The 286,765-nt window shown below is 47.5% G+C and overlaps 6 protein-coding genes and 1 long non-coding RNA gene across 14 annotated transcripts; 5 read left to right on the plus strand and 2 right to left on the minus strand.

Annotated features, from left to right (window-relative positions):
• Positions 1–9,952: 9,952 nt before the first annotated feature.
• Positions 9,953–15,827, minus strand: DUSP18 (dual specificity phosphatase 18). Its single transcript, XM_060118534.1, has 3 exons — positions 15,721–15,827; positions 15,172–15,439; positions 9,953–13,297 (listed from the first exon to the last, which is right to left on the minus strand). Exon 3 carries the CDS (start codon positions 13,225–13,227, stop codon positions 12,661–12,663), a length of 567 nt encoding a protein of 188 aa, XP_059974517.1. The 5' UTR covers positions 13,228–13,297; positions 15,172–15,439; positions 15,721–15,827; the 3' UTR covers positions 9,953–12,660.
• On the plus strand, positions 15,303–21,146 carry C15H5orf52 (chromosome 15 C5orf52 homolog). The gene is made up of 4 exons (XM_060118333.1): positions 15,303–15,401; positions 15,706–15,986; positions 18,089–18,202; positions 20,969–21,146. The coding sequence occupies exons 1-4, from the start codon at positions 15,303–15,305 to the stop codon at positions 21,144–21,146; spliced, it is 672 nt and encodes a 223-aa protein (XP_059974316.1).
• On the plus strand, positions 15,962–189,895 carry OSBP2 (oxysterol binding protein 2). Of its 5 annotated transcripts, none has more exons than XM_060118532.1 (15): positions 15,962–16,286; positions 22,444–22,572; positions 61,389–61,597; positions 156,121–156,377; positions 169,980–170,172; positions 170,728–170,845; positions 174,118–174,166; positions 174,413–174,559; positions 175,409–175,654; positions 177,993–178,113; positions 178,362–178,465; positions 178,538–178,633; positions 178,719–178,903; positions 187,907–188,133; positions 188,364–189,895. In XM_060118532.1, exons 2-15 carry the CDS (start codon positions 22,490–22,492, stop codon positions 188,540–188,542), a joined length of 2,214 nt encoding a protein of 737 aa, XP_059974515.1. In that variant the 5' UTR covers positions 15,962–16,286; positions 22,444–22,489; the 3' UTR covers positions 188,543–189,895. The 5 variants fall into 5 exon arrangements, with proteins under 5 accessions (XP_059974515.1, XP_059974516.1, XP_059974512.1 ...); XM_060118533.1 differs by lacking the exon at positions 15,962–16,286 and adding an exon at positions 18,145–18,197; XM_060118529.1 differs by lacking the exons at positions 15,962–16,286; positions 22,444–22,572 and adding an exon at positions 29,404–30,060.
• Positions 189,896–204,244: 14,349 nt separating this feature from the next.
• On the minus strand, positions 204,245–245,026 carry MORC2 (MORC family CW-type zinc finger 2). 3 transcript variants are annotated; one of them, XM_060119219.1, is made up of 27 exons: positions 243,744–245,026; positions 234,872–234,925; positions 232,641–232,675; positions 226,620–226,688; positions 226,016–226,106; positions 222,752–222,860; positions 219,276–219,435; positions 219,060–219,171; positions 218,476–218,601; positions 217,854–217,933; positions 217,160–217,242; positions 216,528–216,613; positions 215,224–215,364; positions 214,975–215,129; positions 214,752–214,880; positions 214,144–214,249; positions 213,717–213,849; positions 212,284–212,358; positions 211,818–212,198; positions 211,136–211,267; positions 210,655–210,709; positions 210,111–210,252; positions 209,779–210,006; positions 209,594–209,687; positions 205,780–205,968; positions 205,594–205,686; positions 204,245–204,505 (listed from the first exon to the last, which is right to left on the minus strand). In XM_060119219.1, the coding sequence occupies exons 1-27, from the start codon at positions 243,809–243,811 to the stop codon at positions 204,437–204,439; spliced, it is 3,195 nt and encodes a 1,064-aa protein (XP_059975202.1). In that variant the 5' UTR covers positions 243,812–245,026; the 3' UTR covers positions 204,245–204,436. The 3 variants fall into 3 exon arrangements, with proteins under 3 accessions (XP_059975202.1, XP_059975204.1, XP_059975203.1); XM_060119221.1 differs by lacking the exon at positions 205,594–205,686 and having other exon boundaries at positions 205,789–205,968; XM_060119220.1 differs by lacking the exon at positions 205,594–205,686.
• LOC132502677 (small ribosomal subunit protein eS27-like) lies at positions 242,496–242,744 on the plus strand. Its single transcript, XM_060118719.1, has one exon. It carries the CDS (start codon positions 242,496–242,498, stop codon positions 242,742–242,744), a length of 249 nt encoding a protein of 82 aa, XP_059974702.1.
• Positions 245,027–245,309: 283 nt separating the features above from the next.
• TUG1 (taurine up-regulated 1) lies at positions 245,310–247,480 on the plus strand (the record flags this gene model as incomplete). Its single annotated transcript, XM_060118334.1, has 1 exon — positions 245,310–247,480. A coding segment is annotated over one exon (459 nt), but the record flags the coding sequence as incomplete, so codon positions are not given.
• Positions 247,481–247,557: 77 nt separating this feature from the next.
• On the plus strand, positions 247,558–254,991 carry LOC132502587 (uncharacterized). 2 transcript variants are annotated; one of them, XR_009534506.1, is made up of 3 exons: positions 247,558–247,690; positions 248,847–249,574; positions 251,225–254,991. It is a non-coding gene; the product is annotated as an uncharacterized LOC132502587 (long non-coding RNA). The 2 variants fall into 2 exon arrangements; XR_009534505.1 differs by having other exon boundaries at positions 248,847–254,991.
• The last annotated feature ends 31,774 nt before the right edge of the window (positions 254,992–286,765 follow it).

Raw genomic sequence — 286,765 nt, forward strand, 5'->3', positions numbered from 1 at the left:
TCCCTCAGGGTCAGAGTTAAAGCCCTCCCTACCACCCCTGCCAGCAGTGGGCACAGTGAGCACTGGCCTGGCAGTCAGAAAGCCTGGGTTTTTGTCCTGGCCCCCTTTCTCGCCTGTCTGACCTGTCTGGTCTCTGCCGGCTTCACAGGGATACTCACAGGGAAGGGCTTATCAGGTGATTCCCATTGACGGCCCTCTGGACTCTGCTTCTAACTTGTTCTGTTTCCTTGCGCGAGACACTTCACCTCCCCAGCCTCCCTCCTTGTACCCAGTCCCTGCTGGGAAGCCATCTCTGGATAACAGATGTCACCTTCCTTTGGGGGCGGGGGGGGTCTCTTCCCTACCCTCACCCCTGCCCCGCCCCATGCCAGGCTGGGTTGAAAGCCACAAAGCTCACCCCAGCTCCCTGCACCTCTCCAGGCAGGGCCCTGAGCACATCCCACTCTCAGAACTGCCTGCTCACCGCTGTCTCCCCAGCACCAGCACAGAGCCTGGCGTGGATGGAGTAGGCGGGAGAGAATACCAGTCAAGAGCAGGGGTTGGACCCGGGTTCAAAGCCCAGCCCTGCTGTGTCTGAGCTGTGTGACTACGGGCCGGAGTCTTCCCCTCCTGTAGCTCTGTGTGTTAAGTGGGGGCAGCGGCAGAGCCTCACCTGTCTGGCTCTGGGAGGCAGCAGGGGCCAACGTACACACCCAGTGCTTAGCGACAGTGCCTTACACTTGTGGATGAAAAATTAACCAGTCGATCTAAGAAAGAAACGGAAATTTTATTAGAGCCAATTTGAGGAGCATAACCCAGGATGAGCATCTCAGAAAGCTCTGAGAACTGTTCCGCCCATTAGCAGACCGGGCACAGTTATGTACGTTTTTTTTAGGACAGAGGGCTGTACATCAAACGACATATTATTGACAGTTTACTTAATCCAGATCTAAGCATCATCGTGGTGGGTCATGTGACCCCTTACAAGATCAGGAAGGGGTGTTATCTTTTAAGGAGTTGCCTGGATGCTGGAAGAAAGTTGCTCTTTATGGCTGAGCGGGAATTCCTGCCGATGGGGGAGGTTTGGTCGATGCAAAAATGCAGATACACAATGCACAGTGTGGGGAGAGAGGAAGCCAAAAGGCAGAGAAGAATTTTATATGTTTAGGTTTATCCTGTCTTGCCATTAGATATGAATTTTATTTCACAAACCTAACAGGTCCTCGAGCCATGTTAGCAGACTGGCTCACTACAAACACCTCCCAGTTCCTCTCCCAAGACTTCTCTTGCTGCCCCCACCCCCAGGCTTCCCCTGCACATCGAGGGCCCCAGGGCATGCTCTTGCCCCAGCTCCCACCCCCTCACCCTGCCTTGGAGGAAGCTGGGTCTGTGCTGGGCATCCTGCCATTGTGGATTCAGAACAAAGCTTCTGCCTTGTCTCAGCCCCAGCTGCCAGGGGGCCCCTCCCACCCTCCCCAGGGGGGCCTTGAATTGTCATTCCAGGGGGCCAGGGTAAACAAGGACTCTTGCTCCCAAATCAGCTCAGGGATGCCAGGGACTCCATCATCACACTGTTCCTGCTCAGTTGTAAATACTTCTGAGAAATAACACAAAATACAGTGGAGAGACATGGAAGGTTTTGAGCAGGCAAGGACTGTGATGGAACAACAAATGTTTTTTGATAATGGCCCTTCAGTTTGGTCTGGATCCTACGTGGAGGAGAAATTGAAGGGGCTTGGGACAGCAGGCAGGGAGACAAGGGAAGAACTATTGTGGTCCATTGAGCAGATGATGACAGTGGGGCCCGTGTCTTGGGCGTGGTGCAGAGTAGCATCACTTGTACTGATTTGGGGTAACAAGTTATCCCCAAACATTATGGCTTAGAGCAATAAATATAAATTTATCTCAGTTTCGGCGGATCGGGCATTTGGGAGTGGTTGAGTGGAATAGTTCTGACTCGGTCTCTCATGAAGTGGCAGTCAAATGTCAGCCAGGGCTGCAGTCATATAGAGGCTTAACTGTGGCTGGCAGGTCCACTTCTAAGATGAGTCATTCACATGGCTGTCGGCAGGAGACCTCAGTTCCTTGCCATGTGGGCCCTTCCACAGGGCTCCTTGAGTGTACTCATGGCATGGTAGTTGGTTTCCACCAGAGTGAGTGATTCAGGAGAGCAAGAAGCCACAATGTCCTTTTTGATCCAATTTCAAAAGTCACACTCATTTCTCTAATATCTTCATTTATTAATTCAAATTATTGTCATTTCTCTGATGTCTTATTGGTTACAAGTCAACCCTATTCAGTATGGGCCCTCCCACCTTGACTACATAAGGGCATGCACCAGGAGGAGGGGATCATTGAGGTCAGTTGAGATCATTGAGGTCACCTCTGAGGCTGGCTACCACATCAGCTTGTTGAGTGAGTGAGTGAGGACACAGCCTGGGGCCATGCGGAATGAGTCTGGGAGCTTCCTGCTCCAGGCGGTCTCGTCAGCTACACTTCTGAATCCTTCCTGGCACAGTACTATACAATCCTGGCCCACAGCAGGCACTTGGCAAATGCTTGTCTCTGTGACGGCTGGAGGCTTCTTCCTCTGGTCCCCACTGCACACAAGGAGAAGGCCTGGGCTCCTGGGTCTGGTAGGTAGAGCTCTGGTTCTCTGATGTTTCCAAGCCCACTCCCCGTGACCTCTCCAGCTATATGAGGCCAGCCCTGCCCCCTGTGCCTGATGGAGCCTTCCAGTGCCTAGGCCTCCTTCTGCCCCCTCCTGACTGCCACAACCCTCACGTGCCCCCTCTCTCCTTCTCCAAACACTGCCAGCATCCCAGTGGGTAGATTCTGGCTCAGCAGTACCTGCTGCCTGGGCTGGGCACTTCTCTTTATATGTTTAAACTTTCTTTGGTGGAAGAACCCTTGTCCATGCTTCTTATGCTGGAGCCCGATATCAAATAAGCCAAAGCAGAATTGCCCTAGATGAACCAGGAACCCCGCACACCTCTGCCAAGTTTCCCAGGTGAAAACCACAGATCTTGTTCAACCCTTATACACATAGAAAACTGAAGCCCAAAGAGATGGCCTTAGTCCACTGGGCTGCTATAACAAAATGCCATAGACTGGGTGGCTTATAAACCATAGAAATTTATTGCTCACAGTTCTGGAGGCTGGAAGTCTGAGATCAGGGTGCCAGCATGGTCGGGTGAGGGCCCTCTTCTGGGTCACAGGCTTCATTTATAAGGGCACTAATCCCATTCTTGAGGGCTCCACTCTCATGACCTCATCACCTAATTACCTCCCAAAGGCCCCACCTCCCAATACTATCACCTTGGGCATTAGGTCTCAACATATGAATTTTAGGGAGACACCAATGTTCGGACCATAGCAGCGATCTTGCACAAAGAGGGAGCAGCAGGGCGAGGTCTTCATCTCCTAATTCTTGGGATTCTGCCATTCCTTGCTCCCCACTCTGTTATGAAGAACAGAGCCAGAGTGTGAGGTTATAGGGGTGTGCGGGGTCCGGCCCAGGTTCACAGGGGGTGTCTGCCGGATATTCCCCAGCTCAGTCAGCAAAACATTTTTTTCTTCAGGGGAAAGGCATTATAGATATTTTGCCAAGGGAAGTCTAGAAAGATCTGTGGTAAGAGGCTTTTATCTGTGTTTAAAGCTTTCTGCTTTTGAGTGTCTCTTGGCACCTGTGAGAGGGGGAGTAGGATGGTGTATTAGTCCAGGTCCTCTGAGAAGCAAGCGCCAAGATGGGATTAAAAGTGCAAGGATTTTATGAGGGAAACATTTGTGAGAGAAAATGGGAAGGGGCTGGGAAGGCTAGGAGAGCCCATCACACTGTGATGCAAGTAGAGGAGAGAGGGACGGAAGTTTGGCGGGAAACGTTCTTGACCACACAGCTGACAGCAAGGAAGCCAATCAGAAGAGTCCATGTCTCCCAGGACCGGGCCTGCCTTAGTATCCCTGCTATACTGGGGAATTGGCTAGAAGGAGCCTGAGGGAAGTCTAGTCTCAGCATAAACATGGCGATGGATTTCAGAGTGTCACGGTGGGGCCCTTGTTCAGTATTGCATCCTGTAATCAGAGGCCTGTGGGACACATTCTTATGGCCACCCCAGATGGTATGGTGACTCCCATTTTACAGGCAGAATTCCAGAAAAATTCCAGGGTCTGCCTGAAGTCACAAAGCAGAATGAGAATCCTCACCTCTCGACTCTCATCCCGAGCTTCTTCCTGTGTGACATAAGTCCACAGTCCAGAGGTGGTTGATGGATTCTTAGTGCACCTGGACTTAGCATCCCAGTAGGTAAGCAGGGCTGTGTGCTTCAGGGTCAAGAGCTACCTGTCCCTAGATTTGTAATGAGATCACCACCTCAACAGAGGTTGTTCAGGAAAATCCTCAGGGCCACCGTTTATCTGGCAGGGTATTATGAACTTCACAGAAACGTCTCACACCAAATTTAATTGACTTTGATTCATCATAAAGAAAGAAAGTGATTCTGTATTTTTGGAGTAGGAAAGTTAAAAGTTCATGAAATCAGAGGCTTGGAATCTTTGCTCCAAGCCAGGCTGTTGGGCTGTGAGGGACATTTCATTCTCCCCTCTTACAGGATTGCAATAAAACTCCAACATGACAGGAATTCCAATGGTCAGGACTCTATGCATCCACTGCAGGGGGCACAGGTTTGATCGCTGGTCGGGGAACTAAGATCCAGCCTCTCTACTCTGAATCCAGAGGAACAGAGTAGACTGTTTGCAAAAAAGGAGCTCTCAACCTCAACTTCTTCCACTTCGGATGTGAAATGCTGGTCCTGCCGTATCCAAATCTGAATATTGAAAGAATAATTTAAAAAGGAGGATCCAAAATTGTATTTTCTCAACTATGAACAAAAAAAAATGCATAGAAAGAAGGAAATATACAATACCTAAGTGTTGACTTGGTTACTGCTTGAGGATAGTATTGTAGATGGACCGTATTTATTTTCCTTTTCCCACAAATGAGTATGTAGTTTTAAAAATACATTTCTTAGGGTGCCAGTTCTGACTAAGATAGAGTAAACATAGTCTGTCCTTCACACTGAATGCAAATAAAAACCCTGGGCAGAATGCAGGAAGCAGCTCTCTGAGGACTCTTAAAAAGAAATGGTAGCATGTGGACTGGGAAAGGGAACCAGAACTTGGAGTATAAACAATCTGGTGGTGAGTCTCCTGTTTTGCTTTTTGCTCCTGTATCTGCTGGCCTGGTCTCAGAGGCAGCGTGAATCCTGGAACTGTGCAGTGGACATGGAAAGAAAGAATTCCAAGAGCAGCCCTGTCTTTCTGGTCTAAGGAGTAGGAAGGAAGCCCTCTTCAGGACAGAAAGAGTGAGGGAAATCTCTTTTTTTGTTGTTCTTTTCTCATATAGTCCTGTCCCTGGGCAAGCCTCATATTGAAGTTGAAACTGGGCAGCAGAAGTAGCAGTAGCAGTGGAAGCCAGGAAAGCACCTAAAACTCGGAGGGGAATCCTTTTGTCTGACCAAAAGAACTGTGGCTTGAAAGGTGTGTGTGTTGGGGAGGAATCCCCTTGCTTTTTTCTCTCTGTTCATCCTGTCACCTGGTCCCAGAGCAGAACCGGTCACAGAATGTATGCAGGAGAGCAGGGAGACTAAAAGCCCTGATTTCTTGCTGGAGGACCAGGGAAAGGGTGGTCTTGAAAACTGGGGAGTGTGGGAGAAACTGTGGAGAGGAGGAAGCTTGAGAAATGGATCCCATAGGCTCACATGTATGGATCTGACCCTAAACAGTATTCCAATGACTTTGAGAATGAAACTACTATGCAGACCACCCAGATTTCAGACTGGGACCTGGGTGGCACAAGCTTAGGGCAGATTTGACTTACCTTGCAAAAGTTTTGAAAACTGATAATTGAACTATGGCCCTGTTAAAAAAAAACAAAATTCAACTGTGTAAATTTTAAAAATCTTATTGGCTTTATTCAGTGATTCATGAATTGAGAAGTAGCCAATCTAGCAAACAGAAAGAGCTCTGAGGAGCTGTACAAAATGAAAGACTTTTAAGGCAAAAGGGAGCAGAAACGAGGAAGTTATTCTAGGCAGAAAATAGCATTGGTTATTGCAAGGTTACTTTCCTTTAGGGGATGGCAGGGGTCTATCAGGCAGATTACCTAACTAGTGCTGATCAGGTGATTCCTGTTTGACTGGTTTAATATTCCATTTCTGGGATAGCTGAAACTGTAGTTAAGTCTCAGTTTGGTGATGTGGGGCTTAGCATAAGTGACTCCATTTGGGGCCTGTTGTCTTGTTTTTAACAGACCACAAGAGGCAGACCAGAACTGATCCTAAATGGATCAAATGCCTCCTAAAACAAAGACTCAACATTTTCCATAGGATTTAACCAAGACCTAGAGTCTCACAATATAATATTCAAAATGCCCAGGATACAATCCAAAATTACTCTGCATACAAAGAACCAAGAAAGTCTAAACACTGAGATGACCCAAATGTTGGACTTATCAGAAAAAGACCTTAGAAATGAAAAGATAGAAAGTCTCAACAGAGAAATAGAAGATATAGAAAATAACCAAATTAAAAATTTTAAACTAAGAAAATACATTAATCAAAATTTGAAAATATATTGGATGGCCTTAGTAGCAGAATGGCAGAGGAAATTCAGCGAACTTGAAGTCAGATCCGTAGAAATTATCTGTAGCAAGCAGAACGTCCACCTCTGCCAAATGCCCTGTTCCCTGGAACATGTGAACGTTACTTTACATGATAAAAGAGAGTTTGCAGATGTAACTGAGGTTATGGACTTTAAAATCCGGACTATCTAGATTATTGGGTGGGCCTAGTCTAATCACATGAATCCTAAAAAGCAGAGATTTTTCTTTGGCTGGATTCGGAGGTGCAGCAGAAGGAAAAGTCAGAGGTATTCAAAGTTTGAGAGGGACTCAACCCACTTTTTTTGGAGGGGCCACATGGAAAGCATTAAAAGGAATGTGGGCAGCTTCTAGGAGAACAGAGCAGCCCCCAGCTGATAGTTAGTAAGGAAGTGAGGTCTTTTTCAACTACAAGGAACTGAATTCAGTCAACAGTCTCAATAAGCTTGGAAGCAGAATCTTCCCCAGAGCCTCCAGTAAAAAACACACATGATTCCAGCCTTAGGAAACGCCTTGATTTTGGCCTTGTGAGACCCTAAGCAAGACTCAGTCAAGCCCAGCCAGACTTCTGACCTATAGAAATTGTGAAGTAATAAATAGGTGCTGTTTTAAGCCACTAAGTTTGTGGTAATTTGTCATAGCAGCAAGAGAAAACTAATACATTTCCCAATATGAATAGCAGTGAGAAGTAGTAAGATATTAATTTAAGTGGATTATGAAAAGTTATATGTAGGGACTTCCCTGGTGGCGCAGTGGTTAAGAATCTGCCTGCCAATGCAGGGGACACGGGTTCAAGCCCTAGTCCGGGAAGATCCCACATACCACGGAGCAGCTAAGCCCGTGCGCCACAGGTACTGAGCCTGCATTCAAGAGCCCGCGAGCCGCAACTACTGAAGCCCGCAAGCTGCAACTACTGAAGCCCGCGCACCTAGAGCCCGTGCTCCGCAACGAGAAGCCACGGCAATGAAAAGCCCACGCACCGCAACTAGAAAAGCCCGCGCACAGCAACAGAGACCCAACACAGCCAAAAATAAAAAATAAAATAAAATAAACTTAAAAACAAAACAAAACAAACAAAAAAAAGTTATATGTATATTATAATCTCAAGTGCAACCTCTAAAACAAAACTATACAAAATTAAAGTGGAATACTTAAAAATATTAATAATTCAAAAGAAGGCAGGAAAAGGGAAATAAAGGAATGAAAAACAGAAAGGACAAATAGAAAACAATAAAATAGTAGACTTAAATCCAAATATCAATATTTTGGGCATAAACACACCAATTAAGAGACAAATTGGATGTATTAAAAGAGACCCAACTACATGCTGTCTACAGGAAACACACTTTAGGTTAAAAATAAATGGATATAAAAAGATGTATCACGCAAACACTACTTAAAACAAAGCTGGAGTGGTTATATTAATGTCAGACAAAATAGACTTCAAAAAATTAAGAAGGATAAAGAGACAGTGCATACTGATAAAAGGGTCAATTCACCATGAAGACATAACAATCCTAGGTATGTATGCACCTAAAAACAAAGCTTCAAAATACATGAAACAAAAATTAATAGAATTGAAAGGAGATGTACACAAATCCACAATTTTTGTTGGATACTTCAACATTCCTCTCTTAGTAATCAATAGAACAAGTAAAAAGAAAACCAGGAAGAGTGTAAAAGAATTGAAACCACCATCAATCAACTGGTCCTAATTGACATTTATTGAACACTCTATCCAAAATAACCTTTTTTTCCCCCAAGTGCATATGAAACATTCACCAAGACAGACCATATCCTACATCATTAAGTAAACATTAACAAATTTAGAAGAAATGAAATCATACAACATATGTTCTCTGACCTTGATGGAATTAAACTAGAAACCAATAACAGAGAGATGGTTGTAAAATTTCCAAATACTTAGAAGTTAAACTACACATTTCTAAATAATACATGGATTAAGGAGGACATTACAAGGGAAATTAGAAAATGTTTTGAAATGGACAAAAATGAAAATGCAGTATATAACTTTGTGGGATGCAGGTCTCAAATCAATAATCTAAGTTTCCACCTTAGGAAATTAGAAAAAAGAGCAAAATAAACTCAAAGCAAGCAGAACTATGGAAATAATAAAGAGCAGAAATCAATGAAATAGAAAAGGGAAGAACAATAGAGAAAATTAAAGAGCAATAGAGAAAATTAAAAATAAAATTAAAGAAAATTAATTAAAATTAAATTAAAGACACATTCTATTTCAATGAAATAGAAAAGGGAAGAACAATAGAGAAAATTAAAGACATAAGGTAGGTAATTCTTTAAAAAGATTTTTTAAATTGATAAACCTCTAGCCAGACTAACAAAGAAATAGAGAAGACAAATAATCAGTGTGGAGAATGGAAATGTGATGTCACTATAGACCCTGAAGTTAATAAGGATATTAAGGGAATACTATAAACAATTCCACATGCATAAATTTGACAATTAGATGAAATGGACCTATTCCTCGAAAATCACAAACTACCAAAACTCACCAAAGATGAAATAGATAATTTGATTAATCCTTTAACTATTAATGGAATTGAATTCTTTGTTAAATCCTTCTGAAAAAGAAATCTCCAGGCCCAAATAGTTTCACTACTGAAGTCTACCAAACATTCAAAGAAGAAATAACACCAATTCACATATCTCTTCTAGAAAATAGAAGAGAGAATACTTTCCAACTCTTCCTTAACCTAATAAAGGGCAACTACAAAAAGGCCTATAGCTAACATCATAGTTAATGGTAAAAGACTGAACACCTTCTAAGATTAGGTGTAAGGTAAGACTTACTATAAAAGCTACAGTAATCAAGATAGTGTGGTGTCGGTAAAGAGAAAGACACGTATCAATCAGAATGAAGAGTATGCAAAGGTGCAAAGGCAGCTCAATGCACAAAGGACAGAGTTCAACAAATGGAGTTGAAACCATTAGACATCAACATGAAAAAATATGACCTCAAACTAAACTTCACACCTTATACAAAAGGATCATGGAAATAAGTGAAAATTTTAAACTCTCAAACATTTGAGAAAATCTTTGTGATATTAGGTTAGGCAAAGTGTTCTCAGACGTGACACCAAAACAACGATCCATAAAAGGAAAAACCGGTAAGTAGCACTTCATCAAAATTTAAAACTTTTGCTCTGAAAAATACACTTTTAAGAGAAATGAAAAGACAAGCTAGACTGGGGAAAAATATTTACAAATCCATATCTGATAAAGGACTTGTATCCAGAATATACAAAGAATTCTCAATATTCAATAGTGAGAAAGCAACTCAATTTAAAAACAGGTAAAAAAGTTGAATAGACACTTCACCAAAGAGGGAATGTGGAAGGCAATTAAACACAAAAAAAGATGCTTAGGGCTTCCCTGGTGGCACAGTGGTTGAGAGTCCGCCTGCTGATGCAGGGCACACGGGTTCGTGCCCCGGTCCGGGAAGATCCCACATGCTGCGGAGCAGCTGGGCCTGTGAGCCATGGCCGCTGAGCCTGCGTGTCCGGAGCCTGTGCTCCGCAATGGGAGAGGCCACAACAGTGAGAGGCCCGCGTACCGCAAAAAAAAAAAAAGATGCTTAACATCATTAGGGAAATGCAAATTAAAACTGCAATAAGCTAATACCACACACCTATCAGAATGGCTGAAATAAAAAATATTGGCAGTTCCAAATACTGGTGAGAAATTGGATCTCTCGTAGTGGAGGGCAAAATGGTATTGCCACTCTGGAAATCCGGTAGTTTCTAAAAGTTAAACATAACCTTTACCATACGACTGAGCAATCCCACTCATAAACTTATGTTCACATAAAAACCTATACACAAATATTTGTAGCAGTTTTATTCAAAATCACCCAAAACTGGAAACAACCCAAATATCCTTCAACGGGTGAAGGTAAAACAAACTGTAGCGCATCCAACAATGGAATACCACTTAGCCATAAAAAGCAACATGTGTGAATCTCAAAGACAGACAGAAAGTAGCCAGTCTCTAGATGTGACATCCTCTATGATTCTGTGTATGTGACACTGTGGAAAAGGCAAATCTATAGAGAATGGAGAACAGATAGGTGTTTGCCAGAGGTTGGTGTGGGGCAAAGGTGTGACTGCCAAGGGGCAGCGTAAGGGAATTCTTTGGTTGATGGAACTGCCCTGTGTCCTGATTGTGGAGGTAGTTAAACGAATGTGTTAAAACACAGAGAACTTTACACAGGAGAAAGTTAATTTTATGGTATGTTAATTAAAAATTTTTAAAAACTGAAACAAAAGATATTCAAATAAATTTCTCTTTATAAAAATGTTTTCAAAGAAATTTTCCACCTGGGTTTCTTCCTGATGGGTTTCTTCTGCTTTGGGGGGGCTCTGCCATACCAGCCCTGGTGTTTGTGGTTCTGTTTATTCATCTGTAAAATGAGATCAGTCTTGAGTAGCGATTTTCCTTCTCCCCTAACCCTAAAATTACACCCCTGGGCAGGCCCTTTGTGAAAATGAGGGTGGGGCAGGTTTGGAGAAAAGGAGCATTTGGCCTCCACTGGGCTCTGACCCACAGAGCAGCTGTGCTCTTGACTGGCCCATGTACTGTTTGTCTGAAAATCTCTAGATTAGAATAGCTGCTCTTGACCCAGATCCACACACACCTGGGGGGTTTGAGCAATCCTAGATCTCAGGGCCTACTGGTATGGCCCACTCATTTATCCCTTTGGCACATACCCCACTGGACCCCAGCAGTCCGCCAGACCAGGGCACTGGCTCTAACGATCAGCAATCTAAACAAGGCCCTTTGGGGGAAGCTGGAAGTGTGGTCCTTGTTCTAGGAGTCCCAGATTGCACATGGATTAAACATTGTGCTTAATCCAATGGGAAGTCTGAAAAGGCTTCGAGGTCTAGGCCTCCTTAAAGGCAGGGTCTGAAGGACCAAAACCATTTTTCTCCCACACAGGATGACTTTTTGGAAGAGCACTTTCTAAGCGATAAAGGGCTGTGCGCAGATCGGGGAGCTGCTGTTGTGAAGACGACTTGCTGACCTGGGTCAGCAGGGCCAGAGTATCATTCGTGATGAGACCTGCCAGTTACACCAAGCACCAAGCACCCACCATGTGCCAGGCACTGTGCTAAGGAAGCACTGAATCTTCATGACAGCCCTGTGAGGAAAGGGCTGTCATCGCCTGGACGAGGAAACTGAGGCTCCAAGAGGCCCCACATCACACAGGCAGGAGGTGACAAGGCTGGGCTCCGGTCCACAGCTCCAGCCTTCTGAGCCGAGGCCTGTGAGAGAAACCTCTGAACCTGACGTCAGGCCTGCTCTCCACACGTGCCCCGAGATGGAGACTAATACCACCTTTCATCAAAGGCTGGTAGGGGATCTTGCCAGGTACAACAGCGCTCAAAAAGAAATGTTTTTTAAGAAATTTTATACAATGGAATGCTTCCTTTGAAAATTATCTTATGCCTAAGTCCAGTCTAGAAGACCAGAGTTGAAGGTGGAAGCAGGCTTGGCTTGGAGCCCCTAGGGCTCCTGGAGTACCGCTTGAAGGCTACTTATCCAGTAGGTTGGCACTTACTGTGAGAAGCATGGGAGGCGCCATGATGCTTAATGCCGGCTTCGTGTTCAAAAGAATGAGGCGGGATTGTGGCAGACTCATTCCTGGGTTGGTCGGTCGTGGGGAGGGCTGCAGAATACCAAACTTGCCATATGCGTTGGGTGCTGGTCCATTTGGTTCACTCTCCCCTCTGGTCAGCAGCCATGAGCTGTCACTTGCAGGGTAGGAAACTTATCTTCACCATCTTACATTTAATAAGCTGAATCTTTAAAGTTATGAATTATAAGATTAAGAGCTGCAGTACCCTTCCTTTTTTCTTGCCCTTAAAAAAGGCATCATCTGGTTTTTCTGTATAAGTGAAAGTAGAATGTTTTAAGTACAGATCTTGGTGTAGGATCAATGGCAGATCTGTACCTCTGACCCCTGGGGCAGGGGCTGGTGGAATGGCTCACAGTGGAATCATCAGACGGACCTCCTTCTCATAGATGTCAGGGATCACTCCCATGGGGGAGCTGACCATGTGCACCGTGTTCTTGCCAAACAGCTGGAACTCATAGTGGATGAGCTGCTCCCAAAAGCCACTGTTGGGCCGGATGATGGGCCGGCATGACTTGGTCCATGTGTGGGCATCCAGCAGGGACATGGCGTGGTACTTCATGAGATAGGCAAGGCAGAGGGCGGCTGAGCGGCTCACGCCAGCAGCACAGTGCAACAGGGTGCGGCCCTGCTTCACCTCCACGCTGTGGATGTGGTCTGCAATGGGGTCGAAGAAGTCACAGAGACGCGACATGGGTGTGTCAGCCACAGGCACCTGCACGTAGTGGATGTCCTCGTATAAGGTGTTCACTACCTCCACTGAGACGTTGATGACCGTGGTGATGTGGTTGCTGGAGAGCATGAGCTTGTTGTTGGCTGCTACCCCGTTGCTGATATACAGGCTGCTGGTGATCTGTGAGAGGCCGCTGACCGAGGGCTGCCGGAACTGAACCGGGAAGGCACACGGAGATGCTGTCATCGGGCCGGTGGGTCAGCGGCCAGTGAGACATAGATGCTGCATCTTCCTGCTAGGCTGTGTCCGTAGAAAACTGCAAAGAGGGAGAAGGGACAAATGAGGAGCCAAAGTTCTGTCCCCCCACTTAACATAATTCAGTGGCTGCCCACTGTCACGATGAGATGGAGCCCCTAAGCTTGGCTGTCAAGGCCATTTGTAGCCCAGCTCCTGCCCATCTCTTCAGCCTCCTGTTAACCTTTCCCGCGTCCTGAAGGGCCTTGGCTGGGCTGAGCCACTTACAGTTCCGTATGGACAGTGGTCCTCTCTGGCCCAGGGCCTTTCCTGCTCTCATCCTAGAACCCCCTTTCCTTACAAGCCTGTCAGGTCCTAATCTGTTCCATTCAGCAGAGGACTGTTGAGCATTGGGATCTTAGCCAAGGGTCACTTCCTCAGGGAAACCTTCCAGAACTACACCCCTCCCCCATATTTGATCAAGTCCCAGCTCCAGGCAGGCCCTATGTGCCCTGCTTCCTAACATTTCCTGAAGAAGTGCTTTTGCCGTGATCTGTCTGTGAGTTCTCTTGGGATATCACTGTATCTATCTTCACTCCTACTATATCACCAGTGCCCAGTTGCATGTCCCCACAAGTAGGTGCTTAAAAATATTTGCTGAGTGAAGAAATGACTCCAACAACCACAACTCTGCCTCCTGAGAGGTTTCCTGGAAAAGATGAGGTCTCCGGCCATGTTTCTCTAGAACTTTGGGGAGGAGCTGGGTGGAGGTGAAGGTGGTTCTTAGGCTGCTGGAGAGGAAGGCCAAAGGCTGCATCGACAAATCTTACCTGCCAGTACCCCAGAGTCCAATGCAATAGGCTCACCCCAGGTAGGGCAGATGGGGTTGGTTTGTTCTAAAAGTCTTGTGAGGGTAGGGGAAAAGCCCCACTCCCAACTTCACCCAGTTAGAAGCCTAAATGCTAAGGAATGTTCTGGATCCTCATCATCTGAAAACCCAGAGAGAAGTGGACTGAGGGCCCCCAAAACTAGTACCCAGTGGGCAACAGGAATAGGGGAGACTGCTGTTCATCACAGGGACAAAAAATGTGCAGAGGAGATACTGCTCTGCAAGGTGAGGGTAGTAATGAGAGGAAAGTCGTTTTCATGCTAGTCAAGAAATATTTATCAGGCACTGTAGTAGGTGCTGGGAATACTGAAATGTACAAGTCAGCCATGCCCGCCCCCCCCCCCCCAGAGCTCAAAGTCTAGTGGGAGAGACAGACATTAAATAGGCAATTATGGGCACAACAGAGTTGGAAAATAGGGATAACAGTGCCTACCTTATAAGAATCTTCTGAGGATTAAATGAGGTAACCTGGGTAAAGTGTTTAACAACAGGGCCTGGCACATTTATCTACAAATTATAACTACTGTTGCTGTTGTTAGAGAAGTTAAAATGCAGGGCATTCTGGGAATGAAGAATAAAGGTACTTATTTCAGGCTGGGGCTACGGAGTTGCGAAGATCACCTGAAGAAATGACACAAAGATCTGAAGAACGTTTAGCGTGAGGGGGAGGGAGAGGGAGAAAGAGCGACTCAGCAGCATCTCAGTTTCACCATTTGATAGCGTACAAAGCCTTTGGTTCGATCTCCAAAACAGCATAACGAGCCGGTGTCTGGAGTTAATATCTCCATTTTACACACGGGGAAGGTGAGGCAGAGTGGGGAAAAGGACCTGTCTAGGATCACAAAGCAAGGTTCAAAAGCCGGTTTTTCTGGTCTCATTATGTGTGGGAAAAGTGGGCAAACACCGCGGAGTTTTCGTTAATACTGGGTTATAAACGTGGAACAAAGTTCAAGGGTTGACGGGAGAAAGGGGCCGTTTCTAGGGGTGAGTCAGGTAGGTTTCCTGGGGAGTTGGCGTTGGAATGGGCTTCTAATCGCCCGCTCAGTGTCAAGACCTCAGTGTCTTACCTCTCTCTCGCGGGCGGGTGGGCAGGTTAGTTCAGGAAACAACCTTGGGCGAGGGTCTCCAGGTGAGAGAAGACCGGTCACGACCCAGGAGACACAATCCCCGCCGGCCCGGTGCTCCGGTTTCCATAGCAATGGTCCCTCGTCGCGGGGAGGAATGGGCCGTGCTGGGTCTCCGGAGAAACCCAGGCCTCGTCTCCCCGTCCCGGAGCTGCCCCGCCCGGATTCACCCGGTTACCCGCCCTGCGATCACGCGGGGACCACAGCAGTCCTAGTCAAGAAGTAGGGTCTGCTCTGCGCGCTGCAACCAGCAGCTTGTCCCCCAGCCAGTTTCCATGGCAACGCGCCGTGCCGCACCACGGCAGCCGCCGAGGGACAATCCTGCCGCGTCCGCAGCCTTCGGGGTTTTGCGCAGAAGGCCCGCCCCCCCATCCCCCACCCCGGTCCCGCCTTCCTCTCACGTCTCCCGGGCAACGCTCGGTGTTCAGCGCCTCGCGTCTGCGCAGAGGCTCGCTCCGCGTCTGCGCTCTCTCACAGAGCTCGGGTACCGACCTGTCTCCCGTTCCCGAGTCGCTCTCTAAGGTGGAAGGAGAGAGTCCTGCAGTTAGCCAGCAGCCCAGGCCCTCCGTCACATGGAACCTAGGCTCTCCCATTGCCTGTGCGGTGGCCCCCCAGGTGACCACCAGTTCTGGCACCAGCCCGGCCTCGGCCTTCTTCCGGCGCAGTAGGCTCTGCAGCCGCCCCGACATTCACGTACGGACCAAGCCGCAGATCTGCTTCCTGCAGTCGCGGACCGCTCAGTCGCCTGTGCTCTTCAGGTGCGGCCCGGGGGCCCAGAGCGTTCGTCAGAGCCCGGGCCCCCCGGGGGAGCCGAACTCCCTCAGACCCCTGCTCCCTAAGCCGGCCGCGGGGACCTTGGCCCTGGCTCTCCAGAGCCTCGGGCCCCTCAGAGCCCGGCCCTTTCTTAGACCCCAGGAGAGTCTGAATTTCCCAGCCCAGCGCCTCGCCCGCCGTGGAGCCTGAACGCCCTCAGTCCAGACTCCAAGGGAGTCTGGAATTCCCGCCTCCAACCTACATATCCTCCGAATCGCCGCGGGCCCGGCCCTCTAGTCTCCCAGGTTTGACGTCGTGTATCCCGAGGGTCCCTAGCGCCCTCTGGGCCTAGCCTTGAACTTCCTTAGAGCCTGATGAGGCGCAGGTCCCCTCAGGCCTGACACTCCCCTCCTCAGCCTCTATTTTCCTCAGTGGCCCAGGGAAAGCCCCCAGTTCCCTCAGCCGGGCCCCAATCCCCACAGACCCCAGTTTCCCCTCCCCTCCTCCATTTCACAGCCCCCTCACAGCATCCTCCAGGCTCCCACAGAGACCTTGCTTTGGAAAGCAATTTGGTTCAAAATGATCATTATTTATTACTTGAAAGGGAATATTTCCATAAAACTGCCTTTTTCCCCCCTTCCCAGGAAGTAATGGTAAATTTGGTGCACCAGTGAGTGGGTGAAGACTGTTTCATGTGTCTTTAAGTATTTTAGGTCTTTTGTTTGTTTGTTTTTCTAACGGAATTTGGGAGACTTTTGCTTTGTGAGCATCTTGATCTATAAACTAGCCTCTTCCAACACCTCATGTCTTTGCTGTCAGAAAAAACATAAATGTGAGATAAGGGGTGTTTGTTTCTACTAGTTTGTAAATGTAAAAACATTCATAAAACCACAGTTCCGAACTGGCTGAAAATGAATTAGGAAAAAAAAATTTTAATCCTTCAAAATGTTTTATCCTTTAAAAATTGTCCTATCAAAATAATATACACTTATCATAGAAAAATCAGGCAAGCAAAATGAATGGCTAGAGACAATCACTGTTACCATGTTGGTGTATATTGTTCCAGATCTATTCATATATATGTACTGCAACATGCTTACACATTTTTTTTGTGGGGGGGTGGGGGGGTATATGTCACAAAACCGTTTACTATTTTGTAATCTTTTTTCCCCCACCCAATACACTTTGGATGTCTGTTTTATTCATAACTGCATAATATTTTATTGTATAACCTAACCACAATTTACTCATTTGCTTCCCTATTGTATATTTAGGTAGTTTCCAAATTTTAGAAAGAAAATATTATGAGTAATTATTTTTAAGTGAGCAAAAATATCTATGTAGTTACAAAACCACTTCACGGTGTCACCAAATTATCAAAAAGTGAAAACTCAAGGCCTGGTATTATCCATTTTTGACCAATTACTCATTTTGACCAAATTGTTATCTCTAGTTTGGCCTGGAGCACCTGGCTTCATTCCATCACACCCATCCCATCCCAACTTCTACCTCTCACCCTCCAGAGTCTCCTCAAGTCTTTGTCCACCCCAAACTTCCTTCACTTTTCCAGACTTTTCCCAAACCCTTTTCCCTTAGAGTTCCCCCATCAACCAACCTAACCTCTGTCCAAACACTTTATTTTCTTTTTTCCTGTTTCCTCTGACCTCCCCCACCCAGATCCCCCTTATACCTAGGCTTGAGCAGTGCCCCCCCACCTCAACCCCCCTCAGATTCATCCCTCTGACTTTGCTTCTTTCATCTAAGACCCTCGCCTCCCATTTCAAACTGCGTTTTCTTAAAATGACTGCTCCTGTGAACAGTTCTGAATCCCTGTTGACACTTCTCTTGTGGATTACTTTGACCTTTCTACATCCTTCTCAGTATGTTTTTCCCTCTCAGCATCCAAGAAACACCCATTTAGCGCACATTTCCTACAAGAAGAAACCTAGGCCTACTCCCTTGCCCCTCTGACAACTATGACAGGGTGGTGCCTCTCCCCAGAAACTTGGGGAAGCCTCAGCCACTAGCCCAGGATCCCATCAGATCAGATCCTGTCCTAGCCCTGGCCTAGCCATCAAGCCTGTACCACCTTCTCTTCCCTCTCCAGCTTACTGAATTCCAGTGAAGCAGCAGTGAAAAAATTTTTACCCAAGAGCCACTTATCTCGGGTGATTATTCGTGACAACCTCAGTGCACAACGAATCTATGAGATGGAGGTAAAGTTGTCACAGGCTTTTGCATTAGAGGGTGTTAGTGGCTTGATCCATGTTCCTTTCACTCTCCCCAAAACCTTGCGGGGAGATCACAGATCTTAGAGGTGATAGGAAGCCATCAAAGTACTCTAATACAAGCCCATTTTACAGGGGAGGCAGTTGAGACTCAGGGTTACTGATTTGCCCAAGGTGTCACAGCTGTTCCTGAGCTGAGGGAACCAAGGAGGACTCCATGTCTCTTGGCTCCGGTGGCATTTTTTCCCCTCAAAGTACATTAGCTTTCTATTTAGGGACTCCCTGAATGGATTCCTACTATCTCCCATAAAAAGAAATCTTGGCTCTTAGAGCTTGAAGTGGCATTGACACCATTTGGTCATTTTTTTCCTTCAGGGATTATCCCCCACTTTCCACATGAGAACTGAGGCTCTTCTACTTTTTGTTTATGGACAAGAAGGGTTTGACCTGCTTACCCAGAAGCCCTCAGAAGAAGAGGGAAACCGCAGCATCATCATCCCACAGACCCTGATTAATTCATTAAATACATCTTTGGGGCCTGCTTGGGACAGGCACTGTTTTGGGCACTAGGAAGAGGCTAGTGAACACGATGGACTCTGAGAACGTACTCGTTTCTTCCGGCACAGCAGGCGGCCCAGAGTTGAGCTGCTGTCCCCTTCTTGACTCTGTTGAACCTCCCTCCATGTTCCAGGACCAAATCTGGATGGGCGCATGGGATTCTGACATTGAAAACAGTGGGAAAGATGTAAGAGATGGTGCAGATCCTCTTAAGGGCCACAGACACTAAAAGAAGACTGGAGGCCTGGGTGTTTCTCCCTCTGCTAAACTTCCAGTGGCGTGGTGTAGTGGAAATAGGGTGGACTTGGACATGGGCAGGCCAGCTTTGTGTGAACTTGGGGAGTCACTTTTCCTCCAGGACTCTTCTCATTTGTAAAATAGGATCTATTGGGATCCTGTCAGTTGCAGGTGACACAAACTGAACTTGAACTCATTCAAGCAAAATAGAGAATGATGAGTTTACATAATCAAGGGTAGATAGGGCAGGGTCACCAATGTTTGGGATGAGAGATGGCAGGGGCTCCAATGCCATTGGATGTGTCTTCCACTCTCCCTATCAGCTCCCCTTCTGCTTCTTTCTGCATGTTGGCATCGTCATCAGGCTGGCTGTCCCTGGGGAGCATGGCCACAGGAAACCCTGGCCTGTAGCCCAGGAAGGAAATGGAGTGCTTCCACTGTTGGTCAAGTTAGACAAATCCTGGAGAGGGACTCCAGTTGGCTCAAGTTGGATCACGGGCCCATCCATGCCCCAGTCACTGTGGTCAGATAGTGTAGGCTACTCTGGCCCAGGATGGGTTGGGGGCCAACCCCTTTAACCAGTGGGTTTGGAGATATTGCACCTCTGGTAAGTGGAGTGAGGGTCTGTGAGATATAACTGGAAACTCTTGAGTTGGCTTTATATGTGCCATCCTCCAGCCATCCAGAAGGTCTCCTTTTGAAGCCGTATTGAGCCCTTACATGTTTTGGGTACACAATGTCCATTATGTATCATTACCCCATTTAATAGTTCAGCAAACCGAGGCTCAGAGATGGAGTAACTTCACTAAGGGGTGTCATTGTGGACTTGCAAACCCAGGTCTGACTGACCATGGTGCAGGATGTTCTCCCTAAGGACAGGGACTGTCTTCTCTGTAGACCCAGTGATTGCTGAGGGCCCAGCTTGTAGGAACTCAGTAGATTTGAGAGGCTTGAGTGGCAGCGTGGCAGTCTTTCTCTCTCCCCCGCAAAGTGCTCCCAGCTTTGGCTAGCCACTGGCTTCTCAGGGCCTCCAGGAGGGCAGCTAAGATCTAGCGTCTTGGGAATCCTCTGAGCAACGCTCTGAGAACAGTGGTTGATGACCAATATCCCTTTATCTATGGCCACAGTTCTCAACTAGGACGGCTTTGCTCCTCAGGGACTCTGGTGCTGTCTGGAGGCCTTTTTGGTAGCAGAAGTGAGACTGGGATGGTGCTACTGGCATTTAGTAGGTGGAGGCCAGGGATGCTAATGCTGCTAAATATCTTACAATGCACAGGCCAGCCCCCCGCCACAAAGAATTACCTGGCCCCATGTCAGTAGTACCAAGGTCAAGAGACCCTGATCCATAGTAAAAGTGCTATCACTCTGTGCCTTGCTTAGAAATATCTGGGCATGTGTCCCACCTTCCTGACTATGTTGTAGTTGCTGTGAAGACCTGCAGCTGATTTTTCACGGTATCCTCTCCACAGCTACCTCACTGGAATAAGTAAATGAATAAGACAAAGGATATGCCTTCCCAAAGCTAGCAGTCTTGTTGGGGACAGGATAGAAATGGTAGAATAGAACAAATAAGTAGAGTTCAGTGTGACATAGTGGGTGTCACCAACAATATGTGGGGAGCACCAAGTGAGTAATAGGGACTGGGTGATAGGAGTTAAGGAAGGGGGTTTACAAAATGCACCCTTTCTCCTCCTCCCCTCCCCTCTCTTTCTTACCACTCTTCAAATAGAGATGTTAGGTCAAAATCAGGCTCTGAGGCTGCAGACTGTCAGAAGGTACCATAGGAGTTACCTAGCTCAGTGCCCTCACTTTAAAATAGGGAAACTGAGGCTCCCTGTGAGCCAAGTTATTGATGAAATATTGAGCTGGCTCCTTTTCCACCCTCATATCAGGAGCACAGATGCCTCTCTTACTGTGAACTAGCTTCTTCATCCTAAACTCACCTCTGTTTTTTGTAAGACAAGAGCTTCAGACAAGACCAAGAAAAAGACGGGCCACTTGTATGACCACCTGAAAAAAAAATTCAGGACAGACCAGCTCAGAAAGCTGGGGCGCTGGCGACGGGAATCCATGAACACCCGGCAGTACCTGGATAGCATCCGAGTGTACGAGGAGCCTAACGAGAAAGACCAACCACCCTAGTCAAGGCAGAGTGATCTGCCCTGGGGCCGTGACGACACTAGGCTGAAAGGAGAAGAGCTGGAAGGGAGCCAGTCTACACCGTTGTAGAACAACAATAAATGAGACCAGTGGACAGTGGAGCACAAAATCCCTCAGCAATTCTAATATTTCTTGCCCTGTCCCATCCCCTCTTTTCTGGTGAAGGTGATTCTGATAGTCCTGTAGCTGCCCAAGTAGAAATGGCTGAATCGAACCAGCTTCCAAGGTTAAGGTATGACCTTTGGTACCCACATGCCTGGTACAGTGCCAGGCCAGGTGCACTGGGACAGTGGTACTTTGGATAGGAAGGGCTCGGTAATGCCGCTGCCTGGCATTCCAGTGGTAAGGAGTCAGGGTGGGGCATCAGGCAGACCTGGGTTGAGGGCTATTTCTGCCACCCATCAGCTGGAACTCAGTAACTTTGTAACCTCTCTGAGCCTCTGTTTCCTTATCCTAAAGAATGGGGAAGTAGTGCAGGAACCTACCTCCAAGAACTGGCATGAAGATGTGGAGCGCCTGGCCCAGGGCCTGTCATCCTCAGTGGCTCTCATCACGATGCCCGCAGTTAGCTTCCAGCCTTGTCAGTCCCCACTTCCTGGCCTGCCTGCTGTCCCAGCTATGCCCCGACAGCCCACGACATGCCTTTACTTGCTCAGGCTCCTCATCTAGAATGCCTCTTCAGCCCCTCAGCGCTCTCAGGAAGCTCTCTGCATCCTTCAAGCCTTATCTCAGTGCCATCCCCCCCAACCCCACAAACTTCTCTGACCATCTTCTGCCTCCTGCCTGCCCCTCCCCAACCCTGCCCAAGCCACATGGGTTCCCCTCCACTCTGAACTTGGCTTACCTGTGGTGGCTTCACTCTGCCTTCGTGGTAGATGTTTGGGTATTTGTCCCAGCCCTTGATTAGACTGTACAGTCTTTGACAGCAGGGGCCAAGTATCCCCCAAGATTTAGTTCAGGCCTCTTCCGTGCCATTTCCCCCGTCCAGCCCCACCAGAAAAGGCTGCTCCTTCCTGTGCCAACACATCTGTCTGCACTGAGCATGTGGTTGGCCATTTCTTGTTGCTCCCTGTCTCCCTGACCACGTTGTGAATGTCTCGATGGCCAGAATGCTGACTCGTTCATCTCTGCAACCACAATGCCCAGTTAAATTGAGTAGTTACTCTATGTTTTTTGAATAAATGTTCATTCCTTTGTTTAATTACAGCTTCAACACAGTGCACAGAGTAAGGGCCTGGTACATATTTTTTTAAGTTAACCACGTCCTCTCACTTTACAGATGAGGAAACTGAGGCCCAGAGAGGTGACCTGACTTGCCTGAGGTCATGCAGCAAGTTAGTGGCAGAGAACTAGAAGCAGGTTTCCCGACTGCCGTGGAGTGGTCATTCTGCATCACCACAGTTGCTAGGTAAGGACCTCAGTCCTCTTGGTGGCTTTCAGAAACCCTCTTCATTCGTCCTTGTCTTCATCCTCATCCAGGTGTGGGGAACCGGATGTCAATGATGCTTTTATTTCCCCCCCCCTTTTTTTTTGGCCGCACTGCACGGCATGTGGGATCTTATTAGTTCCCCAACCAGGGATCAAACCCACACCCCCCTGCAGTGGAAGTGCCAGATTCTTAACCACTGGACCGCCGGGGAAGTCCCCTATTTTCTCTTTTAATGGTCTTCTTTTGAAAACGTGCTACTTTTCAGTGGGAGCCCAGTCTTTTTCTAGGTTTTTGTCTGTTTTCTTGGCTGAGCACAACTGATTAGAATAATTGACTTTAAATATTTAAATTTTATTATACAAGCAATATGACCACATTTGCCCAAAACAAAAATTCTTTTATTAGATCAACCATTGCTAGCATTTTGATGTGTTTTTTATATTTTGTGTATTCATTTCATTTCAACAACAGTCTTTTTCCTTGGCACTGTACCTAGAGAAGGGGAAAGGAAGGCTTTGGGGATCCTGGCGTCTTCAGAGGGCCCACAGAGCAGCCCCAGCCCCTCTTTTCTCCAGAGTGTCCCCAGGAATTCTCCACCTACTAGATCTTCCCTAATGCAGCCTCTCTGAGACTCACCCCAGTCTAGCCTCTGGCCACATGCACCCTTCTTCCCTAGACGGCTGGCCTTGGCAGAGGGTCTTTGCATCCTCATGCTGTGGCCCAACAGACTGGGGGACCCCTGGGAGTGGGGCAGGTGGGGGAGTTGGGATGTCAACCTAATAAGTCACGTTATAAGCCACTAACTCATCTCAGACTGGGTGGACTTAGTCTTCCCATTTTTGCATGAAAAAACCGGAGGATGTTGCATTTAAGTAAGGAACAAGAACTGACGAAATTCTGGAGAAACCGCCTAATTGTTGAGAGAAAAAAAAAATAAAAGGGAAGGAAAATCAGTGAAGGAAGAATGGAGGAGTGTTGGATGGGAAGATATTATTTGAGAAATAGAATCCTGAAGCTAAGGAGGGCCTTAGGGATTCTTTAGTCCAGAGGACACACACACACACACAGACACACACACACACAGACACACACACACACAGACACACACAGACACACACACACACACACACACACACACACACACACGGAATTCTTAGTTCAAGTGAAGTCTCACCTGGAAGCCCATTCCAGTAAAACCACTGACATATTCACATTTATTGAGCGCTCATATTCCAGGCACAAGGCTCAGCTCTTTTCAGACATGAGTCATTGATTCCTCCCAACAACAAAGTAATTTTCTTAGCCCCGTTTTATAGATGAGAAACTGAGGCTCAGAGAGCAAGAATTCCACCTTAGATTGGGCAGCTAGTAAGTGACAAAGCCCACCTCAAGCCTGTCTCATCCAAAGACCATCTCCTAAGTGCCATGTGATAAGCTCCCAATCTTTATCACTCTAGTTGGAAGTGGAGGCTAGGGACCCTGAGCCCTCGGGAGCATGAGTTCACAGATGGTGATGGGGAGCCTCAGCTGTGTTGTCAGCTACCTGAGGTTAGCTGTTTCACAGAGAGCTGGACTAAACTCCAGGTCCCCCTTCTACCGGGTAGCTAAGGGGCACTTGTCACCCATTCTGGGATGGACAGACTGTTAGGGAGAGTTAGGCTGTGTTAGCTGTGGATGAGGCACATGCCCACCCAGGAAGTGGAAGAACAGAACACAGGAGTCCTGACCATTGCCCATTAGCTGTGTAAAGATGTTTTCAGTTTTGTCCTCAGGAAACCTTTGTGGAATATCCTTTGTGTCTGCAGAACCATGCTGATGTCAGGGGGCAGATGAATGATACTCTTTTAATGGGATTGAGTGTTTTGGGTGTACCTTTAATTCTTGCTGAAGACACATTTCCTTCCCTCCTCCCCTTTCACCACATGCACGTCACTCCTTTAGGGTACTTGAAAAGCCTTCCCAGTTTAAAAATCTCGCTAGGTGCACAATGGACCTAGTTCCTTCTCCAAAGTTCTCCATGACCTGGAACAAAGGGAGGGAACTTCTGTTTACCAAGCACCTGTTACACGCAAGGCATTTTATATCCTACTTCATTCAGTCCTCACAACTGTACTCTTCAGGTATCACGCCCACTTTTAAGGTGAGGAAACCAAGGCACAGAGAGGCTAAGGAACTTACTTGGAGTCGCTAGGTTTGAACCAGGGTGTGAGATGCATAAGGCGTGCTCTTTCCACGCCACCCGGCCGCCCCAGTGATGCTCGGCTTCATTGCAAGCACTGCCCTCAATTTCAGCCATTGTCGGCTGCAGGAACTGCTCTGTGAGGGATGCCGATTCATGACCCTGGGTCCTGACTTTCCTCCTAGGCTACCACTGTTGGCCATGTGGTCCGTGACACGGTAGGGAGGAATTCTTGGGTGAGGACTCATTCTCCTCATGGCACATCCCAGCTCCAGGCTGTCAGGCAGGGGCAGTGGCTTCAGATCCCAGCAGGTGGACGTGGAGCAGCCTACCAAGGGGCTAGGCAGCTAGAATTATAGGGGCAGTTAGGGATCAGGGGGGGCAGTTGCAGCTAAGAGTGATCCCAAAGTTCTTACATATCCACCCCATCTATCTATCCACATACCCATCCACCCATCCACTCACTTATCCATCTGTCCATGTGGCACTTCACCCCACAATCAGAACACAAAGGTGGAGAAACTGATTTTCTTGTTTTCTGTGACACCTCTCACTTCTCCCAATCATTGTGGGGAAGTGGGGTGACCTCCCGACTGGGAGTGCCTCTGCCCTGATTCACTCCAACCTTGGGCAAGTCACATCTCCGCGCTGAGAATTTGGGGAGCTGGAAAAACCTCAGAGCTGCCTCACGCAGGCCATTTCTCTTATTTCGTCAACGGGTGACAGAGGCAGAGAGTGGGGAACTGACTTGCCAAGGTCAGATAAGGAATTAGTGTTGGATTTGGGACTGGATGCCAGGGCGCTGCCACTCATTTGTAAAGTGGGAATGGGAATCCTGGCTCTCCTCACTTCCTGGGATTGTAGGGAGGACCCCACGAGATAAGTGGTGGCAAAGCGCTTTGAGAAGTGAAGTCACCAGGGCAGAAAGTCCCAGAGGTGCAACCAAGGCCCCAACTGCTGGACCAGCACAGATCCCACAATGACCACAAGGGGTCAGCAGACGCATGTGCACTCAGCTGGGATCTGCTGGAAGGCGCATACCTGTGAGCCAGGGCCTGGGAGGGAAATCAAATCTTTTAATTCCTGGCGACTCCTAGCACAAACAAGAGGATGGATGCATCCCAGCCCAGCCCATTGTTGAATCGGGAAGTGTTACTCGGGTATTACAATTCAGAGCCTGGTCCAGCCGCTGAGTCGGGAACTCTGCAGGGCTTTGAGGGCTCAGGGGGCTGGGCCAGGAGCAGGCCTTGACTGGGACCTCCTGTCTCCCCCAGTAACCTTTCTCTGGGCTTCAGCTCTCTAACCTGCAACTGTTCCAAGTGGGGTGGTGCTGGTGGCTGATGTCTGCACTTCCTTCTGTTCTCAAGCCTGAGATGTGGCACAGAGCTTTGCACACATAATGCTCCATAAATGTCTGCTGAGTAAATGGGAGCAACTCCTGCCCCGAGCAAAGCCAGAAAAATCCAGGTCAGCTTGTGGCCACAGTTACAAACGTAGATGCTGGTTTGTGTCTCCTTTACTCAGGAAAAGAGATGCACAAGCTAAGAGGGAGGCAGGGCAGCATGTAGCTAAGAGCACAAATTTGGAAGGAAGGCCTCAGTTCAAATCCCAGGTCAGCTGCTTTCCAGCTCTATGCCCCTTAGCAAGTGCCCTGTAAAATAAGCCGGTGTAGATTTCCTCTGCTGTTATGCAATTAGATCTGGCTTACCTCTTGTCCCTTTGCCGAATGAGAATATCTGGCTGGAAGCTCTGAGTAGGGCAGAATGAGAAATAGCAGAGTCAGGAGGGCTGTGTTCTGTGGTGCCAACATCCACTATGCAAGCCCTTGCTGACCTCAGGTGTTTCATTCAGTTTCTTTAGAGAAGAGACATGTTTTCTGCCTGGGAGAAATGTTACCTGCACTTTGCAAACTTCAGTGTAGAGAGGGGTAGGGCAGTGGGTTGGAGCAGTTATCCTCCCACCCCCCCAACCCCCACCCTCGCCCCCGCCGTCCCTGCTCCAGGTTGTATGTGAGTCTGTTTATTATGCACTGAGCAGATACGAAAGGATATTGGAAAATATGTGTACGGCATACAAATAATACAAGAGACCCATGGGCTCACAAACCTGTTTGAGGAATAAAATCCCCCCATTTTAGTTCCCTGTTCTCACTCCTACCCTCTGCCAAAACCTGTTGACTTTGAGCCCAAAGCTTCCCTGGATTCTCTCAAGCCAGCTGGCTCCTACCTCCTCTTTAGCTGACTTAGACAATGTTCTCAGCTGCTGCTTCCACCTGTTTTGCTCATAAGAGTTCTCATCCTCTTTCCATATTCTAAGCACTTGTTGAAGTCTCTCATTCATCAGTGATCCGTCTTTCTTTCTTTCTTTCTTTTTTTTTGGCCATGCCACACGGCATGAGGGATCTTAGTTCCCCGATCAGGAATCAAACCCGTGCTCCCTGCAGTGGAAGCTCGGAGTCCTAACCACTGGGCTGCCAGGGAATTCCCTCAGTGATCCATCTTTATTTAAAATTGAAACACCCCCAACATGGCCTTCCCAAGCCCTCTTAACTGTTCTCTTTTTCTCCATGGCATGTCACCTTCTAAATGATTTATTTGGTATATTTCTGTCTCTTCTTACTAGAATATAAGCCCAGGATGGCAGGAATTTTTGTCAGATTTCTTTCACTGCTCAATCATCAGGGCATAGAAGAAGACTTGGCATATGATACGAATTGAATGAACATTTGTTAAATAAAGTCTTCTTTCTATTTCTATTGCTGTTGAATGCTTAGTACTTTTGGAATTTTTTAAACTTTTGTTTCAGTGGGGTCTCTTTGGGTCTCAAGAAAGATGGAAGGCAAACATGGGTTCTTGTCAGATACCCTGAGCTAAAATTTAGTCTCAGTGTCAGTGGTCCTTAATGTGGAGGGACCATGGACCCCTTTAAGATTATGATGAAACCTACCACAAGTCGGCACTTACACTTAAAATTTACATATAATTTATGAAAACCATACACTTCATCTTAAGGACTTGTTCTCTTAGAACATTTCTGGAAAGATGTGTAGAAACTATCAACACACTAGCCCCAGAGAGGAGAAAGAGGGGAGTTCTTCTTTCATTATATATCCTGTATACTTCAGTTCTATATAGTGCAAGCATTACAATTTCAAAGTTTTAGAAACCAGTTAAATATTTTAAAGAAAACTATGTTCTGACCTCTTGGGGTGATCACAAGCTCACATGTGTTCAGGGGCCAGGGAGGTCAGTGCACGTGGCTTTAGGACAACAGGCAGAGGTGGGAGCTGTGGCTAAACGGAGCTTGCACACCCCACCCCAAGATGCTTAAATGCAATGGCATGAAAAACATGGTGTTGATCAAACTTTTCTGGCCTGTTTTTTAAAAAATATATATTTATTTATTTTTATTTTTGCCTGTGTTGGGTCTTCATTGCTGCCCGCGCACTTTCTCTAGTTGCGGAGAGTGGGGGCTACTCTTTGTTGCGGTGCAGGGGCTTCCCATTGCGGTGGCTTCTCTTGTTGCAGAGCACCGGCTCTAGGCGCGCGGGCTTCAGTAGTTGTGGCACACAGGCTCCAGAGTAGTTGTGGCGCACAGGCTTAGTTGCTCTGCAACATGTGGGATCTTCCCACACCTCGGCTCTAACCCCTGTTCCCTGCATTGGCAGGCGGATTCTTAACCCTGTGCCACCAGGGAAGCCCGGGATAGATCCTTTAAAATCAGTGATGTTTAACCTTTCTGGGATCACAGACTCCTTTGGGAATCCCATGGAAACTAGGGACCTTCCCCCTAGGAAAATGCACAGACAGGTAAAACTCCACAGTCTACTGCAGCATCTTCACAGACCGCCAGCTAAGATTACCCAGGGATGTCCAGGAGCTCCAAGAACTTCGCTTTTGGATGCGTTCCTTGTACTAAAACGCTCGGCTTACTAAACTCTTTCTCTATTCCTTTAGAGAGCCTGAACTATGTTGCCACTTACGGCGAAGTGCCCTGGCCGAAGCAGAGGCCAGCTGGCCCAGGTGGTGGTGGGGCGCGGTGGCTTCGGGCCCCTGAGCCTGGTGGCAGCGGGAGGGACCCATAGACAGGTAATGGCTGCCATGGGGGGCGGTGGGCGTCCTCCTCAGCTTTTAGCGTCATCCGGCTGGGCCCCTGCGCTTCGGGCGCATGTTCTGGGTTTTGGGGAGCGAACCTGCCCGGGTCAGAGGCGGGGAGCTCCGGCGCGGGACCCGCGAACAGAACTGCGCTGGGAGCCGGCGGGCTCCGCATTCATCATTGTTCCCAAAGCGCCTGGCACGGGTTGGGGCGCAGGCAGGGATGGTGGTTCGAAGCGCGCCGTCCCTTCCGCTCGCCGAGCTCTCGCCCCACAAGCGTTTCCTGGGCGCCTTCCAAGGGCCAGCCCCGGAGCCGGGAGCTGGCGACGCAAGGGAGGGACGAGGGTCCAAGTCCAGCCCGCTGCACGCCAGGGTGCAGGAGCACGCTGGCGAAGGCGGCGCGGGGCGCATGGGCAGCGGAGAGACCCGCGCGCGCCCCCGCCTCGCGCTCGTGACGGAGCCCCCGGCCCCGCCCCAGGCCTCCGCCTCTCGCTTCCCTCCTCCCCCTGGCTCGGCCGAGCTCCGATCGGCGGGCTCCATGGGGAAAGCGGCCGCTCTGTGCCGAGGCGGTGGCTGTGGCGGCCGCTCCCGCGGGCTCTCGTCGTTCTTCACCGTTGTCCCCTGCCTGTCCTGCCAAACGGCGGCGCCGAGCATGAGCGCTTCCACGCCCGGCTCCGAGCCGGAGCCCAAGCCTCAGCACCAGGCGGTGCCCCAGCCCAAACGGGATCTGGTGTCAGAACAGGTGTCGGAGCCAGTTTCTGAGCCGGTGCCAGGATCGGAGCCTGAGTCCAGGAAGATGTCTGAGCCAAGGCCAGGGTTCAAACAGGAATTGGAACTGCTGCAGGGTTTGGGGACCGGGTCAGGGCCCCGGGAAGAGTTGGGCTCAAGCCTGGGGGCTGGGCCCTTCACCAAGGCCTCATCCGAGCAGGTGCTGGCGCTGGGGCCAGTAGTGGGGAGCGTGCCCTTGACCAAATTCGAGTCCGGGTCGTTGCTGGCATCAAAGACCCCGCGACCAGGGCAGGTGAAGACACATCTTGGGGCTCCAGTGCCAGGGAGTGGCACGCCCTCCGCTCTCCCGATGGTTTCACTTCCTCTGGACAGCTTGAAGGGCTGGCTTCTCAAGTGGACCAACTACCTGAAGGGCTACCAGCGCCGCTGGTTCGTGCTCAGCAACGGCCTCCTGTCTTACTACAGGTATGGAAGTGTCAGGGTGGGTTGGCTGAGTTTGGAGGGTGGTGATGCTGCAGCCATGGTGACAGAGGGCATCCAGAGTTGGAGGGCACTGCCACTGGCCTAGGGATGTTTGGGAACTCGCACTCCAGCAGGAGAAATAATGCCTCTGGCCAACCTTCAAGGGCTGGGACCCTGACCTCAGGCAGGGGAGCCCCTGTGGACATGACCTCTGGCAAGCTTGGGTCTAGGGAGTGAGCAGTGACGTTGGAGTGAGGGAGTGATTTGGGACCTCGGGACCCCTCTGGTCCTGGTAGTTGTGGGACCTGGGGCAGCCAGCCAGAGTCAGCCCCAAAGTCCTTGATTCAGGAGCTTTCTGGTTCAGGAGCTAAGATCACTGTATTAGGGACTGAGGGGGACAGTAACCTTGTTCAGTCCTTGGGACCCACTCATGGGAAGGGCTCCTGCTCCCTCCTCAGTTGGTCAGACTATTTCCCACTTTTCCTGGTGCCTGCTGGTTGCTGGGCCTTGGCCTGGGGGCACAGCAGGCTCACAGATGCATCAGACATGGCTTCTGCCCTTCAGGAGCCCATCTTGTCATTCAGCGGAGAACCAGGAAGCATCCCACTGTGGCATTTCTTATTCTAGAAGCAGTGTGGGATTCAATAGTGAAGTCCAGTGGTGAGGTAGCTAACACTGTGTTCCACTGAAATGGATTGAAAGGGGGAAAGATCCTGAAGGCTGTCTAGGTATGTTTCCTGGGGATGGTTGGTTTAAACTTTGAGATCTCTGATCACTCTATACTATCAATTCTCAAACCTGAGTGAGCACTGGAATTCCCTGAAGGGCTTATTGAAACATCAAGTGCTCAGCCCCCCTGCTGAGTTTCTGCTGCAGTGGGTGTAGGAGGGGCCTGAGATTCAGCTTTTCTAACAAGTTCCCAGGTGATGCTGCTCTGGACCACAGTTTGAGAAGCACAGCTCCATTGTCATTGCAAACAGGAGGGCCCTGCCATTCTGTTTGCTGAAGCTCGGGTCACTTTGCTCACTTCACTCGGCTGGGCAGTATCTCTTCAGGTCAACCACCAGAGCATTTATATGGTCCTTCCTTGCCTTTTTGGAGCACAGCTTCTAGAGGATAGTTGAATCTGTGATGCCACTGAGAACTTGGGAGCTCCACTGAACTTAAGTGATGGTTCCCACTCAAAGTGGGGATCACTGCCTTTAATTCCTGGCAGGGGAGAAAGCTGACCTGTGTTTCTATAAATTTATTTATTTAGTTTTTGTGTTGGGTCTTCATTGCTGCACGCAGGCTTTCCCCAGTTGTGGCGAGCGGGGGCTACTCTTTGTTGCAGTGTGCGGGCTTCTCACTGTGGTGGCTTCACTTGTTTCGGAGCACAGGCTCTAGACGCGAGGGCTTTAGTAGCTGCAGCACAAGGGCTCAGTAGTTGTGGCTCGCAGACTCTAGAGCACAGGCTCAGTAGTTGTGGCACACGGGCTTAGTTGCTCCGCGGCTTGTGGGATCTTCCCGGACCAGGGCTCGAACCGGTGTCGCCTGCATTGGCAGGTGGATTCCTAACCACTGCACCACCAGGGAAGCCCTGACCTGTGTTTCTAATGTGTTCATCTCATGTGGTGGTGTTGGTGCCCCTTGGCCCACTTGGCTGCACCATACAGATCACAGGACAGAGTGTTCTTAGAATTTGGCAACTGAGCAAAAAGAGATCCTTTTCCAAATGGTGTTTTTATCCCACTTCCCATACTCCGTCAGGTGTGTAAACATTTCACCAAGGCATACAATGATGGGGATCATCAGTGATTTGCTATAAATAAGTGTCACTCTGTCTCATAGGCAAGGGACATAACACATAGGGCATGTTGACTGTGGACCACACTCTCTGTTTTATGTTATGTTCGTTTATTTCATCCTTGAAATCACACTGTGAGGTGGGTTCCAGGATTGTACAAATGAGGAGTTCTGAGGTTTGCCAGAGGGATGTGGCTTGTCCAAAGTCACTGGGCAGGGTAGGCAGTAGAGAGAGATTCTGACCTAGGCCCTTTGCACTCCAAAGTCTGTGCCTGTCCCAGATGTGTGTCCTAATGCCTATTCATCCTTGAGTTCAGCATTTCTGAGTTATCTGCATTTTACCAGGTACTACTAGGGGTCAGTAGTTGAGGTCAAGGTAATGTTTATGAGTCTAGGGTCCCACAGTGGCAGGAAGACCTAGTTCTAGTGGAAGTAAAATCTGACCTTATGTATTTTTGTTTTATTTTAATTGGAAGAGCAAAAAAGTCCCTCTTTTTTTCTTAAGATAACTATGTATAGACAGTTAGCATTTCAAGATTATCTCAAAAGTACAGATTCTCTGGGTAATTAAGAAAAATTCTTCTTGCTTGCTGATAAGGTTGTGGGGACAAATACTGGTTTTGTGGGGAGAAGGGGGTGGGGACAAGTTTTCTTGTTGTGTGCTTTCACAGTCCAGCTCTGTAGTTTCATTTGTGGACATTTCTAGATTCCAAGGTGGGCAGAATTGTTGCTCGACTCACTTGGGTAGGATGAATGATCCCTGACATTTGTACAGCCGTCTCCCTCCTTTAGCCCCACGTGAGGCCGGCCACGAAGATGTCTTCATTCCCATTTTAGAGGAAGGGAAACTGAGGCCGAAGGAGCAAACTTTAATGGTGTATCCTGAGGCACCCAGCTTGTGGGCTGGGCCTCCAGTGCCACAGGAGATGAGTCAGTCTCCAAGTGCAGAAAAGACCCTTCCGAGTTGGAGCTGGAATCACCACTTCTCCCTGCACTCCAGTTCTGCCTTCTGGAAGACGGCTTTGGTCTGCTCTTCCTCGGGCCTCGCAGCACTTCAGATGTTTGACACCGCTCTCCTGTCCCTGCTTCTGGTCTGAATCCTGCCTTCCAGACCAAGCCTGGCTGTCCTGCCTGCTGGGCTCAAGGACTGAGCCCCCTTTGGGCCTGCTGCTCCCAGTTCTGACAGCACAGGTTATCCAGGGGTCCATTTGCACCCAGCGCCGGGCATGGGTCACCTCCTCCAACCTGCCCCAGACCCCCAGTTCTCAGTAGTTCTCCAAGTGTGTGTGCTTGGAATAGAGGCAAATTCAGGTGCTCGGAGCTGCAAACAGAACGAGAGAACTTTTATTCATGATCTCCTTTCCTTAGGGGTCAGGTAAAGTCAGCTTAGTCCTGGGATGACAGCTGGGGAAGGAATCAGAGCTGCTTCTCTTGCTAGCTTCCTTTTTGGAAAGACCACTCTTTAATTTTTTTCTTTTAATTAAGTGAAGCCTGGTGTTTGGAGAAAATGAGGGCACGTGTCTTGTCCTCCCTCCCTGATCCCATCTTCTAGCCTTCCCCCCTCCAAGATAACCATCATCCCAAATCCTGGTCACCGTCCACTTTCTTTTCTTTTTATTTAGTTTTATCTAACCTATATGCAATTTTAAAAAAACAACACATTGTTCAGTTCAACCATTTGAAACTTTATTAAAAAGCATATTGTACAGCATACGATTTGGGGGGACTAATTTTGACTGCTTTATAACAGCCCAGGACGTGAGCGCAGTGTTTTACTTATTCATGCTCCTCTTGATGGGTGACTACAAAAATGCTTGTACACGTGCAGGCGTTCCTCTTGGGTGAAGTCACTGGGTTGTGGAGAATGTGAACGCCAAACTCCTTTCCAAAGCAGTTGTGTCAATTTATAGTCCCACTGGCAAGAAATAAAGAGATTTTTGTGGATCTCTATCCTTTGCAGAACTTGGTATTGTCAGCATTGATTTTGCCAATTAAATGGTTATTGCACTGTAGTCTTGAGCTGCATTTCAATCCCCATTATTTTTACTTTGATAGAAAATCAGTGGGGGTTTGGATTAGAATTTCTCCATTAAGTATCGCTTCCTCGAGTGCTTCTGCCCTAGGTTTTGCTGGAAAAGCTCATTCAATTGCTCAAGTTTATTCTAAGGGAGAAAGTACATAGTGCCAACAGCTGGGCTTAGTAAATTTATATTATCAAGAATAAAAAGATGCTCTTTGTAAATACTGTCACATATAGAAAGTATTTCTGGGAGGTCTGGGTAATTGTTGGTAGGTTTTTACTTCTTTCCAACAATGTGCTAGGAATATAAATACAGGAGACCAGGTTCTTATTTCATTGCCTGGCACTCTTAATCCCATATCTATCTGAATATTCAAATACCAATAAGGGGAATATGGTTTTGCGGGAATATGGTCTTTTTTCTTTCTTTTTTGGTTGTTAGTTCCCATTAAAAAAATTTCATCTCCCAGGGAACATGGAAGAATTCATAAATGATGCAGAATTTTCAAAGGTATTAGCCTCAGCAAGTCCTTACGGAAAGAGTGTTTCAAACATAAGTTTTATCCACATTAATGACAAGATTGATTTGATTAAACAGAATTCTGTTTTGTTGTATACAAGTTGCCTGTTTGGCGACATTATAAATGACATCTATTTCCCAGGAAATGATTTCAAACAAAATATGAAACAAAAATGTTTTGTTTTGGGCTTCCTTGGTGGCGCAGTGTTTGAGAGTCCGCCTGCCGATGCAGGGAACACGGGTTCGTGCCCCGGTCCGGGAGGATCCCACATGCCGCGGAGTGGCTGGGTCCGTGAGCCATGGCTGCTGAGCCTGCCCGTCCGTAGGCTGTGCTCTGCAACGGGAGAGGCCACAACAGTGAAGGCCCACATACCGCAAAAAAAAAAAAAAAAAAAAAAAAAAAAAAAAAAATGTTTTGTTCTAATTTATTATTGTTCAGACTGATGTATGGGTAGGAATGGCAAAGCCAGTTAGCAAGGAAGGGCTCAAAGAAGTTAGTCTGGGTCTATAAGAAAGAAGGCTACAGTCAAGTGAAAGTAAGTTTTGAAAGTCCTCTGGCTGAGGAAGCCCACTGAACATATGGTGAGCTGGGCCCACTTTGGGGTGGTGGCCAAGATATCTTTGCCTCTAGGATGGATCAAGTACTCCTTCCTCCAGTGGGGCCAACTCTCAAAGGCAAACTCTCATGGAGACAGTATTTTTTTTTTAAATAAAGTTTTATTGGAACACAATCATGCCCATTCATTTTGTCTGTGGCTGCTTTTTTTTTTGGCCGCACAGCTTGTGGGATCTTAGTTCCTTGACCAGGTATTGAACCTGGACCCCCAGCAGTGAAAGCACAGCATCTTAACCAGTGGACCACCAGGGAGTATTTTTTTTTTTTTTTTTTTGTGGTACGCGGGCCTCTCACTGTTGTGGCCTCTCCCGTTGCGGAACACAGGCTCCGGACGCGCAGGCTCAGCGGCCATGGCTCACGGGCCTAGCCGCTCCACGGCATGTGGGATCCTCCAGGACCAGGGCATGAACCCGTGTCCCCTGCATCGGCAGGCAGACTCTCAACCACTGCACCACCAGGGAAGCCCACCAGGGGTTTTTTTTTTTTTTTTTTCTTTTTGCGGTATGTGGGCCTCTCACTGTTGTGGCCTCTCCCGTTGCGGAGCACAGGCTCCGGATGCGCAGGCCCAGCGGCCATGGCTCACGGGCCCAGCCGCTCCGCGGCATATGGGATCCTCCCAGACCGGGGCACGAACCCGTATCCCCTGCATCGGCAGGCGGACTCTTAACCACTGCGCCACCAGGGAGGCCCCAGGGGGTATTTTTAATATCAGTTTAGGTGATGCTTGAAGGATGGAGATGGAAAAGACTATCCAGTTGCAAAATGTCCCTGAAAACATGAAGTTGAAGGTGCAAGTCTTCAGGTTAAGCCACTGGGGTTTCCACCTCAGAAGGTGGCCTTATTATATTGGATTCAGCTTTAATTTGAAACATCATCCAGTGTTTCATACTATGAGGCCAGGTAGGAGGCTGAAAAGGAATGCCCAAGTTGATAATGTGTAAACATTGGTTTGAAGTCCGTTTCTTTAACGTTTAACACAAGGGTGTTGCAAAGAGCCTGTGAGTGGACTGGCAGAGTGTTTTGGAGAAGCACAGTGCATTCTTAGCAAGGTCTAGTGACAAGAATTATGATTTTCCCCCACAACCCACTCCTCTTCCTGACCTTCTTCTTTCTATGAATAGCTGAAAACCTCTGAGTCATGCTTGCTGCCTCCTACCTGCCTCACCCCACATCAGGTGGAACTGCTGAGCCCTGCCTGTCTCCTTCCTTTCATCTATCCTTCCTCCCCATTCCTAGCGCCACATCCTGGCTCAGGTCTGCCTTCTGCTGAGCTGGTGCCCCAGTCTCCAGCTGTTGCCCTGGACAGGGTCCCTGGTGTGGTGCCACCTCCCGCCCTGAGGGCCCTGGATTTGCCTGTCTTCTCCAGGCATCTCTTTCAACAGTTCCATCCCCTGTGTTAGCAGTCCCCCACTTTGGGTTTTTCCCATTTGAAATATCCACAGTAGCCCGAGACTGACCTAAGGACCACATCTTCCTCCTTTGGGAGTTTACAGGGTTTGTGTAGGGGCATCTCTGCAGACAGCTTTGTGCCAAAGGGACACCGTGGCCAAGTTTGGCATCTTCTTCGTGTTCTACATGAAGCCTAGCACGGTGCTTTGCCACTGATATGACCTCAGTAGCTTGGTTAGTTTGAATGGATGAGTGAGTGAATGAATGAGAATTGCCTGAAATTTTATGGGGTTTCAGAACGCAAGTATGTTAGTGCCAAACTCGGACTTTTCTTAATTTGTTTTCAATTTTGAAAACTTGTTTGCTGAAATAAGATTGGGAAGATGAATTGGAGGTTGCCGGCTTAGCCAGGGGTGCTGGAAAAGTGATAGTTATGAAATGCAGATTACTTGGATATGTTATGTTGACAGATTTCAATGTGTTGAAATAGGCTCCTCCGTGAACCAACAACCTTGTATCTGTGGTCCTCATTTGTATTTCCATAGGGTTACAAGGGTTTGTGCATGTTGTCTCTGTGTCCCTAGGATGATTTGTCACTTCATAAAGTGTGGCAGTGACTGGATGAGTGGGGTGTAAAGATAAAGCTTTTAAAAGGGCTTTTCACAATCCCAGAGCTCTTTAAACTAGTTTCATGTGCACCCGACAGTTTGCTTTGCATGTGTTATATGTGCAGGACCCTGTGGGAGGCAGGCAGTGTGTCAGAGGTGAGGCCTCTGCCCTAAAATGTTAGAGCTAACTGTATAACAGGCCCTCACAAACATGGGGTTCTCTGTGGTGTCAGAGCAATTTCCAGTTCACGCTTGTGGTGAGGAGTGCAGCCTCTTCCTTATTGTCCTATTAAATGGGGGAAGAAGTGGGAACTCGTGGGCAGCACCAACCTGCTGACTCAGCTGGTGCTAAGGCACCCACCCACCTCACATCGGGGAGACTCCTTGCTGGGGTGCCATGTTGGGGTCTCCAAGACTAACCCAGATTCAGTGACCCACTGGGAGGACTCCCAGCACTCGGCTCGAGGTGTGCTCGCAGCCTGCTTTATTACAGTGAAGGGAAGCAAAGCACAAGCAGAAAGGGAAGAGGGGCATGGGATGAAATCTGGGGAAACGAGGCACAGGCTTCCAGGGCTTCTTTCCCAGTGGAGTCATGCAGGACATGCTAATTCCTCCAGCAGCTGGTTGTGACACACGTGTGAAAGGTTGCCAAGCAGGGATGTTTGGTAGAGACTCAGTGCTCAGGGATTTTATTGGGGGTCTGGTCATGTGGGTACCCTCTGCCTGGCACGGTCCCAGAGTCCAGGCTCCCAGAAGGAAAGCAAGTGTGCAGCATGGACCACACATTGTCTGCACGAGCAGTTTGGGTGTAGTCAGTCACGCTTACCGGTTAGGGGAACCCCGAGGTGTTGCAGGAGCTCGCCAAATCCAGACTCTTAGGGCCAGCTTTGGATGCAGGCCTTTCAAAGGATGAGCAGTCTCCGGCTCACCTCCTTCCTCCCTGTGGACTTCAGTGATGTCAGTCAGGTCAAGACCGGTGCTCGCTCTGGTTCAAGGAGAGCAAGTGCTTACGCTTGGCTCTGCATGGAGAGGGGCTTCTTGTTTCCTGCCAGGCTTGCAGGGCGTCTCACACAACTCGTGGTCCGCTGCTCTGTGTGCTGAGGGCCTTCTCTTTGGGGCCTCCGCCCACGTGGTTGGCCCTTGATTGCTTCTCAGGCACTTTTCTGACCTAGACCTCCCCTGAGGCCCTTTGGTGGCTCAGGTTTGCAAGTGACAAGGGTACACTCGCCACATAGACCTCCTTCCTCGGCAGGACCTTCCCTTTTGTGCCTTCGGTGGAGTGTCTGGTGTGCGTTTTTCAGCTCCTGCTGACCCTTTTACCTTCTTCAGGGAGGGTCTGTTATTCTAAGACTGGGGCCGGCGAGCAGTCTAGAACATTGTGACAGCAAGCGTACAGCAGCTTTGGTTGTATCAGTCATTGAGGGCCAACAATGTACAAGGCAGCGTGGGAGACAAGCACAGGTACTGTCATCAGCCCACTGGGTGGAGGAGGGAGGCCTGCATCCATCTTGTTCCGTCAGTAAGAGCCAGCGGGTTCAGGCGCAGTGCCGTGGGGCCTCCCAGGGGCTGGGTATTCAAGCCTGCGGCTTTTAAACCGCCTGTAGTCTTCTGGGATGCAGTTGGCAAATGATGTCAATAAAGAAAGACAGGCCTGTGAAAAGGATGTGAGGTTCCTTAAACCAAAATCAATATCTCCTTATCGCAGGGGGAAAGAGATAAGGGGGAAATGGGCCTGTTTCCTGGAGGACTATTCTGGATACTGACACGTGGAGAGGAGGAGATGGTAGAAATCACCCCTGAACTAATTTGAAATTGGCAGCTTCATGTGTGGTGAGTCACGTGCCAGGTGTCACCACACAGATGTGGGCTTAGGAGGCTCATCACACACACGAAGCAAACTGTCAGTGAGTTTTAGGGTCATGCTGGGTGCTGTATGCTTTTCTTCTTTTACGAACGACTCTTTCCCACGTCCGTTTCCGTTTTTAAGTGTTCTCGGAGTCTTGATCACTTAGCTTCACTCCTCTCAGCACCTCGTCATGTGCTCAGCCACAGCTCTGCACCTCAAATGCTGATTTAACAATCTCGACTCACACCATTTGATCTGCATTGCTGGGCCGTTGCCTAAACCAAGAAGAGGGCAGGTGGCATTGCTGTGCTTGCATTGGAACCTGCCAGATTGTGTGGTCCTTTGAAGCAGCAGTAGGTGCTGTCTTCCTAAAGTATAAATTATAGTTTGTGGCTTCCCTGGGCTCACCACTCACTGCCCTTCCCAGTTGGGTCCCCCCACCCTCCTTCCTCTAGCCTTGACTCTTCTTCTGCCCAACTCGCCTTATTCCCCCTCTGCAAACCACGTGCCTTTCACTCTCTCCTCCAGATCCCTGCACCTGCCACCCCCTGCAGCAAGGAGAACCCTCCTCATTGCTGCAGACATCCTAGCCGAGCAGTCTAATTCCAGGTCATCTCAGCCTGGACCTGCCTGGATTCCCCTGTTGTGAGCTGGGCTGGAAGAACCATCCTTCCTCTGATGCCCCTTTGTGTGTTGTGTCATTTGGCCGTGTACCCCTGGTAGCTGGATGTTGGTTTGTCTCCTCCCCACCAGAGCATGGGGCTGTGTCTTCCCACTGTAGTGTCCCCTGAGGGGCTGGGCATAGCACCTTGTACTTGTAGATTCTCAAATTTCAGTGAAGTTTTTTTTTCCCATAGAAGATACTTTGTAATTTTAATCCTTCTGCATGTTATAAAGACCATGAACATGCAGCCTGGACTATAGCAGTAGCTCAGGGGGAGTCACTGAATTGCCAGGAAATGGAGTGACCACGGCGGGCTACACATGGCCCAGCTTTTCAGCTCCTTTTCTGAGGCTTATCCTGATGTGATGACATTGAGAGCTCACTGTTTTCATTTACCTTTAAAACTCTGTGTTATAAAGAATTTAAAACCTATATAAGAGTAGCCAATAGTATAATGAACCCCCGTATACCCATTATCCAGTTTCAACAATTATTAACTTCCTGGCCAATCTTGCTTCATCTCAGTGCCCCCACCCCACACCATTTTGAAGTAAACCGCAAATATCACACATCACCTGTAAATATTTCAGTATGTATCTCTAAAGGATGAGGATTTAAAAAAACATATCCACAACACTGTTGTTACAACTAAAACAAATTAGCAATAATTCCTTGTTATCATCAAATATTCAGTTAGTGTTCAAAGTTTCAATGGTCTCAAATGTCATAAATTTTACAAAAATGTTTTATTTTATATTGGAGTACAGTTGATTAACAATGTTGTGTTAGTTTCAGGTGTACAGCAGTGATTCAGTTATACATATACAAGTATCTATTCTTTTTCAGATTCTTTTCCCATTTAGGTTATTACAGAATACTGAGCAGAATTCCCTGTGCTTACAGTAGGTCCTTGTTGGTTATCTATTTTAGATATAATAGTGTGTACAGTACATGTCAATCTCAAACTCCCAATCTATCCCTCCCTCCACCATAAATGGTTTTTTGATACATTTGTTTGTATCAGGACCTAAATAAGGTCTACCTATAGAATGTCCCACAGTCTAGGTTTTGCTGATTGCATCCTCCTGGTGTAGGTTAACATGTTCCTGTGTCCTCTGTAGTTCCTTAATTTGGTAGATAGATCTAGAAACTTGATCAGGTGGTTATGTGTTCTTCCATCAGGAGCTCATAATGTCTGGTGACTTCTAGGTCTATGACATTAGCAGGTGGTAACAATCAGTCTTAGATTAACCTAATTCTATCATTCTTCCTCATTTATTAGAAGGAATACTTCTATAAAGAGAAACTTACCCTCATCTACTACTCATTGGTTACTCAGGGATACAGTTCACACAGGAAAGGCAGGATAAATGCCATGTAGCCCTTAATGAGGCTTGTATTATCCTGCCTTAAATTTGCTTAGTAGGGGGGTGTCTTCAGTTGGCTCTGGAGTCCTCTGGAAAGGACCCTGATGGTATTGATAGCTTCCCATGTCCCGCTTGAAAAGATGTTCTAGGCTCTTCTTGAACTTGTCTTGGCTCAGCCCTGGAGTCAGCCATTTCTGACTATACTCTGACTGGGAGGCTGGCTGGTGCTAGGATGAAGCATATGGAAACAGGATTTGGCCTTGACACCAGCCTACTTTGACTTGCAGGAATCTTTGAAAAGAGGGGAGACAGAGGTATGAAACCTCGCTGTTCTATTTGTCACATGTCCTCATGAGCTGGGCAGAGGCTGTCCTATCTATATTTAAGGTCTTTGGTTCATCAAAGAAAAATTCAATGCATGAGATGAAAATGGTGATGGAGACTATACCCTGTATTTTTTCTCTGTTCTATCTTAGACTCTAATAATGACCACATTTGAACAGTGCTTAATTGTGCATAAGGTGCTTATGCATGTGTCATCCCACTTGATGACAACCCAGGGAGAAAGGTAGTTATTATGTCCTGATGACAATTGAGAAAGCCAGGGTTTGTCCCACTGCAGTGGCATCGCTTAGTGGGTGGCCTAGCTGAGATCTGAATCCAGCACTTTCTGGAGTTCCACACCACCGGAGTCTGTCCTCTTAGTGTCAGAAGCTCTGACTGTCTTTCCACCCAAACAAGCCATCCCTCCAGCTCTCCCTGGGGTAGGTATGTCCCTGGTCCACTTGGAGACCTGTGAGTGGGCAGCCTCCTTCAAGAAGGGATGGTTGGGGGGCCTTTGCCCCCTCTTGATTCCCCACCTGTTACCTTCATTCAGGGGATACCCTGTCTGGCTCACCTGTCTTCAGGATTGGGCCCTGCATGTGACCACACAGCAGGAATGCTGGCTCTGGAGGCCTCATGAAAAGCTAGTCTCGTCCCATTGTGATCAGGTACTTGCTAAACAGTGAAACTGTTGGCAAGGACAGCTGCCCCTGTGCACTAGGCTTATCAGTTATCTATTGCTGCATAAATTGGAGGCTTAAAACAACAACAATGGTTTTATTATCGTTCACAGTTTCTCTCAGTTGGGAATTCAGAAAGGGCTTGGCTGTACAGTTCTGGCTTGGGCCCTCTCATGGGGCTGCAGTCAGCTGGTGGCTGGGGTCGGAATGGCAGGTTCTGGAGCATCTGGAGGCTGGCTGGACACCTCTCTCAATCCATAGAGTCTCAGGGCTTCTCCCTGTGCTCTGTCCACATGGCTGGTTTGGGCTTCCTTACTGCATGGTGACTTCAGAGCAGCCAGACTGCTTCCCTGGAGGCTGGCTTGCCTCAGAGGGAGCATCCCAAGGAAACAGGGCAGACATGCACAGACCAGACCTGATCCAGAGACTACATTTTCAGCAGTACCACTTTGATCACTAGACCCACAATTGAGGTCAAAGTGGCTTCCTAGTAATTTTTACCCTTCAAATCAATAACATGGGACGTATTGAGCCCAGGAATTAAGTCTACAATTGTCTTGATTTCTTAGGCTTTTTGACAAGTAGCAAAAGCTTTCCAGAGCAACTAGAGCGATGTGTGTGTGTGTCTAAAAAAGGCTTTCTTGTGAGACCACAGAATGGTTTTACAAAGCCTGTCTGGCAGTTTGCACACTTTTCTCATTTCTGATGTCTGCTTTACTTCTTATTTTCCTCCCTGTAGTCCAGTCTGTTCTGTTTTTTTGCTCCTTGGGCCATGTGGCAGAAGGTGGCTGCTGCCTACAGCTCCTGAGTTCATGAGTTACAGGTATAACCATCAATACAGTAGAAGCTGTCAAACTACCTTAATCCAATTTCTATGAAGGAAAACTGGATTGGTTCCATTTTGGCCAAGTTTAATCAGCTGGAGTCTGGGAACAGGTCTGGGTCAAAAATGACTGCTCAGGCCACCTGGGAGTGGGGCTGGGGCAAAGTTCCAAGTAGGTTTGTCAGATTTAGCAAATAAAAATATAGAATACCCAGTTAAATATGAATTTCAGATAAATATCAAATTTCAGAATAAATAAATAAAATTTCAGTATAGGTATATCCCATGCAATATTTGGGATATACTAAAAATTATTTGTTGTTTATTTAAAATTCAAATTTAACTGGGCCTCCCATGGTTTTTTTTTTAATAAATTTATTTATTTTATTTATTTATCTTTGGCTGTGTTGGGTCTTCGTTGCTGGGTGTGGGCTTTCTCTAGTTGCGGCAAGCGGGGGCTACTCTCTGTTGCGGTGCATGGGCTTCTTATTGCGGTGGCTTCTCTTGTTGCGGAGCACAGGCTCTAGGCGCGCGGGCTTCAGTAGTTGTGGCACGTGGGCTCCAGTAGTTGTGGCACGCGGGCTCTAGAGCGCAGGCTCAGTAGTTGTGGTGCACGGGTTTAGTTGCTCCGCGGCATGTGGGATCTTCCCAGAGCAGGGCTCGAACCCGTGTCCCCTGCATTGGCAGGCAGATTCTTAACCACTGCTCCACCAAGGAAGCCCCTCCCATGTTTTTTGTAATTGTACTATATATTTTAGCTTAGGACTGTTTTTTTCATCCTGTATTTTATCTGGCAACCCTATTCTTTCTTTTTTTAAAATTAATTAATTTATTTTTGGCTACGTTGGGTCTCCGTTGCTCCATGTGGGCTCTCTCTAGTTGTGGCGAGCGGGGGCTACTCTTCATTGCGGTGTGCGGGCTTCTCATTGCAGTGGCTTCTCTTGTTGCAGAGCATGGACTCTAGGCGCCCGGGCTTCAGTAGTTGTGGCGCACAGGCTTAGTTGCTCCGCGGCATGTGGGATCTTCGTGGACAAGGGCTCGAACCCATGTCCCCTGCATTGGCAGGCGGATTCTTACCCACTGCGCCACCAGGGAAGTCCCTGGCAACCCTATTCTAAGAGGAGGACAAGGGAAATGCCACATAGTGTCTGCTACAGCCCTTCCTTGCCTGTTCAGAAGCTGTCAGTGGTGTAATCTTAAATATGTATCCTTAGAGGGCTTTATTTCTCATAATAACATTTGTCATATTTAATATGTGTCAGGCCCTGTGCTAAGCACTCTGGATGGATTATTTCATTTTATCCTTTGAACGAGCCTAGGGGTTATTGGTTCTATTATTATTGTCCCTGTTTTACAGATGGAGAAGTGAGAGAGGTTGAAAAGGCTTGAAGATTTCACGACTAGTAAGTTGCATAGCCAGATTCAAGTCCAGGCCAAGCTAAGTCCAGAGCAATTGTTCTTAGTTACTACACTGTCCTGATCCCCTTTTCCCCCAAAAGTTTTGAAAATAGATGTGTTTGAATTAGAGGTCCATGTAGTTTACCCTTTGTCTGTTCTAAGGATCCAGTTGTCTAGCTGCTGGATAGAAAGTGAGAGGAAACACATGAAAGTACCTACTAGAACTCCTCCTGGGTCCCAGGAGTTCTCTCAGTCCCAAATTGTCCAATTCTTAAGTATTAAAATATTTCCATCAGATCATGTATGGAACCACATCTTTCATAACCGGGGTCTAGCCATTGTTAGATTTGATAATCTATAGGCTGTAAAGACAGTGGGAAATCAAGCTCACCCCCAGCCCTGCTGCCTTTCTTGGTCATTAATTAGCAGTGTAATTTTTTAAATTATGGTAAAAACACATAACATAAATTTACTATCTTCACCAATTTTAAGTATACAGTTCAATAGTGTTAAGTATATTCACATTGTTGTGAAACAGATCATCAGAACTTTTTCATCTTGTAAAAATGAAACTCTTTACCCGTTAAACAACTCCCCTTTTCCCCTTCTCCCCAGCCCCTGGTAACCGCTATTCTACTTTCTGTTTCTATGAATTTGACTACTTTAGATTCCTCATAAAAGTGGAATAATCGCAGTATTTGTCATTTTGTGACTGGCTTAATTCACTTAGCTTAATTTCCTCAAGGTTCATCTATGCTGTAGTATGTGACAGGATTTCCTTGCTTTTTAAGGCTGAATAATATTCCATTGTATGTATAGACCACATTTTGCTTATCCATTCATCTGTCAATGGACATTTGGGTTGCTTCTACCTCTTGGCTATTGTGAATAGAACATGGGTGTGCAGCTCTTTGAGACCCTGCTTTCAAGTCTTTTGGATATGTCCCCAGAAGTGGGATTGCTGGATCATAGGGCAGTTCTATTTTTAATTTTTGAGGAACCTCCATACTGTTTCCATCATGGTTGCACCATTTTACAGTCCTACCAACAATGCACAAAAGTTCCAATGTCTTCATATCCTTGCCAACACTTTGTATTTTTTAAATATTTATTTATTTTATTTATTTCTTGGCTGCGTTGGGTCTTCGTTGCGGTGTGCGGGCTTTTCTCTAGTTGTGGTGTGCAGGCTCCAGAGCGTGTGGGCTCTCTCATTGAGGCACTGGAGCTCAGTATTTGGGGCATGTGGGCTTAGTTGCCCCGTGGCATGTGGGATCTTAGTTCCCCAACCAAGGATCGAGCCCAGGTCCCCTGCATTAGAAGGCGGATTCTTTAACACTGGACCACCAGGGAAGTCCCTGTTTTTCGTTTTTTGTTTGTTTGTTTTTTTAATAATGGGCATCCTAATGGGTGTGAAGTGATAGCTCCTTGTGGTTTTGATTTGCATTTCTCTGATGATTAGTGATGTTGAGCGCATTTTCATGTACTTGTTGGCCATTTGTATATTATCTTTGGAGAAATGTCTGTTCAAGTCATTTGTCCATTTTTTAATCTACTTGATTTTTTTGTTGATTGTAGGAGTTCTCCATATATTCTCATTATTAATCCTTTATCAAATATATGATTTGGAAATATTTTTCCCTTATTCCATAGGTTGCCTTTTTACTCTTTTGATTGTGTCATTTTATGTACAAACATTTAAAATTTGACGTAGTCCCAATTGCCAAATCCAGGGTCATGAAGCTTTTCCCCTGTTTTCTTCTAGGAGTTGTATACTTTTAGGTCTTAACGTTGAGGTCTTTAATCTTTTTTTTTTTTTTTTGCGGTACGCGGGCCTCTCACTGCTGTGGCCTCTCCCGTTGTGGAGCACAGGCTCCGGACACACAGGCTCAGCGGCCATGGCTCACGGGCCTAGCCGCTCCGCGGCATGTGGGATCTTCCCGGACCGGGGCACGAACCCGCGTTCCCTGCATTGGCAGGTGGACTCTCAACCACTGTGCCACCAGGGAAGCCCTTTAATCTATTTTGAGTTAATTTTTGTATACAGTGTAAGTTAAGGGTCCGATTTCATTCATTTGCATGCAGATATTGAGTTTTCCCAGCACCATTTGTTGAAGAGAACTGTCCTTTCCCCATTGAGTGGTCTTGGCACCCCTCTCAAAGATCATTTGACCATATATGTGAAGGTGAAAACCAAACCCTTTTGAAAAACACGGACACTCATTGAATATGACAGCGTGTCATCTTCAAGGTCCAGCTGCACCTCTGTCATCTGGGACCATGGGAAGTAAAATCTAAGAAGGCAGACCGCTAAGGTCCCTTCTCACATCTCTAGGCTTCTGTGACTAGCTACAGAGTCCTCTACTCACTGAAAGGGTGTTTGCCATAGCCTAAGAGGAGGTGGGTGGAGATCAAGAGCAGACACTTAGGTTGCTAACAAGACTGCTGACGGCCCTCTGCGTTTCGACACTGGAGCCTCCTTTTCCACCTTCCCTTCATTCCATACCCATACAACCCACCCACCCTCAGGACCAGCCTCATCTCTGCCTCTCCAGGATCATCTCACCTCTTCCTCCATGGTCATACTCTGATGACAGTGGGCTCTGTGACCATCCTGACAGGAGAGAGAGTTAGAACTGGGTCCTCAGCTCACTCTCCTCCTGGATCAGGCAGCTTCAAAACAAACCACCCCCAAACCCAGAGGTTTAAAGCAAGAGGAGGTTTATTCTTGCTTGCATATCCGCAGGTGGCCGGGACAGCTCTGCCTCAGGCAGCGGCACCTGGGACCCTCCTCCACCTTGAACAAGTGGGCTGAGTGATATGTCATCTGTGGGCATGTGCAGCTGCTTGAGGGCAGGACCAGTAGATCGTATTTCAGTTGTTTCCTCCTAGAAGGCCCATTGCATGTTAGATCAGTGTTCAGTAACTCTTAGCTGGCCACACACTGGACAGACCTGTCATCGGTGCCTGGGAAGCTAGTGGTGGGAGAATGTCTAGGTAGGAAAGGAACTTAAAGGTCATCTGGTCCAACCATCTGTCTGTTCATTGACTTCTTCCTATAGCATTTCTGGCCCCTCAGCATGAGCCTTGGGCAAACCTCTCAGGTGACAGAGAATAAACCTTTATCTCCAAGACAAAACGGTATTACTGAGATAATTCTGAATGTCAGAAAATTCTTCCTTTGTTGAGCTGAGGTGGGTTTCCAGGCAGCATTTGTCCTGATAGGGGTGTTTTTCTGTCCTGCACAGCTGGACTTATCCCTTCCATGTGACCATACTCTTCATCTTCAGAGAGGCTGGCTCGGTGTCCCTGTGTATTATCTATTGCTGCATGACAAATCACCCAACGTTTAGTGGCGTTAAGAATTCATGAGTGTGGGCTTCCCTGGTGGCGCAGTGGTTGAGAGTCCGCCTGCCGATGCAGGGGATACGGGTTCGTGCCCCGGTCTGGGAAGATCCCACATGCCGCGGAGAGGCTTGGCCTGTGAGCCATGGCCGCTGGGCCTGTGCGTCCGGAGCCTGTGCTCCACAATGGGGGAGGCCACAACAGTGAGAGGCCCGCGTACAGCAAAAAAAAAAAAAAAAAAAAAGAATTCATGAGTGAGGGACTTCCCTGGTGGTCCAGTGGTTACGACTCCACGCTCCCAATGCAGGGGTCCCCCAGGTTCGTTCCCTGGTCAGGCAACTAGATCCGCATGCTGCAACTAAAGATCCCGCATGTTGCAACGAAGATCCTGTGTGCCGCAACCAGACCCAGAGCAGCCAAATAAATAAATAAATAAATAAATATTAATTAAAAAAAAAAGAATTCTTGAGCAGGAGTTGGAGGGATTCTGGCTGGGGATGATTTCATGAGGGTGACACTCATCTGAAGCTTGACTGGGCCTGGAGGCTCCACTTCTAAGCAGCTCCCTCACTTGCCTGGCCAAGTGGTGCTGGCTGTTGACAGGAGGTCTCCGTTCCTAGCTCTGTGGACCTGTCCAAAGTGTCCTCACAATATGACAGCTGGCTTTCCCCAGGGGGAGTGATCCAAGAGAGAGCACGCAGGAACCACAATGCCTTTTCTGACCTACCCTCGAAGTCACACTCTGTCATTTCCACTGTATCCTCTTAGTTATACAAGTCAGCCCTGCCCAATGGGGGAGGAAGGCTCCAAACCTTTGTGACCTTCACTTTCGTCATCCGTAAACGGACCTACTTGGCTGTCTGAAATAAACCGTGAAGAAGCACTCTTTCGTAAGTGAAGGGGATGTTCTGAATGTCAGGGTTTTTCTAACAGTGAATGCGTAACGAGTGAAAACCTCCTGTTGAACTCCACACTCCTGTTTAACCAGTCCATTCAAGGAAAGCAGGGCTGGATTTGCCAGAGGATGAAGAAGACATACTTGAGGTCTCTTTCAGGGGTAGTCATGCCAAGGACTATCTTTCTAGAGTCGAGGAACCGTGTCGGGGGGAGACCCCTCTCTGCTGACAGGGCCCTTCCCTTGTTCAGTCCAAATGTTGGAGGGGAGACAGAAGGCACACTTGCTGGATGCTGTGCGGGCCCAGGAGATAGACTATGCCACAGAGGCCCCGACCTCATCTGTCTTGCTCACTGATCTGATCCCAGGGCCTGCCCTGCCACGTTGACGGAACGAAAGAATGAACGTGCCCCGCAGGGGTGATGGTTGTTTTAAACTCAGCCTCCGTTTGGGAGTCTGTGACTCTGCTGTGGGAACTTTGGTTTTGCAGGCTGCTGTCATGGTTTGACAGGAGCTGAGCTGCTGTTTCTGCTTCCATTGAAGCTTGGTGGGAGTCACTTTTACATAAGATTATTTCATCTAATATTAACGTCAGTGCCTATAATACCGGAGCCCATGAAGGGAAGAAGAAGAATTCCTGAATAAATTATGTCTCACCATCAGCTCTATAAACTCGTATAGTAATATGTGCATTTAAATTTGTAATTGTCCTTAGTGTGTTAAATTTCGACTTCAGTGTCTCCTTAATTGACCTCTAATCCCTGGCATTTCAGTCTTTCTCTTGTCTTGGTAACTGATTTTCTTTTTTAGAGCCTCCTTTGCTTGGTGTAACATTTTTAGGGGGTATGTTTTAGTGCTGCTGAACATGTGAGCTCACAGATCACTTGTAAAAGGAAGAATCTAGGTTGCTGGGACACCCTGTAGATTGTGGATGCAGCTATAGAGATTGTGTGCTGATTAAAAAAAATCAAATCCGTTCAAGTATCCTGAATGTGTAGGCGCAGGACTGTGCTCAAAATAGATCCCGCCCTGTGCCCTAGGGACCCATCATCTCATTCCTTGATTCCCGAGACACTCAGCGCATAGCCTTGTGCGCTGGCTTACAGGGGCTTGTCACCAAAGTCCTTCATCGCTGCTGTTGGCCGTCGCTGTACACAGGGAAGAATTTAAAATGCGATAGATTTTAAATGGATTTTATTTTTTACTATGGAAATTTTCAAACGCATAAAAGTAGATGATGGCCCATCACCCAGTGTTAGCAAGTCTCACTGTAAGGTCAGTCTATGGCCTCCCCACCCTCAGTTAACTTGAAGTAAGTCACAGACATCTTTTACTTAATTCTAAGAATTAAGTTAAAAAATAAGTTAAAAAATAATTTTAATAATAATGAATATTTGTAAATATTTCATTATGTATCTCTTTAGAGATGAAAGTTTCTTAAAAATTAACCTAAATGGCATTAACATGCCTAAAAATTTAACAATAATTCCTTAATATTATCAAATATCCAGTCAATATTAAAATTTCTCCATTGATTTCTCTTTAATAAAAAAAATTTTGTAGGCATTCAATAGATATTTATTGAATGAAAGTTTCTTTAAATTCTATAGTGCTTTACAATTTTCAAAAATTTTACATGCATGATTTCATATAATCCCGTAATAAAATTTCCCCATTAGTTTAAAATTTTTTTAGAGTTCCCAGAAATCAGGATCCAAATAGAGTCCATTCATTGCAATTGTTGATATTTCTCCTCAGATTTTAAAAAATATTTTGTTTTGAAATAATTTCAAACTTAGAGGAAAGTTATGAAAGAACTCCAATGTACCCACCCCTCAGGTCCTCCAATTGTTAATATACTACATTTACCTTATCATTCTCTCTATATGTTATATTTATACATATTATTTTTAATTCTTTTTTTTAAGATTTTTTTTTGATGTGGATCATTTTTAAAGTCTTTATTGAATTTGTTACAATATTGCTTCTGTTTTGGTTTTTTGGCTGCGAGGCATGTGGTATCTTAGCTCCCAGACCAGGGATGGAATCTGCACCCCCTGTATTGGAAGGCGAAGTCTTAACCACTGGACCTCCAAGGAAGTCCCTTTTAACTCTTTAAGAGTAAGTTTCAGGGCTTCCCTGGTAGCGCAGTGGTTGAGAGTCCACCTGCCAATGCAGGGGGCACGGTGTCGTGCCCCGGTCCGGGAAGATCCCACATGCCGCGGAGCGGCTGGGCCCGTCAGCCATGGCCACTGAGCCTGCACGTCCGGAGCCTGTGCTCTGCAACGGGAGAGGCCACAACAGTGAGAGGCCCGCGTACCGAAAAAAAAAAACCAAAACCAAAACCAAACAAAACAATACAAAACAAAAAAAGAGTAAGTTTCAGACATGATGCTGGGGATCACTTAATATGTCAGCGTGTATTCCTGAAACAAGGACATTCTCCTATATATTCACAGTGTAAACACTGATACAAAGCTACCATCCAATCCGTGGACCCTGTTCATATTTTGCTAGTTGTCCCAATAATGTCCTTTCGAGGTAGAAGATCCACTCCAGGATCATAGATTGCATTTGGTTGTTGTATCTTGTCACTTTAGTTTCAGTCTGGAACAGTCTTCCATTTTCCCTTGTCTTTCATGACCTAAACGTTTTTGATAAATTCAGGCCAGTTACTTTGTAGAATCTGCCTCAATTTGGGATTGCCCGGTGTTCCCTTATGTTTAGATTCAAGTCCTGCATTTGTGGCAGAAATACCACAGGATGCATACTGTGTCCTTCACAGTGCATCATATCAGGAGGCACATGATGTTGATTTGTCCTACCACTAGTGATCATCATTTGGTTAAGATGGTGTTTGCCAGGTGTCGCCACTGTAAAGTTAACTTTATAATTACTAATTAATGACTAATTAGAAAGTATTTTTATGGGGAGACACCTTAAGGCTATGTAAAACCCTGTTCATCAACAAATCTCCCCACTGATTTTTTAAAAAATATTTATTTATTTATTTATTTGCTTGCACTGGGTCTTAGTTGTGGTAGGCAGGCTCCTTAGTTGTGGCATGCATGATCCCCTGACCAGGGATCAAACCTGGGCCCCCTGCATTGGGAGCTCAGAGTCTTATCTACTGCGCCACCAGAGAAGTCCCTTCCAACTGATTTTTACCACCCTTTGGTGATTCTTGCCTGAATCTATTATTACTTCGATGGTTGCCAATTGGTGATTTTCTAATAACATCATTCCTTCTATATTTATTAGTAGGCATTGTACTATAAAGAAGAGCTTTTAATTTACCCATTTATTTATATCAGTGTGAACCCATGGATTTCTAGATTATCCAATGGGTTGTTATCTGTAATTATCATTTATTTTGACACTCAAATTGTCCTGGTTTTGGGTAAGAGGAGTCCTTTTAAACTGGCTCCTGTGTCCTTTTGACATTCCCTATTTGAACCCTCCTTCCTTTTTTTGTACAACAGAATGATCCTGGTTCTTCTGTACTGGAATCTGCCATTTCTCCAATGAGCTCTGGTTCCTTTTAGTGGAAAATGGTATCTAGAAGCCAAACACTGAGTGCTAGGTGTGCTCATTGTCATTGGGACGTTATTGCTTCTAGGCTCTCTTTGTGGGTAGAGGTAGTTTTTTCTTACCTTTCTCTTCCATGTTTCCAACTTCAGACTCTGACAGTAAGAGATCTGGCTCCCATTATCCTCAATATATTTACTTATTTGCTCAGTCCCTTGTATGAAAACACCCTCCTGGTCACGCTGGCCAAATCTCCTCTGTTCCTGCGCAACCAGTCATGCTGGCTGAGTTATCTTGACGTTGGTATTGCTGATCTTGGTGGCGGTCTTGGCCAAACCCCTCTGCCACAGGGCCTGACTGCACTGTCTGAATCCCCACAGCTTAGTTTCTCCTGGGAAAGGGGAAGGGGCTCCCCAGTCTCTCTTGATTTATGGGTTCTTCTTCTCTCTTTCTCTTTTTCCCCTTGCAATTTATTTGTTGAAGAAACGGGGTCATTTGTTCTGTAGTTTCACACAAACTGGATTTTGCTGATTGCATCTCCATAATGTTATTTATCATACTCTTCTATCTTCTTTATTTCCTGTAAACTGATAGCTAGGGATTCCCTCAGAGTAAGATTAAATTATACTGGCAGAATAGTTCATGGATATATTGAAAAGGGGCATGTATTGGCTGGTTCTTTCTTTCCCCCTCCCTCCCTCCCTCCCTTCCTTCCTTCCTTCCTTCCTCCCTCCCTCCCTCCCTCCCTCCCTTCCTTCCTTTCTTTCCCTCCCCTTCCCCCCTCCCTTCTTCTCTCTCTCTCTGTCTCTTTCACACACACATATGCACACAAATATCAGAGGCCATTGTTGACAGTTTTCTAGACCCATTAGTTTATTACAGTTTGCAAAATGCTGATATTCTATTATTGCCTTTTTCAGTTATTAGAGGGAATAATTCTATAAAGAGAAACTTCCCCTCATCAACCATTAGGTTACCCAATGGTTTAGTTAATATGGAAATGGTAGGAAAATGCCCCATGCTTTCTTTTATTCACCAATTATCAAACAAATAAATGGGTCCCTAGCATCCCTCCAAGGTTACTGATGACTTACTTTTTCAGCTTCATTATGAACTCCTTGACTTGATGTCTTTTAATGTATTACAGCTGTTATTCTCATTCTAATCTTTGAGAGATAATTCACATACCATGCAAATAATCCATTTAAAGTGTACAACTTAATGGTTTTTAATATATTCACAGATATGTACAACCATCACTAAAGTCAATTTTAGAATGTCTTCATCATCTTCAAAATAAACCCCATACCCTTTAGCTACCACTCCCGTGTGCCCCAGCTGTGTGCTCCCAGTCCTAAACAACCACTCCAATCCTTTCTGTCTCTCTGTATTTCCCTATTCTGGACTTTAATATGGATGGAATCATACAATATGTGGAATTTTGTGCCTGGCTTCTTTCACTTAGCATAATGTTCAAGGTTCAACCAAGTTGGGCCCCATTGTATGAATCTTTTTTTGTCCATTCATTCATTGATGGTATTGTTTCTACCTTTTAGCTGTTATGCATAATGCTATTATAAATGTTTGTGTACAAGTTTTGTGTGGGCATATGTTTTCATTTCTCTTGGGTGTATACCTCAGAGTGGAATTGTTGGGTCATGTGGTCACCCTATGTTTAATTAGTCTTTAGTGTTTTTGAGTATGTCTCTTTGGATAACTTTTTTAGTGGTTCTTCTATATATTACATTACATATACATGACTTATCACAGTCTGCTGATGTCATTTTACCAGTTTTAGTGAAGTATAGAAACCTTACCTCCTCGTAAGTTCCTTTACACTCCCCCATTTACAGCATAATTGTCTTAAATATTTCCTCTACACACATGTAGAACCACATCAGACAGTGTTTTAATTTTTGCTTCAGCCATTAAAACATTCATCCATTTTCTACTTGACAAGACCTTTTTAGTCTAAATTTGAGATCTAAAGCATTTACGTAATATTCTGTGACAGGCTTTCCACTTAATAATCTGAAGAACCACCTTAGGTGTCACTGAGCAGTTCATGATATTTTGATATTTTGATGGAACTACAAAATATGTCTAATGGATTTTCAGTCAGTGATGTTGACGGAGTGGGGTGGTGTTACCCCCATTACTCCACTTTTAGCATGTGAGGTTGGCAGAACTTCCGGTGTGGGCCGAGCCTGGATCATCTCCCTGGGTTTGTTCCTCTGCATGTAACCCGCATGTATTAATTCACTCTGCCAGCCCAACATCTCTGAGCTCCCAACATGTGTCACGTGTGTAGGGGCAAGAGAGGCCAGGTCTGTGGCTCGTGGAACTTATGTTCTAGCTTGTAAACAGCAAATACAAACAATGACTGGGTAAAGCAGAACATTTTTTTCTGGATGGAAACCCCAGTTTTCTCCTTGAGAAGAGCCCTGTGCTGGTGGCAGAGAAACTGATTTCTGGTGCTGGCTTTGTTGTTTACCAGCTCTATGGATGGGGGCACATGATTTACCTTTTCCTGGCCTCCTCTCCTTTCTTGGATATAAAATGAGGCTAATTTCATCCTACAGGTGCCTGCCATATAGAATATACTTGCTAAATATTTGCTGAACAAATCAATGTCTGCTTTGCCCACTTTCTGGACCCTTGCAAGGATCAAAAGACTCATGTTTGTGACAGACTCTTACAGAAAGTGAGGTACTACCTGGATATAAGTTGTCTTTTTTTTTTTTTTTTTTTTTTTTTCGGTACGCGGGCCTCTCACTGTTGTGGCCTCTCCTGTTGTGGAGCACAGGCTCCGGACGCACAGGCTCAGCAGCCATGGCTCACGGGCCCAGCTGCTCCGCAGCATGTGGGATCCTCCCGGACCGGGGCACGAACCCGTGTCCCCTGCATCGGCAGGCGGACCCTCAACCACTGCGCCACCAGGGAAGCCCAAGTTGTCTTGATAAGTGTGCTGTCTTTTATAAATTACTGTCATCCTCCATTTGTGTAAAAATGTAGCCGCGTGAATTTCAGTAACTGGAGGATGGATCCTGAGTCTCCTTTTTAGTCTTTATTCTAAAAATTACATTAGAAATATCCTTCCTGTAGAACTTGTAGCAGCATTTATTTAACATTTCTCAAGGGAAACTCTAAATGGTGAAGAATGAGGCCAGAAGCAAAATGAAATGGGGTCAGGTCTCGTAGTGATGGTCTTACCTCTGGAAGCAAACACTGCACTGTAGATGCTTCTGTTTGATGGGCCACGTCTGACACTTGCCATGTCGAGCATTTTCTAAATAGAGCCATCCCACCAGCTTTGGTCACTTTTGAGAGCACACGTGAAGCCTGGCGGACAAGTCTGTGCGGCCCTGTGGGTAAGAGGCAGGGTTGTGGGTGGGTGGACCTCGGTCTAGTGGCGCAGTCCCCTTTGGGAGCTCCACTGAGCTGCCCACATCTCCGAGGCTCACCCTCTGCATCTGGAACAGAGAGGTGACATTCCTGCCTTTCTTGTCACATCTTAAATGGCTAACCTGTGTGAGACACTTCTAAGGTAAGCCCTCGGGATTGGGTCGTTAGAACAAACAGCTGAGCTTCATTACTTAGACCTGAAGGGTCCTAATAGCATCCCCTTGGCCCGAGAGACAGAAGAACCGAACTCTGCTGTTTTCTCCTGCCCGCATCTCTTACAACCTTCCTCACTGCCCTCCCCACCTTCCGACATCCCTTCTGTGGCTGCTGCTCACGTGTACCAGCAGGTTCTTAGTTGAGAATAACAGTAAACCAGCTCTGGATATGTTAAACCAAAAAAAAAAAAAAAAAAGGTATTTACTGGAAGGATCTTCATTTGCTCACAGAATCCCTGAAAAGGCAGAACAGAGGTCTCAGAGGAGAGGTGAGAAGAAGGCAGGCTGGGCAGCCGGATCCAGGATCAAAGTCGTGTCACAGAACCATCCCGGCAAGGACATTGCCCCCGGGGCCCTGCTACCTCTCCTGCCGCTGAGAACCAATCGTTGCTGCTGCCACCACTGCCAGCCAAGAATTCTCCCCATTCCTGTTCTTTTTGTTTTGGCCACACGACTTGCGGGATCTTAGTTCCCAGACCACAGACTGAACCCGGGCCTTCGGCAGTGAGAGCACGGAGTCCTAACCACTGGACTGCCAGGGAATTCCCCCCATTCCTGTACTTTTAAATGTAAACATTTAATAAAGTACAATATACAGAGAGGAAAGTGGGCAAATCACAAAATGAACACACTGAATAAGCTCTGCCCCGCTGAAGAAATAAAACATGACCAGCCCTCCAGGAGTCCCCCCATGTCCTCTTCCAGTCACTGCTCCCCCAAGGGTAACTGCTGTCTGGACTTGTCACCCCAGAGCTTTCTTCTGCCTGTTACTGTACTTTTTATCAGTGGAGTCACACAATACGTCCTCTTGGTGTCTGACTTCTGCTCAACATTATGTTTGTGAGGTTCTTGCAGGTTGTTATGTGCAGTTCTAATGCTTTTATTCTCATTGCTGTATAATAATACATCACCATTGGATAAACCACCAAACAAATAAACCACCATTTGTTTATCCGGTCTACTGTGGACAGATGTGTGTGTTGTTTTCAGTTCTCGGTTATTAGGAAGATGCTGTTGAAGTTCTGGAACATGTACACGTGTGCACATCCCGAGTGGGGAGTTCTGTAGGAGCAGAATTGCTGGATCGTGGGGCATGTGTATGTTTACTGATAACTGATGACATTGAGCACTGCTTTGTACGTTCATGAGCCATTTGGATATCCTCTTTTGGGAAGTGCCTGCTTAAATCTTTTGCCCATTTTTAAATTGGGTTGCTGGCCTCTTTATTACTGATTTTAGGAGTTCTTTATATTTTCTTGACACAAGTTCTTTGTTGGATACATTTATTGCGAATAACTCTCCCAATCAGTGGCTTGCATTTTCCGAGTGTATGTTTTGCATCTCTAGATCCAGATTTTAAAACCTCTGCAAACACACAAGGATTCGCCTGGTTGCTAGGGATCCCAGACAGCAAACATCACATCTTGTTTGCAGTCACAGGATTGCATTCCAAGATGATGTAGCCTCTGGGGAGGTGCCTGGGTCAGGACTCAGCCACACACAGCAGACATGACTCTGGCTAGTGTGAGCAGAAGGCTGTGCGGCCAGGGGCGGGGGTCACTTCCCACTCGCTGGGAGGGCTGGAGGAGCGGGCTGGAAGGAGTCAGGAGCAGTCTGGGCCCCCAGACTCTCACCACCTCTGCTGTGATGGGGCGAACCGCTGACACCGCTGCAGGGAGCCCTGGAATCTGGGGCTGCCAGAGCACACGCCCTCTGTCGCAGTTCCTGCCACCACGATGGATGCCTTTCCTCTTGCTCACTTCCACATTTAGGTTTTGTGTGAATGCATGTCGTCGGTGGAAACTGATTCCTTGGAATCTTTGATGCAGGTCGTTTTTGGCTGTCTAGCCACTGTGGTGTCGGAAAAGGGGAAAGCTCCGAGCAAGACGGGCAGCTTTGGGGCAGGGCTGCTCCAGTAAGGAGAGGAGCTGTGCGGGTGCCATGGTGCTGAGTATTCTAGACGGGAACTATGTGGAGGGTGAGGTGCAGCCCTGTGGTTGGTGTGCTCAGCTGATGAACAGGCTCAGCTGCATGTGAGGTTCCAGAAGGTCATTCCTCCACCCATCTGTTCAGCCATTGTGTTTAGTGTCCTAGGCTGCTGTGATAAAGCATGAAAAACTGGGTGGCTTAAAACAAAGGAAATGTATAGTCTCATACTTGTGGAGGCTAGAAGTCCAAAGTGAAGGTGTCAGCAGGGCTGTGCTCTCTCTGAAGGCCCTGGAGGAGAGTCTGTCCCAGGCCCACCTGGCCTCTGATGTTGGCTGGTGATCCTTGGCATTCCTTGGCTTGTAGATGCATCACTCCCATCTCTGCCTCCCTCCTGTTTCTGTGTCTGTTCCTCTTCTTACAAGGACACCAGTCTTATTGGACTAGGGTCCACCCTAATGACCTCATCTTAACTTGATTATATCTTCAAAAACCATATTTCCAAATAAGGCCACATTCACAGGTACTGGGGGCTAGGACTTCAATAAATCTCCCTGAGGGACACAGTTTAGTTCACTTTTATGCCCATCATCAACCCAGGCCTTGGCTGGACCCTCTCCTTTGGCTGCTCTGGATCCCTGGGCTTTCCCAGAGCCACAGCCCCCATGCCGCTGCTCTGGGTTAGCCTGACCCTCCTCCTAGTCTGTGCTTGGGCAGAGTCCCTCACTGTTTGAGACACTGCTCCAGTGTACCCCTGACCCCTCTAGGACAAGAAAGGGTCATTCTGTTTCCTGAGATTTAACCACCGGCAGCTTATCCTTTCATTTTGATTTTAAAGCCAACTTTTAACTGGCAACCGATATGTATGTAGCATACAATCTATTGTATGTGTGTAACAGACACATAGAAAAATAGGTAAATTACAAGAGTGTAACTCAATGAATTTTTTTTTTTTTTTTTTTTTTTGCGGTATGCGGGCCTCTCACTGTTGTGGCCTCCCCCGTCGCGGAGCACAGGCTCCGGACGCGCAGGCTCCGGACGCGCAGGCTCAGCGGCCATGGCTCACGGGCCCAGCCGCTCCGCGGCATATGGGATCCTCCCAGACCGGGGCACGAACCCGTATCCCCTGCATCGGCAGGCGGACTCTCAACCACTTGCGCCACCAGGGAGGCCCTCAATGAATTTTTATAAAGCGAACACCCCCTTTGTTTTGAATTTATTTCCCTCTGCTTATTAAATAGTACCTTGCAATTTATGGGCCATCTCTTTCACAAAGCGGAATGTTCTTTGAGGCCAGAAAATGTGTCTTATTTACCTTTATATCTACCACCTCTCCAGTTTCTAGCACAATTCCTGTATATGGTAACCCACAGGAAGTACTTGCCAAATTAGAATTTAGAAGACCGGAGAGGAATTTACCAAGTGAACCAGAGTCAGCTTGAGCAAGCATTAAACAGAAATCTCGTACGAGGCTGAGTGCTTTGCTCCAGATTAGTAGCCTTTGTCTTTCTATGTGTCTGAGTAAAAATTTGTTGCCTGTCAATTTTTTTTCTTGCCTGTGGACATTTTTGTTGTGTGTGTGAAGGTCCTCCAGAACGCATAGCCAAAGGCAAGGATTAAAGAGTTGACACTTTCCATCAACAGGTGAATGGATAAAGAAGATGTGGCACATATATACAATGGAATATTACTCAGCCATAAAAAGAAACGAAATTGAGTTATTTGTAGTGAGGTGGTTGGACCTAGAGTCTACCATACAGAGTGAAGTAAATCAGAAAGAGAAAAACAAATACTGTATACTAACACATATATGGAATCTAAAAAAAAAAGTGGTTCTAAAGAACCTTGGGGCAGGACAGGAATAAGGACGCAGATGTAGAGAATGGACTTGAGGACACGGGGAGAGGGAAGGGTAAGCTGGGACGAAGTGAGAGAATGGCGTGGACATATATACACTATCAAATGTAAAATAGGTAGCTCGTGGGAAGCAGCCGCTTAGCACAGGGAGATCAGCTTGGTGCTTTGTGACCACCTAGAAGGGTGGGATAGGGAGTGTGGGAGGGAGATGAAAGAGGGAGGAGATATGGGGATATATGTATATGTATAGCTGATTCACTTTGTTATAAAGCAGAAACTAACACACCATTGTAAAGCAATTATACTCCAATAAAGATGTTAAGAAAAAAAAAAGAGTTGACACTTTGAGAGATTCAGTCGAAGGGCAGTGAAGCAGAAATGGGGAGTGGGAAGATGGAAGTGACAGTGATGCAGTGCGTTTCCTTTGCTGGATGTCACTTCACAGCGAGCGGCAGAGACACAGCCGGCCTGGCGCACATACTCCTCCAGAAGACACATGAGGAGAAAACGCACCACTCAGCAGTCCGCAGAGGTGCAAGTGGAGGGAGGATGTATCTGCCCCGTTCACTCCCATCTCCCGTTTCCCACTGTCATTTTACGAGAGTCCAGAAGTGGAGGGACAGTTGGGCAAGGAGGAGGCACCGACTGAGAGACAGAGGAGGCGGTCGAGGGAATCTGGGGAGGTGCACAGGTTTGTGTCCAGCACGCTCCACACCTTGCGCTACTCAGGTCCGCCCATGCCTTCATTGGTATCTGCTCTCCCACTGCAGTGGAGGGACCACCACCCTCCGAGAGAACAAAGACACGTTGACCCCTTCCCTGGGAGGGGACGTGGCAAGTCCAGTCAGCGACAGGGTCCCCTTCCTGGTGGCCAGCTGGGGTCGCCTGGAAGACTGAAGCAAGAAGGTTGTAAAACAGGCTCCTTCGGTGCTGCTGTGGCTGGTCCTGATGCTGTGGTCGACGTTCATCCTCTTCTTCCTCCACCACCCCTTCTGAATCCTCTTCACTCTCTGCTAGCATCATGCAGATTTTCAACTGCACAGGGGGTTGGGTGCTTCTAACCCCTGACGTTGTTCAAGGGTCAACTGCATATCATCTTCCCTAAGGAATGTAACCAAAGCAGGAGAGAATCAGAAACAGTAGTTCAAATGAAAGATAAATGTCTTCCTGAGTGTCAAGTCATCTGACTTTGGAACTGGTGAAGAGTCAAAGAAGTAATAACAGATGATGAACAGCCAGGGAGTGTAAGTGAGCATTAAAGAGCAGCAGAAGTGCCAAATGAGCTCCGGCACTGGCAGGGTTACGTGCTGACCAGTTGCTCTTCCTTTTCCCACATCCTTTGTGGAAAGAGCTTTGGTACGTCGCGGGGGAGGCGGGGGAAGAGTGGTGTCTGAATTTCCTTTGAGTGTCTAAAGGAGTGAATTAAGTAGATCCAGCCATGATAGTTGGATCTCACTTTTCAGACACTGGTCACAGTTGGAAATGGCCCACACTTTAGTCACCTCCGCTTCCCCTTACTTTGGTACCATTAGCTCCATGACCTTGTAACCAGCCAAGGGTCAGTTCCTTGTCGCAAGGGGTACTGTGTCAGCCCAGCCATTGCCTTCATCTCCTGGGGCCAGAGGAGAATGGTGGCATCCTTGCTCTGCAGATCTCAGTTCCCAGGTCACTCCTGGCGGTGTGTGTGGGGGCCTCCAAGTCTACCCCCTGGGGTTCCGGGTCTCTAGTCTCAGTTTGAGTGGCAGATGCCCACCCTGCTCCATCTCTGTGGTTCTGAGACTTGGTGGAAAGAGCCTGGGATGGAGTCAGGGGTCTGTGCTGCCTAGTAGGACGCTGGCAGTCACCCCTCTACATTTCCTGGTGTCTGCAAGGGCTCAGACCACAGCAGGCATGCCCTGTATGTGGCACTGACACAGGCCCTCCTCCCTCTGCCACTCTCCCCACTGAGACCCACCCCCCACACAAGCCAAGCCCCTACCAGTCAATCCCAAGAGGCCTTATTTCCCATCTCCCGTGCCAGCTCCAAGGGTCTGAGATTCCAAGGATGTGCCTTGAGGCTTTTTTTCAGTCTAGGACTATTGAGTTTGGGAGCCTCACCCCATCCCTTCTCTTGCATCCCACAGAAATCAGGGTGAAATGGCCCACACCTGCCGTGGCACCATCAACCTGTTCACTGCGCACTTTGACACGGAGGACTCTTGCGGTATTGTGCTGACCAGTGGGGGCAGGACCTACCACCTCAAGGCCGGCTCAGAGGTGGAGCGGCAGCAGTGGATCACCGCCCTGGAGCTGGCCAAGGCCAAGGCTGTCCGCTTGATGAGCAGCCAGTCAGGTAGCAAGTGCTTGGTGCGGCGGGAGTACATGCAGTGTCGTGGGTCTGGAGAGAGTGGGAACTGAAAGTGTTTGGAGGCCAGTGGTGACCAGGCTAGTTCAGACCAACCTCGGAAGGTCAGGGTGCGTGTTTGCCCTTCCCACTCAGCTCTGTGCGTCCTCAACAGTGGGATATTAGGTGGTCAGGGTGGCTGGCAGTTCTCGGGGTGGAAATGTTGAGGTGGGCAGGGCTGTGTGTGTCTTTCTTTGGACAAGTCTGGTTCCTGGGCTTCAGCAGAACTTTCGGATGCTGCAGTGGGTCAGTTCCAGAAGCAGAGTCGAGGTGGGAGACCAGGATGGTGCACTTGTGCCTCAGGCCAGACTTTTTTCGAGGTCCATTTGGAGATTGAAAACCATTTAGCCAGAGATGCTGTCTTTGCCAAGATGGAGGGTCAGCTCAGAAGTCCTGAGCAAGACACTTTATTTTTTACTTTAATACATTAAAAAAAATATGTATTGTCTTTATAAGGTTCATAAACCAATGGTTTCAAAGCATATGCAGTGAAGTCTGCCCTTGACTCTTATCCCCAGCTACCTACCCTGTTCTCCCACCCGGGGGCAACCAGAGCTACCAATATCTTATGTCTTTACATGTGTATTCAAATAAGTACTTATTTTATAGTAAATTCAGTCCCCCACCTTTCTTTTTTTTCCATTTAGCAATAGTATATCTTGGAATTTTTTCCTATAAATATATAAAAAGCTTCCTCCTTGTTTTTACAACAGTACAGTACTTCATTGTACGAATGTACCCTAGTTTATGTAACCTATAGCCTGTTGATGAACATTTAGGTTGTGTCTTTAATTTGCTATGACCCGCCACGCTGCAGTGAGTAACCTTGCATTTCATTTCAGGTGTGTATAAGAATAAATGAAACGGACGTCCCAGGAAGGGGGGTTGCTGGGTCGGTGGGACCGTGCATTTGTAATTCTGAGACACTGTCACGCTGCCTCCCACCTGGGTCGTACCAGTAGGTGCCTGAAGCCCTGTGTAGGAATGCTGGCCTCCTTAGAGCCTTGCCCGCTCAGAGCAATAGCAGGTTTCTGATGGGTGAAAACTGGGTCCACACATACGGAGGGGAGGACTGGGAAGCTGTGATCCTTTTGAAGTTATAAGCACAAGGTGTGTGTTTATATAGACCTGTGTGGGTTTTTTAAATATAAATTTATTTATTTTATTTATTTATTTTTGGCTGTGTTAGGTGTTCATTGCGCGTGGGCTTTCTCTAGTTGTGGTGAGCGGGGGCTACTCTTCGTTGCAGTGCGCGGGCTTCTCATTGTGGTGGCTTCTCTCATTGTGGAGCACGGGCTCTAGGCGCGTGGGCTTCAGTAGTTGCAGCACATGGGATCAGTAGTTGTGGCACACGGGCTCTAGAGCACAGGCTCAGTAGTTGTGGCGCACGGGCTTAGTTGCTCCGCAGCATGTGGGATCTTCCCGGACCAGGGCTCGAACCCATATCCCCTGCATTGGCAGGCGGATTCTCAACCACTGTGCCACCAGGGAATCCTAGACCTGTGTGTTTTTTAAAGAGGCAGGGCCCCAGATGAGAAGGAGTCACAGCCCCTGTTCTCCAGGATTGTCTCCAAGGCTGGTCCGGGAGATAGTCCTGTGGAAGGAGCTCTAGCACAGAGCAGGCGGAGGGGCTAGTGACATCAGTCATTGTGCCCCATACTCAGTCTCCCGGCATTGGGGTCTCTCCCCCAGCACTAGCTTCTCAGTGCACATGGAAGGTCATTGACTATCAGTCTGACCTTCTCTTTTAGTCTCACCCATTTGGAGCATGGGTCCCTCCATGATGACTCTTTTTCTTGGGGTCAGCACTCTGTGGCTTGGGTGTGTCAGCAGTGATGCTGAGCTTGGCCAGGGGTCCCCAGGGTACCACTCCATTTCCCAGTGAAGGAGGGTGTTTGGGGGCATCTCAGGTATGGGCTGCATTGAGACCCCCAGCAGGGACCTGTGGTCTCAGTTTGGATGCTTGTAGCAAATGATGTAGCTGGTGTTGTGGCTGGGCTTGGGACAACCCCGTTGGCCAAGTGCAGGAACATTACTGGTTGTGGAAGAACTAGCTTCCTCTTAGTAGCTTCTAAGTAAAATCAATCAATCAATCAATCATTGCCTCATTTTTAGGAACTTCTTGAAAATAATGTAGCAGGTAGCACTTACTGGATTCATCATTCTGGAACAATTTTCCTGGGACAGCCAGCAGCAGGGGTTTCTTTTGCAGCTGGTATGGAAGTACTGTTAACTCAGCTGACAGTGCTAGGGATTGCTAGCCTGCACTTCCTCTAGGAGAGTCTGGGACCCCTGAGGGAGCAGCCTCAGGCTCACATTCCTTCATTTCATGTCCTTTAGGCGTGGTCAGAGGCTGGAGATGCACCACATGTCTTGTTTTCCCAAGGGGTTAGCCTTCTGGGTAAGGACACAGGACAGACATTCAGGTACAACTCAAAGTAACACATGCTACGTGTCAGTGAGACATGGTGGGATTCCTCTCCTTTTGGTGTCTTGAAGCACAAATATTTCACTGAAGAGAAGACACAAATGGCAAATAAGCACATGAAAAGGTGTTCGTTATCATTAGCTGTTAGAGAAATACAAATTAAGATCACTGTGAGATATCACTACACATTATTAGAACAGCTAAAATAAAAAATAGCGATAATACTAAATGCTGGTGAGGATCCATCATAAGTTACTGGTGGGAATGTAAAATGGTACAGCCACTCTGGAAAACATTTTGGCAGTTTCTTAAAAAACTAAACATGCAATTACTATATGATCCAGGAACTACACCCTTGCATATTTATCCTAGAGAAATGGAAACTTATGTTCACGCAAAAACCTGTACACAAATGTTCATAGCAGCATTATTTTTAAATTAATTAATTAATTAATTAATTAATTTTTGTCTGTGTTGGGTCTTTGTTGCTGCGCTCAGGCTTTCTTTAGTTGCGGCGAGCGGGGGGCTACTCTTCGTTGCGGTGCGCAGGCTTCTTATTGCGGTGGCTTCTCTTGTTGCAGAGCATGGGCTCTAGGCGCTCGGGCTTCAGTAGTTGTGGTACGCGGGCTCAGTAGTTGTGGCGCATGGGCTTAGTTGCTCCTTGGCATGTGGGATCTTCCTGGACCAGGGATTGAACCCCGTGTCCCCTGCATTGGCAGGCAGACTCTTAACCACTGTGCCACCAGGGAAGTCCCATAGCAGCATTATTTTTAATAGCAAAGTACTGGAAACTTCTCAGATGTCCTTCAGTGGATTGAACAAACCCTGGTACATCCATTGAATGGAACGCTATTTGGCAGTCACAGTGAATGAACTATTGATGCGTACAATAACTTGGATGGATCTCAGAGGCATTATGCTGAGTGAAAGAAGCCATTCTCAAAAAGTTGTATGATTCCATTTATATGACACTCTGGAAAAGGCAGAAACTAGAGACGTAGAGCAGGTCAGTGGTTGCCAAGGGTGAAGGGTGAAGGGAGGGAGTGATACAAAGTACTAGTATGAGGAAGTGTTTTGGGGGTGATGGAACTGTTCTGTGTCCTATTGTGAAGCTGTGTCATGAATCTATACATGCGTTAAAATGCATAGAACTGGGGAATTCCCTGGCGGTCCAGTGGTTTGGACTCGGTGCTTTCACTGCCCTCACCTGAGTTCAATCCCTTGTCGGAAAACTAAGATCCCACAAGACGAGAAAAAAAAAAAAAAAAAAAAAAAAAAAGCATAGAACTGTGCAGCAACAAAAAAATGTCTGTGTGTTCATTTGAAAATAAAATGCAGTTTTGACTTCTGTCTCTTCTTGGTTATCCCCGCCCTACAGACCTGTCCAGCTTTCCCTCTCCTCATTGGCATACCGTCTTGCTGCCAGGCCGGCTTGCAAGCTGAGCCCCCTGCTTACAAACCCTCTTCGTTAGCACCCAGCCCCTTCCCACACCCTGCTTCCCCTTAGGTCTGCTTCCCCTTCAAGGAGAGGCCATTCTGGAAACCCTCCCTGAGCTGGCCCCCTGCCTGGGCTAGATGCTTGCTCTCTGCCACCGGACTCAGCCCCTCATGCGCATGCACAGTGGCGTGCTGGTTAGTGTGAGCATGAGTTCCCGGAGCCTCAGATTCCCTGTTGGTCAGTCCACCAGAGGCTTTGACTGTGTGCCTCCCAACGTCCTTCCAATTCAAAGATTTCTGAGTCAGTGGGAGCCACCTTTCCTGGGTTCAAACCATGGCTTAGTAACTGTGTGACCTTGAGTGAGGTGCTTGCTGTCTGTTGCCTCTTTCTTGCCTCTGTAAAGCAGGCTTAATCATAGAACCACCCCTTAGAGGGGCTGTGAGGACTATCTTAGACAGTGCATGAAACGAATTTAGCACATGGCTTGTCAAATGCTCAGGAAAAGTCAGCAGTAGTTATTGATAATAGTCACCTTGGCAGCTTTAAAATAATACAGGTTCCCAGGTCCCCCTGCAGGGATAAATCTGAATGAATGAGAGCATTGGGGACGGGAGTGGGGGCGGGGAGCGGGCACCTGCATTAAAAAAAAAATCTTCCTGGATAGGATTGACAGATTTAGCAAATAAAAGGTCAGGTCACCAACTTTCATTTGAACTTCAAACATGCACAGATGTTTTAGTGTAAATGTGTCCCGTGCAATAGTTGGGACATACTTAAACTGAAATTTGTTTATTGTAATTCAGTGTAAAGGGCGTCCTACATTTCATCTACCTGCATTTAGCCGCATCCTGGGGGACTTTGATGCTCAGCCCACTTGGGTGGGTGTGGTCCAAAGTGGAACTTCTCAGTCAGAAAATAGAGAGTATCCTTTCACTTGACACAGGGGGGAGCTAGAGGGTAGTTTGTTTGCTTTCCTTGCTCCTAAATCAGTGAGTAAGGAAGCACCAGAAGTTTGGCTGGCTTGCAACCTACCTCTCAGAATCATTTTCATATCTTCAGGTCCGCCTCCCAGTGGGGGCTCCAGGAGGTTGTGAGCAGTGAACCCAGAGCCGGACACCTCTCTCTCTTGGGCCTTACCTCCAGGGGGTCTAATCCAGCTCCTCAGGGGCTCTCTTTCTCTCTCCTGCCCTGCTCCCCCAGGCTGACCTGCCCCCGCCTTGATGTCATAGCCCTATTCTGATATCACAGCCCAGCACTTGGAATTATCCCAGGCAGCCCAGATTCTGCCCTTAGGGCAACCAAGGCGGCGTTTGAGCAGGGGGTGAGGGGGCCGTTTGTGGCTGGTGGCCCTAGGGGCTGGCCCTAAAGACCATGTGGGCACCCTGCCATCCTATTGCTTCAAGATGAAAATCCTCTAAAAGTTAGGACTTGGAAGGCTTTCCTGCTGTCCCTATTGGCCATGGTCCCCCAAGGTAGAAATAAGTCCCTGGGGAGTGGTGGGGGGTAATCTGGCTCTGGATCAGCTCCTGGAAAACCTGCTGCCTTTGTGCCTCAGCAGGCAAGTGGCCTGGAGAAATGGTGGTCTCACCTTGGTCCACTCAGCACTCTTCCCTTCGAAGGAATGGCTTCCTAAACTGGGGGTTTCTGACTTGTTGGGGAGAACTGTTCCTTAGTGCTCAGAAAATCCCTGCAAGCACTGAGCCATGGCTTCTCCCGTGGCCACCCCCAGAGGCTGGGTGGGGACAGGGGGTGCGCTTGTCTCAGGACAAAGGGAAAACATAGCCACATTCAAGCTATTAACCCTTGGACCTCTTAGTCCCAAGGAAGAGGAGCCCCATCCACTTAGCTGGGCAGAAGGTGTAATGAGGTCTCTTGTGAGCTCATTAAGTTAGTAAAATATTGAGTGGCATGGATTAAACAACACACACACACATGCACACACAAACCCTGAAAAACTTATCTCTAACTTTGGTGGGCACAAAGGCTGCTGGGGTGAGTGCATTAAAATTCTTAGGGGAGGACCACTAAGATCCTGATGAGATGATCAGATGGTGCCCATTAAAAATGGTCCCGGGCTTCCCTGGTGGCGTAGTGGTTGAGAGTCCGCCTGCCGATGCAGGGGACACGGGTTCGAGCCCCGGTCCAGGAAGATCCCACATGCTGCGGAGCGGCTGGGCCTGCGAGCCATGGCTGCTGAGCCTGCGCATCTGGAGCCTCCCGTGCTCCGCAATGGGAGAGACCACAACAGTGAGAGGCCCGCGTACCCCCCCCCAAAAAAATGGTCCCCATTTTTAATATGCATTCCATGCAGCACTCCTGCTGACCCCCCATGGATCTCATTTTGAGAAACACGGTCTGTTCAGACTCCTGGATGGCTTGCTGCAGCTGCCTTGCTTCCCCCATTTCCAAATTCTGTGTTTTCCATGGAATGGGTTTAAAAAATTTTTTTAATTGAAATATAGTTGACATTTACATTTACAATGTTGTTTTAGTTGGAATGGGGGTTTAATTCTGTTTTACTACCATGTATTTTTTTGGCTGCTTTGGGTCTTCGTTGCTGCACGTGAGCCTTTTCTCTAGTTGTGGCAAGCGGGAGCTACTCTTTGTTACAATGCATGAGCTTCTCATTATGGTGGCTTCTCTTGTTGCGGAGCACGGGCTCTAGGCACGTAGGCTTCAGTAGTTGTGGCTCACGGGGTCTAGAGCACAGGCTCAGTAGTTGTGGCGCATGGGCTTAGTTGCTCCCCGGCATGTGGGATCTTCCTGGACCAGGGATCGAACCCGTGTCCCCTGCATTGGCAGGCGGATTCTTAACCACTGCGCCACCAAGGAAGTCCCTACCACGTATTGTTTTTTAATTCACTGGAACCACAGAGACAAAAGGGATGGTGTGGGGCGTTCACCAGGTGCACTTGTATCCGAATTCTTGTCTCCTTTCTTCTAGGTATAGGTGCAGCCTTTTTCTCCACCTGAGAAGAGGGGTTATGTCCGTATTGGGAGTGCTATACCCTTCACTCATCAGAGATTCTCTCTTCATCATCCTCTCCTTGACTGAGAGAGTGGGACAGTGGGTGTGAACTGTTGGTCATTGAAACTGATAGTGGTGAAGGGTGTTGCTGACCAGAGGGGTTGGCTTTTGTTTCTGTGGTGGCCCCGGGATGAACATTTAACGGTACCCCAGGAGGGGAGCCATTGCTCATTGATGGGTCAGCAGCTCAAGGTGGGAATTCCCTGCTTGCTTTGGCTGTGAATTTGGGGCTCCAAGAGCATGAATGCCACACAGCCCTCTGAACAGATAAACAGATCTATGTCTAGTTTGGAGGGGAAGTCGGTTTCTGGTTTCGAGTCCTTTGGATTACGCAGTGTCCAGCCTTCAGGTGTTCAGGCCTGGAGCCCCTTGTGATCTCAGCACTTCCCTCCAAGCTTCTGGCCCAGGTGGGAGGCATGACGTGTCCTGGCCCTTGGTCCTTGGCTCTCAGGTTGCAGGACAGAGGGGTTGACCTCACCCTACCCCTCCAAAACATGGATGGGTCAGCCTCCCTTCCCCTCAAACTCTCCTCTGCCTTGACTCACACCTGGGCCACCTCATCCAGACCAAGGGAGTAATGAGGGGCAGTTAAGATTTCCCCTCAGTGATGCCAGGACAGGGAGCTGAGCTCACTCCATTCCATGTGCCCACACTGGTGTTTGGAGAGAGAAAAACCTGTGCCCAATTTGAGAAATGAGGCCTTGGGGATTTTGTCAAAATAGAGACCAGTCTCTGCATCCCGAGAGCTTGTTGCATGCAGGCCAGTGGCTTTTACTTTGCAGCTTCAGCAGCACCTTGTGTGGAGTAACACTGACACTAAACGTGTCAGTTGAAAGAGGTCCAGGTAAAATCCTCAGGTAGGACGGTTGGACTCAGGGATGCTGCAGAACCCCAGGGATGGGATTTTTTAAAATCCTTTTGTTGTTATGGAAAATTTATGACATAAACAGAAGCGGACAGAAGTCTCAGGAACCAGCACATACTTGTCACCAGCTATCAACTCAGTCTTGTTTCTGTGCCTCTCCCCTCTTCCCTAATCCCGTGTCATTTTGAATATTTGTCAATATTTCAGGATGCATCTTTAAAAGATAAGGATTACTTTTTTAAACATTTAATATTTAATTCAAGGTACTGTTATCACATCTGCAAAATTAACAATGCAGTGGACTGAAGTTTGTTTAAAGGAACGTTTACTCTTCCTGGTGACTTCGAGGGTGTGAGGGAACTAGAAAAGGGAGTGCAGTGCCTGAGAAAGGGGGACACACATGTGCTTCCAGTAGAGAAGACTGGGCTTTATTCAGAGTCTGAAGGAACCCAGGGGAAAGTTAGCATCCCTCAGCTGGGAGAGAATTCTGGCCCTTCCCGAAGAAGCAGGGCTTGGCACAGAGCAGGAGGTCCTGGAAGGATGGAGACCTCTGATGGCTCGGCCTTGCTAGGGAGCCTGCAGGGGCGGGGGGTGGGGCGGGGTATGAGTTGGAGTCAATTTTCAAGAGTCCACATTAGCAAAGGCAAGAGCCACCAGAAAGGAACTTAGCAAAAGGATGGTATTTTGTTGTGCAAGAGGTGTTGACAGTTTGGATTTAGATGTGATCCTGTGACCCATAGAGATGGCAGCGGCTAGCCCCGAGGGACTCGTGTAAATAGGTGCTAGCTGAAGAGGCTCAGGGTAACTGGGTCACCAGCGAGTTCAAATGTATGTGCACAATTTGAGCAGACTGACGCTCAGTTCTCAGAGAAACTGAGTTGGATTTTTGCAGCGAGGGCAGTGTTTGTTCTGACCTCGCCTCTTCCCACAGGGCCCTCTGCTGGCCATCCCAGAGGTGGCCCCCCTATTTCAGTAGAAAAATAAGCATTCTGAAATGTTTGTATTGGAGGTGGTCTTCATAAGAGGATTAGTAGGTCAGAGTCATTTGACCAAAAACGTAGACAAAAAAGTCACTTGTCTACATTTGGTACATTCTTACCATTAAGATGCTTTAAGCAAGAGGGAGGAGATATAGGGATATATGTATATGTATAGCTGATTCACTTTGTTATAAAGCAGAAACTAACACAACATTGTAAAGGAATTATACTCCAATAAAGATGTTAAAAAAATGCTTTAAGCATCATTTTCCTACCAGGGCAATTATCCTGATTACTAACTGCTTCCTTTGTAACTAACCTTTGTAACTATAGCACTTACCTTTGTAATTACCAGGTTCAGAAGGCTTATGCTTTGTTGCCATTTAGATGTTAACCTGCTCGAGGATCTGTGGGCATGAGTGCCAAGCCTCTGATGCAGGTGGGGCTGGCAACTCATTGTGTCACTGGTTCCAAAATACAGCATGTGTTCTGAACCCAAGGTGAGCAGGGCTAGAATATCTTCTTGGGATCCTCCTGCACTTAACTTTGCCAGCTTGAGCTTTGATTTGGAGGTAAACTTTGAAAGGTCAAGGCTAGGTATTCTGGGCTGTGGAACTGGAAGGTGAGGCTCTGTTCCCCTCCCCCCTCACAACCCTGCCTCCCTGGGCAGTTGCTGAGTGTCATTTGCATGATGGTGTGAAGGGGCGTGGCTTAGTAAAAGCAGTGCAAAATTTGGGATCCTGGCTTTGCTTTGAGTCATTGTGTAACTTTTAAAAAAATGTTTTTATTTATTTATTTTTTAATTATTTTTAATTAGTTTCTGCTTTATAACAAAGTGAATCAGTCATACATATACATCTGTTCCCACATCCCTTCCCTCTTGCATCTCCCTCCCTCCCACCCTCCCTATCCCACCCCTCCAGGTGGTCACAAAGCACTGAGCTGATCTCCCTGTGCTATGCAGCTGCTTCCCACTATCTATCTAAAAAAATGTTTTTATTGAAGTATAGTTGATTTACAATGTTGTGTTAGTTTCAGGTGTACAGCAAAGTGATGCAGTTATATATATGTATCTATCTATATATATCTATATATAGATAGACATATATGTTCTATTTCAGATTCTTTTCCATTATATATTATTACAAGATATTGAATGTAGTTCTCTGTCCTGTACAGTAGGCCCTTATTATTTATCTATTTTATATATAGTAGTGTGTATCCACTAATCCCAAACTCCTAATTTATCCCTCTCCCCACCATTTGCCCTTTGGTAACCATAATATTGTTTTCTATGTCTATTTCTGTTTTGTAAATAAATTCATTTATAGCTTTTTTTTAGATTACACAAATAAGTGATATCATATGATATTTGTCTTTTTCCATCTGACTTACTTCACTTAGTATGATAATCTCTAGGTCCATGCATGTTGCTGCAAATGGCATTATTTCACTTCTTCATGGCTGAGTAATATTCCATTGCATATGTATTCCACATCTTCTCTATTCATTCCTCTGTCAGTGGACACTTAGGTTGCTTCCATGTCTTGGCTATTGTAAATAGTGCTGCTGTGAACATTGGGGTGCATGCATCTTTTTGAATTAGAGTTTTTGTCTTTTCCATTGTGTGACTTCAGATGAGGCCCTCAACTGCTCTAAGCCTTAATTTCTTTGCTCCTCAAAGGGAGGAATAATGCCTATATCCTGAGATGGTGGTGAGGGTAAATAATAACAGCAACAACAACAATAATATAATAAAAAACCCTAGACCCTGTCCCCACCCCCCACCCACACCTGAAGGGACCAGGGCAGGGCTGGCTATCTGCTCCAAGCTGCCCTGGGAGAGGGACTGTGTGGCACAGCTGACCAATACCAGTCTTTGTTACCACCCACCAACCCTGGCTCTTCAGCTGGCTCCTTAGTCCAGTACTGGTCCGTGGCCTGTTAGGAACCGGGCCGTGAGCGGCGGGCGGGTGAGTGAGAGAAGCTTCATCTGTATATGTAGCTGCTCCCCATCGCTCGCATTACTGCCTGAGCTCTGCCTCCTTTCAGATCAGCGGTGGCATTAGGTTGTAATAGGCGCGCAAACCCTACTGTGAACTACACGTGCGAGGGATCTAGCTTGCGTGCTCCTTGCGAGAATCTAATGCCTGATGACCTGAGGTGGAGCTGAGGCGGTGCTGCTAGCAGCAGGGAGCGGCTGCAGATACAGATTATCATTAGCAGAGAGGTTTCACTGCACAGAGACCATAATAAATCAACTGCTTGCAGACTCGTCTCAAAACCCTATCAGTGAGTGGCAAGTGAAAACAAGCTCAGGGCTCCCACTGCATTATGGAGAGTTGTATGATTATTTCATTATATATTACAATGTAATAATAATAGAAATAAAGTACACAATAAGTGTAATGCACTTGAATCATTCCGAAACCATCCCCCCACCCCCACCCTGGCCCGTGGAAAAATTGTCTTCCGTGAAACCGCTCCCTGGTGCCAGAAAGGTTGGGGACTACTGCCTTAGTTGACAGTAGGTCTGCCTGCAGTGGTATCATGCCTGTGGGGATGTCTCCTCACTGCACTGGAAACACCTTTATAGACAGGGACCTGTTTACTAATTCTTTTCTTTTTTTCATGGTCTTCTATTCAGGGTCAGTTGGTGGCAGGGAACAAAAACCCACTCAGAGTGTCCTCAGTAAAAGTAGAGCTTATGCAGCACCCTACAGGAACTCTCCCATGTCCCCTGTTTCCTTTCCTTCTATGGACTGGCTTCTTTGTTCCTCTATATCTTCGTTCTCCCGGGAGCTCTGACCTGCCCTGGCTGAGCTCGGCCTCATGGCTGCTGTCTCTGTGCCCCAGATTCAAATTTTGGGGCAAGGGAACCCGGAGCAGCTTGGAGCAGGTCCCCAGCCCTGCTCACATCAGGTGCAGCTCAGGGTGGGGGTCATGGCCACACCTGAGGGGCGACCTGAACGTGTTTAATGAGGGAGTGTGAAATCCAGCCCACTCTTCTGGGTCCCCCTGAGATGTGACCTCTTCTCTGAGCACCTCCAACCTCCGTGGAGTGGTCCCTCACTGCCACCCTCAGGAGTTGGCTCAGGAAAGAGAAGGTGAGGGCAAGCAGCAGCTGGATGGGCTGTTCGTGCTCCGTGTGCTCTGTGGCTGCCCTCTCCTGTGCCCAGCCCAGGCCAGGGAGCTGTGGAGAGCCAGGACCCAGCTCTGAGGGAGGCCAGGTGGGCAGGCTGGCGTAACAACCACAGATTGTGGAAGGGAATCCTTGGGGGATAAGACATGTCCGCTGGAGGCAGGGGCAGGAAGCACAGAAGCTTCAGAGGCCCCTCACAGGTAGGCAGGGTTGCCAGGGAGGCCCTGTGAGCATAGGAAGAGCTGGGCCCAATGGAGGCTGGTGCCCCGTCCACACACAGCACACCAGGCACAGAGCACCAACGATGCAGGGCCTCGGTGTGATGCCTGCACCTGGGGCCATGCGAGCTGCCACCCTGCTCAGGAGAGGGTGCCGGTGGGTGGGGCTCCGGGCTGGCCTCCTCCCACCGTGTCTGCCCCAGTAGCTTCCCTTGTCCTGTGTCTGCTGGTCTCTTTCAGATAGGTTTGTAGAGAAACCTGTACAAAAGGTTTGAAAACCATTGGTGCAGAGCTTTCACCTGAGATCGGGATTGGCTTTGAAATGGAGGCTGACCTGAGGGTGGCAAGGGCTCGGACCAAGGCAAGGGTCAGCGCCTGGCCCTTTTTATGATCTCCCCCCTCCCCCACCCCACCCCCAGACATACACACAAAAGGAAGCCAGTGGGGACAACTCCCTGGAAGGCTTCCCAGACTCAGCCTGGGTTTGCATTTGACCGTGTTTAGCTGACATTGCTCTCCAGGGGCCACCACATCCTGGGTCCCTTCTCCTCCCACGGAAAGGACTGAGGCTGTGCCCGTGCACAGGCCCTCTGCGCCTGGAAGCAGAAGGAATATTCCATCCAGTCCCCACATGTTTGGTGTGCACAGACCATACACTTGTGAGCCACCTCAGTCCAGGTGAGAGCGGGTTAGAGCAAGGCTGGGCCAGCAGGTAGCCACATGCTGAGAGAGCCGGACCCAATGCAGCCGCCCAGGCAGGAGTCGGCCTTGGACACCGCTCTCTAGAGCAGGAGGAAACGGTTGTAATGGGTTGGTGCGGGACCAGGGCGGAGACTGCAAGCTGGGCTTCCAGTGGGCGAGTTCTGGTTTTAGGTGCAAGTGGTGGGTTTTCCTCTCCCACTGGCACCCACTTTACATTTCTCTTTTCTCTGGAAGACAGTCGGAAACACTGGGCTGCTCGGAGATGAGGTAGCTTCTCTTGAGGAATGGAATTTCCATTTTAATGAGGCTCCTGGGTCAGGGCCCTCTGGCTGCCTGGGGAGGAGTGCCACTAGCGAGCCCATCTTTCCTCATCTCCGTTAAAGCACAGAGTGGGGAGGTCGCACTGGCCCACGGGACGTCTTGTCGCTGATGAGGCAGCGGTGTTCGCAGGGAACTCCTCTTCATAGACGTCTTGTGAGCGCAGCCAGAAGTGTCACCTTCAGGGCTTGGCCACAGAAACCCTCGAGCCCAGACATCCCGGAGGCAGCCCTGCCGGCTCCGGGCACACCTGTGACTGGTTAGGCCTGGCTTTGAGGCCATTGTGAGGTCTGGCTCTCCCTCTCTTCGGCTGAGTGACGTCCTCTCTGGACTCAGGTTCCTGTCTGCAGAGGGGAAACGACAAGAGCCCCTGGGCAGGTGGACAGCGGCGTGAGCTCTGTGCACTGTGGGGTCTCCCACTCTCAATGGCTGTTCTTATGTCATGAAGGCTTTTCTCCAGGAGCCCCTCCTGACTCCCCAGCCCAGGTCTGCTTCCCACCTGCCGTGGGTGCCCTCCTGGCCCCTGGTGCTTCTCCTTTGAGCATTCACCATCGTGTGGGTATTATTCGTGGTGCTCTCATCTGTTTAACATCTGACTTCCCTGGTCATCCTGCTGCCCAGGCCGGGCTCATCTCAGAGTAGACACGCAGAACTGTTGGGTGGATGAAGGAAGGGATGGAGGGAGGGAGGGAGGGAGAATGAGTGAGAGAATGAGTGTGAGGAGTGGGTGCCTGGAGCTTTGGCCAGGCCTGGTGGCTCCTTTGGTCCGTATGCTCTGGGTGCAGGTAAATTGTGGGGGTCCTCGCAGAGCCAAGTTTGAAGAGCGTCCTTCCAAAGGGCATTACCAGGAGCGTGAGAGGTCAGGAGGGACTTTGTGTGACTCCAGGAAGCTCAGCCGGAGACACCACTGTGGGAGCAGCTGTGTCCTTCGCAGTGGGCTGTCCAGCAGCAGTCACTGTAGTTATCCCTCCTCCGGCTGATGTTCACGCGATCTGAGTGGGGGCTGGAGACGTTTGGCTGTGTGTGATAATGCAGGGGTCTCAGTTGCACCTGTGCAAGATCATGTGTAGTGGTCTTCATCTCCCGAGTGGAGGGCCAGCCCCAGGCCCCAGCGCCTGGGTCCTGACCCCCAACAAGGGGTGGCTCCTGGGAGAAGGAAGGGTCCCCTTGGGCTGGTCCTGCCTCGGCTGCTCAGCTGTGTGGTGTAGGCAGACCCCTGACTTTCACTTCCTCGTCTGTGAAGTAGGGACGGTCCCAGTCCTGGCCCAGTCGACTTCACAGGGTGGCTGAGAGAGGCCGGATGAACATGTGCAGGAGAAAGAGTTGCAGGGGTCATTGTTGGGGTTGTCATCATTGACAGGGGTGTCCAGCTGTGAAGGTGGGCCCTCCTCAGCACCCCCATGGGGAGATGTACACTGCGGAGGGTGTTGCCACTGAGCAAGTACCCAGGTGTCAAGCTAGCCAGGTGGCTTTTGTTAGGAATCTGCCATTTTCCAGGACCATTCTGTGAGAATGCTGGAGGTAAAAAGGGTGTTCTTAAACATTTCTGCCTTTTAAGAAAAAAATCTTTATTGTTTTGTAAAAAGACTGAATGGAAAAAGAAAACTGCAAACCATACTGGAAAATGGACCAAAGGGAGAAAAATCTCAAATCTACTAACCTAGAAATGATCATTGTTAAACCTTTACTGAACAGCATTCCAAACATTTCTTTATGCGTATATATGCATTTGGATCTAGATATGTAATTTCACACCACTGGGAAAATCCCCAATATGCAGTTTTGTAACTGGCTCATTAAATTCAACATGTTGTGGGCATTCCATGCCAATAAATATGCATCTGTGGCATCACTTTTTATTATGGAAACTTTCTAATGAGCTACATACATGTATATTTAACATACTTGTACACATGTAGAGTCCCATGTTCGTATCACTTGCCTTTCAACAATTATCAATTTATGGCCAATCTTATTTCATCCCACTCCGTCATCTGGTTCCCCATTATTATTTTTTTATTGTGGTAAATACACATAACATAAATTCACCATTAGTGACATTTAGCACATTCATAATGTTGTGCAACCATCACCTCTGTCTAGTTCTAGAACATTTTCATCACCCCAAAGGAAACCCCATGCCCATCAGCAGCCACTCCCTATTCCCCCCTCCCCTCTGCTCCTGGTGACCACTAATCTGCTTCCCTCTGCCATTATTTTAAACCAAACCCCATCTGCAGACATTTTATGTGTATCTCTAAAAAACAAGGACTCTTTTAAAAGCATCAATCTGAGACCACTATCACACCTGAAATAATAATTCTTTAATGTTATCACCTGTTTGAATATCTAATTATAATGTCATTTTTAATGGTGCATGATATTCCATCAAATGGATATAGCATAATTTAATGAAACATTTTTTAGCCATTCAGGTTGCTTGCAGTGTTTCCCTATTATCTAGAAAAGCACTGGACAAGCATTTCTGTGCTCATTGTTTTCTTTCTTGTTTTTCTTCTTCTCCTCTTCCCCCTCCTCCTCCTCCTCCTCCTCCTTCCTCTTCTTCCTCTTTTTTTTTTTTTTTTTTTTTTGCCCTAGTGTGATTATTTCCTAAAAGTAAATTCTTAGAGAAAGGATTACTGGGTCAAGTGCATGCTTCCCATTTTGATACTGTTGGCGAGTTATAAAGGTTGTTCCAGTTAACACTTCCTTAGCAGAAAATGCACGGCGTGGTTAAGGTACGCCCACAAATACTCTCCTGTGAGCCTGTGCCATAACTTATCCAGAAGTGCTGCTGCTCTTCCATTTGTGCAGAAATACCCCCCTTGCATTGGGCTCAGGGTCTCCCAGATGCGATCACAGCTCAAGGCCATCAGCTGATAACCGAATGCGGGAGAAAAATGCTGTGGCACCTACAGTGAGAGCCCACGTGGCCCTTCTGCTGAAGGAGGGCATGGAGCTGTCGGGGAGAGTGATGACTGCAGCCTCGTGAGCAGGAAGACAGAAGGCCCCGTCAGTGGAGCCTGGTTCGCAGACACACTCATCAGTCTGGAAACTGGGGAAGCTGTGGGAGGAGATCCATACTGTCTTTCGGAGGAGAGGGAGGAAGAGGGAACCGGTGAGAAAAATCATCCGCCGCTCTTACTTAAACTTGACTTTCTATGCTATTAAAACATTACAGTGATAGCAAAGGCAATTTAAAAGAAGAAATGAAAACATTGCCGTGATCCAGCCATTGCCATTCCTTCCCTGCTCACACCACACACACCCACACACAGCGGAGAGCTCACCTTCCACTCGGCTTTACAGCATCAGTATTCCGGGCGAATGTTCTGCAGCCTTGCTTGTGACTTTTTATCCTTGGCTTCTGTTCTGTGGAGAGCCTGTGGCCCCAGTTTTCTTACCCTGTCGTCCTTTGGCTGGACGCTCAGGCAGCTTCCAGTTGTGGCCTGTTACAAATGTAACGCCCCATGGACCATGTCATGCATGTAGCTCCCTCTCTTCTCTAGTACCTTCCTAGGAAACGTTGCATTGGGAAGGGGTGCGATGGTATTGTGGCTCTTGATTCCACTCTCCTCTAGCCTCGTTGTTTCCAAGAAGGGGATGAGTGCCGGCCCCTCACCCGGAGGGCACATGATCATAAAGCATAAGTCAAGTAGCAGTAGCACAGCATGCGTATAATCTAGAAATAATTACTCATATACTGGGGGCGCATGATCAAACTTTTTCACACGGGGTGCATGATCATAGCCGCCTGGTGATCTGGCTTGTGGGTTCTTTGAGGGCCAGCATGACCTTCTACTCACTCTCTGTGCCCGCCACCAGCACATCCCACAGACGTTTGACAGATGCTTCCAAAAGGTGGTCCCAGCCAGCTCTGCCACCTTCCTGCCTCAGCCGCCTGGGCCTCCCTGCGCTTCCAGAGCTGCACTTGTTGCTGTGGGAGCTGGACAGATGTGACTCCAAGTAACGGGAACGCACATACTGCCCTTTCCTGGGAGAGCTGCGGAAAGACAGGCAGCACTTTTTTTTAAAAAGCATATCCAGTTTCCTTCCAGAATGAAGTAGCAATAGAGCCGAGGGAACAGAGGAGGGTTCAGTCTTGTGCTTGGGGGTTGGGGGCCCTAAGGCAGAAGGACCGTGGCCCCGTTGGTGGTCGGGTGCCCTGCCCTGGCCCCTCTGCACAGTCCTGCCCTTTGCTCCTTATCCGCCTCGTGTTCCTGCCCAGCTTCTCTGTTACACAGAAACCAGCTCATCCCCACACTTCAGACGTGCCTCTTGCTCTTCAGTATCCCTTGGCTCATGATTTTTCCTCTTACATGTGTATTTCACGTGTGCCAGTCAGATTCTCATTTAATACGAAGCAAAAACGCTTAATCTGTGTGCAGTCTATTTAAGACCAAATGAAGGTGCCTGAACTGAATGATGGCTCAGGCTGAGCACTCAGTCCTTACGGGGCTCATGGCCACTCACGGTGAGCAGAAAGGTGCGGTTATTTAGTGTTATTTAAAAACTGCGAGTCGCCCAGTATCGTTTTTTCTGGATTCCAGTGCCAGTGCTTTGGCAATAAACATGCCTCAATGATCCGTCTCCTCTCAGAAAATGGCCATGTGATTATCCATTAGCTGGTCCTGGGGCCACATTCAGTCACCAGTGGGTGGCATAGCTGCTGAAACTCTCATCAGTGCGTTTTCCTCAGCTCAGCCTCTACCGCGTAACGACCCCATCAGTTGTGAGATGGGGACAAATGCCACAGGGTTGTGACTGCCATTTTCCACATTCTGTTGCAGTGCACCCAGGCCACTGAAATACCGTTAAATCCTTTTAATTTAATCCCTTTTGTATTTATGGATCTAACTTCTGTCACATCACCACATTTCAAAGTAAATGCCATGTACCAATTTTATTTTAATATTAAAAATGGATTTTTTGTCCCACTGATACATACACATAGGAAAGGAGGAGTGGAAAATAGTGCTAATAATGGAAAACAGTGCCCCACTCTCCCTCACCCCCCACCCCCTGCCTTCCATGGTTCCTGTGTTTAGTTAATGCCGTGGTCCCTGCCACACATTGAGTCATTTGTCCTTGAGCTCAGACCCCAACTTGAGTTGTGGGTGTGGAGAGGCGGGTCCTGGGGGGGGGCTCTCGGCCAGGGTACCCACCGTCCACCTCTCCACTGGAGCCTGCACCTCCCAGACACACGCTAACTCTTGGTTTCTTTGTGTAAGATGACTGACTGCAAGTGGGTTGAAGCATTCTGACCAGGCCCACTTGGAGGGAAGGAGACCCATTAAGGAACATACCCCATTTCCTTTCCCCGCACCCAGCTGCTGAGGGTGACCCTGGGCGGCCTGGGTCTGGTGCAGGCACGGCTAAGGCACTGGCTCAATGAGTCATGAACAGTCCGCTGAGAGGAAGGCACAGACACAGGGGCAACCTCAGCGCCTTGCCTGAGATCACTGATAGGAAGTGGTGATGCTTTGATCAACATCTGTCCGCTCAACTAGACTGTCGGCTCCGAGCAATGCAGGGTGCAGGGCCTGCAATACAGTAGGTGCTCAGGAAATGAATGAGTGAATGAATAGTGGTGCCGAAATTCAAAAGTAGACTTTTGCAGCTTCAAAGCTGTGCCTTGCTGCATCCCCTGGATGAGAACACAGTGAAGAGCAAAAACAGGCAAGGATCGTTTTGTTTGTTATCTGGTTGGGGCATCCAGGAACAGGGAGCTTTGCTTAGAATCTGGCCCTGGAGCATGAAAGTTATTGCAGCTTCCCCAGAGCCCAGGCACGCGCCCGCCTTCTTAGAACAGCCTCGGTTTTACTGCATTGAACCTCAGGGAGCGGGAAATAGAGCACGTGAGGGGGATTTTTATTGGCCGTAGTGCTGGTGTCTCTTTGCCTAAAAGCAGCTAAAGAAGATAATCTGCAATCACAAACTGAATTCTATCTAATTGAATAGAATTATTCAATAGATTCATTGAATTATTCAATTCAATTCACAAATTGAATTCTATCTATCTCTGCCTCACGCAACGGTCAGTCCTGGCTGGTTGGGTGGGGATTCCCTGGGGAACGTGAATGTTGGCCATGTGTGGCCATGACCAATGTGGCTGGTACACTGGCCTTGTGTGGGCTGACGGGGGGGGCAGGGTCTGCCCAGTGAGGGAAGGTGGGGCCCAGGGGACAGCTGGGCCTTCAGCAGTGGCATGTGGGAGGTCTGACCACACGGAGGTGACAGGTCTTGTGGCCTTGGTGGCTTGCAGTAGCTGCACCAGCTGGAGGGTGTGGACCATAGGGTTTCTCTATGGACAGCTTCTCTTTCTCTATCTCTCTTTTTTAAAATAATTATTTATTCATTCATTTATTTGGCTGCACCACGTCTTAGTTGCGGCATGCTGGATCTTTGTTGCGGCGTGAGGGATATTTAGCTGCAGCATGCGAACTCTTAGTTGTGGCATGTGGGATCTAGCTCCCTGACCAGGGATCGAACCCGGGCCCTCTGCATTGGGAGCGCAGGGTCTTAGCCACTAGACCACCAGGGAAGTCCCTCACTTTTTAAAAATTAGCTTTCCTTTTTAAAAATTGAGATATAATTAACATATAACATTGTGTAAGTTTAAGGTGTACAATGTGTTGATTTGACACATTCATTTATTTTATTTTTTCTTCTAGTTTTATTGAGATATCATTGACATACAGCACTGTATAAGTTTAAGGTGTACGGCATCACGGTTTGACCGACAACGGTTCTTTTTTGTCTTCAATGTGTGTGTGTGTGTGTTTTTAAAACATTGTTACTGAGCATAATTGACATGCAGTAAACTGCCTATATTTAAAGTGTACAAATTGATAAGGGTTGGCATATGTAGGTACCTGTGAAACCACCACCACAGTCAAGATTAGGGACAGTATCCATCATCCCCGTGCCTTTTTGTAAATCCTCTTGAGCTCTTCCCACCTCTACCTCCCCAGGCCACACTAACCTGCTTTCAGGCACAACAGAGTTTGCATTTTCTGGAATTGTACACAAGTGGACTCGTCCAGTATATTTCCTTTCCATTTGACTTCTTTCACCCAGTATAACTGTTTTGAAATCCTCTCATGCTGTGCACACATCACTAGTTTTTTCCTTTCATGGTATTCTATCATGGGATGTGCCACAGTTTATCTGTTCGTTGCCTGTTGATGGACATTTGGGGTGTTGCCGGGTTTTGGCTATTGCAGATAGAGCTGCTATGAACATTTACATCCAAGCGTTTGCATGGACATGTGCTTTCTTTTCTCATGGGTAAATAGCTAGGGGTGGAATGCCTGGGTCATAGGGTAGATGGATGTTTAACTTTTTAAATTAAAAATTTTTTTTAATTTATTTTATTTTTTTGGCTGCGTCAGGTCTTAGTTGCGGCATGCGGGATTTTTCACTGTGGCACAGGCTTCTCTCTAGTTGTGGCGTGCGGGTTTTTTTTCCTCTCTCCAGTCGTGGCACAAGGGCTCCAGGGTTCGTGGACTCTGTAGTTTGTGGCATGTGGGCTCTCTGGTTGAGGCATGCGGGCTCAGTAGTTGCGGCAGACTTAGTTGCCCTGCGGCATGTGGGATCTTAGTTCCCTGACCAGGGATCAAGCCCACGTCCCCTGCATTGGAAGGCGGATTCTTTACCACTGGACCACCAGGGAAGTCCCAATGTTAAACTTTTTAAGCAACTACCAAACTGTCTTCTAAAGTGTTTGCACCATTTTATACCACCACAAGAAGCGTGAGAGAGTCCAGGCTCGGAGAGGCTGAGTCAGCCACCCAGGACAACCTGAGGAAGTGTTGAACACAGATTTTCTTGGTGAACACACTCATTCTGCATTTTAAAAATGATTGCATGTTTTCTCAGGCATTACAGCATCTAATACGTCCTCTTTGCTTTAAAGAACAGGGGACCTGTGTACAGGTCGTATTCATTAGTACCCCTGGCATGGGGGGTGGACCACTGAAGGCAGCTCACTGTAGATACAGGTTCTGCCTCTTTTCATTCCCCCGGGGCCTGAAATACCACATCTCAGTGACAGGGAGGCTTGTTCAGAGATCATATTTCCATCTAAAGGTAAACGAATAATGCTGCAGTACTGCTAATACTGTAGCTCCCAAAATATGACTGATCATGTAAAATCTTTGCCTTTGGGAATGTTTGGAAAAGAATGCAATTTATGGAGATTCATTATTTTTGGAAATATATAGAAAAACCGTGGCACCTTGATGCAAAATGTGCCTTTTCTCAACCTGGTGTTCCTTGCCAACATCGCCCCTGGGGCCCAGAAGCTTCCCAGAGCCTTGCCTACTTGGGTCAGCCAGGCAGTGATAGAGCGGATAGCTCTGTCTGAGAAATGACCACCACAATCACTCAGGACTGCATTAATTGAAAGTGATCCTCAGAGTGTGAGATCAGCAGAATGACTATTTCCCCCCATGAAGCTGCCTCAGAAGCAGGAACAGTATTTTTAGAATTCGGGTCTGTGGTTGCTTATTTAAATGTTGTAGGTGAAAAGCCTTGGTTTTCATTCTAAAAACTGGAATGCTCTCTCCAGAAATAGATTTATGTACCTATGGGAATTCACTTAGTGATAAAGGTGCCATTTGAATCACTTGGGAAAGAAGGGACTGTTAGCAAGCGTGTTCTAAATTATATCCTCTGGAATTTGTTTTTGTGCAAGGTGTGAGGTAGGCATCTAATTTTGTTTTCCAGAAGTATATCTAATGTTCTCAACAGAATTTATTCTGTTTCTGAACACTCTGGTCTCCACTGATCTCTTTGTCAATTCCTGCACCCGTATCCCACAGTTTACTCCCTGTAGCTTTATAGTCTAGTTTGACAGCTGATAGGATAAATCCTTCTTCGTTCTTTAATTTCAAAAATTTATTGGGATTTTCCCCTTCTATGTAAATTTTAGAATCAGCTTAAGTTTTTTTTTATGTTTTATTTATTTATTTTTGGCTGCGTTGGGTCTTCGTTGCTGCACGCAGGCTTTCTCTAGTTGCGGCGAGCGGGGGCTACTCTTCGTTGCGGTGTGCAGCCTTCTCATTGTGGTGGCTTTTCTTGTTGTGGAGCATGGGCTGTAGGCACGAGGGCTCAGTAGTTGTGGCTCGTGGGCTCTAGAGTACAGGCTCAGTAGTTGTGACGCACGGGCTTAGTTGCTCCATGGCATGTGGGATCTTCCCGGACCAGGGCTCGAACCTGTGTCCCCTGCCTTGGCGGGCAGATTCTTAACCACTGCGCCACCAGGGAAGTCCCTTTGAATAGTTTTAATCATAGATCTGGAGCAACCAGTGACTTCCACATATTAGTGCTTAATATTTCTGAGTTAGAAAACTTGCTTTCATGCTAAATTTTATGGAGGTTATTATATTTTAAGTTATTATACAATAAATCCTTACTGCACATCTCTCTGTGCCAGACAGTGTTAGGAGATAAAGATACAGTGGAGGGGCTTCCCTGGTGATGCAGTGGTTAAAAATATGCCCGCCAACGCAGGGGACACAGGTTGCAGCCCTGGTCCGAGAAGATCCCAAATGCTGCGGAGCAACTAAGCCCGTGTGTCAAAACTACTGAGCCTGCGCTCTAGAGCCCGCGAGCCACAACTACTGAGCCCGTGTGCCTAGAGCCCCTGCTCCACAACAAGAGAAGCCACCGCAATGAGAAGGCTTCACACCGCAACGAAGAGTAGCCCCCGCTCGGCGCAACGAAGACCCAACACAGCCAAAAATAAGTTTATTAAAAAAAACAAAAAAAGATTCAGTGGAAAACAAAACGAGTCTCTGCAGCCAGGGACATCACTGCCTGCTGGGGGGAGGCAGACAGATCCACAGAAAATCATGGTGGATTGTGACTGATACTTCACCCTGGCAAAGGAAGCATGAGGAGGGGAACCTAACCCAGTCTGGATGGTCAGGGAAGGCTCCCTGGAGGAGGTGATACATAAGTTGAGACCCAAAGGGCAAGGAGGTGGAGGAGAGCATGGCCGTCCTGAGCTGAAGACAGTTAGTTCTCAGGTGGCAGGAGCAGGGAGGGGTGGTGGCGGGAAGGGATGTCCCAAGATGAGACTGGAGAGACCAGCAGGGACCAGATCATGGATCGTGAAAGGCCTTCCCAGCCAGAATCCCCGCTGGGTCCCAAGGGCTGCCCGCTGGAGTCTGGCACTCTCAGCTCTGTTCCTCTGGCTGCAGGGTGGAGAATGTGTCAGAGTGATGCTGGATGGTGGCAGAGGGGCCAACGGATCCAGGTGGCAGGTGGCGCTGGCCAGAGGTGGTGGCAGTGGGGAAAGAGAGAAGTACTGGGATCTGAGAGAGCTTCAGGGGGCAGAGCCAGGCTCTGGGTCCCGTTTGTTCCTCATGGTGTCTGTAGTACCAGAACCCAGCTGAGCTGGGTTCCCAGCCATGTCACTTTCTAGCCACATGACCTGGGACAAATGATCTAACCCAACCCCCCTTCCCACTCAGCCCTGTTCCTTTATTTGAAGAATCGGGCTGTTGTGAGGCTGTGTACAGTGTCAGCACCATGTGTGGCCCATGTGGCACCAATACAGGTGACAGTGGTGATGGTGATAGTGGGGACAGTTTGATCAGCCACAAAGTGTCCTGCGGGTTAGGAAAAGGGAGTGAAAGGAGTGACGCCAGCCCCTTCGATCCTCTGTTTCCCCAGTGCCTCGTCAATCCCTCTGAAATCGCTGCTGAGGCACAAGGTGCAGAATCCCACCCAGTTCCCAGGGAGCCTTTTCCTCCAAGGACCACCTTCATCAGGGAGACCCCAGCCCTCTGCAGCATGGTGAGCAGGTGATGGATGGTGTGCTCAGAGCCAGGCCCTGGCCTCTAGGCCACATTTCCGCCCCTTTACCTCGGGGGGCCCTCTGTCCAAAGGCCGAATATGCTCTGGGGTGGCTGACAAACTAGCCAAGGCCTGTGGTATGATTGACTCTGACAGACTCAAAGGGGAGCATAAAATGATTTTGCTATGGCTCAGATTTGCAGAGCTCCTGCAATTACACGTCCCCTTTCACGTAAAATTAGATTAGCACTGCAGCTCCAGTATAATGAGTCTCTAATGCCAGGGGCCATGGTAATTAATAAGTTGTAAATGTTGACTTTTGATTCAAGGCTTCTTGGGGGGTGAGTAATTAATTTTTAATAGCTTTGGATGAATCTACATGCAATATCATGAAAGGGCGAAAAAATGGCTTGGCATCAGCCCATTTACAGATATGGAACTGTCTGCTGACCGTCTCTGAGTCTGCGCCATAAAGGAAAAGTGAACGTGAAGGGTGTGCTTCTGGTGTTGAGTGGTGACACATCAGCTTCTGATTGTTGCAGCCTCTTGAAAGAGCTGCATTGTTTTTAAACATGAAAGGAGGCTCTTGGAGGGTTTACTGTGCCATCTCTGAGATGCATCCTGGAGATTGCAGGGAGAGGTTCTGGAAGGAAGCCCAACCCTGACCAGAGGGGGTAGGGCCTGAGTCTGGCAAGCAGGTGGGGACCACATCCTCTGCAGACGCAAAAGCCTGGATTTCTGGGCAGTGAGGTCGGCCCTCTCCTAGAAATGATCTGGTCCATCCTCTTTCCAGATTGCACATCTTCCACTGTTTCCAGGGGCCAGTAGCTAACACAGGTGGATGAGGTTTCCTTTCCATTGACCCTACCAACTCAGCTCAGATAATTGCAGAGAGAAAAAAGTCAGCCTACAGAGCACACAAAAGTCAGGAAAAGATGGTGAAAGAGCCCTGGGACAACCCAGTGCCGCTCTGGGGGATTCACCACATAGAACAGGCATTTGCTTGGACTCCCGAGTCCATTGGAGACTCTCAGGGGAGAGAAATGGTGTGAATGGAGGTGGTTTGGGGGCATCCCTTCCGGGAGGCAGCCCCAAGGACCGGAAGGTGGGACAGACCTTAGTTCTGGCCCCAAGAGCCCAAGGCAGAGTGAAATTTTCTCTCCTTGAGATTCTTTCTCTGTAACAGCTTTGCCTCCTCCTCAAGTGGAAACTGTGTTCCCACTTTAGAGTGTAGCTTAATTTGCTTTTGTGCCATGTTGTTTGGGGGTAGGAGGGATGTGAATCTCGGTGAGAACGTGTGTTTCTTGTGCACCTCTCCATACATGGTGACACTGGCTGTCATCCGAAAGAAACAGAGGTGGCGAGGGTGACTCTGTCTCACTGTTCCCAGGTGATCGGGCCCCTGGGGTTGACAGACATGTAGTTTTGTTGTAACCAATGTTGTTTTTGTCCATTGGCTGTGGACTCCTTGGGCTGGAGGCAGAGGTTGACTGGGTGACACCCAGGGCTTGTTCTCAAGTTTCAGCCTCAGCCTGCAGGCATTTCTGGGTCAGGAAAGACTTTGGTTATGTAGCCCCACATGACAGTGTGGTTGACCCCCCCCACCCCTCCCCCTTTTTAGGGAGAGAGAAAAAGAAGGGATAGAAAAGATTTGACAACTTGAAATGGTGTCACCCGCTTTTTAGAGGTTTTGGCTGCTTGTCTAGTTTGCACACACACGTGATCCGTGTGGATAGATTTGGAGGGAGACAGGAAAGAAAAAAGCCAGAGGCCCCCTGTTAGTCCTGAGAATTCAAGATCTCAGTTTGGGAGCTGGATTTGGAGTGTGTGTGTGTGTGTGTGTGTGTGTGTGTGTGTGTGTGTGTGTTTCCTTCAGTTTCCACTGCTGCTTGTTCTCATAACCTGTGTGCCTATAGCTTTCAGGCAATATAAAATAGCAAGATTCCAGGCGAAATGCAAAAAGCAACCCTGAAGGGATGCAGCAAAGTGCATTTTTACCAAAGAGAGAGGGAGAGAATTGGGGGAAGACTTGATAGGTTAAATTTTTTTTGTTTTTTGTTTTTGTTTGTTAGAGATATAGTAACTTTCTGAGAATCCACTAACAAATGCGGTTAAGGGTCTTTTCAAGACCGATAAACTTTTGGATAAGCCATTTAAAAATCAGTTAAGGGGTGTTTCTTCTATTATCTCTGTGCTTGTCTCATTGCATCACATGGCTACCCTGAAACTAAAGGGAATAGGATCTGATAATTGGTTTTTAAATTCCATTGCTTGGAAGGACTTTGACAGTCAAGGCCAGTATGATCCCGTTCCAAATACTGCCCTTACCCGTATTGTGAGAGCTTACATATATTTGGGGATTCTACATACAATCAGTCCTGTGTCTTTATGACATCTGTTCCACAGTCTTGTGAAATATGTTGTCAATTTTAATTCTACTTTGTGGATAGAGAAAAATGTATGGAATGACAGAGGGCCTTAGCTAGCCCAGAGCATCGAGATGGAGAGGGTCACAGTCATCTCCCAGGGCTGATTGCAGGTCAGTGGGGATTTCAGGAGCCTTTGCAGTAAATGATTCAATTCAGAACCCAGCTAGCCTCCTACTCTGTCCCCAAGTCAATGGGTATATAGATAGATATCACCAAAGTACAGCAAAAGAGTCAGAGGGCTGATGATTAAAAAAAATCCATAAGCATTTATCAAAACAGCAAGAAATTAAGTGTTTAAGAACCACGTACAGGGCCTCCCTGGTGGCGCAGTGGTTGAGAGTCCGCCTGCCGATGCAGGGGATACGGGTTCGTGCCCCGGTCTGGGAGGATCCCATATGCCGCGGAGCGGCTGGGCCCGTGAGCCATGGCCGCTGGGCCTGCGCGTCCGGAGCCTGTGCTCCGCAACGGGAGAGGCCACAACAGTGAGAGGCCCGCATACCGCAAAAAAAAAAAAAAAAAAAAAAAAAAAAAAAACCACGTACAGAAGCTTCAATCACCATGGTTTGCATGATAAGAAATAATTTATGAATATGAGTATTTTTTTCATCCACCATCTGCAGTATCATTTACTGAAGAAACTGAGTTTATAAACCTTCCTGCAGTTGCTTCCTGCAGACATCTACTTGCAAGCCCAGGGATAAAAAAGTTTGCATTTGTATTTATTAATGAATAGTCTCTCTGGGATTTAATTAGTCATTGTGTCTATGCATGCATCATTCATAATCTGGGTTTGTCACTAGCGCATGCAGTTAAAGTCAGATGAACAGAAACAGTATTTTCAAACAAAATATAAAATACTCTTTGGCCAATTATCATTGGTTGACAACATGTTTTATAGAGATAAAAGTTGATTGGTAGCTGTTATAAGTTTTGGTTTGTCTTCTTGTCTGTTGGGGAGAAAACCAGTACATAAGCCTCAAGGATCTTCACGGCACTTTGAGGACCCAGAGTCTCTAATGCTCCCCAGCCCGCCTGACATCAGAGAGATGCCCCGAGCTCGTAAGAATAACGTTAATAATCGCTGCCATGTTCGCCTGCTGTGTGCCTGGCATTTCTACATCCTTTATGTGTAATCCTCCAAGTAACTTGCCCACACTAGTTGGCACTGAGTTAGTACATGGCAGAGCCTGGCTTTTGGACCCAGGTCTAGCTGACTGTAGGCTTTCTGCTCCATCCTGTCTACCACGTTGTCTGAAAGCTGAAGGTAAGAGTGATTGAGATTGTATTTCAGCTAAAAGGATGATTTAAAAAGTGATTAAAGTTGTACACCAGTATTCGCAGAAGCGTTATTCACAATCACCAAAAGGTGGAAGCACTCCTAGTGTCCATCAACGATGAGTGGATAAACAAAATGTGATATAGTCACACAATGGAATATTATTCAGTCTTAAAAAGGAAGGAAATTCTTTTTTTTTTTTGTCTGAGCCACATGGCATGCAGGATCTTAGTTCCCCAACCAGGGGTCAAACCCCCGCCCCCTGCATTGGGAGTGTAGAGTCTTTAACCACTGGACCACCAGGGAAGTCCCAAAAGGAAGGACACATGCTACAACACAGCTGGTCCTTCTCTATCGTTTAAAAATTCTTAATCAAGCATTTTTTATGATTTCATTCTTTCCTCTCATTTGTACCTTTTTTCATTCTTTTAATAAAAGAGATTATAATATGAATCTTTGAAGTATTATAGCCTACTTTAAATTAGTACATTTACCACTTCCCAAATAATTTAAGAACCTCACAAGTTAAATTCCATTTATCCACTCCCACGCTTCATATTATTGGTTTTTTTTCAATATACAGACATGTTTATTGACAAAGCAGCAATTCCTTTAAATAATTTGTCAACATAAATGTGTCAAATGGGTTTTAAAATCATTTCTCAAAAAAAAAAAAAAAATCATTTCTCTCTCTGTTCCCCAACAAGAATTACTCTACTGATATGAGCTATATATTGCTGTTCACTTACTGCTAAACCTAAACTAGTGAAATGATAATGGGTAACTGTTATATGGCACATGACAACTAATTTGAGTGGTAATAATGAATGTTTAATGATCCTCCTTTCAGGCATGAACATAAGACTTTTCGTGTATACCTTACGAAAATTATAACCATTAACCTAAAAATTACAGTTGCAACTGAAATAGTAGCCAGGAATTATAGATTATAGCCAAGTCAGAATATTGCATAAATATTCCATATGAACACAGATACAGGGGACACATAGGAAGCACCAGCGTCCTGTTTTCATTCAATCCAAATCCTTGTTTTGAAATTTGTGAAAGTTGTGATTAGTAGAGAAGATATTTGAATCCAGATATTAAAAGGCTCTTATTTCTATCAAATAAGTACAATAATCAAGGTCATTTTCACTTTTCACTAGCTCACAATTTCTAAACAAAAATAACATGTATATAAAAATGTGTCCCCTATATGGGTAATATTTTTAGAATACTCTATTTAGATCAAGGAAAGAGTGAACATAAAATTTATCAGAATTGCAGAATTTTTATACCTTAAATTTCATTTTTTATATGTAGATGATTTTCCATTTGTGTCCCTCTATCAGGCTATAAATGTGACATTGGGAAAAGGAAGAAAGAGATCTGAAAAATGAATAAAGTGTTTTAAAATGGTCTTTTTTCACTGTCGGAAAATATCTTTGGTTACATTTCCAAGTTATATCATTCCTGGTATTCAATTAAGAGCCTCATTTCATATGCCTGCGATGTTGCAAAGAAACACCTCTGCCTCCTTTCGGGTTGGGTTTGCTTTCCTTGTTACAGGGTAGTTGAAAACCAGTGCCACTGCAGTCACAAATATGCAATTTTACATCAAATCCCAGGGCTCTCTATTATTTTTTAATTGTTTTTAAAAATATTTATTTATTTATTTTTGCTGTGTTGGGTCTTCACCTCTGTGCGACGGCTTTCTCTAGCTGAGGCAAGCAGGGGCCACTCTTCATCGCGGTGCGCGGGCCTCTCACCATCACGGCCTCTCTTGTTGTGGAGCACAGGCTCCAGACGCACAAGCTCAGTAGTTGTGGCTCACAGGCCCAGTCGCTCCGCGGCATGTGGGATCCTCCCAGACCACGGCTCGAACCCGTGTCCCCCGCGTCGGCAGGCAGACTCTCAACCACTGCGCCACCAGGGAAGCCCCTTTAATTGTTTTAAATGACACATTGTGCTTATAAAATTCAAGAGAGAAAAAAACCTAATAACATAAAAAAGAGTAGCCAGTAAAATCTGCAGTTTTTCCCAGTTATGCTCCTCTTTATCAGAAATTAATGTCCAGTTGAATGGTGCATCATACTGGCACCAGCTCATCAATATGATTCTGCCTCTTTAAAACTCCAGTTTACAGGCCAAGGTGGCATGTGTTGGGTCACATTCTCCAGCTGTGTACATACTCACTGAACACATTTCTAAATGAGCAGGCATTCTTGACTAAAGGCAAGGCAAGGTCAAATGAGAAAAGGAATTCCAAACGTCCTTTGTAAACTATAAAGTGCTTCAGAAATGTAAGATGGCAGAGTCCCTCCCATCAGGAAACTTGCACAAACCTCTTAGATAGCCTCATCCATCAGAGGGCAGACAGCAGAAGCAAGAACTACAATCCTGCAGCCTGTGGAACAAAAACCACATTCACAGAAAGATAGACAAGATGAAAAGGCAGAGGGCTATGTACCAGATGAAGGAACAAGATAAAGCCCCAGAAAAACAACTAAATGAAGTGGAAATAGGCAACCTTCCAGAAAAAGAATTCAGAATAATGATAGTGAAGATGATCCAGGACCTTGGAAAAAGAATGGAAGCAAAGATCGAGAAGATGCAAGAAATGTTTAACAAAGACCTAGAAGAACTAAAGAACAAACAAACAGAGATGAACAATACAGTAACTGAAATGAAAAATACACTAGAAGGAATCAATAGCAGAATAACTGAGGCAGAAGAACGGATAAGTGACCTGGAAGACAGAATGGTGGAATTCACTGCTGTGGAACAGAATAAAGAAAAAAGAATGAAAAGAAATGAAGACAGCCTAAGAGACCTCTGGGACAGCATTAAATGCAACAACATTTGCATTATAGGGGTCCCAGAAGGAGAAGAGAGAGAGAAAGGACCCGAAAAAATATTTGAAGAGATTATAGTCGAAAACTTCCCTAACATGGGAAAGGAAATAGCCACCCAAGTCCAGGAAGCACAGAGAGTCCCATACAGGATAAACCCAAGGAGAAACATGCCGAGACACATAGTAATCAAATGGCAAAAATTAAAGACAAAGAAAAATTATTGAAAGCAACAAGGGAAAAACAACAAATAACATACAAGGGAACTCCCATAAGGTTAACAGCTGATTTCTCAGCAGAAACTCTACAAGCCAGTAGGCAGTGGCATGACATATTTAAAGTGATGAAAGGGAAGAACCTACAACCAAGATTACTCTACCCGGCAAGGATCTCATTCAGATTCGATGGAGATATCAAAAGCTTTACAGACAAGCAAAAGCTAAGAGAATTCAGCACCACCAAACCAGCTCTACAACAAATGCTAAAGGAACTTCTCTAAGTGGGAAACACAAGAGAAGAAAAGGACCTACAAAAACAAACCCAAAACAATTAAGAAAATGGTCATAGGAACATACATATCGATAATTACCTTAAACGTGACTGGATTAAATGCTCCAACCAAAAGACACAGCCTTGCTGAATGGATACAGAAACAAGACCCATATATATGCTGTCTACAAGAGACCTACTTCAGTCCTAGGGACACATACAGACTGAAAGTGAGGGGATGGAAAGATATTCCATGCAAATGGAAAACAAAAGAAAGCTGGAGTAGCAATACTCATATCAGATAAAATAGACTGTAAAATAAAGAATGTTACACGAGACAAGGAAGGACACTACATAATGATCAAGGGATCAATCCAAGAAGAAGATATAACAATTATAAATTTACATGCACCCAACATAGGAGCACCTCAATACATAAGGCAACTGCTAACAGCTATAAAAGAGGAAGTCGACAGTAACACAGTAATAGTGGGGGACTTTAACACCTCACTTACACCAATGGACAGATCAAACAGAAAATTAATAAGGAAACACAAGCTTTAAATGACACAATAGACCAGATAGATTTAATTGATATTTATAGGACATTCCATCCAAAAACAGCAGATTACACTTTCTTCTCAAGTGTGCGTGGAACATTCTCCGGGATAGATCACATCTTGGGTCACAAATCAAGCCTCAGTAAATTTAAGAAAATTGAAATCATATCAAGCATCTTTTCGGACCACAACGCTATGAGATTAGAAATCAATTACAGGGAAAAAAATGTAAAAAACACAAACACATGGAGGCTAAACAATACATTACTGAATAACCAAGAGATCACTGAAGAAATCAAAGAGGCAATGAAAAAATACGTAGAGACAAATGACAATGAAAACATGACAATCCAAGACCTATGGGATGCAGCAAAAGCAGTTCTAAGAGGGAAGTTTATAGCAATACAATCCTACCTCAAGAAACAACAGACATCCCATATAAACAATCTAACCTTACACCTAAAGGAACTAGAGAAAGAAGAACAAACAAAACCCAAAGTTAGTAGAAGGAAAGAAATCATAAAGATCAGAGCAGAAATAAATGAAATAGAAACAAGGAAAACAATAGCAAAGATGAATAAAACTAAAAGCTGGTTCTTTGAGAAGATAAACAAAATTGATAAACCATTAGCCAGACTCATCAAGAAAAAGAGGGAGAGGACTCAAGAAAATTAGAAATGAAAAAGGAGAAGTTACAACAGACACCACAGAAATACAAAGCATCCTAAGAGACTACTACAAGCAACTCTATGCCAATAAAATGGACAACCTGGAAGAAATGGACAAATTCTTAGAAAGGTATAAGCTTCCAAGAATGAACCAGGAAGAAATAGAAAGTATGAACAGACCAATCACAAGTAATGAAATGGAAACTGTGATTAAAAATCTTCCAACAGGGCTTCCCTGGTGGCGCAGTGGTTGAGAGTCCACCTGCCGATGCAGGGGACACGGGTTCGTGCCCCGGTCTGGGAAGATCCCACATGCCGCAGAGCGGCTGGGCCCGTGAGCCATGGCTGCTGAGCCTGCGCGTCCGGAGCCTGTGCTTCGCAACGGGAGAGGCCACAACAATGAGAGGCCCACATACCGCAAAAAAAAAAAAAAAAATCTTCCAACAAACAAAAGTCCAGGACCAGCTGGCTTCACAGGTGAATTCTTTTTTTTTTTTAAATCTTTATTGCAGTATAATTGCTTTACAATGGTGTGTTAGGTTCTGCTTTATAACAAAGTGAATCAGTTAGTTATACATATACATATGTTCCCATATCTCTTCCCTCTTGCATCACCCTCCCTCCCACCCTCCCTATCCCACCCCTCTAGGTGGTCACAAAGCACCGAGCTAATCTCCCTGTGCTATGCGGCTGCTTCCCACTAGCTATCTGTTTTACATTTGGTAGTGTATATATGTTCATGCCAGGTGAATTCTATCAAACATGTAGAGAAGAGCTAACACCCATCCTTCTCAAACTCTTCCAAAAAATTTCAGAGGAAGGAACACTCCCAAACTCATTCTATGAGCCACCATCACCCTGATACCAAAACCAGACAAAGATACTACAAAAAAAGAAAATTACAGACCAATATCACTGATGAATATAGATGCAAAAATCCTCAACAAAATACTAGCAGACAGAATCCAACAACACATTAAAAGGATCATACACCATGATCAAGTGGGATTTATCCCAGTGATGCAAGGATTCTTCCATATATGCAAACCAATCAATGAGGTACACCCTATTAACAAATTGAAGAAGAAAAACCATATGATCATCTCAATAGATGCAGAAAAAGCTTTTGACAAAATTCAACACCCATTTATGATAAAAACTCTCTAGAAAGTGGGCATAGAGGGAACCTACCTCAACGTAATAAAGGCCATATACGACAAACCCACAGCAAACATCATTCTCAGTGGTGAAAAACAAAGCATTTTCCTCTAAGATCAGGAACAAGACAAGGATGTCCACTTTCACCACTATTATTCAACATAGTTTTGGAAGTCCTAGCCATGGCAATCAGAGAAGAAAAAGAAATAAAAGGAATACAAATTGGAAAAGAAGAAGTAAAACTGTCACTGTTTGCAGATGACATGATACTATACATAGAGAATCCTAAAGATGCCACCAGAAAACTACTAGAGCTAATCAATGAATTTGGTAAAGTTGCAGGATACAAAATTAATGCACAGAAATCTCTTGCATTCCTATACACTAATGATGAAAAATCTGAAAGAGAAATTAAAGAAATACTCCCATTTACCACTGTAACAAAAAGAATAAAATACCTAGGAATAAACCTACCTAGGGAGACAAAAGACCTGTATGCAGAAAACTATAAGACACTGATGAAGGAAATTAAAGATGATACAAACAGATGGAGAGATATACCATGTTCTTGGATTGGAAGAATCAATATTGTGAAAATGACTATATTACCCAAAGCAATCTACAGATTCAATGCAATTCCTATCAAATTACCAATGGCATTTTTTACAGAACCAGAACAAAAAATCTTAAACTTTATAAGGAGACCCAAAAGACCCCGAATAGCCAAAGCGGTCTTGAGGGAAAAAAACGGAGCTGGAGGAATCAGACTCCCTGACTCCAGACTATACCACAAAGCTACAGTAATCAAGACAATATGGTACTGGCACAAAACCAGAAATATAGATCAATGGAACAGGATAGAAAGCCCAGAGATAAACCCATGCACCTATGGTCAACTAATCTATGACAAAGGAGGCAAGGATATACAATGGAGAAAAGACAGTCTCTTCAATAAGTGGTGCTGGGAAAACTGGACCGCTACATGCAAAAGAATGAAATTAGAACACTCCCTAACACCATACACAAAAATAAACTCAAAATGGATTAGAGACCTAAATGTAAGACTGCAAGACACTATAAACCTCTTAGAGGAAAACACAGGAAGAGCACTCTTTGACATAAATCACAGCAAGATCTTTTTTTGATCCACCTCCTAGAGTAATGGAAATAAAAACAAAAATAAACAAATGGGACCTAATGAAACTTAAAAGCTTTTGCACAGCAAAGGAAACTACAAATAAGACAAAAAGACAACCCTCAGAATAGGAGAAAATATTTTCAAATGAATCAATGGACAAAGGATTAATCTCCAAAATATATAAACAGCTTATGCAGCTCAATATTAAGAAAACAAACAACCCAATGCAAAAATGGGCAGAAGACCTAAATAGACGTTTCTCCAAAGAAGACATACAGATGGCCAAGAAGCACATGAAAACCTGCTCAACATCACTAATTAGTAGAGAAATGCAAATCAAAACTACAATGAGGTATCACCTCACACCAGTTAGAATGGGCATCATCAGAAAATCTACAAACAAATGCTGGAGAGGGTGTGGAGAAAAGGGAACCCTCTTGCACTTTTGGTGGGAATGTAAATTGATACAGCCACTATGGAGAACAGTATGGAGGTTCCTTAAAAACCTAAAAATAGAATTACCATATGACCCAGCAATCCCACTACTGGGCATATACCCAGAGAAACCATAATTCAAAAAGACACATGCACCCCAATGTTCTTGCAGCACTATTTACAATAGCCAAGACATGGAAGCAACCTAAATGCCCATCGACAGACGAATGGATAAAGAAGATGTGGTACATATATACAATGGAATATTCCTCAGCCATAAAAGGAACGAAATTGGGTCATTTGTAGAGACGTGGGTGGGTCTAGAGACTGTCATACAGAGTGAAGTAAGTCAGAAAGAGAAAAACAAATATCGTATATTAACGCATATATGTGGAACCTAGAGAAACGGTTCAGATGAACTGGTTTGCAGGGCAGAAACTGAGACACTCCAAGGGGGGAGAGCAGCATGGAGGGTGGTGGTGGTGTGATAAACTGGGTGATTGGGACTGACATGTATACACTGATGTGTATTAAATTGATGACTAATAAGAACCTGCTGTATAAAAAAATAAAAGAAAATTTAAAAGTAATAATAAAAGAAATATAAGATGGCAGCATTCTTAGGTAATACTACAGAAGGATACTAAACTCCTGATGAAGCTCCGTTTGTTCACCTCATTGGCCTTGCTGTTGCCCCTACACGACATGGCATTTAGTCAATAAAGTCTTTGTCTCTCCTGGGTTCTTTCTAGCCTTCCATTCTAGGTTTCTTCTGATGGAGAAAAATTCCTATTAAAGCATGTACACCAGTTAATTATATTTTACCAGGCTTATTTTGCTATGAACCTGTACATTGACACTACATACAGTATGTTAAAGAAAATTCTAAGAAATATCAGGAAGCTTATGTATCTTTTTAATTTACCCTGTGTTTTATGGCCTTGTTTATCACCTCCTTGTACCAGCTCACCAAACTTCCCTGGAGGAGCTGCAGACCAAATTCCTTAGCACCCAGTGGGTCTGAGCAAATATAGAATATAGTAGCAAGATGCAAAAGTAATGAGACAGACCAAAGGCACACATCAGGGGAACAATTTGTGAGTGGGGAAAGGGTTTTTTTTTTGTTTTGCTTTTTATGGGATACGGAAACACCTACTTTGGACAGTGGGAGAGAAAATAGCTGCAAATGGTCTTTTTAACACACACAGAACAGGTTACTATTGTGCTAAAAATATGTTTATGTGTTAGGTTGGTTGAATAATGTGAAGGGTGGGCACCCAGAAGGAAGACATGGAACCTAATGGGCTCAGATATCCTCTCTTATTGTTTGAATAGTTGTCTGGAAAGCAGTGCAAAGCCTCTTCTTCTTCCTCTTGGGCCTGATGAGTCTGCTGCCATGCTGTCCCCAGCAACGCCATGGGGTGGTGACTAATTGCCCCTGTAAGTCACCACACCACTGTGCTACTCCGTTTATTTTTCTGACAGTAATTTAGTGTTTGCTCTTTCCCACACTTGTCATTCCATGTTTTTCCTCACATTAGAAGCCCAGGGTGCTTCTGTGAGGGCAGGCAAATAGCAGGTAAGGGAAAGGAGATACAACACTGGGCCTGGCTGGCTGCACCGCTCAGGGACCTCGCCGGGAAGGACGTGCAGGCTTGTACCGGGGAGGGAGCCCCATCAGGTAGCACCCGCCTCATATTGTTGTTTATATATTTTACTCACATACGTTATAAATTCCACAGAGCATTGTAACTGTTATTATTATTTTTTAAATTAATTTATTTTTGGCTGCGTTGGGTTTTTGTTGTTGCACGCGTGCTCTCTTTAGTTGCGGCAAGCGGGGACTACTCTTTGTTGCGGTGCACAGGCTTCTCATTGCTGTGGTATCTCTTGTTGCAGAGCACGGGCTCTAGGCACATGGGCTTCGGTAGTTGCAGCACTCAGGCTCAGTAGCTGCAACACACAGGCCCTAGAGCATGCGGGCTTCAGTAGTTGTGGCACACGGGCTCAGTGGTTGTGGCGCACAGGCTTAGTTGCTCCGAGGCATGTGGGATCTTCCCGGACCAGGGCTCAAACCTATGACCCCTGCATTGGCAGGCGGATTCTCAACCACTGCGCCACGAGGGAAATCCTGTTATTGTTGTTTTAAACAATATTTATTCATAAATAAGTACATTTTAAAAAACAGTTCTGATGTTCTTTATGCCTTTCTGCATTTCTTTGCTTCCATCTGGAACCATTTTCTTCAATCTAAAGAACTCCTTTAGTATTTCTTGTGATGAATGTCGGCTGGTGGAGAATTCTTTGCTTTTTGTTTTTTATTTTTCCTGAAAACATCTTTATCTCATCTTAATTTTTGAAGGATCTTTTCATTGGGCTTAGAATTCTAGATTCCTTCCTTCCCTCCTTCCTTCCTTGCTTCCTTCCATCCTTCCCTCCCTTCTCCCTCCCTCCCACTTTTTTTAAGCTTTAAAGTTCCTATTGTCTTCTTTCTTCTATATTTTATAGTAAAAAGACAACAATCAGTCTTATTGCTCCTTTGAAAATAATTTATCTTTTTTCCTCTAGCTGCTTTTTTTTTTTTTGGCGCGTTTTTTATTTTTTGGCCACACAACACAGCACGTGGGATCTTAGTTCCATGACCAGGGATCAAACTCGTGTCCCCTGCACTGGAAGCGCAGAGTCTTAACCACTGGACCACCAGGGAAGTCCCTTCTGTAGCTGCTTTTAAGGTTTTTCTCTGTATCTGATTTTCAGGACTGCCTATGATGTGCCCGGGTAAGGTTTGGTTTAGATTATTTCTCCTTCTTGGGGCTCACTGAGCTTCTTGAGTCTGTGAGCTAGTGTCTTTCGCCAGATTTGGGAAAATTCATGGCCAGTATTTCTTCCTTGACTGCTTCTGACCTATTCTCTCTTCTCTTCCTTTTGTGGGACTTGAATTACATGTATTGGGTTGGCCAAAAAGTTCGTACAGAAAAACCCAAACGAACTTTTTGGCCAACCCAATATTTTAGACCTTTTGGCCATCTCCCACATGTCTTTTATGCTCTGTTCTGTCTTTTCCATCTTTATTCTCTCTGGATATTTTTGATTAACCAGGTTTTGGGTTCATTAACTCTGCTTTCTGCTTTACCCATTCTGCTGTGGAACCTAGTCGATGAATTCTTAATTTCAGGTATTATATTTTTAAATCCTAGAATATCCATTAGATTATTTTTATAGATTTCCAGTTCTGTTGAAATTCTCCATCTATGTATCTGTCTTGTCCTTTTCTCTTTTTTTGACTTATTAATCATAGTTATTTTGAAGTTAGCTTCTCGCCAGTCAAGCTGCTTATTAGGGCACAGTAGACATGCCAAGTGGCTCTTCTCACTGCCTCTTGACATTGCAGCCATCTGTATTTTTGAAAGTCTACATTTGTCTTCTGTAGCATTTTCTTTGGTTTCCCTAACTGCCCATGGGCTTCATGCAGGGAGAACATTAAGTCTTTGAGAACTTCCCAGGGGTTGTAAGGACACAAATCCCCACATTTATGCAGGTTAGCTGCTTGGTGACAGCTGAGGGAAATGCTGGTCCCCTGGGCTTGGAGCCACCTAACTGAGAGCCCCTTGGTCAGTCAAGGCTACAAGGATGGTATTCAATGTTGAATTTATTTGCTGTTCCTGTTTTACGCCTTCTATATCACAAGTTTTTAAACATTATAAACATATTTACAAGGGAAATAACTGATATTAAGCTCAACTACCTACCTAACGTTTTTTTTAAATTCTCTTCCACTCTTTGTTAATATATATATTTCAGATAAGATATACACACCCCCAAAACATACGCACACACACATATACACATATTGGGTTGGCCAAAATGTTCATTCGGTTAATGAATACATTGTTCAATAAAGTCCTTTGTGAACATGAAAAATGTCTTTCATTTTTACTTAAAACCGAACAAGCTTTTTGGCCAACCCGATATATACCCACATATATATTTGGGGGTTAAAATTGTTTATTGTGGTAAAAATATCCATAACAAAATTTGCAGTCTTAACCATTTTTAAGTGTACAATTCAGGGATATGAAGTACATTCATATTGTTGTGCAACCATCACTGCCATCCATTTCTGTCTTGCAAAACTGAAATGCTATACCCATTAAACAATAACTCTATTCGCCCCTCCCCTCAGCCCCTGATAACCACCAAATACTTTCTATGATTTTGACTGCTCTACGTACCTCGTATAAGTGGAATCATACAGTGTATGTCCTTTTGTGACTGGCTTAGTTCACTTAGCATATGCCCTCAAGGTTCAACCATATTGTAGCATGTGTCAGAATTTCCTTTCTTTTTAAGGCTGAATAATAGTCCATTGTCTGTATAAACCACATTTAATTCTCCATTCATCTGTCAATGCACACTTGGGTTGCTTCCACCTTTGGGCTATTGTAAATAATGCTGCTATGAACATGGGTATACAAATATCTCTTTGAGACCCCACTTTACATTAAGTGTATACCCAGAAGTGGAATTGCTGGACCATATGATAATCTGTTTTTAATTTTTTGAAGAACTGCCATACTGTTTTCCATAGCGACTGCACCATATTACATTCCCACCAACAGTTTTTCCACATCTCCCCCAACACTTGTTATTGTCTGTTTTTTTTTTTAAATAGTAGCCATCCTAATGGGTATGAGGCGATTTCTCACATGTTGATTTGCATTTCTTTAATGATTAGAGATACTGAGCATCTTTTTATGTTGTTATTGGCCATTTGTATATCTTCTTTGGAGAGATGTCTACTCAAGTCTATTGTCAATTTAAAAATTTTTTTTATTTAAAAAAAAAATATTTATTTAGGCTGCGCCGGGTCTTAGTTTCAGCGCACAGGATCTTTGTTGTGGCATGCAGACTTCCTAGTTGTGACATGCATGCCGGATCTAGTTCCTTGGCCAGGGATCGAACCCAGGCCTCTTGCATTGGGAGCTCGGAGTCTTACCCACTGGACCACCAGGGAAGTCCCTATTGTCAATTTTTTTTTTTTTTTTTTTTTTTTTTTTTTTGCCGTACGCGGGCCTCTCACTGTTGTGGCCTCTCCCATTGCGGAGCACAGGCTCCGGACACGCAGGCTCAGCAGCCATGGCTCATGGGCCCAGCCGCTCCGAGGCATGTGGGATCTTCCCGGACTGGGGCACGAACCCGTGTCCCCTGCATCGGCAGGCGGACTCTCAACCACTGTGCCACCAGGGAAGCCCTGTCAATTTTTAAATCAGGATTTTTTGAGTGGTCTTGACACCCTTATCAAAATACCTTTGACTATGGGCTTCCCTGGTGGCGCAGTGGTTGAGAATCTTCCTGCTAATGCAGGGGACACAGGTTCGAGCCCTGGTCTGGGAAGATCCCACATGCCGCGGAGCAACTAGGCCCGTGAGCCACAACTACCGAGCCTGCGCGTCTGGAGCCTGTGCTCCGCAACAAGAGAGGCCGCGATAGTGAGAGGCCCGCGCACCGCGATGAAGAGTGGCTCCCGCTTGCCGCAACTAGAGAAAGCTCTCGCACAGAAGCGAAGACCCAACACAGCCAAAAATAAATATGAAAATAAATAAATAAATAAAAGATTACTATTAGGGCTTCCCGGGTGGTGCAGTCGTTGAGAATCTTCCTGCTAATGCAGGGGACACGGGTTCGAGCCTTGGTCTGGGAGGATCCCACATGCCGCGGAGCAACTAGGCCCATGAGCCACAACTATTGAGCCTGCGCGTCTGGAGCCTGTGCTCCGCAACAAGAGAGACCGCGACAGTGAGAGGCCCATGCACCGTGATGAAGAGTGGCGCCGCTTGCCACAACTAGAGAAAGCCCTCGCACAGAAACGAAGACCCAACATAGCAAAAATAAATAAATAAAAATTAATAAACTCCTATCCCCAACATCTTCTAAAAAAAAAAGATTACTATTAATTAAAAAAATACCTTTAGGGCCTCCCTGGTGGCGCAGTGGTTGAGAGTCCGCCTGCCGATGCAGGGGATACGGGTTCGTGCCCCGATCTGGGAGGATCCCATATGCCGCGGAGCGGCTGGGCCCGTGAGCCATGGCCGCTGGGCCTGCGCATCCGGAGCCTGTGCTCCGCAACGGGAGAGGCCACGACAGTGAGAGGCCCGCATACCGCAAAAAAAAAAAAAAAAAAAAAAAAATACCTTTGACTATACATGCAAGGATTTATTTCTGAAAAGCCATTGGGTTTCTAGTGCTAAAAATTGTTCTGTGGATTCTCTGGCAGCCTAGAGCCTCTTTCTCCCCTGCCTGCCATCCCAAGGTCATCTTGACAGGGTGTGGCTTGGGGGTGAAGAGGGAGGTGGCGGCGGAGTCGGGGGAGAGAGAGGGAAAATGTATATGTATTAGCTCAACTTCTAAAGCACATATAAAATTATGCCATTCTTGGTATTACCTGTGATGGGTTTGCTCATTCAAAAACTATTGAGCACCTCTCAAGAGTATATGAACATTGTGCTAGAAACTGACAGGCTCCCACAAAAACAGAAGACAAAGACTCTTGTAGGCTGTCTGGAGAGGAAGGATACCTGGGCTTGGAGCAGGAGATGGCAGTGTAGGTGGTTGGAATGGTTAAGTGTCTGGTGCATGGTACTGGCAGGGAGTGCTCTGGGGGCTCAAGGAGGTGGAGGCAGAGGCCACGGTGTGGAGCCATGCCCCAGGACAGTAGGCTTCTGCTTCTCATGTACCAGATCCAGCACTGGCTACTGAAGCACTTGGGAGCACTTCTGGATTAAGGGCTCTGCAGCTGCAGTGGGTGGGCAGGGAACCTGGATTCCAGGTGAGGGATAGTGGAGCAGAGGCTCAGAGTTGACAAGGGACAGTCAAGGTCGTGAGGCAAAGACTTGAGGTATCATGGCCAGAGGGCAGAGCTATCACTAGAGGGGCCTGGGAGTTGAGATAAAGAGGGGGTATCTGCCTGGGACCTACAGGGTTAGGCTTGGAAGTTGAACCTTACTTGGTCAGAATCAGGGCAGTGGCATTTCAGGTTCATAACAGGGGCAGTGACAGTCCATACCGGGTGTCTTAGGAAGAGTCATGTGGCCAGAGAGGAGGCAGGGCCCAGGCAGGAGGCTGCTGTGGTGGACTGGGGACATAGGAGGAGGGCTAGGTCCAGGTCCCCAGTAGGGTCAGAAGGAAAGAATGGGCCAGGGGCTGGAGGAGCTGGGGCAGGCTGGTCGTGGGCAAGGAGGAGGGGATGCACCATGGAAGTGCTTGTGTTTTCAACACCCAACAGAGGGAGCAGAACACAGCTGGGCTGGGAGGGCAGAGGGTGGCTCTGGTTGGGATTTAATAGCAACCTCAGTAGTAACGGTGGCATTCCAGGCAGGTCAGGGGTGGTTTACTAGTCACAAGCAACAGTGGCAGTCATAGTTTGCCCACCAGGATGAGTGTGTAGTGAGAAGGTCAAAGAGCGAGGCCTGAGCCATGGGGCAGAGGGAGGAAGATCTGGGGCAGCAGTGTCTTCCTGCCTTTGTGGATGAGCATCGGTGGAATGTGTTCCAGTTTTTGGGCTTTTCCAGAACCTGAATAGAAAGTTAAAATCTTGCTGTATGGCTTGGATTGTTTCTGTTAGTTCCAAATCCTGAATCTTTTGGGGTCTTCAGTATAAATAAATGTGGGCATGTCATGTCAGTAGAAATTCTGGGCTTTGTGCTAGTGTATGCGTGTGTGTGTGTGTGTGTGTGTAGAAATGGCCTTGCCTAGGTATCCTTCACTGGCCTCCCAGAAGGTGAGGACGCAGACATGCTGGTGATTGCTGAATGTGCCATAAGTTAGACAAAGGAATTAAATGGAAGGAATCATTTGTCACAAATTGTTCAAGAAATTCCATTCCAAACAAGGAAATGTACAGACTTGAGACTCTCCTCATAAGTGTCAACATGTCCACTCAACAAATGTTGGGTGTTTGGAAGGCAGCTGGGCACCCCAACCCCCTCATCTGTTGCCTGTGACCATCGCAGCAGGAAGCCCACACAACCCAGTGCTCCTGGCGCCTGCCTGACCTGTTCCTTATCTTCGGATTCTGATGGTATGCTACCTTAAGAAAAAAACAAACAAAAAAAAGCTCTTGGAAGTAATTTTCAAAGGAGAAAAAAAGATGTTAAGTTAAAAGACTGTAGAGGTAGTGGTTTTGCTGATTTTTTTAAGGCACCTCATGTGGATTGTGATTCTTCTTCCTTGATGTGAAAATGGAAGGAGCCCCTCTCCGCCCTCCCCCCCTTTCCTGAATGGCGATGTCCACTCCTGTTCCCACTGTGCCCTTTGTGAATGTGTCAGCTCCATGCTGTCTGTGTAGCAGCCATGGTCCATGTATGTTTGAGCAAAGTCCCTCATGCCTGCTTGGACAGCATTTATTAACCTTGACTTGAACTCATTCCATTTGGTTTTCCCCCTTTAAACTGGGGTCTCAACCAAGTAGTAAAAATGAAGCTGTCTTTGGACTTGAATTAATGCGACATAAAAAGTTGTTGTTCTAAAAAGAATTAAGGGGCTTCCCTGGTGGCATAGTGGTTAAGAATCTGCCTGCCAATGCAGGGGACACGGATTTGAGCCCTGGTCCGGGAAGATCCCACACGCCGCGGAGAAACTAAGCCCGTGCGCCACAGCTACTGAGCCTGTGCTCTAGAACCTGTGAGCCACAACTACTGAGCCCGCGTGCCACAACTACTGAAGCCCGCGTACCTAGAGCCTGTGCTCCGCAACAAGAGAAGCCACCACAATGAGAAGCCCGCCCACCGCAATGAAGAGTAATCCCTGCTCACCACAACTAGAGAAAGCCCGTGCGCAACAAAAGACCCAACGCAGCCTAAATAAATAAATAAATAAATAAATATATAAAAGAAACCCCCAGCAAAATAATAATAAAATAAAAACAATTAAGGCAGGAGTTGCCAGTTTTGTCCAGTGAAGAAAAGGGTCACCTCATCTTGGACTCCAGAAAGGCCTGAGGGAGGCCATGAAGTGGGCAGGGCCTGGGGTGACTGTCCAATCTGTGGTGTCCCCTCTGCTTGGCCAGACAGGCCCAGTTATCTCAGACTTGGAACCAGAAGGAACCCCACCCCACCCCCACGTCCCATAGGGAAGCTGAGGCTCACTGAGAGCAGAGGTGAGGGTGGCCGCATGGTGGTGATGTTTCTGGTTTGCTGCAGAGGCAAAGTCAGAGCCAGGGCTCCCCCATCGAAGTCTGGGACTTTCCTGGCTGGGGGCGAGGAGCAGTGGGAGGGATTTGAACAGAAATGAAAAAACGTGGAAGCGGTTCTGTGTTGATGTCACCAGGCTCCAAGCAACCCCATCTGTTGGTTGATTGACATTCTGGCACCAAGGATGTGGGGGAGGGAATTGGATTCCAGGTGGGATGGGACCCCAACAGCCCTCCCTCCCCAGGTTCTGAAACAGGCTCTAATTGGTTAACTCCTTGCAACCCCAGGGTATATGATAGTGGAGAAATGAGGGCTTGAGCCAAGCCCCCCCTCCCATCCCCCGGGCCAGGTGAAAGGCCAGGCTTCTTTGGCCTCGATCGGCCCCGGATAGCGCCCTCAGTGCCGGCTCGGGTTCCGGGCCATGTGCTCGCGCATTTTAAGAGGCTGAGCTGCGCTTTCCGCCGCCCGCCCGCGTCCCGCCACGGAGAGCCAGCCTTTGTCTAGACTGCTGGGCTGGAGGAGAGCTAATCCCTGCTCGGGACGAGGCTGGAAGAGGCGCGTCCAGTCCTCCGGGGACTGGCGGGTGGCCTCGCGGGGCGCCCTTCGCTCTTGGAGCGGGACCTGGGGGGGCAGAGGTGGCCTCCTAAGGCTGGTGGGGAGGAGGCTGGAGGAATGAGGACGCGCCGCGCCGCTCCCCTGCTGCGCTCCGGCTGACCGACCGGCGGGCGGAGCGGGGTCTCGGCTAGACTGCGCTCAGAGCGCGCGGGCTGGCCGCTGTCCGCGGTGCTGAAGAGGCGGCCGCGGCGGGGAGGCGGGCCCGGGGCCGCCGGGCAGCACACACCCAATCCGGGGACCGCCCTCCTTCTCCCGTGCTCGGCGCGGCGGTGGAAGCCGGCACTGCACCGAGATGGACTGAGAGCGCGGCAACGGAAAAGCGGCGGCGGCGGCAGCAGCTGCAAGAGCCCCCGCAGCCTCGGGGCCAGACCCACTTCCACACCCAGGAGCCCCTCCCTGGGGTGAGTTGGGGCAGACAGAGCAGGCATGGGGCGGATGGGTCCTGGGGACATGAGGATCTCTTGGGCTTTAAAAATTTCCTTCCCCACTGTAAATTTCTGCCAGCCCTGATCTTCAGCAGCCTACAGGGCTGAGGGCTCAGATCACTGTCCTGGTACTCCCCCAGTCCTGGGATAAAGGGCAGGGACGTCTGCCCTCACAAGCCAGGGGACAAAGGGTTCATCCAGAAGTCTAAGGACAGTCACAAGGCATGTCCTCCTTCCAACCCTGGGTGCAGCTCACTGCATGGCACTGGGAAGGGCTGTTTGTCCAGGCTATTGTCAGAGGAGCAACACCTTCCCCTCTCTGTGCAGGGGGCTGGGTCTGGGCAGCCTGGCCACTGGAATTCAGCCCAGACAGAGGCCAGCCATCTTTTAGCAGGGAAGACAGGCTTGAGCCTTCACTGGGGCTACAAGTGAGAGGTAAAGTCCTTTCCCTGCCTTCCTCCAGTCTCCTTAGGCCCCTGAGCTGCCATGGCCAGGGCTTCAGGGGCCAGTGTCACAGTGCACCTGGCTGTTGTGAGTGAACTGGACTCAGGCAGAGGCGCTCTGGAGTGGATACTGGGCAGCACTTCCTGCTAATGTGTGTGTGTGTGTGTGTGTTTTCCCAGCACGCAAAGGGGATTTTAAACTCTGGTGGTGCCTGTCACAGGAAAAGCCCTTCTCCAGCTGGCCTGTGCCTCTGAGTAAGCAGTCTGAGGTCACGCTGGGCAACTTTCTAGTCAGAGGAGCCTTGGGCTTCCTCCGTCGCTAAAGCTGCCCCCCTCCTGCCTCAGCCATCCGCTGAAGGGGGAGATGTGTTTAAACTTGATGGGTCACCTCTGCCTTCGATCCCACCAGCATTCGGTTCCCATCTCCATCACCTGGCAAGGTCAGACAGATAGACCTCTTGATTCCTAAAACCTGATGGGCGGGCTGTTGGGGGGCTTTATGGCCTCAACAAAGGACTTTTGGTATGTTGGGGAGGTGAGGGGCTAGAAGGAAGGGGACCGTGTAGAAGTCTAGTTGTGCTGGATTCCAAGCTGTGTGAGGTGCCTGTTCTAACCTGATGGATGTAAATGAAGCCTCTAAATCTCGACAGACTCATGCTGGAGGACTGAGGTCTATGTTTTGTTCCGTCTGTCTAGCCTAAGCTGTGGGCATCAGAAATGACTCTGGTGGGCAGCTTCCGTGGATCATCGGGTGCCTGACAGTGCCGATGAAATGAAAGAGAGGTGGAAAAGATGTGTGAGATGATGTGCTGATTTTAGGGTCAGTGTGAGCTGCAGTGGTGCTGCAGTGCTGTTGGAAATGCATGCCAAGTATGTGCTAGCATTACTTGCATACGGCAGACCACCCAAGTACCATTTGTCTCTGGCCAGTGTTCTGTAGAGAGGAAAGGTCATAAGGGGGAAAGTATGGTAACTGCACATCTGACATATACTCGACTTACATTATTCTTGATCGCTTTTTTCCACCCAGAAGCGTTTTTGTTTTGGGTAGGTAGGTTTTTTCCTATCATGTAAACACTTTGTATTTTGGCCAGATGAATAAACCTTGGTAGAGCGTAATTGTCTGGAAGGATGGCTGACTCATAACGGTACTTTGATATCCTTGTTGACATCCTTGTTTCATTAAAATATGAAGTCCAAAGCATATAATGGCAGGCCAGCTACGCAGCAGACCATTGCTTCTGTTTTGGGAAAACAGTGTATTTGAGCTTTGCATGTTGTTTGTTTTGAAAATACAGTTATAGCCCCAAAGTTTTCCGTAACTAGATCAAGTTGGGGTATATGTATATTGTTAGCATGCTCCACACCTGTAATGCAATCAGGCTACCTATTTTTGTTCATAGTCTGAACAACTTAAAACCTCTTCAATAATTAAGGTGGGCTCAGGTTCTCTGTAACTGAAGAAGATAACATTTGAGGGTTGACTGGATGATGCCCAGTCCTAGATTCAGCTCACAGTCTCTGCTCAGAAGTCCTGCACTTGGTTGAACACGTGCAAGCCTGCATCTATGCACAATTGTAAAATGGGCATGAAAAGTAGGAGCCAAACCTTTCTGAGTGGATTTCTCAAGGCCAAGGCAGAAAGTAAAGATGTAGTGATGAATATTTAGCAATAGATCAAATTTTATTTTGGTGAAAGCAGTTGATCTCGGTTTCCGGGTAGAATGGTGTTAGGGATGGTGTAAGAGCTGTGCTGTGCAAAGAAGTGAAAAGAGGCCCAGCTTTGTAGATTGAGAGACCTGAGTTCAAATTCCCATTTTCCCTCATATTAACTGTATGCCATGATGTGGTCTCTCTGAGTCTCAGTTCTATCATTTGTGAAATAGAGAAAGTAACAGCTCCCTGGTGTGTAAACTTAGCACGGGACTGTAGGTGCTCTGTGTTACCCTGAATATCTCCTGCCGTAGTCTGCCACCACCGGTTATTAGGAGAATGTGAGTGTGTTGAGACAAAATCTCCACACAGTGGTGTTCAGTCTCAAACCATGAGGGCCATGAAAGGACTCAGTAGTTTGCCTTGGGGTAGCCTGGTCCTGCTGGAGGTGGTGTTCCCAAGGTGGGGACTGTCCCTGGGTCTGCTGTCATCCAGGGACATTGGCTGGGCAGTGGTGGAGCTTGGGCAAAAGGACTGTTCTCTCCTGGAGGAATGGAGCCTAAATGCCAAAGGCCGTGAGGGCTCTCTGTTCAGAGAAACCCCTTCCAGGAAAGGGTTTGTGGTTGCTGCTGTTCCCCCTGAGGCTCTCTCTCTCTGAGACGCGGTTTTCCTCCAACAACGTGTGTCTTCTCCTCCTGCGTCTGTGCCCCAGGCCCCGTGGTTATAGCAGCTAACACTGCGTGGGAGCTCACTCCAGGCCAGGCTTTTCTGTCCATCCTCCATCCTCATGGCAGCCTGGTGAGATATGAACCATTACCACGCCTGTGATACAGATGAGGAAACCGAGGCCAGGAGAGGTTAGATCACAGGTGCCCAAGGTCTGACTGTGTGGCCCCTGTCTCTCCGGCAGGAGGAGAGGCCCACGGGTGAGCTGATGGCACAGAAAGGGGCAGTCACCCTGGTCTCCAGGCTCACAGCCAGTGCTCTCTTCTCACACTGTGGCGACAGCACCCATTGCTGGGCAGCAGGAGGAGGAATGATGAGCAGGGGTTAGGGTCAGCCGGACAGAGTCCCAGCAGGGAGCGGTTAGTGTCCGAGACTTCCCTTCCAGGCCTGCCAGGTTGGCTCATCCTCACACGGGAGTGGAGCTTGGGATCTGGCAACAGGTACAGCAGCACCTCGGCTGTGAGCAGAGCTGGAAGGTGAAGGGTCCTTGGAAATCAACAAGGCTGAGGCCGACCTATTAGGTTATGAAGAGCCTGAGTCCCTGAGAGGGAATGACTCATCCATGGGAGGTGGGGGGGGTCCTTTATTCCATTTCCCAGGGCAAGGGCCCCCCTAATGGACCGCTCCAGCATTGCCTCTCTGGGGAGCCTGGGATTTGCTGGTGGCTCTGTCAGAAAGGGCTTCCTGAGACCAGGGACCTCTACGATCCCAGAGATGACCCTGAGGTGGGCAGCTCCCTTGGCCCCTGGCTCCCCTGACCGGGAAGCAGCTCCATCTGGCCTCTGCTGGCACATGGGTGCATTTGCAGACTGCACTGATTTCCATTTCCTCAGGTGATGAGGTAATTTAAAGGTTATTCAGTTGAGTTTCTAGTTCCCTTGGCTTGAGGCCTTTCTCTAAAAACACCTGCTGCTAACAGTCTGGGCACCAGGCATCGATATAAAAAGACATGCTTGTCGCCCATAAACTTGAATTATTTAACGAAGCGCGTGGGTCTCTTGTAGCTGCTTTGCACACATGCCCCGTCTCAGTGGTTTCTTAATGAGTGTACCTGTGAGCTTGCTTTTTTAATTGAACGGCACTTCATGAGGCTAAACCGATCGCAGCCCCTGCGAGCACGCTGCTCTTCCTAGGCTGCCATTTGCAGTCACTGGCCCCCAACCTCTTAACTCTTCCACCTTGAACCTCGGCTCCCATGAGCTTCGACTCCTTCCTCTCCTTGCCGTCTCAGGCCGTCCTCTGTCTGTTCTTCTACCACGCTTTCTCTGGATTCTGTCCCTTCCCTCCGGCCACGCTGCCACTGCTCTGATTCAGTTCCTCATTATCCGCTGACTTTTTGCCAGGTCCTTTGACCAGCTGCCTCCCTGCTTCAGGCAGCCCCTTTTAGACTTGCCCCAGTGTGCTTCAGGCAGATTAATCTTTCAGGAACTGGTTCTGCTCTTGTCAGTGCTCCTGACAAACTTGCCCTGGCCACTTCCTGCCTCCGGCATGAGGGCAGATGCCTCAGCTCGGCCTCAGGCTGGCGCACCTCCCTGCACTGCGAGTGCAGAGCCAAGGCCTCTTGTGCAGCCCGGCCCTCCTTCCTTTCCTGGGCAGTGCTCCTCCCAACGCCTGGACATGTCCCTTCCCTCTCCCACCTCTTCCAGGCCCAGCTTCAGAGCTGCCCTCCTCCAAGATGCCCTCCCGCTCAGACTTTTCCTCCCCTGCCTGGACCCAGAGCACACTGGCTCAGTCATCCATTCACAGGGGTCAGAAGAGCCTTGCCACAGGTGAGGTTCAGTGCTGGGCACCAGGAATGCCAAAGTGAGTGGGTTGTATTGTATCCCCCCGCCCCAAAAGATATGTTGAAGTCCTAACCCCCAATACCTGTGAATATGACTTTATTTGGAAATAGGGTCTTTGAAGATGTCATCAGGATGAGGTCAGGAGGGTGGTCCCTAATCCAATGTGACTAGTGTCCTTACAAAAAGAGGAAAATGTGGACACACACACACACACACACACACACACACACAGAAGGTCATGTGAAGGCAGACACACAGGGAAAGGCCATGTAAAGATGGAGTTATGCTACCACAAGCCAAAGAACGCCCGAAGAGACAAGGGCTTCCAGAAGCCAGAAGAGAAAAGGAAGGAACCTTCCCTACAGCCTTCAGAGGGGCATGGCTCTACCAACACCTTGGTTGTGGACTTCTAGCCTCCAGAATTGTGAGACAATACATTTCTGTTGTTTGAAGCCTCCCAGTAGAAAAATAATACAGTGAGAACAAGCCCTTCCTGGCCCTAGAGGTGCTGACCATCTGCAGGGAGACAGACAAGATCCTTCTGAGTCAGTGTGATGAGTGCACAAGAGAGGTGCACGGATGTGATGGGAACCCTGAGGAAGGGCCCTCCTCCAAGCAGCCTTCCATCTCCTCTCTGGGGTGACAGTAGTCAGTAAGGTTCCCTTGGGGGGCCCACACCCCAGTGTCCAGAGGTGACAGGAGCCAGCCAAGGTGGGGGACAGGCAGGGCATCCCGGGCCAGGCGAGCAAAAGCATGGGAGGGAAGAGCAGCTGGTGGAGCCGAGGAGTGGGAAGGAGGGGGTTGCTGAGGCCCACAAGGCTTCGCTCCTGGTGGGTTGTGGTTTGCCAAGGAGTTTGAACTTAAACTTGCTGCTGTGGATATCAGGGAACCATGGAAAGGGAGCAGGTGGTGTTTTCAGTAAAAGGTTTCATGGCGGCATGAAGATGGATCAGACCGGGTAAAAGAAAAAGCTGAGACCTTGGAAGTGAGCCAAGGCGTGGAGAAGAGGGTATGGATTTGCAAATTAAGCTGAATTTAACATCATCAGGACCTGGGGGCCCTTTGAATGTAGGGACTCAAGGAGAGGGAGAGACCCCAGGAGCTGACCCTCAGGTTTCCAGCCTGGTGCCTGAGGGCAGAAAGAAATGTCTGGAGAAGGAAAGGTTGTCATGAGGGAGCAGAGGAGAGATGCTGGGCTCAGCTGGGGACAGGTTGAGTGTGGGGGACATCCAGGTGGCCATGGAGGTCTGGAGCTTGGGGGAGGCCTCTTCTGATGGCACAGATGGGGAAACATGAACAGGGAGATGGGACACGGCACCCTGGCCATGGACACCATCACCCGGGCCCCGGCATGGAGCGGGAAGAAGATAGGGGTGAGGACTGACTCCTGCCTGGGAGCTGGGACAGAAGAGGCTGGAGGATAACGGGTGTGTGGCAGCAGGACCAGGAAGCAGGGGGCGGTTGATGTGACTGGGACCTGCCGCAGTAAGGGCCCCAGGAAGGCATCAGACAGGGCTGCTGTGTTCAGGGATGACTCTTCTGAGCAGCAGTGCATCTGTCACTTCTTGCCTTCCCTGCATCTTCTGTCTACACTGCCTACCACATCCCTCTCCCAGAGCAGGCCTGGCGGGGTGAGTGCAGGTGGGTGCCTGGACACCTACCTGGTGGCCTCTTCTGGGCCTCATCCCCGAGCCACAGCTAGTGTCTGTGGCAGCCTGGTAGCTGGCGTCGGGGGGGCGAGGCCTGCAGGCTGGCTGGGTGGCGGGTGCCTGAGCCCCCTGCCCCCCGCGCCCGGTTGCAGCCGTGTCCGTTCTTTGCAGGGCCCGTCGCCATGGGCGGCTCTGCTCCTCCGCCTCATGGGGATTGTGCCACGGGTGCGGCAAATGCTCCAGCCCCTCTCTGATTGCTGCCTGCCAGGTTGGTCTGTGTGCACTGATGTGGTGGTTTCTCTGATGTGACTTCCGGGCCCTCCTGCCCCAGACTCACTCCTTATATACCTCCTCCGTGCCTGACCTTCCACCATTAGAGAGTCTTCTGTAGGGTCCCATAAGTTTCGACATGAGCGGGAGTTGATTCTGGTGTACTGTTTCCAATGGTAATTTGTTGAGAGATTACTTTAGGTTAGGAAACAAAATTGTAAAACATTTAAATGATTCTAAAATATATGACAAAATGTAGTCATCTTTCATTACCTCCCTCCATCTCACGCCCTGCTAGAGATACACACACTCATTTGTTAACAGTGGTTCTTTCCCAGATTTCCCCATGCATTTACAAAGCCATGTAAGTTCACAAGCACCCATGCATACGTACTTACATGTATATGTGAGATCACTTCATGCATATTGATAAGCAGCTTGCTTTTTCCCTTACCAATATATTTTGGAGATCTTTACATGTCAGTATAAATAGGCGTATCTCATTTCTAAAATAACAGCATGGAATTCTGTAATGTATCATAATTTGTTCAATCATTTTCCTCTTCATGGATAGTTTCTTTACCTTTTATTACTATTTCAGGGACCCTGTAGTGAACCTTTTTGTATATGCATCTTTGTGAATGTGTGTAAATTTTTCCAAAGCATAGATTCCTAGGAGTGGAATTGCTAAGTTACAAGGGCATGACCATGATAAATATCAACAGACACTATCAAACTGTCAGCCCAAAAAAATGCATAGATTTACATCTCCCAACAATGTGGGTTGTCAACAAAGGCTACACCATCATTCTTTTTACTCTTTGTTGCTCTGATGGGTGAATGAAAAGGCATTTCCTTGCTCTGTTTTGCATTTCCCTTATTACTAATGAGACTGAGTATACTTTTTTCTGTTTATTGACCAATCATATGCATTTTGTGACTTGTATATTCATATTCTTTGCCATTTTACTGTTTTGATGTGTGTATTTTTTTATGCTGATATGTAGGAGCTCATTTTAAGTTACGGTTATCTCTCCTTTGTTGGTTATATATTTTGCAAGTATTTTCTCTTTGTTGCTTATCTGTTTATGGTGCCTGTGGTGCTATGGAATTTCTAAACATTTATGTTGTAACATCTGCCAATCAGAGGCTTGTTTTTTAGTAGTGGGGAAAAAGGAGCTTGGAGGTTTAAAATGTTGCATTCTTGACCCTTCTCTGGTCTGTGCTTGCTCTTTGACTTTGAACAAAACCCCTTCACTAAACTTCCATTTTGCCAGCTGTGTCCCAGTGCTGTCTGTCCTGCCCGACCTCACCACAGCTGCCGTGAGGATCATGGGAGAAGCTGTCTTCAGGGCTTCACAGCCATTCTGAACTTCAGTTAAACCAATTCATTGATGGACACTGAGAGCCAGTCTTCTGACACAGGCCTCATCTGGGTCAGAGGTTTTCAGGGTGACAGGACCCTGCCTCTGACTTTTCCCAGGTGTTTTTTGAGTGCCTGCCCTATGTTGGTGATGTCACCCTCATGACTCTGCAGAGGGAAGTGTATTAGTTTGCTCAGGCTGCCATAACCAAATACCACAGACTGGGGGACTTAAACCACAGAAATGAATTTTCTCACCATTCTGGAGGCCAGAGTCCAAGGTCAGGGTGTCAGCAGGATTGGTTTCATCCTGAGGCCTCTCTCCTTGGCTGTCTTCTCATTGTCTCCTCACGTGGTCATCCCTTGATTTGTGTCCTCATCTCTTCTTCTTTTAAGGACACTGGTCATTATTGTACCTTAATCACCTCTTTAAAGGCCCTGTCTCCAAACATACTCACATTCTGAGGTACTGAAGGTTTGAGCTTCAACGGATGAATCTGGGGACACAATTCAGCCCATAACAGGAAGACAGCCCCGTGTCTGGATGAGAATCATGGAGGTGAGGCTCAGAGAGGCTCCTTTACTTGTTTCCAGTCACCCAGTGAGCGGTTGCAGATCCAAACTCAGGCCCATGCATTAGACCCCTAAGCCCACGCCTCCCCAGGCAGCTTGACTGATGTTAAGACTGTTTTGGCTTCCACTGCCTTGACTTCCTGCCCACTGGTCACTGGCCTGTGTCCCTGCCATCCTGTGGCCTCAAAACTCATGCTCCCTGGGCAGGGCACCTACTCCCAGCCGACTCTCCTGCACCGCCTTTGTCCCCTCAGGAAAGGGTTTCAAATAATAATTAAATTTTTTGAATGTAGCTTGTTCAGTTTTTGTTGTTGTTGTGGGAAAGATCGCACAGTGAGATAAAGAGCATTTGGAATACAGGAAACTCCCCAGTAACCTCACACCCTCACAAAACTGTTTTTGATTTTTGCACTTTCCCTTCCCTTCCCCGCTCTGCACATACAATTGTATTTCACAGCTTTGGTATCACATTAAAGAGAGCCCTTCATGCTCTGCTCTTTCCACCCCACATTATCGCTAACAGTTTCCCTGTCTAAAACGATCACTTTAATGGCTGTGTAATATTCCATTGAGTTGAGGTACTCTAATGATTTGAATCATCCTCCAATTGTTGAGCATTTGAGTTTCCCATTTGTACTATTACAGATAACAATGCAATGAATGTCTTTGTACTGAAAGCTTTTTGCTTCTCTTGAATTGTTTCCTGAGGGAAAATTCCCAGGAGTTGGATTACCGGGTTAAGGGCAGCAGTATCATCATGGCGTGTTGATGAGCTGGAATGTCTCTTTCTGCAAGGAGCCTACGATGCTCCACACCACCAACAAAGAGTGATCACGCCAGCTTCACTGTACTCTCGCCGGCATTAGGTGTTAATTAAATTCATTTCTGACCATTTTAATATACTTAAAAGAGTACCTATGTCAAGGCGGCTTTAATTTGTACTCCTTAAATAACCAACAAAGAAGGAGGAACATTCTGCAATGGATTTGTATTTTCAATTCTTTTTGTTGTCACTTTCTTTTTCTTTTCTTTTTTTTTTTAAGGAATAATTGGAGACTAGACAAATGGATATTAATCCCTTGGGCATCCCAGCTCTTCTATGGTTGTCTTGAGGGATTTGTTGGTAAAAGTAGTATTTAGACTTTGACAAGCAAAAGGCCTTTTGGTCAATAACGGACATAAGCAATGGAATGGGGCCAGATGGGCCAGCCACTCCGGGGAGCAGACAGACCCTTGGAGAACTTGATCCTCCAGACAACACAGAGAAGTTCAGCACCTCTCTTCTGTGGGCCCGAGCCCCTCATCAGTGGTGAGCCTGAGGCCCAGAAGGGGAACCAGAGGTCTACATTGGTTTAAATCAGTGGCCAACTCATGTCAGGTCAGATTTTGCCCCTGCGGGACTCCCAAGCCTGTGCTCACCTCTGCGAGGTCCAGTCGAGGTCCAGACAAGGGCAGAGGTGCAGAGGGGAAGGGGCTGCATGGTGATGTGCATTAGAAATGCCCTGTGTGGGGTCAGGGAGCGGGGTCAGCAGTGGAAGGCTTGGGAGGCCAGAAGACGGTGTGGGTGTGTAGATTGAGCCCAATAGGGCTCCTATGAGTGATAAAGTTGCTTTCATCGATTGATTTATTGATCAGTTGATTGATCTGTTTGTTCCTGGGCTCACTCATTCAGTGCACATCTACTATGTGCTGAGCCCCGCTGGAGGCTGAGAAAAGTGAGAAAAGACCACAGTCTCTGCCCTCAGGAGTTCACAGTCTGGTGTGGGAAATAGACAAATAAACAGGAACCCACAGCAGAGCATGCTAGGTCCTGGGAAGGAAAGAAGCAGCCCTGGGCATTCTGGGAGCCCAGACTTGAGAAAATTCCCTGTGATCATATTATTTTAACATTTCTGGATATGCCTGGCTTTCACACAATTATAACTATATTGCATGGTTTGCCTTTTTCCTCTCAGCATTTTGTGTTTAAGCAGTTTCTTATTTCTGCACAGTCATCACATACATACTATGTGGTTCCAAATGGTTCCGTGATATTCCATGAAGTTGATGAGTTAAGCATTCACCTGCCGTGAGGCTCCTTGGCTGCTTCTAGGATTTTGCAACAAATGGCACTGGATGCAGAGCCTTGTACTCCTTTCCCCTCGTTCACACTGGGTGGGAGGTGTAGACGTGCTTGTGGTTCTTATAGACCACGGCCACGTGCCCCTCCCCTCCAGTGCCTCACGCCAGTTTCCAGGTGCCTATTCCTCTATTGCCTTCAGTACTGGGATGAGCAACAGTTGCACCCACCCACCAACACACACGGATACGTGTGTATGGATTTTAGTTGAGTGGGTGTGTGCACCATATTATTGAGCAAAGGAGGAAACATGTTGGAACTCGAGTCTGATGAACAGTGTTCCGGTAGCAAGTGGAAGTGGGGAGGCTGGCTTCTAAGACTTGCCGCAGCTGCCAGCCAGGTGGGACGTGATGAGGTAAGTGGTCACCATCAACGTAAGAGCAAACCAAACACTTTATTTATTTATTTTGTTAATATTTATTTATTTGGCTGAACCAGGTCTTAGTTGCGGCACGCAGGATCTTTTAGTTGCAGCATGCGGGATCTAGTTCCCTGACCAGGGATAGAACCTGGGCCCCCTGCACTGGGAGTGTGGAGTTTTAACCACTGGATCACCAGGGAAGTCCCAAATCAAAGTCTTTAAAGTGACCAAATCAACTGGTCTTGATGTGGGGTCAGATAGAGCTTAGAGGGAAGGTTGCAGCTGCCTCCAAGGGTTGCCAGCACAGGGTATTTGGGGTGAGTGGACCTCAGGAAGGTCACAGAGTTAGTGGCTTGGTTTTAGAAGGTCACATTTAGAGTGTTGGGGACCATACACCTGGAGCTGTTCAGGAGATGCCCTCAATGGGTGAAGTGCAGAGCTGGGGTTCAGCCTCACCTGCACGTGGTCAGGAGGGAAACTTGTATGGGGCCCAGGGAGGCCAGCAGAATGGATGGAATTACCCACCGGTCATCGTTTGCTTGGTCTCTTGGCCTTCTCACTGCTGGGTCAACTAAGACTTTTCAGCTAATGTATTTCCTTCTTTAAGGACAAATTGGCACCCTCTGAGTACTTGTGAAGCTAGGCTGTAGATTTTTAAGTATTTCACACGAGCAGAATCTGGTTATTGTTTGATGTGACTTACAGTGTAAAAGAACTATGTAGAAAGGAGAAATAGTGCATGTGTTTGCCTTAGTAGGAGTGCATGATTTTCTTCTGTATTTTCCTTTACTATTTTAGTTTCCTCCCCGGGTATGCTTTGTTCCCTATCTTCTCCTGTCGGCCAGGCGTGGCTTTAGGTGAGGGTGGGTGGACAAAGCAAACAGAGTCACTGACCCCAGTGCTCACTCGCTGTGAAGGCAACATGAGGTCCTTAGCCCCTCTGCCTCCCCCTTTCTCAGCTCTGAGATAGAGGGCACGGCTGTGCATTCGAAAGATTCTTCCAGCTTCCAGAGTCCATGACACTGTGTCTGGTTCAATATCCTGGGTTTACTGCACATGCCCATCCTGTAAAAGTCACCTGTATGTTCATGATGCTCCTGTCTCACCTCATCTTTCCTCATGAGGCCCCTGGGTACCAGGAGCAGCATTCTGCTTAAGGGACCCTGCAGAGAACAGTTCAGGGTGTGGCCTCCAAGGTCAGCCAGAACAGGTCGGCTCCAAGCATGTTGATCCTGCACAAGTCATGGTACGTCAGAGCCTTAGTTTCGGCATCTGTAAAAAGGGTGTTTGAGGAACCTATCCTTGGGGCTTAAATGCAGAAACTCAGGGAATGCAGGTAAAGCTCACAGCCCAGCGCTTGGCACTGGTCAGCACTCCGTCACAGGTGGCCATTTGCACCATTGTTATGCTCTTCATTTTGTAGCCCCAAAACCAAGGCCCAGTGTGGCTAAATGTCTTATCCTCCCCAGGCCAGTGAATCTGACACAATTGCTAAGGATTTATTCTTTAGGTGGAAGAAGTACCAGTTGCTTCAAAGGTCCAGAAGGAAGTGTAATGACCCCGCACCACCTTCCCTGAGTCTATTACATGTTATAACAGGAACTTTGTTGTATATTTGAAAACCTTTAAATTGGTGAGAATTGATTGATTTGGTTTCAGTAAATTACACTTGATAAATTCCATGGACTGAGCTCCCAAGACGTGGCAGTGTTGAGGAGGGCTTGGTTGGGGGCGGGGAAAAATGATTAGAACGCGGTCCTAGGGCTCAGTCCAGTGGGAGAAACAAGACGTAGGGCACAGTGAGGTTGGGGCAGAGACCAACGAGTGGGGCTGGTCCCAGCCTGGACTGCTTTACTGTGTGTTCAAGCCGAGATGTCAGTGTGGCCGGAGCAGAGGGAGGGAGGGGAATAGGATGGGCCTGCTTGGGGACTTGGAGACCTCTGAGGGGAAGAGTGACAGAGTCTGACATACATTGGAACAGGTGTTCTTGGGATGTTACGCTGAGCATAGACGGTGGAGGCCAGAGTGGAAGTGGGAGACCCTCTGGGAGGCTCTGGAAGAGTCCACAGGCAGGATAAGGGTAAGTTAGGCCCCGGTGGCAGCAGCGCGGTGGTGAGAAGGGACAGGATCCTGGCTGTAATCTAAGGGCAGAGTTGTGGGGATGTGCTGACCACGTGGAGGTGGGTCTAAGGTACAGAAGAGTCAAGCATGACTCCAGGGTGTCTGTCCAGAGCAACTAGGAGGATGGTGCTGCCACTAGCTGAGGTGGGGAGATGGGGAAGGGTGGAGGCACAGGTCTAGGAGTGCCATGGGGAGCTCAGATTTGGACAATTAGGTTTATGATGCCCATCAGACATCGCATGGAGAGGTCCTGCAGGCAGCTGGGCAGGCGAGTTGTGTTCAGAGAGGTCTGGGTGGAGACAGACATTTGTCCCCAGATACCCACAGCCCTGTGGTAGTAGCGCCAAGGGGGCCGGGCTCCCTGGGGCCCCGCCTGTTGCGTTCCTCCTTGACACTAGACAGGTGGCTGCAGGTGGCGGGTTACAGGTGTGCCAGCCTCCACAGCAGGTCTTAGAGGTGACCCCGATTTCCTGGAATCACCATCAGGCCCTGGGCGGGTCATCCCCATTTCCCACTTGCCCCTTGTCTCTCAAGGGCATCTTTACCTTTGAAATAAAGCAACGCCGAGCCCGCTGCTGCAGGGGGTGGCACCTTCGCTCGGGTTTTTGTATTAGAATATGACGTTTAAATGGGGGACCTGCCCGGCGCCTAGGTCCCAGGTGTCCTGGGACGGTCGCACGGGCGAGCAGGCGGCGTGCCGGCGGAGACCGCGCTCCCGGGGAAGGAGAGGGGGCGGCCCCCGCACTGCTCGTGCTGTGCCCGGCTCCCGCGGCGCCGACGGGGTTAACGGGCTCAACGGGCTCGTGCACCGGGCGGCGGTCGGGCGGCAGTGGTGCATTGTGGTAACGCGGAGCCCGGACCCGCAAGCGTCCGCCGCCTCCGCCGGGCGGCCCGCCGAGCTGTGCGCGCGTCCATGCGAACCCCCAGGGCGCGGCGCCATGTAGCGCCCGGCTGCTCGGAGGCCGCCCTGCCGCGGGGATGAAGGGACGCGGCTGCTGGGAGACGGCCTCCGTGCGCTCCTTCTGCAGCTCCGGCTGCCTGAATAAATTTAAGAAGGGTTAGTGCTGCCCGGCTTCCGCCCGGAGGCCCGGCTCCCCGCTCACGCCCGCCGGGCGCCCGGCTTGCTGCATGATCAGTCCACGCGAGCCTCTGATGTCACTCCCTCGCGGCGTGGGGAGCGCGGGGAACCCCAGTCCCCGTACCCTGCCGGCGTGAGCTCCGAACTCGCTTTACGCGCGGGGTATTTTGGAGACGGGGCTTCGGCTAGAGACCTTGTCCGTCTGATTAACCTCTGCAAAAACGAACCAGAATATAATCCAGAGCTTCCTGGAAAAAAGGGGGAAGTGGCGGCCTTGTTTAATCCACCCACCTACCTCTCCTGCTCCAGGGTCGGCTTTGGGCCCGCATGCCCTGGCGCCTAGGCAGAATTGCTGCTTTGCCCGCAAGGGCTTCTTCCCTTCCAGGGGCCACCCTGGGTGTTGGCTATGCTCAGTGCATGACCCAACCCCCTCCCCTTTGCCCTCTGAGCAAGCTGCAACAGATCAGGAGAGTCACTGTAAGTGGCCGCTTGGGTTTGAGCAAGCACGAGCCCTGAAGCTGCTGCCCCCAGGGATGGTGGTCCTGAATGACAGCTCCAGGCTGTGCAGGCGCAACCGCCTGAGAGCCCTTTGTCAGCAGTGGGGGAAAAAATCTTAGCTGTCTTATAGGCCAAAGCCTTGGAAACTCGTTAAGCTCCTTTGTGCAATTTCTGATGCTTGAACATCATTATTGGAGATTTTGCATGAGTGAAACTTGTTGAGTTTTCCTTAATGAATGTTTATGTTATAATTTGAAACTGGAGAAAAATTAGGATTTTTTGTCCCTGTAGACCTGAAAGACACAGAGGGAGTTGATTTCACTTAACACCAATTTATTAGAAACTGGCTCCTTTTAGGAATTAACACCCTCTGATCTGTAATAAACCTTGTCATTAACTTTGCCTGCTGACTGGTCACACTAATGGCTTCCGAAGGCCCTGGCCCAGCACCGACTCCAAGCCTCAGTGCCGGAACCACATTCAACATTGCAGGCTCACCTGAAAACAGCATCAAAGTCTTTGTACACGTTTTAGATTTATTTCATGGGGAACTGATACTACAGCTCTGTCCTAAGAATCCTTTAAAGAAACTTGCAAGTGAATTTTGTCCAAAATATGTCTTCTGGTTTTAGAAGATTGGTCTTAATTTCCAGTTTTTTATTTTGGATATAATGCCATTTCTAACGCAATTATGTTCTTTATGCAAAGTTTAAATGATGTTCCTGTTATCAATTTGGATGGATTTATTCTGAGGGTGAATTTTGGAGTTAGGAAGAAAAAAGAAGAAGTTAGGTGTTAAAATTGTATTTTGTCTACCAGCCTGCCTGATGATCTTCTTGGTTGCTGTTCTCCAGAAGATTTGCTGCTAACAGGAGCACTGGGCCTGGTATCCACTTGCTTTTTGCATGGTTGTAGGAGGGATGTTCATCTTTGTCTGGAAGCTCAGGTGACCAGAGCAGCTGTACTTCGAGAGTGGTGACAAGGTAGCCTCTTTGGTTGCCAGAGCCCTGCAGGCCAGGCCTTCCTACTTCTCCTGTCAGTGATCCACTCTGCACGGTGGGTCTGGGAACGAGGAACTCAGCAGGTGGTGTGTCTGGTACAGTGCTTAGAACAGAGCCTGGAGCAGGACTCACTGTGCTGGCCAGAGGAGGCCCAGGAGCCTGCAGAGCACGCAAGAGCAGCCAGGACTCAGCTCAGTGTCAGAGGCCCCATGGGCAGACTGCAGTGTCTCCCTTGGGCGCCCTGTGTGAAGGTGGGCCTAGGAAGGCCAGAATGGAGTTTTCAGGAGAAACTGGATATCTCCCAGTTTTTAAATGTTGGCCAAAAAACATTTTTTACATACTCTTCAAAGCCAAACAGTATTTCTGTAGGCAGGAAAATGCCTGTGAACCTTGCTGGCTAAAGAGAGAGGAGCAAGAGAGGCAGAGATGGGGGCATTGGGAGGCCTGGTTAGCTGTCAGCCCTGGGAGGTGGGAGCCTCCTGGCCCCTCACACTGTGGGCATTGCAGACACGGGCAGAGGCCCCTCATCCCCAGCTTGCAGACAGGGTGAGACTGGTCTCATGCTTCCTTTCAGACACATTGAAGGATACTGAAATGAGAGGTGGTTGCTCCAGACAAATATCCGCTGGAAAAGGGTTCCAGTGAAATTGCGTCCCTCCCCTGAGCCCATCTTTGTGCAAGCTGAAGGGGAGCTGGGCTTGCTGCCTACCCCGGGGGACTAGGGACTGAGGTCCAGGCAATGATCACTTCAGTGGCAGGACAGCATCTGGGCTCATGGAGGTTTTTCACATGGGTTGTTGTTCTAGGGGTCCCACAGTGTAGCCGGGGGGCCAGGGGACCTGGGTTATTGTCCTGACTCTGCTGCTGGGCTTTGTGACCACAGGCAAGTGCCTGCCCCTCTGTGAGCCTCAGTTGTCCCCACCCCTGTCAATGACAGCAGGAGTGGGTTGACAAGGACCTGGGCGTGGGAGGAGGAGCCCGAGAGTCCGTTGACAGGAGGCTGCTCGTCAGCAGGCAGTGTCGTGTTCAAACCCCACCGCTTGCCTGACCTTCAACTAGCTTCTGAGCCGTTTTGATTCTCAATTTCTTCATCTAAAGGATGGCATTAAACCGACTTACCTGGCAAGGTGGCCGGGAGGTTGAAATGAGATAATATGTGTCTATACCTACTAATCGGTCAGTCTGTCTATCTATTTATCTGTGTCCCTCTCTCTGTGCTTCAAACAGAGCCAGGTGCCTCAAATGCGGAAATGCCCTTTCAGGATCTCTCTTAACCTCTGAATTCAGCCCTTGGCGGCTTACTCCCTTGCCTTTGTGTGTGTACGTGTGTGTGTGCAGATGTGTGTAGGATTTCTGCATCTCTTCTGGTCGGAACGCAAAGCTCTGACATTGCAGAAAACAGGGACCCCTCGCCCTGGCAAGGTAGACTTAGCAGAGGTCAGGGCCAGGTGGCCTTGTGCGGCCCTGCTCATGACACTGCTGAGGGGGCCCCACTTTCTCATTTGGGACCACAGGGAGCCCCTGGGTGCCCACCAGCCAGCCTCCATCTTCTGATCGGCCGCACTTTTTGCAGAAAGCTGAACTGAGCTTGGCAAAGACTGGCTGCTGCGTCAGGGAAATGGGAAGGGATCGGGGATGAGTGCCAGATACTATAGACGGAGAATCTGGACTCCCCAGGAGCCTGGCCTGAGTGGAGGCTGCAGCAGATGGGGCTGGGGGCTCAATTTCTGGGGCAGAACCTGGTGATTGTAGAATGTGGTGACTTGGGGGGATTCCTTCTTGAAAGAGGCTAAATGCCAGGGGGAAGTTCCAAATGTGTGGTTGCTTTTGAGCCAGAGTGAAGAGCAGTAAATGGTAAGAGAAAACAGAAGCATTTGTCTTTTCTATTTAGCAGAAAATCTGGCCAGTCTTTCACTCTGTGTGAAGAAATGGCCCAGAAGCCGTGCGGGACCCACAGTGTCCACAGCCAGGCGACAGGAATTGAGCCTGGAGGGGCCGGGCATGCTGGAACCCAGCCAGCATCCTTCTGATCCCTCACACCTGTGCCCCCCCGGGAAGGGACAGACGGTGGGGACAGCCCTGGCTGGCCAAGCTCAGCACAGGAGGAGCCGGAATGCCGTGTAGAGGAGATCTGAGCATATTCACATAGGCTGAGGCACACAGGAGTCCTTGGGCTCCAAGGGAAGGTGCTGTTGGGGGCAGAGAGGTGGTCAGGGCACCCAGCACAGAAGGCCCTCTGTGGGCAGGTAGCTAAGGGGTGGGCTGCATGCAGGCTGGCCCCAGGTGGAGGGAGCAGGCCGACAGGTATGGAGGGTGGAGAGCTACGGGCAGGGGGAGGGGAGGAGAGGAGGGAAGGGTAGGGAAGGCTATGCCGGGCTGTGAGGGCTCTAGAGGAAAGAGGGCCAGGATCTGGAGTGACCTCTGCCTTGGGGAGGCAGAGAGTAGGAGGTGGTCGTCTGCTTGCGGCCGTTCCCTCAGGTAGCAGGCTGCCAGCGAGGAGGACATTGGCAGCGTGGGGTTGACGAGGCTGAGACAGGCCCCAGGCTGCCCCGGCCAGGGTTCTGTTGCCATCGGTGGCCCCATGGAATCTGGGGGATGACGTTGTCTTTCCGGGGAGCTGGTTCGTTTGTCGCTCATGGGTGGGTGTGCAGGGCTGTGATGGCCCACTTGGCGCCCATCTTTAGAAAAAGGCACCTTTTTTCCTCAAGACCCTTTGCTTCCATGTATCCTGAGATATGTGGAAGAATCAGAATATGTTGTCATATTCTTGATTTGTCAGAGCAATACTCTTTTCTTTAATTTGCTGGATGTGTGTTATAATAAAAACAAATTCCCAGTGTCTGTGGTGAATGGTGCCTCCTAGAGTTGTGCAGTGCACAACCTGCTCAACCATATGCAACAGCTCTGTTTATATAAACATGTATTAGGAGCAATGTTTGGCTGGTTCTGAGGATAACACAGTGACCTTTGTCGCCTCCAGGCAAAGAGAGAATGAATGGGCTGCCCGGGTGCCAGGACAAGCCAGGTGACCCTGCATGAGGCCTGGAAGAGGCCAAAGTGGGAGCCAGATTCAGAGTGGCCCTCGGAAGCTGAGTGGGGAGCAAAATGGCGAGAGGGGCCTCCAAGCCACTGTGGAGAGAGGGGCAGCCTGAGACTGGCCGCACGGGGTCAGGCTTGAGCCCCAAGGCCCCTCCTGCCCAAGACTGAGAGGTCTGCTGTGGGCACATCGTCCTCTGACCTCATCCAGGAGCGTCCTAAATCTTGCAGCACTGCCCTCTGTGGACACGAGTCAGTCCCCCGACACCTGGTTTTCCTGTAAAGTGCCAGTCAGCTTAGACCGGCAGCTGCATCTGATCAAATAGATGAGCAGTATTAATAAAGATGAAGTTATGGGCCTCGGGCTGCCAAAGATAAATTTCCTTTTTTGTCCTGTTTCCCTCTGACGTGTGTGTTGATTTATGCCTGACGCACATCTTCAGGAATAGTAGTTGCTCAGGCTAGGCGGTGTGGCAAGGCCGGAGGATGGAACCCCACCTGGGCAGCCCTCCACGTCCTGGCCTGGCGTGCCCTGCATCCTTGTGGCCATAGGTGGGAGCTGGTTAGAGGACAAATGTTTTTCCTGAGAGGGCTGAACTAATAGCTGGCCAAGCCCCTGGGTACATTCCTCCGCCTGGGATATTTTTACATTAGAAGCAGCACAGTTCCTACCGGGTGGGGTCCCTGGAGCTCGACTCTTAGCTCGTTAACCATCTGGCAGCTGCTCACCTGCTTCATGAAATCCCCTCCCCAACCTCGCCTCCCCCGCCCCCAACACACACACACTTTGTTCTTGGCCAAACTCTGAGTTTCATCTGGGCCAGTCCTCTGCATCCTGTACATTCAGTGTTTTTAAGGGTTATTTACCGTTAAGGCAGCAATTCCAGATGTTCAAGATCATGGTGTTTCCATAACTTCATTACCCCTCATGTCACTGTTTTTAGGTCTCTATTATTAGTGTTTTTCCTTTATGTGAACATCCTTTTTACATCATTGAGATACAAAAACATCACCGTTGTCACATGGCTGTACATCATAAGCTCTTTCCCATGTTATCACAGACTTAATGTGTATCCGCTGAATGGCTGTGGAAAGCCTTTTCCTTCTGTTAGACATTTCGGTTCTTCCCAGATTGTAACCAGAGCCAAACTGCCGCCTGAGCGTCTTGCGGCATGTAAAAATTTTCTCTGCTGTCTCTTTCCGGGACACACACCCAGGAGTGCGATCGCTGAGTCAAGGGGTGTGACTGCTTCCCTCTGGCACCCCATCACCCTCGGCCAAAGTGTTCTGGTCCATGATGCTCTCAGGGCTGGGTGTGGAGATCTGCTTCTCTCCACCTCCCCTGCATTCGTATTTTTCTGAGAGTATTTTTTGACCAGGCATAAAATTGTGCCTTGTTAGTCTTTTAATTTGCAATAGACTAACCAAAAAAGGATGAGTTTTCCCCACAAGTTTGGTTATTATTTGTGTCTACCCCTCTGCGGCTTGCCAGCTGCATCTTCTCCTGCCCTTGTGTGGAAACCCAAAGGGAAGCATTGTAAATCTTGTTGGTTTATGTCGGATATGGCTGGAACCCAAGCCAGACAGGACTTCTTGGGACCCTTGCACTGCTCTGCTTTCTTTGGTGGGTGGGATTCAGAAAAATGGTCCTTGGAACTGTCATCCCCTAGCAGGCTCTGCTGTGTAACCAATGGGGCCCCTTGTTCAAAAATTATTAAGTTTCAAGACAGAGACAGCTGAGCATTAAACCAAGGGAGGGACCCTTCTGACTTGGGGCCTTATTGTGACTGCACAGGTCATATGCCTGTGACGGCTACCCTGCCCCATGCTCTGGAGTCATCTAGTTGGAAGTGGACAGAGTTTGGAAGTGGCTTGCTTGACTGAGCTGAATCCACCTGTTAGATTTCCCAAGGGCCACTCCAGACGCAGATCCAGGTATGGGTGGGCTTCTGACATGGGGCCACTTGTGGCCACCTGCAGCCGCTGCTCCTGACTGACACTGGCCATGCACCCCTCCATCCCCTGGCCCCATTCTGGTCTACTTAGCCCTGGAGTTAGTTGTCCTTTTCTCTGTGGTCATTTCTTCTTCTTCTTTTTTTTTTAAAATTAATTAATTAATTAATTTGGCTGTGTTGGGTCTTCATTGCTCCACGCGGGCTTTCTCTAGTTGTGGCGAGTGGGAGCTACTCTTCGTTGCAGTGCATGGGCTTCTTCTCATTGCGGTGGCTTCTCTTGATGCGGGTTCGAACGGGCTCTAGGGTGCAGGCTTCAGTAGTTGTGGTTCACGGGCTCTAGAGTGCAGGCTTGGTAGTTGTGGTGCATGGGCTTAGTTGCTCCACGGCATGTGGGATCTTCCCGGACCAGGGCTCGAACCTGTGTCCCCCGCATTGGCAGGCAGGTTCCCAACCACTGTGCCACCAGGAAAGCCCTCTGTGGTCATTTCTGTGCCCACTTTCACGTCACCCTGACCCCTGGTGGCTCTTTCTGGTGGAGAGCTGGCCCTTCTGCTCATCTTTGCCTGCTTTGGTCATCTCACAGCCCTGAATATTTAACATTTCGTGCTGTTTTTCCAGCTAGAGCTTTCACTTCTGCCTTACCCACTTCTCTCTTACCTTACCTCCGAAGCCTTCTCCTTGCCAGCCTGGGGCTAGGAGGAGCTGCTGCTTATATAGTGAGAAACTGGTAATCCCTGTGGCTGCAGATAACTGCTGATAATCAGTGAGGCTGGTTGCACTTGCTGTTAATTGGAAATGCCAGGCTGTCCCCCAGATCACAGTCCTCATGCTCCCTCCCAAAGAGCAGCAGTTCCTCGGTGGGTGTTAACTCTGCAGGGGACGCTGGGTCTCCATAGGAGGGGAAATGATCCTGTTGGTCATCTGGGAAGTGGCATTCCTTGGGCGACGGGCACCTGGGGCTGGCTGCCCAGCTGGCTGCAGCAGCAGAAGTATCACTCCAGGAGTTACTCCCCCATGAATTGCATAGAGTTTGGAGCTTTCTTAAATGGCCCTTGGCTTGATTTAGCTCTTACTCTCGTGGGAAATGTGGCCTTATACTTGTGGGGTTTTTCCACATTTTTCAATGATTGAATCAGGAAGGTGTCGATGTGAGAGTTCTCACATTGAGCCGAGAAACATTCAGTTACCCACACAAAGGAAAACCATGTAGCCATAGAATCCCTGACTGTCACAGTTGGATGAGATTATTGCCATTTGGTGGTTAAAATAATTTTTGACATTTTTTCCAGATTACAAAGATAATTCATCCTCATTGCAGAAAATTTAGTAAAGAAAAAGCATTTAGAAGAAAATTAAAAGTGCCTGTAATTCCACTGCACAAAAATAACCCCAAATGACAACCACAGCGCATTGAGAACCTGTGCCATACGCCCATGTTTCTGGGTGATCTTCTCTGTCAGTCTCTTTGGTCTCTTTCACCCAGAGCCCCAGGTGGCTTGAGATCCCCCCCGCCACCCCAGTTTTGCAAGTGTGAGAGCTGAGACGCAGAGACAGACAGAATTTGCCTGGTCACACAGCCTTAGTAAATACTCAAACCCAGCGCTAGTCTCACCACACACCCGCATCAGCATTTAGTAGCATTTTGAAACCTGCTGAGAGTTAGAAATGGCATCTCATTCTTTAATGGGCATATCTTTGATTTCTAAGGGAGTTGAATCTTTTTCATCAATTTATTAGCCTCTTGCAAGTCAGTGACTTCTTTGTCATGTGCTAGTTTTGTCTAGTGTTGCATCTGAACCACATTGATATGATTATTGTAGTTGGAAAGTATGTTTCCTGTGGTTGGTCGAGTCTTCCCTTATCAGTGTTTCCCCCCACCAACACTTTATTACGAAAAATCACAAACATAGAGGAAGGTTGAAAGAATTGTGTAGTCAGCACCTATATTCCCACTACCTAGATTCTACCATTAACATTCTATTATATTTACTTTATCACCTATGTATCCTTCTGTCCATCCCTCTATCCATCAGCCCATCTTAATTTTTTAAATGCTTTTCAAAGTAAATTGCAGGGCTTCCCTGGTGGCGCAGTGGTTGAGAGTCTGCCTGCCGATGCAGGGGACACGGGTTCGTGCCGCGGTCTGGGAAGATCCCACATGCTGCGGAGCGGCTGGGCCCGTGAGCCATGGCCGCTGAGCCTGCGCGTCCGGAGCCTGTGCTCCGCAACGGGAGAGGCCACAGCAGTGGGAGGCCTGCGTACTGCAAAAAACAAAAACAAAAACAAAAAACAAAGTAAATTGCAGACATCAGTACTCTTTCCCCTCCCAAATACTTCAGCATGTATATCATTAATCAGAGTTCAATATTTCATATCGTGGATTGCACTAATCATCGTTTGAGTTCTGATAAGTGCGTGCACGCACCTTTGCAACCCAGACCCTGTCAAGATACAGGACATGTCCGTCACCCCAGGGTTTCCTCAGGCCCCTTCCCAGGCAGTCCACACCCCACTCCCAGAAGTACTGCTGTTCTGATTTATTTTACCACGGATTCATTTGGCCTGTCTTAGAACTTCACATAAATTGAAGTATGCAATATGTACTCTTCTACGCAAGCCTTCTTTTACTCAGCTTAATGTTTTGGAGGTTCATCCATGTCGTCATGTGCATCATAAGTCTGCTCTTTTTCATTGCTTAGTATTTATTTTACTGTATGAATATACCATAGTTGATCCATACTCCTGTTGATGGCCACTTGAGCTCTTTCCAGTTTGTGAGCTGTTACAAACATCTCTTAACACTAGAACTTGTCACCATCCCTCATGTGACACCAAGCTGTCCAGTTTAGACAGTCCCAGGAACAGCCTCATGCACAGCCAGAGCACTCAGCGTGGTCCTCAGTTGTGGCACAAGGGGACTGAAAGGTTAAATGTGCCTCTCTTCCAACTTGTATTCCAGTGTTGGGGTCCCTGGGGGTATGATCATAAAACACTGAATTCCCTGAGAATAAGAATTAGGTCTGACTCACATCTACAGAATAATTGAAAAATACAGCAAAACATGAGGAAATAAAAATGCATAAACCCACAAATATACATTTTGATGTACATTAAGTGTAAGTTTTTCACAGATGGCTTATCATGTTGGGGAAATTCCCTTTTATTCCTAGTTTGCTGAGAAATTTTATGATGAATGGATGTTGAATTCTGTCAAATACTTTTCCTGCATCTGTTGAAATTATTATCACATGGATTTTTTTTCAGTCTGTTAATATGATGAATTATATTGTTTTTTTATATTTTGGCCCTCCCCCCAGATGCTTCTGATTCAGTAGGTCTGGGGTAGGGCTTGAAGATTTGCATTTCTAACAAGTTCTCAGATGTTGTAGCATGTATCAGTACTTTATTCCTTTTTGTTGCCAAATAATAATTCCATTGCATGCATATATGGACATTTGGGTTATTTTCACTTTGGGGCCACTAGGAATAATGCTGCTGTGCTATGAACATTCATGTGCAAGTTTTTGTATGGACATATGTTTTCATTTTTCTTGGGTGTATACCCAGGATGGGATCGCTGGGTTATATAATAACTGACGAACTGTTTTCTAAAGCAGCTGTATCATTTTGTATTCCCATCAGTAGGAAGGTTCCAGTTTTTCTTCATCCTTACCAACATTATTTTCTGCTTTTTTTTTTTTTTTGGCTGCATTGGGTCTTAGTTGCGGCATGCAGGATCTTTGTTGCAGCACGCAGGCTTCTCTCTAGTTGTGGCATGAGGGTTTTTCTCTCTCTAGTTGTGGCATGAGGGTTTTTCTCTCTCTAGTTGTGGCATGCAGGCTCCAGATCATGCGGGCTCTGTAGTTTGCGGCACGTGGGCTCTCTAGTTGAGGCGCAGTCTCTAGTTGTGGCACGCGGGCTCAGTAGTTGTGGTGCGTGGGCTTAGTTGCCCTGCAGCATGTGGAATCTTAGTTCCTCGACCAGAGATCGAACCTGCGTCCTCTGCATTGGAAGGTGGATTCTTTATCACTGGATCACCGGGGAAGTCCCTATTTTCTGCTTTTTAAGGACTAATTATACTAAGCATTTTTTCATGTGCTTATTGGCCATCTGTATATCTTCTTTGGAGGAATGTCTATTCAAATCCCATTTTTTAATTGGGTTGTCTTTCATTGATTGATATTTAAATGTTGAGCCAACCTTGCATTTCTGGGATAAACTTCACTTAATCAAGATGTATTACCCTTTTTATGTACTGCTGGATTATATTAATACTTTTCTGAGGATTTTTATGTCTCTGTTCATGAAGGATATTGGTCTATAGTTTTTGTTGTTGTTTAGTTTTTGGTTTTTTGTAATGTCCTTGTCTGGTTCTGTTATCAAATAATACTGGCCTCATAAAATGAATTGGAAAGTATTCCCTCCTCTTTAATTTTCTGACAGAGTCTATGTAGGATCGGTATTGCTTCTTCTTTAAATGTTTGGTAGAATTTGTCAGCAGAGCTGCTTTTTAAAAAAATTTTATTAATTTATTATTTTTGGCTGTGTTGGGTCTTCGTTTCTGTGCGAGGGCTTTCTCCAGTTGCAGCGAGCAGGGGTCACTCTTCATCACGGTGCGCGGGCCTCTCACTGTCACGGCCTCTCAGTTGCGGAGCACGGCTCCAGACACGCAGGCTCAGTAGTTGTGGCTCACGGGCCCAGTTGCTCCGCGGTATGTGGGATCCTCCCAGACCAGGGCTCAAACCCGTGTCCCCTGAATCGGCAGGCAGACTCTCAACCACTGTGCCACCAGGGAAGCCCTGCTTTTTTTTAAAAATAACTTTATTGTGCTTTTTTTTTTTAATTGAAGTATAGCTGATTTACAATGTTGTATTAGTTTCTGGTGTACAGCAAAGTGATTCAGTTATACACACACACGTATATTCTTTTTCATTTTTCTTTTCCTTTACAGGTTATTACAAGATACTGAATATAGTTCCCTGTGCTATGCAGTAGGACCTTGTTATTTATTTTATAAATAATAGTTTGTACCTGCTAATCCCAAACTGCTAATTTATCCTCCCCCCCTCCCCACTTCCCCCTTTGGTAACCATAAGTTTGTTTTCTACATCTGTGAGTCTGTTTCTGTTTTGTGAATAAGTTCGTTTGTATCATATTTTAGATTCCACATATAAGTGATATCATATGATAATTGTCTTTCTCTGTCTGACTTACTTCACTTAATATGATAATCTCTAAATCCATCCATATTGCTGCAAATGGCATTATTTCATTCATTTTTATGGCTGGTTTTTTTTTTTTTTGCGGTATGCGGGCCTCTCACTGTTGTGGCCTCTCCCGTCGCGGAGCACAGGCTCCGAATGCGCAGGCTCAGCATCCATGGCTCACCGGCCTAGCCGCTCTGCAGCATGTGGGATCTTCCCAGATCAGGGCATGAACCCGCGTCCCCTGCATCGGCAGGCAGACTCTCAACCACTGTGCCACCAGGGAAGCCCTTTATGGCTGTATTTTTATGGTAATATTCCATTGTATACATATACCACATCTTTATCGATTTATCTGTCAATGGACGTTTAGGTTGCTTCCATGTCTTGGCTGTTGTAAATAGTTGTCAGCAGAGCTTCTGAGCCCTAAGTTTTCTTCTTTGTGAGATTTTTAACTAAAAAATCAATTTTTTAATAAACTACCCAGGTTATTTTTGTTCACTGAATGAGTTGTGGTAGTTTTGTATTTCAAGAATTTGTTTAATCTAAGTTATCAAATTTGTGAGCACAAAGTTTTTAGTGATATTTTCTTATTATCCTTTAATATCTGTAAGATCTGTAGTGATGTCCCCTCTTTCATTGATGTTATTGGCTATTGATCATATTGATATTTTCAAAGAATCAGATTTTGGTTTTATTGGTTTTATCTACTGTTTTTCTTATCTGCTCTTTAAAAACATATGTAATATAGATATCCTTCAAAAGGCAAATTGAATCATATTGTACATACTATCTACACTTTGAACTTTTTCATTGACTATGTCTTAAATTTTTTTTCATATCACACAGAAGTCACATATCTGTGTGTCAGTAGGATACAGTACTAGAACTGAATCAGTAGATGGTTATCCTCTTTTTTCTCTTTAAATCAACTTTATGTATAATTTTAATTTGATAAAATGAACTGATTTTAACTGTTCTGTGAGTTTTTACAAATGTATACACCTGTATATCCACCAATCCAAATAAGGTATAGAACATTTTTATCATCCCCAAAAGTTTCACCATGCCCCTTTTCAGTCAGTGTCCCCCATACCTAGCCCCAGACAACCACTGATCTCCTTTTGGCACTATAGTTTTAATTGTTCTAGAATTTCATATAATGGAATCAAATAGTAGTATGTGTGGCTTTTTCATTCAGTATAATGTTTTCAAGGTTCCTTCTTGTTGTGTGAATACATAATTTGTTCCTTTTTATTGCTGACTTTTTTCCATAGTGTGAATATGCCACAAGTATTCATTCACTCGTTAATGGACATTTGGGCAGTTTCCAGTTTGGGGCTACTATGAGCTGTGAAGCTGCTATGAGCATTTAAAATTAATGTATTTTTGTGGACATAAGTTTTTATTTCTCTTAGATATACCTAGCAGTGGAATTTTAGGTCGTGTCGTGTTGTAAGTGTATGTTTATCTTTATAAGAAACTGCCAAACTGTTTTCCAGAGTGGCTTTACCATAATACATCCCACCAGCAATGTTTGAGAGTTTGTTGCCCCACATCCTGTCAACCCTTGCTATTGTTAGCCTTTTAAAATTCCCCTATTCTTCTGGGCATGTAATAATATCTCATTGTAGTTTTAATTTATACTTTTCTAATTACTAATGATGTTGAGCATCTTTTCATGTACTTATTAGCCATTTGTATGTATTCTTTTGTAAAGTGCCTTTTCAAATCCTTTTCCTATTTGGTGTAGGGGTAGGAGGTGTATTGTTTATCTTATTAATGAGTTTATATATTCTGAATACAAGTTCTTTTTCAAGAATATGTATTGAGAAAAAATTCTAATCTGTGGTTTACCTTTTCATTTTTTAAAAATTAATTTATTTCATTTTATTTTATTTTATTTTTTTACTTTTTTGGCTGTGTTGGGTCCTTGTTTCTGTGAGAGGACTTTCTCTAGTTGCGGCAAGTGGGGGCCACTCTTCATCGTGGTGCGCGGGCCTCTCACTATCGTGGCCTCTCTTGTTGCAGAGCACAGGCTCCAGATGCGCAGGCTCAGTAGTTGTGGCTCACGGGCCTAGTAGCTCCGCGGCATGTGGGATCTTCCCAGACCAGGGCTCGAACTCGTGTCCCCTGCATTGGCAGGCAGATTCTCAACCACTGCGCCACCAGGGAAGCCCTACCTTTTCTTTTTTTTTTTTCTTTTTTTTTTTTTTTGCGGTACGTGGGCCTCTCACTGTTGTGGCCTCTTCGGTTGCAGAGCACAGGCTCCGGACGCGCAGGCTCAGCGGCCATGGCTCACGGGCCCAGCCGCTCCGCGGCATGTGGGATCCTCCCGGACCGGGGCACGAACCCGTGCCCCCTGCATTGGCAGGCGGACTCCCAACCGCTGCGCCACCAGGGAAGCCCCCTTTTCATTTTTAATGGTATCTTTTTAAGAGCATATAATTTTAATTTTGATTAGATCTCTTACTAAGTTCTTCTATGATTAGTGTTTTCTATGTTCTAAGACATTTTTGGCCACCTCAGGATAGTGTTGATTTCTTCTAGATGTTTTATAGTTTTAGCTTTTACATTTAGATTTAAGATCCATTTTCAGTTAATTTTGTGTATGGTGCGAGGTAGTTGTCAAGGTTATTTTTTTTCTCCATGTGGATATTCAGTTGTTTAAGCACCATTTTCTTAAAAAAATAAAGTTTTTCCCTTATTGACTTACCTTGACACCTTTGTTGAAAATCAGTTGATCATACATGTCAGGTCTGTTTCTGAACTCTCTATTATGTTTCATTATAAATCTATACTTATGCCAACACTGTACTGTCTCGATTATTATAGCTGTATGGTAGATCATGATGACAGGTTGTATAAGTCCTCCAGCTTTATTCTTCTTTTCCAGAACTGTTTGGCTTGCTTTTCCATATAAAATTTAGAACTGGTTTGTCAGTTCCTACAAAAATGTCTGCTGGGATATTGGCAGGATTGCATTGAATCTATAGATCAATTTGTGGAGAATTGATAGCTTAACAGTATTGAAGTTTCCAATCCATTAATATGGTTATTTATTTTTGTTTTCTTTAATTTCTCTTAGCTATGTGTTTTCATGCACATATTTTACTAAATTTACCTGACAATATTTACTGGGTTTGATGCTATTTTAAATGGTATTACTTAAAAAAATTTTTATTTTCTAGTTGTTCATTGCTAATATTATAGAAATACAGTTGATTGTTGTATACAACCTTTTATCTTGATATATTCACTTGCTAGTTCTAGTGGCTTTTCTTTAGATTCCTTAGAATTTTCTGTATTTGCTATCATGTTGTCTATAAATAAAGGCTTTTTCCTTCTTCCTTTTAACTTGTGTGCTTTTGATTTCTTTTTCTTGCCTTGTTGCACTGGCTAGGACCTCCAGTGTAATAATGAATAGAAGTGGTGAGAGCAGACATGCCTTCTTCCTGATATTAGGGCAAAAAGTTCAACTTTTCATTGTTAAGTATGAAGATAGCTGTAAGATTTTTTTTTTTTTTTTTTTTTGGCTGTGTTGGGTCTTTGTTGCTGTGCACGGGCTTCCTCTAGTTGCAGCGAACAGGGGCTACTCTTTGTTGCAGTGCGTGGGCTTCTCATTATGGTGGCTTCTCTTGTTGTGGAGCACAGGTCTAGGCACATGGGCTGCAGTTATTGCAGCCCGCGTGGTCTTCAATAGTTGTGGCATGCAGGCTTTAGAGCGCAGGCTCAGTAGTTGTGGTGCATGGGCTTAGTTGCTCTGCAGAATGTGGGATCTTCCCGGACCAGGGATCGAATCTGTGTCCCCTGCGTTGACAGGCAGATTCTTAGCCACTGAGCCACCAGGGAAGCTCCTAGGATTTTTATAGATGTGTTTTTTTTTTTTTTTTTTTTGCGGTATGCGGGCCTCTCACTGCTGTGGCCTCCCCCGTTGCGGAGCACAGGCTCCGGACGCGCAGGCTCAGCGGCCATGGCTCACGGGCCCAGCCGCTCCGCGGCATATGGGATCCTCCCAGACCGGGGCACGAACCCGTATCCCCTGCATCGGCAGGCGGACTCTCAACCACTTGCGCCACCAGGGAGGCCCATAGATGTGTTTTATAATAACGAGAAAGTTCCTTTTCTTCCACGTTTTCTGAGTTTTTATCTTGAATGGGTGTTGAGTTTTGTCAAATGCTTTTTCAGTACTTACGGAGTTGATTATGTTTTTTCTTTATACTGTTAATATAAATTGTATTAATTTCAAATGTTAACCCTTGCATTCCTGAGATAAACCCCATTTGTTCATGATGTATTATCCTTTTTAGCTGAATTTTATTGGCTAATATTTTGTCAAGGAATTTTGCATCTATATTTATGAGTGATCTTGGACTATAGTTTTGTTTTCTTGTAATGTCTTTGCCTGCTTTTGTTATCAGTGTAATACTGGTACCTCTTATGATGAGATAATACTGCCTCATAAGATGACTGTGAATTGTTTCCCCTTCTTCTATTTTTTGACAAAGTTTGTATAAGAATTGTGTTATTTCTTCCCTAAATATTTGGTAGAATTCACCAGTGCAGACATTTTGACCTGACCATTTTCTTTGAGGAAAAGGTCTTTAATTTTAAATTCACTTTCATTATAAAGGACTTTTATTTTTTTCTTGTGTAATTTTTGGTCATTTGTTCTTTCAAGGAGTGTTCCAGTTCATCAGAGGTGTCAAACTTACTGGCATAACATTGTACATAATATTTTTAAAGTATCCCTTTAATGTCAATAGAGCTGTATGATGTTCCTTTCATTCCTATTATTGGTAATTTGTATTTTCTTTATTTCTTGATTATTCTAGCTAGAGGCTTATCAATTTCATTAATCTTTTCAAAACTTTTAGTTTAATTTTCCCATTGTTAGTGTTCTCTATTTCATTGGTTTTTGCTCTTTTTTTAAACCATTTTATTCCTTCTACTCACTTTGATTATAATTTGCTCTTCTTTTTCTATTTTCTTAATGTGGAAGCTTAGATCACTCACTTTAAACCTCTCTTCTTTTTCATAATAAGCTTTAAAGCTATGCATTTCCCTCCAAGCACTGCTTTAGCTGCATCCTATAAATTTTTGATATGTTGTATCATTCATTTTAAAATATTTTCTAATTATCCTTGTGGTTTTTATTTGACCCATTTGTTATTTTAAAGGGTGTAGTTTAATTTTCATGTATTTGGGTATTTTCCAGGTACCTTTTTGTTATTGCTTTCTAATTTAATTCTGTAGTAGCCAGAGAACATATGCTTTATCATTTTAAATTTGAGACTTGTTTTATGGAATAGCATTGCTCTGTCTTGGTGAATACTTCATGTACTGTTTTAAAGAATGCATATTCTACCATTGTAGGATGTGGTGTTCTGTAAATGTCATTTAGGTCAAGTTGATTGATAAAGGGTACTTGAAGATTCACATCTTCTAAATCTTTGTTTTGTCTCTACCTTCTAGCAATTGCTAAGAGAGTAGTATTGAAATCTCTAACTATAATTGTAGATTCCATTTCTGGCTTTGCTTCATATACTTTCAAGCTCTCTCATGAGGTACATGCACAATCAGGAGTTTGTATCTTCTTAATGAATTGACTTCTTTTGTTGTTATGAAATTTCCCTCTTTATCTCTGTCCTCAAGCCTCTTTTAGATGTTATTAAGGCCATACAGTTTTCTTGTAATTGCTGTTTGCCTGGTGTTTCTTTTTCTAGTATCTTACTTTTAGCCCATCAATGTCTTTATATTTAAAGTGCATTTCTTATAGAAAGCATATGGTTGGTTATTTTATCTAGGGTTTTATATTTAAAGGGGTTTTATATAGATAGCATATAATGAGTCTTGCTTTTTTATCCAGTCTGATAAAGCCTCTGACTTTTAGAGTGTTAAGACCGTTTTAATTTAATGTAGTTATTGATATGGTTGGGCTTAAATCTACTATTTTGCTGTTTGTTTGGTCTCATCTATTTTGTTCTTTTTTTCTCTTTTCCTGCCATCTGTGGTATTATTTTTAGTATTCATTTTTTTCCTTTTATTAGCTCACAACTGTACATCTCTCTTCTCAGTGGCCACTCTAGGGTTTACATTATGCATCTTTAACTTATCACAGTCTTCCTTCAAATCATATACCATTTCAGCTGTAAGTAAGAACCTTGCAACAATATATTTACTTCCATGGCCCCCACCCTTTCTACTGTGTCCTATTTTACTTTTGAAGATACACTTTTTTTACTTGCTCTATACAGTTATCTTTAAATGAAATTTAAAAATGAGAAAACCAGCATCTTTTATGTTCACTGACATACTTATTTTTTCTGTTACCAAACCAAACTTGGGTCCGCTCACCCACCGCACAGCAAAGCCAATCTACTGACACTGGTTTGTGGTGAAGGAAAGTTTGGTGCTTATTTGCAGGGCACCAAGCAAGGAGGACAGTGGCTTATGTTCAAAGACCCAAACAAGAGACAGATGGCTTTCAGGGAATGGTTTTAATTTAAAGGCAACATTTGGGGTGAGGGCTGCAGGGTGCATGACCTTCTTTGGATTGGTTGGTGGTGAGGTAACAAGGTGATGTTTCCAGAATCTTAATCATCAGCTTCCTGGTTCCAACCATTCTGGGGTCTGCATCCTTGTGTTCAGCCTATAGTTACCATCCTCCACCTGGGTGAGGGTCACCATCCTGCAGAACTCAAAGATATGTGTCAGATTGTTATGTATATCCCTTGAGGAGGAACTAGGACTCTGTTTTTTTTTCTTTTTCCTTAAATGTATTTATTTATTTATTTTTATATTTGGCTGCATTGGGTCTCCGTTGCTGCATGCAGGCTTTCTCTAGTTGCAGTGAGTGGGGGACACTCCTTGCTGTGGTGCTCGGGCTTCTCATTGCGGTGGCTTCTCTTATTGTGGAGCATGGGCTCTAGGTGCACAGGCTTCAGTAGTTGTGGCACGTGGGCTCAGTAGTTGTGGCTCACGGGCTCTAGAGCGCAGGCTCAGTAGTTGTGGCGCATGGGCTTAGTTGCTCCACGGCATGTGGGATCTTCCTGGACTAAGGCCCGAACCCATGTCCCCTTCATTGGCAGACAGATTCTTAACCACTGCACCACCAGGGAGGTCCCAGGGCTCTGTTTTATGCTGAATATTGTCATTACTTTTCTTGCTTAACTGCTTTTCCTTTGTTTTTACATTCCCCCACCTCCCTAACTGGTAAATGCTTGTGCCTGCTCTTTGGAACTTAAGGAAGGTCTGGGGGACTAAAGCCTTTTTCCTACAAACAAGACTCGGAGGGGCTTTTGTACCTGGAAGTCCCCGCAGGGTCCTTCCCGGTGTCATTTCTAGCCCTCCTCACTCCTTTGTCTGGATCTGAGTTTCCATTTGGTATCATTTCCTCTCAGCTTGAAGAACTTCCTTTAACATTTATTGTAGGTTAGGGAGCCACAAATTCTCTCAGGTTTTATTTGTCTGAACATATCTTTACTTCATCTTTATTTTTGGAGGACATTTTTATGAACTATAAAATTCTAGTTTTTTTTTTCTCTCTCTCAGCTCTGTAAGGAAGCTGTTCCTTCTTCGTCTTCTGGCTCATGTGCCCACTGCCCTGGCACATCCCCGTTCATGGCCCCAGCATCCAAATCCCAGAATTAAGCTGCCCATCAGATGACCCGGGGCAGCACCTCGCCTCACAGATCCTCAGCACCCCTGGCACTTAAGGAGGCCAGAAGTGGAGCCCACAGCACAGGGGTGTGGTGACCCGAGTTGGGGCTGCCCGGCAGAGTACTTCATGAACTGCAGAGTGACTTTGTGTTGCCAGCAAGCAGTGAACCTCTGTTGTTGCCTGGGTCTCTGCCTCAGGCTCACCTGCTCCAGAAAAGGGGCCTTCTGTAGGACACAGCCTTTCCATGGCCCCAAGTCCTCCGGCCCTAAACGGCCTGAATATTCCTCAGCTCAGCACAGCCCAAAGGCCTCACGGCCCCCACTACCTGTCCATCAGTCCCTCCCCCTTCCAGCCAGAGTGGGCCTAGGACAAGGACACCAGAAAGTTGTCAGCCACAGTGACCTATTTAAGGGGAGCCCCGCCAGGCCAACGTGGAGCCAATCGGAAATGGGTCTCGGGTGGAAACTTGGCCCAAAGATGTTGGATCTCTGCAGACCGTCTGGTTGTAATTCAAGCCCGCCTGGCTGTGGGGTTTCAGACTGTGCAGGAATGTGTTCTGATGCCCTTGTAGACTGCGTGGTACCTTTGGGTGGGTCCAGGTTTCTCCCTCAGCCCCGTGGCCTAAGTGAGAAGCCCCTGGGCTCTGTAGTTGAGGGGAAGGTCTCAACCAGGCTCTGGGGACCTTGCGTTGCCTGGGCTGTGAGGAGCCTCCCTGCAGGCTCAGGGAGCAGCTGCTGAGCAGGGGTCCCCAGGACTCAGGTAGAGAGCCCGCCGGCACAGCCCCAGGTGGGCAGGTGGCCCTCCTCTAGGGCTTTGCTCTGAGACAAGGTTCTTCCTTCACCGCTCCCTCCCCCTCTTACCTCATCTCTGCTGGCTTTTCCTTCGCCTGGCCTCACAGTGGCTGTCACTTCCACCATGTCACCCTCCCCACGGTTCCCTGTGGCAGTATTCCCTGCCCAGGCACCAGCTCCTACTCACTAAGACTTGGCAGTTGGAAACAGCCCCCTTCTATTTTTAGGGACAATCACTTGCAGTTTCTTCGCAAACACCATCACACGTTGGAATTTCTAATTTCCATTTCTTTTAGAAAACAGAAAACCAATTTCTTGATTTACAGTAAGCAATGTATCAGCCAAGAGCCTGAGAATGATGCTTGCTGGCCTGGAAGAAAATAGTTCTCCCCTGACAGAGGCTGGGTCAGCAGATGGTCAGAGCCAGGGGCCGTTGGGGAGGCGGGGGCCATGCCTTCATCCCTGCCCTCGGGAGCAAACGGCCAGCGAAATCCCACCTTGTTTGTCTTTGGCCAAGCTCCTCGCAAGCAGGTTCCTTCCCGAATGTGAATTTTTCTGAGGCCTCACTATTTTCAGATTGATTTTCCTCCTTAGCAATCACTGCTCAAGTAGCTTTTCCCCCCTGAGCCAAGCCTTGGAAGCCACCTGCCCACAGTGGTGTCTGCATGGTCCTGCTGGTAGGGCCCCTCAGAGCTGTGAGGGGTGGCTGCCCTCCTCGTCCAGCAGGTGCAGGGACGGGGCTGGGGAGGCGACGGTGGACCTGGGCAGGGGCACAGCTGACTAATGGAGGAACGAGCCATGCAGAGGGCAGGGACGCTGGTGACCGATGCCCTCGAGCCTTTTCCACTGCAGGCCTTTCCTCAGCCCTGTTTCCTTCCCCCGCCCCTGGGTCTGAGCCCCGCTTCTGACTCCCAGATCTGGGCTCTGCCTGCCTGGCTGGGATGCAGTTACTCTCACAATCAGCATTCTGCTCCATCTCACGGTGGCAGGGCCTCCATGGATCCTGGCCTCTGGCCTGGCTCCCAGGGCTTCTTCATAAATGACCAGCTCTGCTGAATCATCAAATCCGGGGTGGGGTTGGGGTAGCTTGCTTGGTCACAGGGTTGTTTCTTCCCCCTCCCCCTCCCAGAGCACAACTAGCAGAGAAGCCCCCAGGCCCAGGGTCAAATGCACGTCCGCATTAAGGTCTGCATTAACTGTAGCTGGTGGACCTTCTCCACAGAGCAGTGTGGGTCTGCCCAGTAGAGGCCATTCCTTTCAGGAGCAAACACTGGGGCCCAGAGAAGGGAGAGACCTGCTCAAAGTCACACAGTCTGTTGGTGGCCGAACCAACTTTAAGCTGAGGACCTGCCCACCCACCAGTCTCCCTAGCGACCTGGGAACATAGAAAACACAAAACAGAAGGCTAGACTGGGAATTGGAAAGCCTTGATGTCTTCCGGGTGCAGGAATGCCTTCTTCGGCTGCACTGACCCTCATCCCCAGCCTTCCCCTGTCAGTTCTGGGTCGGGGCTCCCAAGGATGTGGGTCATGAAGAGGACTGTCCACTGCCCTCCGTGTCCTCCAGGAGGAATGTTCAGATGCCTGCGAGCACAGGGCCTGTGCCAGGCTCCTGGCTGCATGGACAGTGACCCAGAACTAGGAGAGGAACAAAAGGGCCTTTGGAGGAGCCAGACAGCCTCCAAAAATATCCCTACCTCCTACCCCTTTATCTCGGCCTCACTCTGAGCTGGGTCACTTTAAACACATTCTGCCAAGTGTACTCTTCTGGTATTGCCATCAGAGACTGGTGGCCTTCCCTTCAGGCGACCCTTCAGGTGGCCGCCTCTGCCCACCTGGACCTCAGACCGGCAGGGAGCAGGCAGTCATGGTAACCTGGCTCCAGGTGTGCCTGGATCGCGGGGCACACGCCTTTCAAGTGACAAGAGTTCCCATCCACCCTCCTGGCCCCTGAGAGGTCCCTTGCTTGGGTGTTCTTGGTCACTGGCGGTCATGGAATTGGAACAAGGGACAGTCCCCGTTATGGGTAGCATGTGGGAGCGGGCGGGAAGAGATGCCACTGGCATCAGACAGGTTGATGAGGTTATCTTGAGGAGGATTGCTGGTGATTGTTTCTTTGCTACTTTATGCTTTTATCTACAGGGCTTTTTGACTTTTCTACCTTCAGCATGGCTTTTTTTTATAGCCAGGTAATGGCTGATGTTCGTGGCCTCACTGTGGCAGACACTGTGTTAAGCACGTTATAGGCATTGACCCATTTTACAGATGAGGAACTGAAGGTAAAGAAGTTAAGTAGCTGCAAGGTCTCAGGGGTGATAAATAGCAAACTGGGACTTGCAGGTCTGCTTGACTTCTAAATGGGAGAGCGTCTTACGTGGGCATTTAAATGAAAGGGGTGGCTCTGTTCCCTTTCTGTTTAAGACACAACTTGGCCTGTCCACCCTGCATAGAGCGGATTATGAGATTCCACCACCCAGGCAGGGCCTGTGGGTCTCCTCCTCACCCTCCCCACAGAGCTTGGCCCAGGGCCAGGCCCCCACTTACCACCCACAGCCAGAAGAAGCGGGAGGGCACTCTGAGGTCTGCAGGGCGAGAAAGAGGAACTTTGCAGGGACTGGGCAGCTCGGGGGGGTGGGTCCTAGAGTGAGCGGGTTGTGGTTGCTGCCTTCTCTCAAGAGCCAGGGGAAAACCCTGACCCGTCACCGCCCACCTGCCCACTGCCCTGGGGTTCACAAAACACTTCCCACCATCGTCCCTTGTGGCATCCGCTCAGTCAACAGGTTTCTATTTGGCACCTCCTGCATGCAGGCCCAGGAGGTGATCAGCCAGGCAGTCGCAGCCCCTGCCCCTCCAGGGCCTGTGGGGCTCCTAGGTGGCAGGACCCCTCTCCCAGCCCTGCCCCACCCCCCACCCCCGCCTCCTCCTGGACCCAGTCACTCTCTGTCATTGACGCCTAGAGGTGGCCGCACATGGAAAGCTCTTTAGCATGATTACGTGGGCGTCCGATGATTTCCAAGGATAAGCAGCTGTGGCTGTCTTCGGGCCAGGAAAATGTAATCTGGCAGTTTCCAGTGAGTGGCTCAACTATGCTGGCGCCGTCGGGGGTGGATCAGTGGGTTCTCGTGTGGGTCGGCAGACCTCGCTTCAGTTCAGTCCCACTTGCTTTGGCTGTGAGACAGGTGTTTGTGCTGAGCAAGATTAAACACTCCCACAGGTGGGGCTCCTTGTTGTTCATTAAAGGATCCTTCTCATTGGTCAGGGATCGCTGGACCCACCACGGGAAGCGGAGGGGGTGGGACCGTGGGGTGGGCGCCCTTCTCTGGTGGGGAGAAGTGTGAGGTGGGCTCGGTGGCCTCCGAGGAGCTGTGCTCACGGTTGGGCCAAGGGCAGTGCTTCCCCCCTGCCCGCGAGGGCAGAAAGAAGCCGTTCCGTGGTGTTCCCGCCATGGCCCCAGCAGCCGGCGCCATGGGGAGGCCACAGCTCGTAACCTGATGGGATCTGGGGCAGCTGCTAACAAGCAACGCCGTCGAGGAGAAACAGGACCAGAGGTGAGACAGCAACACCCAAACTGAAATTGTCTGTGGACAAAGGCTAGATTTCAACATGGCAACAGGGCGTTGTTTCCTTTCCTAAGCTGGCCAAGCCGAGAGGGCTTTTTCCTTTTCTTTGGTTACCCAGAAGGCAGTGTAGGGCCCCGGAGAGAGGGAGCCCCAGGAGCCAGATGCCTGGAGGCCACGTGAGCCCCTTGGCCTTGGTTCCCCGGTCTGCAGAGCTGGGAGGCAGCACCTGGAGGTGGGGTGCAGGGTGCGGGGGACAGATATGGAGCACTGAGGAAACGTGTGGCTGGAGCCTCGGATTATGAGGTGTTAGAGCTGGTGGGGCCTCGCCAGCATCTAACCCAGCAGTTCTCACCCGGCTGCGGTGTGAAGTCTCCTGGAGAAACTTTAAGAAACATATTGATGCCCTTCCCGCCACCAAAGCACCAGGCGGTCCCCCTGACCTGGAGGCCGGGCCTGCAGGGGGCTTTCTGTGAGCCAGGAGTGAGCAGACAGGTGGGATGGAGTTTAGAGGCTTGCAGTGGAGGCTGGGGGGAGCACGGCAGCCCCCCGAGGAGGCTCACTGTTGTCTAGGTGAGGCGGGCGCCTCGGGGAGTATCCACCGTGCTGAGACGCAGGTGGGTTCCTGTCTCGACATCAGCAGGTCGGAGGAAGAGGAGCGTCCGTGCTCCAGCTGCCCCTCTTGTGCCCCTTAAACAAGGACTCAGGTGAGAGCAGCAGCGCCTCGCCCCCAGTCAGCTGGCACCGGCAGGGGGTGGGCTGCAGTGTCTCCGTCCAAACCCAGCTGGTGTGGGGTCCGGCCCTCACGCACCTGCCTCAGGTTGGCTGAGGGGCAGCCCACCTCTGCACCTTGGGACCTTGGGGCGAGACTCAAACCAGGACGGGGCAGATGAGTGAGTCTGGAGGGTGGGAGGGGGGTGGTAGGTGGGACGCCAGCTCCCTGCAGTGTTGGATCTGGGATGGCACCCTGTTCCTTTAGGAGACCCCGTGGAAACCCTGGTTAGGGTGGAAGCTCTGGGTGGGCTGGGCGCTCTGCGGGCCGGAGGGGGCTGTGGGTGGCAGGTTGGCTTCAGCATCTCAGAAGATGCCATAATTGGAGCCTGCGCATCTATTTTTAGGCTCCATCTCTGCACCAGTATTTATTTCCCTGGAGGTGGGCCCTGCTCCCAGAGCCGTCCATCATCCTGAGGATGCTGTGTGGCCCCAGGTCACAGCCCCCTGCTGAGGAGAAAGGCACCTGGTTCTGTGGGCGTCCTAGCTGTCACTTGCATACACTTATTTTTCACCCATCGTTGTGGCTCGTGGCTCTGACCCTGTGCCCTAGCCCCCTCCAGTGAGAGGAAAGGGGCTTTGTTTCTTTGCTCTCTGAGATTTTTGCCCAGCCTTCTGCTGCTTGCTGGACTCTACAGCCAGCCCAGGGGTCCCTGGGGGTGTTTTTCCCTGAGAAGATCAGAGATTCAGTCACCACAGATACTGGCCTACAGATTCGTGTTTGTGGGATGAAGTTCCTGCCTCTGCATCCCCTGTGGACTGGAAGCAAAGCCTGACTTTTGTGTCAGCCCAGGGCACCCATCCCTGGGGCCCCACCTCAGCCTTGTTGATAGCTGTCCAGGTTGGGGTGCCACCCCTGCACCCCTCTCCAGCGGAAGCTGCTGGAGAGCCTGAATGTGGTCTTACCTGGTTCCTGGTGCCCTCAACACACCCCATGCTGATCACCAGAAAGAGAGGAGAGGGAGATGGGCCACAGAGGGCCCACAAAGGTCATATGATGCCGGTGCTCTGGCTTGTGTTTTCCATCTGCCTACCAGAGTTTCACGATTTATTATTTATTATTATCTGATTTTTCCATCAGATTAGATCCCTACATGCCTTCCGGTATCCTCAAGGCCAAGCTTTTCAGAGCTTTCAGTCACCTACCTCCTTGGCGGGGAGGGACGTCATTCATCCTATTTTTGGAAGTTTTTTTGTTTTGTTTTTTTAAAATCACTGGTTCCTTTTTCTGCAGAACCCCCTGCAGGTTTAGTGTCCCACAGAATCTACTTTGGGAAAGACAGACCTACTTTCCTTCTGGATTTCCCAGTCAGGAAGGACTGGCAGTACCTTGGTAGGGGGGCACTCCTGTTCCCAGGGGCCCCCAGTGGCTCCCTGTCTCGTCTGACCTGGTTCCCGTGCTTCACTCTCCAGCGCTGAGGCCTCCGACCTGCCTCAGGGATTGCACTTCTGGGGTGCTCATCCTCAGGGCTCTGGCCCATCCCACCACTAGCCCAGTGCTCCTGGTCCTCATCTCCCTGGAGCAGCACCCTCCTCCTGTGTCACCCCCTTGCAGGGTGCGCCTGTAAGGCAGCCACCTCCTCCCAAGGCCTCTTGGGACCCCACCCCAGGGCTCCTGTCTGAGCCCTTCTCTGTCAAGACTAGGAGACCTCTCAGCCTCCCTCTCCCCATTGCCTGAGTGGGGCCCTCCTCCAGGGCAAAGGACCACAGGAGCAGCGTCACCCCAGGCAGGGCTCACCTCCCCACTCGCCCAGTCCAGGCCAGGTGGAGGTCACTGGCCAGCACAGGCTTCACCTCGGGCTGGGTGGAGTGAGCTGCTGCAGTCTCTCAGCCTCAGGGCCATGGGGGTGGCAGGGGCCCTCAGACTCGTTGTAAAGACCACTCTGCCAGTCCCAGCTCCACCGCTCAGGAGCCTTGGGGCCTTGGGCACAGTCCATAACTCTCCACGCCACCCATTCCTCTCCTGGGTGTGGTTCGTGCAGCAGACTGTGTCATAGCGTGGCGAAGTCATGACCCAAGGAAGCACAGGATAGGCTGTCACTGAGCAACAGGGCTGTAGGGTCTCAGAGCCACCAAAGTCACTTGACCTCGTGGACCTGCCTCAAGGCCTGATTCTGTTGTCAGCATCCAGCTGATTGGATTCTGCAATTGAATTTGGGCAGCTTAACAAACCTCCTGAAATCTAAATAACAGTCAGCAAACCTGCTGTAATTGAACTTTTGAGATGCTAACACTGCAAATTGGAAATGGCTGTTTTCTGCCGAGAGTGCAGGGCCCCGCGGTTCTCACTTGAAACCAACGCCCGCTGGCTGTGCTTGTCAGAGGCCCTGCGGTGGGGTCTCTGCACAGCCAGACTGCAGGAAAGCGGGAGGCACTCCCTGCTCAAAGTTCTTAGTGTTCAGGTGAGATGAAAGCCCCCCATGGGGTCCTGGGGACCCCAGGGAGGTGTGGCCACTCAGGGTCCCAGACCATGGCTGGAAGACTGCAGGGCTCGGGGGTTAGGGCTTGTCCCCTCCCTGTCCTGCAGAGAGGGAGGGGAGCAGCGCCTGTCCCCATTAATCCATTAACCATGCTGCTGGGTCAGGGAGCACCACTGGGTCAGGGCATGATGTCAGCATCGTCAGCTGCCGTTCTAAGTTGGGTCTCAGGCCACGGGCACAGCGGGGCCCACACTACACTGATGCAGGCTCCCTGCCATGGTGGAGCAGGGAGCAGGGATTCTTCCCCACCCTCCCTGTGCCCTCTCTTCTGTGGCGTGGCAGGGGGCTGGAACGGGGCCAGCCTGGGGTGAGCAGGCACTCAGCATGTGTCCTGTCCCCCCGCCCCTTCCCCACACCAGCCAGTGGCACTCCTTGGCTGTCTGCTGGCCTCCACCTGCCTTGCGCCACCACCCATGGATGGCTGTGGGTCCCCTTGTGTGTCTGCCTCCTCCTGTGACTCCTGGCCAATGGGACAAGGCTTCTCTCTTATCTCCCTGACACCCTCTGGGCCCTGCCCAGTCAGTGGCCTAGTGCCTGGCTAGCAAGTTTTGTACCTTGTCATACAAGAAGCCATCACCTTCTTTTTACATTTTTGGATGTTACTCCCATCAGCTGGAGGCAGGTCCAGGGGCAAGTGCTGGGGAGCCCGAGGGCTCAGGGCAGTGCTCAGGTGAAACGATGGGTACTGGGCCTTGGGGAGCAGCCATCTTTTTTTTTTTTTTTTTTTTTCCTTTTTGCGGTATGCGGGCCTCTCACTGTTGTGGCCTCTCCCGTTGCGGAGCACAGGCTCCGGATGCGCAGGCCCAGCGGCCATGGCTCACGGGCCCAGCCGCTCCGCGGCATATGGGATCCTCCCAGACCGGGGCACGAACCCGTATCCCCTGCATCGGCAGGCGGACTCTCAACCACTGCGCCACCAGGGAGGCCCCAGCCATCTTTTTTTTTTTTTTGCGGTATGCGGGCCTCTCACTGTTGTGGCCTCCCCCGTTGCGGAGCACAGGCTCTGGACGCGCAGGCTCCGGACGCGCAGGCTCAGCGGCCATGGCTCACGGGCCCAGCCGCTCCGCGGCACATGGGATCCTCCCAGACCGGGGCACGAACCCGTATCCCCTGCATCGGCAGGCGGACTCTCAACCACTTGCGCCACCAGGGAGGCCCCCAGCCATCTTTTTTAAAAAAATTATTTTATTTATTTATTATTTTTGGCTGTGTTGGGTCTTCGTTGCTGCGTGCGAGCTTTCTCTAGTTACGGCGAGTGGGGGCTACTACTTGTTGCGGTGCGCGGGCTTCTCATTGCAGTGGTTTCTCGTTGCGGAGCACAGGTTCTAGGTGCACGGGCTTCAGTAGTTGTGGTGCGCAGGCTCTAGAGCACAGGCTCCGTAGTTGTGGCGCACGAGCTTAGTTGCTCAGTGGCATGTGGGATGTTCCCAGATCAGGGCTCGAACCCATGTCCCCTCCATTGGCAGGCAGATTCTTAACCACTGGGCAACCAGGGAAGCCCCAGGAGCAGCCATCTGCACACAGAGGAGAGGAGGAAAGAAATCCGGGGAGTGGCAAGGAGGTGGGAAAGCCACGGGGTCTCCCTGGCACTAGATGGGCTGAAGAGCCAAGAGGAAGCTAGGGCGTGGAGCGCAGGCAGAGCATGGCCTGGCTGGGCGAGGGCGGGGGTCCCTGGCTTCCTGGCACCTAGAGGTGAATGAGCCATCTGAATGTCCCTCCCTGTTCAGAACCCTGCTGGTGTCCCTGAACTTGTCTCCCCACCTCCAAAGGCCTGTCCCCTTACCGCTGCAGTCCTGTCCCTCTGCCAGGACCCATCTAAGCACCACCTCCCCCCACACCTTGTCCTGCCCAGCGCTGGGTGGAGGTGCAGAGGGAGGCGTGAGTGCTGGGCTTCCCCAGCCTTCACCTCACCTGTCCTGAGGCCCCTCCTCAGCCAGTGCTGCTGTCACTCATCTCCAGCCACAGTGTGTGAGGGGAGGGGGCCCCGGTCATCCTGTGCCTTGACCCCGAGGAGCTTGTGGGCAGGCGAGGGCAAAGCCAGATTCCCCAGAGAAACAAGCAAGCTACAGTGCAAAATGGGGCAGCCACAGGGCCCCTGGCTCCCACGTCCCCACCATGTCACCTGCCCCACCTTCCAGACCAATCTGTGCAGCCTTTTGGTTTCTTGGTTTCAAAAAGCTGCCTCCCCACCCAGAAACTTGAGCCATTTTCCTCAAAGATGGGGAAAAAAAGCTCCACTTCTAAAAATAGCCCACCTGGCTCTGCTCTGCTGGCTGTTTCCATGGCAACCCACTCCTTCCCAGGAGTTCCAGGTGAAAGAGAGTACCAGCCCTGGTGCGGGTGCCCAGTGGCTCCTCAGCTGCAGCCGGCTACTGAAGGGTTCCAGGAGACCCCCGAGCAGGGGCGGGGGCACAGCAGAAACACCGGGGCTCCCTCTGGCTCCAAGCCTCTGATTTGAAGTAAACTCAAGACTGGTTATGTGCAAAAAGTGAGCTGTGCCGATGAGAGTGACAGGGATATTGGTAGGTGGGGGGCCAGGAAGTCCCAGCTCTGCCCTGGCTGCACGCTGGGGGCTTAAATGCTTTTCCAGAGGAGGTATGAATATCCCCAGAGTATGGATAAGCATGCTTAGCCAAGGCCACATGGGGTTGAAGCAGGACTGCCTGGCCCAGAACCGGGCTCCTCCGCTGTCCCATGCCACCTCCCTGAGCAGTCAGGGAGGCATGTGTGCCAGGCTTGAGGGGAGAACAGAGAGACCTGTGAGGTCTCTGTGCCCAGGTGGGAGTCTCAGTGCTTATCTAGGGAGCATCCAGGGACCACCCCTCAGGGCAGTAAGTCAGAGTACTGATCAGCTTCTGGTGTTGCTGGCAATCCTTGGCTTGCAGATGCTTCACTCCAGTCTCTGTGTCATCATGAGTGTTTCTGTGTCTTTGCTCCTCTTCCTATAAGGTCAGTCATATTAGATTAAGGACCCACCCTATTCCAATATGACCTCATCTTAACTAATTATACCTGCATCAGCCCAAATAAGGTCACATTCTGAAGTTCCAGGAAGGGCATGATTTTGGGGGGACACTAGCCAACCCAGGATAGCCCCTAAGGGTTGGAAACTCATGCACTTGGGAAGCTTGCCATGGATGGGAGGCCACTGCCGTACTCGGCTGGCCTGGCCGGGATGGACAGAGAAGTTGTGACTGCTGCCTTGTAAACACGTTGGTAACCCGGGTTTTATGGATTTATTCTCATCTAACAAAAAGGAGAATTCATTCTTGCATTTAGCTGGTGAAAATCAGTGGGTATTTCAGGAGTCGGTGCTTTCCTAGAAATGGTCGTGTCTGAGAACAGGCTGGAGACCTTTATTCCACGGTCATTTGCTGCATGTGATCCCGCCATCCCCAGAGCTGCCTGCACCTTACCTCGAACCCCGCCTCTGGCTTGGAGGCTGGATTGATTGTTCTTTCCATGTTCCACAGTCTGGAGCTGTTGTTTGCTTTTGTCACTTTAGCCAGGGAGGCTCAGAGTGCCACTGGCTGAGGAATGTCAGGCCTGAGTTCCCCAGGAAGTCTTTCTCATTAGAAGGTGCAGGCTCGTTGGCGCAGAGTTGCCTGGGGAAGAAGAGCAGAGTCACCTTCCCCATCTGCCAGGCCCGCTTCCTGGTCTCAGAAGCCACAGCCTTTGCAGCTGGTGGAGCAACTCACTGGGCTCCTGCTGAGTCGCTTTTCTGTGAAGGTTTGATCTGAACTTTGGAAGCATACCCAGAGCAGCAGCACAAGACAGGCAGGCAGAGCAAGGCCTGGGGAAGCAGGGGTACAGCACGATGGCCCTGGCAGCTGGGGCCGGGAGGGTGGGAGGGCAGAAGCCGCTGCCCCCTGCCTGGGCCTCCCCTTTGCCCCCTCCAGCTCTCCAGTCCTTCCTCTGTCACAGACCCTCCAGTTTGGCTCCCTGGGGTCACTGTCCTTGGAAGCTGGCCGTGCAGGGATGTGGGCTCCTGTTCTCTGGCTGCTGGTGGTCTTGGCCAGATGTTTCCTGCCCTGAACCTCAGCCCTCCCGCTGAGATGAGGGTGTGGGTGGCAGGATCTGCAGTCCCTCCGCCACCCCCAGTGCAGACATTCTGGCTCTGTCCTCTTCCTGGTGAGGCTGACAGTCTCGGGAGGGGTGGGGGAGGAGGGTGAGATGATGTAGGCTAGCAGGGAGAGGGCAGGGCAAGATGCCCCCATTAGTGACGCCCTCAGTGTGGCCTGTGCTGAGAGACCGGGAGAGGGACCCCAGCCCCACCACTTACTCTCCGTAGGACCCGTCCTGCTCTGAGCCTCTGCTTTCTCACCTGTAAAATGAGGATGCTAAGGGTGCAAAGATTACGTGAGTTATTTGTCCAGTGCTTTAAGAAGTGCCGGCACCTTGTGTATGCCCTGGCCACTACTGCCACCGTCCATTGCTGTGGCTGTTTGCTGCCGGATGCCGCCTTCCCACCCAGCCCTTCATGGCTGAGCAGTAGGAAGCTGCCTCTTCCAGAGCTTGCTTCCTGAGCTGCTGAGACTGGGCTGGGTCTGAGTGCAACTCATGCAGCATTTCCCAGGGCGCACCAGCTGGTGCAGAGCCAGCCAGAGGCCAGCATAAGTGGAGCAAGGCAACTGACCGCAGGGAGCTCGGTGGGAGCGGGTGAGGGGCCCTGCAGGCCAGCGTGTCCCGGGGAGAGCGGGAGAGATGGGCCTCGTGTGCAGGGGTTGAGATTCAGCGTGGAGGATGGCAAACGATCCTCGTCAGGCAGAGGGCAGGTACCGTGTGCACTTTGGGCTCCCCTAACCGGCCCCTTGCTCACACCCACTGCCTGGTGAAGGGGATCTCCTGTCCAGTCCTGCCTCCTCCACCCTCGGCCCCGTGCTGACACCTGAGCAGACCTGAGTGCCCCTCCCCACTGCGCAGGGACGGCAGGCTCCTCATGTCAGCGGCTGGGGCAGACGTGTGAATGCCCCCGCCTGGGGAGGTGCCCCGGAGCTCAAGCCTCTGCTCTCCGACCACCTGATTTTTCCTACACCGGGGGCAGCTCCTCCGCATAGCTGCTCTGTGCTGAGTCCTGGCCTTCACATGAGCTTTGGGGCAGGCCAGGGCTCCACTGTGGGTGGATGTGTGGCTTCGATGTGGTCCTAGATTCCAGTTGCTGCTATTCTTGTATTTATATAGTTGCAGAATTCCTGTAGGATTTTAAGTCCATGGATAGTTCAGTGTCTGCTGTGTTGTTGAGATGTGGATTGTTACTTTGTTCCTCTCAGATGCTCACTGTGCCTGAGTTTTATTCCCAGTGGGAGTGGCGACAGTGAAGATGTGCAGGGTCAGAAAAGCCTGAGAACCCCCAAGGCCACAAGCTTGAGAACCACAGCCTAAGCGACTTTGCACGTATGAGTGTTTTCCTTCCTTGGACGACATGCCCCACCAGCAGAGCTCCCGTCCGGGGGGCAGGTGGGGGTGTGGGGGGCAGTGGAAGCCGAGGAGCCCTTTTCATGGCTCTTGATGGGTAACTGCCAGTTCATCCTTCAGAAAGCACAAGATGAGTTAATGCCATCTATTCTTTTTGCTACTTTGAGGAATGTCACATTGAGCGGTTTCATTTGCATCTCCGATGTTGAGCTTCATCTGTGTGTCCCACATGGATTTACTCCTTGCAAAGACCCCTGACCCTGAACTGAGACCTGGGACTCAGCGTGGCCACAGTTCACCATTAGGGGGCCAGGGTCCCCTTCATTGTTCAGCTCTGCCCTTCAGTCTGTCACCAGCCTCCTCTTATCCATGGACCTCTGCTCAAATGCCCACATACTCCATTTTGCCAAGGGATGAAGGCCCAGGCTCCTTAGCTGTGCCCTCTACCCTCTCCAGCTAGCTCCTCTGTGCCCCATCCCTACTGCTCACATCCTTCTCCAGACCCTGCCCTTCTGTGTGTGACCTGCCGCTTCCATGCAGGCCTCCTGGGATGCACCCAAGATCATTCATCCAGTCACTCCTCCTCTCGCCCCTCCCCCCCACCCTCCCTCATTCTGATCTCACTGGAGAGGTACTCTGCCTGCACATCCCCATAGAACAGACTTTGCTGGTCAGGTGTCTTCCCATCCCTCCCCCAGCAACAGAGCCACAACTTGGGAGCAGAACAAGCACTTTCCTATGTCCCTGGCAGCTGGACCTGAACTCGGACCCTAAGAGCTGCTTGCTAAGGTGCTATTACCCACCCTCTGCCCGTCCCGCAGGAAGATGCTCCGAGTTAGGTTGGTCAGTTCTTTCTCAGCGCACAGGGAGTCACTTTCAGGCTGACCCGCAGTCAGCATGCCCCCGTGCGCCCCTCCCAGTGCCCAGCGGCAGCCATGCTGACTGGTTGGTGGCCATTCTGGTTGTTTGACACATTGAACCTGGAAAGTGAGAGGAGGTTGCGTTGTAACTAAGAGCCTAGGCTCTGGAGCCGGACGGGCCCGGAGGCTCCGGAATTTCCCCGCCTGTGGCCCTGGGCAATTTCAAAGCACCTTTCTGCCCCTCAAACCTACCTCACTGGGTCATCAACGTGCATTAACCAAGTCAGCGCCTTGCCCATTGCCTGGCACCCAGGAAGGCAAGATACGCATCAGCCATCGGAGCCTTTCTAAGGTGATCCAGAGAGAGGAAACAACTCCGTGCAGGTCCCCCTGGGTTCAGATCCAGCACTGCCCCCTTGATAGCAGGGCCCTAAACCGGTGGCTGGGTGTCTCAGAAGCTGCGTTTTCACGCCTGCAGAGTGGGAATAGCTGCTGTCTGCTGGCCACTGAGGCTCAGTGTTCACACTGGTCAAGCGAGTGGCCCAGGGCGTGGCCCGGCCCAGCATGTGTGGTCTCCAGACACTGGGTCATTTCGGGGCTGCAGTTGGGCTGGATGGGGTGGGCGAGCCCTGCCCCCAGCCTGGATGCTGCCCCCGCCACCTCCTCGCTCCGGGCACCCCTCCGAGGCTGGCCAGCCCCTGCCCCCAGCTCAGGGCATGTGCGGAGCAGTGTCTCAGCTGTGGCCACCCCCATGCATCCTGTCTGCCATGGGAGGAAATCTGTTCTCTCACAATGCGTCCTTTTTTCAAAAATTTCTATCTTGGGTTACAGATTTCCTTCACCAAAAAAAAAAAAAAAAAAAGGTTCTTGCTGATTATTTCTGAATCAATGCATCTCAGACACCGCTCAGCAATTATAGCATCTGGTACTCACAGGCCAGTGTCAAAAGTAGCAGCAGGGCCCAGGCCAGCTCCCCACCCCACCCAACTCGCCGCAGAGCACCCCTTTGGACACAAGCTGGGCTGGCAGCAGACCAGGCTCCAAGGTACCTCAGACTCCCAGGAGGGGTGCCAAGGGCACCTGGGGTCAAGTAAGCAGGGAGGGGGTGGGGCGTGAGCACCTGCCTGGCTCCTCATGAAGGTCCCCAGGTGAGAAGAGGGTGGCTCTGGAGGCAGACGGACTAGCCAGGGCGCCTCGGCCAGGGCTTCACCTACCTGAGCTTCATCACCTGTCTGTACCCTGGGAGTGGTACAGTCCGTACCCTGACAAGGCCATTGAGAGGGCACAGCCAGTGTCTCCACACAAGAGACACCCATAGGTGAGCGTGGCCTTGCTCCTCAGGGGAGACCTGCAGGAGGGGGTCACCGGTCGCAGCAGGGAGGGAGTTGTGACTGCGGCCTGGGGGGTCTTCAGGCCGACTCTGAAGATGGGGTGGCATTGGGCTGGGCAGGGGTGAGACCTCTGAGGAGCTGGGGGTGGTGAGGAGGTTCCAGGCAGTGGGGACACAGTGGGAACACAGAGGGAAAGGCCCGAAGCACGAGTACTCGTTGTTTGCAGGGACCGGGGGTGGGCGGACAGCAGAGAGCAAGGTCAGGTTGGCAGGGGAAGCATGGGTCAGCCCGGGCTGGGCCTGTGACGCGGGGACAGTGCCCGGGTTTCATTCAGGGTCTGCGGGGTCTGGGATGGGAGCCGCTCCCACACAGCCACCTCCACCTCTTCACCTGGACAGCCCACCCCTGCCTGCACATCAGCTTAGGGGGTGCTGGTGCCCCCTGCAAAGCACAGCCCAGGCCCTGTCATTCAAGCTGGTCCCCTTTTCCATCCCCCGCACTGACTCCAGAGGGGCTGTGCAGACACCTCACCCTGGCCAGGAGCCGGCACCTCCCGGGCCTCTGGGCGTGTGTTGCTCCGTAAGGACCATGGCGACCCCGCGTGTCTCCACAGATGACTCTGGGGACGACGAGGACGGGACTGCCTCCCCAGCTGACAAGAGCGAGCTACACGACACCATCAAGAAGCTCTCCCTGAAGCTAGACGACCTCAGCACGTGCAATGAGCTCGTGGCCAAGCACGGCGTGGCACTGCAGCGCTCCCTGAGCGAGCTGGACGGCCTCAGGATCCCCTGTGAGAGCGGCGAGAAGCTGAAGGCAGTCAGCGAGCGGGCCACCCTCTTCCGCATCACTTCAAATGCTATGATCAACGTGAGTGCCCGCTGGCCCGGCCCAGGCCCCCACGGGGGAGGTGGCTCCCTGGTCCCTGGGTGGGTGGCCAGGGTGAGGGACAGGCCGGGCCTCCCTCTTGCTCTCCTCATCCTCCGTGTCATCTCATCCACGCACCGTCACGGGGTGAGGACACTGTTTTTCATTGTTGGGTGGAGCTCGGAGTTGGGTGTGAGATCCGGCTGAGCCCGCAGGTGGTTCAGGCCTGGGCGAGGAAGGCAGCGCCCAACCTGAGCAGCCGGCTCAGCACACACAGTAGGGACGCGGCTGCCACATTTTTCCGCAACAGCTGCTGCTGCTCTTTCCCCCAGTACGTGGCCCAGATGCAGCAGGATTGGGACCTGTAACCATGGGGGGCTTGCATGTGTGGTGGGGGTCCCTCAGTCAGAAGAGCTTTCGAGTTGAGGCCACCGCAGTCGTGCCAACCTGACAGTAAGTAGCTGAACGAGGACCCACGTCTGTGGACTGAGGGGTTCAGCCCCAGGAGTTCCCCCTTTCCACGGGTTCTGGGAGCCACACAGCTGTGACCGTGAACCAGGAGGTATGTGCTCCCTCTGGACACAGGTCTGATGTGTCAGAGGAGGCCACAGCCTCCTCCCAAGGACAGCCCCCAGGATGAGCACATCCCAGCTAGGATGGCACCGTGGGAGCTGGGGGCCAGAGCACAGAGGTGTGGGGAGATGGAGGCCGCCTCAGAGGAGGTGGGTCCAGAGAACGCGGTTCAGGCAAGCCGGTCAGGCTGGCCGCAGAGACGGTGGGCAGTACCAGTGTCCAGGTGAGCCCCAGCTGGGGGACTCAGCCTCCAAAGCAGGGGGGTCAGAGCAGAGACTAGGCTCTCCATCCAACACCAGGAAATCTGAGGGCAGGGTGGGAAGGTGGAGGCTGGAGCCCACTGCAGGCCAAGATCCTGTACCCTCTTCCCAGACTCCAGGGAAACATGCATAGGTGCCCGCAGGTGTGGACTTTGTCCATGGCGTTTAGGGGTGCAATGGCGCCCACGTGCCGAGAGGCTGCTGGACCGCAGCTCTGTGGCCGCCCTGCTGTTTGGCCCCGTCGCTGGTCTTCTCTCCTTTTCCCGTGTCCACCCTCTCGGCCTTCTGGCCTCCTTACAGCCCCCAGACTCTAGGGGCCTGGGTCACTGTACTTCTTCCGGTGACAGGCACCGGTATCGAGCATTTAAGGCGTAATGATGCATTTGTGCTTCCCCACGGTTTCCCCGGCATGGCCTCCCCACATGCGGAGACTAAAGCCGCATCATCTTGAGTAAGCGGTTTTGCTTTTTCCCAGATAATGCGCTGCTCAGCTGGCATCTCTAGCGAAAGTATTTTATCAGGCATCAGAGGCTCATCTGTGTTTACGAAGCCATAAAAACAGCTCACCACCAAAGTGCGTAATGAATTGTTTGATGGGAAGCTCAGGCCCCTGGGGTTGATTAGCAAGCCTGTTAGCAGTTCTGGCACCAGGAGAGCCGGACCCAAGTGTCGGAGCCTGCCTGCATCCTGGGCCGGGATCTGCGCCCCCCGCAAACATGAACCTGACGTGAGGGCCTCTCCCATCCACCTCCACTGTGGGGGCACAGAAGCGAGGTGTGGGAGCCCAGGCTAGTGCAGAGTCCCGCATTTCTTCCAGGGACCCTTCCTGACAGCTGCTCCTCACCCGGCAAGAGCCGGCTCAGTTCTGGGAGGCTGTCAGACCCTGAACTCCCAAACCCCCACTGTGTGCAGAGGGGCCACCTAGGCAAAGCGTCCCCACTCCTGGCCAGGCTTTGGCCTCCACCCCTGTTACTAGGAGGGGTTTGGACCAGGGAGCTGTAACTAAGGCATCCATGTGGCTCCCACCCCCGAGCCCCGAGGGGAGCCCACTCCCACCCAGGACCACTTACCCCTCCCCACAGCTTCGCTAGTACCGCTAATATCCACGTGGAGGCAGAGGCGCAGAGAACTCCCTGAGCTGCCCAGGGTCACCAGCTGCTAAGTGGCCAAACTGGTCGCAAACCCAAGTCTGTGTAGCGCGCTGCGGGAGTCACGGCCCTCACGATGGTGAGGGTGAGACCCTCAAGGGCTGCAGAGGCCCCCTTCCACTCTGAGGTCAGCACATGGAGGGTGGCCTCGCATCCACCTGGGGCAAACCCCCATTCTCAGGGACGTGAGTCCCTGGTGTGCCTTTTACCTTTAGGCTGCAGCCCTACCAGGGTCTTTCCTGGGAAGGTGGGGACCCAGGATGGGTGGAAGCCACCCCCAGCGGTCCCCAGAAGGCACAAGTCCTCATCCTTCAGATCCGCCCAGATCTCACTGTACAAAGAGGAAGCTGCTTCCCCCACACTGGCTTCCTACCGCCTCTCCGCCGTCCCCTCCCTGCCCCCCGCCCTGACTGACGGGAGCCCCTCCTGGGGAACTCAGAGAATCTCTCCTCCCACCAGCCGCACAGCCAGGGCAGCCCCCTCCTGTGGATGGTGAATGGCTCTGGGTTTTCCACCTCGTGGGCTCCAGTTAAGCCTGGGTCATGGAAGTGGAGCAGAAAATGGGGGACGGCAGGCCACACAAAGCCCTCAGGCAAACACATCCTGCAGAGGGCCCTGGGCAGGCTGCACTCTCCCCACACAGGGAGATGGACTGCTGCTTCTTCACTTTTCCCCAGGATGGCCAAGAGTCTGGGGTTGTTCAGCCTTCAGCAGAGAAGTAGAGGAAGATTTCTAAACCTTCAGATTCAGGAGAAGGCATCACTATCATTAGCCTTTAGATCCTGAGCTCCCAGCAGGGCAGGGAGGGAGGCTCTCTGGACAGTTTCCAAGATCCCAGGAACTGTGGCTACTGAGGCAGGCCTGTCCCTGTGGCCCTGCTCCCCGAGGGGGCATCTGGCCCTCACCTTGAGGATGGCCCCTTTTGTGCGTGTTTGAGGGAACAGGATGTCTGGGGGAGGTTCTGGGTCAGGAATACTGAACTGTATTGCCCTTGCCTGCGCTGTACCCTCTAAAATACCCCTTCCCCACCCTTCAGGTGCCTGGCAGATTCCTTTTTATCCTTCAGAACCCCACGTGGACGTCACCACAGCCGGGAGGCTCTCCGAGTTCCCCATCAGGAAGCCGTTCCTCCTGGTTAGATCCCCCAGTGGTCCCAGCCCACTGAGCAGTGCTTAGCCCATTATTTCAATGTCTGATCCCCCACCAGGCTTTGTGCCCCTTGAGGTCAAGCTCAGGTCTTACTCACCTGTGGCCCCAACAGTAGCCCAGTGGGAGTGCCCGATACACTCTGTCTCAATCAAAGTGGGTCTTGTATCTCAGGGAAAAAAGTTCTAAGTGGCCCACATCTCACTTACCTGCGAAGTGACCATTTACAAAGCCATTCTAGCCCCATTTCCTCACCTGGATGAGGTCAGTGAGAAAGTGCAGGCTCTGAGCAGGGTGCAGAGCTGCTGGTCACCACCCCTCGCCACCCTGGTCACCTGGCCTTGCAGAGAAATGACCCAGCCTGGTTGCTGAGACATAGGAACAGAGCTTTATGAAATCAAGTCATAAACGTGTTTTTTTTTTCCATGGGAACGTGGTACTGAGCCCCGGCTTCCTTCCCTCCTATTGTGGTTTCGGTTGGCAGGGTTCTTTCTAGCAGGCCTGGGAAGGTGGTGCCTGGTGGGCCTTCAGGAGGCCTCGGGGGGCAGCAGCTGAGCAGGTCAGCGGCCCCATAGTGAACTTGGGGCTCATGCAGTTAGGAAAGTCCTGCCTGATGGGATTTGAACCCAGACCTGAGTGGCTTCCCACTGAGCCTGCCCCGGGCCTCTGCCAGGTGGGGACTCGGCGAGGACCAGGCAGACCCATCCGGCCCCTGAGGATCCAGGGATCCCAGGGATGGTCCAGGGATCTTCCTTGTGATGCTGAGTGTCACGTGGGCTCAGCAGTACAGCCTTTGGGAGAAGTAGCTAAGCAGGGCAGCAGCTCACACACCCACTGGTGAAGGCCAAGTGTGTAGAGGGCCGTGGAAGGGCTGGGGAGTGACCCTCAGTGCCAGGGCGGGGCCTGCAGAGGGAGAGGTAGTGGCCACAGAGTGGAGCCAGAAAGGGTCAGGAGCATTTCTCCCAGGCAGGGAAGGAAAACACTAGCTGTGGACACTTGCTGTGCGCAGGGGGTGCCCAGCTTTTTACACATGGTTCCCTGTAAGCATTGTGCTGGGATGGCACCCACGCCATCCGGCTCTAAAGCTCCCCCACCCTTTTACCCTTCCTGGGCCTCTGCGGACAGTTCCCCAGTCATGGTGGCCCCTTGGGCAGGACCTGGTCTTTGGGTGAAGCTCGCTGGCTGTGTGGATGATGGCCTTACCACCCGCTGCCCTGGAAATGAGAGCAGACACATCTCCTTCCCACCTGGGAGGAACAGGTGTGGGGTTCACATGACCCATGACCATCCCCGGGGGCCCAGCAGCCCCTCCCAGCCTCCTCTCCCACCTGTTCCCCGTCCGCCTCCAGTCCCCTGCCAGAGTTGGCCACTCACCTAACCTGAGGAGGCCACAGCCTCTCAGACCCTCCCCACCTATCGCCCCTCAGATGTACATTACCTCTCCTGGGAAGCCCACCCGCAAGCCCACGGCTACTCCCAGGGCCCATCTCACAGTCCACCTGGCCGGGTCGGCCCTGGGTGCTAGAGGCTGGTGGGGCCCTGGCCAGCAGGGAGCCAGGACAAGAGAGAGAATCAACTACCCATGGTCACGTTGCCTGCAAGGCGTTCTGCATGCACCATCTCCCCACCACCCACTCAGCCGCTTATTGTGGGGAAACTGAGGCAGCTGCTAAGGATAAGAGCCCAGGTCTTCAGGCTCCAGAGCCTTGCACCTCGTAGGAGGGAAATAAACCCATCCCTCCCTTGAGGGTGGGCAGGAGGGTCAGGAACCCCTCCTCTGCCCACCTTTACCCCACTCCCAGCTCCGCATCCCCGCCCCACTCTGCTGACTGTCGCCCTGTCTGCAGGTCCACGAGTCTCGTGGGCTTTTGTTTCTTTCTTTTTTAAATAACTTATTTGTTTAATTGAATTATAGTTGACTTACAACGTGGTGTTAATTTCTGCTGTACAGCAGAGTGACTCAGTTATACACATGTATACATTCCTTTTTATATTCTTTTCCATTATGGTTTATCCCAGGATGTTGAATATAGTTCCCTGTGCTACACAGTAGGACCTTGTTGTTTCATGGGCTTTTCTACCGCAGCAGTGTGCAGAGACAGGACACGGTCTCCCTAGTGATGCTGGGAACCCTGGAGCTTCCATGCCTGGCACAGTGTCCAGCATATGGGAGCCTCAGTGAATAAGAGAGAGAGTTGGTTGTGAAAGAAAGTGAGAGCAACTGAGTGAATTGCTTAGTGTCTGGCAAAATTCCCTAGTGGGTGATTTTGTGAGTCTGATCAAAGGCAGTACAGCAGGTCCATGCTTGGATCACCGTCTGGGTAACTGTGTTTGCTGCCATTTAGAAGGAACTTCACAGCGCAGTGATCAGCCGTGGTTCAGAGACTGAGCCTCGAAGCACTGCACGTGTGCAGGGCTCCCCCGGCCCGGGTGTGGGAACCGCAAGCGGCACCTCCCTCCCGGAGAACCAGGACGCATGCGGTGTTACAGCATTGGCTCCATCACGAGGTTTGAGGTAGAGAATGGCAGAATTAATACATGTTACCAGCTCAGGCTTTGGGTATTTGTTTCCATAAAGTGAAAAGAACGAACTCCCATTTTCTTCATTTTTCCCGCAAGTTTGTCTTTGTGGGAAAGCAGAGCGCCCTGGTTTGGAGGCAGGCCTCTGGGATGCTGGCAGTGTGATAGCAGGCGTCCGCCCCAGTTTCCTCCCGTTACTTTGTTTGCTCCTCACAACGGCCACGTGAGGTTGGTGTCATTACAGCTTCCTTGTCATCGCTGTCATTTGTATTATTCACGTGCCAGCCCCGAGGCCCAGAGTGGTCATTTTGCCCAAGGGTGGCAGGCCCGGCGGCTGCATGAGCACAGAGGGTCACAGCTGTTGGTCCTGGGCCGTCCCCACTGCTGGCCGCAGGGCTCTGTGCAGAGGGCCAGGGCTGTGTCACCTGGGCTCCCCTGTGGGTTGGCCTTGGGCCCCTGCCCTGGGTAGAAGAGCCCCACAGTGGTGCCATGGTCATTCTGGGGTGAGCCTGCCCTGGGCTGGTAGGGTGCACGCTCCCCTCCCTGTGGGGGAAGCAGGGTCTGTCCGCAGGCCAGGGTGGTGGAGCCTGGCAGTGAGAGAGCCGCTTCTGTGACTCTCAGGCAGGCCCGGAGGCAGCCACACTCCCAGCGTGAAGGTGCTGAGCCCTCCGTCAGCTGGCAGCCTTGGGGTTTGCTCCCCACTTCTGCTCCTGCAGGCCCCCTCCTGACATGGCCCCCACACCTGAGTTGTGAGAGGCCCCTCAGAGTTGTGGGGCCCTTGACCTCAGGAACAGGTTTAGGGCAGCCAATGGGTGAGCAGAGCTGGATGGTAGGCGAGCCCCACAAAAGACCAAAGACAGTCGAGGTGCAGAAAGCCAGGGGGTGGGCGCTGGCCAACAGAGGGTGGTGCCCACCAGGCCCCCCTCCAAGGGCCCAATGGGACAGACCCGGCATGCTTTTACCAAGGAAGGTAGTGGCCCACGAGGGACACACCCTGGTGCCCGCAATAGAGCCGGCCGGGTGGGATGGGGCGCAGAGCCTGACGGCAGGGGCATGCGGATGTGGCGGAGGACGCATGCCCAGCACAGCTGGGCCTGGAGGGAGGGGGCTTCAGCTCCAGTTGGAGGAGCTGTGAGAGCACGATGTGGGGGAAGCAGAGGCACTGGGGGCTGGGGGAGGCGGCCGGGGGGAATGGGAACAGGGACGCAGATGAGGATAGGTGGGGGAGGCGGGGGGTACACAGACGCAGAGGCAGCAACTCAGGGCACTTGGCCAGGACCTTGGATTTGCGGCATCATAGAAACGGACCAGATCAGAAGGGGCTGTTTACCGCTGGAGATGCTCTGAGGCTTCGCTGAGCCCTGTTTGGAGATCACGAGGGGCTCCTCGCACCCACCCAAGCGGAGTGGTGGTGAGAGGCCCCAGAGCCACCCTCCTCGTCCTTCCAGGGCCCGTGGGCAGGTTCCCATCCAGCTGACCTCTGTTCTGCCCCTGACAGCTTGCTCACTTGGGGCTTGGGGAGATGAGTAAAAATAGATTCCAGGACGGTCTAAAATCGGTTGGCAAACTGGCAGCCAGATGGTGCTGGTTCCTGTGCATGAGGGGTAAACTATTTTGAATGTGGAAAGGACTATTTTAAAGTTTGAACTGAAGTGAGAAGCTGACTCCCCAGTGCTGTGAGTGAGTCACGTTAAGGAGAAGCCGTGACCATCCCCTCCGTGTCCGAGAGGGGCTGGCCCCTGTATGCGGGGCAGCCCGAGCCGAGGGCCACGTGAGAAGGGGGCCCGGCCCTGGGAGCCGCCCAGCCTCCAGGGGCCGGGAGGGTGGTGGATGCGGAGCATGGCGGCATGGCTGAGCCTGAGCCAGAGGGACCCCCGGGAGAGCCTGGCACCCCCATCGCAGCTCCTGGGGGACCCGCTCTTGGTCTTGGAGCATGAGATGGCTGTGTTTCGTCCAGCATGGCTGCCTCCGAGCCAGACAGTCCCAGCCTGAATCTCAGCCCTTTCCCACCGTCGGGAGGTAATGTGCTGAGGCCAGCCTGTTGCTCCTCAGTGGGAGGGGAAGGAGAGACTCTGTTGACCCTGATGTGTCCCTAGTGTGAGCTGCTGGCCATGCAGAGGGGCTCAGGAACCCGTGATTCTGCACATTTTTCTCCTGTTCGCCACCTTTATTATTACTACAGACCATTGAGAGGCGGGTCCATAGTGACACTGGCCGTGTGAGGATCGATGTGGTGGGGTAGATGGTGGGGCAGCCTCGGCCCTGGCCACCCACTGACCTGGGAGCCCTGCGCCTGAGAACCACGGCAGGCCAGTCACGTGGCTGTCAGCCACAGGGCAGGTCCTGGCTGGCTGCAGGTGGAAACGTGGCCCTTTCTCCCTTCCTCCCTGCGAGCAGGGTTACCGGAACCTGCTGTGTGCCGACAGCTGGGGCCAGTCACCGAGCTGGCCCTGTCGGCCCAGGGTACCCGCCCAGCCTGGAACCACCAGGCATTTGGCCCTTGTCCCCACCTCATCTGTGGCTCCAAGGGCCGCCCACCCGACATCCAGCGACTCTCCGGCACCCTCCTCACGGCCCAGCTAGGATGGCAGTGACCATGCAGGAGACTGATGGTTTCCACGTGGCCACTGAAGGCTGGGCCTGAGCGGGGTCCCGGCTCTGCAGACGATCCTAGAGCTTGAGAGGCTCCCCAGGCCATACACAGGGTGGGCATGAGACCCAGGCCACTGCCCACATGCCCTGCTCGCCCGCCCGCATTTGAGGAGCAGCGAGGTTGTGGTTGGGATTAGGATTAGGAACAGCAAAAGCGATTAGCGTTCGTCCTCCTTCCTCCTGGGCACAGCTGGGCAAGGTTTCCGGCTCACACACTCTGCATCTGTCCTGTGTGACACCTGTCGGGGTGACCGATAGCCATTCCCCTTGGGCCCTGACACGCTTCCCTGGGCAGGCAGCCCTCACAGCCCCCTTCACGGGCCTGGCATCTGGAAAGGGAGAGTCCCCGGTGGGTGCCTCCGTGCAGGGGCATGGGGGAGGTGCCGCCATCTCCTTTCTGGGCTTTTGGTTCTCACTCTGCTTTGGGCATGTCAACAGGCCCCCTGCCCTCCCCACAGAGGTAGAACAGCATTGCCCACAGGACCCTGCACCTCTTCATCTCAGGGACCCTCTCGACGGCTGTGGGGGGTGGGAGAAAGGGGCAGGCCTAGGAGACTGGAACCCTGTTCCCGTCCAGAGGACGATCACCCCAGTGGGTCACAGAATCGGGGACTCTGCAGGAGTCCTGGGGTTCAGCCCTCTGTTCACGAGAACACTGAGGTCCAGGAGGTTATGGGCCTGCCCCAGAGTAGGCAGCGAGGCGATGCCGTGAGGGGCCTGGATGCTGGCCCAGCATGTGTGAGTCGGGGGCTTTGGGGTGGCCTGTGGCTCTGCTCCTGGTCAGGGCGGCGCGTGAGCTCTGAGAGTTGTGGCGGGGCCTCAGGGGAAGTGTGACCGTGTTCAGGGCCAGGGTCAGCCAGGCCCTTCCTGGGCCCCTGGGAGCCATCCCCCAGCCGCCCGCCCATCGCCAGGCCCCAGGCCTAATCCAGCTTAGCGAGCACACAGCGCACAGCCCAGCTCAGCATTCCAGGGTGGCGGGGCCAGACCGGCACCTGCCTCCGTTCGCGGCTGGCTGGGATGGGGCCTGGAGAAGGTCGGCAGCATCAGAGGAAACCGGCGCAGTTGGGGATGGACACCAGGTAGGCACCTCAGGGCAAAGGGGGCAGGCGGGCTCTCCACAGCCCACAGGGTGACCAGGGCAGCTCGTCAGCTGCAGATGACCCCCACACCCCCGAGTCAGTGGAAAAGGCCCTGATCCAGCCACATGAGCCCCTCGATATTGGGGTACAGCAGCCTCTGCCATGCCCTCCTCTTCAGGCAACTCTGACATGCTCTGATCTTCATCGCCCAGCCCAGCTGCATGTGGCCCCGATGAGGCCCCCGCTGTCCTGGGGATTTGACTTCCTGCCCCTCTGCTGCTCCATATCAGCCTGTCCTGCAGGGGCAGCAAGGTGGAGGGCACCCAGGTTATCAGCCAGCAGCCCTGGCTGTGTGGGCAACAGCCTCCGCTGCAAGGACCAGGCACGGCTGGGTCCTGTTGCTTGAACAGGGTTATCCCCCGACCTCCTTGTTAGTGAGCATCTCCGGGAGCCCACCCCCACTCTGGGAAGGCCCTGGGACCCCACATCGCCTCAAGGGGCATCCGGATGGGGGTAAGGATCCAGCTTGACAAAATAAACAGTGACAGCGCTGGTTCCACGCCCTGGGAGACTTGGACCGTGGCCCTACATGCACGGCCTGTGGCCTTGAGCAAGTCCCTTGGTCTCCCTGAGCCTCCATGTCTTCCTCGGTCACGCTGTTAAAACGGCCACCTCAGTGCTTGTGAGAGTGCACCACCCCTCCCGGCACCGGCACCGGCAGTGACAGCCCTGACCCACAGGGGGTGGGGGGTCTGAGGGAGGTGGGGCCAGAGAAGGGGAGGAAGGCACGTGGTCACACAGGAGGGAGAGCGTGGGGCAGGACGGGGCCCCAGGAGCTGAGTGTGGAGAGGCTCTGGGACCAGGTCTGTGAGAGACTGTCAGCTGTCTCAGAAAATGAAACCAACACCTTTTTCCCTTCCATATCATTCCTATAGTATTGAGAGCTTCACGAACATCAAGGGCAGGAGGAAGGGAGCCTAATTCATCTTTGCAGCACAATCATCTTTCCCTCTTTGCTTTTTTAAATTAAATTTTATTTTTTATTGAAGTTGATTTACAACGTTGTGTTAGTTTCAGGTGTACAGCAAAGTGATTCATTTATTTATTCTTCAGATTCTTTTTCCTTATAGGTTATTACAAGATACCGAGTATAGTTCCCTGTGCTATACAGGAACTATAAACTTGTTGGTTATCTTTCCTTCTTTGCTTTTGCTGCTAGGAAGGCCAGAGGCCATGTAGAGCTCTCTGACATGAGTTTGTAGGAATTATTTACCATGACATTCGGCTATTTGTGGCTCTTTTATAAGCCTTGTTTTATTTTTATAAATTCTTTTTGGCTGCATTGGTCTTTGTTGCTGAGTGCGGGCTTTCTCTAGTTGCGGCGAGCGGGGGCTACTCTTCATTGCGGTGCACGGGCTTCTCATTGCGGTGGCTTCTCTTGTTGCAGAGCATGGGCTCTAGGCGCGTGGGCTTCAGTAGTTGTGGCTCACGGGCTGTAGAGTGCAGGCTCAGTAGCTGTGGTGCACGGGTTTAGTTGTTCCACAGAATGTGAGATCTTCCCAGACCAGGGATTGAACCTGTGTCCCCTGCATTGGCAGGCAGATTCTTAACCACTGTGCCAACAGGGAAGTCCAATAAGCCTTGTTTTAAATGCTGTGAATTATATGAAAGGAAAGTGTCCATCTGTGTTAAAACTCAGCAAGATGATTGCAGGAGCTGTAGAGGGTTGGCGGGGATTGACAGCGGCAGGTACGACGGAGCAGTGCTAAGGAAAGGCGAGGGCAGAGTCCAGAGGCCCTTGTGCAGCTGCCAAGCTAGTCTGATGGGGCTGGCAACCTGCCACCAGGCAGGGCACCCACAGACCCTAAGAACCAGAAAACGGGAAGCACCCATCGTGTGTCTCACCTGTAACAAGGCTCCATGCATGACACAGCCCGGGCCCCTGCACCTTCTCCCCAAGACAGCCAGGCAAGGGGACCGTGCCTCGTGTGGCCTGGGGTCCTGTCCTTTTCGCCCATTGTTGACCTGGGCAGCCCCTCCTCCCTGGGCCTCAGTCTCAGGGGGACAGGAGGATCCAGCAAGGGGCTTCCCTGCAGCGGTGGGCCCGGCGCTGCCCAGGGAGACAAGGGCACCCCCCTCCCCCGCCAGAGCCAGGCCTCTGGGGTGCGTTTCTGACAGCACCGTGCACCTAGCTCGGTGGTCTGAGAGCTGCTGGGGCAGCGGCAGGGTGACGTCGCCCCTGCAGTCAGGACTCCTTCCTTGGTCAGCAAATGGGTGGCTGGAGCCCAGACTAACCTGACTGGCCACTGGGGCCGAGCTTAGGGTCAAGGGAAGCAAGGACGAAGTGGACACAGGCCACTCAGGAGCCCACCTTGGGGGTCCCCAAATTGCATGGTAGTCAGTGACTGCAGCTCTGCACCAGTGGGCGAGCCTTATAGATCCAGAATAGCCCCCGACTTGCAACAGCCCTGGATGCAGCCTCTCTCACCTCCAGAGCCTGCTAAGTGCATAAGGAGATTTCTTTCCTTCCCCACTGAAGTCTCTCCCTCCCCCTAACCTGTGCCAGGACACCTGTCAGCACAAATCCCTGCCCCTTCTGGAGAAGCGGGTTACAGTGGCATGTGGCTGGGCAGGGACCAGACCTGCCAGGGAGGGCGGGAGGCCCTTGAAGTGCCCCCTCTCCAGAGCCTTGCTGGGGAGCTGCTGGGAACTGAGCCTCAGTTTCCTCATCTGTCAAATAGGGACAATCCCTCTCCTCCCACCCCAAGGATTTTGCTGGATGAGCTGAGACGGGGCGGGGGGCGCTGCGAATGCAGGGTCTGTGGGGCTGTACCATTGTGGCTTATGGACAGGACATGGGCTCAGTGGGGCTGAGTGACCCATGCGGGAACTGGGCCTTCCCAGTCCTGATCACGTGACCTTTTCCACTACACTTTGCTGGTTGCCTTGGGCCTCCGTTTCCACATCTTCAGAAAGGCGGTGTGGAGAGCCCCTGCCCTGCCCACTCTGCATGGTGCTGGGGGGTGAGATGAGATGGGATGACAGAGGGAAGGTGCCCAGGGAGGGCTTGTTAAGGAGTGACATGCGGGGCCAGATGAGTGGCCAGCCTTCTGGAGCCCCAGGCTGGGGCCCTTTCCACCAGCCAGGCCACCACTGGGGCTTGGCTCCCTATGGGACGGGAGAGCCAGCCGAGCCCAGGCAGGGTGAAGGCATGTGCTCGGGCGCCAGCCGTGATGAAGGGGGTGTCCATTGAGTACCCCTTGGCCCCGAGCTCTGCGTCACCTCCCTGGCTCCTCCTGACAGCCCTTCAGGTAGTGCTGTGCGGTCTCTGTTACAGAGGAGGGGCACCGTGCCTCTCTCCCTCCAGGAATCAAGTCTCTAACCCTCAGCGTCAGACCTCATGTGATGTGCGTGGAGCCCAGTGGCCGGTGGGAAGGGGGTGGTGGGGAGTGGCGGCCTGAGATCACTGACGCAGGTTGGGCCGGGAACCATGTCCCTTCCAACCACGTTAGAGGAGTCCAGAAAGGGCAAGTCCAGTGGTGCCCGGCTGGGACCTCGCTGCCCTCCAGGGACAGCTGAGGCCCAGACCCTGTGATGACAGGGGCAAAACAACCATAGGTGCTGGAAGCACCTATGGACCCGGGAAGCTGAAAAGAATCTGGATGTCATAGTAGGCCACAAGTTTGAAAGGGGAACGTTAAAAGCAGAGTTTATGTGATACAGACTTTGAGGTAACTTGGTAGAAAGTTCGAGTCCCAGTTCCTCTGTCAGACAATACCCTTTAGCTCTGAGCCAGGTGGTATAGCAGAAAGGTGGCTTTCCTTCCTTCTGTGCCAAAGCCAGGGTCTGGCCTGAGCTGCTGTCTTGGTTCCAGTGGGGACACTGGTTGTGACAAACCTAGGCCCAGACTACAGTGAGGATGCAGCAGCTGAGAGCTGGGGCCCCTGCCACCAGGAACACGCAGCACCCCAGCTGATAACTGGCAAGGCAGCATGTCCAGCAACACCGGGTTTAGTGCTCTCGAATGGCATCTTGACTGTGGGGCACCGACCAGGGCAGATGCCAGGCTGGTTTTGAGAAAGCCAGGGTCCCCATGACCCCACGGAAGCCACGGGGGGGGCAGCAAAGGTGTTTCTGACCCACCTGCGAAGGGGGGGCAGGGGCCACGCCCCCCCCCCCCGCCTTCCTCTCTGCCCCGCCTGGCTCACAGGCCGCGCCCCCTTGCAGGCCTGCAGGGACTTCCTGGAACTAGCGGAGACGCACAGCCGGAAATGGCAGCGGGCTCTGCAGTATGAGCAGGAGCAGCGCGTCCATCTGGAGGAGACCATCGAGCAGCTGGCCAAGCAGCACAACAACCTCGAGCGCGCTTTCCGCAGCGCCCCCGGCCGGGCCACCAACCCCACCAAGAGCTTCAGCGAGGGTGAGCGGGCGTCTGTCCATCCATCCGGTCCACCCTCAGTGTCCCCTCTGCCAGCTGGCTCAGCTTACACAGCCCCCCCGCCAGATTACGTACCCCTCAACGCGCCTACGTCTGGGCCCGCTTGGCCAACTCTGGTGCCCGTGTGCCTGTGTATCCCCCACGCCCTCACAGTGGGCACAGTCTCCCCATGTCTAGTCTCCCAATCTCCAGAGAAGAGCTCAGTGAGCCCAACTGTTCCCTCTGTGGCAGGGCTGCCCGGGTGCCAGGTGGCTGCCCACCTAACCTGGGGCTCAGGGTCACGGGTGCCCTGGGAAGGGGGTCCATCAGAAAGGGAAGCTGGGCCACAGAGAGACTGACCAGCATGTTTAGAGATCAGGGAAAGCTTCCAGAAGGAGGGAGGCTCTAAGCAAGAGGGTGGAAGTGCGTTCCAGGAAAGGGAGCGCGGGCTCCACAGCCGGGTGACAGAGGTGGGGAGGGGCCGCGGGCTCTAGACCTCCCTGGGCAGGCGCAACTGTTGAAGTCGCAAACTGAGGCAGTGGCTCTGTGTGTCTCTAGGAAGCCTCTTAACCACCAAAGGCGAGGACAGTGAGGAAGATGAAGATACCGAGTACTTCGACGCCATGGAAGACTCCACGTCCTTCATCACAGTGATCACTGAGCCCAAGGAGGACAGGTGGGCTCGGGGCTGGGTGGCCACCTGGAAGGAACCTCTCCCGGGTCAGCCGTGCTGGCCTGTTCTCGTGCTCCATCTGTTCTTCACACTTGGGGTTTTCTTTAAGTCTTGCTCCAGACGGTATTTTTGCTTAGATTGGTTCTGTTCTTCCTTAAATCAAAAATACCCAAATAGAGTTTGTATTGGGATTTCATTTTAAATGGACAACAGGGCACTGGCTGCATCCAGTTCCTGCCCCAGAGCCACACAAGGTCCCAGCCACTCCACCCACTGTGTCAGCATTCCAGAGCAGACCGGAGACACAGAAAGCCTCTTTTATTTTCTATTTCAAAGCCTTTGTTTCATTTTTCATAAAAGTTTGCTCTTTCAGGATCTTTCTAAATACACATTAATAGTAAATTAGACAGTTACTAGCACTGAAAGCCATGTTGCCATGCTCCCTGGGACCCTCGGGAAGCGCCTGTGCTTGTGGACCGAGCTGGCAGGACACGTGTGGAGGGAAGCACGTGAGATGGGTGGGCGGCAGGGCTGTAGTCAGGGGAGCATGCGGGGCTTGAGCACAGATTTTAATACGATTCGGGGTTCAGTCCTCACCAGGGTTGCTCATTCTCGTCGGGTTGCCTTAGGTCCTGACCCTAGAAGGGTTGGTGGGTATGGCAGCGTTTGGGGACATAAAAGTGGCCAATGAGCCCTACAGGGGAAAGAACTGACTGCAGCCCATGCTGCCCACTGACACCCTCAGAACAAGGTGTGTCAGGACCACGTGCTCCCCTGCTCGCCCTCAGGAACTGCAGACTTCCCAGCGGCCTCACTCCTACATGTATGCTGTGGCCTGCCCATCCCATGCTGCCTTCCCTGACACCCCCTGAAGCCCAGCCCGGCTGGGAGGAAGCCGGTGAAAACCTGTGGCTGCTCTTTTGCCTCTGTGGACCAGCGTGTTTCACCACTTCCCTGTCCTGGTTTCTTCCAGGGAAAAGGCATGGTTTGGATTCCTCTTACCCCTCAGGGAGTTTCTGGTCCTATCTGTGGTATATTTCCATTTCCCAATCATATTTTTAATACATATATTTATTTATTTTATTTTTTTAATTATCATCATCATTTTTGGTTGCACTGCATTGAGCGGGGACTACTCTTTTTTTTTTTTTTTTTTTTTTTTTGCAGTACGCGGGTCTCTCACTGTTGTGGCCTCTCCCGTTGCGGAGCACAGGCTCTGGACGCGCAGGCTCAGCGGCCATGGGTCATGGGCCCAGACGCTCCACGGCATGTGGGATCCTCCCGGACCAGGGCACGAACCCGTGTCCCCTGCATCGGCAGGCGGACTCTCAACCACCGCACCACCAGAGAAGCCTGGGGCTACTCTTTGTTGCGGAGCACAGGCTTCTCATAGCGGTGTCTTCTCATTGCGAAGCACGGGCTCTAGGCACACGGGCTCAGTAATTGTGGCTCGCAGGCTCTAGAGCACAGGCTCAGTAGTTGTGGCGCATGGGCTTAGCTGCTCCACAGCATGTGGGATCTTCCCGGACTAGGGATCGAACCCGTGTCCCATGCACTCACGGGCGGATTCTTAACCACTGTGCCACCAGGGAAGTCCCCCCAATAATATTAAAAAAATTTTTTTAATTGAAGTATAGTTGACTTACAATGTTGCATTAGTTTCTGGTGTACAGCAAAGTGATTCAGTTTTACATACATACATATATATATATATACACACACACACACATACATACTGGGTTGGCCAAAAAGTTCATTCAGGTTTTTCTGTAACATCTTTTTGGCCAACCCAATACATATATTCTTTTCCATTATGGTTTACTACAGGATATTGAATATAGTTCCCTGTGCTATACAGTAGGACCTTGTTGTTTATCTGTTTTATATATAGTAGTTTATATCTGCTAATCCAAAACTGCTAATTTATCCCTCTCCCCCCTTTCGTAACCATAAGTTTGTCTTCTGTGTCTGTGAGTCTATTTCATAAACAAGTTCATTTGTGTCATATTTTAGATTCCACATATAAGTGATATCATATGATACTTACCTTTTCTCTGACTTCACTTAGTATGATAATCTCTAGGTCCATCCATGTTGCTGCAAATGGCAATATTTCATTCTTTTTATGGCTGAGTAATATCCCATTGTACATATGTACCACATCTTCTTTATCCATTCCTCTGTCAGTGGACACTTAGGTTGCTTCCATGTCTTGGCTATTGTAAATAGTGCTTCTATGAACGATGCATTTCCCAATAATATTTAAAAATCGCTATATTGCTCTCAAAATTAGCACAGCTTAGCTGTTCTGAAATTCCATTATCGCCTGGTAGTGTCACCCTTTGGGCTGTGAGGCCAGGGGGTCCTGCTCAGGTTCCCTCTGGCTCCCTGTCCACTCCCCTATACCTGGAGCCCCCGGGCCTGGGCTTGCCTCCTGCATGCCCCGCCCTGGCCTCCTTCCATCCTCAGCAATAGCCCAGGCCCCTCTGCTCCCACCCAACCAGCAAGCAGGTGACCCTGTGCTCAGTACTCTTCATCGGCTCCCCTGGCTCCTGGCACAGCCCCCAGTGCTCACTCAGCCCCCCAACTCGTGCTGCAGCTGCACTGGGCAGTGGGCAGATCCTCTGCCGGGTGCCCCCTTGTCTGCAGTGCCTTCCCCCTCTCCCCAGGGACCTGGGTGGGTTCTTCCCATCCAAGGCCCTAACTGCCTAGTGCCCGTCCCCTGACCGGGCTGGCCCAGGTCACCCCTCCTGGGAGCTCCCTCAGAGCCTGGGCCCCTCAGCCAGAGTGTCCCCTGCTGCTCTGGCCACCATCTCACCACATGTATTCCTGGGCACAGAGATCCATCCAACCCACTTCCTTCCCTTCCTGAACCCAAGTCAAATGCGAGAATCAGACCAGCACAGTGAGGACACAATGGGGTCTGCCCATGCCAGAGGGGACCCACGGGGCTCCAGGGGGCTCTCCCAGAGGTGCCCACCCCTTGGCTTCTCTGGGGCCTGGTCAACCAGTCCCCAGGAGGAGCCTGTGTGCAGGGACCCCTGGTGAGAATTTGGCTGGGCGGCTGCTGCCACAGGGCACCAGTGGGTGGGAGCCCCTCCAAACTGCTGCCCCGGGTCCCTCAGCCCCACCTGAGTCCTGAACTGGAGACGCTCCCATTGGAGATGCAGGCTGCCCCTCGGACCTCACTGAGGGGACTGGATAGAAGGGGGCCGGGTCCCCAGGAGGCCTCAGGATTTGTAAATAACTTGCCTTCCCTTTTGTGTTTCCTGCAGAAAAGCTGAAGGTGGGACTACAGGCTCCGTGGAATGGACCTCAGACAATGTAAGTGAGGTGGGACCCCGAAGCGGGGGGTGAAGTGGGGAGGCCAGCACTTTGAACTCGGGCCCTCCAGGGGCGGGCCCTGTGCCTGCTGCCTTCATCTGAGCTCAGGCACAGCCTTCCCCTCCCGCCAGCAACGTCCCAGTGCGGGCCTGGTCCTCAGACCGCCCTGGGCCAGAAGTGAGGGCGAGGCCTGGGGGCCGAGGCGACCTGGCCTCTGCTGACGGGCGCACTCTGCTTCTCTGGTAGGTGCTAGACAGCACCTCACTTGTGCCCCAGGGCCCCCCCAAAGTCAAGAGGCGTGTCCGCATCCCCGACAAGCCCAACTACAGCCTTAATCTTTGGAGCATCATGAAGAACTGCATCGGCCGGGAGCTCTCCAAGATCCCCATGCCGGTAGGGGCCGGGCAGGGCGGCCAGGGGGGCCCTGGGGGCTGTTTTCTTGTGCGTGGATGGGAAGTAATGGCCTTTGGAAGTATACGCAGCCCTGGGTGTCATTTTCTTAATGACACTTGAGGAGCATGTAACGTGTTATTGAATCGTGTTCCATCCGCACTGCTGAAATTCCCCCAGGGCAGAGGTTTCACGCTTGGAGGTAAGGAGCCAGGAAGGGGCTCTGCATTGATCAGACAGGGGGCCCTCAAAGTGCCTCCCACCCTGGCAGATGGGGAGTGGCAACATTGGGCTGTGTATGGGGCTGGGTGGACCCTCCTCCTCCATGCTGGGCTGCCCCTGGTCCCCACCCCAGCGAGGTCACCAGCAGGCAAAGGGCAGGGCTGGCGCCCTCGTGCTGCCAGACCACAGTGGCATCTCCATGGAGCGGGAGCTGGGGCTGCTCCAGGCCAGACTTGGTTTCACTGTGTGACCCAGGACAGAAGACTTGCATAATAGCTCAGAATACAAGGTGGACCCACTTCATCCATTCATTCACCTATTCATTCATTCACTCACTCATTCACTGATTCCTATGATTCACTGCCGTGGCATTTACATGCTAGGAGGGGAGACTGACAGTAATTGTAACAGAATTCTGCCAGATGCAGCAGGTCAGAACGTGTTGAGGGCTGTGGAGAAAACTGAGGCAGGTTAGACAGGTCCTCAGATGAGCCTCTCTGTGAAGGTGGTCTGAGCAGTGATGTCCCTGAACATCTGAGAAAAGCAAGGCTGCTGTGCCGACAACCCTAGGTCTGTGCTGGGAGCGGTGGACGGTCTGTGCAGACCCCTGACCTGACACCCCGCCCGCAGGTCAACTTTAACGAGCCCCTGTCCATGCTCCAGCGGCTGACGGAGGACCTGGAGTACCACCACCTGCTGGACAAGGCCGTGCACTGCACCAGCTCCGTGGAGCAGATGTGCCTGGTGGCGGCCTTCTCCGTGTCCTCCTACTCCACCACCGTGCACCGCATCGCCAAGCCCTTCAACCCCATGCTGGGCGAGACCTTCGAGCTGGACCGTCTCGATGACATGGGCCTGCGCTCCCTCTGCGAGCAGGTGAGGCCCGCGCATGCTTCAGCCAGGCCTGGGGGTCAGAGCCAGACAAAGCGGGACGCGGCCTCTGACCGAAGGGGCCATCAAGCCAAGGTCCGGTCAGGCAGCTGGGCTTCATGCGGCAGGGATAGGTCAGGGGCGCCCCACGGAGCAGGCCTCCTGGGGACATTGTGGGCCGCGTGGGAGGAGAGCTGGGTGAGGACAGTCGGGTCTGGTGGGGGAGGGGAGGACGCCTCTCTCAGCCAGAAGGCATGGAGCAGTGGGGGACGGGTGTTTGCTGGACACCATCAGGGATTCAGGTGGGCTAGAGCGTGGGGTCACCACTGAGCTGAAAGGGAGCAGCCCGCGCCCCACGGGGCTGCAGTCAGTGATGGTGGAGGCCGTGAGTGTGAGGGGCCAGGGCTCAGCTCGCCTCCATCCTCTCCATCGCTTCTACAGGCCTTCCCCGCAGGTACTGGTCTCCCCAAGGCGCGGAACCAAAACCGGGCCCCTCGGGCACCTCAGCCCAGCTCTGGTATCCTTGTCTGAAGGGGGCCGATTCTGTTGGTGCTTCACTGGGTGCCGGGAGGACCCAGGCAGGAGCTACATGAAGGCGCCCAGGATAGATTCGGGTCGGGCTGCTGCTGGGTATCTACCATGCACCAGCCGCTGCTGTGGGCCCACGGGTTGAGCTCAGAAAGCAGACAGTTCGCAATCCGGTGGCTGGTTCTAAAGGCATGCTCTGCCTGCTGTGCGGGCCTGTAGGAGGTTGTGCACAGGCACCTTTAAAAAGCAGAGCTAGGGATTTGCCTTGGATGTGGGTAGGGAGGCTGGGGAAGGCGGCAAGGATGACCCAGGGTTCCTGGCCTGAACTACTACTGGGTACATTTCTTTGTTGAACATTGCTGATCAGGTAACACCCTCAGGAGTTGAGGGTGCAGCCAGCTGGGAAGTGGCCTGTTCTCGTGGGCCGGGGGGTGGGGAGCAGGTACTGTGGATGTGGATGGTTCTGACTCTTTTAGGAAGGCCCGGGAGCGGTTTGGCAACACAGAGTGAGGGAGAGAGAAGGAGCCGAGGTCAGAGAGAAGGAGGCAGGCGGCTCTTCTCTGTGTGGGGAGAGTCACGGAAGGGCAGAGGAGGCAGTTTTATGAGGAGCTGGCCCCCTCACCGGCTGCTGTGGGGAGAGTGCAGCGCAGGGATAAGGGTGGAGCAGGGAGGCTGGGGAGGCTGGAGGCGGCGTGGGGGAAGGGCAGATTCTGGATGCTGTTTTGAAGAAAGAACAGCCAGGATTTTCTAAGGATTTAGATGGGGAGCATGAGAAAGTGGGGCCAGCCATGACTCCAGAGCATTTGGTGTGAGCAGCTGGACCGACTGGATCGTCTGCCCGAGAAGGTGGTGCTGACACTGAGCTCCAGGGCCAGGTCGCTGGGGTCACGTCCCTGAATTTGCTGGTGGGTGGGCTTCAGTGGGGGCCCTGGCCACAGGCATCGGGCAGGCTCGGGGACGGCTCACTCATCACCCAGTTGCTGGCAGGTTTGGCCGGTGCCTCTGAGACGTAGGAAGGATGAGGGTGCCTCCTATGGGGACTGTTGGGAGCTCTGGGCCGTCTGCACGGAGGGGTGCAGGGAGGCTGGAGCCCACGGCTACAGTTCTGGGGCGAGGCTGCGAGACGGGAGGCTGGGAGAGGCTTTGCCCACCCGGTGACCAAAGGAGCCACAGAAATGAGGAGGGACAGATGAGGAAAAGTTGATGGCAGTGTCCTGGTGGTGAGACCGTAGTCAGGGTGCCCAGTGCTGGAGAGGATGGGGCAGAGGCACCGGGTGGGCAGAGCAGGCTGCACCGCCATCCGGGCTGGGATGGGACACCAGCTGGACTCCAGCTCTGGAGCCGGGCTGGCCGGGAGGCTTCCCATCCTGGGCCTCCTCAGTGCAATACAGCACAGCAGACGCAGCCTCTGCAGGTGATGGGCAGGTTAACTAGAAAGTAGGCCCGAAGCCCCTGGTAGAGCCTAACGCCCTCACTTTATTCACGCTCAGCACAGCCTGTCACAATGTCATCACCCTCATTCCACAGCCCAAGTCAGGTGTGAAAACGCCCCGGCCACCGGCTCAGGCCCACAGTAGTTGGGGTGCCCCGGCCCTGCCCCCCTCCAGTGCCACCCAGGCTTCTCCCCCGGGCATGCCCTTGCTTTCCCACTGGAGAGCACTGTCCTTTCTGGAGGGCCTAGGCCCTGCTGTGTGTCCTGGTTCCCAGGGCCACAGAGCCGTTCATACTGGGCACAGGGCAGGCTGTCCCCCGGCCGGTTGGGGGCAGGCCCGGGCCACGTCCAGCAGACGCTCACGGCCTGTGGGTCTGGTCTCAGGTGAGCCACCACCCTCCATCGGCCGCACACTATGTGTTCTCCAAACACGGCTGGAGCCTCTGGCAGGAGATCACCATCTCCAGCAAGTTCCGGGGGAAATACCTCTCCATCATGCCGCTAGGTGAGCGGGGGCAGGACACTCTGGATGAGGGGGAGGGTTTGCCAACCCAGAAGCCAGCTTGGTGCCTCCAGGGGTGACGTTAGTCCCCCCGTAGACTTCCTGGATGCCCCCCTGACCTGTACGCTATCCCCAGTCTGCACAAATACTGCTTCTGGTTCTCAGGACCCTGGGACCTTGGGAGGGTGGGTCAGGCTGGCTGGGACCCAGCATGGCAGGCCATGACCTCTGACCCTGTATCTGGCCTCCAGGTGCCATCCACTTAGAATTCCAGGCCAGCGGGAATCACTACGTGTGGAGGAAAAGCACCTCGACTGTGCATAACATCATCGTGGGCAAGCTCTGGATCGACCAGGTCAGGGGATGCTCTCGGGGAGGGGCCATGTGGCCCAGGGATCGGCCGCTGACCACTCCCCTCCCTTACCAGACAGGGGACGTCGAGATTGTGAACCACAAGACAAAGGACCGGTGCCAGCTAAAGTTTTTACCCTACAGCTATTTCTCCAAAGAGGTGGCCCGGAAGGTAAGCAAGGCCACCTCTCGGAGCCTGTCACGGGGGAACCCCGGAGAGGGGCGTGTGCCTACGCTGGCCCTGCCAATGTCCCCAGGTGACAGGAGTGGTGAGTGACAGCCAGGGCAAGGCCCACTACGTGCTGTCAGGCTCGTGGGATGAACAGATGGAGTGCGCCAAGATCGTGCAAAGCAGCCCCAGCAGCCCCAGCTTGGACGGGAAGCAGAAAACGGTGTACCAGACGCTACCGGCCAAGCTGATGTGGAAGAAGTACCCGCTGCCGTGAGTGGGGCTGCGGGGCGAAGAGCAGGCAGGAAGCGGGGAGGGGACAAGCCAGACAGGAAGCGAGCGGCGGGCGCGGGAGGGTTCAAGCCACGCATGAGGGGAGCCAGACACCCAACTGTAAATAAGCGTGACACCATCAGGTGGCAGCACGTCCTATGCCCAGACTTTAAACAGGCTGATTGATAGGACAAGTCCCCATAGTCCAAGAAATGAAAACCAAACATGAAAATAAGTGCAGGAAACTATAAAAAGTGGCACAGCTGATTCCAAAGAGAATGAAACAGAAGTTCTACAAAGGCAACATAAAGTAACTGAAATTGAGAACTCCATGGGAAGGTTTAATAGAGAGAACCCATTGACTGGGTTCAAAATCTTCAGATAAACAGACAAAACCTGGAAAAGCCAAGCACCTAGAGAGAGAAGGCTGGCCACCTGGTGACCCAGGGTGAGTCCCTGGAGCAGCCCCACAGGCATCCCCGGAGCCTGGGAGGGTGCAGCATCAGGACGTGTAGGGCACGTTGAGTTTGAGAGCAGGGTCCAGCAGGCTTCTGGTCAGAGTCCAGAAGCAAGAGACCATCTCAGGAGTCTTACCTGAGGAGAAAACAGCAGAGATTTTCCCCATCTAAATCTATGCAGTGAAACTGTTGAAACTAGATCAGAGAAAATATTAAGCAGCCAGACTTTTAAAAAGATGTACTTTATGAGGAACGGCAGACTGACAGCCTTCTCCTCATCAGCAATAACGGGAGCTTGAAGACAGTCAGGTGAAATCTTACACGTACAGAAAGACTCACTGACAGGTGAGAATTAATTACACACCCAGCGAGAACATCTTTACAGAGTAAAGTTGAAATAGACATTTTCAAGCCACTCATCTTGCCACCAACAGACCAGCACTAAGGATAGAGCTCCCAGATAGAAGAACCAAGATGTGTGAAATGAGGAACAAAACCTATGTGAACAGTGAATAAATAAGAACAATAATGTCTTGTGGGGTTTAAAATCTAAACATTAAGTGCAACTGCACAATCAGGTAAGTCAGAAAACTGGAAACTTTTCAAAGGCCCTTGTGCTACCCAAGAGGAGGGTCAAGATGCACACTAATTTCTGACTATGTGAACTATGCATATTGTAATGCCTAGAGTAGCTACTAAATTAATATGTTTAATTGGAATCCCAGAAGGAAAGGAAAGGAAACAAAGAAAAATAGAAAGGAGAGAGAAATAGTTAAAGAAATGATGGAAATAAATTTCCCCAAATAAACAGATGAAATACCTTGGGTTGAAAGGGCCCGTTGGAATTCCAGAGACAAGAAACAAAAACTTCTGCCTAAACCACAATATACTGAAAATTAAGGACACCAAGGAGAAAATTCTAATAGCTTCCAGAGAGAAAAGATTTCAGCAGAGAATGAAGAATCAGATGGACATCAGATTTTTGGAATAATATTTTCAAAGTAATGAAGAAAATGAAATTAGAAGGTAAAAGTTTCTGTCCAGGGCTTCCCTGGTAGCACAGTGGTTAAGAATCCTCCTGCCAAAGCAGAAGACACGGGTTCTAACCCTGGTCCAGGAAGATCCCACATGCCGCGGAGCAACTAAGCCCGTGCACCACAACTACTGAGCCCATGCTCTAGAGCCCGCGAGTCACAACTACTGAGCACACGTGCCACAACTACTGAGCCCATGCTCTAGAGCCCGCGAGTCACAACTACTGAGCACACGTGCCACAACTACTGAAGCCCGTGCGCCTAGAGCCTGTGCTCTGCAACAGGAGAAGCCACCGCAATGAGACGCCCGCGTGCAGCAACGAAGGCCCCAACGCAGCCAAAAATAAATAAATAAATAAATAAATAAATAAATAAAAATAAAAAGTTTCTGTCCAGCTGAGCTATCATTCAAATATGAGGCTGTGATAAAAAAACAAAACGTTCTCAGGTGAACAGCCTCAGAAGGTTTGCCACACAAAAACCCACAATGAAAACAGTAGTCTAAAAGGGGGAGGGAAAAATCCAGAAGGTGCTACAGTAGTTATATGAAATAAAAGGTTGTGTGTGGGAGGGATTTTAAAAATAATTACTAAGACCAAAGAAAAACAGAAAATGTCCCCACAATAGTCCAGAATTAAAAGTGTAGATGATGTTAACACAATGGAGTCTAGGGAGACAGAGGACACCAAGGGATGTGAAGGTAGAGACCAACAGAAGATTTTTAAATCAGTAAAAAATATTAAAAGGACAAATAAAAACAGCAAGTTAACACAGTAGAAATAAGTCCAGGCATAATAATATAGATAGATGAAACTCACTAGTTAAAAAAGCAAAATATTGGGTTGGCCCAAAAGTTCGGGTTTTCCCTACCATTTATGGAAAAATCTGAATGATCTTTTTGGCCAACCCAATACTAACTGACTGGATTTTTAAAAATCCAGATGCATGCACCTTCTAAGAAAGATCCAAAGCGTAATGATGGGCAAAGGCTGAAAGTAAAAGATAGACATATCATGAAAATACTAACCAAAAAGCTGTAACAGCTATATTAATATAAGATAAAAACAGACTTTCAGACAAAAGCATTATTAGGGATGGAAGAGTTGCTACATGATAAAACGTTGAGTTCTTCGAGAAGATATGAACAGTATGCATGACACAGACATTATGCATGTAGTGAAAGAGCCTCAAAAATACACAAAGCACGTATTGAGAGTAAAGGGAGAAATGGATAAATCCATCACCTCACTGGAAGACAGAGATTTCAACACACGCTTCTCACTTGTTGAGAGTCAAATGGGGAAAAGCAACCCAGCAAGATGGAGAGCAAAAAAACACAGGATATACATATACTTATGGTTGCAACAGAGAACATACTTTTTCTCAAGTATACGTGGAATTTATGCAAAAATCAATCGTGTACTAAACCCTAAAGAAAGCCTCAACAGATGTACAGAGGGTAGCACACAGACCACAGCCTATGATAAGACAAATTAGAAGTTATGAACAAGATGTCAAAAAGTCCCCACATATTTGGAAAAAAATTTAAGTTGCTAAATAATTCATCGACAAAATAATAAGTTAGAATGGAAATTTTAAAATGCCTAGAACTGAATGAGAAGAAAAAGATATCAAAACTGGCTGGGTATACCAAAGGCAAAACTTCAAAGGAAATGTATTGCCTTAAATAGGTATATAAGCTTATTAAAGCTTTTTCATTCTAAGAAATTAGAGAAAGTGCAACATACAAACTGAAAGAAAGAAGAAAATATACCTTAAAAATAAAAGCAGAGGGACTTCCCTAGTAGTGCAGTGGTTAAGAATCCACCTGCCAATGCAGGGGACACGGGTTCGAGCCCTGGTCCAGGAAGATCCCACATGCCACAGAGCAACTAAGCCCATGCGCCACAACTACTGAGCCTGCGCTCTAGAGCCCGTGAGCCACAACTACTGGGCCCACGTGCCACAACTACTGAAGCCCGTACGCCTAGAGGCCGTGCTCCGCAACAAGAGAAGCCACTACAATGAGAAGCCCATGCACTGCAACGAAGAGTAGCCCCCGCTCGCCACATCTAGAGAAAGCCCGTGCACAGCAACGAAGACCCAATGCAGCCAAAAATAAATAAAATAAATTTTTTTTTTTTTTTTTTTTTTTTGCTGTACGCGGGCCTCTCACTGCTGTGGCCTCTCCCGTTGCGGAGCACAGGCTCCGGACACACAGGCTCCGCGGCCATGGCTCGCGGGCCCAGCCGCTCCGCGGCATGTGGGATCTTCTGGGATCGGGGCACGAACCCGTGTCCCCTGCATCGGCAGGCGGACTCTCAACCACTGTGCCACCAGGGAAGCCCTATTTTTAAAAAAAAGAAGTTCAAAAAGTCAGAAGTTGATCTTTGAGGGAAAAAAGCGAACAGAAAACTACTGGCAAGACTGATCAAGACAGAATATAGAAATAAATATTATTAATGTTTTCATTATGTTTATTATCATATTTAAAGTATAAAGAAATTATTAAAATTCTGATTGCAAGGACAATTTTTTAGAAAAATATAACTTACAAGAACTGAGTCTAGAAGGAAAAAAAAAAAAAAAAAAAGCATGACTAGTCCTATAATTAAAGATACTGAAGCAGTAGTTTAAAAATTTCCACAGGGTAAACACAAAGCCCAGGTAGTTTTACAGGTGAATTCTACCAAGTTTTCAAGAAACATATATCCCAATTTTATAGAAAATCTTCCAGACAATAGAAAAAGAAATACTTTCCTTTCTTATACTGTGAGGCCAGTATAAGATACCTGATACCAAACCAGGCTAAAAGAGTAGTAGGAAAATAAAAGTTCTACCCTCTTTCACTCACGGATAAGCACAATTCCAAAATAAGACATGAGAAAATTCAGCAGTATATAAAAAAGATAACATTCTTCAGTCATGTTGAGTTTATCCTGGGTATGCAAGGATGAGTCTGTACTAGAAAATCCATAAATTTGTTACATTAACAGATCTGAACAAAAGGCATCTTAGGTGCCTCAATATAAGATTAATATGCAAAAGTCAGTTGCATTTCTATACACTAAAAGAAAACAACTAGAAAATAAAGTTTAAGAGAAGACACCAATTATCATATCAGAGAATATCAAAGACCTTGTAATAAATCTTATAATATATGCAAGACCTCTATAGAGAAAATTATAAAACTTTGCTGAGATATCAAGGAAGAGCTAAATGAATGGAGAAAGATACCACGTTCGTGGGTAGAAAGACTAAGTACTATTAATATGTCATGATCGGGTTTCCCTGGTGGCTCAGTGGTTGAGAGTCCGCCTGCCGATGCAGGGGACACAGGTGCGTACCCCGGTCCGGGAGGATCCCACGTGCCACGGAGCAGCTGGGCCTGTGAGCCATGGCTGCTGGGCCTGCACGTCCGGAGCCTGTGCTCCGCAACAGGAGAGGCTACAACAATGAGAGGCCCGCGTACCGCAAAAAAAAAAAAAAAAAAAAAAAAAAAAAAGTCATGATCTAAAGAGTCAGTAAATCAAACAAAATCCCAATAGTGATTTTCATGGAACTTGATATTATGATTTCTTAATTTATATTGAAGAATAAAGGGCCAGGATATTTCTAAAAAAAAGAGGACTTGCCCTATTAGATACTTACTTTGAGGCTATAGTGAAATAGAATAGTAAGCCTGGAAACTATGCCCTGGATGTGTATATATCTTTGGTATACAACAAAGGTCCCGTATCATATCACATGGAAAGATGGCACCATCCACTAGAAGGATCTGGGGAAAATGGTTAGAAAAAGATTAAGTGAATCTTTCCCTTACATTATTATAACAAAAATCAACTCCAAATAAAGGTCTTACAGTAAGTATTAAGTTTGACTTACTGTTAAATAGTAAGTTAAACTCTTAAGTAGAGGGACTTCCCTGGTGGCGCAATGGTTAAGAATCCACTTGCCAACACAGGGGACGGGTTCAATCCTTGGTCCAGGAAGATCCCACATGCTGCAGAGCAACTAAGCCCGTGCGCCACAACTACTGAGCCTGCGCTCTAGAGCCCACGAGCCACAACTACTGAGCCCATGTGCCACAACTACTAAAGCCTGTGCGCCTAGAGCCCGTGCTCCACAACAAGAGAAGCCACCACAATGAGAAGCCCGTGCACTGCAACGAAGAGTTGCCCCCACCTGCCGCTACTAGAGAAAGCCCACAGCAGCAACAAAGACCCAATGCAGCCAATAAATAAATAAATAAATAAATGTTCCTTTAAAAAATAAATAAAAAATAAATTCTAGTCTTTCTGTATCCACATACTATTAAAAAACCCCAAAAAACCTCTAAGTAGAAAATATAGATGAGTATCATCTAGAACTTAAGGAAATATATCTTAAATAAGACAAAAACACTGATGTATTCAGTTATATTAAAATGCTTCTGTTCATTAAAAGAAATTTTGCTGGGGCTTCCCTTGTGGCTCAGTGGTTAAGAATCCACCTGCCAATGCAGGGGACATGGCTTCAATTCCTGGTTCGGGAAGATCCCACATGCTGCAGAGCAACTAAGCCCGTGCGCCACAACTACTGAGCCCACGTGCCATAACTACTGAAGCCTGGGCGCCTAGAGCCCGTGCTGTGCAACAAGAGAAGCCACTGCAATGAGAAGAATGAGAAGCCCACACACTGCAACGAAGAGTAGCCCCTGCTCGCTGCAACTAGATAAAGCCTGTGCACAGCAACGAAGACCCAACGCAGCCAAAAATAGATAAATAAATAGGAACAAAAAGAATACATACAGACTTTCTAATGAATAAATAAAGCAAAAACAATCCAATGGGAAAGTGCAAGTCATGAACAAGAATTTCACACAAGAAGAAACATATGGCCAATCACCATATGAAAATGGTAACATCATTGGTAATCAGGGAAATGCAAATCAGAACCACAATAAGATGCAGTTTTACCTTCATTTGATTTGAAAAAATCAACAGTCTGGTAATATCAAGTGTTGAAGAAGATATGAATCCACAGTATCCCTTATACATCACTGGTGGGAATGTGAGCTGGTATGACCATGCTGGAAAGCAGTGTGGCCTTACCTCCTAAAGAAGAACATCACAGACTCTGCAGCCCAGTAATCCCACTTCTAGGTGTATACTTAAGAGAAATTCCTATGAATATACATCAGGAAACATTAATAAGATTACTCAAAGCAAAACTTGAAAACAACTCAAACTTATTGGATGAAATAACTAGTATATTCACACAAGGCAATATTTACAGTAGTTGAAACAAATGAACCACAGCAACATACAATACAGATAAATCTTAGTAATATTAAGTTTAAAAAAAGCAAGTCCCAGAAGGTTACATACATATTCTTTTTATACAGTTAAAAACAAGTATCTAAAATATATGTATATGAATATACACAGAGACATACACACACACTTAAGACTACTTAAAGATGCAATAAAATTATATTAAAAGGAAAGCAAAAGACTGATGAACCCAGGAGTCCTGCCAGTGGCTACCTGAGAGGAGTATGGATTGGTGAGTTTTCCCTATGGTTAGATGTAGATTTTGTCAGGATTCTACCTTTGGTTTAGGTGGCAAGGTCGCATTAATACAAGCAGGCCAGGGCTTCCCTTGTGGCGCAGTGGTTAAGAATCCACCTGCCAATGCAGGGGACATGGGTTCGAGCCCTGGTCCAAGAAGATCCCACATGCCGCGGAGCAACTAAGCCCATGCGCCACAACTACTGAGCCTGCACTCTAGAGCCTGCGAGCCACAACTACTGAAGCCTGTGTGCCACAACTACTGAAGCCCACGTGCCTAGAGCCAGTGCTCCTCAACAAGAGAAGCCACCGCAATGAGAAGCCCGTGCACGGCAACAAAGAGTAGCCCCCGCTCCCCGCAACTAAAGAAAGCCTGTGCGTAGCAACAAACACCCAATGCAGCCAAAAATAATTAATTAATTGATTGATTGATTGATTGAAAAAAATACAAGCAGGCCATGTAAGGACCAATGTACCAAGTATTATGACTAATTCAAAACTTTCACAGTATCAAAGCAGTATAAAAAGAAAAAAATGAAATAAAATCCAACATATTAGTAATTACATTGTTCCCATAAGCTTTCAGACAAATTTTTAAAAATCACACTTTAGGAGCCTGTGCTCCGCAACGGGAGAGGCCACAACAGTGAGAGGCCCGCATACAGCAAAAAGAAAAAAGAAAAAAAAAAAAAAAAAAAAAAATCACACTTTATGTGATTTACAAAAAATACATCTAAATAAAATAAAGACTGGAATAAAAGGATGGAAAAAGATATGTATACATAGAAATACTAACCAAACAAAAGCTGCCTTCAGCTATAGTAATATCACAAAACAGACATTAAAACAAAAGACCAAAGAGGGACAAAATGATAAAGGTTCAATTTGCCAGGAAGATTTTAAATTTGAATATACCCTGTACCTAGTAACAGCCCCAAAATATATACAGCAAAAGTTGATAGAAATATAAGGAGAAATGGACTAGTTTACAACCAAAGTGGGAGATTTTAACATACTTCTTTTAGTAATGGATAGCAGAAGAAAAAGTCTGGAGGACAAGTTTGAACAATAGAACCTTCAGGACAGCTGTAGAACATTGCACTTAACAACTATGGAAAACGCAGTCTCTTTGATTACATGTGGAACGTTTGCAAAAACTGACCATATACTGGGCCATAAAACAAATTTCAAAGAGATGAAATTATACGAAGTATACTGTCTGACTCCAAAGCGAGTGTGCTAGAAATAAAGATGACTAGAAAAATTACCATATATTTATAAACTTAAGAAATGTACTTCCAGCTAATCCATAGGACAAAGAAAGTGTAATGAAAATTAGAAAGTATAACTGCATGATAATGAAAATAATACATAACAAAAATGGTAGAATGCAGCTAAAGCAGTAGTTGGAGTGAAATGTGTGGCCTTGAAATGCACATATTAGAAAAGAAGAGACATGGGAAAATATCGAGCTAAGCATCCATCCCAGGAAGTTAGAAAAGGAGCAGCAAAAGAAACCCCAACAAAGTAGAAGGAAGACTATACAAGCAAAATCAGTAAAGCAGAAAAACCTAAAATAGGATCAACAAAGTTTCATCTTCCACCAACGAAGAAAACGGACAAACCTCTGATATGACTGGGTAGAGAGAAGGTGCATAGCACCAACATTACAGATGTGAAAGAGGACACTGCTGTCATACACATTAAAGGAATAATAATGAGGACATTATGAAACACTTCAGGCTGATATATATGAGAAATTGGACAAGGTGGGCAAGTTCCCAGAGGAGTATACTGTGGCAAAACAGATGCAGGTTGGTGAAGCCTGCAAGGTGCAGGGAGGAAAGGGCGAGGTGGACGCAAGGCCAGGTTTGGGAGGTTCAGGGGGTGGACATGCAGGGGGGGAAGCGAAGGGGGGGCCGAGTGTGTCCCGGCAGCTCACCCCACGGGGCCCCGCAGGGACAACGCGGAGAACATGTACTACTTCTCGGAGCTGGCCCTGACCCTCAACGAGCACGAGGAGGGCGTGGCGCCCACCGACAGCCGCTTGCGGCCCGACCAGCGGCTGATGGAGAAGGGCCACTGGGATGAGGCCAACACGGAGAAGCAGCGGCTGGAGGAGAAGCAGCGTGTGAATCGGCGCCGGAGGCTGGAGGCCTGCTCGCGGGGCTGCGGTGCGGAGGAAGGTGAGGCCAGTGGGGAGGGGGGCCCCCGGGAGTGAGGCCAGCGGGAGAGGGCATGGGGGTCTCCCAGGAACTGGGAGGAGATGAGGGGACTGAAAGAAGCTGAGGGGGAGAGAGGGGATTCCCTGGGGGCAGGGAGGGGTGCTGGAGAAGGGGGGCACCCCAGGAGCGAGGAGGAGGGCCAGCAGGAAAGGGGACAGGGAGTGGTTTCCTGGGGCGCTGGGAGGAGGCAGGCTGCCCGCCCGCCTGCCCACTGTGCCGCCCAGCAGAGAAGGAGGCCGAAGTGTACGTGCCGCTGTGGTTTGAGAAGAGGCTGGACCCGGTGACTGGGGAGACGGCCTGCGTGTACAAGGGTGGCTACTGGGAGGCCAAGGAGAAGCAGGACTGGCACATGTGCCCCAACATCTTCTGAGCACCACCCGCCTCCTGCAAATACAGGCAGCTGCACAGCCTGGTCCACCTTCTATTTAATGCACTCAGTTTAGTACTCAACTGCCCTCCCCACCTTTTCCTTCTTATGTTTTTTAATAACGCTTTTTTTGGGCTCCCACCTTGGAAGGAGGAAGTGCTGACCCAGGTTCTTTCCAGCCCCCAGGTGCCCCGGGTCTCCTATGACCCTTCATCATGGACTTGAGCCCCATCAGGACCCCCAGCTCCAGTTTCCACACCTCAGGCAGGCTGGCCCGGGCCCTGGGCTGCTCCAGTCACCAGCCCCCCAGGGAGGAACTGGCCCCCTCCCAGGGAGCCGCTTTTGACTTTTTTAGAAAAAAATGATCTCCATTTCTTTCCGGCCAAGATATTTAGTAAATATTTTTAGTACAGCACTTGGTGGACAACTTTCTAAGTGTGCTTTCTTGCCACAGAAGTGTCCTGGCAAGAGCCCCTTCTTTTTAAGACATTGGGAAGCCAGATGGACCCCTTTGAGTCGGGAGCATTTTGTAGCTCAAACAGCAAGGCCGTCTGTATGTGAGCTGCCCGCCCCCAGGAGCCCAGGACCCCCCAGAGAAGGGAACCAAGGGCCGCTGGGCCCAGGAGAGCACAAGTCAGTTTTCCCTGGAGCCAGAGCCCCACGCATGGTGGGGAAGGGGGCACTGAGGGACCGCCATGTGGATTTGAGGGCAACAGCCCCTGCCTAGCCCTGGCCATGCTGGGGCTGCTCCGCAGCCCCACAGAGGCCGGGCCTGCTGGCGCTCCTGCCACAGAACCCGGCCCCAAATAAGCAATAAGAACCAACCCTCGGCTCAGCCTGGGTTGGTATCCTGGGCACCAGAGAACTCAGAGTCCCGTCTCTGGGGTGCCCCATCTCAGCACCCCTGAACTCTTTATTTGCCTGATTATATATATATATATCTATATATCTATGAGATATAAATATATATAAAATAGCTATTTTGCTTCATTTTTTATGGTATGTAGAAGTGACAAAATGATGACGACAGGGTGCTCCTGTCTGAGTTTGGCCCTCCTGTCAGCTGTGTCCTGCCCTCTCCTCAGATTCCCTTCCAGTGGCTTCTGCCAACTGTTTTGGGGGGGGGGGGGCTGGGCCACTGTGGCCACTGTCCGATCCCCTCAGAACTCCTACTCAACCTTTCACACTTCAATTTGGTCCTGAAAGTTCATCACAGGGTTTTACTTTCTACTCCAGGACTGGTTTTGTTTTTATAAAAAAAACAAAAGTGAAAACACCAACGTGTGAAATGCCTTAGGGTGCCCACTGGAGGGCCGGTGGGCAAATGAGGCCTGCGACAGAGCTGTTCAATGTTCCTTTTCTCAGACTGTGAGTGAGCACCTTCTGACCAGTAATAAAAAATCTTGGAGTTTTCCACGGCCCCATCCCTGAGTCTGTGCAGGGCTGACCCGGGAGAGCAGGCAACAGCCCACAGGTGGCATGGGGGAGGAGTGTGGGGCGCTATTCTGCTCAGCGCCAGAAGCAGGCAGTGGGAGGTTGGTCTGGATGGGGAGGGGCAGGGATGGAAGACCTGGTGGGACAGGGTCTGGGTCAGGAAGGCTGCAGAGGGCTGAGGTGGCACCTACTGGAGGGTAACAGTTTGGCCTGAGGCCAGGCCAAGGCCCTCACCACTCTCCACAGAGAACACTGGCCCCGGTGAGGTCTAGGGTTGCTCAGTGACCATGACCTGACCTCAAGCAACTTGGATCACTAGCTCCCGGGACCCGAACAAGGGTGGCTGGTCTGGCCCAGTGGGTCCTCCTCCCACTGCCAGCACTTCCAGGTGACAGGATGGAGTGGGGCAGGGCACCACAGGGGCATCAGAGCCAGGCTCTAGCCACCTGTCCCAACACCCCAATGCTGTGGAATCCAAGGCTGGTACCGTACAACTCCTTCCTTTCCAGGGCCTTAACTTTCCCATCCGTGGGGAGGCAGGCACTGGTGAGTCCCTGCTGAGGTGCTGGAGGGACAGCCCTCACTGGAGAGAAGGGCGTGGGGTGAGGCAACCCCAGGATAGCCCTGACCCAGGAGGCAGTGGAGGATCTGCCAGGGGAGGGAATGGAATATAAGAATCGAATTTTCATATATCCAAATATGACAACAGCAAATAGAATCCAGCCACATACAAAAAAACTGATACCCCAAATTGGTAAACTTATGCCCAAGTTGGTTTTACACCGTAATGCAAGAATGGGTCAAAATCGGGAAGCTTTTAGTTGTAAATCATTCATTGTACCAACTAGTTCAAGAGGGACTTCTTCTGGATGGTAGACTAAATGCCTGGATTATCCTTCTTTGTGGAAAACTAGACATGTTGGATAAAATTTTAAAACACCTTAAATGCATCCATGAGCTGTAATGGATATAAGGAATCCTCAGGCCAAAAATTAAGTGGGTGTGGAAACCTGGGGAGATAAGAGCTCTTAATTCTGCTTCTCATTGGCATTTACTGAGTCCACTGAGCCTAACTAAGTTTTCACTGCCTCAAATGACCTGCCTGATATAGGGCATCCAGTTTGAGATAATCTCCCTCAAGCTGGACCCCAAAGGGCTATACCTTCAATATAATGGTGAATCAAGAATAATAAAATACAAGGAAAATTGCTTGTCTTAAAGGTTAGTCATAAGCAGAGCAGAAAAAAAAATCCCCTAAGAATTTGTAATCTGGAGCAGACCCTCACTTGGCTTCACAGCCCAAATACATGCTATCAGGATGATCCAATAAAACCTCTAGTAGAGAATACAGCATGGTCCCAAATTGGCAATGTCCCCAGTCACATGAGAGAAACAAATCCTCTCTAGAGGTTCTCCCCTTCATTCCAGACCTTATGGAACCCCAGATGTGAAGGTGAAAGGAAAACGAGCAGCTCACAGTGTAACATCTCCAAACACACAAGGAAATACAACACATTGGCATAAGCAATGGCCGACGGAAATAACAGCAGAATCAGACGTAAGAAAACTACGCAATATAGCAAAATTAACAAACACAATGTAAAATAAGCATGTTTAATATATTTCTAGAAACAGAATGGTGGCTTGAAAATGAGTAAAAAGCATTCAGAAATACTAAAGAACTTGCAGAAATTGAAAAAAATCACTAAAAACAATGAATAATTTTATAGCAGATTACACATGAAGAGAGTATTGGTGACATGGAAATGAGATCTGTGGAAATTATCCAGAAAGCAACACAGACACACAAAGAGGTGAAAAGTGTAAAAAAGAAATTAAGAGACATGGAGGATAAAGTGAGAAGATCCCACGTGTGTCCAATCAAAATGGAACAGAAGCAATCTTTTAAGAGTTAATGACTAAAAAATTAACTTTTGACAAGAAACACCAATATACAGAGTCAATTCCAACAAATCCTAGTCAGGGTAAATAAAAAGACATCCACAGCTAAATACAATATAGTGAAATCACAAGACCTTTAAAACAACAAAATTTTAAAAGGAGCCAAACTTGGGTGGGGGATACCTTGAAAGAGCATTGATTAGAGAGTTTATTGTCTTCTGACCACCAAAGAAAGTCAGAAGACAATGAAGCAATATCTCCAAAGTAGAAGAGAAAACGTTAGTATTCCTAGTGAAAATATCTTTCAGGAACCAAAGGAAAATACGACATTAACAAAATGTCTTATTAAAACAATACTGGGGGCCTCCCTGGTGGCGCAGTGGTTAAGAGTCCGCCTGCCGATGCAGGGGATACGGGTTCGTGCCCCGGTCTGGGAGGATCCCATATGCCGCGGAGCGGCTGGGCCCGTGAGCCATGGCCGCTGGGCCTGCGCATCCGGAGCCTGTGCTCCGCAACGGGAAAGGCCACAACAGTGAGAGGCCCGCATACCGCAAAAAGAAAAAAAAAACAAAACAAACAAACAAAAAAAAAACAATACTGGGACTTCCCTGGTGGTCCAGTGGCTAAGACTCCATGCTCCCAATGCAGTGGGCCTGGGTTTGATCCCTGGGCAGGGAAGTAGATCCCACATGCATGCCGCAATTAAGAGTCCACAGGATGCAACTAAGAGACCACATGCCGCAACTAAGAGGCCACCTGCCGCAACCAAAAGATCCCACATGCCACAACGAAGATCCTGCACACAGCAACGAAGATCCCACATGCCGCAACTAAGACCTGGCAGAGCCAAACAAATAAATATAAAAAAAAAAAATTAAATGGCTTATGGAGTTAGACTTTGAGTTAAGTATTGGACTGGCCAAAAAGTTCATTCGGATTTTCCCACAACATCTTACTGAAAAACCCAGACGAACTTTTTGCCCAGCCCAATATTATGTAAAACATATAGAGGAACAGGAATACTAAATTTCAAAAACAGAGGAAAAACACTATGTGGGGGAGAAATTTTCAGTCAATCTACAAGAGAGGAAAAAGCAATGCAGATAAGCTGGAATAAAAATTAAAAAATAAGATGGAAATAAGTTAACCAATATATCAATAATTATACAAAATTTATAAATGCTTTGGGTAAGAACAAAAAATATCAAATAAAAACAAAATCCCACTATATGCTAGTTACAAGAAAACACCTAAAACGTAAGTACACAGACAAGACAGACTTTGAGGCAAAAAATATTACTAGATGTCAACTTTCAGAAAATAAAAAAAGCAATCACTTCTTGGCCTTTTGGCTATGATCAAGTGTAGAAAATTTAAAAAGCCACTTTATAATGATAAGTAAAATTCATAGAGTTCTAAAACTCACAGGCACCTAGTAATATCTCAAAATAAAGTAAAATGGACACAATCAGAAGGAGAAATAGATAAATCCACAATCATAATGGAAGATTTTAACATCTCTCTCCCAGTAATGAGAGCTCAGACAGACCAAAAATATCAGCAAGGGTTCAAACAACACAATTAACATCTGTAACAGGCACATACAGGGAATTACACATAACTGCAAAATACATATTTCTGAAATGCACAAAGAACATTTATGAATATTAGCCACATACTTGGGCCAGTTGTCAAGCCTCAGCAAATTTCAAAGGACTGGCATACAAACCACATTCTCAGATCACAATGAAGACAGTTCAAAATCAATAACGAAAAGATAATTAGAAAAAGCAACCATGTTTGAACGTTAAGAAATACGCTTTTAGGGCTTCCCTGGTGGTGCAGTAGTTGAGAGTCCGCCTGCCGATGCAGGGGACACGGGTTCGTGCCCTGGTCCAGGAGGATCCCACATGCCGCGGAGCGGCTGGGCCTGGGAGCCATGGCTGCTGAGCCTGCGCGTCCAGAGCCTGTGCTCCGCAACAGGAGAGGCCACAACGGTGAGAGGCCCGCGTACCGCAAAAAAAAAAAAAAAAAAAGAAAGAAATATGTCTTAAAATAACTCATGGATCAAAGAAGAAATCAAAAATCAGAAAATACAATTAAAAATTAAAATATTATATACCTAAACTTATAGGACATAGATAAAGCTGTACTTAGAGGGAAATTTATAGCCTAAAAGCTCATGTTGTAAAACAGTAAAGGCTAAATAATGAGCTAAACATCCAATTTGAGTAGGAAAACGAACATTAGGATAAACCCAAAGGACACATAAGGAAATGAAGATCAGAAATTAATGAAAGAGAAAACAAACATAATAGAAAGGACCAAGAAAGCTGAGGTTGATTCTTAGAAAAACTAAAACTGACAAACTTTAATGATAAGGAAAATGGAAGGAGGAAATGGATGAACCCCCAAAACAATATTTGGAATGAAAAGAGGACATAGAGATGCTACAGATATTTTAAGGGTATTGTGAATAACTCTGTAACAACATCTTTGAAAACTGAGATAAAATTCTAGAAAAATAAAACTTAAAACTGACTCAAAAATTAGAAAAACCTGAATAGTATTATAACCCTTTTAAAATTCAGTCAGTTAAAAAATCTCCCCACACATATACACACAAAACTCCAGACACAACTGACCAAGGACTAACCAACCTTACAGAAACTATCCCAAGAGGGATACTCCCCAACTCATTTCTTGAGGCTAGTATAACCTGGTCACCAAAACCTAACAAGGGCAGTACAAGAAAGGAAAATCACAAACTAGTGTCACTCACATGCTGGTACAATTCAAAACAAAATATTAACAAATCTAGCAATACAGAAAAATTATAATCACTCCAGAAGTGCAAGGTTTAGCCTATGAAAAACTAACCAATGTAATTCACCATGTTAACAAATTAAAGGAGAACACTGAATGGTCATCTCAATGGATGCAGAAAACACTTGAGAAAATATTCAACATGCATCAATGATATTTAAAAGGAAAAAAACGCTTAAAAATAGGAATAGAAAGAAACTTCCTTAACCTGATGAATGATATCTACCAAAGGGGAAAAAAAAGCTTTCTCTGTGAGATAGAGAACAAAAGATACCCATTTTTACCCTTTACGTTCAACACTGTATTGGCAGTCCTAGCCAGTGCAACAAGGCAAGAAAAATATATGAGGTATGAGAACTGGCAAAATTATCATTGCTCCCAGATGATGTATCATAGAAAATCCAAAAGAATCTAAAGATAAAATAGAATCACCAATATATAAAAGTCAATTACATTTTTATTTACTAGCAACAAACTGTCAGGAAATAGAGTTTTAAAAAATATTATTTACAGTAGCATCAAATATCATCAGATACCTAGGATACATAGGTACATACATAGTAACAAAGGACATACAAGACTTCTGAAGGGAAAATCACAATACTTTCTTGAAAGACACTAAAGAAAGATCTAAATTAATGGAGAGTTATACCATCTTCATGGTTTGGAAGGCTTATAAAGATATCACTTCTTCTCAAACTGATGACATACAATCAATTCCAATGAAACCCCTATAGTTATTCTCATGGAGCTTGATAAAATGATTCTAAAATTTATATGGAAATGCAAAGGACCAGGAATAGTCAAGACACTCTTGAAGCAGAAAAAGTGGCAAGACCAGCTCTACTAGATATCAAAACTCATTGTAAAACTATAATAAATAAATCAGTGTGGTATTGGCATAGAGAAACAACAAATGTAACTGAATAAAAATTCAGAAACAGATTCATACATATATGAACATTCGATATACAAGAGAGGTTGTGCTGTAGATTAATGAGAAAGGTAAGACTTTTCAATAAGGGGTGTAAGGACAATCAGGAAGGAACTGGAGCTCTACCTCATACCATACACAAAAGGCAGTTTCAGGTGGATTAAAGGTCTATATGTGAAAGACAAAACTATAAACACTTTAGAAGACAATACAAAACAGTATCTTCATGACCTCAGGATAGGGAAGGATTTCTTAAATAAGTTACAAAAAATGCAAACAGTAAAAGACTGATAAATTAGTCTATATTAAAATTAAGAGGGACTTCCCTGGTGGCGCAGTGGATAAGACTCTGTGCTCCAGGGGCCCAGGTTCGATCCCTGCTCAGGGAACTAGATCCCACATGCATGCTGAAACTAAGAGTTTGCATGCCACAACTAAGGAGCCCACGTGTCACAACTAAGGAGCCCACATGCTACAACTAAGGAGCCTACAAGCTGCAACTAATGAACCCACGTGCCACAACTAAGGAGCCCGCCTCCCGCAACTAAGGAGCTCACCTGCCACAACTAAGACCTCATTCAAGAAAATTTAAAAAAAAATTAAGAACGTCTCATCAAAGGCTATAAAAAGAGAGTTTACAAAAAGTATGCCAAAGAGTGGAAGATTTTTGCAACACAGATAACTTATAAAGAACTTGTATCTAGAATATACAAAAATACAAATCAATAAAAAGACGACAAAAGAGTAGAAAAATGGGAAAAAGTCTTGAGCAAGCACTTTATCAAAGAAGAAATTCAAATAGTCAATAGACATGAAAAGATGCTCAACCACATTAGACATCAGGTAAATGCAAATTAAACCATAATGAGATAACACTACACACCCTTCAGACTGGCAAAAAACAAATCAAGTCTAGCAATATCAAGTGTAGGTGAGGAAGTAGAGGAATGAAGCACTTAGTGCCAATGGGCATGTAAATTGATACAACTGCTTCTGAAAAGAATTTGGCATTATCTAGTAAAGTTGAAATGGGCATGGCCTATGATGCAGCAAGTCTCCAAGGATTATGCATGCAACAGGAGACATAAACATGAATGTCCACAGATGAACTGTAATAGCAAAAAGCTAGAAACAACCCAAATGCCAGTCATAGAGACATGGATTTTTAAAACTGTGGTATGTTCCATTGTAGGTGTAATTTGTTTTTATTACTGTATAATATTCAGCAATACGATACACTAGTGAAGATGAATAAATTACAGCTACACTCAACAACATGAGTAAATTTCTGGAACATAATATTGAAAAGAAAACAAGTTGCAGAATAGTAAATAAAATGTTATGTCCGGGACTTCCTGGTGGCAGAGTGGTAACGGATCCGCCTGCCAATGCAGGGGACGCAGGTTGGAGCCCTGGTCCAGGAAGATCCCACATGTTGTGGAGCAACTAAGCCCGTGCACCACAACTTCTGAACCTGTGCTCTAGAGCTCATGAGCCACAACTACTGAGCCCCTGCATGCCACAACTATTGAAGCCTGCGTGCCTAGAGCCTGTGCTCCACAACAAAGACAAGCCATCATCATGAGAAGCCCGCTCACCGCAACTAGAGAAAGCCCACATGCAACAACAAAGACGCAATACAGCCAAAACTAAATAAATTAATAAATGTATTTTTTAAAGTTATGTCCATTTAAGTTCAAAAACAGGCAAAACAAAGCAATTATTTAGAAATACAAACCAACATGGTAAAAGTATAAGAAGTGCAAAGAAAAGATAAACACAGAATTCAGGCTTGTGGTTACTGCTGAGCAAGGAAGAAAGGGGAAAGGACAGGACCCAGGAAGGACACACAGGGATTATAAAGTAATAATAATGTGTTTTCTTAAACCAGGTGAGGGATGTACACTGCATATTCTTCTTACCTTATAAATTTTTTTTTTTTTTTTTTTTTTTTGCTGTACGTGGGCCTCTCACTGCTGTGGCCTCTCCCGTTCCGGAGCACAGGCTCCGGACGCGCAGGCTCAGCGGCCATGGCTCACGGGCCCAGCCACTCCGTGGCATGTGGGATCTTCCCGAACCGGGGCACGAACCCGTATCCCCTGCATTGGCAGGCGGACTCTCAACCACTGCGCCACCAGGGAAGCCCCCTTATATTTTATACAGTATTCTTTTGTAGCTGCTCAATGTCTAATAAGAATAATCGCTAAAACAGTAGCTTAAAGGAGAAAAACCCCATATGATTTTATCAATAGATGCTGAAAAGGCATTTGACAATGGGGGATGGGGATGGAGGCCTCACAACCCACATTTCATTCTGTGTAACTGGTGCCCCCTGGTGCTCAACTCAGACAAGATTGGCAGCCATGGCTTCGTCCCAGAAGCCCCAAGTTTAAAAAACAAGACAACAGCAACAACAAAAACAGAAAAAACTCTTTCCACACTTTAAAGACCAGTCACCAAAACCAACAGACAATATTCTGCTCAACCCTAACATGTGGATTTCCATCCTCATCAGAAAAAAGACATGGATAATTAATTATTCAACACTGTTTCAGAGGTTCGGCAATTAAAACTGGCATACTGGCAAATTTGCACATTTTATCTAAAAATACAAGTTTATTTTGAAAACTACCAGAGTTTATAAGATAGAAAATAAATTATATTAAACAATTTGCTTTTCTATATATTAATAATCAGGAATAGAGATGGGGGAAATTCCATTCACAATAGTGACAAATAACATAAAACAGGAATAATATGAGAAAGTTACACAACCCATATGAAGAAATAAAATCTTATTGGAAGATCTAAAAGGAGTCAAACAAATGGAAAACCATTTCGTATCATCTAGGGAGATTTAAAATCATAAAAATGTCAACTCTCCCATAACTTACATCTAAATTTAATGCAATTATAATTTAAATCCCAATGGAACTTGTTGCGGAGGCGGGCAGGGACGGGAGAGAACTGGATTACGTGATTTTAAATTTCATGAGAGAAGAAATTCTAAGAATAGTCTGGAAAATTATTTTAATAAGAAAAACAGCGAGGGAGATTGATCCATCTAGATGCTAATGACGCCCCCAAAGCTAGTTTCAGCTAGGACCTCACCCTTCGCGTCGGAATCGCCTGTCCAGCTGGTAACAGGCTGTCTCCATTGACATATGTAAGGGTCATCTCAAGCCCAACAGGTCCAAAACCAAATAGAATGAATATAAATAATGACCTAGGTGGTTCGTTTAATAAATGGGGGTGGCATAAGTGAATTTCCATCTGGAAAAACAAAACCAAAGTCTGACTCCTGCCTAACCGCAGATACTAAAATATTTCCCACAGGGAGTGGAGGTTGACACAAAAAACTTTAATACAGTGCAACAAAATGCAAGAGAATGTTTGCAGGTGAGTAGAGGGGGAGGGACTTTCTTAAACATGATAGGAAACCCCAAAACCTTTCAAGAAACACCATAAACCAGGCCAAGGACAGACAAACCAGCAGAAAAGAAAGTTGTGAGCCGAGGTCGTGAAACCCAAGAGGTCTCAGGTCCCGAGAGTCAGCGGGCTGAACCTTCAGGGGAAATTACCTGGAAAGGGTATTTCAAAATGTAGAACATGCAGCTTCCTTCCCAGGTCCTCTGTCTTGCAGACGTAAAAGCACCACACCATCAAGGACATCTATATCAAAAAGTTTTCTGTAGTGACCACAAAAAGTTGGGAAACAACCGGGTAAAAGGTTTCACCTGTGCCCGGGCTTAATACGCAGACTCCAGCGGAAAAAATTCCCCACTTCGCTGCTTGGGGTCTGAGCCAGACACTGCATCCCCAAGGCCTTCCCTCCCCTGGCCCTAGGATGTGGGACCCTCAAGGCCTCCGTCCCCACGCTGGGCCCTGGGTGGGCCTTGTACACGCGGGTTTGCTCACAACGCCCTACCCTCACCCCGTCTGAGGCTCGGACGCCCGCCCACCCGGGCTCGGGCACGTAGGCGGGCTCGCGACGTTCCCAGGGCGCATGCGCTCGGCGCACAGCACGTGCCAGGCCGCTGCACCGCGCAGGCGCCATTGCGCGCCTGCCTTGAGGGTCTGGAGGAGGGTGGGGGAGGGGTGCTCTCCGCCTCCTGCAACCGTTGGCGACCTGGGAGAAGGCAGGCGCCCGGATGGGACTGAGCGTTGGACATCCCCAAAGCCTCTGGAGAGAGATGGCCGAGGGCCGGGTCCTGGACGTGTCCTCTGGGCCAGGTGACTTTGCAGCCAGTCCCCGGGCTTGTGCTGTGTTATGGTAGCTGATTTAGCGTGAGGAACTAAAAACTCTTCCTTCTGACAATTAGGGGTTCTCCTCGCATCGCAGCGCCCCCAAACCCGGCTAGAGCCAGACTGGCTTAAATGGTGGGGAACTGGGTAGGGGAGTGAGAACCCAGAGCTTAAACAGAGCAAGAAGTAGGGAAGAAAGGACCGTAAATTCAAAGTTGTGGGTTAGAGCTGCCCACAGCTTCCCGAGAACTGCAGTTGCTCGGGCAGGAAGTGGCCCCAGAGAGTCCCATGGGAGCATCTCAGCAGAGTCCAGAGGGGACAAGAAAGGAGGGATATGTCTGTCAGACCCTTCCCCTGTCCCTGGTCCAGGTTGGCCTCAGTGGTATGGGCTCCCCTATCTCCAGGCCCTGGCTGGAAGCTGCTGAGAAAGCCTGAGCCCCAGGAAGTAGCAGGGGCAACCTGCTTTGCAGACCAAAGGCGCCTGGATGGAAGACCCGCCCTCCTCACCTCGGAATACTGAAGTGGGCCGACAGTTAGAAGGCCAAAAGGCCATAGGGTAACACCCCACGAGGGCCAATGAGTAGGCCGTGGAAGGCCTACAGGTAGCAGGTGGGGCCAGTGAATCTTGGAAGCAAAGGTAAGGGGTCAGGGCAGCAAGGGCTTTGGGGCCCCATTCCAACCGTCTATATGGGCCTCTGGATAAATTTCTGGTGGAGAACTACAACTTAGTAAGCCAGAAAACCTCTACTGTCATTCAACGCCTTTATTTTAGAGGAGGAAAAGGGGACCCAGGATGGGCAGTGTTCTGTCTGAGGCCTTGTGAGCTGAAAGAAATTACTGCAGGATCCACCAGGGGTCCTAGTTGGGCCTGGCACATTCCAAGTTACTGCCATGAAAACTGCCAGACTGAAAAACAGGCTTGGCAACATTTGGGCTCATTCCTGAGTGGGATTGTCCCTCGTCAGGCCCTTCCTCTCTCCAGTCTGTGTCTTGCTCACTATGGAGAGGGTGCCCCCAGCAGTGCTGAGGACAGTTGGAGGCCTCAAACATGGCAGCAGAGAACGCATGTTCTTTTGTAGCTGTGCCTCCCGTGGCCAAGCTGGCTGTCCACCTGCTCAGGAACCAAGAGCAATGTGGCCGTTCCAAAGGAAGCCTCAGAGGTTCCATCTCCAGCAAGGGGCAGAATCCTCCAGTGGAATTTTGAGGATGTTTCAGGCATCTAGGCAACTGCCAGCGGGTCCCTTACAGCCTGGCCCAGATGCAGGACAGCCTTACATCAGGGACGAGTAGCCAGTGGAGGCATACGGCCCGCTCAGACCAAATCTTGTGTTCTGTGTAAAAGGGAAAGAAGTTCGAGCTCTATCAGTCTTAACACGGATTGGTCTGTAGAGCTGTGGATGCTTGCCCAGTGCTGCTTGAACCACGGGTCTAAAAGACAGTCATGTCTTTCAAGGGGAACTGGACCCAACAAGAGGAGCCAAAAAGCAGTGCCACTCACAGGAGGAACCAGAGAGGTTTCTCTCAGCCTATTAACCTATGCCTTCATTTGGTAAACAATGCCAAACCCTTGTCCTGACCTAGTAATACAGTATTGATGTGGGGTTTGTAATGCTAAATCATGGGATACTTAGGGGCTGAGGGGTGATATAAGATGAACATTTCCCTGAGGACTTGCCCCTTGTTTTTCATCTGATTTACAAAGTCCCTACCCCAAGATTCAGAACTACAGCTGTGTCCCAGAGAGAAACACAACCGGCCAACAAAGATTTTCAATCTCACGTAAATTAATTCAAACCAACTCAAAAATCCATCACTTTTCACCTTTCAGATTACTAAACAGTTCAGATGGAAGAGACAGGCAAGTGGGGGGTGGGGGCAAGGAATATACTGTTGGTGGGAGTTGAAATTGGGAAGTCTTTTCTGGAATGTATCTTAGAATTTTTAATGCATCCACCATCTGACAGTCATTTCTCTTTGGAACTTAACCCTGTATAAACCCAGATCTGAGTTAACAATTAAGTACACATGTACACACACACACTCATCACAGCACTTTTCGTAAACATTAAAAACCAAAATCTCTGTAAGTGGGACTACTAAATGACAGTACATCCAAGACGATGAAATGCTATGTGGTTGTTCAGAAGAATAAAGTAGATCCATGTGAGCTCTTCAGAAACAAGTCCCAAGATTTACTAAGTGAGAAACAGGCAGAAACAGAACCGTAGATGTGTAGTTGTATGCTCAGGACGGATACTCTTTCCAGGGAGAGTAAGCATTGGGGGGCGGGGGGGTGGGGAGTAGGGAGCCTTGCTTTTCATGGTCCAGCCTTTCGTACTGTTTGAATTTTTACCATGTGCATGTGTCACTTGGAAAAAAAAAAAAAAAAACACAAAAATCCCCATCCCTCCCACTCCTTAAAAACAAGGGTCGCTGCACTCATTCACCTTCTTGCTGCCTTGAACTCAGGACCTTCCTGCCACAGCCCCGCCAGACCATCTTCTTCTCCCAAGTTTTAGACAATTTTAGACAATTCCAAGCAGGTTAGTTATCCAGGACAAGGAAGGGGGAGGAACCCCTGCATCCTATCTTCCCACGCAGAATGGAAGGAGCTCTGCCTGGAAGCAGGCTGCATTCAGCACAGCTGTGGTTGGATTTAAACAGCAAAGTGGGAACACCCAGAAGTTGAAGCTAAAATGTTTAAGAAATTCAGTATTTCAGTTTCTGTGGGTGTCCAGGAGGGTGAAGACATAAGACAAGATGGTGGAGATGAGGAAGAATCTGAAGACAGTTTAAAGCCACAGTGGTGGAAAGAATGAAGAGGAGGAAGGTGCTGGATTTTACTAAGAGAAGAAAACAGGCTGAGTTCAGGAGTCTCACCAGTGAAAGTTTATAGTATTGCATTTTGATTACAGGTATGTAAATTAAAAACTTGAGTATTACCCTCTGGTAAAAATGCAGAACCAGCTTGCACTTAGATTAAAACAGCAGGTTTGGGGACAAAAATGGACCATATGCTGCCTGTGATGAAGAGAGCGAGCTGGACAGGAGAGGAACCACCAACTCAAGAAGCCCTAAGACTCTTAGCGAATCTTCAGAGGAAGAGGTCAGGGCCTCTCTGAGTGGTGTTTCCCCCAAAGAGCCCTTGCCCAGGGATGTGGTTTGGAGAAGTCCCAAACCCGCAAGTCACAGGTGCTTCTGGCCACGTGCACAAATGGGTAAAGACCTCTGATTCCCATGGGGCCTGCCTCCCTCGCCAGCGCTTCCCAGCCTACTGGAGTCTTCACAGGGCAGCACGTGGCCACTGCTGACCAGAGGTGGGTAGATGCTGGAAACACACCGAGAGGTCTGAATCGCAGACCAGTGGCACAAGACCATAGTTCTTGTGCCTTCAGAAAATCCCAAGTCCCCAAATAAAGGGGGAAGAAGAGAGGAGAAATCAAACCAGAATTTTTCCAATGGCCATTAAAGAGAAAATTCAGCAACTCTTGTCTTTGTCTTTGACCCTGAGAAGTTGAGGGACACAGCTGTATGAGGCTGTGACCAGGCGGGAAGGCAGGCATGGTGTGCTTCCTGCAGAGCCACCTCCGGAGTCCCTGTGGCTCAGTGACCCCCTCCTCCCATCTGCCCCAAAGCAGGAACCTTGACTGGGCCTGGTGGGGCCAGACAGGGGGGGACGCAGTAAGAGAAAAAGCAGCGCCAGGCTCTCCACATGGCCAGAATCATTGAGGAAGGTGCGCTCCCTAGAACCCTGCCACACCCCCAGACGAGGCCGCCACCAACCAGCACAGGGGCTCCTTCACACACATGGTCCTTTCCTAAAAGGAATCCTTTGGAATTCAAACATTCAGTGTGTTACCCAGGTCAGCAGTCTGACCAGAGTCGGATCTGTCCACGCCACAACCTGGACTCAAGTTTTTGAGGCAGGAAACCTCACTGTCCACTGTTAGTTCTCCAGCAGGGAGAACTTAGGTGGTGGATGGGGAAGTTGAACAGGAGGATCTTTCTTCCCCAAGCTGTCTGGACGGTGCCACAGCCAAGATCGACCACTTGGGCCACCACTCACATCCCCGACCTGAAGCAGGAGCCACAACACAGGGAGCTGCTTCAGCGCTGAGCCTCCTCCTAACCCTGGCTCTGTGGGGATCCCCTGGATTGGAGCTCCTGGGGGAGCACCAGCCTGGGGGGCCCTGTCCCTCCCCCAGCCCTGCCCCTGGAGCCTCCCCAACTTCCAAATGGCACTGGATTCACCACATCTTGAGGAGCCCGGAGCCAAGAGAAGCAGCTCAGACTTGGCGTCCTGCTTCTATTCTCTGCCCAAGAGTCACCAAAAAAAATGTACGGTCACACAGCAGGCACAGCATCTTGTTTCTTTTAAAAAATAAATATTTATAAACTTAGGGAGGAAGATTCAAAGAATCAGTCTCTTTCCCTCCAAAAGCACAAATATCCCATGGGAGTCGAACCAAGGTAAGTCCATCAACCCATAAATGAAACTCCACCCCCAGGAGCTCTGCCTTGCAGGGCAGGGGAGCTGATCTCTGGCTCCAGGCCTCTTAGTCCCCCTTGGTGATCAGGTCCTCGATGTAGGCATCCAGCTCGTCATCTGTGTTAATGTCTATGTCCTGGAACAGAGCAGGGCAGGGTCAGCCGGGGGCCACAAGGTGGTGGGGGGCCCGCCTCCCCACCCTTCTTGCAGCTCGTGCCCCTTCCTCTCACCCCTCCACCCTGGCTGTCAGGCCTGTCCCTTCTTGATCATCCGCCCCCTCCCTCCTCTGTGCTCAGATGACACCCAGATTTCTTGCTCCTACCCTGCCTCTACCCCAAGTTCCCGGCTTGCCTTAGCCATGCTGCAGGCTTCTCAGACTCAAAACATCCAACAGCTCAATGGCACCACCCACCCTGAGTTGCTTCATCTTGGTACAGGCCACCACCGCCTCCCCTCCACCCAGGAGCTCAGACAAACCACAACCATCACCCTTGTTTCCTCCCCTTCCCTCAAGACGTTACAACAAATCTGCCCACTTCTCTCCCTCCTCACTGTCACCATCCAAGGTTCAGGCTGCCAGAATCTCTCACCCAGACAACTGTGGGAACCTCCTCACTGGAGTCCCGGATTCTAACCTCCGCCCCCTCCAGGCCCTCCTACAACCAGAGTAAATGTCTTAGATTGCAAACGTCTTAGTGCCACACCCTCCAGGGACTTCCCACCTGGACAGGGCCCTGCTGCTTCTATCGCCCACATCTCCCTGCCTTGGGCCTCAGGCCCTGCTCTTCCCTCTCCCCAGAGCTCTCACATCCCACTCCTGTGGGACTGGTTCTGCCCTCAGCTCAAGTACCTCCTCAGAGAGGCTTCCCCTGAACACCCTAGTAAAGTGGCATCCCTGTTTTCTGTCTCTCTCGTATTTACTTCACAGCACTTCCCGCCAACAGTAGTTCTGTCTCCTCCACTTATTGGGCTATGAGAGCAGGACCCCTATCTTGCCTGTCTGCTTCACCAAGGGTCCACAGGACAGGCACAGAGCAGTTGTCCTCAATGTTTACTGCCTGGATAAAGGGCCGAGACCCTACAGGGCGCTCCCTGCTTCTGGGCTACCTAATCCCATCTGGGCGTTATCTGGAAAAGTGAGAATGTCTTTCTGTTTTATGACTTGGAGGGTTCTCAAACCAGGTTGTATATCAGAATGTCTAAACAAGGGCAAAAGTCTGATACCGTGGGTCTGGCTGGGATGAGGCCCAGGCAGCCGCACCACCTCCAGCCCTCCTGGTCAGGATGCTGTGCAGCCAGGGTTGGAGCCACAGATTCCTGTGAGTGGGGAGAAGGGAGCAGGAGGTGCCCAAGCCCCCCCTCCCTGAGACACCAGGTGGTCCGCTACAATGAGAGGGCTGCCTGGCTCACCTCCTGCACCTTTTGCAGGAGCGCCACGATGTTGGTCCTCAGCTTCTGCAGCTTCTCCTCTGTCTCGCGGAGCTTTCTCTCGGAGGTACGCAGGCTCTCCTCGGAGGCCTTGGCCCGCGAGTCGGCGCGGCTCTGGTAGGAATGGCACAGGTTCTGGAGCCCCACTTCATACTGCTTGAAGTACTCTTTCTGTTGGGAGACGAGCTGGAGGGTGAGTGCATGAGCTCACAAGGGTCCCCAGTGCCCTTCTAGATGGGCACTGGTGTCCCCAACTGGCTCAGCACAAAGCTCAGTCTGAAAGGATGCCGGACCCAGAAGCAAGTGATCTCTCTAGCTCCAGAGAAGAAAGACCTCGACATCCACCTCACAGGGCTGCCACGAGGACGAAGATGGGATCACACATGATGCACGTACCAAACTGCTCTGGCAGACGGCCAGCCGTGAGTAAACGTGAGGGATGATTCTCACCATTCACCTTTCTAAAGTGCACAACAGCACTTTGAGCAAACCACTTGCAAGTCACAACCAACAATGTAAAGATCAAAAGTTCTCTTCCACAAGTATTTATCAAGCACCTATCAACAACAGATTCCTCCAGGTTTGTGTAGTATGTTTATACAGCATCAGAGCTTTTCACCATCTTCCCTGAGTACCTGAAACTTCCCGGGGGTGGGGCAGTAATGTTAACTAGCACTCTCTCTAGACATGGGGCTTTATCAAACTTTCAGAAATTAGCAGAACACTTGTTTCAAATGAAAGTTACATGGAATCTCAGTATAAAAAACAATTTGGGTAGTAACTCTTTATGTTTAATTTCAAAGTTACAACATTATGATTTACTCATAAATCACCAACATGAATGATGAGGCCATTCTGATGAACACAAACCCATGACCAGCAGGTCCTGGCTGACAACTGCAGTCTCGCCAACTCTACCATTTATTTACTTCTGTGAAGATGTATGAACTACCTAGCACTGAACGGCTAAAAACTGCTGTTTTTAAAACGTGTTAGAACTATTTAATTGTTTACAATCTAGAATACTATCCCAGTAAATCAAGAGGGCAACAGAAACTTCAAATTCTGCACAAAAAATAATTATCACTTGGCAGTGCAAAAATAAATGTTCAGGGCTTCCCTGGTGGCGTAGTGGTTGAGAGTCCGCCTGCCGATGCAGGGGACACGGATTCGTGCCCCAGTCTGGGAGGATCCCACATGCCGCAGAGCGGCTGGGCCTGTGAGCCATGGCCGCTGAGCCTGCGAGTCCAGAGCCTGTGCTCCGCAACGGGAGAGGCCACAACAGTGAGAGGCCCGCGTACCGCAAAAAAAAAAAAAAAAAAAAAAAAAGTTCAAGCAGGTGCCAAATGTAAATGTAATACACACAAATTAAAATGTAATGCACAATGTCTTAAGCCTAACTATGATTTGTATTCATTTTAGTTTTTTTTTCCACTTTTAGGCCATTAAAGATTCACAGGCAGTTATGTTACTTTTAAAGTATATATATATATATATATATATATATATATATATATATATATATTTTTTTTTTAATCTAGTATTTGCAGGACCCCTGACGGTCTGGAACTCCTAGTCCAGCATGATGAGCAAAAGGACAGTCATTTACAAACTGACAAGGATACAATGAACATTAGATTCTTGTTGTGTCCCTAACATTAAAAAAATTAAAGTTTGAGTTATTTTAGGCATTTCACTTAGGTGGCTATTAAACTGATGCATTAGTGGTACACCTCCCTTTACAAGCATAAGCCAACAGACTATTTTAGGCTCAGATGCTCCTGACTGTGCTTTGGTCTGAGCAGTCAGGCCCACTGCAGAGATCCCACTGCACCCAGGCTTTACTCTGAACTTGGCAACAACTTTAAGCCAAAAGCAACAAACATGCCAGGCCGACCTAGCTGGCCTATCAGCTGTTTGTTCCTGGGATCTGCAGAGGATGCCTGCAGCCTGAACAAGGGTAAGCGCTGAGGTGTAGCAGCTTTCTGTGAAGCCACCATGAGTTCTGCACCTTCTAGCTTCCCCAGCGTGCAGTGCGCCCTCATCTCGCAGGGGAGCAAGACCCTTGTCCTAACAAGTTGTTCTGGGTTCGAATCTGAGCTCTATTAAGACAGACTGTTCACCTCTCTGCCCCTGAGTTTCTTCAGCTCCTAGCCTCATTTCCCTTTTTTAAAGTAGAATGGAGACAAAACTCCATGTTTTCCTCTCTGGCAAACTTTATCAAGCATACAGCTGCCCCACGAGGGCCTGCCATCTTAAACATATTAACCCTGCAGTTTCAATTCCAGTTGTCCTCTCCAGAAACTCCTCCCTAGAAAACTTAAGCTATTCCTACAGCAGAAACATCCTCTTGATGTGGATGACTCCCAATCCCCATCTCCAGCCCTGGCCTTCCCACCCCTCCCAAGTGCCAGCCCCAATCTCCAGTGTCCTGTCCACTGGACATCACCAGAAATGAAGTGCTGGTACTTCCAGCCCAAGTCAAATCACAACTCGTCTTCCTCACCCTCACCCTGTTTCTCTCCCAGTTAACAGCTTTGTCATCAACCTCTAATTCCCACAGGGAAGCACGTGACCTCTGCCTCCTCTCCACCACCTGCCTTCAGTCAAAGAAGGACCCCTGACAGGGCCCCTTCACCTGTCAGAGCTCCCATCGCCCCTCCCTGACCTATCACCATTAGACCAGCTTCCCTGTCCCTGTGTCTCCCATCCACCCTCCTACCCAGAACCAGAGTTACCCTCTTAGGGGCAGGGTCAACGGACTACTCACTGCCTGTGACCAAATCAGCCTGCCCCCTGTTTTTGTAAAACAAGCATTACTAGACCTCAGCCACATCCATTCCTTTGCATATGGTCTTATGGCAGCTTCCACACTGTAATGGCAGAGCTGAATAGTTGCCACAGAGACCTTACAGCCCATAAAGCTGAAAATATTTGCTAACTGGCCTCTACAGAAAAAGCCTCTTGACCCCTGCCCCGGACATGGTTCAAGTCTACAATTCCATCCGCTCAAACCTTTAGCTGGGCCTCCATTTCATACAAAGTTTAAGCCACTGCACCTCAGAGGGGTGCCCCCGATGCCTCCTATCCTGGCTCTGAGGGCCCTTCTCCCTGAGTGCTCACCACAGAGACCAGTGCGCTGGCCCCCACCTGCCCTTGCATCCCTGAGCCTTTGTTCACGACAGTCCCTCTGCCTCAAACACTTCCCGTCACTTCTACAAACACTCACCCAAACGCACGTTTTTCTTTAGCCCTGGTCGCTCTCTCCCCCTCCCAGAGGCTGCCCCCAGCCCTCCCACCCACCTTGCAGAGCACTTATGCTCCCAGCCTCATGTCTAGGTACCTGCTAAAAATTCAGTCTCTACTGACTCTTAAGCCACTTGGAGGCTCCAGCACTGAGGCACTGCATCTGCACTTGCTAAATAAGATCCCACGCTTATCTCCACACACCACGAGCTTCCCTATACCTCCGAGAGTCACGTTTTCGGCACTTTGAACCTAAGCTCTTTACTGTTTCCTGCCTTGGCAGAGGAAAAGGGACGTACTCCACACAAGTCACACTGGGCCTGTCCCTAAGTGAGGATTCCACTCCACCCCAGCATCTCACCAGCTGCACACCAGTCATCCGGCTGAGCAGCTGCTTTTTCCACAATGTAAAGTCCCCTCTTCCCTTCCCTCAGCAGATGAAAGGGAAGCTGGCCAAACGGGGAAGGGGGCACACAGCTGAGAGCTGACAACCACAACAAGCACCAAGGAGGGTGTGCAGAGTCAAAAACCAAAGCCTGGGCAGACTCACCAGAGGAAACGATATCAGCTCTTCTGAATTCATAGCACTCAGCTCCTTCTTAGAGATGGGGAAACTCGGAGGCAGGAAGTACCGTAAACAATTCCTAAACAAGAAAGAAGGTGGAGACTGGAAATCAGAATGGCACAGAGATGGTGGAGAACCAGCGCTGACCCCGGAGCAGGACGACAACGCACCGAAGGATCTGGACGAGGAGGTCAATGGTCTCGTGGTTGGTGCTCGGGGCGGTGGTGTCGGGCTCAATGCGAATGCAGTCCGAGGTGGAGGGTTCCGCCGTGGCTACAGCCTGCTGGGCCACAGCTGCCTCCGCCTCCTCCTCCCCGCCCTCCTGCTGCGTGTCCGGGCTCTGATACTCCGGGGAAGGGGGCTTCATCAACCGCACATCCTCACTGCCTTTCTCCACCCTAGGGAGGACCCAGTGTTTGTGTCGTGTGTGTCCCAGGCTCCCAGGATGGGCTGCCTGCCCCTGCCCAACTCTGTCAACCCAGCCTCCTAGAAGGGGCATTACCAGCGGTCTCTTGGTGTCGTGTCCGTGGGCACATAGTCAAACTTCACCTTCCACCGCACCACGTTCTTGCCCAACTCCACGGCTGTGACACGGCCTGTGTACCACTCCCTGTTCACACGCACCTCCACGTGCAGCCCTTTATCTGAGTGCGGATGGAGTTAGAAAACTAGACTACAGCCCCCCACCCAGGCAGGGCCACCCTGAGAAAGGTCACCCCAGGTTCACAGGGACAAGAACCCCTAGGAGCTTGACGCCACTATGCCAGGGACGTGGAGCCCAGCCACCCTGGTCTCCCTCCCCAACTGTCATGAGGGTGCCGCAGAGCAGCATGATAACTGCCAGAGGTGAACACCAAGGAACTGATGCTAAAAATAAACACGAGGGCGTGCTAGCCTCAGCATTCTTCTCGGAATTAGACTTGAAACCATTGTTGCTTGAGAGCCTGGAGCCAGGAAAGCCTCCATGAGCCTTCGGAATACGGTGCTGCTGGCAAGGGGCCCCCTTCCCACTTCCCCACAGGCTCTGGGCACCTCCCTGAACTCACCTTTCTGAGCGCTCTTGAGGTCAGCTGGGTCCTCTTCCCCAGCACTGTCTGAGAGCTGCAAGAACAGAGTCTGTGAGAGGCACCGCCAGTGCCCCTGAAGAACAGACTGTCCGCCCAGGGTCACAAGCCATCACCTCATGTCGTCTCGTGCGGCTGTTTAAATCCCCAGGCCTCATTGAGAGCCACTCTCTCAACCATTATCTCAGTATCTACACACCTGCCTCCAAAAATGTCAGTAAACAAGAAAGCAGGCATAGGGGCAGAATGTCACAGACACCGAAGCAGATCTGCGTCGGTGTCACCTCAAGCCTGTGAGCAGAGCCACAAGCCAGTCTCACTCAAGATCCTACCAGGCACCGTGTTTCTAGTCGTCTGTGTGACTGAGTGTCCTTCAGAGATGGACTAGGCTTCTGAAAGGCTCGTGTCATAGACTGCAGGTGGCGGGTGGAGACCCTGGGGAGGGAGAATGCTGAGAACCTACCTCATTCAAGTCCTTTTTTTCCTCCTTCACGACAAACTTGCCCCGCTTGGGCCTCTCTTTCCTCCTCTCAGCCTCTTCCTCGGCTTCTTCCTCATCAGAGACCCCAAGACTCCGCTTCCAACCAGGAGTGGCCTACAGCAAGAGGAGCGGGAACATGAGGGACCCTGGCAGCCCCTCAGGTGCCGGAAGATCCCATCTGGCCTAAAGGAGCCATTCAGAGAGGGGTCTGTGGGTCTCAGTCCCTGCCAGGGCTGGGCTCCCAACAGTACTAGGGACACAGCAACCCACGGCCTCTACGCCCACGAGGACCTTTGCTCAAAGCTGTCACAGGGGAGCCTCTCAGTTCACTCCCCACTGAACCACGCCAACCACTGCTGCAGCCCACCAAGGCTGTCACCAGGCTGCAACCTCTGCCCACCACGTGAGAAGCCAGTGAAGGCGACTCAAGTCTGGAGGACCAAACCTTGGAGGGGGCACCAAAGAGCTCCCTGGACAGGGAACCAGCAAGCTCTGTGCCCGCCATGAGTGCCTTCAGCTATCAGACTCCTCCTCTGCAGGGGCAGCACAGAAGGCTGATCTCCACTGAGGCTTCTCCACCCCCCACCGCCCCCCATGCAGTCAATGCTGCCCCCTCCATTCCTATACCACTGTGGGCAGGGCTGGAGGAGGAGGAGCATCTCACCAGGGAGAGTTTACTGGGTGGCTCTGGCTTCTTGACCACTGGAGTCTTGATGGCTCGGGGGGCGGGGACCTCCCTAGGGCTCTTGGAGTTGGGCAGCAGAGATGGTGATGGTGGCTGAACGAGACGGGCGGGCCGGGACACAGTCTTGACTGGAGTGTTGGCAGGCTTTCGGGGCACCTCAGGAGGCTGGAGCAGCCTGGAAGTACTGGCCTCCTCCCGTGCTGTCGGGGCAGGAGGCTTTGGGACGCTGCTGATAACAGGAGCCTTTCGGGGCTGGCTGGCTGGTCTGGGAGCCTGCAGGGAAGGGGGTCTGCTCGGGGCATTCCTGATCACAGCAGGTAAAGGAGGTGACCGAGGACGCTGAGGTCTACGTGCAGGTTCCTGAAAGAGGCCCAGAGAGAGTGACAACATGGATCCCAGCATGAGACACCTGAGGAAAAGCCCTGCCCCTATCCCTGGCCTTTACCTCAGTGGAAGGTCTGGTGGTCACTTCCAAGGGCAATTTCTTCAGGTCAGCTTGGGAGCGGATGGGTGTGGTTTTCTACAGGGTAAACATGATGAGGAGGTCGTTTGCGTATCTGGTACATTCAAGCATACTCTTTTTGGAGCCCCATGGTCTGGGACAGTGGGCAAATAAAAAAGAACACCTGGGCCACAGTTCTACTATTACAAACCTCCCATTCTCATTGAGAAGACAAAAATTCACAGACACTAAACTACCAGCAAATTACAGGATTCTATATGATTAATCCAGCAACTGAGAGACTGGGGAAAAGTGTCAGTGGACTTAAATTCCTATAAAACAAGCCAAAAAGGTTGGAGATCCCTAAAGGCCAAAGCCGGAAAGGACAGGTTGGATTTGACAGACAGGGAAGCATGCATACAATGAGAGCATCTGCCTGTGCAGAAGTCAGAAAGGGAAAGGCTTTTGTAATAAATACGATAAACGGTTGATACCACACATATATCTAAAAAAACCTGACTAATCAATTAAGGAAAAAATTTAAAACAACAGTAATATAAGAGAACAATAGCAGTTCTAAAAGAAACACACAAAAAAATTGTTCAATTTTAGAAATATGAAATTCAAATTTAAGATATGTATCTTTGCTTACCAAATTTGCAAAAACATTTAAAAATAAAGGTATGGCTGGTAAAAAACAAAACATAATACATCTTCTGGAGAATAATTTGGAAAGTTATTTAAAGAAAAACATAGGGCTTCCCTGGTGGCGCAGTGGTTGAGAGTCCGCCTGCCGATGCAGGGGACACGGGTTCGTGCCCCAGTCCGGGAAGATCCCACATGCCGCGGAGCGGCTGGGCCCGTGAGCCATGGCCGCTGAGCCTGCGCGTCCGGAGCCTGTGCTCCGCAACGGGAGAGACCACAACAGTGACAGGCCCGCGTACCACAAACAAAAAAAAAAAAAAAGAAAAAAAACAAAACATAGAATTTTAAAAATCCTTTTACTCTTTCAAATTCACTTCTGGAAAACTATCCCAAGAAAATAATTACGCACTAATAAAAAAAAGTATGTGATATGACATAAGTAAGTCGTGATCTCTATTTCTAATAAAAAATATATGTATTTATGTGTAAGTAGAGGTCATAAAAAGTTGGAAAGATGTGCAGTTAATGGTGGTTACCTCTAAGACAGGATAGGTACTTTCTGGAGTTTCAAAACATTCTAAATGAATCGGACCTCTTTGTAATATATAAACAAAATTGTTTTTTTTTTTAAAGAATGATCAAGGCATATTGGAGAACCAGTGTGCCTGGAGGTTGGGGTTGGGAAGCTTGGGCAGCACTCATGGGTGACAGAAGGGTGAAACTGAGCCTGAGGGAACAGAGGAGACACTGAGGGGTCCTGCCCATGTGCCCACTGCCCATGACCCACACACCTGCAGGGCCTCCAGCTTCTCTTGCTGCTGGCGAATTTTCTCTGTCAGTTGCTTCTGCTTCTCTTCCTGTGTCTTCAGATCCTTTCTGAACGTCCCCAGGGGAACCTTCTGCTTCTGTTCAGAAGCCTCACACCTGTAGACAGAAAGTGCTAGGAAGGGTGTGGCAAGATAGCTCCAGGTAGGGCAGGGTCCTTCCTCCTCAGCCAACCCATGCTCTCTCTCACCAGAGCAACCTCAGACTTGCCAAATGCACTGAATTAATACTCACTGCAGGACACACTTCTATTATTTCCAGGCACTTATTATACGCAGCAAGACAGAGATGTAAGGATATGAGCACTGACCTCAAGAAGCATAGTGGAAGAGTGGAAAAAGCACGGGGGGAGGTGGGGACGCCCACAAACTCCTTGTTAGAAAAAGTGCTCACCGGTCCTGCTCAGGATCAGGGTTCATGGAGCAAACCCAGGTGTCCGGGTAATCTTTTTCCACAGAACTCAGCTGGAAGGGGAGGGTCCGCCACTTCAGACACAAATCTGTGACACAGAACATACCCTCAACAAAACATCAGCCATGCCCACCAACAATAACCAGGCTCCTCCCAGCCAGGCCCAAGGCAGAGATGCCCCCAACTTTCTATGCAAAGATCCTCAGTCTGGCTCCAACTCTGCCTTCCTTACAGAACAGTCACTCTTCTCAGGGACAGTGATTCCAACAAGGATGGAAACTTTATACCACAGACCCTCAGCGGCCCCAACCCCTCTCCCTCCTCCAGCAAAATCCTGGCTCAGTCATCACTCACACTTCTACCGATGTGGTACCAAACCTTGTGAGACCCGGCAGGGTAGATGACCTCCTGCCTCATTTAGAAAGGACAGGTGGGCACAGCACAGCCCCAAGACTGAGCTCCCAGGGCCATCATCAAACAGACTCATATCCCTAGTGGGACATACGTCCCTGAATGTCAGTGCAATCAGGAGGCCAGCACAGCGACTATGATGGAAAGGAGTCAGGAGGAGGTGCCGACCCCCAACTCACCACATTGGATGGTGGTTGGGATTTCCATAGCTCTCCGTCGTTTGTAACGGAGCTCACTGGATGGAGGCTGGTTCCAGTTGGCAGAGAGGTAGCCGAACTCATCCCAGAACTTGATGATTCCCCGCTGGGCTGGAAGACAAGCACCCACACCATCGCGTGAGGAGTCAGCCCCCTGAGGCAGCGAGAGGATCTCAAGGCTGGAGGTGAAGTGAAAGGGCGTTACCAATGGCGATGTCCTTCCAGTACTGTGCCAGGTGCTCCCCCATCGCCCGCAGCAGGTGCCGGTACTCCTTGGCATCAGCAAAGTCCTGCTTGTTGTGTGTAGGCTCCAGGACCAGGTAGGGCACATCTACAACCCCAACGACCCCGCCACATGCCCTGCAGGAGGAGGTAGACACGGCTCTATCACCCCACTGACCAAACCTCTCCCGCCAACCATCCTGGGCTGAAGCTCTCCTCAGGCAGCACTCACATGCCCCCTTCCAGCTGTGGGCCCACTTTCTCATACATCTTGATCAGGCGGCTACAGTTGTAGATGAACATGCCGTCCAGGTCCCGGTGTTCGATGTTGACCCCAAAAACAAAATTCAGTTCCTTGGGTTCTTTAAGCGCTCTGAGAAGACAAAAGATAAATTCAAGCAGATCAACCCATTAACACACAAACACCACCGTGTTTAAGATGTATTAAGCTTAAGCTGAAACTTCAGACACTTAAGTTTTGCCTTTGCATTCAATATGCAACCTGTAGACTTGACAAGGATACTCACTGTGCAGTCACTCTAAGCTCCCTAATTAAAAGCATATGACTTTAGCTTTTGGTATCAAACAGGGATGTATTTAAGTATGAATGGGATTCTGTGAAGCTGTTGCAAATCTCTGCAAAGATGCTTATTTAGTGGAATAAACACAAGGTCATCTGCATAACCATTCCACTAACGTGACAGTAATTAATTTTAAAAAGTCAAAAATTCACAAGAACAATAAACATGTGAGAGAACAAACGATCATGGGATAAACGTCAACAAAATCGTGGAAACTGAAAAGCAGATGGATGATCAGTGGACAGACTCACGGGGCAGATACCCGAAACCTAGGCCTGTGGTGAGGAGGCCAAGAAGTAAGCAGGGACTCAGGCCCAGAGCCTGCAGAGGCTCCAGACGTGGAGGGGGACACAGAGATCATGTAATGAGCCAGGACAAATGCCCAGTCTAGATAAAAAGGAACAAACTCAATCTATAGCATTATTCCACACTTGTAACCAGGGATACAAAATTAAGAGTACATATCACCAGGTGGAAGAAGTATAAGGGAGTTTACAGCTGTATTTCTTAAATATTCTGTATTTTACAAATTGTATACAACGAGCATTTTATACATCCTTTAAATGAAAAGAAAAAAAAAAGGAAAAAGGAAAGGAAGAGGGAAAGGATGGGCAAGGTGGGGAGAGAATGGCGGAGAGAGAAAAGGGGAGAAAGGAAGGTGGGGGAGGGAAGGTGAGAGAGCTGCCAGTGAGGACAGGCTGGTGTTCAACTCAAGGTGCTGGCTCTGCCCACCTTGTCCTGGCTCAGGGGAGAACTGAGCTGGGGCACCTCTCCTGTGGTGGGCATGTGACAAACACCTGGGGATCACAACATTAATGGCTTTCTCAAAGCAATCTGCATGTGACAGAATAGCAACCTTGTGGGGTGGAGAGGGATTCCTCAAGCTCTTTCTTTGTCAATAATCCATACAAAAGCTACATAATTTTAAAAGACCCAAGGCCAGCCGGGCACTCACCGCTGCTTGGCCTCCTTGATCCGCTTCTTGACATCAGCTTCTCTGCGAAGGGTAATGGCCGTGTTCTGGACCTGTCGCAACATCACCTGGAAACACACGCCAGCACCAAGTAAGGAGAGGAAGTGCTCTGGGCCACAGCCGGTAACATCATTAACAACACATCTGAAACTTCTCACTTTAAATCACATGGACGCAAAAACAGACCTGGAAATTTACTTTCTTTCCACAGAAAAGGGCCCTCACTAAGGACAAACACAAAAGCTGTGCTTCACTTGACCAGACTTGCTGACACAGAGGAAGAAACACCCCCAACCGAAACAACAGTCTGCAGAGGTGTGTGTCACAGGGGAGGGGTGGAGAACTGCTCTGACCCTTATTGCTGTGTGTGACCTGCGGCAAGTGACCCTCTTCCATTTCTTTCTATAAACTGAGGATACTAACAGTGTCCACCTTACATGGTTGCCAAGATCCTGCCATACAGTGTGTTCAATAGTGACTATGGAAACATCATAACATCCCATTTTGCAGCTCTAGGGCAAGGGGTTCATGACTGGCGGGAGACAGAGCCAGGCCAGCTCTGGGATCCTAAGGGCAGCAACGCTGGAGAAGAGCTGCTGGGTCTGGGGCCTCACCCTAGAGTCCCGCGTGAGGTCTCCGCCCAGGCGCACTTCTAATGTCCGAGCTTTGCTCTCCGCCTCCCTTGCCTTCTCTTCAGCTGAAACCCAGAAGAAACCATGATAAGAATTCAAAAGGTCAAATCTCTTAGCTATCCCTCCTGGACCCCATAGTGCAGTCCCTGCCGTATGAGACGTTCGTACACTGTCAGGGAACAGGTGAGCTGGGAGAGCAGCCTCCTTGCTTGGAAAGTCAAGGAGGCCCCCAAGAAAAAGACACCTTTTCCAACTTTACAAATGAATCAGAACAGGTCAAGCACTGCCCAAGGTAACCAGAGTTTAACCCTCAGCAGGAGCTGGAAGTTACCAACAGTCCTCAGCCAACCACTCTCCTTGAGCAGCCAAGAAGCTTTGTCAGCAAGAGAGACCTTGAGATTTTTGCCCTGGAGTCAAGAAAACCAATTTCACAAGTATTTGTGACAGAGGACAGTATGGGACTCTTCACTCTGGGCAGGCAAGCTTTAGATAACAGCCTATAAATGGCTGAAGGAGTAGCCTGGAAAGAAAAACTGCTGAGGGAGAGGTGGGAGAGAAACTGGACGAGTGGTTCAGGAAAGCCCACCCCTGGGTGTTGCATGGAGCTTTTGTCTGGATCCTGCTTTTGCCACAAGCAACGTCCCCCAGACGACCCTCCTGCCCAGGGGGTCATTACCAATCCGTGCCACGTGTTCAGCTTTCTTCACCTCCTGCTCCGCGCGGGTCTTGAACCGGCTTGACGTGTACTTGTACATCCTGGGGAGATGGGGGGCGAGTAACCAGAGGGCCTGAGCACCAGAGGTGCAGGGCAGCAACTATCTTGGCCCCCCGATGAGTCAAAGCCAAGCTTATTTTAGCAAAAAGACTCAATTCCCTACTCCACCTGCCCCTTGCCATCCTGCTCCATCTTTGAAAAGCAACCTCACTACTCTCCGAGTGTGTCATTAATCCCACAGCAGAAACCAACCCCAGCAACCAGCAGGGCCTCTGCTTCCCTGTGTACTGTCTAAAGGGCCATCAGCCCTGCAACCAAGAGGCTCAGACAGCTCACCGTGTCAGGCTGAGCACCCTCCACCTCACAGAAGGCACACTCAACGAGCCTCACCAGCCACCTCTGCCCCTCCCTCAGGACCCAGTAGTTTGTCTGCAGTTAATCACAAGCAGCTTAAAGACCCAAACGCAATCAACACTGTCAGAGCCGCTCATCCACCATCACTCCAAAGATGCCCCAGAGACACGTGGCCAGGCGCCATCCTTGGCCCAAAGGAAACAGCAGGCCAGGGTGGGCAGGCCCCTACCTGGGCTTGTAGAGGCAGCAGGAGAGCCTCTTGGTCTGCACCTTGTGCCCGTGGATGAAGATCCGCATCCGGGGATCAATGTAGAGCACAGCAGCATAGGCGCGGAAGGAGCGGCGCTCTGGCTTCCTGGAGGCGGCGGAATGGAGGGTGCTGTCACCCTCCCACCACCAGCCCAACCGAAGGCCTGGGCGGACAGCCTCTCTGCAGGCTCTCCACCTTTCCACCTCCCATCTCGGCTTCTCTTGCTGCCCTGAGGGGTGCTTCCTCTGTGTGGGCACCACATCCCACCTCCTCTCATGTCCCTGGCACAGACACCTAAACTGGCCCCATCACCCCAGCACGGACCTGGCAATTCCTCTCCCCTCTCTAGTTCTCGGTCTCTTTCTCATTCAAGTTAAGGAGCTGGGGCAAGGATCTGGATTAGCTGAGGACCTGCTGTCCTTCAATTCATCCCTTCTGCCTTGTGGCAGGAAGACATTGAGTTCTCAGCTTTACCAACTCTAAAACTGGGGAATTCAGGGAACAAGCTCACCCCTCTCTCCCTCAAGTCACCTCCCTTTTCCTCCCTACCCAGCCACACTCACGTGCCCTCCGGGGAAGTCTCTGCCATCTGGATATCTCTCGGACTTGAGATTATGTCCAGCTCTGGCTCTCCGTTATCCATGAGTTTGAGATTGAAGATGATCACCAGTGTTCCTAGGGAATAGAAATTCTGTGGTTCTACCAGGCACCCCCAGCCAATCCCCATACTGCTCCTGGCTCTGGAGCTCCCCGATGCTAGAGGCCGCAGGCCTACTTACCACTGTCCCCAGGAATCTTCATGAACTGAGTCATCACTTCCTCTTCATTGCGGAAGGGAGAGTACTTATAAATGAGTTCCGTCTCAATGGCAAACTTCTCCACATTGTCTGTGACAGGTTCCCGGGTCCGAGCATTCCAGGTGGGCAATGGGACTATCACCTTTGGAGGAAGCACAAGCAGACGCTTGAAGGAAGCCCCGGAACAGCCTTCCCCCCACAAATGTGCATCCATCTTGTCCCTCCCTACAGTAGCTCCACACTGCCCCAAGGTGAGGCCCAAGCCCCCCAGCCTGGTACCAGTGGCTCTAGCTTCTGCCCCTCCCCAAGACTCTGCCTCACACTGCTAGGTCCTCTGGGGTATGCTGGCTTATGGCCTGGGGGTCTCTGCATGAGCAGTTCCCTGCTTGGGATATCCCTGGTCATTTTCCCTATTTGGTAATAAGTCTATTATTTCTACTAAGCAAAACATATTTGCGATGATCTAGTGAATCTAAAGACACACACAAACATAACTTATAACTCAGCAATTCTACTCCCAGGTATATATCCTAGGAGAAATAAAATCTAAAAACAAAACACTACAGTATGAGTCCATTTATATAAAATTCATAAATAGGCAAAAAAAAACTATTATTCAAGAATGCATACACAGGTGACAAAATTATAAAGAAAAACAAGGAAATGACTGATCACCAAGGCAGTTCCTTAAGAGGTACAATAAGGAATATGGTTGGTGAGGGGCACATGGGGACTTCTAGCATCAGTCTATGGTGGTGGCTACGTGGGTATTTGCTTTATAATTACTCTCAACTGTACGTAGGTTATTTTTTTTAATTTTATTGAAGTCTAGTTGATTTACAATGTTAATTTCTGCTGTACAGCAAAGTGATTCAGTTATACATATATATAGGTTTTAATACACTCTTCCATATGTATAAAATTTAATCCTACATCTACGTAATCTTCTAGAAAATTCTACCCTTGTCAATTATACCTCAATAAAGCTGGGAGAAAAATCCCACTCATTCTTCAAAAACCCTACTAAAACGCCACTTCCCCAGAGGCATCAGTGTGCATCTCTCCCTCCCCCCATCCCTCTCCCAGGTGCCGGGGAGCCCTGTAGCCTGGGATTCCCTCTGCAGAGCAAACCACTCCAGGCACCTCAGAGGTTCAAAACGGATGGCCCACCCTGCGGAAAAGGGGATTCTGTATTTTAACAAGCTCTGTGGTGATAAACTGTTACGAGTTCTGAGGCACTTTACTGGTTTCTAAGAAGCTATAGTATTCAGCCCTGGGGCTGGTCTGGACACATTCCCACCCGGCTAAAAGTGATCTTATTTTGAAATCTTGGCTGAGTTCATACTAGAGTACAATCCAAAACAGTGACCTTCTAGCACCAAGTAAGGAAAAAATTTCAACCTAGCTTTTTCACCAGGGGAATTGAGTTCCATTTGTGTTCTGTGAATTGGTACCTCCTTTACACCTCCCAATCTTCACAGCAGTCCCAGGTGACAACGGCATTACTTTAACCTCTGGGCACTCACCTCATTTGACACCCACCCACCATCAGAATATTCCTCCTTTACTTTCAGGGTCACCACTCCCCTGGCTTTCCTCCTACCCCTCCGGCCGCTCCTGCCTCCTTTGCTGCTTTCCCCTTCTCCCTGGCCTTTACATGCGGGTGGGCATCCCTAAGACCCCAGGCCCTCTTCACACGCTCTTTTAGGTGAGCCCATTCACTATGAAGATTCCTGGGAGTCTAAGCCTCCCCCCAGCTCCAGACCCAGACTTAACTTTGCATGTCTAGGACAAAACGTACACGCCTCCCCTCCAAACTGCCCCTCTTCCATCCTTCCCTAGCTCCAGACAGCCCACCCCCAAGTGCCACACCAGGACCTCAGCCATCTACAACCACCCCTTCCCATTTCCCCTTTCCAACTGATTAAACACCCGCGGCCACTCCTATTTCTCTCACCTCCCTGCTAGAGTCCTATAGACAGCCAGGGCCTCTGACACCAACACCCCAATCCAGCCACCACACAATAACCAAACTGATCTTTTCAAAGAGGATCTAATACATTGCTTAGATTCCCTTTCATGGCTGCTTTTAATTAAGTCCCACACACTCCCCAAAGCCCAGAGGTCAGGCCCGACCTGCCCTCTCTGCTCTCCAGAGGCCACCACCTCTCGTCAGGTGGCCCCTCTGCCCTTCCCACAGCCCCCACCAGCTCTCAGGCCAGGAACAGACCGTTTCTATTGAAGCGCAGCCCCTGCTCGCACCACCCTCAGTCCACCAGGAAGCAGTCCTGAAAAGCCCAGCCGGGGCCAAATCCTCCTGCCCCACCTTTCCCGGGAGTGCTTGCCAGCTGCAGCACTTCTCTCACTCACCAAAAAGGCAAACAAACCCAGTGCCTCACGAAGTAAAGACGACAAGAAAAGAGCCTTTCGTTCCCAGCATGAACTGATTTGCTATGATTTAGGCTCACATCTAAACAAGGCCAGTACCAATTTACTCACAGCCAACCAACACAGATGAGTTAGATTGACACTGACCGCATTTCACCTGTTTTAAGTGACAGGAGTGGATTTCTCTCTGCAGACCCTCTTGGCCCCCTCTCAAGCTCTGGCCTCCATTTCTCACACAGGAAAGGAGTTAAGAGTCCAGTCTGAGGCTAGGCAGGCCAAGGCCTTCCCTGATCCTCCCATGAGCAGGTGCAGACCTCATCAAACCAGCTCTGCAGATATGAGCCACCAGGCCCAAAGAGAATCAGCTGTGCATGTGTTTAACTTACACAGTTAATTACCAAAAGGTTTCAAAATCAGAATATTCTACAGTCATTAGGCCTTCCTTCCAGCATAACAATAATCAGCTGAGGCTGTGTGTCAGCTGCCACTTACTGAAAAACTTAAATGGTTTTCCATGTGTTCGCCTGGTTCACTACCTGCCCAGGCCCTGCAGGTATCAGACTTGTAGCTTCTGATATAAATGGTTAGAGCAACACATTTTCTCAAAAGGAAAATGCACTCACAGCACATTCCACAAAATCACCATCATATGGGAAAGACAGTGCTGTTCCTATTATCATCACCAGCTGTGGTCTCCACCCATAGTCAGGGAAGCCCCAAATACTCCCCCTGATAAAACAGCTCTCCCCAGTGACATCCCCCACCCCAGGACTGAATTCAAGCTGCAGATCTAGGAGACCTACAAATCCAGCTCTTGGTTCCTGACACCTGATGGCCTCATTCTCAGGGACAACTCTTCTCTGAAGCTGTGAGATTTTACTTCCTCTCACATTAAGACACCTGCCTTAACCCCTCAACCAGTTCATCCAACCAACCAGCTAATCCCATAACAGGGGATGTGGCTGCAATCCTGCAATGCCAATAAGCCCAGCATGCAAATGACCTACAAAAACAGCCTGGGCAAAACTAGGAAGTGGAATGGTGACTGGGAGAACGAGGATGGGACCTACTTCATCAATGCCTTCCTCCTCGTGAAAGGTACGTGACAGGAAGAGACAGGTCATGGTCTCTTCCTTCTTGGTGAAGAGGATAAAATCCTTCCCAATGCGCATCGAGCCCCTGAAAGGGAAGCAGAAATGGGTTATTCTCCTAGGGATTCAAAAGCTCATCTGAGGAAGGAGCAAATCCCCCTCCGGACGTGATGAAACTGCCTTTGGAGGGCTCCCCTAAAGGCCTCCCTGGGACCCAGGACCCTGAGCTGAGCTCCACAGCCCTCGCTCCCTCTCCTCCCCACCCCCCACCTCCCGACACTCCTCCTCCTGCTCTTCTGTGGGCCTCAGTTTCTCCTCATCACCTTCTCGACCACATTTACCCAGCACGCAGGGTTCTCTCACCACCAAGCATCAGCCCCGGGGGAGTCTCACCCCAGCTTGTCACTGCCTGTGCTCTGGTTTCTTCCCAGCCACACAGGGCTGCTGTGGCCTGACTGTGAGCCACCAGGTTTCACTCCAGTAACACCTCCAACACACACATCATCTTCCACACTGAGCACATCCAGGTCTCACCCTGTCCTTCCTTCACTGACACAAACTCCCCTCCCATCCACTCATCAAACGGCAGCACCATCAAGGGAACAGCCCACTGCCTATGCTTACAAGTCCTCAAAAAACCAGGATGACCCCAAGGCTCAGCCAAACACAGGGCTAACCAAAGTATCGCTGTTGAACACAGTTCCAAGGAGGCCTACAATTGGCTCATGTCCTGTAACCACAACCATCTTGTGTCTTGAATTGTTTTGTCACCTCAACTCATTAAGCCACAGGTCCCTGCTTTAGGAAGCAACTGGTTTCTGTGCCTCCAGGCTGACTTCCACAAGGCAAAAGTCTGAACGGAATCAACTGCTCCTTCATCTATGTGGCTGAGTTAATCCTTCTGAGGAGCAGGCAAGGACAGGCCTTTCCAGGAAACACTGAACAGGGCAAAAGCGTGAAGCACCAGTGGGAGCAGGACCCACTGACCTGTCTTCTGAGCAGCTTCTGGCTTTATGGCTATTACCTCATTAGTCCTCCTAATACCCCAGGGAGGTGACAGCCGCGGGAAGCCTTATTACTCCCTTCTATGTAAATACAAATACAAACTGGGCCAGTGTGCCAAGTATGCAAATGAACGCCATGCCCCATTTCAACGAATGTTCAGGAAACTCCAGGACACTATCCAGAGACGCCCTGGTGGCTGCCAAGTTGTTTTTCTCCTCCTCCAGTTCCCGAGGTGCTGGCAATGCTCCCTCCCCAGACAATCTCACAGTCCTCCTCCTGCCTCCCTGAAACTTCCCGGTGGCAAAACGAGGCACATTAGCTTGCCTTCTGCCAAAGCTTGCTCTTACCCTAATTTGGCAAAACCTCTCACTTTATGCCTCTTCCCTGTCTTTAATCCTGACCTTGGAGGGTAAATAGCAACAACCCAGAAACGCCACTTCTCTGCTGGCTTCTTTGCTTCACAGCCCTATTCTCACCACAAATCACTTCCTCCTGAAACTCTTTCAACTTCTACACTGGTTTCAAAATGAATTCACTCTGAACGCTAGATGGCTCCATCTCAATGGCGCCTTCTCAAAATACGCAGATGACAACACTCAACTTCGGTATGCTTTCCTTCCTGGTCTTCTAAGCACTTCCAGAATCACATTTCATTTGCTCCTGAAACTTCCTCAGTAAGGACGAATGTCAGCGTTTAGAAGCCCATTTTCTACAGTAGGAAACAGATACTCAGAGGTGCTGAAACGGCTTGTCTGAAGTCACAGAGCTGATAAAACCAGGAGGGGGTTTTATCTATAATCCAGAAGGGAAGTCAGGGTTTCTTACATCTGACTCTAGGAGACCTCAGTTGTTGGAAACTTAGATCACCACACCAGAATCACGTGGGCCCTACCCCAGGCCCACCAAATCAAGCCAAAAATCTACCATGGAAAGATCAAAGGAGAGAGAAAGTAAGAAGGGAGAAACTAGGCTAGGGCTCTCACAGTAATGATAGCATTTAATTCTTAACCTACTCATATGTGTTATAATCTCAATTTACAAAGGAGGAGGCTGAGGCTCACAGAAGCAATTAAGCGGCTGATGTCAGATTTGAACTTTGGTTTGACTGAAGTGAGATGGACAGCAGCTCCGGCCTTGCAGTCAGAAAGACGTGATGCATGTCTCAGCTCTACACTTGGGCATTTTCACACCTTTGGGCAAGTCACCCCTATAAACCTCAATTTTCTCATTTGAAGATGAGAATCATAGTACCTATACCTCACAGGGCTATGGTGAGGATTAAACGAAATCATCCAAGTAAAGTTTTTAGCACAGTGCCCAGCACATGGTAAGTGCTTGTTATTGAGAGACAAGTGGGAGATCCAGGTACCAGGTCCTTGCCATCATGGGAAGCACTCTCTCTCTTCCCCATACACCCAAGCCGGTTGCATGGAGGGACAACTGATGCTGCTGCCCAACCAAACACCACCCTCAAATAAAACAACACATTTCTACAGCAAGACTAGAACCGTGACTCAGAATTCCATTTGTACAAACTCCAATCCCATTAAATCTTATTCCATCCAAAGGTATGTCCAACTGGAAGTGAGCATTTCAGAAATAGAAATCTTTCTCTTGGGGCTTCACTCAAAACAAGAACACCACATTCCAAATGCCAAACAAGTGGGAACCAAGGGCTGAGAAAGAAGTCCCAAGGGATGGGGAGACATTAGGTAGGTCCCTGCTACAGGGCCTGGCAGGACATGTGAGTAGCAACCAGGTCCTTTGGTGGTGTGTGTGGCGGGGGGGGGGGTTCGGGTCTCTCACTCACTCACCCTGGATCCCCAGTGCCTGGCACAAAGCATGACAGGTGCTCAGGGGACATGCTGCACCACGGTGTGACCCCCTCACCATCTCATAAGCAACCCAAGCCCACAAAACAGCCACTTGCATCTTCAACCACAGGGTAAAAATAAGAATTTTCAGTAGAAGGAGGGGTGCTGTTCCAGAGCACAGTGCCAAGAAAAACCTACAGCTTCTCCCACCTCAATGATTTTGGATGTTCATACTCTTTGATCTGTGACGTAGGCTGGACATCAGCTGTTAAGTCCCCAAACCACAACTCCTTCCCGACTCTCCTCCTGTTCCAGAATTACAGTGATGGAGGGACAAGGACGAGGAACATTTCCATTGGACAGAAGCAGGAGGGCATTGCTCGATTTTGTTTCGAGTCCTGGGACAGGCTTCTAGTATACTTACGATTTTAACCCATTCCCGTACTGCCCAATCTGGGTGGACTCAGGCGTTCGCTTGGCTGACTTCCCAAACTGGATCACGCTGGCAGCATCACCTGAAGTGGCGGACACAAGAGAAAGTGAAAAGTTTGCTTTTCTTTCCCAGACTCTCAAAAATCAAAGGTCTGAGCCTTGTTAAATCCAAGCAGGGCTGTCTGTCTACTGAAAACCTCTGTCCAAGGAAATTCACAACCATGAGGCAAATGGAGGAAACCTCTGACTGGCCTGTCAGTACCGCCATCACTAGGCCCTTGTTCTGTTACCAGAACGTGGTAATAAGGCTGGGGGAGGCCACCACAGTTCCAGCTCCAGGATATTACACAAGCTGATAAATACAATGTCAAGAGACAGGTAATCTGACAGACTTCAGGCTACCATTCAGATCCTATCTCCCATGATAGAACAAAACCCAGCAAATCCGTGAGTGGAATTAAGCCTAAGATGTTGCAAGAGACCTCCCTCTCCCTCTAGTCACAAGAGTGAGGCAACAGAAAAACAAGTTAACACAATAAGCATTTTGTAAAAATGGTTACATCCTCCCCAAAAGAAGCAATCAGCCCAACACTTACTTGGATCCATTCCTGCTCCATCATCCAAAAAACAAAGCATAAATCCTCCACGAAGGTCCTCTCGCCTTTCTGTAAAAGGAGGAGCTGCCATTACTGGGCAGTTACCCACCAGAGGGTGGCAACTTGTGTGTGATCGGAAGGTGGATCAATGTGAAGCTTAGTCCAAAAAGGCCTTCTCCTTCTAACAGTCCTAGCTAGTGTGAGTCAAATGTCAGGGCCCTTGATGATAGGAATTTCCATCAAAGGCTCTCCAATGCATTCTAGTTCACAACAAAGCATGAGAGAATCTATAAGGAAGGGACAGAGAATACCTAGTCCAGCATCTAGCCACAGCCAGGGCCACTGAACATGCACGGATTTCATACACACCTCAACCATCCTTCTGCCTCTCTGCACCTGGATTTTTTCTACCTCTGCCTCCTGCTGTGGACACTTAAGTACTCCAACTACTACATGCTGTACCTTATCAACAGTGCTCAAATTCAACAGGGTACCTCGTTTGTGGGTTAAGTTTGGGGTAGCCTTCAGATAAAGTGATCGAGCCAGACATGCTATGGACACAGTGGTAGCAGCTGCTATCTAGAAGGTGAATTACTAAGTCAGTATGTGACTATCCCCAGGCCAACCATAGTTTCTGGGGCATCAGTATTCATCGTCACATCCCCTCCTTGCTATGGGTCCTTCAAATAGCTCCCCATCCCAGAAGTGAGATGGCACAGAGTGTAGTGAGAGCTGCCTGGTTTCCAACTAGACCTGCTCGACTGGAGAGAGGAACAGTCCTTCGACAAGAAGAGACAGAGCAGCTGTGGCAGGGCATCCTGGCCGACAGGAAGGAAATGCATGAGACTAAGGCTGCGATTCCAGTGGCTAGAAGAACCCCTTCCTTCAGCAGCTGTCTCTACAGCAGCAAGTGGTCACTCAGAGCAGTCTGGGTCCAAGCATGTCAGAAACACTGGAGAAGAGATTCCCAAATAGGGAAGGGGACCAAACTAGAGTTTCCAAGGTGCCTTTTGACTCCAGTGATGAGGACTAGGCAGGCAAAGGAGGAACGGCACAGGCCTTGGAATCAGGAGAGCATTTGTACTAAAAAGGAAAAAGGTCAGTTTAAGGTACTACAGGGATAAGCCCAAGGCTGCCTTGGAGTCTATTCCCTAATTGAGGACATTTTTGTCTCCCCCAAGCTGCAGTTCACCAACTTCACCCAACTATCTAAGCAGTGGAACCTCAGTTTAAAATGCTCTTTGTCCTCCCCTCAAGCTAAATATTTTTTTTAATAAATTTATTTATTTTTTGCTGCATTGGGTCTTCGTTATGGTGCACGGGCTTCTCATTGCGGTGGCCTCTCCCGTTGCAGAGCACAGGGTCTAGGCGCGCAGGCTTCAGCAGTTGCGGCACGCGGGCTCAGTAGTTGTGGCGCACGGGCTTAGTCGCTCCGCGGCATGTGGGATCCTCCCGGACCAGGGCTCGAACCCATGTCCCCTGTATTGGCAGGCTGATTCCCAACCACTGCGCCACCAGGGAAGTCCCAAGCTAAATATTCAAGTAAGCCATAACCACCTCTGTTAAATGGACTAGTTAATGTAATTTAAAATGCTATTTCAGAAGTACTATAAGCCACAGAGATTTTCAAGTATCATTCAATGTTCAGGAAGCTGAACTTTGCTGAAACATTAATCACAGGTGCTTCCTGAAAGTTCGAGAATAAGGACCTTCTTGGAAGTACTACTGGTAGATAAGAAAATTTTTCCTGTGGCAGTGCCTTTTATCAGTCTGAAGAACCCAAATGAGATCTAGTAAGCAGAAGCAAGTGCAAAAGAGGTGCAAAAATTCCTCAAAGTTTCCTTCTGGAGGAAGCAAAGTGTCATATGGAGACTCAAACTGGGTCAGGAACAGAGCGTGGTAAAGGAAGTGTTCTAAATCTAGCCAAGAGCCATTTGCTGTATGCTTTAGCCATAAAATGTACAAGAAGACTCTGCTTTGGGATCTAGAAATTGGTTCAAGCCAAGTGTATCTGAAAAATCTCCAAGGATTGATTACTGGCATTTCTTGAACACTACCTAGGAATTACTTCTAGGTCCTTATGTTTGGTAGAACAGGATTCAAGGGCTGTTTTTCTTTTTTTTTAGTTTTGATGCTTTTTTTTTTAAATTTATTCATGTCTGGCTGCATTGGGTCTTCATTGCTGCACGTGGGCTTTCTCTAGTTGCAGCAAGCGGGGGCTACTCTTCGCTGCGGTGCGCAGGCTTCTCATTGCAGTGGCTTCTCTTGTTGTGGAGCATGAGCTCAAGGCACACGGGCTTCAGTAGTTGTGGCACACGGGCTCAGTAGTTGTGGCTCGCAGGCTCTAGAGCACAGGCTCAGTAGTTGTGGCACACGGGCTTAGCTGCTCCACGGCATGTGGGATCTTCCCCGACCAGAGCTTGAACCCGTGTGCCCTGCATTGGCAGGAGGATTCTTAACCACTGTGCCACCAGGGAAGTCCACACAGGCTGTTTTAACACACAATCATCACTTAACAGTGGGTCTGAGATCCCTTTCTTGCCCAAGGACTTCATTTTAAAGCTTTTTCATATGTTTATGAGAGTAAGAGACCCACCTATGGAGGGTCCTCCTGGCCACACAGTGACCACACAGTAAGCAGCTAGCAGTGCTCAGGTCCACGGTCACGTGTGGCACTGCCTCAGGGCCAAAAGAGACTAGGTGACACAGCAGTAACTCCTTCAACTTTGTAAGGAGGCAGTATGGCATCTTCACTTGGCTAAAATGCTTATCCCAATCACTCAGTTATTCGATGTGCCTGGCTCTGTGATGAAGATAATAGCCGAGAATAATGCGGATGTGATCACTGTCTTCAGGGAGCTTACAGTCCATAGGATAGCTACTCCCTGTAGCAGATCAGTAAGCAGGAGGGTTTAAGCAGAAGGAGACTGAGAAGAGTGTCAGCTAGAGCAAAGGCAGTGTGCATAAGGATCACCTGAAGAGCCTGTTAAAATACAGACTTGGGGCTCCACCCTGCAGAGTCTAGTAGTGTCGGTCGGAGGTGGTACCTGAAAATTTGCATTTCTCACAAGCTCCCAGGTGATGCCAATACTGTCCACCACCGGACCACTCTGTGAGAAGCAGAGAGCTAGAACTAGCAAGAACTAGAAGGCCTCTCTGCTCGAACCTATCTCCCCAGACATTCCAGCAGTTAGAGATGCATTCCTAACACATTCTATTCACTTTAGTCAGTCAATTGAGTGCTATCTAAAGCCTCTAAGCAAAGGATTTTTATGAAGATGGGGGAGTTCTGGACAGAAGGGAGTCTAGGCAGCTGGAGGTTGTCTGCTCCCCGTCCCAACATACATCTCAGAAGCAAGACAAGGAGGGCAAAGCCAAACTATCTTCTTTGCAGTTGTGCTTCAGGCCCTGGTAGCAGCTATGTACAATCAGAGACCCAGTGTGGAAGGCTGCACATCTAAGTTTCCCCCAACATGACCAAGTCTGGCCTCTCCAAGTTAGCCCAACGTTCCTCCATCCAACTCCCATTGGGGAGAACAGGAAAAAGAAAGAAGCTGGAAAGGAGATGTGAAATGGAGCTATAAGTCAAAAGTCAGAGGTGATAAAATGATGTTGTCCTCAGGGGAGGCTGTAACAGAAAAACACTCAAGTTCCTCGTACTTTGCAATGTGTTTGAGCAGTATTCGTTTCAGCTACATTTGCTCTAATTTTCCATTTACTAACCACTGACCTGGCATCACAGAAGGGATCTTTCTTTGAGGCATGTAAGTCCCTATCCAAAGAAGTCCAGAAAATCAATAAAAACACACTCTACTTCTGACAGGCACGTTATGGTCTGGCCCCACCTAACAGGAATGCTTTGGGTACGGGAGTCTGGTTCCTTTCTCACCCTTCTTTAAATTACAATGTGAATGTGTGGCGAATTCAAACTACATCTGATGTTTGGGGAGATTTCCGAGTTCAGTTATCAATCTAGTTTCAGAATGGGAGACAGGAAGAGACTTTCCCCGATACAGTAAGAACAAAAACTTTATAATATATCACTAATTCTATTATTCTACTTGTAAAATGAGGTTGCTTTTATTCCTCCTGTTGAATGTGTTAATACAGCACTGAAGTAGAAAAGTGTGAAGTTAGGGGCACCTCAGTCAAGACTCCCGATCTTAAGGTACTTGAGAGTAAATCAAGTCTTTCTCCAAAATGCTATAGTGCTTAGTGCTTCTATCACACCATTTAATCCTTAACTACCTTGACAGTTTCCTCAAGATCAAGTTATTGTTCTCTAATCTTCTGTAGAGTGCTAACTGTCTCTCCAATTAGTGACTAAGTTCTCTAATGAGAATTTAGCAAAGGCCCCACATCTCACGCTCTCTGGACTCCTCCCAAAACACAACAGCAGTAACACTGAGCACAGAATAAATGCACACCGGGCCCTTTTCATTTAAATTGAAATCCAACTGTTTGTTCTGCTGTATTCTAAGTGTAAAGCACTAAATTTCCTTGCTGAAATTCACCCACCAAAGGTGGTAAGAAGGAGCAGGGATGATCTCTTTTAAAAAGCTTCTTCCAGTAATTCCCTGGTGGTCCAGTGCTTAGGCGCTCTCACTGCTGGGGCCTCGGATTCGATCCCTGGTCTGGGGACTAAACTCCCATAGGCTGCGCAGCGTGGCCAAAATAAAAACAACCTTCTTCCAGATAGATTTGGCTATGATGATTTGTCCCTTCAACATCACTTGGAGTGGAGGCCCATTCTCTGCTTTGCCATCTGTGCAATGATTAAAACAGCCACCATTTCTTTCAGAGGTAGCGGTTACTACTCCTCACTAAAGCACACTGGGATGTAAGACATACTGTGGCTTGGGAATGATGCCTCCATCTGGCCTGAGGGTTTAGTAACCATCTTCTAACATTCTGCTGCTATGTCCCCTTTTCCTGTTATTTTCTTCTAAAAATAAAAGTAGTCTTATTTTCACCACTTTGGCAGAGCCTTCTGAACAGAAGGCTTTAGAATTTAAGCAGTATAGCTGACTTTTAGCTGTTCTGAATATTTTCTTTGCTCCAAAGAAAGGCATAAGAAATTCATATCTGGGGAGATTCTTTATAATTATATGGCATTGGAAATTCTAAGAATTACTTCCTATTGTGTGATTATCACCATTTATCAAACAGGTCTGTGAAGAAAAAGATGGATTGATAACCATATATTCCCATAAAAACACTCAAGTTTTCTCAAAAGCTAGACAATGCTACCCAAATTGGATTTAACAGCCATCTTCCTCTGTTCCACTTCCAAATTTTTAAAATTCAAATGACCAAAAAATGTGCTGGTACAAACACTGAACAGGCAAAAAGCAAGCTATTTATCAAACAAACAAACAAATAAATAAAAATGACTAAGATTTCTTCCACTGCTGTACCCACTCCATAAAAAAAAAAGGATCTTACTGCCAAAGAGCAGAGCCAATTAGGCAAAATAGTAGACGCTGTCAATATCTTTAAATTCGAAGCAAAGCAGCCCTTCTTCCTACATGACTTCTCTGCCTGAGAACATCTCTGCAGACCTCAGTGTCAACCTGGTTACACAACTGTTTAATACAACTGACACCAGCAACTCTCCAAGTTGGGACTTGTCCTCACCAAGGCTTCAGAGGGAGAAGATGGCCTTCAACAAGATCTCTCTTTGGCTGCAGGAACCACAAACCTGGTCACCTGCTAACTCCAATCAGGACAATCAGTGGTACTTGGTCATTTCACTCCCCATCACCCCCATAAATCTCCTAGTGGATTTATTTAAATAGATCTATAGATCTGGGAACCCCATGTTAGTTCCTTTACACCAATATTCTTGATTTCTATCACATGCCTGACCAGGGCTGCCCTGTTTCTCCCTAAGACCTGTAGTAATGAGGCTGTCTACCCACACTCCAAAATCCAGTTTTTTCCTACTCATTTCTTCTTAGGCACAACAATAAATGCTTTCGGGAACTGGGTATTAGAAGAAAGGACTGATGTCTGTCTTACCTGCATAAATATCGATTCTGGTGGCATCAGCATCTCTGCAAAGTTAAAAGAAAAAAAAAATCAAGATTCAAATGAGAATATGGAAATATCAACCATCAAGATGCACAATATTTTGAGGGGGATACATAGTATTTAGAATCTATCTTCAGGAAGTCATAAAGAAATTCTATATAATTAAAGATATACTTTTACATTTGGTAACACAATTTTCCTTACATGTCTATGAAACACTTCTGTAGCTCCAAATTATTTAAAATAACCACAGGATACATAGGACCTAGACACACTTTTTTAATAAAAATTTCACAGTGAAACATCTAAAAAGAACATTTTTAGATGTTTAAAAACATCTAAAAAATGTTTTATCCTTTTTTAGAGGATAAAAAAGAACATTTCTTTTACAGACTAGGAAATGACTCCAATCACTCATTTGACTGCAATCATAAACAATGTTCCAATAACTTGTCCATTTTTTCTTCTCACCAAGATTTGAGAAAAAAGAAAACAACAACCTGCCACAAAGCCTAAGAAAAATCAGGTCTCATGGTATACACACTATAGTCAGCAGACTGATTCATGAGCCCCTAATCTTATCCTCCCTAAACTTGAAAGGAAGTTCGGACAGCCCATTAGACTCCAGCCATCAGCTGAAATAAAAGTTCAGTCATCAATGAAGTCTTCCATAAAGGCTTGAAAGTAATCTAGTCCAATTCTGCCAACTGTAGACAGGAAAATGAGGCACAGAGTTTCATTGGTTTTAAATATGAAAAATCCACTCAAATCTATACAACTCTACATGTGCCTATTCTCAAAGACATAAAAACATTTTCAAAAATAAAAGAGATTGGCAAAATGTGTGCATGAGCAGGAACATACACTCCCAGACAATCTCCAGTTCACTGTATGATATACAAAAAAGCAGTCTGACAAAACACATTACAGTCTCACTAAACTAACAAGTGGGAAATTCAAACACAGTTCCATTAAGCTACAACATTTTTAAATTGAATATAAAAATTATAAGTCAACCAGGATTGAAATAACTGAAAACACTGAAAATGGGAGCTTTCTAGTTAAACTTGTTAACCAGCACACTTCCATGAGCAGTCCAGTGAATAATAACAATAAAAGTAATAATAGTAGAGGTTTATAACATGGACATAGATAGACATAATTATCATTATGTCATTAACTGGAGGTCTGTCTAGAAAGTACTCCTGTCAACTCTTATCCTCTTCTTCCTTCATTAGTCATCAACACTTGGTCAATAAACGCCATGTCTGAATTTTATGTTTGCATTCAGAAACAAGACTGAGATAATATTTTAGTGATATAATTATAAACAGACTTCTGATTTGGACTTTGCTATTTATCTCTGAACCAACCCAAACTTTTCAGTCTTGCTCAGTAACATTTATAGGCTTCTATCACTAAGAATTCAGTATAACAGTGCTAAAGAATGATTTCTTCTAAGCACAGTTGCTAACAATGGAAGATGCTTTGATCAACCTGAGTCATCTGACAATAAGATACAGTCACTCCTCAGTATCTGCAGGGGATTGGTTCCAGGACCACCCAGGAATACCAAAATCTGCAGATGCTCAACTCCCTTATATAAAATAGTATAGTACTTGCATATAACCTATGCACATCCTCACGTCTACTTAAAATCATCTCTAGGCTACTTATGATAACTAATACAATGTAAATGCTACGTAAATAGTTGCCAGCATGCAACAAATTCAAGTTTTGCTTTCTTGGAACTTTCAAATACTTTCGATCATGGTTCATTGAATCACAGATGCAGAACTTGCAGATACAGAGGGCTGATTATACATTTTGGGAAGACACAGAACTCTGACATAATTTTAAAAACATTAGATAGTGTACTGTCCTGGTAGCACTAATTAAAACAGAGCTTGTCTGTCCTAGTAATTAGATAACTAAATTTTTATCTTAATTCCCTGTGTTTCACTACAATTATCTTGCTCTAATACACAAGGAAAGGTAGCTTTGGAGGTCATAAATTCACTATTTTTAGGTTGGAGCACAGCAATGAATGAATTAAGGTATCAACTAATGTGCTATTAAAAATACTTTTTGGGCAAGAGGCTTCTTAGGAATGAGTCGCATTTGCAACAGAATTGCCCTTCTCCCAAGTCTTCAGAAAGCAAAGGTCACACGACCCAAAAAGTTTTCAAGCAGAGACTGTATGCCTGAAGACTACATACCTTGCATTATCAACTAGTTCAGCAAGAGCACCAAACAAGAATTCATGAGTGGTTCTGAAATGATAAATATTGAGAGTCAGGAAAAGAATTATGGAATTAAACTATGATTCCTAATAAAAAGTCAAGGTTATAAAATATTTAAAAGTTTTTGGGAAAAAAAAAAACCCTAAAATTGTCATTTGCATCATCAATTTACATTATTGAAGTTTAAATTTCCCCACAATTCAAGTCTTTCCACAGCTCACTAGTAGTCCTCAAGTGTTAACCTGTCAAGTCCTGCTATCTACTCAAAAATGTTTATTCTTACTATTTTGAGTAGAGGAACCCACTCTAAAACATTCAAAGATTCCTATGTGTACTACTGCTAAAACAGTGTTTTTCACTATTCGTATTCTACCCTGAAAAATGCATATATTTCATTTTTCATTGCCTTAACCAGCTGTCAGTTTCTGCAGATCTCTTAAGAATTCTCAAAGGACAAATTGCTAGCATTCAGCTTTACCAATACCTTTGTGTGATTTACTGGTGAAAACCCATTCAGTTTTGTGCAATTTATAAGCAAAAATACTCCATCTGAAAGTGGGGAGAAAGAAAATAATCCATTTCTTGACATTCCCTGATTTTGCCAAAAACAAAACTTTCTCCACATTAAAGAAAGGAATCCAAGACCCTCTTAAACAATTCCTCCTTATCCTAAGAGGATAAGGGCTTGGTGTGGTCTCCTAGGGCCTTTGTTCAAGTTAGCCCTTTCAAGGAGGGTAGCCAATGGTCATCTCCTCCTCTAGGAGGCTGCTCAAAATGTGAGTGGGATAAATTCACAATTACCATGTTATTCAGAACTCAATAAAGACGATGTTTTTGTGTAAGATGTCTCCTTACATTTCTTCATCCATTTACACCTTCAATTTGTGCTGTTTCCCATAACAGTCCTCGTTAGATATAAAAGTAGATGTGTCTACCTAGAACCACCTAGAAACTCTGACATTTTTTTTTCTTTGGCCGCACCTTGTGGCATGTGGGACCCTAGTTTCTTGACCACGGATGGAACCTGTGCCCCCTGCAGTGGAAGTGTGGAGACTTAACCACTGGACCTCCAGGGGAGTCCTGAAACTCTGACTTTTGATTAAAAAAATATATAAAAGCATTAACCCACATATTACCATCATCAATTTTTCAAAATTAACCATGCTATTCCAGTTGACTTTTTTGTATGTAAAGTTTCAGCCAATAGATAAAGTGAAAATTTCTAAAAATTGAGAATGAAATATACCAATACTAAATAAGCAGTGTCTAGGATCTATGAGCACTTACTATATTGTTCAAAACAAATTGTAAAACGCTTGTTTATAAAATAAATACCCAAATTTCAAGTGTCCAGGAACACTGGTTCTTCCTCAAGTATATCTTCAAATTTTTACAAATGCAAATTTTTAATTAAAACTACTAGTTCATGGAATTTTACGAAGAACTTTTTCCCATGAGATCAGTGAATATATCTGCTGCTGATCCAAAGGCAGTACCATGATGTATTAACAAAATGTAGAAATTTTATCTCCAAGTCCCCTAACAGAGCTCAAATTCTTCTAAAATCCAATTCTTAATTATTTTACATGAAAAAAAACCCCAATTTTGCAAGGAAAAACACCTGCAAGAAACATCCATATCTTTATTTATTTTAAAAATGTGTCTCCAGGGGCTTCTCTGGTGGCGCAGCAGTTAAGAATCCACCTGCCAGAACACTCTATGACATAAATCACAACAAGATCCTTTTTGACCCACCTCCTACAGAAATGGAAATTAAAAACAAAAATAAACAAATGGGATCTAATGAAACTCAAAAGCTTTTGCACAGCAAAGGAAACCATAAACAAGACAAAAAGACAACCCTCAGAATGGGAGAAAATTTTTGCAAATGAAGCAACTGACAAAGGAGTAATCTCCAAAATTTACAAGCAGCTCATGCAGCTCAATATCAAAAAAACAACCCAATCCAAAAATGGGCAGAAGACCTACACAGACATTTCTCCAAAGAAGATATACAGATTGCCAACACATGAAAGGATGCTCAACATCATTAATCATTAGAGAAATGTAAATCAAAATTACCATGAGGTATCACTTCACACCAGTGAGAATGGCCATCAACCAAAAATCTACAAACAATAAATGCTGGAGAGGGTGTGGAGAAAAGGGAACCCTCTTGCACTGTTGGTGGGAATGTAAACTGATACAGCCACTATGGAGAACAGTATGGAGATTCCTTAAAAAACTAAAAATAGAACTACCATACGACCCAGCAATCCCATTACTGGGCATATACCCTGAGAGAACCATAATTCAAAGAGTCATGTACCACAATGTTCACTGCAGCTCTATTTACAACAGCCAGGGCATGGAAGCAACCTAAGTGTCCATCGACAGATGAATGGATAAAGAAGATGTGGCACATATATACAGTGGAATATTACTCAGCCATAAAAATAAATGAAACTGAGTTATTTGTAGTGAGGTGGATGGACCTGAAGTCTGTCATACAGAGTTTAGTCAGTCATAAAGAGAAAAACAAATACTGTATGCTAACACATATATACGGAATCTAAAAAAAAGAAAAAGGTCATGAAGAACCTAGGAGCAGGACAGGAATAAACACACAGACCTACTAGAGAATGGACTTGAGAACACGGGGAGGGGGAAGGGTAAGCTGGGACAAACTGAGAGACTGGCATGGACATATATACACTACCAAATGTAAATCCAATAGCTGGTGGAAAGCAGCCGCATAGCACAGGGAGATCAGCTCGGTGCTTTGTGACCACCTAGAGGGGTGGGATAGGGAGGGTAGGAGGGAGGGAGACGCAAGAGGGAAGAGATATGGGGATATATGTATATGTATAGCTGATTCACTTTGTTATACAGCAGAAACTAACACACCATTGTAAAGCAATTATACTCCAATAAAGATGTTAAAAAATAAATAAATAGGGCTTCCCTGGTGGCGCAGTGGTTGGGAGTCTGCCTGCCGATGCAGGGGACGCGGGTTCGTGCCCCGGTCCGGGAAGATCCCGCATGCCGCGGAGCGGCTGGGCCCGTGAGCCATGGCCGCTGGGCCTGTGCGTCCGGAGCCTGTGCTCCTCAGCGAGAGAGGCCACAACAGTGAGAGGCCCGCATACCGCAAAAAAAAATTTTTTTAAATAAATAAAATTTAAAATAATTTTTAAAATATTAAAAAAAAAGAAAAAGAATCCACCTGCCAATGCAGGGGACACAGGTTCAAGCCCTGGTCCAGAAGATCCCACGTCACGGAGCAAATAAGCCCGTGCGCCACAACTACTGAGCCTGCACTCTAGAGCCCACAAGCCACAACTACTGAAACCCACGTGCCTAGAATCCGTGCTCCACAACAAGAGAAGCCACTGCAATGAGAAACCCGCGCACCACAACCAGGAGTAACCACTGCTTGTCACAACTAGAGAAAGCCTGTGCGCAGCAACGAAGACCCAACGCAGCCAAAAATTAATTAATTAATTAATTTTAATAAATAAATAAATAAAAGACCAAACTCATTAAAAAAAAATTTGTCTCCAAAATCATCACCTTAAATTCTTCAAATTATCAGTTGAAGAAACAAAAAAATATTCTGTTTATTACTTCAACTAATTAAATAGGGAAAAATAAGCTGGAAAATTAAAGTGATTTGATGATGGTAATACAAGTCAAAAGCAAATCTTTGTTCTCAAGCTTTCAACCAATCATTTTCCTGTCTGACTAAGCAATGACTAAGAAACTTATAAAGTGAATTAGTTTTCTATACTCTAAATTTTCTTTTTTTTTTTTTTTTTTGCGGTATGCGGGCCTCCTGTTGTGGCCTCTCCCATTGCAGAGCACAGGCTCCGGACGTGCAGGCTCAGCGGCCATGGCTCACGGGCCCAGCCACTCCGCGGCATGTGGGATCTTCCCAGACCGGGGCATGAACCCGTGTCCCCTGCATCGGCAGGCGGACTCTCAACCACTGAGCCACCAGGGAAGCCCTAAATTTTCTTTTTAATTTTGAAGGCTAGAATGTAAAGTAACAAATTCTACTGCAATATTTCTCATTTCAAAAAGAATTTGTACTTGAAGTCAAGGAATATCAGAAATACAGCTCCTGAAAAAAAAATAAGAGTACAATCTTAGTAAGAATGAGACTACAATTTGTATGTAGAAATCTTTGGGATTATCTGGCCTTTGGTAGTGACAATGGTGAATATCAATAATCTGGAAAACTAATTCTGATACCTTTGCCATCAGGGCAAAGAAATCAAAAACAGAAACAGCAATTGCTTCTCACCAATACATACTTCTGATTGTTTCACATGAAAATTAAAGACATTTAGAATTCAATAAGATCTCAAAAGGGCAAGTACAAAGAGCACTTCTGGCTAAGTTTTTACTGCTTTCTACACAATGTTTAGAAAAGTGTCTTGTACATTTAGAATCTAAAGAAAACATTCCAAATGTCTTCGTTGTTCCGCACAGTATCAATGCTGGTCCACAATACATATTTCAGATAAGTTAACAGATACTTCAAAATGTAGCTAAGGGGTGCTTTTGTGATGTGTGCTGACACATCATAAAAGGAGCCTTTTGTGACAACTGTTGGTAAGGTCAGAGACAACACTCGGATTCTTCTCCAAACTTCCAAGTGAGTAACTGATCCTACTAAAAAATGCTAAAGCCAAAGTTCTAAGTATCTCTTAAATTAATAAGAACCAAAAACATACCAACTGTGTAAGCTCTCCCCTTTTTTTCAAATAACATTCAAAGAGGTGCACTCATTGCTAGCTGGCAGTTGAGATAGAGCTATCTGTATAAGTATCAAAGGAAATTATTTTCTTCACAGACCTAAAGATTCTTTGCATGTGATCCAAGAAAGATCAACCATCTGGAAAAAGACAAAGATTTTTAACAACCTCTTTCACTTTCAACTGATTGTAGCTTTTATACCATTTGTGCTACGATCAAAATAGCTTTGCAGCTCAGCATTTCCAGTGACAAATTCAAGTGTAAATCTACTCATTATGTAAGGAAAATGGTCTATTTATATTCAGCCTGAATTTAAAACCATAGATTATCCGTAACCCCATTACACAGTGATAGGTTCTGCTGAATTCTTGGATATGCTGTCAAGAGTTAATTGCCTTAACTGCTAGAAAATAAAGCTAAAAATTCTAAGGCAACCATTCTACATTCTAATGGCTTTAATACAGTCAGAGTGTGAACCCACATTTCAACAGAATTATAAATAATAAGATACATGGTTTCTAGAGTTGAAAGGTTCCTTTACATTCACTTCACATACCAATAAAACAACCCAAAAATATCATATGGCCAAGATAATAAGTTATTAAATGTGCAGACAGGAAGAGACATAGAAAACAGGCATCTTATACTTAAGCACCCTGCTCTATCAGAGCACTTAGCAATACTGCATACAGAGTGATTTAAGATATGCCCCTTATGCCAAAGGAACATCACTACCATCACTACATCTGGTATCTGGCCCTTGACTACTCGTGAACATTTAGGTAGCCGTCGCAAAATCCACCACCAAAGAGCAGTAACAGCATAAAACTACTTTTATGTAAAAATCCTAACTTCAATCATTTCATATGAGCAACATGCAATATTAAAACAAATTAGCCTAAGACCTTCATGTTAGAATTTCCCAGGCCTGTTTCAAACCTTAATGCTGATATAATCAAGAGACTAACCATCAACAGTTACTGTAGACCTAGCACACAAAAAAATAAAAAATTTAAGGCAGGGGTTTATCATCTCCAACAGATGCTCCAGGATTTACTAAAAATTAATCTGCCTAATGACTACCACCAAACAGCAAGTAGCTACCACACTGACCAACTTTTGGTTTATATGAGAATATTATAAATAAAACAAATAACTGTCACCATCTATTCAATATTTACTGTGAACCATGTGGGAACTAATTACCTTATAAACATTATTTTACATAATTCTCATAAACATTGTCAGATTAGCCCCATTTTGTAGATGAAGAAACTGAAGCTCAGATAAATTGACCTACCCAAGGGCACAGCCAGGAAGCAGTCAAACAAGCTTGGCTGGCTCCCAAGCCTATGCTCTTTTTACTGCACCACACTGATTTCTATCCTGGACTCTGCTAAATGGGAGATAAAGGGTCACTTTTTTTCACAATTCAATATGGCAATATTGTAGATGTCAGACACCCTAAAATGGTCTTGTTTTTTTTTAAATTAGAATAAAGTAGAAGGCAAATCCTCCCTTCTCCAAAGGTAACACTGCACCATTTAACCCAGAGGAGATGTATCTACTGCCATTACGATTAACAAGTCACGTTCTATGAAAATTAAAAATGTTTCCTCTAGAAATGAACTTCCAGTCAAGTCACAATAAAGAAAGGTCCTGAAATTGGCTACAAACCAAAAACTTATCTAGGTGTTCGGGGGTTCATATTTTCTTCTGGCAGGACTGGACACATTCAGAAGTAAACAACTTCTAAGGTGTGACCCAGGTAATAAATTCAAGAGCTTCCAAAATGATACATCCAACCCTCGAAATGCTTATGCAAGCAAGTGGTTCCAATTCAACATGGTAAGTCAAATTCCCAGAAAATTCTCCAATTTCAAACAAGTGACTCAACTGAGGTTCAATTCTTTGCCTTTGCTCTGTTCTCCTATTAATAAACTATAAAATAGCAAAAGAAATAGAAATATCCCAGAATCCTCAAATAAAAGGTTCATCGAGATATACTAAAATTGAAGACTTCTAAAGTGGTAAGTAAACCCTCTGCTGTATAGACAAGGAAACGAGGTAAAACTGACTACAGTAGGAGGTCTTGCCTAATGGTTAAAAGCACTAACCATGTGGCCAGATAAATCTTACTGCCTTCAGTCTTGGTGCCTTACATCTGCCACTTAGCAGCTGTGTAGCCTTTCGCATGTAACTTAATCTCTTTGAGCCTCAGTCTCCTCAAATGCAAAATAGGAATAACCCTTATTCCAGTAGGGCTGCTATAAAGATTACTTTAGACCATGTTTAAAAGTGACTGGCATGAAGCAATTAACTGTTGTTACTATCATTTTATTATCAAATAAAGTCTTTGGGGAAGCTGGAACAAGAACCCAGTTTCTGAAATCTCGTTATGGTCTTCCAAGAATATCAGTCTGTTTTGGCCCCTCATTCCAAAATTCAGAACTGAATTTAACAAACACAATCATCTGTGAACATCTAAGTGGGCTTCGACTGATTGTTCTTAACGTGGCAGTTCAACTATACAAAAGGATATTAAAGGATACCACTGCCCTTGGCTATACTATGAGCTAGATGGGTATAACCTTTGATCAGAGACCTTATCTAGCTGGATTTCAGATTAATTATCCACAGCTTGAGAATTCACCTAGGTGACTCTGCAATACCTACTTAAACACTCTAGTTCAGTAAGAATCTTCCTAAACAAAACAAAACCAGGTTCTCATTTGGCAATTCACTTCACTACTCAGAAATTTTTGATTTCCTTGATAGGAAAAACAGCAAACAAAAAAATTACAGACGTCCTTTCCAACAGTGATGGCCTCCCCACAAGATCATGCCTCTCACAAAGGCTCTCCTTCATCCCTCTCCAGAAAAGAGGAAACACAAGAAGAAGCACCTGGTGCAGAGCCCCAATTCCTATTTCATGGATGTGAAATGTCCAGGATGCTATAAAATCACCACCATCTTTAGCCATGCACAAACAGTAGTTTTGTGTGTTGGCTGCTCTACTGTCCTCCACCAGCCTACAGGAGGAAAAGCAAGGCTTACGGAAGAATGCTCCTTCAGACGGAAGCGGCACTAAAAGCCCCCAGAATCAAGATGAATGGGAAACCATCCCAATAAACATATTTTGGATTTAAAAAAAAATTACAGACGTTATCACAAATATGTGGTTCCTTTCCATAAAAGGCTAAGTTATCGTACTATTACTAGATAACTGAAGTCTATGTTCTCAACCCTGAAGGTGGTTGTTCTGAACTGTGGGCCATTCATTTAGCTGCTCGCCACCTCTCCAGGTACCAAAATGAGAAAATACTTACCTTCATCTCAAAAGTGCCAAATGAATGTACTAAAGGACTAAATAGTTATACCCCCACTGCATCACGTCCAAAAGAGCGGGCATAAGGATTAACCCTAAAACATTCCAGACCAATGTGGAGTGATGGTAATCGCCTCACAAACTCAAGAACTATGAACAGAGTATGTGTTCAATGATTTGCATACATTTTGGGGAAAGGCTATTTAAATCACGGGTTTAACCAAGTTATCACTTCCTGCTTAGCATATAAAAACTATATTGGATGAGGATGAATTTCCCAGAAAAATAAAACCAACTGTTTTCTGGGGAAAAACTGTCTTCTCACAAGTTGCCATTTAAACGTCTTCATTCCTTTTTTCTTTTTTCCTTCTTAGAAAGAAAAGACTTGTTATAACCCAACTGTTTTGGCTGTTGTCACCAAAGAGAAGAAAGAGTTGATACTAGAAAAGTCCAACTTTCGGCGATCCAAAGAACAGTACTTGTTGGATTCCTATCAAACACTTGAATGAAACAACTCAATATACTGACTTCAAGGAACTAGCTTGCATTTGATTGAATAAATTTTGATCCAATAAAGGAAGATCATATTCTTCTGGATTAGCAACAAACATTTCACTGATCTCAGTTCTTCCATACAGAGCTCAAGACTCATCCAGTGACACATCCCAAAAAGTAAAAATGCAAAATTTTCTGGGAGGATTTCCATATTAATATCAAGCAACGAGTTATCAGTGACCTCAGTGGCACCTATAGGATACTTACGAATTTGTGTGTAGATATTCAAAGGTTAGCTGAGCTCGATTCAGACTGCTGTAATTTGTGAAAGCCATGAGTGCAGTGAGGTCTCCAGTTCTTTACCCACTAACTGGGAACTATAAGCTTACAATGGAACAGATTTTTCAGGATTCCTTCCAGTAAAGGTTTGGTAAATCTGCTCCTTAGTTAAACAAGGTTATCTAGTATCTAACCAAGATATATTCAAAAAGATGTCTAAAACAAAAATTGATTTCTCATTTACATTTTTTTTAATCTTCTCAATGACTATGATGTAATATTTTGGAAGGAACTATGTCATAAACGTGTAGTCTTAAGGAGCTTCAGCGTTAATTTACAACAGTTCACGGAGTGGAATGCGGTTGGTCCTAGAGTAGGTGATACTGGAGTTGGTGATTTAATTACTGCTCCATCTTCATGTTCTTCGAGCCTTTGTTGTTGTTGTTCCTCTAAATTTCCTGTGAGGAAATTTAGCAATCCGGAAACTTACCAATCCGGAAATTTAGCAACTTCAATCATAAAATTGGACAACCACCCATGTCTTCGCCATCAATGATCCCAGGATCCTTAAATTAGCCCCAGGCAGGTGACCTCGATGCTGATGAAGTGCATATGGCGTTAGTTCCGGCTTCACCACCTCCCAACTGAAAGATCTCCTAAGCGCTGAAGACCGATTTCTGTTTTCAAAGCCCGGACCAAACCTAGCTTGCTGTGTGCCCCAATTTCGTCAGGGTAGTGGGTCAAATTACCTCACAATGACCCACTAAGTAGCCACAGAATTGACCCGCCCAAATTAACTCAGGCGGGCCGCGCCCCTCCCCCACCTCCCTCAGACACCGGCCTCAGCCTCTCAGGCCCTGACTGGGCCTCGGTCCCGTCGTCTCCTCGCGGAGAGGAGTTAGTCCCAGCCTTCAACGCCCGGCTCGAGGGCAGTGGCGCGCGCACCACCCGAGCGGACGTTGCCCGGCGCTCACAGCTGCCTTTGTCCCTCCCCACGGAATTGGAACCCAACAACCGCAGCGCGCTCTTGGAACCATGTGCTGCCGCCGCCTCCGCCTCCGCCGCTGCCGCCGCCGCCGCGAGACCAGCCGCCCGGGCGCCGCGCTGGATGAGATGGTGACCGGACTCAGCACCACAAACTTCGGCGTTCAGGGCTGCTCCGCCGCCACTGCCGCTGCCGCCCCTGCCACCTCAGCCACCGCTTTGTCTCCACCCGTGCACACAACCGGGGCCGCCTCGCGCACTCCCCGACGCCCCAAGCCCCCGAGGCCTCCGCGGCGAACTCGGCCAATCACAGAGCCGCCCCTCCTCCCGCCCCCGCCCTGATGCGAAGCCTCCTGATTGGTGGGTAGAGTGTCTCCACGTGACCGGATTTTGTTAGCCGGGCACTCCCCTGTCACGTGAGTGCGCGCGCCTCTCTTCCTGCTTTCTTGACCCTCTCCGCCATTTAAAGAAACAGTACCGGGGGCGGGCCGAGCGACGCAGCCGGGACGGCAGCTGCGGCGCGGACCGGAGGAGCCATCTTGTCTCGTCGCCGGGGAGTCAGGCCCCTAACTCGAAGAAGCCCTGGCGCGCCCTCCCCCCCTCCCCGGTCTGGTAGGGCGAAGGAGCGGGCGCGCGGTCGATCGAGCGATCGGTTGGCGGCTCTTTCTCCTGCTCTGGCATCCAGCTCTTGGGGCGCAGGCCCGGCCGCCGCGGCGCGCGCCCGGTGGCCGTTGGCGCTCGCGCCGCGTCTTTCTTCTCGTACGCAGAACTCGGGCGGCGGCCTATGCGTTTGCGATTCGACGAGGAGTCGTCCGGGTGGTCGGCGGCGGCGGGCAGCTGCTCCGCCCCGCTCCTGGGGAGGCGGCGGGATTTGGCGCGGCCGGGGAAGCTGGGGTGGCCGGGGCCGGCCTGGAGGCCTGGCGCCACCCTTCGGGGCCTGCAAGGACCCAGTTGGGCGGGCAGGAGGGGGCCGGGGGATGGTTGGTGGTGGGCTTCCTACTTTGCCTTTTTCTCCTTATGCCGCCTTAGTGAGGGGCGGGAGCTCTGGCGGCAGCTCCGGGGTGGAGAGACAGGCTCCGGAGTCGGAAGAGCTGGGTTTGCTTCCGGGCCTAGCCACCAGCTGGCCGAGTGACCTTAGGCAAGTCACTTGGTAATTTGTCTGCGCCTCAGTTTCCTCCTCTGTCAACGTTTGTGGGATTGAAAGCGCTTTGTAAACTATAAAGCGTCGGTGAATGTAAGGGATGATTATTGTTCGTAATGGTTGGCTTTTTTTTTTTTTTTTGAGTTGTAAGAAAACTTAGCAATTGCCCAGTCCTTGGATTTTGAACCTGGGAACCTTGGATTGGAGTTGGATATTCCCAATTTCCCTGAAATTGTGTGCAAAAGTTAGTGGGAATATGTATTTTAGGGGAATGAGGATCCATCGGCAGCAAGTTTTCTGAGGGGGCTGTGACCCAGAAGAGTTAAGAACCACAATTCCTTTGCCGCAAGGAGGAAACTGAGGCCTAGATGTCATTTGGGACCCGTCACAACCAATTTGAAGCCCCTGTTGAATCCCTGGGATATGTGAGCTGTTCTATGCATAGTGGGTATTCGGGGTAACAACACTCCACTGCTTGGCTTCTATTCTGAATCTTTTCACCATGGGTTGCCTGAAAGGTGGCTGACGCATATGGTACAGTGGCACCCAATATAAAGCAGCTAAAAGTAGGAGTGGATGTGTTCTCTAGTATCAAGAAGCCTGTTTAATCTTTGGCCCAACAACTTTTTATTTTCTGGTGCCTGACTACCTTTCTGTTTCATTGAACATTTTCCATGACCATGGCTGCCATCCGTTACTTGCTCCTATCTTATATTCTTAGTTTGTGTGGTTGGTAGTGAGCAGGCTTATTTTTAAATGGTGCTGCCAAGTCCAGCTAATTAATGGTGCAGGTGGATTTTTAGCAAGCTGGCTGACTGGAACAAACTGAACCAGGCGTGGGATTCCTGAAGATGTTTGGGGGTTTGTCTTTATTAATTGAAGGTTAACATTCTCTGAAAAGTTTTGTTAGAATGTCTGCTGAACCTCTAAATCAGTAGATTGCAAGTGTTTCAAACCTTAACTTTCTCCCCCTCGGCCTGCTTTGTATTCTCTTTGCTTGCAAGTGTGTTACTAAGATGGCCAAAATGCCAGTTTTTGCTTCTTTGTTAATTGTCAGCTGCTTTTATCAAATTCCAGGCCATTATCCAGCAAACACTATAGAAATGTTTGAACACTTGGATTTCAAACATTTTCACTTTGTGGAGTGGTGCTTACCAGTGGTACAGTTCTAAGCAAGTAAACACAAACCCACTTAAGTGTTTTGTTTGTTAGGTGTTAGCCGGTTCTGCTATTTCATACAGACATCTGGGAAAAATCAATTGACTATTCCCTTTACCTAGAGGGCAGAGACAAAGAATCTCAATTCCAGAGGAGTGACTGTTTTGGAGAAAGATGTGTTGGTCTTTTAGCTCTTTTGTAATTAAATCTGGATGTACCTCAAAAGAATCTTAAGACTGTGGTGATAAGATGCTTTCCTCAGGAGAAAGGAGGAAAAAAACAACTGGAACTCAAAGCTTGAAATTCTGTGACAAAACATGAGCTGTCCAGGATAGGAAGTTGAAAGTGTTTCACTACAGCGTTCTGCTCTCGCTGGAACAGATGTCCTTCAGTGTAGTCATGGCGTGGACTCCAGATTTCCAGATTTTCAAGAACTGGATCTGGGACCTGGAAGAGATTATCAAGATGTGACAGGAACTTGGGAGCTGGATTTTTTTATTTTTGAATTTGGGGACTGTTTCCTCGCTTTGAGAAAAGAGACAATGACTGAGCAAACACTGCCACCAGCGCTATTACTGGGAATTCGGAGACCTGAATTTTCGCCACACTCTCAGTGCAAACTCTGGCGATGCTCCACCCACAGTGAACTACGGTACTTGCCATTTTCCAAAATGCCTTATTCTTTACCATCTCTGCACTTTTATTTGCGCTCTCTTCTCTACCCTGGAATGCCTTCCTCTGCTTCTTCACCTATCAAAACTGCCATTTATTCAGTATCCAACTCAGATGCTCTTTCCTTGATGAATTTCCTAACTTTAGCCAGAAATTATCTTTTTTAAGTTTTATAATGTGTTGTTATATATCTTTTATCTATCTTTGTATACAAATAGCTTGTAAAGTCGTTTTTTGCAGGCATTAGCTCTTTCCAGATAGCAAGCCCCGTGAAAGCAAGGGTTTTGTCTTGGGAATCTTTGCCCAGACATATTACCATATATGATGAAGCACTAGTAGAAAGAAGGAATTTAGAGAACAGGCGATCTCACAATAAGCACTCAATAAATGTTTGCTTAGTTGCTGTGTGATAACCTAATTACTCCCGATTAGGGAAAAAGTCACTAGTTTTGGGCCATGTCTCTTCCTTTATTTCATGCTTTATTATTTTTTAATTCTCACTTTAAAAAGACTTAGGGAGCCCTCAAATATAAAGAGAAACTGCTCTGCTGCATAGGGTATTACAGAGGGGTGCAAGGGCCAGGGCCTTATTCCCTGCGTACCTTATTCTCTCGCACTCAACATGGAATCTTACGAAAATGTAATTAAGGATAGCTTTTACAAGTACAAGACCATAAGACAATTTGTGAAAGGCATTGGAAAAGGAAGAGCAACAGTATTTCCTTTGCTTTGCTTTGGTGTTGGTATATAAAATTAAATCCAGTTCTCATACCACCTTTGGAGCCACTTCTTTCTCCACCAACCACTGTCCAGCAACCTGAATACAATCAAATTACTACCCCAAAGTATGAGACTTGGGGCAGTTCCCATCTGCTGCTTCCCTAAAACAGTTTGTCCTCAAGAGTCAGGAAACAGTCTTTACCAGAGAACTCTTTCTGTTCTTACCATCACTGATGGTTAATCATAAGGCTTTTTTCCCCCATTTATCATCTGTCAGCTTCTAAGCCATGCTTGTCAAGAATTAGTGTCCGTCAAGCAGCTGATGTGGTGACAGCAGCCCCACCCCAGTGTTAGAGTCCTTTCTTTGTAATTCCAAGCATTTGTTATCTTGTATGTTTTGTCCCTCTCCCCTCCAGTCCTGTGCCTCCTGGTTGCTGAGTGTTCACCTGGACCGTCTGACTACCTTTGTGCTATTCCATCAGCCTACAGATCTGGTACCTGGATTTTTGCCCATGGTGATTCTACCACCTTACTACTGAAGAAGACATCATTCCAGTGGACCACTGTGACCCAGGAGGCATCCAGCAAATCATCATGATGTGGCCTTCACCTCCACTCCTGTCCTGTTCTACCGAGATTCAACACAGCCCTTTGTAGTGAAGTCAAACTCCTCAAGCCAAATAGCTGAAGCTATTTTATCACAACAAAGGCTGTTTGTTCCATGAGTGTGCATTTCATTTCTTCAGTTAAAGCCTTCAGAGACACATAATAAATTTGGACCAGGGGATTTTTAGTTATCAGCACTGTCTGAAGAATGGCAACATCTTTTTGAGAACCACATTGGACCATGCCCCAGTATCTTAAATGATTGAAATTCAGGAAGTATCTAATCTGGACCCCATTCTTTTTCCATGTCAAATCTGTAGTAACCTACTGAATGAGCAAGCAGATATTCTGACCCATTGGGATTAAAACAAAGGCACAGTGAACTCACAGCATCTTCTTTGGGATTACTCAGGAACCAGAACTTTTCACACAAATGTAAGAAATTCTACCAAGGAATCCCTTTACCTAACAGCATCTCACAAAGCTCCAATCAGATTCCAGAAAAGGCCTCTTGATACATCCAGGTAGAACCTATATGGTAATCCCTTATGTTTATATAGCACTTTACAGTTTCAAAGCACTTTTACATGCATTACTCTCAATTATCAAATAACACAAATTATAATCCCTTTTTGCAAATGAGGAAGTGGGAATTTAAAAGGTTATCCAAGGTGACACAGCTACAAAGTGGTAGAGGCCAGGCCTTCTGACTCCTAGTCCAGTTCTCTCCTTGGAATTAACTTAGCCTCTGTTTTACCCAGTGTTATAATAATTGGAGAGTGGGAACCCCAGAAAAGTTTCCAACTTCCTGATCTGGTGCCCTCAATCAGTCAGGATGTCATACATGTAATCTTGTGATAGCTGTACCTAGATCAGAATTCCATTACAGCATCTCTGACATTTAGGAGTAGACTGTCTCCATGGTGGTAGACTGTCCAGTCAACAAAGAAAATGTTCATTTGACAGCAGGATTACCCATTATGAAACACAGAGCTGCTTTTAGATCTTTCATCCATCTTCATGGTCTTCCCAAAGATGGCCTAGTTGATTGAAGATCCCTGTTCATATCATGTCTTTTTTTGTTGTTGTTAATTCTTACTAATATTCCTGGACACCAAGATCTACCTGTGGTCCTCTATCCCCAAACTAATATTTACATAGAATGAGCCATCGATTTTTTTAGAACAGTACTGTTCATATATATGTGTGTGTGTGTGTATATATTTGATATACACATATATATCATAGAGCTTCTGTAGTCCAGTAAGGTGGTAAAATACTGTAACTGTGTCCCCTTCCCTGATTCATAATGCAGTGTAGTGTATTAAAGGATCTCAGAAGGCTTGCTGTAAAGAGCCTCATTTAGCTGTTTGGTCCAGTGTGTCCTAAGTTTAATCAAGCACAGAAAGTTATTTTTGCAGCATTCCTTTTAGTGGAATGGGAAAACTGCTCTAAAGCAGTATAGCCAGTGCTTCCTGATTGCCAACAGATTACCCTGGAGACCCAGGAATAAACAGCATCTTTGAAACCCCCCCCTTTTTTTGCCTTGTCAATAACTACTTGAATTAGTATGTCTTCCTCATCTGAGAGCCCCACATCTTGACAGTTACCTTTATTTTCTGTCAAACCTCTAGAAGATTTGTGGGGATACATGGGATGGGGGTGGGGGAGTTAATTCTGCCACAATATTAGATGAATTCCATGACATTTAGCAATATACTTTTCTGTCCGTAGAATTGTGCTGTAAATCTAGTTTAAGGGAATTGCATCTCAGGTGGGTGAGGAGTCTGGGAAGGGAAGGGAGGAGGAGAATAGAGAAAAGGGGGAGGAGGAGTGAGAAGGAGATATTAGGATTTGAGTTGTGGCCCACTGAGGTCTTACTAATACTTGAAGAGAAGTCATCCAGCCAGGGAATTTTTGAAATAACAAAGAAATGAATGCATTTTGCAGCTGTATGCTGACTGTAAAAACCCCAGCACTATTGTCCCTTAAAACCAATAGGCTTTTTCTCTGATAGTCACTTAAAAGCCCAATTTCAGGCAATCTGAATTTGTAGCAGACTTGAATGTTAACTTCATTTTGAAATGTGGCCCACATTAGGGAAAGAATAAATAGGAAAACACCTTGGCTTACCACAGGCTTTGCTCACACAGTTTCTGGTTTCTGTGACCTATTTTTTGTATTTCAGCATTTTGTGAACAACTTATTCTTAGATCATTGGTTTTCCAAAGGCTTTGTGGCCATGAAGCCCTTTGAATGAAAACTTTATGGAAGCCCAGAGTGAAAGTGAAGCTGCTCTGGAGGAAGCAGAAGTGGGGGGCCTGAAACCTGCCACAAGCATCTTACTTTACCACCATGGTGACACCTAAGGAGACTTCTTTACAACAACTAGAATTCTTCAGAACACAGTTTGAAAACCACTGCCCTAGACAACAGTATGTTCGACCTGAATGGCATTCTGTTCTGTACCTCTACCCAACACCATCCATGTTCAGTTGATGCTGAACGTTCTTAGGAATACTTACTGTGAGCAAACTCAGAAAAGTACAAGAAGATGGGCATATCTTTGCCCCCCAGAGTAGTCGTATGGGCCGAAAGTGGTATCAAATGGACCTAGAATAATAGCCCTCTACCTACAGATGGACTTCCAGTGATTCCTGGATTTGATATAGCCAGAGAGCAATTCATACATACCCTACACTGACAAACCCCCTTACCCAGCTTCTTTCACAAACACCAGATGCTCTAGTGGTACTTGAAATACATGACCTTGAAGTCTTGATCCTCCTTGGATACATGAATCGCCAGGTATTGAAGCTGATGCTGAAATTGATGTCTCATTGAGGCCATATTAGAGCAACTGTACATTGGACCGCCCATCCTCAGCCATGGTACTCTACTTCATGTGCAAGGGATAACTATAAACTGAAAGTAGAATTCAAAGACTGGCAACAATACCTAAAAGGGTACCTGGTTATTATTCATCTTCTCAGACTATGTCACTATCACTCAACCAGTGGCAGTTACACTACTTGGTTTTTATTCAGTTTAACTGCTGCTTCCAGGATAAATGAGCTAATAACCTTTGAAAAATCGCTAAAACAACTCCTCAGTCACTGGCACATCTGCCTAGTCTCCAAAATTATGAATACTCAGCTCTAACTACACTTAATACCTGATCCACAAGAGACAATCTCTGAACATCCTTTCTCATCTGTGTGATTTAAAATGTGACCATTTTGAAAATTTTCTTCCAGCCAAGTGAGATTTTAAGATGGGTGTTTTGATGTCTGGTACCATCAGCTGTTGATGTTAATGAAGTTTGGAGGTAGGCCTTTTGACCAGGCCATGATAGCTTACTTGGTGGGCATCTCAAATTGCATATCATCTACCTTTTTGCTGGAAATGTAGACTGACTTGAAATCTACAAAGCCTGCAGCTAAAGATTTTATCAGTAGACTCAAGAGCTTCCTGCTGCTTCTTCCTAATGTCAAAAGACCACAGTCCCCTGTCCTTGTGGATGTTTTCATGGAATTTCATCTGTCTCAGTACTATTGTTTTACACTGAATCACAGTGGCTGACTTCATTCCTTGTCATGAAATACTCTCAGGTATTAAGACAACTTACCTGTTCAGGAGGGATTTGATTCATGAACTCCTCCCAGACCAGATCATGTAGAACAAGTAGACTTTGATTTGTGCCATGAGAAAAGTCTCATTTCTTCAGAGTCAACTTAAGGGCCCACTGTCCTCAGCTACTTTAACGAATGCACTGGTTAAATGTTGGAAATGTTTCTTTCTATCTTTTGTCTCTTATTCTCTAGACTAATTGTGATTATGAGTCAGTCTACAAATCATCAAACAAGGCCTAAGTCTGGTTACTCTATACTGCTCACCCTCAACAAATAAAATCTGATGACTGGCCTGCTTGTATATACAACTGTTATTTGTAAAGAAGAAATTATCTACAAGCTTAGTTTTTCTATTGCCTTCAAAATGTCAGCTCGATTTTCTTTTTCTCCTGTACTTGACTGAAAAAGACATTGATCTACACTGGCAGTCATTCCCTTTAATCCTGTCAAAATGAGGGACTAAAGGTAAAGATGATCATCTGTTCAAGAGTCTGATGTACACTGTGTATAAGAATTGATGGTGGAAAAAGCATAAAATTCAAACCTAGTATCTTACTATCTCCATGCCTCAGATCTCATCTTTCAGCAGTACCATTCAACCAGTCTGAGGCCTTGACTTGTTAAGATGATTCTCAGAGATGGGCTGAGTTACAGAAGATGGAGACTTGATTACCAAAGAAAGTAGGGCCAACCTTGATGAACCTGGCTCTCCCAACCCTATCACTCCCAGATGTAGCATAGACTCCTAAACAGAACCTCAAGTCTGGATTAAGGAGATAGCCTTCTCCTGAGCTGAAAGTTCTTGGGCAGATGAGCAGGAAAATGAAAGTTGCTGTACCTGACTGGCCCTTTAAGATCAGAAAATTGTATCCAGAATAAATGCTGTGGATTAACCCTGGAGTACTCAGGGTTAAAACTAATGTACAGAGTTTTGATATTAAACTGCCTGTTCTTCTAGATCATAGCCTGGCTATTGATATGGCTGGCCCTGCTGAAAGTACCTTACTTACTTGCCTATTTACCTGACACAGCCCTTTCCTGCTTTTTTGAAATATTGCTGCAATCAGACTGGCTGTCCTTGAGAAGACTGTAGCTGATCTCGGTCTATCTTATACCCAGTTCCACCAAGAGGTTTTGAACAGAAGCAGCCTGCACCTCACCCACCAGGACTTAGTGTTCACAACAGGAAGGACCGTGCTGTATACTCCTTGACCAGCAGCTTTTTTTTTTTTTTTAACTGCAGAGTAAGCCTCTATGCCTATATATATTAGCTCATTTTCAGCACTTGGGACCCTTTCTACCAGATCTGAAGGAGCAGAGCAGATTGAAGTCACTGTCCATTCCTCTGTTCTACAGTAATACAGAGATGAATCTGATTTGCCAGTACTCACAGAAGTGTACCAGTTCAACCTGGCAAAAGACTTAAAGGAATATAAGAAAACTTTTCCACTGAGCTTAAAATTTACCACTGACTTGATGAGCGTCACAGAACTATTTGCCAGTGGGAGGCTGGTTGTCCTGCTTCATGTCAGCAAGACAGTTGGGCTCTCAAACTCAGAACCACTGAGTTTACTTACATTGAAACTCTATTGTATCATCGATAGTGTGCTATTGGACATGATTATTCATTTCAAATAGATTACAAGCCTCCTGAGTAGAAGACAAACTTACTCCTCTTGATTTTTAGAAGATAGACATACTCCTCATGATTTTTTCCAGAATACATTTATTGTCAAGGAAGGAACAATGCCAGCTGTTATCATTCAACTTTATGAGCAGAGATTAAACTTTTTCAGTATCTGGTCTTACCATTGACATCAGTTGTTTTTGATTGACCAGCATCAATTCCATCCCTTTGCAACAACTCCCTGATGTTTCTTGGAACCTCCTCTCCTTTTCAGCCCATGTGGTTCAATCTGACCTAATCTTTGGTTTCATGGGTGGACATGTAATTCAGACCTGATCAATCAGCACAGTCCATCTCCTTGACCATAGTGATTGGTTCAGGAATGGTCGTTTGATTCAAGCTGGTCCAGTGATACCCAACCCTAAGAGTTTAGTGAACTGTGGAGGAGAAGCTCAGAAGCTCTACTGAGGTTGCTTAGCTCTGTAGGATGAAAAGCTCAGACCAACAGGGCCCACCATATCAAATGAGCCAGTCAAAGAATGAAGCCAGTACAGAGGAAAGCAGAGCCAAATGTTGGAGAGACTTGAGTTCTGATGACAATGTTTGTGCCCCTGGATCCAACCGTGCCTGAAGCTAGTATATCCCCTGGACTTTTCAGTTATGTGAACCAATAAATACCCTTCTTTGCTTAAGTTACTTTGAGTTGGGTTTCTATTACTTGAAATTGAGTCCTAATACTACTATCTACCAATAGCAAAACTTGACAGATCCAAATACTAAACTAGAGGTCAAGGCCACACTGAAATTATTTTCCAGTCCAGAATATAAAATGGAACAGGAACTGACAATGTTTAGGTTATTACAGAAGCATAAAAATTAATTACATGGTAGAAAAATATACAAAAAAACCTAAATATTTATCAGCAAAGAATTGGTTACATAATACATGGTTCAGCCATATAAGAAAATCTACATGTCTGTTAAAATGAATAAAATACATTTATTGTGTATGGGCATGGAAAAATGGCCATGATTTATTAAGTGAAACAAACCATTGCTAGAAAAATGTGTACTATGAACTCATTTAAAAATTTATGTGTTTATGTTCATAATGCATAGAAAAATCTATTAATGGCTTTCTTTGAACAGTGTAGATTACATGAGACTTTCAACTTTATACATTTCTGTATTTGAATATTTTACACTACTCACAGTAAACTTTATCTTAAACTTTAAACTTTATTTTAAAATAAAGAGTTTTTAAAATTAAATTTAGTGCTTACTGTTTGACCTTGGCAAGTTACTCAACACTGAGCCTGTTTTGTTAAATAATTTTAAAGACCTGCCTTTATATTTGTGAATATTTAGATAAATTTATTCATCCATTACTCAAACTGATAGACTCTTGCATCTTTCAGAGCTCAGTAATTTTTCCTTAATTTTTAATGTCTGAGCATATTTGGCTTATGAACTTTGTAGTTTCAGTGTTCATGAAAGATTATTCCAGTTCTCAACCAACATTAATCTCTTTAAGACCTCTACTGCAGGTTCACACAAGGCAGAGAGAAGGAAAAAGTCTCATTTTCTTTGAAATCTTTGAGTATTCTGATCTCGCTGCAGTCAAGGTCAATAATGGCCTTTTATTGTTAAGTCCATTACATAAACATCATATCTGAACTTTCAGCAGCACAGACAACTGCCACCAGCATCTTGGCATACTCTTCAAGTGTAATTTTCTTCCTACCTTCCTGGCTGTTGCTCCATTGTAGGTTTAGTTCTTCTCATCATTTAAATATTGGCATAGCAGACATCTATTTTTGTCTCCCCCCCAAAATCATTTCCCCATTTTTCTAGTGATAGATCTCCACTTTTCCTTTGGTATGCTACTCCTTCCCATTCTGTGGGAATACCGTAAATGACAGTATTCTTGCATCATGCTCGCTCACTGACCGAGGTTGGATTGTGTGATCCAAGCTTGTACAGTCTAAATTCCCCTCCCACCAGGACTTTGAGTCTTGAGAGAGGTGACACAAAATTATAGGAGCTGAGTCCTTCTGATGGTAGTGTCCCAAGGAAACCATATAAGTTCATGCGATGACATCCCCAAAGGTGCTCGTTTCTGTTGTCAAGGCGTAGTTATCCAGATTTTCCTTTGTTTCTCAGACCACCATATATCTTCATTGTGTTCCCTTTTTATTTGTCAGCCAAAGTGGGTTTCTCTTGCTTGCAACCAAATGACTGGTTTCTGTTGCTTTAACAGTTAAATAATAGGCTTCAAACCCTCAGGAACATGGGGGATCTGGAATTGATTACTGCACTGAGACTGAAAGGCAGCAGGAACACTTCCTCTGTGTGTGCTGCAGTGGGGGTAGGAGGACAATGAGCAATTTGCAATGGCAAAACAGCTAGTAAAGATGCTCCCCCTTGTCATTTGGAATCATGTACCTATTGAGGCAACATTTGGATAACCAGTTAGCTGTTGACAATAGGACAATTTGAAGTGGATAAGGAAGGCGAAGACCATTGAGTTAGGAGTGTATAATTGTAAATTATTGTAATAGAACTTGGAGATTGATTCCACAAGTTGCAGAATTATGATGCTGATTGAATTTGCTGCATTGGTAAGATCTTTTGTGAAAATTAAGGCAATCAGAAAAGAGACTGACTTATGGAGTACTGGTATCTGGGAAGATTCAAAAGACTTGGAAATTTTCAACCCCCAAATACCTTAGGAATAAAAGTTTGGGTGTTCCCATTAGTCAAAAACCTTTGGCTAAAGAAAACATAGAGTGTGTAGTGAAGGAGGAGGAGATAAGCACAGTCGGCTCTCCATAACCACGGGTTCTGCACCTGGATTCAACCAATGTGGATCAAAATCCACAGCTGAATCTGGGGATGTGGAACCTACAGATACAGGGGGCCAACTGTAGTATGCCATTTTATATAAAGGACTTCAGCATCTGCAGATTTTGGTATCCACTGGGGTCCTAGAACCAGTCCCCCATGCATACCAAGGGACAACTACCAGCTCTAGCCCTGTGACTTGTGGAAATAAGATCTATATAGCCTCTACCCATATTTCCTAGCTTACCTTTTTATCCCTCTCCTCTCTCTCCATTTCAGTACTTTGCCTCTCATATTTCCTGGCTGAAGTTTGAGCATGATCCAAGTTAGCCCAGTCAGACTTCCCCTCCATTGGAACTGAGCTATTCTGCTGGCAGTGTCCCCAGACTAATATATATGGGTGTGTTGGTAAATCCAACAGTAAATCCATAAGTTGTAGATTGTCAAGACAGGGGGTTAAGATCTAGAGAAGAATGACTATCACCCAGAAATCTAGACTTGACACTGGGTGTGATAACTGGAAATTATTTTAGGTTATCTCCCCTGGGGAGAAGATGAATTCATTTTCTACAGTATGTTGAATGGAGTCATTTATAAAATTGTTCCTAAAGAATGCATGTACTGGGCAGCCAAGGGATAGAACAGCAGACAGCTGCATTTGCCTACTCTGTATTTTTCCCCCTTTTTTGAGAATAGCACCTCACCTTTCCTTCGGGAAGCTAGCCCTGTCCCATGCTGCCAGAAGGTAATACGTAAGAGGCATGTAAGTTCCTGTTACTGAGATTTCCTCAGTTGCCCAGGTTCCTGATTTTCTTGAATGTTAAGCTTCTCTAATTTTTGTGAACTTCCTCATATCCTTCCAGTAAATTACTTATGGCTGCACAAGGTATCCCCTGTACAACCATATGCAGAGGCCCAGTAGCCAGAGGTGATTTTTTTTTTTGCTTACAGTCAGAGCACCCCAACTGAATCAGTGTCCCTCCTATGTCTTAGGCCTTCTTGCCCTATAGATGCTCTGAAAAATCTCATCCAGTTCCATGGCTTTGTGGTTTCCAAATGTATGTTGATAACTTCCAGATTCCTATCTTAAGCCCAGGCATATATCCTGAGCTCCAGATCTGAATGACCACCTGTCATCTGGATATTCCCCCACTTAATTAACACAGATAACTTACACTAACCCCACCATTTTCCCCTCAAAATCTGCTCTTCTTCCACTGTTTCCTTTTCTTGATAAATGGCACTATCCTCCACCCTGTTTCTCAAACCAGAACATGGGCATTATTCTTGACACTTCCCTCTCTTCTTTCTCACCCCAGACATCTCTATTAGTCATTAAATTCTCTTGGTGTGTCATGTAAATATACCCCAAAACCATCTCCATTTCCGTCACCCTTGTCCAAGGGAACAGTATCTGTTGCTAGGACTTGTGTGATGCCCTTTTAGTGGTGTTTCTGCCTCCGCTGTTGTCATACTTCAGTCCATTCTTTGCAGAGCTGATTGTGTCACTCCTCTGTCTAAAATCTTTTAATCGTTCCCCCCATTATTTCAGAATAAAATCTAAACTTTTATTATAAAACTTTATCCTTGTTTACAAGGCTCTTCATTATCTTACTCCTCAACTTTGTTACTTTGTTATCTTTCACCATGTCAAACAGTAATAGCCAATTTTGTATGTTGGAGTTTCCTGTAATATTTCATGTGAAAAAAAGAAGGGGAAGAGTCCATTAAGAGAAAAAAACCCATTAATATTCAGAACTACCCGGTTACTTACTGCTATAAATACTATATTTTCTTCCAAATTTTTCTTTCCATGAAGTTTCTAAATTAAATCTGACATGTGTAGCTACTACATAAATAGAGCTCCAGTAAGGTGCATAGAGAACAATCAAATCCCTACCTCACATCATACACACACACACACACAAAATACCAGAAGGACTACAAATTTAAATGTTAAAATGAAATACTGGAAGAATTTTTAGGAGACTATATTTATAATCTTATGATGGGAGATCATAAGCAAAACAGGAAACCTATAAACTCTAAAGGAAATTACAGACATATTTGACTACATAAACAGAAATTTTGGGAAAACAAATCTTGTATCTGTAAAAGACGCATGATAGACTGGGGAAATATTTCCAACATGAGTGACAGATTGAGATTAATATGGCTAATATACAAAGAGTTCCCACAAACTGATCACTACAAAACAATCACACCAGTAGAGAACACCCAATAGGTAAGAAATCTAAAAGGTCAACAGTAATAGTCACTAACCATTTATTTAGTACTTGCTATGTGCTGGATAGAGTTTCGGGTACTTTACAAGTATTATGTCTTTTAATCCTCACAACTTACCTTATGAAATAGATAATATCCCTGTTTTTCAGCTAAGGAAACAGGCTCAGAGGAATGAAGTAACTTGCCCAAGTCATACAATAGGTTGTCACCCATCTTGAGCCAGGACACAAACTCAGGTGGAATGACTCCAGAGTCTTTAAACCATTATGATTTTCTGCTTTTCAATAAGCATATGAAAGAAGATTACATGTACATGTAGTCAGTAAGATGTAAACCAAAGCAACAAGATACCATTGGTCAACTATCAATCAGACAGCAATGACATATCAATCAGAAGAGTAATGACCTTTGGTACTGGCAAGAATTATGGTAAATGAAAACTTTCATACATTGTGGGTGGGAATGTGGATTGTTCCAATCTTTTTTAGAAGGTAATCTGGCCATATTGATTACAAATTTTAAATGTACCTTTTAACCCAACAGTCCTACTTCAAAGACCCCAACTCAAAGAACTAAGAGCACTGAGATATAAGGACATCAGTACAAGAGGTTTACTGCAACATGGCCTGTGGTCACAGAAAAATGGAAATGACTTGAGAGCCCATCAAGGGGAATGGTCGAATAATTTATATAACAGCTATACTCTGGAGCATTGTGCAGCTGTTAACAAGAAAGAGTCAGATCTCTAGCTCTTAACCTGTGACATGTCCATGATGTATTTCTTAAGCAAAAAGAAAAATTTTCAGAGTAATGTATATCATGAGAACCCATTTTTGTGAAAACAAACAAAACATACAAATGTGTCTAAATGATCATGAAAGAAAGGTAGAAGGACATGCAGCAGGCTGTTATGGTTTAAAATGAGGAGTTTGGAGAAAGTACTTTATACATATTGGCATTGTTTCACTACTTATGGGAAACACATGCTTTTTTTTAGGAAAAAGCATACTCATTTCTAAGAAAAATAATTTATACTTTGAAAAAGAAGCAATTAAATTGCAACTGGACGTTTATGCTAATTAAAGAGTGATGATTAAAAAAGAGGGCAACAAAGATTAACAGTTGCTTACGTCTTACATATTTAGGGTTGCCTTTGGAAGATGCTTGGGTTCCAGGTAACTGGTCTTCAACCATTGGTTAGGCCAGTCTGTAGCCTAGAAGGGGCTGTCTGTTAGGATGCCCTTCTGACAAAGACCTACGGTCTCCCTGTATCTGTTCTTCCCAGAATAAACACATTTCCCAGCCTCCCTTGCAGATAGGTATAACCTGCTGACTAAATTTTTGCCAGTGGGGCATGAGCAACTTACGGGATTGTCCTTGAAAGAGTGTGTGCCCATCTCCTCCTTCCATTATGCTGGCTAGAATGTGGGCTCGATGGCTGGAACTTGAACACATCACTTGGACTGTGAAGGAGAAGGAGCTATGTGTGAATGGTGATAGAGCTACAAGTGAGAAGGAGCCTGGGTGCGTGATAAACATGGAGCCACCATACCAGGCCTGACCTGTTTACCGCTGGGCTTGCTTTACAGGATAATAAACTTCTATCCTCTTTATTTAATTGGTATTTAAGGTTTTCTCTTCCTTGCAGTTGAACCTGATTGCCCACAAATAGTTTGATGGAGGTATTTCTTAGAAACATGTAATTCCATTTGTTCTAATTTTTTACTACTGAAGCAACCTGCCCCTAGCTGGACTTACTGACAAGAGGGCAGTGCCCTAGGTGGGTGTCCAGTTCGGTCATGAACCAGGCATATATTTCCCATCATAAATAAGTTAGCCCCTTGCTTTATTAGCTAAGTGCCCCTTCTTTATGTTCCCAGAACCCCCCACTGCTGCTTTTGTCTCCCCAGTATCCATCCCTACTTTTTTTGATAACTGCACATCAGTTGCCCTCTGGGTTTTCAGCCCTCCTCCACTTCCTGTCCATACACTAACTACCCATGGCTCCAGGGTGAGTACATAACCCAGATTGACCTACCAGAGCCCTGTAGCCCTTTGGCCAGGGTATTTAGAAAGGAATGAGTATATGATCCAAGCCAAACCAATCTTATACAAACAGCTAATTTTGAGAGTTTGGTGGGCGAAGGGTGTTTAAACAACAGAGAAAGGCATTTCCTTCTGTTTTTAATCCTCTGAATTTAGATCTGTAAGGTTGCAAGCCTGGCACTGTTGGCAACCATCTTGTCACCACAGGATTGCCCATTTGAGAATAGAACCTACACAGGGAACTAAGAAATAGAATCTCAAAGACATTTTTGTCTGCTGGATCCAGCCATGTCTGAAGCAATACTAACCCTGAACATTTTTTGCAAGCCAGTAAATCTGCTTTCTGCCTATTCAGTTTGAGTTGTCATCTCTTCACGAAGTGGACAGAGTCCTGACTAAACCATTCCAATTCAACTTACTACCACCACCTGACACATAGTAAGTGTTTAGGAATTATGAGATTATTTTGTAGGAGGCAGGCTAGAACCTGTTAACTCCAATAGACTGAGCTACAGAAGTTTCTGCGTTGGCAAAGCTGAGGACTCTGGCAAGTTACTTAACCTCTCTGAGCCTGCTTCTTTATTCATAAAAAGAGGGGTAGCAACAGTCCCTAACTCAAAGATTGTGAGGATTAGGAGAGATGGTGCACACACAGTGCCGAGCACAGTGCCTGGTACCTAGTAAGTTCTCAGTAAATGTTAATAATAATGTTATTAAGGCAACAATTCCCTGGAAGCCTCTCGGCTCAACCAGACATCAATTCTCTTGCCATCCTTTTAACCTCAACTTGCCAGTGTCCATGAAACACACACATGCTATTATTCAGTCTCTTTTATAAGGAAAATCAATTCCTTATTTGTCCCATCACCCTTGGGAGTGCTGGTGGCAGCAAAACATGTCACATTCCATTCCTCTCGTGGGCTGAGGTCCTTGGACACCACCTGTGCCAGTTGGCCTGTTAGCAAATGCGGTAGGAAGCCTGGATTAAAGAGGTCCAATTCCCGTTAATAGAAATATGTCCTTCTTCATCTGTATCAGGGAAGACAGCCAGTCTGGAGCCTGAGCACGTTCCAGAGGGTTGATCAGATCAAGGCCCAGGACTCCCCACTGTTCCTTGTGTTAAAAAAAAAAAATATATATATATATATATATATATATATATATATAGGTTTAATATACAGAGTTAAGAACCCTGGTCATTCACATAAACAAAAATAAAAGATATTTTTCTGCTCAAGTCTAATTCTGAATATCCCAGAAGACCTTATGGCTTTATCCCAGATTGCCATCCTGAACTGCCTTCAAGTCTTAGGGAAAGTAGCTGACATCAGACCTAATTGTTAGGTCTGAGAAATGGGCCAAAGCCAACTGCATCAAGTGGCAAGCGCTGAAGCCCTTGGGAGCCCTGGGCTCATCCTTGTCATTTGCCGAGGCAACAGCAGTGGAACAGAAACACACCAGTCGTGTGCTTGACTCAATGCCTGGCCTCTTTGGACAGGAGCTCTGACTTCTCAAGTTTGGAAGATGCCTGGGAGAGTGTTTAGAGTTGGGGAGAAGACAGTTAGCCCAGAGAAAGTATTCAAGTCCAGATGCTGTTTTAGGTGGTCTAGGTCTTCAGAGACATACACAGATCAGGGCTTCAAAGCCTTCAGAGTTGAGGTGGGGATAGGATGGGGGGGAGGGAAAGAGGGACATGATGACCAGTGAGCCCAGACTTTGCTCCAATCACAAAGATTTGCTGACATGCTCAAAAGACGGTGACAACAGTCCTCAAAACGGCGTTCAACTTGCATCCCATCTTCAGAACACATCGTTTGTAGTGCACTATGAATTAACATTTTAAGATAAATACTCTGCTTCTCTCATGACCAGCACAATTATACTGCAGTATATTCTGTGTATTTTACAATTTACACTGCAAATGTACAGCGTGATCGTTTGCATTATACCACAAGTTTTGAAGAGTACATGACAAAGCAAGCATGAAATCATAGTAGTCCAGGGCCACACACATACACACACCACCGCTGAGCTGAGACAGCCCAGGGAGCCAGCCCCAGAGGGGGAGGGGGCCTAGCTGGGGTCTCCAAGGAAGGCGGGAGAGGATCAGACCTCCTCAAGGATCCTACAGAGGAACTGCGTAGTTACACAGTTTCTTCCCATCACTTCCTGGCCCAAAACAAGCCCTTCAACCACTTTGGGTTGTTTCATTATCTCTAACGATGGGAAGACTTGCAATAATCAAAAGTGACTGTGGAAAAGTTTCAAGAAACCTCAAGTCCATAATAGCAGGCATCCTTGGCTTTAGCCGAAAAGCAAATCGATACCAAGTTGTTCTTAGCACTTTGCCAAATAGAATGCACTTTCCTTGTGCCTGGGGCACCCAAAACGGGAACAAGGGCTCAGGCTGTGTTTATGGCTCTTTGCCTGGATACCTCTCCCAGTTCCCTCTTAGGCAAAGAGCCCTGCTCTAATAGCATTCTGTCCCCCAGAGCCTGGCCTCGCCTGCATGGACCTGTTTTATGATAACTAGATATCCTTGGCTTCACTTTCTGTACTTGTCCTTGGGCCTAACAGCCTAAGAAGGAGAAGCAGAACTTGCTCGTTCCCCTCCTTCCTTGCTTCTCCCCCAGTATCTTGCTTCTCTTATTCCATGCTCTGTCTTCCACTTAGAAAATTCGAGTCAAGCTTCCCTGTGCTTCACACATGGGCCTTACAGAAAACCACATGCTATTACACAGCTGAAAGTGCCAGGTCTATACAAAGAGGATCCTCAACACTCTCCCCAGCTCTGGCGCCTTCCCTTTTTTCTAATCCTCAAGTGTCCACCTTCTCCTACCCCTGCCTTCTGAAATTTCGTATAGAGGAAGGCACTCAAGATATATCAAGACTCGTACAAGATAAAGAGCTATAAGAAATTTAGAAACTTCACATGCAGGTGGCTCCTAAGAACTTAACTTTAGTCAAGATGTAGTACACGGAGCCTGTGCTCCGCAACGGGAGAGGCCACAACAGTGAGAGGCCCACGTACTGCAAAAAAAAAAAAAAAAGATGTAGTATGATGGGACCAGCTACATAATTGCGGGGCCCAGTGCAAAATGAAAATGTAGGGGCCTTGTTCAAAAAGTATGAAGAGGGCTTCCCTGGTGGTGCAGTGGTTGAGAGTCCGCCTGCCGATGCAGGGGACACGGGTTCGTGCCCCAGTCTGGGAAGATCCCACATGCCGCGGAGCGGCTGGGCCCATGAGCCGTGGCCGCAGAGCCTGTGTGTCTGGAGCCTGTGCTCTGCAACGGGAGAGGCCACAACAGTGAGAGGCCCGCGTAACGCAAACAAACAAAAAAAAGTATGAAGAATTTCAAAATGGTGACACCAGAGCATTAAACCAAATGCGAGGCCCTCCTGAGCATGGGGCTCTTCAAAGTATGGGGCCCTTGTGACTGCACAGGCCATATACCCAGGAATCTGACCCTGGTAGTATATTTCGCTCAAATACCCTTTGGTTCACAGACTAAAACATGTCCCTGCCACCTAGTCTGCCAGCATTTGGTATCATTATTACAATACAGGGTAATAACTAACATTTACTAGGGCTAGGAATGGAGCTAAGCCCTCTGCCTTTATTATATCAGTTAATACTCAGAGTACTCCAGTCACCACAGAGGAGGAAAACCAGGGTCCCTTCGTTTGTAGAGAGCAAAGCCTCATCCTCCAAACCACAGATCTCTCAGCCTAGAAAATAATAGGACCCATGATGGTGGATAAATAAGAACAAAGGCATTATAGGCATTCAAACTAGGAGATTTTGACATAATAGAAAAATAACTTTTGGTTAGTAAACGCTTAGTATGTACCAGGCACGAGGCTCTGCAATTTACATGCATCCTCTCATTTGACATGTTTCTGGCGTGAATTTTATTTCATAGACCTAGTGCAAGAAGTTTCCCATACTTTATTTCTATAGGTCACTTAATACTGTCCTGAGTCAACTTGCCCACACACAGCTCTACCCACTAGCCAAGCACTCTTTGTGATGCCAGAAAACTGAGTCCCCTGCATGGCAGTCACCACATAGAGGCTGCTCTACCCGCTCGTGCACAGCATGGCCGAAGACTGCTTTTCCTTCTGGTGTCCAGTAACACTGGCCCTTACCTGCATCCCCCAGCTGACCTCAGATCTACACCTGGACCCTCACCTTCTTCAGGCCCCCATGGTATATTTCAGCATCCTCCAGAAGGAGCCATAAGGAGAAGCAAGACCCAGGTCACCTCCATGTTTGAACAGCCTCCAAACCCTGTCCCCCTACTGATTTCAAACTTTTCCATGGCCTAGGGGAATGGGGAGAGGGACATGAGGCAATTCCAGGCCTCTTTTGCTGGGGCTGGACTGGAAAGAGGAGCTGCTAATACCAGAGGGTGTTGTTGTTTGTTGGTTTGGTTTTTGGGTTTTGGGGTTTTGTTTTTAATTTTTTTTAATTTAAGTTAATTTATTTATTTTTTATACAGCAGGTTCTTATTAGTTATCTATTTTATACATATTAGTGTATGTATGTCAATCCCAATCTTCCAATTCATCCCACCTTTGTTTTTGTTTTTGCTGTGCTGTGCGGCTTATAGGATCTTAGTTCCCCAACCAGGGATCGAACCCAGGCCCACAGCAGTGAAAGTGCCTGGTCCTAACCACTGGACCACAAGGGAATTCCCCAAAAGGTGTTTTTTATTTTCTTTTAATAACTTGTCATGTTTCAGCAGATGAAGAAACATTAGCTGGAAGAAGTGCCTGATCTAAGGTCCTATAGCTAGGAAGTGGCAGGGCTGGAATTTGAAGCTGTTGGACTCTACCCCTCATACACGGGTGACCTGCTCCAACACTGGAATCACCTTGGGAGGACTATTGGAACTTCTCAGGCCCCACACTAGCCTACAGATTGATGGTCTCTGAGGAAAATCTGCATTTAAAAAAAAATGTCCCACATGTTACCTAGAAGCTTCTGGAATTTCTGTGTGGAATTTCTGTTTGGCATTCCAGCCATCCTCACAATGTTAAGTGTGGCAGACAGACTCTAAGTTGCCCCCACCATGATCAGTGCCCCCCGCATTCACATTTGTCCAAGTCAACTCAGGCTGCCATAACAGAATGCCACAGACTGGATGGCTCAAACAACAAAAATGTATTCTCTCAAAATTTTGGAGGCTAGGACTTCCCTGGTGGTGCAGTGGTTGAGAATCTGCCTGCCAATGCAGGGGACAAAGGTTCAATCCCCGGTCCAGGAAGATCCCACATGCCACAGAGCAGCTAAGCCCATGTGCCACAACTACTGAGCCTGTGCTCTAGAGCCCATGAGCCAAAACTACTGAGCCCATGCACCACAACTACTGAAGCCCGCGCACCCTAGAGCCTGCACACCGCAACTACTGAGCCCACGTGCCACAACTACTGAAGCCCACGCACTCTAGGGCCCGCGTGCCACAACTATTGAGCCTGCGTGCTGCAGCTACTGAAGCCTGCACGCCTAGAGCCTGTGCTTTGCAATAAGAGAAGCCACCGCAGTGAGAAACCCACGCACTGCAACAAAGAGTAGCCCCCGCTTGCCGCAACTACAGAAAGCCTGTGCACAGCAATGAAGACCCAACGCAGCCAAAAAAAAACCCAAAAAGTTCTGGAGGCTGGAAGCCCCAGATGAGGGTGACCAGCCAATTTGGTTTCTAGGGAGGCTTTCTTCCTGGCTTACAGGCGGCTACCTTCTCCCTCTGTCCTTCTGTGGCCTTTCCTCTGTATGTGTGTGAGGCGAGAGAAGTCTCTGGTGCCTCTTATAAGGACACTGATCCTATCAGATCAGGACCCCCACCTTTATAACCTCGTTTAACTTTAATTACTTCCTTAGAGGCCCCATCTCCAAATACAACCACACTGGAGGTTAGGTCTTCAACATGAATTCTGGGGGAATGCGAATATTCAGTCCATAACAACACCTTTGTGTAATCCCTTCCCCTCAAGTCAGACATCCCCCTGAGGTGGGACTTGCAATTTGCTGCTAACCAATGGCATGTGGTAAAGGTGATAGGATGTCATTCTGTAACTACATTACATGGTATAAGACATCATCTTTCTAGCAAACTTGCTCTAGAGGCCCTTCTTGCTGGTCTGTTGAAGGAAGTGGCCATATTGGGAAAGACTGTGGGGAAAGAAACTACAGTTGGCCTCTAGGAGCTGAGGGTGGCTTCCAACCAAAGGAAGAGCAAGAAGCTGGGGCCCTCAGTCCTATAGCCACAAGGAACAAAAGTCTGCCAACACCCTGAGTGACCTTGGAAACAGGCTCTTTCCCATTCGTGCCTCCAGATGAGAATGTGGCCTGGCTAACACTTTGATTGTTGCCTTGTGGGCCGCAGAGAAGAGGAGTCATTTAAGCCACCCCTGGCTTCCCAACCCACAGTAACCGTGAGATCATAAACGTGTGCTGCTATAAACCACTAACCCAGTGGTCACTTGTTACACAGCAATGGAAAACAAATACATTAGACAATCTGACAATCTCCACTAACAAGGCTGCATGGATGGTTCCTCTTTCTATTACTTCTATCTAGAAGCAAGTTGTGGACTTACCAAGCAGGACAAAGGGCATGTATCAAACTGCCTGGTTTTTAAAAAAATTTTTTAAGATTTCTTGATTATGAAAAGTAATAGGGCTTCCCTGGTGGTACAGTGGTTAAGAATCTGCCTGCCAATGCAGGGGACATGGGTTCAAGCCCTGGTCCTGGAAGATCCCACATGCCGCGGATCAACTAAGCCTGGGAACCACAACTACTGAGCCTGCGCTCTAGAGCCTGCGAGCCACAACTACTGAAGCCTGCATGCCTAGAGCCCGTGCTCCGCAACAAGAGAAGCCACCACAATGAGAAGCCCGCGCACCGCAGCAAAGAGTAGCCCTCGCTCACCGCAACTAGAGCAAGTCCGTGCGCGGCAACAAAGACCCAACGCAGCCAAAAATAAATAAATAACTTAAAAAAAAAAAAAAGAAAAGTAATAGATGTTCATTGTAGAAATTTTGGAGGCACACCAAAAAGAAAATAAAAATTACCAGGAATAATGTCCTCACACCCCCTCAGATAACCACAGATAACACATTGGCAAACAGCCTTCCCCAACATTGTTTTATGCAGAGAACCTGAATAAAGTTACAAACAGAGAAAGCTCTGTACGCTCTGTACAGACTGTTTTGTAACTTGCCCTTTCCACAGTGTCAGACCATATTTTCTAAAGAATTTGAAGCATCAGAGGGCTGAATTTGTTCCTGGCATTTTGGTATGTTGCCAGATACCAATTTTAATGACCTCAGGTTTTTCCCAGGCTGGGCTTTGGCAAAGGAGACTCATAAAGGAAACTGAGGCCAGGCAGGGAATGACACCCTCGAGGCCAGATAGCCTGTTGTCACCCAGAAATTTCTGCCCCTCCAAACTCCTCATAACATTGTAGTTGAGCTGCTGTATCCCCAAAGCTGTTACCTTTGGGATTATTGTCAGAGTTCAGTTCATGTAAGCCACAGCCTCACCCCTAATGAGAGGGGCTTAGAGTAGGGGGAACCCAGTACCCCACTGCCTGAGACCTGGCCAGCCCACCACCCATGGAGCCTGATTCTCCCCGGGCCCCCACAGCAGCTGAAACTCGATTCCTGGAGCACCATTCTAGAACTTTTAGGGTTTGACCTTCTTTTAAATGTGAGTGGGAAGGTAGTAAGTGAGGAGATGGGAAAAGGAAGGCAGGAATCATTCATTCATTCACTCATTCAGTAAACTTTATCAAGCCTCTGGAAGTCCAGGCCCCGTGGGAGGGTACTGGAGCTACGGAGATAAGTACAACAGGGTCTCAACCCTAAACAATACTTCTGTATTTGAATGTGATACAATGAACAGGTGTTACTTTTGCAATGAAAAAAATAATGTTCAGTGAAGATTTTTTTAAAAGAATGCCTAAGTTATTTTAACATTTATAAACCGTGTGACTGTTCCATTGGTCAACAATAAATATGGAGAAAAGGGAACCCTCCTACACTGTCGGTTGGAAAGTAAATTGGTCCAGCCACTATGGAAAACAGTATGGAGGTTCCTTAAAAAACTAAAAATAGAGCTACCATATGATCCAGCAATCTCACTCCTGGGCTTATATCCCGAGAAAACCATAATTCAAAAAGATACATACACCCCAATGTTCATTGCAGCACTATTTACAATAGCCAAGACATGGAAGCAACCTAAATGTCCATCCATAGAGGAATGGATAAAGAAGATGTGATACATATATACAATGGAATATTATTCAGCCGTAAAAAAGAATGAAACAATGCCATTTGCCGCAACATGGATGGACCTAGAAATTATAAGTCAAACAGAGGAAGACAAATATCATACGATATCACTTATATGTGGAATCTTAAAAAAAACAATGCACATGAACTTATTTCCAAAACAGAAACAGACTCACAGACATAGAAAACAAACTTATGGTTACCAAAAGGGAAAGGGTGGGTGGGAGGGATAAATTAGGAGTATAGCATTAACAGATACAAACTACTATACATTAAACAGATAAGCAACAAGGATTTGCTGTATAGCACAGGGAGCTATTTTCAATATTTTGTAATAACCCATAGTGGAAAATAATTTGAAAATATATATATATATATATATATATATATATAAAAGAATCACTTTGCTCTATACTTAAAACTAACACAATATTGTAAATCATCTATATTTCAATTTAAAATAAAAGATGGAAGCCACAGCGCCTTTTATGACCTAGTTCAAAGTCATACACTATTACTTCTGCTTTATTCTATTCATTACAAGCAGGTCACTGTGTCCAGCCCACACTCAGGGGAAGGGGAATTAAACTCTATTTCTTGAAGAGAGGAGGATCAAAGAATTTGTGGACACATTTTTTTCAAAAGCACCGTCACAGCAACATATTCCAGTTCACATTGGGCATCAGACCCCCTTTCCAGTGCTCTGCTCTCTTGGGACCAGTACAAGCTCCCCATCTTGTCTCATAACGAGAAGTGTAGCTGATTTCCTTTTTCTCCTGGTCTCTCCCACACATGCAGGGGATACGGGTTCGAACCCTTTTTTCTACCCATGAGAGCTTATCAGTATATTTTTCCCATCCCTCACAGTCCCCTTCCTTAAATGAATTCTAGTATCAGTTGTTAAAATAATGAAATTTCTTGTTTTTTACATAAAGCTTTTTTAAATTTATTTATTTATTTATTTATTTATTTATGGTTGTGTTGGGTCTTCGTTGCTGCACATGGGCTTTCTCTAGTTGTGGCAAGTGGGGTCGTTGTGGTATGAGGGCTTCTCATTGCAGTGACTTCTCTTGTTTCAGAGCACAGGCTCTAGGTGCGTGGGCTTCAGTAGTTGTGGTACACGGCCTCAGTAGTTGTGGTTCCCGGGCTCTAGAGCATAGGCTCAGTAGTTGTGGCTCACGGGCTTATTTGCCCTGTGGCATGTGGGATCTTCCCGGACCAGGGTTCAAACCCGTATCCCCTGCATTGGCAGGCGGATTCTTAACCACTGCGCCACTAGGGAAGTCCCTACATGAAGCTTTGTATGGAGAAAATTATTTCAAATGAAAAGTCCATATCCAGCCATATGAAGAAAAGCAGGGACTCTGAAACTTTCTCTTGTGCACCCTCTCTGCAAAAAATTATTTGAGGATGTACTCCAACAAACTGATAAGGGAGTCCAGGAAAAAGACTTGGGAAACAAGAAACAGTGGAGGGCTTCCCTGGTGGCACAGTGGTTAAGAACCCGCCTACCAATGCAGGGGACATGGGTTCGAGCCCTGGTCCTGGAAGATCCCACATGCCGCAGAGCAACTAAGCCGTGCACCACAACTACTGATCCTGCACTCTGGAGCCCACGGGCCACAACTACTGAGGCCTGCACGCCCAGAGCCCATGCTCCACAACAAGAGAAGCCATCGCAATGAGAAGCCCATGCACAGCAACGAAGAGTAGCCCCGCTCGCCAGAACTAGAGAAAGCCCACGTGCAGCAATGAAAACCCAACTCAAGGAAGGGAGGAAGGGAGGAAGAGAGGGAGGGAGGAAGGGAGGAAAGAGAAAGAGTGGAAATAAAAGAGAGAGAAGTTCTGAAAGAATCCCAATCTGACAGCTATGAAGACGACCTAAAATACAGTGTGTCAAAACTAGAATTGGAAGTTAGAGGTCTCTGGGACAAAAACCTCAAGAATAAAAATAGATGTCATTGTGCAAATTGAATATATGGAAATCTAGACATTTTTAAAGATGAAGTGAAGACAAGAGACTCTGACTACCAAAAGGGAAGAGTGCAGTTAGAAACTTGGTGGGGGGGCGGGTATAAGCCTTGCTAGAAATTTACAATCAAGCTAAAATGAACATGATTTGGGACAACTGATAGTGAGTTATCAGTAACCAGCAGCAAACAAAGACGACCAAATAACAGTCATAAACAAAGCTGAATTTATTGCCTTCCTGGCAAGAGGGTCATGTCACTCAAACCCAAGTTCCACAGGGCTCTCTGAGCAAAAATTAAATAGATAAGGGGGGTTGGGGCAGGAGAGGAAGTGCACCAAATAAGGCAAGATTCTGAATATGGTCTCTAGATGGCTCACAGAGCAGACTGTAAAGTCATTTTTGCAAGTGCTCACCTCTAAGTTCTATATCACTGACACTAGGAACCCAGTTTGGAAAAAAAATTGAGGGAAGAGTAAGATTAATATTCTGAATTCATGATTAATTTTGTTGGGCTTAGAATAGATAGCAGGTGTAACTGTTTTCCTAAGATGTCTTTTTTTCTTTTTCCTACAAGCAATTTGTCACTTTTATTGAATATTTTCTTGGCAATCAGGCTTTCTCAATTACTGTCTTCTAGAGGGTTCAGGTTTTAAATTTTGTTCCTTTCAATAAAATTTTTAAATTGTATTGTGTGTTTATTATCTATTTAGCCATCATAGTTGTTGTCTGATTTTTATGCCACAAGTGACAAAGTTTTATTACATGGAAATTTAAAGTTATACATACCAAGATAAAGTTGAACCCAATACACAATGTTCCCATTCTCTTACTATTTCACAATCTCTTTTTAAATGTAGAGGAATTGGGTGCAGGGAGTGAAGGAAGACTTTGGTTTACTTCAATTCTTTTTATTCTATTAAATTCTAGTAAAATAAATTAAAATATTTTGAAAAACTGAGACTCAGTATCTCATGATGATGAATTAAGGATGATTTTTAAATTTTCACCTTTATGCATATGCTTTTCTGTAAATTTCTTTAAAAATTTAACCACGCATATGCATTTTTTAAATAAATAAATAAATTTATTTATTTATTTATCTTTGGCTGCATTGGGTCTTACTTGCTGCGTGCGGGCTTTCTCTAGTTGCGACGAGTGGGGGCTACTGTTCATTGCAGTGCACAGGCTTCTCCTTGCGGTGGCTGCTCTTGTTGTGGAGCATGGGCTCTAGGCGCACGGGCTTCAGTAGTTCTGGCACATAGGCTCAGTAGTTGTGGCTCGTGGGCTCAGTAGTTGTGGCGCACGGGATTAGTTGCTCCGTGGCATGCGGGATCTTCCCGGACCAGAGCTCAAACCCGTGTCCCCTGCATTGACAGGCGGATTCTTAACCACTGCACCACCAGGGAAACCCCTGCATTATTTTTAAACCATAAAAAGTTATTTTATAAAAGAAAGCCAAATACATATGTAAAAGGATATTTATGACATTGTTCATTATAAGAAACAATGGCAAACAACTAAAATGTCTGTCAACAAGGGAATGGAGTAAATGATGATACCCCCATAAACAATGATGTAGCTATTGAAAAGATTAAGGTAGAGTTATGTGAAGGGACTTGGAAAACTATTAAGGAAAGCAAGTGGCAGAAAAATATGTTCTCAGGGACTTCCCTGGTGGTCCAGTGGTAAAGAATACACCTTACAATGCAGGGGACACAGGTTCGGTCCATGGTCAGGGAACTAAGGTGCCACATGCCACACTACAGAGCTCACCCACCTCAACTAGAGCCCACGTGCGCTGGAGCCTGTGTGCCACAACTAGAGAGAGAAAACCCACACGCTACAAATAGAGAGAAGCCCGCGCGCGGCAACAAAAGATCCCGCATGCCTCAGTGAAAGTCCTGCATGCCACAACTAAGACCCAACGCAGCCAAAAATAAATTAAATAAATAATAAATCTTTAAAAAAGAAAAAGAGAAAAATATGGTCTCATTTTTGTGGGGGTGGGGGGTTGGGGGGGAAGAGTTTAAATTACCTAAATATAATTCGAAGGGCTTGGAGATAAAGAGAGAAAGAGTGACATAGAGATAGAGATACATGTGTATGTGTGTATACGAATATGTATACATTTCAACTTGACCCCTAAATGCAAACTGATTCTCAACTGAAAAACAGGGATCTGTTACCTGATGTAAGAAAACTAGGTGGACTTACTTAAGGAAGTACTGAACATGTGAAGACCACATATACTGACGATAATAAAATTTTACATTATGAGCTGACTTTAGAAACCATCACCTCACACCCCTTAAGACATTACTTCACTATTTGTGGACCAGAGATTCTAAGAGGATGGAAGTGTCACCAGCAAAGCCCATTAAAAATTCCCAGGGAAATAAAAACAGAATCTGGGTAATAAAATAAAGTCTAACCTTTTTTTTTTTTTCCTTTGTACTTAGTCTAGTTTCAGTCACTCCTAGAGGGTCGCGTGCAGAGGACCCGCACTGGGTGCTTCAGAACAGAGCTCCCAGTGAGAAATGGCTGCGCCAACACCTCAGCTCGGCAGAAGCGCTGCAAACACCATGCAATTCAAGATGGCGGCGGCAGGCCAAGGGTAGAGATGCTGCCCCCGGCCCTGCGGTCTGGAGCCCCGAGCAGCACAGCTGTGCGCGACCCATAAGAACTCCACCCTCCCCCCACCACACACACCCAGGAACCCTATAAAGCAGCCCCACCCACAGCCTGAGAAGGAAGGGGAGTGTGTGCTCTAGAGCCCCAGCTCACAACTCTCCATTCTCTGATTAAAGAATAAAGCTTTCCGGGCTACCCTGGTGGCGCAGTGGTTGAGAGTCCGCCTGCCGATGCAGGGAACACGGGTTCGTGCCCGGTCCAGGAAGATCCCACATGCCGCGGAGCGGCTGGGCCCGTGAGCCATGGCCGCTGAGCCTGCACTCCGCAACGGGAGAGACCACAACAGTGAGAGGCCCGCGTACCGAAAAGAAAAAAAAAAGATGAATGGTAAGTAAACCATGATACACCCATCCAATCAACAGACTATTATACAGCAATATAAAGAAATGAACTATCAAGCTATGAAAAGACATGGAAAAACCTTAAATGCATAATGCAAAGTGAAAGAAGCCTGTATGAAAAGGCTATGCATTATATGGTTCTAAATGGAAAAGACATAACTATAGAGACAGTAAAATAATCAGTGGATGCCAGGTGTGATATCATGATTTATAATAAGAATTTTATATTTGGCCTTCATCTCTGTTCTGGCACAAAGCTCCTAAAACCCTTGGAATTTCCTGTGATAAGAGCAATAAAGGTGTGTTTTGTTATGTTAATGAGGTGATTTCGAGGCCGCTGGATAACCTTAGGATGGGGGCTGGTTGCCAAGGGAATGAGCCAGCCATGTGATTAGAGGGTTGGAACTTTTAGTCCCTCCCACCCCCACCTCTTCTGTGGAGGGAAGAGGAGCTGTAGATTGTGTTCAAACGCCAATGGCCACTGATTTAATCTATCATATCTGTGTAATGAAGCCTCCATAAAACCCCAAAAGGACAGGAGAGCTTCCTTACTGATGAACACACGGAAACTTGGAGAGAGCGACACACCCAGGGGGCATTGACGCTCTGGGCCTCTTCCCACATACTTTGCCCTATGAATCTCTCCCATCTGGCTGTTCCTGAGTTATATCCTTTTATAATAAACCAGTAGTCTAGTAAGTAAAACATTTCTCTGAGTTCTGTGAGCTGCTCTAGCAAATTAATTGAAATCAAGTATGGGGTCATGGGAACCTCTGATCTATAGCCAGTTCATCAGAAGCACAGGAGAAAACCTAGATTTGGAATTGGTGTATAAGGGTGTGGGGGGCAGTCTTGTAGGACTGAGCCCTTAACCTATGGGCTCTGACGCTATCTCCAGGTAGTTAGTGTCAGAACTGAGTTAATTGCTTGGCAGTGTTGGAAAAAGCACACACACATCAGACCAGGGGTTCAGGGAGAGGGATGAATAATGAAGCAGAGAGGATTTTAAGGCAATAAAATTCCGTATGATACTGTAATGCTAGACACAATTCATTATTGCATTTCTCAAACTCATAGAACTGTACAGGGGAGGGTGGGAAAAAATACTGTACAGCACAGAGGGAAACCTAACATATGCAAATGAGAAAAATAATAATTTAGGAGGTTGGGACATCCTAGGAAGGAATGAAGGCTGTGATAAGAGAATTTAACTATATGAATGTATGAATATATGAAACCACTGAAGGGGATGGAGGTGCTAATCTAAGCAAATCTTTGGACTAAGTGGTGTCTATAAGATTAAAGGCAAAAGGAACTGCACACAAACACTGTACTCTAGTTGATAATGTTGTTTCCTATGTGGTTACAAGTTAACAACTCTGATACTGCTATATGTGGATTAACCAAAACTTCAGAAATGGAGACCTGATTGAAATTAAAAGGTTTGTTAGGACTGCAGCCTGGGAGACACAAGTTCAAGAAGCACTTGAACTGTGTTGCACTGAACTACAAAATGGCATATAAAGGCAGAAACCTCAAGTTTACATTTAGTTGCATGAGTTGTTTATCAAGAATTATAATTGAAACTGGCAAGAAGTAAAGGTGCTTCTTAAGTAAGGATTGGCTGGGGTCCAAACTGGTTGCATAGTTACAAGGGGAGAACTTGAGGCCATAAGGTTGCAGCTGGCAGGTGTTCTGAATAAGCCTGGTGGTATCCTTGGGTCTGGTACAATTCAAAGAAAGTTTTTCTCAGTGATACAGAGAAGTGTCTGAGACCAGATCCTCAGTGACTGCCTGACTCCATTTTTGTACACCTGAACTGTGATCACTCCATTATAATTTCTTTTTTTTTTTTTTTTTTTTTTTTTTTTTTTGCGGTACGTTGGCCTCTCACTGTTGTGGCCACTCCCGCTGCGGAGCACAGGCTCCGGACGCGCAGGCTCAGCGGCCATGGCTCACGGGCCCAGCCGCTCCGCGGCATGTGGGATCCTCCCGGACCGGGGCAAGAACCCGCGTCCCCTGCATCGGCAGGCGGACTCTCAACCACTGCGCCACCAGGGAAGCCCACTCCATTATAATTTCAATTTGTCATCACATGTATACTGGAATGGAACAGTTAAGTAAATGGATGTCAGCAGGAGTCAGTTTTCTCACTGTTGGAACAGAAGTTTACAGATAAGCAAGGGAAAGAAGCTAGAATGATCCACAAGGTAATGGATTAGAATTGGATACATCAGCATGAGCTCATATTCAGCTTAATATAGATATAGATGGTTACACATACACAAATTTATATATATATACAAATTATAATATGTATGTGTTATATAAAATATGTATGTGTATGCTTTATATATATATATATATATATATATATATATAACACATTTTTTTTGCTCTGTCTGCTGAGAAAGCCTAAAAGAAATGACACCCCAGAAGCCATAAGAATGCCTAATGCCCAGATTTTGGTTTCTGATGCTATTCCCCAAGAAAAGGAACCAGAGCTCCCTAGAGAAATGGCTGGTTCTAGGACTGCAGCAAGAAATATACAAGATGAGCCTGGAGCATCTTGTAGGGCCAGAGAATAAGGAAGTGCTCAAAAAATAATAACAGCAACAACAATAATAATAAGACTATGTCACAGGAACCAACTGAAAGAGCTTCTAATAGCCAAAGCTGAAACAATTTAAGCAAAAAGTTAAAGTAGCATTGGCTTATGAATCAAAGTAAAAAAATAAATATCCATTAGTTCATAATGATAAAAATGATTGAATAAGTTAATGAAGGGCAGAAAAGAGAGAAATGTCTCATGCTGGATGGAGTGGGCTGAAGAGCATGCCCCCAAAACTCGGGTCCACCGGAAACTCTGAATGTGACTTTATTCAAAAATAGGGTCTTTGCAAATGTAACTAGTTAAGGACCTCAAGATATCATACTGGGGTGGGGGAGGGGGTGGCAGGATGAACTGGGAGATTGGGATTGACATATATACACTAATATGTATAAAATAGATAACTAATAAGAACCTGCTGTATAAAATAAATAAATAAATAAAATTAAAAGAAAAGGGGCTTCCCTGGTGGTGCAGTGGTTGAGAATCTGCCTGCCAATGCAGGGGACACGGGTTCGAGCCCTGGTCTGGGAGGATCCCACATGCCGCTGAGTGACTGGCCCCGTGAGCCACAATTACTGAGCCTGCGCGTCTGGAGCCTGTGCTCCGCAACAGGAGAGGCCGCGATAGTGAGAGGCCCGCGCACCGCGATGAGAAGTGGCCCCCACTTGCCGCAACTAGAGAAAGCCCTCGCACAGAAACGAAGAGCCAACACAGCCATAAATAAATAAATAAAAATAAAAGAAAAAAAAGATATTATACTGGATTCAGAGTGAGCCCTTAATCCAATGATTGGTGTCCTTATAAGAAGGACATACAGATACACAGAGAAGAAGGCCAGGTGAAGGTGGAGGCAGAGATTAGAGTCATCCTGCCACAAGCCAAGTAATGCTTGTGGCCACCAGAAGCAGGAAGAGGCAAGGAACAATTCTTCCCCAGACCTCTCAGAGGGAATATGGCCCTGCTGACACCTTGACTTCAGGCTTCTAGCCTCCAGAACTCTGAGAGAATAACTGTCTTTTGTTTTAAGCCATCTAGTCCATGGTAATTTATTATGGCAGCTTTAGGAAACTAATACACAAAAGAATTCCAAATAATTCATGTATAGATACTCTACCCTCAAGGAGGGGGAGCATAACTCCCCCCTTATTAGGCATAGGCTGTACATAGCGACTTCCTTCCAAAACATACATTATGGAAAGAAGAACAAAGAGTAACTTGACAGTGGAAAAACCTAAAAAACACTACGTCAGCCAGGTGATCAAGGCCAACATCAACAGTCATCAATCACGTTGATTGCATGTCTGCTTGATATGATGTAATGGAAATGGAGAGCACTGTGGTCTCCTTCCCCGTAACCTGGTCTTATGAGAAAAACATTGGACAAATCCAATAGTGGAGCAGCCTATAAAATATTTGACTGCTTCTTCTCAAAATTATCAAGGTTGGGGATTCCCTGGCAGTCCAGTGGTTAGGACTCCGCGTTCTCACTGCCGACGGCCTGGGTTCGATCCCTGGTCAGGGAAGTAAGATCCTGCAAGCTGCACGGAGCAACAAAAAAATAATAATAAAGAAAGAGAGAGAGAGAGAGAAAGGAAGGGAGGGAGGGAGGAAGGGAGGGAGGGAGGAAGGAAGGAGAAAGAAAGGAAGGAAGAAAGAAAGAAATTCTTGCACCTAGCAACAGTATTTTAAAATAAAAATAATGATAGCTTGCATCTACTAGTTCCTAGTTGTATTACAGTAACAAGGCTTATCATTTGACATACTCTGTCCCATTTAATCCTTTAATGGCCCCATGAATTAAGAACTGATACCCATGAAGAAACCAAGGCTCTCAGAGAGATTGATACAAAGTTAAATACAGTTTAACTTGAGAGCTGAGTTTTGAATCCAGGTCTGTCTAATTCCAGGGTCCACTCTTTTGAGCAGTTGATAGAGACCTTTCAAAACAACTCATGGGGGGCTTCCCTGGTGGCGCAGTGGTTGAGAGTCCGCCTGCCGATGCAGGGAACACGGGTTCGTGCCCCGGTCTGGGAGGATCCCACATGCCGCGGAGCGGCTGGGCCCGTGAGCCATGGCCGCTGAGCCTGCGCGTCCGGAGCCTGTGCTCCGCAACGGGAGAGGCCACAACAGTGAGAGGCCCGCATACCGCAAAAAAACAAACAAACAAAACAAAAAAAAAATACAACTCATGGGTTATGGAGGAAGAGAGAGAGAACACATGCAAACTCTTTGCCTCAGTTTCCTCATGTGTAAAAAAAAAAAATCCCTCGTAAACAATAGCTACCTCATGATGACTAAGTGAAATACAGCCTATAAAATGCCTTCATAGTGTTTGACATATACTAGGCACTTAAGAAACTCATATTCTCAGTGTTATTTGAGGATCAGATCCAAACAGCACACACACACACACACTGTTGCCATGTTCTTGCTTCAAAAAGTCACCCAAGGGGCTTCCCTGGTGGCGCATTGGTTGACAGTCCGCCTGCCGATGCAGGGGACACGGGTTTGTGCCCCGGTCCGGGAGGATCCCACATGCCGCGGAGTGGCTGCGCCCGTGAGCCATAGCCACTGAGCCTGTGCGTCCGGAGCCTGTGCTCCGCAGCGGGAGAGGCCATAGCAGTGAGAGGCCCGCGTACCGCAAAAAAAAAAAAAAAAAAAAAAAAATTCACACAAGTATTTAAGATTTTTGAATTAGTTACAAAAATATCAAATTCATAAGATGACACAGAAAAATGTGGATTCCCAGTTTCTTTTGACAAATCAGAAGCCCTGGCATCCCCGGGTGCATATTCCACAGTGCCACAATCACAGGAGCTTTAGACAGAGCGTGTGCCTTCTGTAGGCATGTGCCACAATCTCCACCACTCCCCAGTGTCCCCTAACCTGGAGGCCACTGAGTTGACCTGCTATAATTTTTTAACATTTTATTATGAAAAATTTCAACCATACAGAAAAATAGAAGTAATAATGTAATGAACCCTGTATTCATTTCTTAGGGCTGCCATAACAAATTACCACAGATTGGATGGTTTAAAACAGAAATTTATTCTCTCAGTGTTTTCCCCAGGTTTACTGAGGTATTTATAGTGATAAACATATAGTAATTCAATGATTCTTAGAAATTTTATAGAGTTATGCAACCATCACCACAATTATTTCAGAATATTGCCATTGGGACTTCGCTGGTGGCGCAGTAGTTAAGAATCCGCCAGCCAATGTAGGGGACTCAGGTCTGATCCCTGGTCAGGGAAGATTCCACATACCGCAGAGCAACTAAGCCCACGTGCCACAACTACTGAGCCCGCGCGCCACAACGAAGAGTAGGCCCCACTCGCCGCAACTGGAGAAAGCCCACATGCAGCAACTGAGACCCAACACAACCAAAAATAAATAAATAAATTTATTTTTTAAAAAAAAGAATATTGCCATTACCCTACCAAGTTCACCTGTGATCATCCACAGTCATCTCAACTCCCAACCTCAGCTGTGGGCAAACATTGACCTGCTTCCTGTTTCTATAAATATGCCTTTTCAGGGCATTCTGTATAAGTGGAATCATACAATATGTGACCATTTATGTCTGACTACTTTCACTTAGCATAATGTTTTTGAGGTTTATCCATGTTGTGTCAGTACTTCATTGCTTTTTAAATTGCTGAATAATATTCTGTTGTTACCATATTCTGTTTATGCGTTCACCAATTGATGGATGTTTGTACTGTTCACAGTTTGGGGCTATTAGGTATAATGCTGTTATGAACATTCATGTACAAGTTTTTATGTGGACATATGTTTTCATTTCTGTTGGGTAGATACCTAGGAGTGTAATTGCTGGGTATATGGTAATTCTGTGTTTAGTGTCTACTGTTTTCCAAAGGGGCACATTCTTTTACATTCCCATCAGCAGTGTATAAGGGTTCTGATTTCTTCACATCCTCACCAACACTTGTTTTTTATTTGACTTTTTTTTTTTTTTTTGGCCACGTCACACAACTTGAAGGATCTTAGTTCCCTGACCAGGGAATGAACCCAGGACTACAGCAATGAGAGCGCCGAGTCTTAACCACTGGACCGCCAGGGAATTCCCTTATAGTTGTAGTTCTTAAATTTATATCTGTGATCCATTTTCAGTTTATATTATTGTATTGTGTGAGGTAGGATATAAATTCATCCTTTTGTATATTGATATCCAATTGTCCCAGAACTATTTGTTGAAAAAACTACCTTTTCCTTATCAAATTGCCTTCATACTTTGTTGAAAATCAATTGACCATAAATGTAAGGGTCTATTTCTGGACTCTTGATTCTGTTCCATTAATCTATGTTCAGCCTTTTGTCAGTTAAGTTTGAACTTAGGAAGTACAAGTCCTCCAACTGTTCTTCATTTTACAAATTCTTTTGACTATTTTATGTCCTTGCATTTCCAAATGAACTTTAGGATCATGTTAAATGATCCTGTTAGCATGCTAAATCCTGTTAGTATTTTGTAGAGATTATATGGAATCTAGAGACCAATTTGGGAACAACTGTCATCTTTTATTTTTTTTTTTTTTTTCCGGTACGCGAGCCTCTCACTGTTGTGGCCTCTCGTGTTGCAGAGCACAGGCTCCGGACGCACAGGCTCAGCCGCCATGGCTCACAGGCCCAGCCGCTCCGCAGCATGTGGGATCCTCCCGGACCGGGGCACGAACCTGTGTCCACTGCATCGGCAGACGGACTCTCAACCACTGCGCCACCAGGGAAGCCCAACTGTCATCTTAATATTGAGTCCATGGGGCCTCCCTGGTGGTGCAGTGGTTGAGAGTCCGCCTGCCGATGCAGGGGATGCGGGTTCGTGCCCTGGTCTGGGAGGATCCCATATGCCGCGGAGCGGCTGGGCCCGTAAGCCATGGCCGCTGGGCCTGCGCGTCCGGAGCCTGTGCTCCGCAACGGGAGGGGCCACAACAGTGAGAGGCCCGCATACCGCAAAAAGGAAAAAAAAAAAAAAAAAAAATATTGAGTCCACGAAAATGAATCTCTCTCCATATATTTAGATATTCTTAAATTCCTCTCATCAATGTTTTATAGTTTTCCAGGTACAAGTCTTATACTCCTTTTGATAGATTTATTCCCGAGTATTTTTTTTTAATGCTACAGTGAAAGGAGTTAGTTTCCTAATTTCTTTTTGCTGTTGTTGTTTGTTGCTAGTGTGGAGAAGTACAATTGATTTTTTTCATTATATTGACCTTGCATCCTGTGACTTTACTGAACTTATTTATTAGTTCTAACAGTTTTTGTTCAAGGTAGGAGGGGAGGTCTTTAGGATTTTCTACATACATGATCATGTTATCTGTAAATAAAGACATTTTTACCTCTTTTCTTCCCAAATAGGTGCCTTTATTTTCATTTTTATCTTGTTGCCTGTCCAGAACCTATAGTACAATGTTGAATACAAGTGGCAAAAGTGGACAGCCTTGGCTTGTTTTTGATCTTAGTTCCCCAACCAGGGATGGAACACGCCCCTGGGCAGTGAAAGCTCAGAGTCCTAACCACTGGACCACCAGGGAATTCCCTAGATAGTATACAGTTGGATCATAATTTTTTAACCATTCTGCCAATCTTCTGTCTTTTATTTGGTATATTTACACCATTTACATTTAAAGTAACTATTGATATGTTAAGGCTCAAGTCTGCCATTTTACTATGTATTTCTATATTTTCCTTCTATTTCTCATCCTCTGTTGCTTTTTATTGCCTTCATGTGGATTACCTAAGCATTTAGGTAATATTTTTAGAATTCCAATTTGATTTATTTGTAATATTTTGAGTATATTGCTTTGTATAGTAAATGTACGTGTAAATATATATATTTACATTTATATATACATGTATGTATAAATATATAGTTTTTTTTCTAGTACTTGTTCTAGGTATTACTGTGTAATTATGTAATTCATCACAGCCCACTGATGTCGACATTTACCACACTGAGTGAAATATAGAAACCATACTTTCCATTTAGATCCCTTTACCCTCCCACTTTTTCAATCTAATTGTCTTAAGTATTTTTTCTACATACATTGTCCACCTGTGTGGCAGAACCACTCTGACTCCATTTTGTCAGCTCCATCTTAGACCCACATTTTGTCAGCTAACCTTTCCGTGTGACTGAGCTTTAGCCTAACTCACCAAGGAATGTGCCCAAACCAGAAGAGTTCCCCATCAACTTTTACCCTTGCTTTCATCTGACATGAAACCTGGAAGAATGCCTTTTGTTGACACAGATGGTTAATGGTCATGAGCCCCCTGAGGGTAGGAAAAACCCCTCGGTTCCCATTGGTGTAGGGGTGCTTCTCCCTAGTAGTCATATTCTATTTTTAACTTTAGCCCCTTCAAATTCCCCGGTACCCCTTCAGTGGCATGCAATACAGCTGCAAATGCCTCTGGATCATCCATTTGCCCAATCTTTCCTGCCTCTATGCAAGTTACCCACAATAAACTTCATAATTGCACTTTATGCAGTTGTCCGCTTCATTTTTCGGTCTCAAAGTTCCTTCTCAGTTTGGAGGATGTTATTCAATATCTCTGCCTCCCAATACCACCACATCAGATGGTATTATAAATTTTTTTCAATCATAAAATATGATTTAAAATCATGAGGTGAAGGATAGGTTACTTCTATTTTTACCCATTCTACTGTTCTTTCATTTCTAAAGGCTTCAGCCTTCTTCTGTGATTATTTTCTTTCTGATGAGAGAACATTCTTTAGCCATTCTTTAGTAGCAAGTCTACTAGCAAGAAATTCTCTTAGTTTCCATTCATCTGAGAATGTCTTTATTTTTCCCTTCACTCCTGAAAGATCGTTTCACCAGGTACCATTCATTTTCTTGCAACACTGGAAAAATGTTGTGCCACTTCCTGCCCGCCTCCATGGTTTCAGATGAGAAATCTGCTGTGATCCAAGGTGGTATTCCTTTATAAGTATGTGTCATTTCTCTCTGCTGCTTTTATTTATTTACTTTTTTTACAAGTTTTCTTTTTTGAATTAATTTATTTTAGGCTGCATTGGGTCTTCGTTGCTGCGCACAGGCTTTCTCTAGTTATGGCGAGTAGGGGCTACTCTTTGTTTTGGTGCATGGGCTTCTCATTGCAGTGGCTTCTCTTGTTGCAGAGCACGGGCTCTAGGGCGCATGGGCTCAGTAGTTGCGGGGCACGGGCTCTAGAGCGCAGGATTGGTAGTTGTGGTGCAGGGGCTTAGTTGCTCCACGGTATGTGAGATCTTTCCAGACCAGGGCTCGAACCCATGTCCCCTGCATTGGCACGCAGATTCTTAACCACTGTGCCAACAGTGAAATCCCTCTGCTGCTTTTAATATATTTTTTCTTTGTCTTTGGTTTTTACAAATTTAAATATGATGTATCTTGCTGTGGCTCTCTTCAAATTTATCGTATTTGGGATTCACTTGGCTTCTTGTATCCATATTTTTATGTCTTTCACCAAATTTGGGACATCTCCAAATATTATTTCTTTGAACACTTTTTTAGTCCCAGACTCTTCCTTCTCTACTTCTGGAACTCCAGTGATACAAAGGTGAGATCCTTTGTTATTGTCCCACAGATCTGTGAGGTTCTATTCATTTTTTTTCAGTCTTTTTTTTTTTTTAAGAGCAGTTTTAGCTTCAAAGCCAAACCGAGATGAAGGAACAGAGATTTCCCATATACTCCATGCCCCTACACGTGCATAGCCTCCCCCATTATCAACATTCCCCACAGAATGGTACATTTGTTACAACTAATGAATCTACATTGACACATCACAATCACCCAAAGTACATAGTCACTTTTTGTTTTGTACATCCCATGGGTTTGGATAAGTGTATAATGACATATATCCAAACTATAGTATCATACGGAGTATTTTCACTGCTCTAAAAATCCTTTGTGCTCCGCCTATTCATCCCTCCCATCCTCTAACTCCTCATAACCACTGATCTTTTTACTGTCTCCATAGTTTTGTCTTTTCCAGAATGTCATATAGTTGGAATCATACAGCATATAGCCTTTTCAGATTGGCCTCTTTCACTTAATGTTATGCATTTAAGTTCCCTCCATGTCTTTTCCTGGCCTGATAGCTCATTTCTTTTTAGCAGTGCATAATATTGCATTGTCTGGATGTACAATATTTATTTAACCATTCTCTATAAAAGGACATCTTGGTCATTTCCAAGTTTTGGCAATTATGTATAAATCGCTATAAAAATCTTTGTATAGGTTTTTGTGTGGACATAACTTTTCATCTCCTTTAGGTAAATACCTTGTAGTGTGATTGCTGGATTGTATAGTAAGGGTATGTTTAGTTTTGTAAGAAACTGCCAGACTGTCTTCCAAAGTGGCTCTACCATTTTGCATTCCCACCAGCAATGAATGAGGGCTCCTGTTGTTTCACATCCAGCATTTGGTGTTGTCCATGTTCTGGATTTTGGACATTGTAATAGGTGTGTAGTGGTATCTAACTGTTGTTTTAATATGCATTATATGTAGACATATGTTATAGAGCATCTTTTCATATGCTTATTTGCCATCTTTATATCTTCTTTGGTGAGGTGTCTGTTAAAATCTTTGGCCCATTTTTTTAACCAGGTTTTTTATGGTTGGTTTTTTTGTTTTTTTTTTTGGCTTCAGCATGTGTCATCTTAGTTCCCTGACCAGGCATCGAACCTGGGCCCCCTGCAGTGGAAGAGAAGAGTCCTAACTACTGGACCACCAGGGAATTCCCAATCAGGTTGTTTTCTTATTGTTGAGCTTTAAGTGTTCTTTGTATGTATTGGATAAGAGTCATTTATCAGATATGTCTTTTGCATATATTTTCAGTCTTCTTTCTCCCTGTTGTGCAGATTGAGTAAATTCTATAGACACGTCTTTAATTCACTAATTCTATTCTCTGTCATCTCCACTCCACTGAGTCCATCGAGCAAGGTTTTTATTTTGATTACTGTATTTTTCAGTTCTATAAATGCTATTTGGTTCTTTTTATAATTTCTATTTCTTTGTTGAGATTTTCTATTTTTAAGTTTGTCTCCAGAACATTTGTTATTATTGTTGAAGCATTTTTATGATGGCTGCTTCAAAATCCTTGTCAAATAATTCCAGCATCTACTCCATCTTGATATTAGCATCTGTTGATTTTCTTTCCTTATTCAAATTGTAATTTTCCTAGTTCTTGGCATAATTGATAATTTTTTTATTACATCCTAGACATTTTGGTTATTATGTTAGGAGATTCTTGAGCCTATTCAAATCCTGTATTTTGGAAATTACCCTTTTTCAGTGTAGGTTCTGGACTATTTCTGTAGTCTTGTGTTCCAATGACAGCTTAATTTTTCTGAGCCCTTGCAATGTTATTATTATCTGCTTCATTCTTCTTGTGATGCTGAG

The sequence above is a fragment of the Mesoplodon densirostris genome, chromosome 15, assembly GCF_025265405.1.
Source record: "Mesoplodon densirostris isolate mMesDen1 chromosome 15, mMesDen1 primary haplotype, whole genome shotgun sequence".
NCBI lineage: Eukaryota > Metazoa > Chordata > Mammalia > Artiodactyla > Ziphiidae > Mesoplodon > Mesoplodon densirostris.

What these genes read in the sequence shown, in the direction of transcription:
- OSBP2 (XM_060118529.1), top strand. Translation starts at nt 29,405, where the DNA reads ATGGGGAAAGCGGCCGCTCTGTGCCGAGGCGGTGGCTGTGGCGGCCGC. An exon ending in TCTCCAAGATCCCCATGCCG is followed by an intron (nt 174,560 to 175,408) that starts GTAGGGGCCGGG and finishes CCCCGCCCGCAG; the next exon opens with GTCAACTTTAACGAGCCCCT. An exon ending in GGGCTGCGGTGCGGAGGAAG is followed by an intron (nt 188,134 to 188,363) that starts GTGAGGCCAGTG and finishes GGGAGGAGGCAG; the next exon opens with GCTGCCCGCCCGCCTGCCCA.
- DUSP18 (XM_060118534.1), bottom strand. Translation starts at nt 13,227, where the DNA reads ATGACAGCATCTCCGTGTGCCTTCCCGGTTCAGTTCCGGCAGCCCTCG.
- LOC132502677 (XM_060118719.1), top strand. Translation starts at nt 242,496, where the DNA reads ATGCCTCTCACAAAGGCTCTCCTTCATCCCTCTCCAGAAAAGAGGAAA.
- MORC2 (XM_060119219.1), bottom strand. Translation starts at nt 243,811, where the DNA reads ATGGCTTTCACAAATTACAGCAGTCTGAATCGAGCTCAGCTAACCTTT. An exon ending in AAAAAAAGGACTTGAATGAG is followed by an intron (nt 210,710 to 211,135) that starts GTAGGTTCTCAG and finishes CTGTTCTTGCAG; the next exon opens with CTCTCAGACAGTGCTGGGGA. An exon ending in CTCCTCGTCCAGATCCTTCG is followed by an intron (nt 209,688 to 209,778) that starts GTGCGTTGTCGT and finishes TTTCTTGTTTAG; the next exon opens with GAATTGTTTACGGTACTTCC.
- C15H5orf52 (XM_060118333.1), top strand. Translation starts at nt 15,303, where the DNA reads ATGGTCCCTCGTCGCGGGGAGGAATGGGCCGTGCTGGGTCTCCGGAGA. An exon ending in GCCCCGCCCGGATTCACCCG is followed by an intron (nt 15,402 to 15,705) that starts GTTACCCGCCCT and finishes GCTCTCTCACAG; the next exon opens with AGCTCGGGTACCGACCTGTC. An exon ending in CAGTCGCCTGTGCTCTTCAG is followed by an intron (nt 15,987 to 18,088) that starts GTGCGGCCCGGG and finishes TTCCCTCTCCAG; the next exon opens with CTTACTGAATTCCAGTGAAG.